The sequence below is a fragment of the Onychostruthus taczanowskii genome, unplaced genomic scaffold (assembly GCF_017590055.1).
Source record: "Onychostruthus taczanowskii isolate IOZ18803 unplaced genomic scaffold, ASM1759005v1 scaffold14, whole genome shotgun sequence".
NCBI classification, from domain to species: Eukaryota; Metazoa; Chordata; class Aves; order Passeriformes; family Passeridae; genus Onychostruthus; species Onychostruthus taczanowskii.
In genome coordinates this window covers 5396645-5679144 of record NW_024498573.1, presented here as the reverse complement: position 1 = coordinate 5679144, position 282500 = coordinate 5396645, and the positions used below count along the sequence as shown (strand labels likewise).

The 282500-nt window shown below is 48.3% G+C and overlaps 7 protein-coding genes across 12 annotated transcripts in view; 4 read left to right on the top strand and 3 right to left on the bottom strand.

The window, feature by feature from the left end:
* GRIA1 (glutamate ionotropic receptor AMPA type subunit 1) overlaps positions 1 to 6732 on the top strand; it is a 118564-nt gene extending 111832 nt beyond the window's left edge. For 3 of the 4 annotated variants that reach the window (XM_041397532.1, XM_041397531.1, XM_041397533.1), the window contains 2 exons: positions 4117 to 4251; positions 6199 to 6387. In XM_041397532.1, coding sequence (XP_041253466.1) covers positions 4117 to 4251; positions 6199 to 6387 — 324 coding nt within the window. Of the gene's footprint in view, positions 1 to 4116; positions 4252 to 6198 lie in introns of all 4 variants that reach the window. The other variant, XM_041397530.1, reaches the window with a different exon arrangement.
* Positions 6733 to 38608: 31876 nt separating this feature from the next.
* Positions 38609 to 52132, bottom strand: LOC121332451 (LON peptidase N-terminal domain and RING finger protein 1-like). The gene is made up of 12 exons (XM_041397907.1): positions 51687 to 52132; positions 47887 to 48005; positions 47340 to 47462; positions 47005 to 47130; positions 46227 to 46362; positions 45364 to 45457; positions 44143 to 44257; positions 43389 to 43510; positions 42856 to 43014; positions 42219 to 42381; positions 41987 to 42133; positions 38609 to 40859 (listed from the first exon to the last, which is right to left on the bottom strand). Exons 1-12 carry the CDS (start codon positions 52057 to 52059, stop codon positions 40662 to 40664), a joined length of 1875 nt encoding a protein of 624 aa, XP_041253841.1. The 5' UTR covers positions 52060 to 52132; the 3' UTR covers positions 38609 to 40661.
* Positions 52133 to 67611: 15479 nt separating this feature from the next.
* Positions 67612 to 78043, bottom strand: FAM114A2 (family with sequence similarity 114 member A2). Its single transcript, XM_041397571.1, has 14 exons — positions 77924 to 78043; positions 76703 to 76908; positions 76397 to 76493; positions 75871 to 75966; positions 75465 to 75577; positions 74381 to 74515; positions 74056 to 74214; positions 73571 to 73694; positions 72527 to 72606; positions 71786 to 71914; positions 71432 to 71571; positions 70633 to 70705; positions 70034 to 70087; positions 67612 to 69311 (listed from the first exon to the last, which is right to left on the bottom strand). Exons 2-14 carry the CDS (start codon positions 76904 to 76906, stop codon positions 69213 to 69215), a joined length of 1503 nt encoding a protein of 500 aa, XP_041253505.1. The 5' UTR covers positions 76907 to 76908; positions 77924 to 78043; the 3' UTR covers positions 67612 to 69212.
* MFAP3 (microfibril associated protein 3) lies at positions 78026 to 85455 on the top strand. Of its 2 annotated transcripts, none has more exons than XM_041397572.1 (3): positions 78026 to 78099; positions 82635 to 83095; positions 84455 to 85455. In XM_041397572.1, exons 2-3 carry the CDS (start codon positions 82816 to 82818, stop codon positions 85198 to 85200), a joined length of 1026 nt encoding a protein of 341 aa, XP_041253506.1. In that variant the 5' UTR covers positions 78026 to 78099; positions 82635 to 82815; the 3' UTR covers positions 85201 to 85455. The 2 variants fall into 2 exon arrangements, with proteins under 2 accessions (XP_041253506.1, XP_041253507.1); XM_041397573.1 differs by lacking the exon at positions 78026 to 78099 and adding an exon at positions 78123 to 78434.
* Positions 85456 to 133216: 47761 nt separating this feature from the next.
* GALNT10 (polypeptide N-acetylgalactosaminyltransferase 10) lies at positions 133217 to 214565 on the top strand. 2 transcript variants are annotated; one of them, XM_041397765.1, is made up of 12 exons: positions 133217 to 133511; positions 171227 to 171329; positions 172194 to 172332; positions 175386 to 175552; positions 191777 to 191962; positions 193501 to 193684; positions 194578 to 194695; positions 202756 to 202863; positions 204616 to 204837; positions 206102 to 206218; positions 207950 to 208099; positions 208814 to 214565. In XM_041397765.1, exons 1-12 carry the CDS (start codon positions 133338 to 133340, stop codon positions 208979 to 208981), a joined length of 1836 nt encoding a protein of 611 aa, XP_041253699.1. In that variant the 5' UTR covers positions 133217 to 133337; the 3' UTR covers positions 208982 to 214565. The 2 variants fall into 2 exon arrangements, with proteins under 2 accessions (XP_041253699.1, XP_041253700.1); XM_041397766.1 differs by lacking the exon at positions 133217 to 133511 and adding an exon at positions 162685 to 162730.
* A 3306-nt stretch (positions 214566 to 217871) lies between these two features.
* SAP30L (SAP30 like) lies at positions 217872 to 224280 on the top strand. The gene is made up of 4 exons (XM_041397515.1): positions 217872 to 218328; positions 220084 to 220206; positions 221853 to 221951; positions 223887 to 224280. Exons 1-4 carry the CDS (start codon positions 218143 to 218145, stop codon positions 224013 to 224015), a joined length of 537 nt encoding a protein of 178 aa, XP_041253449.1. The 5' UTR covers positions 217872 to 218142; the 3' UTR covers positions 224016 to 224280.
* Positions 224281 to 237581: 13301 nt separating this feature from the next.
* HAND1 (heart and neural crest derivatives expressed 1) lies at positions 237582 to 239155 on the bottom strand. The gene is made up of 2 exons (XM_041397747.1): positions 238649 to 239155; positions 237582 to 238118 (listed from the first exon to the last, which is right to left on the bottom strand). The coding sequence occupies exons 1-2, from the start codon at positions 239153 to 239155 to the stop codon at positions 238017 to 238019; spliced, it is 609 nt and encodes a 202-aa protein (XP_041253681.1). The 3' UTR covers positions 237582 to 238016.
* Positions 239156 to 282500: the final 43345 nt, after the last annotated feature.

Genomic DNA, 282500 nt, shown 5'->3' with positions numbered 1-282500 from the left:
AGTTGTCTTATGCTGAGCAGCCCCATCCCCAGCCATCCATGTACTCCTGCACATCCCTGGCAGCACTCTGAGACAATGGCCAGTGCTGTCCTGCATTGCTGAGTTTCAGGCCTTGCCCCACTAAAGTCTGCCCAGCTTTGGGTGTAGAAGCTCAGCTTCAGGAGCTGCCACGTGCTCTAAGGACAGTTCATCTTCTAGAGACTGCAACAACTTAAGGTGCCATCACCCAGTGCTGCCAATGGGCTCTGCTCACACTGGGTGGCAGAAGGGACCAGCCCTGCTGGGAAACTTAGCAAATTTGGCCTGATGCTTGTCAGCCAACAAGGATTAAATAGTGACAAAGGGGATGATGGACACGGTGCCATGTTTGAGAGTAACAGACGGGAAGGTGCCTGGTTGCTGCAGCAACAAGGCTGGGAAGATGGGTTTTTCTTTTGGGAAGATGGGTTTTTCTCTCTCTTTTCACCTGCCAATCTTCCCCCCACGTCAGGGCTCTGCTGCTGCGGGAGACGAGCAGTGACATTTACACTCCCACTAACAAGCTGGTTCAGTGATGGGCAGCTCTGCAGGAGAGCATCTGGAGTCACAGAGCCTGAGCAGCAAGGAGGGGAGTGTCCTCTCAAGCACACAGAATAATTTGGGACTTTTTTGTTATTGTGAGCATTACTGGGACAGGATCATGCACGGAAACAGCAGGCAGAGCCTCAGTGGTGCACTCAGGGCTTTTGACCCTTCATGTGGGTCATGTCCTGCAGCTCATGGGAGCAATGAGATGCCACTCCTGCCCAAAGAACATCTCTGCATGTCCTGCTGGGAGAGGGACAGAAGAAAAGGGAGAGAGAAGGAAGAAAAGGATATTAAAAGGATTTGCAAGAAGTCAAGCATCACCGCAGGAGCAGTTTCACTTCTCAGCCTGCTCATAGTAGCAGGCTGTGCCATCAGCCATGCTCCTGCAGTTCAGCATTCCTCAGTGCCCCAGCAATCTGCCTTTGGCTCCTTGGGAGAAACCTTACTAAGGAAACAGCAGTGAAACTCAGGATGCTTTTTCCTTACCTGTATCTTTGCCCACCACTGTGTCTCTCAGTGCTTTCCTTTGCCTTCTGGATAAGACAACATTCAGTTCACCCAGAGTGTCACAGTAATAATAAGGATAGCAGTAATAAGAGTAATAACAATAACAATAATAATGCTACTGCAAAGTAAATGTAAGAAAAACATAACAGCTCCAAAATGAATTGTAGTGGTGGTGCAGGAAACTGCTTTGGGTCATCTCCTCTCTCTTACTGGTTGTTTTGCTGCTGGCATGAGGAGGAAAATGAGAATTAAGAACAAGCAACCTTTCCTGGTTGCCAGACTGCTCTGCTGCAGCCAGCTGAGGAAGTGCCTCATTGAACCATGAACCCCAAACTGGGGGTGGAAATAAATATCATGGCAAATAAACCCTGAAATTTGTGTATGCTTGTGCCAAACAGAGCCAAGGAAGGCAGATTTCCTAAGGATCTATGGCTGCAAGTCAAAGACTATAGTATGGATCGCACTGGTCCATTTATTTGAAGGACAGCACCAATGGGTTTTCTCTTGTCTAGAGTGTCATCCTTTTGCACAAAGCTTGGACATTCCTGATACTGTGGAGATTTCCACCCTATTGTTAAATCAAGGTGAAAGTGTAGGCTGACAATTACTAGTAATACACAGATAAACAGGCTGCTCCACCTGCATTCCTGTCCCAGTTCTTCCCTCTGAGCAGAGAGCATGTGCTAATCAGCCACATTTCATTAAGAAGCCAGGCTGAAAGATTAGGATGCTGAGAAGGGCAGTCCCCTTTCAATGTCTTTACCCCTCCCTGAAGCTGGGGCAGCTCCTTCAGACTGAATTTTAAAGGACAAAGTACCTGATATGTTGTACACATTTTCCTCTACCTAATTGCTCTGCTTTTCTTCATCTCCACTAAAAATCTCCCAGCATTACCCAATAGGTGCTTAAAAGTACACCCAACAATCTGCAGAGAAGAGATGACTGAACAAATATACAGTCAAGCCTGGGGGGAAAACTGCATGAAGGCAGATTAGAAAAAGACCAGAGAAATAATCTTTCAAATATTGAAACTGCAGAAATTAAGAGGATATTTGCAGACATCTCTCATTACAGAGAGCACACAGGAAGCATCAAGATTACAACCTGACCAGTGCATGAAGGTTACACAAGGGAGAAACTCAATCTTTCCACCAGCACATGGTGACAATGATGAGTCCCTTATCAAAGTGATCAATCAGCAAAACACAGAAAATGGAGTTTTTTCCAGCAAATGAATCTCAGCAGGGATAGCCCCATAACAACTTTTGCATCTTTCAGCAGAGGGTTCAGGATGAAAAGTTGCTCCCCATGGTACCAAAGCCCACAGTGGGAGCTCCAGCTGGGAAGAAGCTTGGCAGCTTGCATGGGTAGTGGGTCAGATGAAGGTGAAATGGAAGAAAAAATATCTTTTTAGCATTCTTGACTGGAACCCACTTTTCTCCTAACTAAAAAGAAAATCATATTCTCTTCTGTTACAGGAGGTTATTTTTAATTGTGAAAATTGAGATGTTTTCATGCCTTGAGGGTTGACTTTTTTGCCATCAAACCCTAATACAGAAAGAGTCCTTTGCAAAACATACTTGCCAGAAAGGCTGTACTAGTGTCAGGCAGACTGCCCTGTACTGAAACCTTCTGTGCTCATGTTGAAGTTCCAGTTTGGACCCTTTCAACATTACTCCAATATCCTTTTCTGCTTCCTTAATCCCCTCCCTTCCCAAAAACTGTGGGTTGCTTCTTGTAAAACCTGCCAAGAAAAGCAAGTGAATCAACTGTGCTACGAGGGCAAGGAACAGGCTGTGCCACCCACCAGTCCACGTGTCCATGGAGCAGCAGAGAGGAACACCAAGAACTGTGCAGAGGCTTCCTCACCAGCTGCAGACACTTCCACAGGCACCAGTGTTCTCCTTTAACTGTGTGGCTACATCTCAAAAGAGCCACGTGCAATCTTCCTCCCACATCCACAGAGCAGGGCTGTCAGTGCTGCTCAGACTCTGGTGGCCCCAGCAGATTTGCACTGAGCTGCTGGGCTGGCCCTGGGGAATCTCTACTGTCAAATAGGTATCGAGTCAAGCAAGCATGGAGCAGGGGACTCTGTCTGGTTCACTGTAGAGAAAGCCTGCCCTAGAAATGGGAGCCTTGCACATGGAGCTGAGCCAAATTTGTGATCCTGTTGCTGCCCAGATTATCCTCACACCCTGGTCATCGTGGAAGAGAAGGTTTTGAAAGCTGCAGGGGGTGACATCAGGGTTAGATGTGGGAACTTGGTTTCCCTTGCAGTGAAATGAGCATTTCTGAGCTTTGTCTCTTCCCCAGAGAGCCATGACGATTCATTAGGCAATTGTAAAATCAGAAAGTAGCTGCTGACTAAAAGTTGCGGCTCATTAATACCCCTATTTATTGCCAACCAAATAATTAGCTTAGACATGCATCAGGAGGTCTTGATTGCATATGAAATAACTGCCTTATTACATAGAAATCAAATGAGGTTCTGAGGACAGCTCAGGTGTCACCTCAACCCCAGAATCGAAAAGGAAGAGAAAAAAAAAGGAAAAAAATCCCATCCACTTCAATGTGTTGCTCAGCAACAGAATTTGCGGGGGAAACAATCTAGGAATGAAGGAATGAGCATTTCCAAGAGAACAGGTTATTTCAGGCAAGACATCAGGGACAAGCAAATGTCACAGAGGAGGAAAACTTCAATTTTTTTTCCTCCTTTAATCAATAATTCAAACTAGACATTTTGGATAAAACAAGCATTTAAGTTAGCTGATTGAAAAACAGAGATCCCAAACCTTTACCAAGAGTCACATTGCTGAGAAAATGTTTATTTGTTTGTGTGAGGGAAACGTTAGATTTACTAGACACTGAATTAAAAATTTAAAAACGCTCTTAGAAATGTCACTTGTTCATTTAAAGAGGAAGATGATGTAATGCCAGTACTGCTATATTGTGCAGCACCCATCCCAGAGCAATCCCATATTAATTTTGTCATTCTCCTTTCCCTTGTGCCCTCCTTTCCCTCCCTTCTCCTCTTTCTTCCAGGACAAGACGAGCGCGCTGAGTCTCAGCAATGTGGCGGGGGTTTTCTATATCCTCATCGGTGGGCTCGGACTCGCCATGCTGGTTGCCTTAATCGAGTTTTGTTACAAGTCCAGAAGTGAATCAAAGCGGATGAAGGTGGCAACCCGTTCCACGGCCTTTCACACCTTCTCTCTGATCCTCCCCCGGCTCCAAAGCTGCCTTCAGAGACGGATGCAGCCCAGACCATGGGTGGAAAGCCAAGACATAGGGATAATGGAGTGACTGTGTCACTCAACTTGCTAGAAAGGCATAGGAGATTCTGAGGAAGCTGAAAGAGGGTCAAGTGGGCTGTCATGGGGAGCTGATGCAAGATCAGACATGTGGCAGAATGCTAATTCAAAATCCAGACAAAGAGCAAAACCACAGCACAAGCAGCAACAGAAACACATTGAAATTCCTTAAAATTAATGAAGGCAGAGTATGGCAATGTGTGTGCAGCATGGATGAAGTGTGCTGGGGCTGGTGTGATACAGCCGGTGCTGCAATACGGAAAAATCCCCAAACCCAGGCTCTTAACAGCAAGATAAAACTGGGAGAGTGAAGTAATGATTCACATCCTGTTGTTCCCTTTGCTGGCACCCTGCTGGCACCATTTCCAGGCTGAAAACACCAATACATGCTCAGAGCATTGTTGCCCTGAAATGGATGATGTGGGCCTCCAAATCCCAGAATTATGGATCCTCTTTGAGAGAAATTTGCCTCCAATGTCTCCCGTAATGGTTTTTTTTTAATTCCACCCTGTCATGGTCTTGCAGAAGCATATTTCCTACAGCCCAAGAGATCTCTTTCAGCCTTAAATTCTGGTGTGCCTGAATTTCTGAGTGTTGTGTCAAAAGTAGAATAGATTTGAGAGTCTTGGAGATAGACATTTAATGCAGCACCTGTGGAGCACCTGTATCTGGGCAATCCCTTATACAGATACCGTGGTGCTCAAGGAGGCAGAGGGATGTGTGACACATCCCTTGTGTTCCTCATCTTGACCTCTCCCATGAGCATGGAATTTGTTATGGAAATATGAAGCATGTAGTGAGTTTCAAACAATCCAAATAGGTTTTATTTCACTGAAACTCACCCAGGATCAAAAGGAAAATAAGCAACTGCTTGTTTGGGTTTTATGTCGCCATTTCACAGCACGCTCAATGTTTTGTCAGCAATAAAAACATTTCTAATGCACTGAAAATGTGCTACAGATCTTTTCCCATTGAGGTTCAGGAAATTCCACAGGCAATGAGAGCTACTTTGAGCACAGGGGTAAAATAATATGAACAGTGTCCATGGGACTACAAAGATTAGATTATAATTTGTGCCCACTGTAAAGGTATGGCACAAATGCGCTGCAAAAAAAAGTGCCAGAATGCAATAGCTCAGTAGCTATTCCAGATTTACCTGTTAGGGATAATTCTTCACCTGAATATCCCAGTCCAGAAAGAATGACGGTACCCTTGGAGATAGCTTGAATGCAAAGAAACCAAATTGGCTTTATCTTTTAGTTGAATTGTTCTAGGCAGGTGGTTTCCATAGATCTCTGAAAGTGAATGTTTTGGATGTATCTGGAGCAGGAAGATGAAATTTGGTTTCCTGAATTAGGCTTGCATTTCCTAGTTACCTCAGTCATCACTATAGACAAAAACACAGGCACATGCTCAATTTCTCACATGAGGAAAGTTAAACATATGTTTGCAGTGAATCAGAGTCCACCGTGCATAACAGTCCTGGAGTAGCAATAGCATCTCTATGGGGGAAGTGTGTAAAATACCTCTGCTCAGATCCAGGATGACTGTTCTTATGTTGTAGAGTTTGAAGAGGTTTTTGGCATATGGCACTGATGCTTTATACCCCAAAATACTGCTGAAACATTTAATTTTGCATGTAGAAGAGGTGTGAATGAACAGAGCAGATGCAGTGGGGACATGCAGAAAGTGAGAGTCTGAATGGAGGCAAGGAAGGGGAGAACAGTAACAGAAAGACAACACTGGTTAATATTATAATTTCTCCAACATTGCAAAGGACAGGGGGAGACCCCCCCCCGTCTTTCCTAAAAAGGGTTTTTGTTTAATCCCACAGCAATCAATCAACGAAGCCATACGGACATCAACCCTTCCCAGGCCGGCTGCAGCAGGAGGCAGTGGAGAAAATGGACGTGTGGTCAGCCACGATTTCCCCAAATCCATGCAGACGATCCCATGCATGAGCCACAGCACTGGCATGTCCCTGGGAGCTACGGGATTATAATTGGCCTTTTGACCCATTCCCTGGGTGAGAGCAGGGGCAGCCCAACTCCACCTCTCCAGAGCCAAAAAACATACCCAACACCAACAAGACAAACGATGATGACAGAAGGGACAATTGGATGGATCTTCTCAAGGAAATCAAATAAATTTCCCTTTTTATTTGCAAACAGATCCACTGGCAGGAGAACAGAAACAGGTCTGTACTGCAATAAGGAGAGTGTAATGGGATTTTACAGACTCGTGAACCATCCCTGATCAAAGAACCACTGGAACACTAATGAGGACTATGCCATTTTGTTTTAACTTGGTTGTTAATAAGTCTTAGTGTGTGCAATATATATATTTTTTCTTACTAATTCCTGTGGTGTCAGGGTAACATCAGCCCTTTCCCCCTTCCCTGCTCAGTCCTTCAATCTGGTTTCGTTTGGGATGCAAACCACAATGTCTGAGCTACTAAAGGCAAAAAAGGAAAGACCAATACGTGGCAAGTTGAATTCAGTGCAGGGCATCAGCACTGACCTCTTTTGTCCATCGTGGTTCTGCCCTCGTTGTTCTGTGGTGAACTCAGGCTGTGGAGTTAGAACAGCGAGGCAGACGGAGCTGCCCCGGATCTCCCTCAGCAGGAAGGACTTGATGCAGGAAGAAACCTGAACACAAACACGAGGCTGTTTTACAGGGGGAGAAGTCATGGGTGAGTTTGGAAACCCCAGGTAGCGTGAGGACAAAGCAGTAATTCTTCCAGAGACGATGAGCGGTGATTCAAGAGGAAAGGCACGTGCCTGGAGTGGAGAGTGGCAGACTGGAGCAGAGGGCTGGTCTAAGATCACGGTCGGCTGCTGAAGAGGGAAAGTAAATGTGGTATTTATTCCCCTCACGTGTGACTCTCCTGCCCAGGTTATTGGGGGCTAATAAGCAATTGTGAACCATTTCTTCATTGCTTAGCTTCTGTGTGTGCTCCCTTTCTGGTGGTCACATAAGGGAACCACCTTGGGCCAGGAACAGGCCATCTCCAGACACCCAGTTCTAGACAGCTGCCAATTAACCAGCGCAACGTGCTACAAGTCATGGGGCTGCAACGGGGACACCCCTGTCCTTCTGCTCTGAAATCCCTTTATGGCCATTCTTTTCTAACTCAGAGGGACATTTTGTAGGTAGCTGGCCAGAATGGATTCCTGGAAGGATCTGCTGAAGCAAACCAAGGAGGAGATCATACAAGAGCTTAATTCAAGCAACCTTGACATTCAGCAGCATCAGTGCTGGTCACATTCAGCCTCCCCACCAAGCTGGGGCCTGTCTGGGTACAAAGCCAACCGTAGCAGATTCCCACTCGTATCCTTAGAGAGGGGGAAGCATCCACAAGTCAGGAAAGCAGGCTGCTGACCCCAAACTTGGTGTTGCAGGAACCCACAGTGCCAGAGGGGCAGCTGGGGGTCCAGCCACAGGCCTGGAGGTCAAGGGGGCAAGAATGGTTTTCCAGAAACACACAAAAGGTTCATTCTGTGAATCTCTGGCATGGACAGACAAATGCTTCCCACCCTGGTGGGCCTGAGAGACCTCAGGAGTGTGACATTCTCAAGTGAAGGATACCCAGGGGAACATCTGGTGAGGGAGAAGATCTGTGGGGCAGGGGCTACAATGAGCCCACTTGGCCTGGTCCCATCTCACTTACTGCAAATAAAGTTCAAAGGTTCTCACAGAGTCAAACAAATACCTGTCCAGGGACTGAGCTGCTACTGGAGCATTCTGAGCTGCTTTTTCTCATTTTCTTTGCTCTTTTCTGTTTTTTGCAACATAGCAAGAGAGGAGCCACGAAAGAAGGGAAGGTGAAGAGAAAATGATGCAGGCATATGACTGGCACAGGTCTATGAGGAGAATCTGGAAGTAAGGCTGGAAACCTTACTGTGTGAATACCATGTGTGAATACCAATTCCCATTAGTGTATGACTGTGCAGAGTAACACATTTACCACTTCTAACACCAGCCTGGTCTGAAGCATCTGCTCCACTTATCCATTTGTCATGCAACAATTTGCAGACCAGCAAGTCAGAGTCAAGGTCCTAAGCCTGGGCACAGCGTGGCTTGTGCCAATGTTTTCCTCTGTCCAAAACTGGGAACATTGTGATCTTCATCTCTCATAGCTGAACATGAACTCAGTTAACAGCCACTCCAAGCACCACTTCAGGGTGCTTTCTGTTGTTTATCATTCTTTTGAACGTGCTTTTCTTAATTTTAATGTCAGTTCTGTGTAGCACTAGCACAAGTGGAGGCATCCTTACCAGCACAAGCTCTTTTTTCCATGTCCAGAGCTCTCAGATGAGTCTCCTGACCCGGCTCTTGTCGTGTTCTGGGCCAGTGTGGTGGGAACAGGCTACTGGTACCCACCAGTGCCCCATCCTCCTCCAGGAACAGGACCCCGTGGCAGCAGGTCACAGCAGTCTCGTGAGCAGCAGCTCTGCTAGAACTGGCCACCTGTGACGTGAAGATGTGAGATGCAGCTGTGAAAGGCTTTTGATCAGTGGAGGGGTTACAAAAAAAAAAAAAAAAAAAAAAAAAAAAAAAAAAAAAGAAAAAAAAGGTGAATAGGACAAAAGCGTGGAAAATGTAAACTTGTAATATGTATTTTTACTACACTTTTCTTAAAAATAGAGTAATGGTAAAACTCTTAAAGACATTGACATTTTTTCTCAACAGGATTCCATATTTAACAGTTTTGGCTTTCATTAAATTTTGCTCTTTGGTACCTGGATCTTTTATTTAACAGCTATATTTGTTTTAACTCTCTTTTGGTTTTTCTTTCTTTCATTTATTTTTTTTTCTTTTGGCAGTACTGCAAAGGATTTTGCTTTATCAAATGCAATAGTGTTTTTGTTTTCACATTCTCTTTTTTTGAAGCAAAATTTTTTTATTGGTAATTATTATTTACACAAAAAAAAGGAAACCATCAGCTGGAATTTTAGAACCAAGGATCCATGATCCATTTCTCATACCTGTCCATGCCGTTTTGTGCCAGTGCTGGATGTGTGGAAATGAAAATGATGTTACCCCTCAGGCAATATTACCCAACCTGAATCAAAAGAGATTTCTTTGATTTTTGCTGTGTCTGACTTGTGAACAGCAGCCGAATAAACTGCTTCAGGTTGAAATTGGGAATCTATCTAATATTTACCTAAGAGTCAGGAAACTAAATATTCATTGGATTCAAAATTAATGATTTTACTTTGTTTGGAGTCTTGTGGGGTTATTTTTTATTTTTTGAGGAGGGCTATTAGAGGATTTTAGCTTGTTTTTACAGAGAGGGAAGACATGGCCAGCTCAGAGAAAACTCAGAACCAGCACTGGTCCAAAAATCCCTACCAGGATCAGCTTTCCTAGGAGCTCCTATGCTGTTTCAGAGGCTTGGACATTTAAGATGCTTCTCACACAGTTTTCTCACAACTGACCTGCTAAGTTCCTCATCCAAAAGCCTGTTGAGGGGGGAAAAGAGGATTTAAAGGGTGTTGGACATTTATGCAAATACTGACAGCTACTGAGGTAAACTGCACTCACTAATGTCATGGTCTTGTGGAGCACTTGGTGCCACAGGTGTGCAAGGACTCCCCTTCCCACATCCTCACTCCCAGTTATCATCTGGGAAAGCTGAGACACACAAATGCCTTGGGAGCAGGCATCCCCCAGGGCCAAGGTTGGATAACCAGCATCCACAAGAGGTGTCTTACCCACTGGTAAGTTTTAAATATAGAATCAGCAAGGGACAGAATTAATACATTTTGAAAGGGCCAGTGAACCCTGAGGCTTCAAAGAGCAAGAGATTCCCAAGCACTGGGACCCGAAGGAGAGGTTTCCCAAGGGCAGGCTATCCTGGATCAGCCCACTTTGGTCTTCCACAATTCCCTAGGGATCCAGTGCTGTGCTGTGGGTTTGGATTCTGCTGGATCAGCCCACTTTGGTCTTCCACAATTCCCTAAGGATCCCTAGTGCTGTGCTGGGGGCTTGGATTCTGTCACAAAATGCCCTTCTTGCTCAGTGGTTCACTTTTGGTTCCCAGTGAGATTGCAAAAATGCACAAGAAACATTTCTTTATATTTCAGCGTGAACAGGACAAAATTTCCTCCTAGTGGCAAACTCAAATATTCCTTCTAAAGTCTCCAGCAAGAATCCTTCTTCAGCAGTTGTTGAAGCAAAAAAATCCTCACTGATCCCCGAAGTGCAGCAGAAGAGCAAGAGATGCATCACACATTCCATTCCTTTGCTGTGGGGTCAGGACCCAGAGCTGGGAAGTTCCAAAAAGATTTTGCTGGGCTCGTTTGTCCCACCTGCCACCAAGTGCAAGGAGAACTTAAATAATCTGAGTTTAGGGAAGGGACAGGGGGTGCATCAGGGTGTTCTATAAACCAGTGGGTACCACTGGCCTGTTCAGCTCCAGCAACTCAGTGCTGTGTGTCCATCAAAAGCTTTGGGAGACATGGGGAAGTCTTCACTGTGAACACAGGTTCCTGCTCAGTTTCCAACAACATGCTCAGTCACCCAGGTTTCACATGTGGCTCTGGGTCCCAGGGGAACATTTCTGTGCACATTTCTAAGCCACATGTCAGAGTTTAGGCACCACCTTGAGGACAGGACCACACGGGTTCCTACCAGCAAAGATACCAGCCTAACCACACATCCCTTCTGGGGACCTGTGTGGCCTGTTCCCTGATGGCTTGTGTGGCTGCTGGCCCCTCCTAAACACATACCCCAGTTACCTTCATGTTACCTGTGAGCATAAATCAGTTTGTCATCCCCCAGTGCTGGTTTTTTGTCTCGGTACCCCACTGCTGACTGAAGTCTCCGTGCTCTCATCTCTGATACCCAGTTCATTAATTAAATAACAGAGACATCAGGATATCACAGTGCCCTGCACAGCTGCCCAGCAGCCTGCAGGAGGGCAGGGCTTTTGAAGCAAAACCCACATGCAAGACCCAACTCCCTGTTGCTCCATCTTCATTACAAAGATAACACCCTTCCCACCTTCCTTCTTACAGAGCTGCTCTGTTTTTTTCCAGACACTTGGTCCTGATGCTGTGAGTCTACAAGAGAGATGAGTTTAGTGTGCAAGAACCTAGAACAGGTTCTCCTAGGAGCAGAGGGGTAGCTTGAGACTGATCACTCCATCAAAATCCTGACTGTTTCCACCCTGGGATTCACACTCAGCACCATTTTCCACTTCCCTTCTGTCCATCCCCATCTCTCCTCCATTTGTACATCAATATTACCCTCAACACTGCCAGGTTCTCCTCTCCAGGCACTGGAATGGGCCCTGGGTTTGCACATGGTGTTCTTGTAGAAGGAGATAAGTCTCTATCATCATATAGCTTTAAAAAGCAAATTAACTTTGGGATGGGGCAGAGGTGTGAATCCAGCTCCAGAAATGATCCTGTAACCTCTCACACTGTCCTTGGGCAGCAAGGAGCCCTTCTGTGGAGCCACAGCCTGCAAAGCTCTGGGTTACCTGGCTGTCCCCAGAGCACTTGGACTAATCTCCCTTGTTCTGGAGTGCACTTCTCCCAGGGAGGCATTTCTGTCTGGCTGCCAGGAGGAAATCTGGCTTGGGGATGGAGAGGGGCAGAGTGCTGGGAATCACCTCCACGGAATGAACTCACCTGCTGAGCCTGTGCCAAGGGAGAGCTGTCTCCAGGGCAGTGAAACTGCAGCCCTCACCCCCAGAAGGGTACTCACACCCCTTCCTCATGCCCCAACATGCTACACAGATATTGAGATGCCTTTCACAGCCCAAATTAGCTGCCAAGGTACCTTCCTATTCCTAAGGATCAGTGGTATAAAGTAACAGCCACGAAGTGTGTTCATTACTCTGCAGGGCCGGTTTAACATGCTCTCTGGATCCCTTCAGCAGTAATTCCTTCCCTGTTCGAGCTGACATCAAAATTAATGGCATGTTGTGTTCTATAAGTCCTGACTTTTCAGATGAAAGGTACACGGTGTTGTTCCCATCAGTGCTACAGTGTAATAAATCAATGCTTTCCCATTGGAAGGATTTCAGACAATTTCACAGCTGACTCTCAGGAGCTCAAAACACAACCTGTCTGCCAGGCCACTGGCCCATTGAAAAAAAAAAACTTTACATAAAAACAGGAGAATGAAGGGAAAACCCAACATTTCATTGCAGAACTTCATGAAGGACGCTGGGGCCAGGGCAACACTGCCAAGGTTTCCTCAGGCCCCTTCTCAAGAGGGGGCACAGCCAAAGGGAACACATTCCCTGCGCCAAGGGGACTATGGACATGGCCAGCAGAGGCTGGGAGGGTCTCACTGGATCACACAGGATCACAGACAGAAGCAGTTTGCCTTCTTACTGCCAGACCCTAAAACAAACTGCTCCCAGTTTCCAGAAAATCAGCAGGAAAAGGAGCGAGGCCAGGTCAGAGCACCCAGCCAGCCCCAAAAGCTGCTCACACAGTTCCTGTCCCAGCTCCTCTGAAAACTGCTGCCCACAGAGCAGTTCACTTACTTAACAACATCTTTACCAAGTAAAACTTAAACTCCTCTGCTCCCAGGAGCACGTGTGAAAGTCAGGAAGAGGCTGGACTTGAAAGGGGAGCCGTTTTATTGCCTCAGATTAGCTCAAACTGCGTGACGAGCTTTCCTCACTTCAAAACCAATGTTGGTAACCTTGAAATCTGCATTATTAATATTTCAACATGAGTCCCATCAGGAACTCTCCTGGACTCGTGACAGCTCGTCCTGTTTGATTCTAATCATATATGAATGCATGAGTTAAGAAGACATCATTAAAAGTACATTAAGTTTAATTATGCTAGCAGCCACAGACAGTGGGAGCATCGGTTTAATGCAGAATGCATAATTAGATCAGACCTAATGCATTAGATCCATATTTGTTAAAGAAAATGCTCCTCGTCCATAAGTGTCACTGCAAAGTGATCCATAGGGTTTGGAGGAGCAGCAGCATTTTCTGGGGTTATTCCCTCCCTGCCCAACATCCCTGTGCATTCAGCTCCTTGCCTGTTCACTTTAACAAAAGAACACAAAAAGCAAAGAGATCCCCAGCCCTGGCACCTGGAGGGGTGCTGCAGTGGTTTAAGGTGTTGTGGACCAGATCTATTCTGCAAGGACCTGGCCCCATCAGAGGGTCTGTAGATGCAGGAATGCACCCAGTCCCAGGTGGGTGTGTGGCCTCACAACCAGTTGGACCAGGGATGGAAAGGAATGATGCCTTTACACCAACTCCAGGAGTACTGGCTGCAGAGTGGCTCAGGACAAATGTCCAAAGAGAACAAAAAAAGGCAAAAATAAACCAAGATATGAATGCAGAAATGTTTCAGCTCCTTCTAGGATTGATCCAGCTCTCTCCACTAACACCAGGAGGGTGCTGGAATGGGCCTGCAGCTGTGACAGCAGGGAAGGTGACACATCCCTTTTCCCAGCAGCATAGCCATAAATCCACCCACTGCATCACTCTGCAAAGCCACAGCATTCACAGGAAACCACCATCACCAGTGGGAGCCGTGGGTTTTCTCCCCCATCTTCACCCCACAGCAGGGATAACTGGTACCAGCAACGCCACACACATAACTGGTACACCACCATGGCAGGGACATCAAATCTGCCTAAACCTGAGCCCACAGGTAATCAGGCTGCTGAGGTTTGGTGATCCTCAGCTGGAGGATGGTGGATCCTGCAGCCAAGTTCTTGTCCCATGGAGTGATCTCAGCAGCACCTCTGATGCCTTGAGAAGGCTGACCTAGACCAGAGGCTAGGCAGAGTTCAAGAATAAAACAGGGATTTATTAGGAGGCCTCACTGGATCCACTTTGGGCAGCACAAGAGCCCAGCCAGGGCTGCACCAAAGATCATCCAAAATGGTAACAAAATGGACAACTGGTCATGGGGTCTCACACTTTTATAAGTTCTGGTCCATTTGCATATTGGAGTTAATTGTCCAAGTACAGCTTTATTCCTTGAAGTCCCATCCTCCTTGTTTTTGTCTCTTCAGCCCACGTTGTTTATGCTCTTGGGCCTGAGATTTGGATCATTTGTCCTTGGTCCCCAGCTAGAGAAGGAATTGTTTTGTCTCCCTACTCTGTGCAGAGAGCTCACCATCCCCTGATATGAAGCTCAGACCCAAACACTAAAGCATCACAGAATCTGTAAAATACAAAAGCTCAAACCTGAGGCCTCACCTCAGCCCAGACCCCATGGCAGTGGCCACAACCTGGGCAGAGCATTTCCCAGCTCCTTGGGGCACTCCCAGAGCAGATGCACCTCACCAGCAGCCCTTGGGGTCCCAGGCTCACTGTCACCCTGCTCTGTGCAGAGGGTGAATTTACAAGGAGTCTTCCCAGGTTGTTCACACCCATCATGCAGAGTGACTCAGCTCAGCTCTGGGTGTGGGGAGGTATTATAGTTAAAGGTGACCCTGTGGCAGGAAGAAATTATGAGGAGGACTCCATGATATCAGTAGACTAATTAATTTATTATACTATATTATTCTATACTATATTACACTACATCTAAACTGAAACTGCACAAGCACTCAACAAAATCTTGTGACTGCCTGCTGACCGACACTCTGGACACGCGCTTGGCCCTGACAGGCCAAGGAAACAAAACCCCATCACTTTGGGTAAACAATCTGCATATTTATTCTAGTTTGGCACAACAAGGAGCAGTGAATGAGATAAGAATTGTTTTGATCATTTGTTTTGATCATTCTTTTCTCTGCTTCCCACGGGTTCAGAGAATGTGAATCCCACAGGGAGGTTCTGTGGAAGCTGAGGCCCCAGTCCCACTGAGGGGGGACTTCAGCTCATGTCCCCTCCAGCCTGGAGGCAGAGCAGGCTGGAAAGGGGAAGAGCTCAAGGCCAGCGTGTGCAGGAGCAGTTGTGGTTCAGGAGGGAACCCCAGAGCCCCGTGCTGGCTGGCACTCATCACAGGCAGGGGACACTCAACAGCTCAAGCAAGCCCACACCTGCCTAAGTGCTGAATATTATTGCTATTAAAACATAATGGCCTCTCGCTGCCTCTCCTCTGTGGAGCTGGATAGGGGCTGTGATTGGGAAGCCACAGCACGGAGCACAGCCCCACAGGCAGGGCAGAGGAACAGGATTAAAAGCTTCTGAAGCCACCATTCACAGCCAAGGCCAGCTCCAAGCAGACCACAATTACTGGTTGGATAACCACTGAGATTTACATGAAGAGTTCTGAATAAATCAACTGCTAACTTAGGCTTGGAGCGGGCTTTATGATTTGTTTATTTGCTTTTATTTTGGGAGAAAGACCCTTCCAGCCCACTTTCTCCATATTTCATCTTCATCCTTGCCACGTCCATCCCATCTCCAGGCTGCTCATGCAGACAAGGGTGACACAGGGAGGTTGGTCTATGCCATGGGGTCCAGCAGGAGATGGGAGGAGGGTCAGCAGCCCAGGGGTCCCCTTTTTGCCCCCATTTTGCAATGCTGTGGGTCACCAGTGCCACCCTGCCCACAGGGTCTCTCTCAAAGGGGGTTTGAGCAGCCCCTGGGCTTTCTCATTGCCACGGAGGTGGTTTCCATGGTCTCTGTTTTTTAGGGCTTTTACCTGCCAGTGCTCACCAGCATCTCTAATGTCAATCTAATAAACATGGGGAAAGACCAGCTAAAGGCTGCTGTGATTTTTTTTTTTTCCCATTTGTGTGCTGAAGCCCTGGCTCAGCTGAACGGGAAGATACAAGGTGAAGACTTGGGAAAACTTTCTTCCTCTAAGGAAGCAGTAGAATTATAGTAAGTTGTGTATACTCCTACTCCTGGTGGACTTTCTAAGTGGGGGACATTAGGGGAAATACTGGAAGCAATCTAACCTCACAAAGTCTTTTAGGAAAAGTATTGATCTCCCCAAATGGGCAGCAATTGATATGTTCAAAGTGAGCATTGTGTGCATTCCTGTTTGCACTGTGTGCATCTACGTGCCATTTAAAAGTGCAGAGGAAACCCAGCAAAAAAAAAAATGAAATGTGAGCACAAAGATCAGCTCTTTGCAGAAATAAATCTGAGGACCTTTATGTCCTTATCAATGTCCTTTGGTGTGATAACCCATATGGCAAGATGAAAGGATAACTCCTGGTGCTGTTTATTGTTCTTTCCAAAGGAAAGCAATTAAACTACTGCATTCACTGAGCAATCAAAGGGAAATCTAAGTTAACCCCTCTGCGGCCAGCTTGCCCCATCCCAGAGCTCTGGCATTCCTGATGTGACATGGGTTATAGCTGCAACCATGGCAGTCACAAGCCACACGCTTGCAGAGACTCGTAAGCAAATTTTAGGCTCTAACAACCCCCTCTGAGATCCCACCAGACATCTGGCAGAATTCAGCAAGATGTCACATATCTCCATCTCTGCTGCAACATATTTTGACAGGATCCTGACACAGCCACATGACCACAGTGTGATCAGCTTTTAGGTTTCATATGAAGAAGTGCTTTCATTCTGGTGTAAGAGTAATCTCCCCACCCCTCACAGACCATATGCCACATTTTTTAGTACATTTGCTGATTAACCAGAAAGGAGGAAGGGAGCTTGAACACTGCTCCAGTAATTCCTGGATCCTCTTTTAGAACAATTGGCACAGAGAGAGTTGCATCTCCTGTTCCTTTTTAAAAAAAAAAATGCAAACAGAAAGATTCTTATGGTGTCAGTGGTGTTCCATGAGAAGTCCAGGTGGAAGGACAGGTCACTTCGCAGTGTCCTGGCTTTCAGAGGGCTCCCCTCTTCTACAGTCAGCAGACCACCCCACACCCCTCTGTGTTTCCCGAAGTCCAGGTGGAAGGACAGGTCACTTCGCAGTGTCCTGGCTTCCAGAGGGCTCCCCTCTTCTAAAGTCAGCAGATCACCCCACACCCCTCTGTGTTTCCTGAAGGGGCCAAAAAGATCATTCAGGAAGACATTTTCAAGCTTAGGAAACGCAAAGCCCAGATGTGTGGTTTTGCAGCAAATGCTCTGTGTCTAGCCTGCTAGGTCCTGTAATTAGCTGGGACTTCAGGACAGCAGCTCTGCCTCCCTCCACAGGGCACAGGGATGGCTTCCCAAGGCAGGGCTCTCATCCCTGCTGTTCCCAGAGTTTCCTGGTGCCATAGGACCACAGGCAGGGTGTCAGGTCTGTGTCTGGAGCGTGGTGGAGAGAGGATTAACACCCCCACCATGAGCTGCAAAGCTGGGCTGGACTGGGAGGAACTGGGAGATTGCCAGGAGCTACAAAAAGGTGCTGGGAGAGTTAGGGAGGGTTTTGCTGGGAGAGCTGGGGCTGGAGGCATGGCTGGGATTTCGGAATCTGCCGCTGCCTGCATCCCATCAGTGCCTGCAGCCCCTCCTGCAGCTGTGGGGAGGATAGGAAAAAAGACACTCGCTTTTAATACCACGGGTGGGAGGGGAAACTCTCAGTGCCTTCCTCCTTCTGGCTTCTGAGCTGTTCTCCAAGCAGGCATGTAGGAAGGAAAGCTTCCTTATCCCATCTTGTGGGGCTGGTGCTTAATCCCCTCAACAGCACGGAGTTCTTCAGCTGCTGACAGAGACAGGAGGCTGCTGGGCAGCAGTAATGGGAGGGAGATTAAAAAGGGGTCAAAAGAGAGCCTGAAAACTGCTGAATTATGTGTCTGGGGCTTCAGAAGAGACTGGTGAAAAGGGAAGGGGTATGACATTAATAGGAATTAGGACGCTGCAAAGGGAGAATTTCTGTCACTGAGCAGAGGCAAAACTCCAAAATGCATGCCCTGAAATGAGCAAAACCAATTACTTTGCAGGCCAGGAAATACTTTTTGGTAACTGTAGTGCATCAGGTAGTGTTGGGTGTCAGGAAGAAAAGACAGAGCCTAATTCCAGGCCAGAAAGAAACAACCAAACTTGTGCAAGCAGGCTGCAAACTAGAGAAAAAACCCTGTGTGCTTCCCCAAAGATAGATCCTGACAGACTGCTGTGATGTGTTTTGTTGGTCTGTTTTTCTTCTGAAGCTGCTTGTGTTTCTAAGGGAGGGAGGTGTGGTAGGTTTAATGTAAATGAGCCTCACAAAAACATTTGATTTTGTGGGGGAGCTCATTAGCTAAAATGAAGACTATAAAAGAAAAGTTGTCAAAGTGAGACATCTAAAGAGAAGATAATGAGTTGTACTGCAAAGCATAACTGAGTGGAAGGAACGTATAGAGCTTCTCTGAAAGATTTATCTTGCAACCGCTGTTAAATCACATGAAGAATTGAAAGAATTTAAATTTGGGGAATAGACAGGATGAAAGGCTGTGGTTTGACATCATGATTGAGGGACTGACTGCAAGACTCCCTACTGCTGGAAAGAGCAGATGAAGATCTGGGTGTGCTTGCCAATCACAATGAGGATGTTTGCCCCTAACGGGACAATACACTGTGCAGTCATTAAAAAAGGAAAGTTTAAAAAAACCCCAAGCATATTCAAGGACGCAGCAAGAGTTCCATGTGGGAAAAACCTCTGGTGTTACCAAAAATACTATGCACAATCCTGGCCAGCCATCATGGGGAAAGCTGACCTGAAACTGGAATAACTGGGAATGCAATATTGCAGGAATTACTTTCCAGCCTCACTTATGCTCGTGCCTACCAGCAGTGCAGTGACCACTGTCACCTAAACAGCCTCTATCTATGAAATGTCTTTTCTGAACTTTCCCAAGAGTTCATAATCTTATTTAGAAAGTTACTGCACCGAGGGCAAGAGGGTTTTTCCCTCCCTGGAAAAGCTGGGCCAAAGTTGCATCTCCAAGAAGTTTTTCACCCTGCCTGCGAAATCTGCTCTGAAATTGAGGTGGGGGGGGAAGCAAGACAGAGAAGGGGCCAAGGACACTTTGAGCTGGTAGACAGGAGAAAAGAGGAGAGGGGAGGTGATGAAACAGATGCTGGTGCATAACGAGTTCCTCCAAGGAGCCGTGCTGGAGCGCGTCCCCGCACGCGGCGCCGGCAGGAGCGGGAAGCGCCGGGGCGCTCCGAGGTGTCGCTTTTCGGGTTTAATGAGCTTCAGCTGCTCCCTGCAAACGTGCCTGGCTCCCTCCAGAGCTGCCAGCTCTGGAACTGGGACATGGCTCCGGCCCCCACTGTCAGCAGCTCCCGAAGGTGAGAGAAGATTCATCTGAGCACCAGGTTTGCTGGTTCCCAGAGGCGCTGGGATTTGGGATGGGAGCAGAAATCCGAGGAAATCCTATCGGGCTGACACGTGGGGCTCCTCCCACGCTTGGCAGCGAGGGAAAGCTTAAAAGCATCATTTGTCCAGGAATAAGAAAGCAGGATCTTTGTGCCAGTTGGCTTGGAGGCAGCAAGGTGCAGCAAGGAAAATGTGATATGGGTTTGTTAGCTCTCCAGTAGGGACTGACTTGTAATTGCTGCTTTGGACCACTTCTGGGTGGATTGTGTGCTGGAGGGGGTTCTTTTCTACAGTGCCCTGGTATGTAAATTGTAAAGCAGTGGGTTTTTAGTGAGGGGTTTCTGAAGAGCTGTGGGATGTGACAGTGAGGCCAGGGATGACCCCATGGGGTGAGGGGATGTCTCCTTGCTGCTCAGATCCATGGTCCAGGGGCTGCACATTCCTGGTGCACCCCTCAGGACTGTCATGAAGCTCTGAGCAGTCCTTTGAAGGAGAGAAGATGTCCAAAAAGTGCAAAAGTCCAAAAAGAGAGAAAGTGCAAGTAACCCTGGAAGTATTTGGAGACCTGGGTGCTCCTCCATGGCTTAGATCAGTGCTTGGTCAGTTCTGAGGTTTTTCGTTTTCATCCATTTTAAGAAAGAAAACATTCCACGGTTTTTCCCTGTACTCTTGTCCCTAGGCACTCTAAGACTGGTGAGAGGTGACTGCTGAGAGGTGTCCCTCAGGTGATGTGAGGGAGCAAGCCCAGCTCCTGAGAGACCTGGTGGTAGAAAAATAGCTCCCACAATAGCTCCCTCAGCAGGACCAAAAGCATTTGGGCATCAAAAGCTATGGAAGATCTTTCTTAAGATGGAATATTTCTTTCATTGGCTGATTGCTTTGCCCTCCTTCCCCCTGCTGCTTGTCATGTGTAAGCATAGTTTAAGGAACAATGAGCTCCCACCACGTGCCCTTAACTGATGATGCTGGTAAATGCTGCAAAGGGCAGGGAATCCTTTCAGCTGGTAGATATTACACAGATTCCATTTTCACACACAGCACAAGCCCTCCCTAAGGAGAAGAGGAGTGAGAAGGAAGATCTCATCGTGCCTGACTGATGTTTAGAAAACAACTTTGCATCCCACCAGCGCCAAAGTCCCTGGACACATCCTTTTGCTCTAATTTCCAGTTACAGCCATGGAGAACTTTCCCTTGCAAGATGGAAGTGGGCTAAAAGCAGCTGAGGGAAGAACTTCAGGAGACAGGAGGCCAACGTGAGCTCCTCCTGCTCGCACAGCTCAGCCCAGCCCAGCTGCCTGCGAGGCAGGGGCCAAACGAGGGATAATTGCTCTCCCTGCAATGCACTATGTACATTTAGATTTCAATTAATTTGCTGGGTCTAAACGAACTGCCTCCTATTGCTTTCAGCAATCAAGTCTTGTTAATTGAAAATAGCGTTTATCTTATCTCTAGGAGAAGGCTGGACAAAAGTAGGGCAGCAGAATCCCGTGTGAAGGTAGCAGAAAGTGAAAGGAGGAGGAGGGAAATGAAGCGAGGGAGGAGAGCAGCCAGGGTGGCCACGGCAAAAAGTTCAGCTTTTCAGTGCTTTTTTTTTCCTTTTTTTTTCTCAAAGGCTTCCATTTTTTTAGATTGTCACAGCTTGGAAGAGGTTTTCTTTTTACCCAGATTCATGTGGTCCAAATTGCAGCTGGTTGTGGCTGTCAGTGGGGTTATGTGTGCTCCTGGGGCACTGGCTCGTGCTGCAAGGGCTCGTGATCACAGGGTTTGGGCCAGTGAACACAGGATTTGGGCTCATGAACACAGGATTTGGGCTTGTGAACACAGGGTTTGGGCCAGTGAACACAGGGTTTGGGCTTGTGAACACAGGGTTTGGGCTCATGAACACAGGGTTTGGGCTTGTGAACACAGGGTTTATCTCCCTGCTGCCTCTGACACATCAGTGCTGCCCAGGGCTGCTGGAATACAGGATAAGTCTTTCACACCTCAGTGACACTGAGCACAAGGAATTGTATTTAAAGCATTTCCTCAGGTGCTGGGTGAGCCCCAAGTAGTTGATCACTCCATCTTTGTTTCCACAGGGACAGCCACAGGAGAAACAGTGACTGAAAAGTCTCAAAAATAAAACACTACCCAAAGCCCACCCCCTGCTCCTTTTTCCCAAGGAAAGCCCTTTACAAAAGACTGCCAGCCTTGCTGTACTGTTTGAAGAATGATCCCAGTTTTGTACCTTTAAATTAAGTTGCAGAGTAAGTCCTTAAGACATGAAATCTAGCACAGGTTTGGGCTTTATTTTTTCTTTTTCCTGGTCTGATTACTTAAACCCTCTCTGAATTTCCCACCATTTGAACCTAATGTTATCTCATACACACAGTCGTCATCTCATTAAAGGGAAATCAGAGGAACTGACTTTAATAAATTTTAACACCCTGTGTGAAAAATCTGGCAATTAAAGCTTCCTGCCCCTGGACCTTTGAAAGTGACACGTGGCAAATCCCCTTCAGTCTTTAATAAGAGAGGATCATCAAAGGATGGTGGCACATGGGCGTAGGAGAGGAGGCAGGAGAAGGGAAAAAACATCAAAACTGAAAGGGACTGCAAGAAAAAAACTCACCCTCCTGCCAAAAACTGAGAGGAAACATCATTAGAGGAGCCTGATAAGCCCAGATTGTTCTGGAGCAAGGAAGGCAGGATGGAGGTGGGTCCAACCAGGCAGCACCAGGAATGCATCATTCCACAGAGACCCCCCAGGTACAGTTCTGACAGGACTTTTGTGCTTGCTGCTGATCTCACAAGGCAGAATGTTCTGGAGAGCAGCAAGCAGGGCCATGGAGCAGGCTGGCAGCTCTTCTGGAGACCTTCTGGGAAAACATCCTCGAGATAAATGTATCATCAGGGTAAATTCACCCTCCCTGCTCCCTTTTGGTAACAACCTGTCCAGGGATAATCACTTCTAATACTGTTTTTCTGGAGAAAGGGTTTGGGGGTTTTATTTATGGATGGGGATAAACAGATGGATTTTATCACTGTTGAAGCTTCACCAGTGGGAAGGAGATGTACTAACCAGGTGTTCAACTTCTCTGTAATCAGATGGAACCTCTCAAGACTTCTTGGTCCTTCCAGTTCCTTCTGAAAACTTGAATCTGTTTTCTGAGCTATCACCTGATATTTGTGCAAATGGAAATTATGGTCTTCATTCCCATTCCCTTATGACTCATCTCAGAAGCACATAAAATAGCAGAAGTGTCTTGGGAAAAAAGTACAAAGTGTATATTGTAGGGGTTTTTATGACCCAGACTCTGGCATCACTTAATCTGGGGCTAAAATTTTTTTTTTCTTTTTCTCCACTTCTTTATTATCTAGCTCTTCCAGGATAGCAAGAGATGAAAGAGATCTTATGATAGAAACCACTGATTTTGTGTCCAGGCAGGTGAAACTAAAGCAGTGAGGAGCTGATGATGGACTGGAACTCATTAGCATGAAAATCCTCAGGTGCCTTATAAAACTTCTCCTCTGAGTCTGCTGAAGTGATAACCTCACTGGAAGAGATTTTTCTGAATAGGAATGGCCAACCAGGGACTATTGGTTTGATTGGATTGCAGTGAAGCTTCACATCACACCTGAAACACAATCTGTGGAGCCAAAAAAAGTTTGTTAGGAGACCAAGACAGGAGGTGGTGGCGCAGCTTGGCCTTTGCCCAGCATGAGAGGCAGGTGAAGGTGAGCCACAAGCTGAAAATGGACAGTGTGGCAGCTAGAAGGAAGGGGGAGATTTGCTTTGGGCAGGCTGGGGAACCCAAAATCATGCAGAGCAACTGAAAAAAGGAAAGCTTAAGGTAGGTCTTGGGTAAGTAACTGGGACAGCATTGCCTCTTCGCCTCCAGAGGGAAGGAAATCTGGCAGGGCTCCATGCACAAAGTTTGGTAGCTGTGTGAACAGGGGTTACTGCCTTTGTTTGCCTCCACAAGCACAGAAATGCTGCAGGAAATTTTTATATTGAGGGCTGTTGATCCATTCTTGGAGCACTGAGACTTCACCTCCTCCTGTCGTTATAAAGTTCCTGTGACCATATCTTCCATCCCTGTCTCTCCTGTCACACATTTTCCTGTCTGGATACCTGGTTTCACTGGGATAGATGTCCTTTTTGGCAAAAGGAGGTGTCTCCTGACCACTTCCTGGTGCAATGGGCACACAGCCAGCTGGCAGCTCATCCCATCTTCCCTTGGTGTTTCCTTCCAGACCTCTAGTTCTCTCCTCGACATCCAATATCCATTCAGGTTCAGGATTCTGCTAAGATTCAAGCACTATTTGCGCCTCTTGGTCTTTAGAGAAGATATATCTCTTTTATTCAGTTGGCCCTTGCTGACACTGAGGTCAGAGCGCAGACAGTTTTGGTGACACTGCTTGGTGACACTCCACGTGCTTGCAGAAGCACAGTGTTATGCATGTGTGTGTGTGAAGGAGGTGAGAGGCCACATTTCTTTAGCAGGATCTTTGAGACCTTGTAAAAGTAGAGGAGAACATGTCTGCCCTGCACCCAGACTCACCCAAATCTTGCACAAACACCAGCTCTGCACTGGGGACAAAGCCCAGGGAGGAGCCCAGGCAGGGCAGCACAATGCACTCTCTCCTCTCGTCCAACCCCAGCTCCAAGTGCTCCACTTGTGCCCCCAAATCCCAGCACTCCCCAAAAATTGCTGTTCTGCAGCAGCTGCTCACACAAGGAGGACTAAGCCAGGACTAAGCCTGCAGGGTGGCCCAGACCCCTCCTATGCCACTTCACAGAAGGCTTTTTTTCTGGCTTTGCTGTTCCAGGGATTGTCAGACCACATTAACAGGCGTGAGGGTCTGCAGCACTGGTCACATCATGGCCTGGACCCTGAGTGCCTTTGGCTTCAGACCCAAGCACCTCCAGTCTCCTGCCCTCCAGATTTTTCTTGGCACAAGCCTTTCCTTTCAGGGGAAAAATAGTCCATGGGCTTTTTATCACACTAACAGGCCTTGCTGCAGCCCCCATGACTCTGGTTCTTCTGTGACTGCAGCATCATTTAATTTCCAAGGCAATTTAGTTTTAGGCAAAAAGCAATCTCAGCACCCCTGCCTGCTGCCACTTGCCTGCAGCATCCCGCATCAGCTGCTGGAGGGAAAACGCAGCTGGGACCCCTGGGGAAGGCACAGGGGCCAGGAACTGCAGGAAGTCGAGGTGTTTGATGTTTGCTTTATTTATTTATGCAGCAGCACCGTCTCCTCGAGCATCCCTTTCTGCCGAGGAGCGATAAGCTGCTCCCGGCTCCCGCCTGCCCACCCCTGCTGGCTCCATTCTCTGCCAGGCTCCATCTCGTTAGTAGGCACCAAAAAGCCCCTCTGAGACCCCTGCAGGGCTGCTCTCCCTGCCCTGCTGGCATGCCATGGAAACGGGCTGGGCACAGTGTGCAAGGGAGAGGGACGAGGGATGGCTCCAGGGGTGCCCTGGGTAGCCACAAGACAGAGATGCAGCTTCAGAATTAAATTCCCCACTGCCCTTCCCACAGCTGAGCTGAGTATGGTGTGGTGTACAAAGCAATTTAAATATGTTTAATTAAATCAGCTTGCTTGTATGGTGCTGGTTTGCAGCTGAAGGGCAGTGATTCACATCTGAAGCTGCACCAGGGTGACTGAGGGCTGAGTCCAACAGACCCATCCTTGGATCTCCTTCTCCTGCATCAGGGCTGGGACCAAACCCTTGATGGGCTCTGCAGTGGACTTGAGCCTCTCCTTGTGTGTGCAGCTCATCCCCAGGTGTGCCCAGCTCCTGCCCTGCCACACTCTCCTGCCCACTGCAGCTACAGCACCCTTGGTTTCCCCATGGCTCCAATCCACACTAAAGCCTCATCGCTCTGCCAGGCTCTGGGTGTCACCAGGGCTATGCAGTGCCCAGCGAGGAGCTGCTCCTGCATCCCACACCTGTGGTTACTGCACGCTGCCATGGCCCTGCTGCTCCTCTCCTTCTCCCAGCACGCTGCAGCTGAGCAGCCGGGGCAGAGGGGCACACTGCTGGGGAGGAGAATTTCTGAAAGGGGTTTGGTAGAGCTTCCCATCACAGCAGCAGGCTCAGTGTGCCCTGAGCTGAAGAGCAGGGAAGGCAGTTTATCCAGCAGTACCTAGCAGGGAGGAGGATGCCATCACCCAGGCAACAGCTTTATGTGCCTCCAAATACCAGCCAGGCAAGTCATGGCAGAGCCTTTCCATGGGCCAGGCCAGCACCGAGGGGACATTTATTGTCATGCATGGACTGGTCTCTTGTGGGGGTGCTGGATCTCCACAAACACCTTTCTGGTGACTGAATTAACAGCAGCCCTCTCGTGCAACCAGGAGCTGCTGGCTCAGACACAAACCCTGCACAGGCAGCAGCTGAGCTTCCACCCCAGCTTGACCCTGGGCAAGCAGCCCCTTTCACAGTGCCTGGGAGCAGTGTTGGACTGGGCTGGAGAGGGCACAGCTCCTCCACAGGGAGCTATAATTAATATCTGGGAGCTGCTGGCTGCTCTGGCAATGCCAAGCTATCCACGTTGTGCCTGTGCCATTCACATCCCTCCTGCTTTGTGAAGCATATTTATTATTATCTTTATTAATTACATCCTGCAGTGCAGTTAAAAAGGGAGGAGGGGAAGTAATGGCCAATACTTTCCCACCATGGAAAAGCAAAACGCTACATTTTGTACTTGTTGAAAGTAAAAAATCTTTCATTTCATGGAGTGTGAGATGCATTACTAATTGCACAATTATTTTGTTCCGTGGCACTCGCAAAACAGAACTTGGAGTGCTTTCAGCAAATTCTGGTGTTGAGGAAATAAGGACTTGGGTTTTTCAAAAATGTGCTAAATTACATGCTCTTCCTTTATGACAGTTATTTCTTGGGTTTCTAGGATATTTCTGCCCTAACCCTTCTAAAGATGTCAGAAGCAAAGCTTTGCTGCATTAGCAGTGTGCCAGAGTCAGTGTGGATGCTGAGGAGAGGAAGGGGCTGAGCAGGGACTGCCCCCTGCCCACCTCCCAGGCAGCAGCTGAGTCCCTCTGTGGCAGGGGTCAGGCTGCAGGGGTCCTTGCTTCCCCCTGAAGGATGGTCCCATGAAGGCTGGATGATGCCTTGCATGCAAAATCCATCCTGTGCCCTGCAGAGGTGCCAACAAACATCAGGAATGCAAAGAGCTGGAGCAGCTCCCGGGGGGCAGAGGGGGTGATGCAGCTGTCCAGTACAAAGCTTGAGGAAGACAATGTGTGTTTGCACTCAGTGAGAGGGACAGGGAGCTGGAATAGGGCAGATGAGTTCCTTCCACAAGGTGTGCACAGTGTGTTTCACAATGTACAAATGCTCCCAGGGAGGTGGATTGGTGAGGCAAACACCGCATGATTCCATTTTCTCAGAAGGCTGATTTATTATGTTATATATTATACTAAAATGCTACATAAAAACTATACTAAAAGAATAGAGAGGAAAAAAAGATCAGAAGGTCACAAAGAACAAGAATAGAATAGAATGTATAACAAAAATCTTGTGACTGCTCACAGCCTCAACACAAGTGGCTATGATTGGTCATCAATTGAAAACAATCCACATGAACCAATGGAAGATGCACCTGTTGCATTCCACAGCAGCAGAAAGTTATTGTTTACATTTCTTTCCTGAGGCTCTCAGCTCCTCGGGAAGGAAAAAATCCTAAGGATTTTTAATAAAATATCCTAACTACAGTGGATTGTGCAGATCTTTATATTTAGAGGCCCTAAAAGCTCTCCTGAGGTGAGAGCCCCACCTCTGCAGTGCTGGGCTGCAGTGTGTCCTTCCTTCCCTGGCTGCTCTGTGCCAGCCCAGCCTGCATGATCTCCCACCACATCCTGTCGAGACAAACTCAATTTAATAAACTGTAAAACTAATGACATTGAAAATAGTTCTTTCCTCTGTGTGTTCCTCCCTCACTATTCTCCCACCACACACATAAAAATCCAGCAGCTGGCCAGCCCCAGGTCTCCCTTCCAGCCCTGCCCTGGGCTGAGGATGTGCCTGGCAGCACGCGAGAGCAGCACGGACGAGCGAGAGCAATCTCACTCTGCTCAGCAGGTAAGCACAGATGTTTGGAAAACTAACCCTTCAAGATGAGAAGAAAAATAAGTCTATTTCAGTGAGATTGATCTGCTGGCACCAACAGAGCAATCAGCTGGACTTCTAGGAGAGCAGCAACAAACAGCAAATTAGAAGGTGCCAGCCCGCTGAGAGTTCAGGCAAATTAGAAAGCAGAATGTGCATCTCAGCAGTGGCTGGCTGGGCTGAGCCAACTCCTTGTGGCCCTGCAAGCCAGCCTCTGACTCTGCTGTGGTGGCCAGTGGCCAGTGCCAAGGTGAGGGAGCCAGTGGTGCACTCTGTGGGGACGTTGCACCAACAGCAGCCACCAGGTACCTTCAGGCCAAGCTGTTCCTCCTGCCAGCCAAAACTCTGACTTGCTGTCAATTAGCTGTACTGTTAAACAATTTGTGCTTCTCTTAGAAAACCTTGAAGTACAGCTACAACTACAAACACCAAAATGCCAGCACCTGGTGTACAGCAGGAGCACTGGGCAAGCTCTGCAGGGCGGTAGCACAAGCAGTGGATCAACTCTCCTGCTATAGCCTGCAGCCCCTAGAGCTGGATTTTCCTAAATGCCCCAAATTCCACTAAATGTGCTGTTTCTGAGTCTCTCTCCTCCTGACAGTGAGCTGCTCCTCGCTGGGCAGCTGAGGAGGAGAGAATTGTGTTCAGAGTCAATCATTCCCACGGGGGTCAGGGGGGTCAATCAGCTCAAGTTCCCTTCATGGACTGAGAGGCTCTGATGACAGATGCTTCCACCAAGGCACAATATTTCAGGAGCTGTTGTTTAGCTGCACTAAGGAGGATCTGAGAACCCCATAGAAACCCTGGCTTTATCCCTAAATGCTGACCTAATGTATACTTTAAATTCCCATCCCATGGGAATGATGGTGCTGATGTTTTCCTCCACCAAACCTGAAATGGCTCCAAATGAGATGGATAATTAAACATCTCTGCTAAAGGCCTCAGAATAAAAATTCCCAGGTTATAACAGCACAGAAGTACATCAACAAGGAGTACAGACTGACAGTCAAATTCTGCTCAGGTAAAGGCAATTACAGCTGTGGTTTTGTCTTTCTATGAAGTCACAGAATTTTTAAGAAATGTTTGTCCTTGGTTTTAAGGAGAAAATACTTCACCTGACATTTTTTAATTCAGTTTAATGAAGTTTGCTTTCATTCCTTCCCCCATTCCTGTTGAATAAAGGCAAATGCTTTCCATTTTGTTGTGCCACTTCTACCACAGAAATTAATGCTCCTTTTTGGCTGAAATGTCTGGAACGAGTTAAGCTATCCCTGAAAATTACTGCAATGCTGGGTGTGCAAGACAGGCAAAGTGAAGAGTCTGCTAACAAAGTGGAGGAGGGAGAATGCTTTCAAGTGCTTTATAATTGCTAAGACTTTTTTTAATCCTGTTTACATTTAACTTAGCACATTAAGTTCATAACCGTGGTGTGTAACCAGGTGCAATAGCAATATACAAAATCTTATTAAGAGGAGCAAATGAAGAAGATGGAAGGATCTGGGATGGGAGAGGAGGGGAATTGAGATGGAATTAGCACCTGCTGATTCTCATCCTTTCTAACAATATATTGCTAGTCAAGAAACTTGAAGGGGACCAACTTCTGTCAGTTAACGATGCACTTGAGAGAAATAATTGGAATGGAAAATGCAATGGCTCCCAGCAATCTCCAGAATCTCCTGGCTCCTCAGCTTTCCACCCAGTGAGCACTGCCTTGCTGCAGCTTGGCATCATTCAAGGTCCCTCCTGCTGCTCTCCTCCCCTTTTTTGCTAATTGCAGTGGTTTTTTCACAAACCTTAAATACAAAAGGGTCTTGAACAGTTCTAGCTTGATTGAACTATCGTGTCAGCCCTGCCAGGAATGCTCAGAATAAAAGATTTAGATTTTAACCAGGTTGCTATTAGAATGGAAACAAGGATCAACTGATTACTGGTCTCCCTTTAGGAAGTCTCTCACACTGGTGCTCAATATTATCAACCCCTTCACATTACTGAATGTAGAAATGAAAGTTAAGTGTAATCATCCTTAAAGAGAGACACAAGTCCTGGACCTAGCAAGAAGTGACTTGTTAAGAAGATAGCTCAGAAAGAAAAATAGGTGCAAAATCAGAAATTTAATCTTCACCTTGGAAATATTGCTTATTGCTGCCAGAGGAATAGAAGGACCTGTACAGAGAAAAACCATGGAGATGTGGGTATACTTCAGGGTTTCTCTTTCTGTGACTTTTCTGTGGTCATGGACCTGCTGCCATGGCCTGGGTTGCATCGTGCACCCTCCCTTAAGAGTGGGTCATGAGAACTCTCCCTGCATCCCAGCACCTTTGGAAAGGGAGGTAAGGTGCCAAATCAAGGCTGAACCTGGGCTAAAATCTCCTGTCAGGCATCCAGAGAAACCCCCAGCCTCAGGCAGCTGGAGGCAGCAGCTGTTGGGAAGTGAGTTATCCTCAGTCAGCTGAAGGATCCCAGAATCCCAGTGGCAAGCTCTGCTGAGCATCCCTGGGACAGCCTGAATGCATCATCCTGCTCCCAGCAAAACCCTGGAGCCCCCCAGACTGGGAAAAGACACTGGGAAAGCAGCTGGGCCCCATTCCCCTGCAAGCCCAGACCTGAGACAGCCCAGGCTCCCCATGGGCACCTGCAAAATGGAAATTCAGTTCAGCACAAGCCCATCAGCCCAGCCAGCCTGAGCCTGCTCAGCAGTGGGGTCTTTGCCTTAACATAAGAAAACATCTTCTGCAGGAAACAGGGGAATGAGAGCTTTTTTTCTGATATGTCATCTCCCTCTGCCACCTTTAGCTCAGTGTTAGCATGGAGCTGCCAGGGGGACTCTGACCTTTGTGGGAAATGTAAAAATCATTGAGGCTTTCATATTGTTTAATATTGCTCATTGATTAGTTTCCATCTCCCTGAAGGCAAGAGATTTGAGTTAGAGCCAGAGCTCAGCAGTACCCAGTGCTGTGGGTGGTACTGAGCTTTCAAGAGAGAGAGAAAGCTGACAAAATAAAACACACAGAATGACTTTCAAAAATAAGGACAAGAAAATTAATAACTCTCAGGGTGGATGTCTTTTTTCCTGACCTGGACTAAAATCTCACTACCATTTGCATAAAGCTTTAAACTCCCAGAGACAGTCAAACATTGACAGCTTATTTCAGCTCCAAACCATGGAACTCATTTGCTGCAGCTACAGAAACGTTATGTGGGCCTGGTTTTAATTTTTTTTGTGCCAGAAATTAGCTGTATTTGCTGTGCCCACCCCAGAGCAGGCTTGTGGGTGAACCAGCCCTGTGTCCTCGCCGATGATCTGGGATGCTGGTGACACAAATCTCTCACTTCATCCCCTCTTGGCAACAGGAATTTCAAGTCCAGCCTCAAGGAGGAGGAAGAGCTGTTCAGGTGGCACAGGCAGAGCAGCTGCCAGGGAAAAGTCCAGGAGAAGCAGGGCACAGAGCTCAGGGTGGGGCAGTTTGCACTGACTGGAGGCCAGGGCAGCCCCCACTAGGATTTCCTGCTTCTGCAGACCCAGAGCATCCAACCTCACACAAATCCATCCCCAGCCAGACAAGCTGATGATGAATGGAGCAGAGCTGCTGAGTAAGGAAGGGGCCCGTTGAAAAGCCTGTTTAATTGCCTTGAAACTTGTTTTGAGGAACCATAGGCACTAATCTCCCTTCTAATAAAACAGCCAAGAATAGCCATGTCTGGGCAGCTCTTGCTACTTGATTAATCTCATCTCAGCTCTGGCTTCTTTCTCCCAAAGCTTCTTCCACAAAGCCCTGACTCGCCTCATTCCACTGACTCATCCAGAGCACAGATCCCTCTGCTCCCAGGCTGGCTCTTCAGCCTCATTATATTTTTAAAGCCTGGGCTGGTTCTCTTCCTCCCTCTGTGTCCAGCCAAGTAAATGTTGGGATCTGCTGTGAGTCCAGGTTTCACACAGCCTGCCAGGAATCCCAGTGAGATCCTCCAGCAGGGACTGGTGTTCTGCACATCCCATGCCACGCTGGCCATGCCACAGGTTTTGGCATCAGCAGAGGAGCAGTCAGAGGGAGGAACACGCTGCTCTCTTCTGCCCAGTCATTCCCTCCCTGGTCCCAAGCTTTTGGGATCTCTGGCATTTTCAAATGTTCGTTACAGCTCTCCCCTGTTTGCTTTTAGGGGTTTGTGCTATCCTGTATCAGCTTAGCTGAGGTCACTATAATAACAGCAGTAGATAATGAAGAAATAATGAGCATTAAGAACTCCCTTCAAATTAATCACAGCTTTATTTATCCATTTCTAAGTACAACAGGGTACCTCCAGGCTCCCTTATCTTTTTGGGTGCACCTGGAACTGTGAAAGCTTTAAACTTGCAAATCCAAAGCTTTAACAGGGTTTTATAGTTTTGAAGCAAATAGTTTTGCTTCAAACACTCCAGTATGACAATAAAAAAAAACATAAAGAAGAAAAATCATGTTCTATATTTGGAATTGTTGGGTGTGCAGGAGAGGGAGGTTTGGGGGAGCTTATAGGTTTGTACAGGAACTGTAAAGCTTCTGCCTGCTTAGCAGCCTTCACTGCACGGTGTGCAGAAAGGAGAGAGCTGCTCCTGTTCCTGCCAGTGTCAGCCCCAGCAGTTCCCCTCATCCCTGCTGAATGGTTCTGCTGCAATATGGACACTGGGCATGGATGTCCCCCAGTTCTACTCAATGCCTTTAAAAATTACCTTTTGAGCATCTCTTTTCCCATCTGAGATTAAAACTTGCCCTCCTCCTACTGCAGTTATTTCTGGGAGCTTTATAAATTGTCCAGGAAGGAGTATAATTTTCCCCCATCACTCCTGAACCCTTCAAAATTCTTTAAAAAATAGATTTAATCACCTTCCTAGAAAAACTGTAGTGGTGTCAGTGTGTCTGAGTTACAATGGGATGTTGTAACCCCTCAGTCTGAGCTGGAGCCAGGAACCAAGACTGGGATTTTCACAGCATTTGGGATATGCCACACTGATTCCTCAAGGTTTAACTTTTTACCAGGGTCTTGCAGGCTCTCCAAGCTTGTAAAAAGGATTTGTGCTACACAATCCATCCTTTAGCTATTTGCAGCAAATCTGGACACTGCGCATGAGAAAAAGAAAAGACACAGCAGCAATTCACTGACCCATGAATATAATTTGAAGAGGAGATGCCTCCATTCAGTCCTGACCACTTTTTCCATTTCCACCACACTCCCCGAAGTACCGGGTGGCCGACTGAGCAGTGAGTAAATCTGTGCAGAAGACAGAACTCAGGTGAACCTGCATTTAATGTGACAAGCCCTAATATGAGTGGTTAAACCCTCTGTTTTTCAATATCTTCTGGAATTCAGGAGCAGGTAAATGTACCAGTGAAGTCAGATCCATTTCCCTTTGTTTTTTGGGGGTTTTTCTGAAGAAAAGACAAGGCAGCCAGGTGCTTTCTTCAGGCTCAAAAAGCCAGGAGCCAGGGAGAGCTTCCAATCTGGTCATATTTGTTGTCTTTCCAGCCTTGGCTTTCACAGCACTCCCCAGTTTGAACTCATTTTTCAGTGTTTGGGGCTGGCTGGCAGGTTTTCAGTTTCCATCAGTGGAGTAAAGGAGGATGATAACCCCCAAGTGCCCAGGAGTGCTCAGAAGAGCCCAGGGAAGCCTGGAGGAGGCAGTGAGGCAGTAGAGGAGACAATGAGGAGGGACAGCTGTGCCACAACCCAGCCCTACCTGCTGCTTTTCAGTAATCACCCAAATGGGCTGCTTTTTTCCCCTCTCTCTCCTTTCCTGCTATTAAGATTTATGGGCAGGAAGGTGCCCAGCTGTGTCTGAGCACAATAAACCTCTCGTTGCTGCTAAAAGCCAACGAGATGCTTTCCCCGCTTGTTAGCGGTAAGGAAGATGGAAGGAAGTGGGAGGAATCCAGAGGGTGAGGTTTTCTAATGCCTCACTCTTCACTGCCGAACCCAGAGCTATTTATGGTGCAATTATCACCGCAGACAGACTCCTTTATCATCCAGCCAATATTCTGGGTAGAAATCCTCTTGCAGCCCAGCCACTCCATCCATCATCGGGGCCCAGGCGATGGCCAGGTGAAGAGGTTTGCTTGCAGGAAACATATCTGCCAGACACTGCTGGCACTGGCACCCCTGCTCACCCTCTGTTTATGGCCAGGGAGGAGGCTATGTCCTCTCCTGCCCTCCCAGCAGAGCCCAGTGCAGTGGGAGCAGGTGAGAACAGTGTAGGGTGGTTCAGCACAGCGATGCCAATGGGAATTCCCACAGGAATCTGCTCCTGTTGGGGCATGATGGAGGGGTTTTACCAGGAACACAAACAGCAATGGGTCTTCTGGACTGAGCATGGCTCAGGGCAGCAGTGGAGGGAGAGGGATGGCAGGGAAGTGACAGGAGGCAAGTTTTGAATCCTCTGTGGTTTCTTAGATGAGTCACAAGGGAGGGGAGTGAAGCACCTTACACCCTGGCCGTGGCTCTGCAGAGCAGCTCCCTGGGTGTCTGTGTGCCCCCACAGCTCTGAAGGGAAGTGACAGGGGGCGAGTTTTGAATCCTCTGTGGTTTCTTAGATGAGTCACAAGGGAGGGGAGTGAAGCACCTTACACCCTGGCCGTGGCTCTGCAGAGCAGCTCCCACAGCTCTAGGACACCCTCCTCACCTCCTGCTGGTCCCTTTGCTGCAAGAACCATCCCTCAGAAGCCACCTTGGGTGGGAAGCACAGCTCCACCAACTGAAATTTGGATTCTCTTTTTCCTTTTTCCTCTCCCCAGAATTCCTTTTACTCTAGAGAGGAAAGTGCAGCATTGTCCTTAGTCTGAGCTGGAATCCCTCACGAAGTTTGGCTGCACTTCTCCGTGGGGCTAGAGGAGCAAGCTCACACTCAGCCTGCTCCTGTGGCTGGTTTGGGACAAGACCAGGTAAGATGGAGCCATAGATGAGACCGGTGAAGCAGGGTTTCCTCTTTAACACCCATCCTGAACAAAACTGTGGTGTAGATTCTCTGCTGGCTGAGCATCCCCTTCCCCTCCCCATTAGGAAGAAGCATTTTTTTATCCATTTCACGTCTCATATTCACAGACCTTGCCAGGACCTCGGTATATCTGGAAGCCTCTTCCCCTGTGTCAAACGTGGGTGGTACTGGGCAGCTGCTGGTGGGAACGAGCAGGAACACACGCAAGGCTGCTGAGTCACAGAGCCTGATTTTCCTGGAGAATTGGACTAAACTCCCACCCACGTCAGCGTTCCACTGCCAGGGCAGAGCTGGGATCTGCCCTGGTCTCTGCTCCACCATCTCCCCTTTATCTTTCTTTGCATAGAGCTGGTGATCCGTTTATTACAGAATGAGCCTCAATACTTGCAAAGAGTGAAATTCTTGAGGCACAGGAGCTAAAATAACCATCACTCACACTGCCTGTTTACCCTCTAATTGTCACTGACTTCTGCCTTTTCACGTTCATGGTGCTTGAAAAGGGAATAATAGATCTAGGGAATATAATTTAATACACCAAACATACCAACTTAATTGCAATCCCCATAAGCCAGACACACAAAACTCTAAACAAATTCGATTAATTTATTTCAATTTGCACAAGTCTTCCTCTCAGACTGTAATTAATGGAGGGAAACAATTAAGGTAAACACAGCCCAGCTGAGAGAGCTGTCCTTGCTAAAAGTCACATTTTATTTTAATAATGCTGTATTTAGATAAGTTCCACACTTTTAACAAGTTTCCCATTTCCTCGATATTTAATCAGTCCTGTAAATATTTTGCCTGGGCTCAAAGGGGTTTGTGAAATCGGGAATCAGCAGGGAGAGCCCAAATCACCAATGGGCACTTGGGGTGGATGTGGCTGTGGGCAGAGACTCAGGGGTTAATCCCTTCTCCAGGTGCTCCCAGGGGCTGAAAGGTGGCCCTGAATCAGGTGGTGTGAGAGGCAGCCCCTTGTTACTGTCCCAAATCCAGAGCTTTTCAGTTGCAGGTTGGGAGCATTGCTGGTGTGAGGGAGCTAAATGGGTTTGGAAAAGCCTTTGGAAAAAGGCTGTCACTGTAAATCAGTTTATGAATGGAGAAAATTACCAAGCGTCATGCTAAGGCAGCTCCACCTGATGCATCATCCCAGATCTCCTGCTCCTGCTTGGATCAGGGCTTGGCTTTGCACAGTTCCCACACGCAGCACAGCCAGGGAATGCCAGACCAGCACCTCCAAAATGCCACTGCACAGGAGACAAAGGCATTTGTCCAGCTGCCACTTGATCTCTGTCCTGGGTCACCTTCAGCACACGCCCAGGGTCACAACTCTGCTCTGTACAGGACTGGGGGGAATTTCACCCCCTCAAGCAGCCTGGCCATCAGGACAGCACCATCATGGGATCCCAAACATTGTCATGGTGTTTTTTGGGGCTGCCCTATGCAGGGCCAGGAGCTGGACTCGATGTTCCTCATGGGTCCCTTCTAAATAATGATATTCAGTGTTTCTCCAGGTGAATAGGCGGGTCCCATTCCACTCCAACTGCTTCAGCAGTGACTTTGAGTCACTTTTTTTTCATCACTTGTCATTTTCCAGCTTTGAATACATCCCGTGGGTGAGTTTCTTGAAAGAGATGGCACATCTGTCTTCATTGCTTTCCTTTGCTTTTTTTTTTTCTTCTGAAAAAGCAGGAACAATACAACCCGTCTTTCATTGCACCAACTGGTATTGCTAAAGAGTGGAAAAAATTAGGTGCTGGTTTTTTCCTTTTTCTTCCCACCTTCATTAACTGTAACATGTACTGTGTTCCTCTTCCAGCATGAACATAGCATTGCTAGAGAAGAAAATCTTAGCTCGAACAATCTTGTGTTGATTTTCCGTTCTCTCAAGTACCGGCTGGTCTAATTAGTTTGGAAATGCACCATTTGTTAAAGAAAGATGAGGCACAGTCTGACACCTGCTGTATTAATTATTTACCTCTTTATCTAATTGCTTGCCTAGGCTGTTAGGTGAAGGAAGTTGTCACCCATGTCTTGATTTGAAGGTGTTGAACAGGAAGGGAGGAAATGGTGCTCTTGGGGAGGTCACATTTTGGGGGGATGGAAGTGGGACCAGTGCTAGCACTGGTTTACACATCAATTAAACCATAGCACCCAGTGCCACGTTCAGTCTTTTTTTTTAACACATCCAGGGATGGTGACTCCACCACCTCCCCGGGCAGGCCATTCCAGTATTTATCACTCTTTCTGTAAAACACTTTTTCCTGATATCCAGCCTATATTTCCCTTGACACAGCTTCAGACTGTGTGCTCTGGTTGTGTCAGTGCTGCCTGGAGAAAGAGCCCAGCCCCAGCTGAGCACAGGCACCTTTCAGAGCTGTGCAGAGTGAGGAGGGCACCCCTGAGTCTCCTTTTCTCCAGGCTGAGCACCCCCAGCTCCCTCAGTGGTTCCTCACAGGGTTTGTGTTCCCAGCCCCTCTCCAGCCTCGTGGTCTCCTCTGGATGTGCTCCAGCATCCCAAGGTCCCTCCCAAAGTGAGGGGCCAGAGCTGGGCACAGCACTCCAGGTGTGCCCTCACCCGTGCTGAGCACAGGAGCAGAATGCCCTCTCTGCTCCTGCTCCACACCATTCCTGACACAGGCCAGGAGCCAGGGGCCTTCCTGGCCACCAGGGCACTCTGCTGGCTCATGGTCAGTGGGCTGCTGACCAGTGCCCCCAGCTCCTTTTCCACCTGGGCACTGATGATGGGGAGCAGGACACCCCCAAATGCCCCAGTGCCCTGCACCAGCCCCGAGACAGCAAACTGGCTGGAGTGGGGAGAGGAGCCTGCAGCACAGCCCTTGCATGCTTGGGGAGCTGCAGGTGGGCTCAAAGTGACCCGCACAGAGCCCAGCTCTCCTGGGCTGATGGAGGGCTCAGGGCAGCCCGGCTGGGGCCAGGGCTGGGAGTAGGGCTGATTTTGGGGCTGAGGGAGAGAAAAGCCAAGGTTCTGACAACAGCCAATGCTGCACATCCCTTCTGCTGTGCCTTCCTCCTTGCCCGCACTCAGCCTCTTCCTGACATCTAGTGGGAGCAGGGCAACACGGCAGAGGGATCCTTGTCAGCTCCAGGCTCCCGGGCACACACCAGCCACACGTCAGGCACAAGGCCTGGGCTGCCAGAGCCACCAAAAGGGCTGGCACCAGGCACAGCCCACAGCTGGGCTTCAGCAGGGCACAGCTGCTTCCCTGGAGCATTGCTGGGGAGGAATTCAAGTGTAGTTCCTCATGGAGGCAGTTATTAATGGCATAGCAGGGACTCTGCTCTGAGGTGTGGGATCTGTTTGGGGTTGTCAGCCACCTCAGCCCACTTGAGCCCTCTCCCTCTCTGCTGCAGCTGTTCCACATTCCCAAAAAATGTGCACAGCACAGCTGGGCAGTTCCCTTCTTGTCCTTGCTCTGGATGGCACCTTTGGGAAGCAGAGGGAAGAGACAAGATGGGAGCAAGAGACAGGTGAGAGCTGTCCCAGCAGGACATCACCTTCCACCCAGGACCACCCTCTCATTTCAGACCCCATGCACATCTCCCTGGACCACCTCTCATCCCCAGTGCCAGCTGCCAGAAGCCAACCCACTCCCAGCTCACAGCCCTCTGCCCATGGCTGCAAAGGCAGGACAGGGACAGATGCTAGCCACAGCATTTGGGGACATGGCCTCCAGGGTCATCCCACACTGCCCAGCATCTCTACTGGACTCATCTCCCACCCCATCCTTCCCCACAGCCTTTAGCTGCAATGACAGGCAGGAGCTCATTCCTCCTGTCTTGTTTCACACACATTCTGTGAGCAAAACCACCTTTTTTTTCCCCTTGTTGCCATCTGCCCTTGCTGGACAGTGGTCACTGGGCTGACCTTGCTGTCTGAAGGCCAGGGTGTCACCTCTCCACGTGTTCCCAAACCTCCCTGGGGATGCCCAAGCACTTTTATTAATGAGCAGCTAACCGTTAAACACCAGCAACAAAACAACAACAACATCAAAGGTCTTTATTTCAATGACCTGAAAGAAAATGTAACTCCAAGAGCAAAGACAGTAATAAAAACCACAAAGGTGCTCCAAGCAAACTGGAGCAATTTGCACGGATCCCTTCCCAAAGCAGCCAGGCAGAGGTGGCTCTGGGCCCTGGCTCCTCCCCAGTGTGACAGGGGATCTCCTGCATCCCCCCCATGCCAACCCCTTGCTGGAGGGACTCACAGGGACCTCTCAACCCCGGGGAAACAGAAGCTCAGGGGTAGGTGAGTGGCTTGGGCTGGGGATGTCACAGGGTGAGCCCACATTGACCCTGGGGAAAAGAAAGGCACTTCCTGAACTTCAGTGTCATCCTGCCACCTGCCCTGGGACTGCAAAGCATCCCTTCATCACCTACCAGCCCTTGCCAGTCTGACATCCCAGGGAAATGGCTCCTGGGGAGTCGTGGTGCTCCTGGGCCAGCACCGTGGCTCAAAGGTAGAGGAGCAGATCCAGCTCTGAGCTGTCCTCAGCTGCCCTGTGCCCACAGAGGCCCCTGGGGAGCCAGCCCTCAGCTCCTGTCACTCCAGGGAGGCACTTGGATGGAGAGGAGGGACAGGGACTTCTCACTCCTGGAGACAGAAGGACAGGGAGAGGTGGTGGCCCTGAGCAGGGGCCTCTCTGGAGCTATGCCCAGTGTCCCACCCAGGCTCAGCCCAGAAACACCTGCAGTAAGGATCTTGATCCCTGATTGTCTCTCCCACACACATCCAACAGCTCTCTGAAGGGGTGTGGTGCCTTTGAGAAATGCAGGGATAAAATTCCAGAAGCAATCTTCGGTGGATGTCACTCCTACAGTTGACCCCAAGGCCACTGAAATTATGGATGAAAGACAAAAATCCCAAATCTTCAGGATTTCCCTGGAGGCCTGGTCTGTCCAGAGAGTCTTTCCCCTGTGTCTAGAGACAAGCAGCGGCCAAGCACTCACTCCCCTGACGTGTGGCTCATGTGTCACTGATCCTACCCCCTCCCTGCCTCTCCAGAGATTTGGATCCCTTTGACTTTGCTATCCTCTTTTGGGGGATCCTGAACTATTCTGAGTCCCGAGTGCAAGGGTCCAGCCTCAGCTGAGATCCTGACTTTCTCCTGAGGAAGCAGAAAGTTCACAACAAACACAGAACAGGGGGAAATGGCATTAGTCAAGGAACAGAAAGTCTCAAAACAAAACTTCCAGACTTAACTCCCTTGTGCTATCAGCTCCTCCCAGCCCCCAGGTCCAACCCTGTAACCTGAACCCAGGCAGGGTCGGGAACAGCAGCCTTTGGGTAGGGGGAAAAGCACCAAAGCTGACAGAATCCCCCCTCCCACAGCCTGGCAGTGAGGGGAATGGCTGGCAGTGTCCCGGGGAAGGGTCTGGCCAGCAAACAGCACAGCACCGAGCAGAGCTGTGGGAAGGGGGTGTCTGGACCTGAGAACATTCAAAGAGAACCATCTCCTCACCCTGTGGCCATGGAGGTGGTTGGGAGCAAGACCATGAGTTTCAGATTGTTTAATTTAACCTTTCTTCTTGTTCAAACACAAACTAAGTCAAAGCTGTAAGCAGTGGCAGAGCTGTCAGCATCCTCCAAAGGAAGTCTTTGGAACTTCTCTGCTTACCCAGTGCCACCTCTCCCCAGCCTCTAAATTTCCTGTGTGAATCAGGATCATCTACCAAAACCCCTACGGTGTCCTTCAAAGTGGAAGAACCAAAACTGAGGCAATCCCTGCACTCAGTCCTCTCCCTAAGGAGATTCCTCCTCAGTGCAGAAGCCACTCAAGCAATTGATTTTGGCTTTGGAGACACAAGCCAGCTCTGCAGTCCAGTATCCCCTCTGGTGGCACAGCACAGCAGCAGTGGCACCAAGCAGCTCCCAGAGGTGGCACGGACGGCACAGTGTCGCTGCCTGCGATGAGCTGGGCAGAGCACCCAGCCCATCGCTGAGGTCACGTTTTTGGGGGATGGCAGTGGGGGGCTCAAACCACCAGCAAACCGTGGAGGAACACGCAGAGAAAGCCGAGGGTGAGTCTGAGGGAGGGTCAGACGCGGCCCCGGGGGCTGCGCTCAGGCAGGAGGTGGCGGGGCGGCGGCTGCTGCAGCAGCGCCGTGAGGATGCGCTGCAGCTGCGACAGGCGGGCGCGCAGCGACGTGCAGGAGAAGAGGCTCAGCTGGTAGGACGGGTCGAGGGGCAGGATGGAGATGAGCCACCAGCACCACGTCGGGCCGTCTGCTGAAGCCTGGAGAGGAGAGAGGGAGAGACCCCCAGGTCAGGAGCTGCGAGGTGGATGCAGGGGTGGCCCTCAGGCAGCGTCGCTGATGGCAAAGAGTTGCTCTTGTCAGGACAGCAACGCCAGCTTTGGCCAAGGTGCTCATCTGAACAGCCCTTCTGTTGTCCAAGCTCAAAACTGCTGGACAAACTAATTCAATTTCCAGGCAAGCATTCCCCGGGGAGCCTCCCGGCTCATCTGCATCCAGATGCAGATGTAGCTGGTAAAAAGCCTACACTAAAGAGACAATGAAATATCTTGTGCATTTCCTTGTTTAAGCCGGTGCTTTTTGCAAACACAGACCAAATCCTGCATGACCGATGTTTTTGGGACACTGGCCGTCACTTGAAGAGGTGAGGAGCAGGCCAGGCAGGCACAGCTGTTGGGCACTGCTTTTGTAAAGTGGTTTTTCTATAACCTGAGCCAAACTAAGAGGGAAAAGCTCGACTGAGCTGAAGGAGGGTGAATTGTTTTGTAATTCCTGAGCATTAATGTGACTGCTGGCCAGGACAGCCTTAGCCTGGGACAAGCCAGCAAGAGTATATTTGTAATGATCCAGAGAGGAAACGCTTTCTTAAAGGAGTGAAAATTAAACTGTGGGATTTTTTTTCTCCTACAGAATCTGAATTTGTCAGAGCAGTGTAATAAGCAAATTGGATCCTGTCCTCTTAGCTCCTTACCTCTGGCCAGCTATGGCTGTCTCAAAGGATCACAGTGAGAAAGGAGACTGCAGACTCAACAAGCTGCAGCGTTTGCTTCTTTGCCAATTTGTTTGGTTTCTTTTTCCCAAAGTGTTTTCAAACACACGCAGTTCAGTTTCTCAGTTCTTATTTAGGAAAAGACTCTGGGAAAGATTTTAAAACTCAGTGTTTCCAAGAACAGTTTAAAACCATAAAGAAACATCAAGCAGTTTTACAAAACAAGCCCTACCAACTGTCTGGATGAGAGATGCTGTAACAGGGGTGAAAAACTGGACTTTTTTTGTTCATCCTGGGGGGAAGCTGAGTAGGGAAGCAGGGTGGTTACTGCAGGAACAGCACTGCTTCAGAGGCTCTCTTGGTACTCTGTTTGGTGCATCCCTTCCCTCTGGGCATTACCTGGATGTCCTCTTCCTTCTCTGGCAGTGGTCCATGCTGCATCAGAATGTGTCTGGAGGTGAGGTCCCCGTGCTCACAGAACCGCTGGGCCAGGCGATAGGTGCTCTCGTGCAGGCACTGCAGCTCCTGCAGCTCCTCCCCGGACACCTGAACGGAGGCAAGAGGGACACAGGTGTCTGTGGGGGGGATCTGTCCCACTGCAGCCCAGGATTTTGCCCAGCCCTGCCCTCACCTTCTTGTCCTCCAGGTACTCGATGTCAGCGGTGTGGTAGCCGTCCCTGTGCCCGCGGCTCAGCACGCGGAACCGCTGCCGGCCGATGGTGTCCACCAAGGACCTGCCGTCGGCCAGCAGCTCCACCTGACGGATCTCCAGCATGCAGCCGTAGTCAGCAAAGCTGCAGGGACACAGGCACAGAAAACAGGGGCTGAGCTGGGCTAATGGGTGGCAAGAGAGCTGCTTCTCCTAAAGGTATCGTCTCCAAAGCAGGAAAAGGCCCGGGAACAAGGTGTCAGGGCAGGGGCAAATTCAGAGATTCAATCAAGTCGCCTCCCAGTGCTCACTAAGAGGAGCTGGAGGTCACAGCCAAAGAACCATGGAGCTCAGAGACATCCTGAGTCAGAAGCTGTTCCAAGAATTGTATTGAATTGTATTTGACAGCTACCACTGTCTCTGTCCAGCTCCAGTGCTGACCTCATTCCCTGATCCCATTTCACTCTGCACTGGGGGAACACACACCTCCCTGCTGATTTCATCTGCGAGATGGCACTGATAGGAAATCTTTCAGAACTACTGAGTATTTTAGACATTTGGGGCTGGAGCAGAGAGAGGCAAACCAGCTGGAGGAGGGGGAAGCTTGCCAGGAGCTCACCTTTTCCCGTTCTCGTATATGCACATGCCGAACCTCCTGGTGCCGCTCTCCTGGCACCGCCGGATCATCAGGCGGTACCGAGGCTCAAAGACGTGCAGAGGGCAGGGGATGCCAGGGAAGGACATCGTGCACACAAAGATGGGGATGTTCTTGGTCAGGCTGAGGGACAGAAGGAGAAACCACTGTGACACCTCCCCAAGCAAATCCCATCCCTGCATCAGCTGCTCTCCCAAACCAGGTGTGTCCTTAAGCACAAGAAGTGATGCTCCAGCACAGAGCAACACTACAGCTTCCACTTGGCTCACCAAGAGACCAAGGACAGATTCTGCCCACAGAACAGCTCCTTGCCAAGATTGTCCCTCACCCCCAGGTGCCTCATGGGGCATGTCTGCTATGTGGTCCTGGAGGTGGGACAGACATCACTTGAGCAGAACCAAGCCACAGCAATGGTATGGGGTGCGGACATCCCTCAGAGAGCCCCTTCCAGTCCCCATGTGCACCCACCCACGCAGACAGGAGCAGTCCCTTCTTACTTGGAGAGCTCTGCCATCTCTGCCCGGTGCAGCTCCCGGCGCTCAGCCAGCTGTGTGGGGAAGGTGGCCAGCATGATGTCCTGCAGCAGCACCGTGGGGCTGTACCTCCCAGCCTTCAGGTACTGAAAGGAATTAGACCCAAAAAAGGTTGGAGAAGAGCAGCGAGGAAGCCCTGAGGCCCTGACGGACTCTGAATCACGCTCACTTTTATTGGAACTGAAGATAATTTTAGACCAGAGAAAGTCAAGGATAAAACCTATCATGGGATGTGGAGCCGTTGAGCAGGATGGGATGTCAGCTCCACTGAGACCTCCAGACACAGCTCAGAGCCAGGGCCCGTCCAACACAGTGTCCTGTCTCTGACAGTGATGCAGCCCTTGTATGACAACCTAATTTCCCTGATGGTCTCATCCGAATCCCTTTTCATTAAAGATTAAATCAAATCTCCAGGCTAGCAGGTTCTCCATCCATTTCCATTTTTTAAAGTCATTAGCATTTTCTTCTCTCTCTCTCTCTCTCCTCTTCTGTTTACAATCTCACTAAATCACTGTGGCATCTTGTGGAAATGAATCTCTTGGTCTTAATTATCAACTGTCAGGTCATTCCCTCGTGAGTGGAGCTGACACCGCCGTGCCAGGGAGCTGCTAATGTAAGAACACTGCACCTTCCCAGCCCAGCCCTGGGCACACAGCCAGCAGCTGGAGCTGGTTCCCAGCTCTCCTTGGGCTCCATCCCATGGGACTCGTGCCCTCACCTCTCTCAAGCTGTGTTTGCAGAGGGGGCAGTTGGGCCGGTGGTCCAGGCAGCGTTCCAGGCACTCCTTGCAGAAGGTGTGACCACAGGGCGTCGTCACCGGCTCGAAGAACATCCTGCAAAGAGTGATCAGTCAATGGATTGCAGAGAGCCACAAAGAGAAAGGAGCACAGATAGGGACTTTAATTAGCCCTTTAATTAGAAAGTCTGGGCTCAGACTGCTGGGCTTGCACAATAATGTAAGATGAGAACTGTGCCAGGCCTGAGCTCTGCTCCCTGTCTCTGCAGGGTCCCCAGGGAGTCCCAGTAAACCCAGTCAGTACACACATGGCACCCCTTGGTCCTGCCAGGTCTGTGGTTCCCCAGACACCCACAGTGCTGTGTAATCCAAAGGGCAGTGACAGGAAAGTCCTTCCTTCTCCCCTGCTCCAGGAGCAGAGCCAGCAGCAAGTGCTCAGGTTGCTCACAGGTAGCTCCACAATCAGAAATTAAATTAAGGTATCAGGAAAGCCCTGACTCCTCCTAAACACTGTTTTCTTCTTTCAAATTCACATAATTCAGATCAGATGCAGGCTCAAATCTCTCTCCCCCATGCACAGACCTGGAAAAAGCTGCCATGCAGGACCTTGACCAACTTGCATGTCTGGCAGTGCAACACCCACCCAGCTCTCTGCCAGCAGCCACTTGCACAACTGCTCCATGTCCTGGGACACACCAGGAAAAACAGCCTGGTTTCAGCATGCCCTGTGGCAGTGCAACACCAATCCCTCCCCTGCCCTGACCCAGCAGACAAACACAGGCTCTGTCCCGTTCCCTTTTCCACCTGCACCAGGCAAAGAGCTCCAAAATGCTCCCCTCTAGGTCTGCAATATCCCCATCATGGAGGGAATTTCCCTGGGCAACACCTTCCTGTCCCAGCCTGCAGGTACAAAAGGCAACCACTGTTTGGACTTTGACCCCACTGAACATCCCCACCTGCACATCTCTGTCCCAAGGGATACAGCCCCAGTGATGCTGTACCCTGAGACAGGGTGATGTGAGCTCCAGCAGCCTGGCAGGGTGTCCCAGCCCTGCCTTCCCCTCTTATCTGTACCAAAACCTGCATCTCAGCAGCTCTCTGTACTGAGCTTGCCATTAAGATGTGAAGAAAGATGCACACCAGTAAAGAAAACACAGCAGGTGCCAACTCTTCATCCTAAAAGTTCTCCTGAGGAGAACTCACCGTATGCAGAGGGAGCACTCCAAGTCAGATATGCTCAGTGACTCTCCAAGGCATGGCTGGGTGCACTTTGCTGCTGCTGTTTCCTCCTTGTTATCTAGAGGTAAAAGAGAAGACAATTCCCCATTTCAATGCAGGAAATTAAAGTTTGCTTTCTGACCTCATTCTGAGGCATAACTGCCCAACAAAGTGTTTTGAAAGTGTCAAAGAAAAACAAAACCACTAGGAAATGCAACATAAACCCATCTATTAACCCATCTGTGTTCATCCACAGCTGGTGTGTCAGTGGGTCTCATGGTACTTGGTAGGGGAAGGTAGTATCTCCTCCTTTTGCAGGCAGGGAAACTGAGGCACTGGGCAGCAAAGTGGCCCAAAAAGCTCCAGGATGAAACTCTCTGGAGACCTGCCATGAGCTATCACTGCTTTATGCAAACCCAGGTATGTGGCAGCCACCTGGCTGGATACTGATGGCAAGTTAATGCTGATGGAGGTGATGCTTCCCTAGCTCATGGCATGTCCTGTCCCCCACACAGGAATTTAGTCTGAACCAAAACCCATCTAAACACAAAGAAAGCCTCTCCCTGACTCCACACAGGGAACAAGTGATGGCCGGCTTTAGCAAGAACTTGTCACCGAGCTGGAGCCAAAGGTTTGGTGTAAGTTCACCTGCTCACACAGGAAGATCAGGTGGATCCTCCCCACAGAGAAGCAGTGACTGTCCCAGCCAGAGCTGCCCCATCATGTGCCCCTGGGATATTTGTTTGTTGAGCTGGACACAGTGCAAACACCACATTTTCAGTGCCAAACTGGATTTCAAACAAGTATTTTGCATGACACAACACTGTGGTACCTCTGATGACACTCACCCAACAAGCACCGGCCACGACTCTCTGCCGACATCTCCAGTTCCTGCTGTCGTCCTGGCTGGGAATGGGTGGCTCTGTCCTGGCTGTGCTCACAGCCAGCATGCCCTTGGCCACCTGCCAGCTCTCCCTCCTGATCCTAGGCACAGCAAGATGAAATTGAGCCCAAACCCTCTTCTCCCTCTGAATGCACAGCCCCATCTGTCCCACCAAGCCCGATAGCACCGGGAGGTTTCCTGGTGTGTTGCTGTACTTAACAGCTTGCATCTGCAGGACAGCAGGAGAGTGGCCTTCAGACACTGCTGCCCATCACATGGTTAAAACATGGTTCACTCTGTCCAGACATACCAACTGCTATTTGGGTGCATCTGAGCCCATTTTCTGAACTCCCTCCTCTCTCCAAGCCTGCTAAATTTGTTTATAGAAGGCAAAGAGGAACATAAAAGCTTCCTTAACAGCTGCTAATGGTCTGAACAATTCTCAAGTGTGTCTTTTAGATGAAACAAAAATTGAAACTCACTTTTTGTTTTCTTTTTTTTTTTCCCTGTATGTAGCGAGATGAATAGAGAGAGAAAGTCTCCTCAGTTTCCTGAGTTCCCACAGCATTAGCCCTGTTGACACCTGCTCTCCCACCCTCCACCAGCTGCAGATTCTCATCCCAGCACACAACCAGGATATGGCTACATGTCCTGCACAACCTTCCCTTCCCATCACTGGGCACCTGGGATGTCCCAGATGGATATGAAGTCTCCTTGCAGACTCAGATATTGCAGGCTCATACCTGAGCTTGTGTGGAAGATGGGAGCACTGGGCTCCCTCCATCAGCCTGGGAGCCAGATGAGCTCAGGTGAGCACCACCCAGGTGTGCAGCCATGCATGGCTGAGGAGCATCACCTTCCATGATGATCTGCAAGGACAAAGCAAGGGTTGAGAGATGCTAGGAAGAAAAAGCAAGGAGGTGGGAGGGCTGCCAGGCTCCCTTTTTTTCCCCAAAGCACCCTTCTGCTCACTGCAGGAGGTGTCTGTGCTGGCTGAGCACTCTGTGGAGTCCTTCAGAGGACAAGGACATCTCCCTGTGTGATGTGAGAGCAGAGGGACATGGCAGAGCCCACACACCTTCTCCATCTCTCTCCGAGCCAGCTGGAAATGGGGACTGAGCATCAGGCAGTGTTCCCATGCCAGCAGGGCTTCAGCTCTCTGCCCCATCTCCAGGAGCACCTTCCCTTTCCTGAAGAAGGCCTGCAGAGCAGAAAATATATGTGGTGACTATGAGACACTGACCAGCTGAGCATGTGCCCCTTCAGCTCCTATGCCAGCCCCAAGGGAATGCCTGCTCCCGTCCCTTTGCCTCCTGCCTGCTCCCATCCCAAAGCACCTGGACATGTCACTTCTCCCCTGATTAGATCTGCCTAAAAACCCCCAGGACTCTCCAAAGTGCAGCAGCTGCAAAAGCCAAGCCTAGGGAGAGTTGGAGGAGTAAAGGATGGACATGGTGCCAGACCTGTCCTGTGAGAGCAACACAGCACCTGCCACCTTGATTAGCAACCCAAAGGGTCTGCAAAGTGCATTTCTGAGCAGGATGTACCCAGTGGAGAACTGAGGAGAGGGAGAAGCTGCTCCTGTGCAGTGAGATGTGGCTCCGGTCGATGTGGCCTTCACTCACCTCGTGCTGCCCCGGCTCAGCCCTGCACGCAGCATCCAGGTCCTCCAGTGCCTCTGGATACTGCCCCAGCGCCTCCAGGGCCTCTGCCCGGCACAGCCGCAGGGAGCTGCAGTCCAGGGCTGCAAAGAGAACGTGTGACATGAGCCCTGGTGGGGCAGGGGGCTGGATCAGCCCGGGGAGAGGCCACCACAGTGGGACAGTCCCTGTGCCACTGCCTCACAAAGAGCACAGCCTGCAGTGCTCTTCTTCAGGAGACACTGGCTTTGTAAGCCTCTGCAAGGAAGTTATTTCCCCTAAATACCCAGTTTTAAATTGCTTGAGGCTCTTCCCGTTGTTTTTTTCCCCCATCTTCCCTAAAACACCCTCAGCCAAGAGGCCCCACCACTGCCTCAGGGCTCAGCCATGCTGGGATCTGGGCTTTCATCCATCTTTTTGGGATACAGCAAAAAAGCCTTACCATACACGTACAGGGCTGTGGCCACAGCAGGCTCTGTGATGTGACTCACCCAGCAGTGTGACACTAGCATGTTACCAAACACAACTGCAGTGCTGCATACCTGAATTCCCAGACCCACGTGGCTGTCACTGCTCTCTTGGGGCAGATGAGCAGCCAAAGGGGTGTAAGAATCTGACTGCACCACATGACCTGGGGTTTCCAAGTATGAGAAAAGGCTGAGATTTCCCAAAAATGAGGAAGAAAACTGAGAATCCCATTCCTTCCATCCAATTCCTTCCATCAGCAAGATGTCACTGATGGGACATTAGGGTGCTGGAGGGGCACAGGTCCCACAGACATTGCTAGTCATGACACCAAGCATTACATGCTCCTGCCTTTTCCTAAAAAACTGGCAGTGAGATCCTCTTCTTTCATGCCTCAGAAAACCACATAAAGACTTTCCTTCCTATCAGCACAGCCAGTGGCAGAATTGGGTTGGGGATGCTGGGGACAGTGAGAAAGCAACACCCCAAGAGCCCACACTCATGGAGCAACCAGGTGTGGTAATGTTTGTGGGTTTTGAAATGCAGAGATGCCCAGACCCACCCCGTTATATCACAGCTCATGGAGGTGACCTACATCCAGGGCAGTGCTGGTGTTCCAGCTCAGGTAACAGCTCTGTGCATCCAGCCCTGCATCCCCCCAGCTCTGAGCATCAGCTCAAAGCTGCTGAGGGTTGGAGCTGGGGACTTGTTGAGTCCTGGTGCATCTGGGGAGGCCTCCAGTGTCATGCAGGAGAGTGGCTCCCAGCTCCCTGTGGGATGGTGGCAGGTCCAGCACAGGTAACTTGTGGTGACCCTGCAGGATGCTGGCACTGAGGCCAACCTTGTATCACAAATTAGGCACCATCTGCAGGCACTGCTGCTGCACTGGCAAATGTGGTGTAGGTAGCACCACTTTGCTGAAGGGCCAGGAGCTCTCTCAGGGGCAAGCTGGGTCCCTGGGCCTGGCTGGCAGCTGATCAGCAACCATCAGGAAACATCACTGTTGGTGATGTCTCTCCTGCACTTCCAAACCCGGCAGCATTTCCTCCTGGCCCAGTTCAAACATGGTGCTGATGCAGCTCTGCCAGCAAACTGCAGGTCAGGACTGGCAGCTCCATGACTGCTGGGTGCAGCAAGCATCTGCCCATTTCCCTGTCACCCTGCCCAGGCACCCACCACTTCTTATCACAGAGGAGCAAACTCTGCCATGGCTATTGCCTCCTTGTCCCCATGCCCAGCACGGAGCACAGAGAGACTTTGCTCCCTGCCTGTGTCACCCCAACCCTGAGATCAGCAGAGCCAGCCACAGCCACTCCTGCACCAAAAGCTGCACTGGCCATGCTGGGCTGTGCAGCAGAGCATGGTCCCTGGAAGATTGTTTTCCTTTATAATATTAGCCAAGACCTTAGGGCTCGAGTGAGGAAACATGGGAACTTGCTGCCCAGTACCCCATCCCGCAAGCACCCATCCAGAGATGAAATATCCCAGCCCCTAACAACAGGTAGGGATGAACAAACAGGTACAAAGTCTAGAGGGTTATTTTCCATGTGGGCAAACCCATTCAAACATTTGCACAGCCCAGCAATAAAGCAACTGATTTGGCAAAAAAAAAAAACAAAAAAACACCCCAGATGTGTAAAACAGGGCAATGAATTCTGCATTTCTCTGCTGCTGCAGCTATTTTTGATCTATGATATCATTACACACCAGGGCCACCAGCCAGCTGGCAGCCTCAGAGACTCGTCAGCCTCCACGCTCCAGGCATGTCAGAGGGCCTCCTGTGCTACACATTACACTGCATTTTGCTGATGTTCACTCAGAAAGAATGAAGATAAAAAGTTGACAGTTTATTTCCACCCAAGCAAAGCAAGCAGCTCTACAGGCTGGGCTGAGCAGGGCACTGCAAACTGACCTATCACACCACACTGAACCACAAATAAAACATCCCCATGGGTCAAACATTTATCAGTGGCTCTGTTTCAAAGTGAAAGGCAGCCAGTAAAAAAGTGTGCAGCTGAAAGCTGGCTGCAGGAGCTGGAAAACACATCCTGAAAGCACCACCCACGTGGCTGAGCCTGGCAGCCCCAGCAAGCAAAGGTTCACTGGAGCTCAGGCTGTGACTGTAATTTCCTTGCTGCCCTCAGCCAAACTTTCCTGTCTTTCGGGGAACAGAACGTGCAGGGAAGAGTGAGGACAGCGTTTGCAACGTTTCCTCTTTACGCTGGCAAAGGATTTTTAAAGAGCAGTGTAATTGTACACCCCAACCCGGCAAAAGCCTGGCAAATGAGTACGAGAGGAGTATGCATGTGCCTTTGCTCTGGAGGAGGGTGTGCAGGGAGACACGGATGCCTCTGGAGGTTGCATAAAAGGACCTGTTTTCTGCTGCCAACGCCAGGACCGACCGGTCCGCTCAGCCCTTCATTTCCAGGCTTACCCTGAACCTCTGGCACTTGTCTCGCAGAAGGCGATGAATAAGAGCCTCCGCTGCGGGAGGAGAGCTCAGTGCTGTCATAGAAACGCAGCGGAGAAAGGAAATTTTGCCTCCGTCGCCCCAACCCCCTGCTCTAGACGCATTGTATAACCCCTTTTATTTACTTTCCAAGAAATCCACTTACAGCCACACATTAAAGCAGATCAAACCCCCCCCCCCCCCCCCCGCCCCGGGCCCGATCCTGGCCCTGCAGGCTGATGTCTGGCCAGAGCCGGCAGCAGAAGGGGCAGCAGAAGGAGCCGGGCGCTGACCCGCACGATGGGGCTGGCACAGGAGCTGTGCCAAGGCTGTGTCCTCGCCAGGCTCCGGGGGAGAGGTCGTGTCCATCCTCGACTGGACAAGTCCCAGCCACTTTACATAATGGTCACCCCCTGGGCAGAGTTCTTTCTCTGACCCTGAAATACTGCCGGGCTGCAAAATGTGAGTGTCTGCTGCTCTTCCCTCTCCAGAAGCACGTGGCCGATGGGACACAGGGGAGCGCCCCGGGCAGGGCACGAGCAGCGCGGTTTGTCGGGCAGCCCACCGCTCCCAGCACCTCGGGACATCCAGGGACGTGGAAGAAATGCCCAGCATTCCCCCTTCCCATCCCCATCCCCACCAGCCCTGCCTTACAACACTTCCAGCTTCCCACGTCTTCCAGCTCTGGACCGTGCAGGCTCGGAGCGCACTGAGCCGCAGGGACACGGTGACCTACATTGTCACCCACAGCGGTACTCGCTGCTGCAACAGCCCAGCCCGTGCATCCCCGTCTCTCGGCCTTCTGGGCTGGCCCCTCGCACCCCGCAGCCCACCATCCGCACTCCCAGCCCCTAAGCCCGGTGGTCCTTACCCAGCTCGACCCCTCTCTGCGCCATCCTCAGCGCCTCCCGCGCGTCCCCGCGGGCGAGGCGGTCCCGGACGCGCTCCGCCAGCCCGGCCAGCCGCCTCTGCCGCGGCACGCATCGCTCCAGGATCCCGCACAGCACCACGCTGCACCTCGCCGCCCCGATGCCCAGCAGCTCCAGCCGCTCCTGGCACAGCGGGCAGCGGGACGGCGCGGCCCCGCCGAGGCACGGCTTGCAGAAGGAGTGACCGCAGGACGCGGTCACCGGCTCCCAGAGGAGCAGGCGGCAGCAGGGGCAGCGCAGCAGGTCCAGCCCGAGGGGCTGCCCGGAAGAGCTCTCCCCGGGCGGAGCGGAGCTCGGGCTGGAGGGGCCGCTCATGGCGGCGGTCGGGGGAGCTGTCCCTAAAGCCGGCGGTGCCCGCACGCCCCGGCCGCCGCCGCGCCCCCGCACGGAGCCCGCGGTACCGGGGGCGCCGCGGCGGGCGAGCGGCGCTGGAGCCCGGCCCCGCGGGGGTTGGTGTGCGGGTGGGTGCCGACCCCCCGAGCCGGGATGCAGGGGTGCTGGGGGGCTCCGATGCCGATTCCCGGCAGGCGGGGATGCTGGGGGGCCCGGAGCGGCCGGGGTGCTGGAACGAGCCGGACGCCGGCTCTGCAGCCGTGAGCCGGGCGAGGAGAGCTCTGCACCGGGTGGGCACGGGGGCGCCGGGAATGTGGGGCACCCCGGAGCAGGAGCAAGGTGCAGAGTGCTGGGGGTGTTTCGGGGTGCCCCAGAGTGGGGCCAGGGCAATTTGGAGCCAGCCACGGTGCGGGCTGCCTGGGGTATCCGGGGGGCTGTGGAGCAGGGTGAGGCACAAGTCCTGGGAACACGGGGTGCTCTGTGATGGGTGCAGGAGGGTGGGATGCTCCAGAGTTGCTGGCACAGGGTACCTGGTGTCCCTCAGCTGTCTGAGGCTGTCCAGAGTGGGTGCGGAGTGCCGGCTCTTGCCGTGCTCCGGAGCAGGGCAGGCTGGTGAGGTTGGGTTGCACCCGATGCCTCTTTGCAATACCCTCCATCAAACCCATCACATCTGGGGGCAAAGGGGCACTCTTCCAACGTATACGGGGAACTGCATCTCCCTCAGATGCTCTGCTTACCCAGAACTGAATGAATTCAGACCCTGTATGTGGACAATTCCCTCCCCACGCACAGACCCCCAGGATGGGCTCGGTGTCACAAGGGAGATGCATCCCCTCGCTCCACAGTCATGCAGCAAAAAGCCAGCAGCTCTTGCACAGCAGGTGCCGAGAAAAACAGCTCAAATCTGTCCGTTCTGGAGCTCAGTAGATCAGAATTTATGTAAGGATGATGCACATTCCCCAAGGGCTCATTTGTGTGTCCCCAGAAACAGCCAAACAGCCCAAACCTACGCACACACTGGCGGGGCTGCTCAGGGAGGGAGATCACCAGTGGGACGTCAGTGCTGGTGAAACCTGTGCCCCAACTGAGGGAGTGGCTGGCAGAGGTTTGGGCTGTGAAGCAGGTTTTGTTTCCAAATCTATTGCAATTACATTAAACGGCTCATAAGTGGTTTTAAAAGCTCAACAACTAAGCATTTTATGTGGGCTTGATAGGCTTCATTGCTTTCTCCGTTATCTTTTTAAGTGATCCCTCCAGACTGGAGAAATCTCAGGTGGCATTTTGTAACACTGCCCTGAAAAGCTGATCATGGCATTAGGGACAGTGGTCACCCTGGGAGCATTGGAGTCTGTCTGGGACTCTGCCCAGCAGGGACATTTTCCATGTCCCCATCTGCAGGGTCAGTCTTTAGCTCCCCCCCTCCTGCCTCAGAGGACTTTGCACATCCCTTCCCCCAGCAGTTCTCCCATGGGCATTCCTCAGGTGGACAAAGATCATTCACACCAGACACTCTCCTTTGATGGTTTAATTCTCACCGTGGCTCCTTTTTCCACCAAAATCTGGCTGCTGACTAAAAACCAAAGATTGCCATCAAGGAGGCTTCACCAGTTTTGCCTCTAGCTTACCCTTCAAGAAGGGCACGTTCCTGGCTCATGAGCCATGAAACGAGGCTGATTTTAGCTACCACAGCCCCCACTGCAGCCAAGTGCACAATAACCTGTTTGTGTGGCTCAGCCTGGGAGCAGCAGCCCTTTGCCAGGTGAGGAGCACAGCATCTCTCATCACCCCAGCCAGTTCCTGTGGGAGACACCGGGCAGTTCTCCTGGGACCTGCCTCATTCTTTCCCTCACCTCCTGATTCACTCCACAACCACGTGTGGGCTCTCCAGCGCCTCACAAGCAGAGCAGACGTGCTGCTGCTTTGCATAATACAGTTTAAAATCAATCAACCACGACACACGAGGCCATGGCAAACCAGGCTTCATTAGCACCAGTGTGCAGGAACATTTTGTTTTCTTCAATCTGTCCAGAGCTGAGCTGGTTCAGAACTCCGAATGCTTTCTCTTGTCACTGCCCTGTTTGTGCTGACTCAGTACATAACTGAAAAAGAAAAAAAAAAGCTTTAAATGCTTAATGCTAACCATTCTGCTGGCCAGATGAGAACTTCATGTGTTGCATAACACAGGACAGATCACACTGTGTGTAGGAACTATTTGCAAAGCAAAACGGGATTTTAATTTTTTTTTTTTTTTTTTCAGTTTAGAGGTGGGAAATATCCCAGGGTCAGTGCAGGGTGAGGAGTTCCAGGTGTTGCTGCAGCTCCTCCTCTGGCTCCCAGCCACACGTCCACTTGTGCTTCAGCTCCAGCACAGCCTCATTAATGTGGTCCAGACTGCTGACAGCCCAGCATTGGGAGCAGGGATTGCACACCAGCTGTGTTTGCTCATTTTTAGTGCATAAATATTTGTTGCAAGCATTGACACTTGTTTTTGACACATTAGGGTTTAAGGAGTGGCTCTGAGGTGACAGCATCTTCCCAGTGTTGCCTTTTTTGTTCAGAGAAGAGGCCTGCGTGCTCCTGAGGGTGTCTTTAAAGGCACCACAAGCACTTGTAAACAGGAACATCCACCCTGAATGTCATGACCCCTTTTCCACACTGCTGTCCCTGCTCTACCCACCAGCTTCCTCCAGCACCATCAGACCTGAAAGTCCTGTTGCACAGAGGTGGAACAAGCTCTCCCATTTCTAAACCCACACGAGGAGGAAAGCATCAGAATCCCAGCCAAGGAGGGGGAGTGTTGCTATCAACAGGTTCTAACACTGGCCTTACAGTGGCATGTCCAAGTGCCAGGCAGCCTGCTGGGTGATCAGGCAAAGAGCCTCAGCGCCTGTGCAGGCACACTTGTGCCCCAGCAGTGCTGCACCTGGATCCTGGCTGTCTGCAAGCCTCGAGAGCTGGCCTAAGGAATTGTTTTTATACCTCAGTACGTGCCTGTAAAATGCAGGGAGTTATTTCCATCATCCCCCCTTCCCCCCACCCCGGCCCAAAGCTGTGAACAAACACATCAGCTTCCTGGAATTTTTTCTTTCTTTCTTTACACCGTAGTATTTCTAGATCCAGGATGTTATTCAACCACCAGGTTTCCCCATTTGCTACATTCAAAGCCTTTCCTGGGAAGTGGAGCAAAAGGAAGTGGAAGCAGGTGGTATGGGAGACTCTTTGTCCTGAGCTCATCTTTTATAACCTGCATCTTTGCTCTCAGGTCTCTGTGTGCAGTTAGGGGAGCTGCTGCTAGTTTTCTCTTGGCAGAGGCAGGCAGATGGCCACAGTGCTCTGTGAGGGTTGGGATTCCAGTTCTGCTCTGTGCTGACCAGCACTGGGCAGGAAGCAATCATATAAATTACATGGTATTGTTCCCAAGTCCTGAAACTCTGCTGCTTGAGTGCTCAGAGGGCTCCTGACTCTCAGTACAGAGGATCAGATCTAAACAGGGTCAGGGAATTAAGAAAACTTTAATATTTTTTTCCTTCTGACTCATACAGGCTTTGCCTGAGGCAGCATCATTCCTAGAGAAATGAGTTGACTTTCACATGGGGTGGTGGGACAGAGAGCTGCAAAGGAGCATTATCTCATTGTTCATGTAACCAGGCTTATGCCTGAACTCCTGGAAACTGGAGAGTCACAGCGGGACAGCCCAGATCCGTGTCTGGCTCATGTTAGTCTCTCAAGCCAAACATCTTGGCAAAGAGGTTGGCAGAACATTATCAGTCAGCCTTGGAAGCAAGTCCCACATAAAATAGATGGAGATGTCTTTTTCCACAGCATGGGCAGTCATGTACAAACCAAAAACCCTGAGGAGAGAATACAAAACCAGATCAGAACTGTCCCCATTATCCTGGGGGGAAGCCCTGGGATGGGTGACAGGACCATGGGCTGTGGTGCAGGGTGCTATAAACTTGCCTTGATGCCTTGCAATTGTTTTATTGGTATTTTTACTAAAGCTGAAGATCCTCCATCTATAGGAGCTCCCAAGGAGAAGCCCAAAATCAGCAGGGCTTGTTCAGCACCACCTAAGCCATGGATAACATAACAAAGTGACTAAAGGAGGAAAAGTCATAACAAGCCAACTCCCTGAGGACACCTCTACATTGCAGCAAGGTCCACCACTTCCAAGAAGATTGGTGTCCAGAGGGAGCTGCATCCCAGTGGGCCAGGCCTGGAGGTCACATCATCCTCTTAATCTTCTGGCTGGGGAGAGCAGATTTGTAATCAGCCTTTACTGCAGGGTCAGACAGAAGCTGCCCACTTCACAAGCTGCTGTGTGTCCATGTGGATCTGTCCATGTGGTCAGGACCTGTGGCCTCTGCAGGGTCAGACAGAAGCTGCCCACTTCACAAGCTGCTGTGTGTCCATGTGCCTGACCTGTGGCCCGGGGTGACACCGTGGTGGCCCACCACTGCAGCTGGGGCCTCGCCACTGCCCTGCCCCACTCTCTCACCAGCTCTCGTGGCCTTGGCTCCTTGCCTCAGCAAGAAGCGACTACGTGCTGCCTCCCTCATTTCTTCCTTTTTCCACTTTTCCTGCGCAGCTCCCACCCAGCTGCCAGAGGTGCCAGCAGGGCTGGCGGGCACCCAGCGCTGCCTTTTCTCCTTGCCAGGGGAGGCTGCGTGGGGCAGCAGGGGGGCTCTGCAGCTGGCACAGCCTGCTCTGCAGGGATCCTCGGGGCTGTCAGGCCAGATCCAGGGGCTGACTTCCTCATCCCCTACCCTGGTTCTTATTCCTCCAGCTCCAGCATCTCCACCACCCCTGTGTGTCCCTCTTGGCGAGGACAGAAGAGCTCTTGCAAAGCCAGTGGCTCAATTCCATCCAAAAGCTGTGTCTGACCGTGTGGAGAAGGAAGCACCTTGAAGTCTTGGGGAGAAATGCAGAGGGCTCTCAGGGTCTCCCGGCAGTTTTCCTGTAAAAGCCAGACAGAACAAAGCCCTAAACACACCCTGGGCTGGATTTCAGGCAGGATGAGCAGGTCTGCCTTTCCCACAGTTATAAATAGCTGCCTGTGGGCCCCTGGCCTGTTCGCAGCAGTGGTGGCCTGGGCAGAGTTTCTGCTCAAGGAGCAGACAAATATTTCTGTCTGTGCCTTTTTGTTCCACAGGCTGGCTGGCCTCCACCTCTGCTGCACTTTGAACAGCAGGTGAATCATGTTTGGGTAAGCTCGTCACCAGCTCCTCCTTTCATAACACACAGACGTCACGGCTTCTAAAGAGGTCAAGTTGTTAGTGCTCGGAACATTTGTCACCCAGAAACCTGTCCTGGTGAATCTGCCAGGGCAAATTGAAGGTTTTCCTTCGCAAGAAGCCTGGCACCATTCCACTGTGGGTTTTAGGAAGCTATTGCAGTAAGGCTTGGGGAGTAAGGAGCCTGCTCTGCTCTTCTGAAAGAGCAAATCCTAGAGAGATTTGCAGGGGAGGGAAAGGTGCTGGGAAAGATGTGTATCCTTGGCATCATTTTTATGAAAACTAATCCCATTAATAAAGCTCTGCTATAACTCTTAGCTGCTAATTAACATAGCAAAGAGTCTTAGTTTACAGATATTCAGAGTGTAGGGATAAGTTGTAGAAGGATGCAGCACAGAGAGGAGCAAGTCTGAGTGCTGTGCCGGAAGCAGGAGCAGGGATTTCACCTTCCAAAACAGCCTTCATTTGTACGACTCCAGTTCCATCTGAGTTTTGCATTTCTTTTTATTCAGCTCAAAAATAGAAGAGTGCTTTCATAGGAAACCTCTGCCCAGCACTCTGCAGAGATTAGCAGATCATAAGCAGGGCTGCAGGAATCAGCTTTTCTGGGAAAGTGAGGATTTTTAACTGTTCCCATTTTTTAGTGTAATGAAAAAGCAGCTTGAAATTTTCCATGAAGAAGGTCACTTGGGAACAGAGGAAAGATTTCTTTTTGATCTCTACCTTAGAGAGCCTTGTTTCCCTAATAGGACACTTTATATAATAAAGCACCTAGATGCAAGATGAAAAGTCTCATCACAATATAAAGGCCCAACCTTTCTGTTCTGAAATTCTTGGCATTTATAGAAAAATGCTTTTATTTGGGGGCATCTCTGCATGAAATAGTATAGGAAACAATTCTTTCTCCACATCTAAACTCTCTTGGCATCTCTGCTACTATGAGGCCCCAGACAGCCACATGCTGTCCACGATCCTTGCAGGCACCCCCAGATGCTGTGAGCAGGGGCAGCACAACCCCTCCTGCTCCTCGAGGACCAGCCAAAGTTATTATATAAATTTGTGTAAACAAGACTTGCTTAAGTAACTCCAAGGCTGCCAGTTCCTCTTGCTGGTCTTCTTTTCCTACTCCGCCCCTCCAGAGCCTGGTGTGATGGGCATTTGGCCCAGCTCTGTGCTCCATGCTCCTCTCCCAGCCTGCTGAAGACACAGCAGCTCCAAGGAGCCCCTGGTTGAACCTCACAGATGCTTCAAGCAGGGGAGGTGGTTAAAACACGCTGGTGAAGTCAGACCTCACCCCAGCGGTGTTGGGCAGCTCCTGGCTGGCACATCTGCGGGCAAACACTCATCTCAGCACACCCAGGTCATGCTGGGGGACGTGTCCCTCAGCAGAGCTACTCAGCTGCTGTGACTGAAGGGCCTCAGCATCCCCAAAAGCCAGATGCTCCACCTGCCTTTTGTCTCCTCCACTGTGTTTTTAGAGCCATAATCCCCGTGGCTGGCACGAATGTTTGTGCTCTGTGCTCATTCATGTCTCCTGCCTTCAAGCCAGGGCTGAGATGCAATGAGGAATTAGGGACACCAGGGAACGTGAAACGGTTTTCACCTCCACAACTTTTTGGGCAAACTTGGCCAGTTCTATGAAGGTAGGACAAGGGCACAGAGGGGAGAGAGCTACGTGCAGGGCAAGGTGCTGAAGGCAGGATGGAGAAGCTCAGCTGCTGGAGGAGACAGCTGGATGTTCACACAGCCAGTCCCTCGGCGTGTTTGGCTCTTTGCCCTTGTGCCACGGGCATCTGGCTGCACAAGCTGTATGTGCAGAGAGCTTGGTGCAGTGGCCTGAAGCAGGGACTGTAAAACACAAGCAGTAGCAGGAAGACGTCACCTGGCTTGGTGCTCACCATCACCCAGCACTGCAGGGAGTGCCCAGTGCTGGTCCTGAGCAAGTGAAGATGCTGAGATTTGGGGCGTTGTGAGGACATGGCTGTGGGGTGAGCTGCAGACAGACATTTTCAGGCTCCACCCATTTTGGGAGTTGGGGCACAAGGCACAGAGGACAATTCCAGGGCTTTCAGATTAAATACCTGACAGCTGGGAAGCAGAATCCCATTTCAGTGAGATGCAGCACCTCTCAGCTCCAACTGAGCATCTATGGGCAGGCTTCACCTCAGAGTCTGGCACACCATGCTTGAAAGGTTTCCAACCTTTATCTTGGAAAGCAAAGGCAAGGCCTCTCCTTTTCCTGTCCAAACACAGAGTTTATTCCAAGATATTCCCATCCTTTAGTAGCATGGCCTGAGGGGACTGTAAAATTCTGCAACTCCATCTACTATTTGGAAATAGTTTGAGTCTTGTGCAAGAGTCCTGTGTACTTGCACAGAGAGAAGAATAAAATATGTAAAATAACCCCACAGAGGATTATTTTACATTAATGCACCCAAGGGTTCATGAAGTAATAAGGCAGTTAAAATCAATCCTTTCCTGCTGAAGCCAAACCAGCTCACTGAAACCCAGTTTAGCTTTTGGGGTTGTTTGTTTTTCCCATCTTCATGATTTCCCTTTAATCTTTGTGCTGGATAATTAAGACAGCATTCCTCAGCATCTTTCCTGCTGTTTGTTGTGCTTATACAAGAGCTGGCTGCATTTGTTCCAGGGAAAGAACATCCAAAGCCACATTCTGTGGTTTCAAGTAAAATCCTCCACGGTGTTGACTTTTAATCTCGGGTTTGCCTGAAATCTGCATTACTCAAGAAAATACTCATAAAAATAGACTCCTTAAGGGAAACAAACCAAGGCAGCAACACAGCAGGGAGAGCTTATGCTCAAGTTTGCATTGAAGTTCTTATTGGTGGTGAGACTTCTGGGCTTGTCCTAATACTGCCGGCAGCAGCAGTGGGTCGGGCTGCTGGCCCTGTGTCCCCCTCCCAGGTCCCTTTTGCTGCCGGCTGGATCCTGCCAGCATCCAGGGCCCCCAGAGCGCTCCCTGCTCCCGGTGCTCTCCCTGTACTCGGGGCGCTCCTTCACCCTGGAGCGCTCCTTGTTCCTGGGGCGCTTCCTGTCCTTGGCGCTCTCCCTGATGCTCTCTCACGGTCCCCGATGCTCTCCCTGTCCCCGGAGCACTCCATGTTCCTGGAGCGCATCCTGCTCCAGGTGCTTTCCCTGTTCCCGGTGCTCTCTCCCTTTCCCGATGCTCTCTCTGTCCCCGATGCTCTCCCTGTCCCCAACGCCCTCTCCCTGTCCCCAGTGCTCTCTCCCTGTCCCCGGTGCCCTCTCCCCGCCCCCAATGCCTTCTCCCTGTTCCCGGTGCTCTCTCCCTGTTCCCGATGCTCTCTCCCTGTTCCCGGTGCCCTCTCCCTGTCCCCAATGCCTTCTCCCTGTTCCCGATGCTCTCTCCCTGTTCCCGGTGCCCTCTCCCTGTCCCCGATGCCCTCTTCCTGCCCCCGATGCTCTCCCTGTCCCCGGCACCCTCTCCCTGCCCCCAGTGCCCTCTCCCTGTCCCCGGTGCCCTCTCCCTGTCCCTGATGCTCTCTCCCTGTCCCCGATGCTCTCCCTGCCCCCGGAGCGCTGCGGGAGCCTTACAAAACAGCCGAGCGGTTATGAAACCCGTGGCCCCGCTGCCAGACGTCTCATTCCCGGTAGATGGCGGTGCCAGCTCATTTTTCCTAATTTTTCCCACTTGTTTTTTTCCTGGCGCCGCGCCCGATGCCAGCCCTCGTCTGCGGCGGGGCTGGGGGTGGGCAGGCTCGGCCCCTGCGCTGGGGTCAGCGCTGCAAAAAGAGAGAGGTTTGTCGGCTTTTTCCCCCTATAACTGCTTTTAGTTTCTTTGAAATCGGTTTTAACAGCTCAGCACAGCTCCAGGCATCTGTCCCTGCTCACGCTGTTCCATCCCACAACAAGCAGCGTGGAGGGCACGGGGAGATGTTGGTGATGACAAATCTGGAGGGACTCTGCAGAGCCAGGCAGAGAGAGCCCACAGAGCCCCTGCATTTCTCTCCGGACTCTGTCATGGTCCTGTACCAAACCTGCTCGCCCAGGTCCCACCTATTGTTGCCTTTCCTTGAGTGTTTCCTTTTGCAGAGGGACAGATAGCACTGGGTAGCCAGTGTGACTGGGTGAATAAACAGCATTTCTCTTTGGAGATCACAACATCTTTATTTGGCTAACAGTGGCCCAGTTGCCCTCCAGCCAAGCTGCCATTTCCATCTCCACCTCCATGGCATGCCCAGGGCATACACTGCTGCTCCAGCATGGCAAGACTAATCCTTGTCTTCCTTCTCATCATCCTTGGCAATGCCTTGGTCCTGGGGCAGAAATAAAAGGGACAGCATGTGAGGGGAGTGCTGAGTGTCCCATCTCAGGAATTTGGTAGCATCCACACTGGGGTTTGTAGGTGCAAACCCCACAGGGCTGGGGTGCAAGGGGGAGCCAGGCCCCAGCACAGAGCTGGGGTGATGTTACCTCCTCCGAGTCACTGTCAGAGCTGCTGCTGCTCCTGTCCTCTTCCCCATCTCCCTGCTGGGGTGAAGAGAGAGGGAAAAGCATCACTGGGAACCCTGGGAACTCTGGCAGTTCAGAGTCAGGAGTCAGAGAAACTCCTGGTCCTGTGGGTATCTAGAGCAGGCTTGGCACCACCGGTGCTGCTGTGGGACCACGTGTGACCATGGCACCACAGAGCTCTCCAGAGCCAAGAGCAAGGATTGCAGTGTGTGCAGTGCAGGCAGCATCACTGTCCACACCAGCACCCCATTTGGAGAGAAAAAGGAGGGAGATTTAACTAGGAATGCTGGGAGCAAAGAGACAGCTGTCTCTCAGTGGAAAAGCCATGGACATGGTGATTTATAGGCTGTGGGCAGCATAGCTCCATCTGCTACAGGTGTGGGTTTGCCATGGGTCAGATGTGGCTTCCCAGGATGTAAATGGTTCTGCAGAAAACTCCGTCATTCCCCTACCTTTTCTTCTTCCTTCTTCCTCCTCTTCTGCTTCTCCTTCTCTTTTTCTCCCTCAGTCTTTTCCTTCTCCTTTTCTTCCTTCTCTTTTTTGTCCTCCTCTTTCTCCTTGTCTTCCCGTCCAAACCCTATAGCAGGGCACAGAGGAAGGTTCACTGCCAGCGTGCAGCATCCAGCACACACACACCCTGCAGGTGCCCCTGGGCCCACACCAAACACTCACATTTCAGGATTGTCGACATTTCACCAAAGCCAGAGAGCTCTGGGGCACGAGACAGTCACACCTAGGGACCAGAGAGGACCTGAAGGAGCAACAAGAGGGTGGAGGAAGGTGAGTTTTTCAGGGATGAAAACACCTCCCTGGAACATTCAGTTTTTACAGAGGCTCTGTGTAATTCCTACCCCCTAAAACAGCAGGGAAGGAGATCAGACAATCTGTGGATGAGACCAAAACCAAAAGGACCAGACCTCGTGCCCACCCAGGCAGCCCCCTCTGCCCAGGAAAGCAGCAAGTGGAGAGTGATGGAGGCAGAGAAATATCAGGGCAAATGTGTGTCTTAACCCCCCATCATGAGCAGGTGCAAATTACAGAAGTATTTCAATTTAAATTCAAAAGAAACAATAAAGAGCAGGTGTGGAGCTCCTAGAAATCCCCAGCAGAAAGGACACCTTCCCTGAGGTGATGGCAGAGAGGGAGATGGAGACAGCAGCAAGCAGAGAAGAAGCTAAGAGCAAGGGTAAGAAAACTCCCAAGCATTGATTAGGTGCCTGAAATGTGACAGAAGAAAGAAAGGCAAGAAAATAGCTTGCTTTAAAAATAGGAGACCCAAACAAAGCCTAAGAAATTGCCTGGGCAGGTCAAACCCTCCCTCTCATACACAAATAGGGCAGCAGGGATGAAGGGATCAGGTCCCTTCTGCTCACTGGGAAGAGCAGATCCACCCCTGTGACAGCAGGTAATTAGGAAATAGTTTCTCTTCCAGCCAGTGTTGGAGGGAGGCAGAATATTAATGCTTCCTTTTAATTGTTTTTAGCCACAAAATGACATCATCTGGTTGGTGTTATTGGCCATTTGAAGGAGCCAGTTGCAGCCTCTGAGCCGATAACATTGATTTGTATTTTCTAAGCAGGTTTTTAAACCCCCAGGATGCTGCAGGGGAGCAGGAAGCAGTGGGGTTTGGGGTGGCACAGGAGGAGAGGGAGTTTGGATGGGAAGGAAAGGAGTGTGGGAAGTGACTGATAGAAGATGTAATCAGTGCAAAGTTAAAATCTAATTAATAATGAACAGCAATCTAATTCATCTCCGTAATTAAGAAGTGCAACCACTAATTGAAAATAATCACATTTTAATCTAAAATCATTAAAAATAATCAAACATTAACATAAGAAAAGGCAGCCCTGGGAAGGGATGGGAGAAGGTGCAGGTGACGCTCTGGCCCCAGGTCCTGCTCACCAAAGCTGCCCCATGGCTCCCATGGTGTGCCCAGCCCCGAATCCGTGAGGATTCCTCTGCCGCGTGCCTTCACTGCCAGAGGGGAGCAGTTAGGGAAGGCACAGGGTACAGATGGGTACAGATAGGCAAGGCACAGAAGTGGACATGGAGCTTTGCACCAGGAGATGGACAACCAGACCGAAGTGCAGCAGCCAGGGCTGGGAAGGGATGGCTCTGCCCCAACACATGCCAAGAAATGCCTCTGTGGGGGTTTAAACCCCTTTAATCCCCCCCTGCACTGCTACCTCGGTCCCTGGGGACCAACCCTGCTGATTTCCAAGAGATGGGGTGGGCTCTGCAAGCTCCTGTCTGGGGGTGCCACCCAGCCCTCTGTGCAGCCCCTGCCGTGGGTGCAGCCCCTGCTGTAGGTGCTGCCTCCGTGGGTGCTGCCTCCATGCCAACCCTCAGCTTTTTCCTCTTCCATCCCACCCCGGACCAGCAGATCTGGTTTTGCCTGTTCCTCTGGAGCCTCACATTTCATGCAGGCAGGTTTGCCTGCCCCAGATGAGCTGGTTTCCTAAAGCCCAGGCAGACAAACCAGCAAAACACAGAGAGCAGCTGATGGTCCCAGGGAGCAGCTGCAATTGTCCACAGCCAAGCTGGACATGAGGTGCAGCTGGACCAGACCTCTGGCTAACAGCAAACCTGGGTATTCACACCCTTCTAGAAGAAGCCCAAGTAGCCTTATCCCCCCAGGCACAACCAGCTCACAGTGAGCCCACTCCCATCTCAGCCAGGGGACTGAAGTCCTTCCCACAAAGCTCAGCCCCCCATTGCCATCCCCAAGAGCACATGGAGCACGAGCTGCCCCAGGGGCGCTCCTGCTGCACCCTCATTCACCCCGCTGTCCTGCTCTGCTTCTCCAGCCTGTAAAATACACCGTGAGTCTGTCAGTTCCCTGGATGGCATAAGGGAGAAAGGGAAGCACCTTACCTGGAGCTGAAAAAGAAGTGATCTCCTCGATGCCTGGCTGGCAGCAGCCGGGGCTCAGGGTATTTGAGGGTTGCGGTCTCCTCCCCAGTCCCACTTTTGGAGCAGAAAAACTGGCTCTGCCATCCGTCATGGACAGCACATGACACCGGAAACGTGACCAGTCCCACTGGTACCCACACCAGGCATTGCCTCCAGCACAGGCAGGAGCACAAAGACTTTTTGCAAGCAAGTCAGGGCAGCTCTGGAGGCTGCAGATCCATGGGAACAGGCCTGGGACCAGGGAGAGCACTGGGGATGCAGTCTGGGAATGTGCTACAGTCAGGACCCTGCTGGAAGTACAGAAAGGGGCTTTGGGGGATGCCTGCTGTGGGTGGGAGGTGTCAGGCAGCTCCAGGAGGTCCAGGCAAGGCTGGACCAGACAGAGCCCAGCACTTCCATCTCCCTCCAAAGCTTGTCCTTGCTGCTGGCTTTCACTCCAACATATCATTAAGTAAATACCTGTCAGCAGAGAGCAGTTACCAGCAGGTCTAAACACTTGCATAATGTGCCTTCCCTCTAATGCAATGCCCTCATTTCTAACAGCACCAGTAAGGGATAATAACAGTAACAATAGTGTCAGAAAGGGCTTGTGTACCCAGCTAATTTGTTTTCCCCACGTAATAAAAGGAATTAGCTCTCCCATAAGATTTGTCCCATTTAATGCCTTCAACTCTACAACAAAGTTGCTCCCACAATCATTTGACTTTCATTTACAGTAATTGCAGGGTTTTGGAGCCCCCTCCAACAGAGTGAACCTAACTCTGGGTAACCCATGCAGGGAGGAAGCAGCTCTGCAGGAGTCACTTGTCCCAAAACCTGGCTATTTCTGCCCCAGACCTGCTCCACCACAGCCTGCACTGGCCCCAAACACAGAGCAAGGGTCCCATTAACAGGTTTAGGTCAGAAATGAGGGATGGGTTTTAATGTCCAGGGCGGATAAACCCTGGAGGAGCTCAGCCAAGCTGGTGTCAGAGTCCCTGTCACTGCCCAGTTTATAATCAGTGGCTCTGATCTCTTACAGAGAGGCTCCAGCTCACATACAAATCACTCAGGGAACTCCTGCTGCCAGCACTTGGTCTTGGGATAAACGCTGGCAGCAATCCCATCTGGGATGGCACAGCAGGATCCCAGCATGGCACAGCCACCAGGCTGGTGCAGCCAGGGAATTTGAGATGCTGGAGATGTGCATGTGGAGCACCCTGAATACCCTGAAAACAGATCCAGGGTGTTGGGATCTGTTTGGTGTTGGGATCAGCACAGGCATCCGACCCACACCTCTGAGCAGCTCCTGCCACCTTAGGAGGATCCTCCCCCACAAATACCAAACTCAAACTTATTTTAAACACATTGCTCACTCCCTGCCAGCCCCAGCTGGGCTCTCAGTCTCTGATGCCTCCAGCATCCTCCAGTGAGAACAGCCCAGGGGATAGCCCTGCCATTGCTCTCTGGACACGGGGACACAAAGTGACACCCACAGAACCAGGACCATCCTGACCAGCAGGCCAGGCTGCAGCCACCAGCACCTCCCTGCAGCAGGACAGCAGAGTGGCAGCCAGGGACACTTGTAGGTGCCAGCCCCCAGACTGCACAGGCTCTGGCCTCACCCTGCAGTGGGCACAAAGCTGCCCTTGAAGGAGGGAAAGCAACCTGCTAGCCAGCACCCAAAGCACCAGTGCATGGTAACCTCGAGCTGCTGTCACAGGAGACTCCCAGAAAACATGGACTAGCACAGTACAGCCACTTTTGTCCTCTGTTTCTGTGCCAAGGAGCCTTGGACTACGGAACACCCATCTCTGCTTAGGCCACAAGATCACAGACCACTCTTTATTTTGGATTCAATGAACACACCTGAGAAGGAAATGGCAGAGCCCTCCTCCTGCCACGAGCTCCCCCATTCCTGCCTCTGAGTCAGAGCCTTTAATTTGTATTGTGGGTGACCTGGGACAGGTGTCCCTTTAGTCAGGGCCACCAGTGGCAGCATAGCTGCTGCTTCTTCCAAACCAGGACAACTGCTCATCCTGCCAGAGGTTCTGCTGCTACTGACCATGTGTGTTTTAATAATGGAAATGGAGTCCCTGGGAAGGTGGTTGCCTGGGAGCACATCCCAAAGCCTATTGGGAAGCCCAAGCCTTTTTTATGTTTTAAACCTTTCCACAGCAGCTGCCAGGAAGCAATTTTTACAGCTGCAACTAACAGAATCACTCCCAAGAAAACAATTGTGGAAGGCTTTTTCCCCTCCAAGTCACTGCCAGCATCTTAGCTGACTCTTATCTATTCTCAGCCACCTCTCACCCCCCCAAACACTACCAGAAGTGTTCAAATTACTGTCAGCTATCATTAGGTTCACACAGAAGGCAAGGCCAAGCAGGAAGACCTCCAGACAGTTGGATGCTGAATTCTGATGAATTCTTTGGGTACAAAGATTTCAGCAGCCATGGAACTGTTTTTGTTGTCTATTGCAGCCCTTGCACTGGCACACAAATGAAGCTGGTGCACGTTTGATTATTGGCTGATATAACAAAATCCAGGAGGGCACATGACTGAAGGAATTACTGTCTGCATGTTAAAAAAAAATCACCTCATTTCCTTTAATTATTAAACTACTCTACACTAAAGCACTGCAGGTCAGTAGAATTTATCTGCAGAAAAGCAGCTGCTGCTTCATAAAACTCCATTACCTTTTATTTCTTCTCTTCTGACATTCCTGTACATTTTGGCTTTTGGGCAGGAGCAAAGCTGCCTTTTTGCACTGGCACAGGAACTGGGAGCTCATCTGTGGGAGCTCTCACTCCCCAGCCTGGGTTCAAAGCATTGCTTCCTGCCATGAGAAAAACCCCAGCTGTCCTGGCCCCAGAGCTGCACCCAGCTCTGCCCCAAAAAACACAATTAGGGCTGAGAAAAACCCCACAGTTCTTTTATTTAATTTGTGCCCCCTGCTATCTCAATAGCTGTTAAATGAAACAGTTGTCAAAACAAATCCTTTATTTAATAATGCTGTCAACCAAAAGAAGAAAAAAATACAGATTTTATTGTAGTGCAGATTTTTTTACCCCGGACACACTCCTTTCAAGTCCAGTTTTAAGATGCCAGAAAAAGCTTTACTTTTGAGATCTGATCAGTCTAACCATGACTAAGGCAGGTTTCTTTTCCATATATATATATATAAAATCAAAGCATTAGCCAAAAGGTATTCTAATACAAAAAAACACTTCTCTTCTGCACAACTAGAGCAGAGGAATGTTCTAAGCCTTCAGTACAGCAGAGATGTGCAAGACCTGCTAAAACCCAGAGGATTTTCAAAAGGGGATTTGAGCATCATTGTTACCAATGAGCAAGTGCAGAGGCAGGTGTGACACTCAGTCACCTCTGATTAGCTATTATGGACTTCTTGAAATTCCATTTCAGCTGTGCATTTCTGCTCTTGTGATTCCAACAGAGGCTGCTGCCTCCCCATGGGCAGGCTCAAAAGATAAAGGAACAAAGCAGGGAACTTGCACAGCACAAAGAAACAGATACCATACATGGAGCAGCTTCTGAGGCAAATTAGGACTCCTACTAACAGAACCAAATTGCTGCCTCTCTCCCTACTTTAATAGACACCTTCCAAGAAGGAGCATTGCGTTATAGTGTTTTTCCACAGAAAGAGAAGACAAGCAGTATGTGAGTCTGTGAACAGTCTGTGGCTGACGTGTCAAGCTGCACTGAAAAATGGGAATCCTCCTGCTGAATTCTCTCATTAAAGTGCCCAAACACGAGTCAATCCCTTTTAGTCAGTTCTCATTTATTGCTATAAAGCCAAGTACCTGCATTCTCAGGGGCAGATCAGCATTTTCCCAGCCCGTGCTGAAGCAAGCACAGGATGAGAGAATGAGAAACAGCCCCCTGGTGAGAGTCCCTGTCCCACATCCCTGAGTCAGTACAGACATCTTCAGGAAGCTGAGCTTCTCTTCAGCAACAGCTTGATCAGGAATTCTCTCTGCTCTATTCTGCCCAGTCTAGGAACTGCAAGGTTCATAATGACAAAAATTTGCCTCTTCTTGCACTTCCTATCTAATATTCACTTCAACAGGAATGCAGAGCTATCAGGAACCCAATTATGACTGACTTAAAAATCACACCATGATTTTAGCTAACTAACTAGCCAGCTGCTACTCCTCTCTTCAGCACTGGAGAAGCTCTCTGGACTGTGAACATAAAGAGCTTGTTAACACATACAGCAGAGAGATTTCAGTGAAAAGACACAGACAGTCCATGAAACAGAGGAGCAATCTGCACTTTAAGTCTGTCACGTTGTCCACCAGCCTGGACTATGCTAATCACATCTCTCAGTGTGCTGTAAGAGCTGTCATTGCCAGACTGCACTTAATCACCATTCTTGCAGCAGCAGTGAGCAGAGTTCATCTTTTTCCCTTTAATAAGAGCCATTACATCATTCTCCAGCATGGAAACTACGAAGTGGGAAGGTCAAAAAGTTCTTAATTAGAAGGATTTTTATTACTGTGATAGTTCCGTTCTAGCCTCAATAAGAGAGATCTGCAGTACAGGCAGCAAGAGCTGGAAGGCATCTTGGATATAGGAAGCACTGTTTGAAGCCTGTGAAAAAAAAATCAAAATACACACATGAATAGCCATGCTAACAATCAGCTTTACTCACCACATACTCATTTCAAACAGCATTGATTATTGCACAGAAAAACCAGAAGCCTAATGCTTGCTGGATTTTAAAGGCTTCATTCTAGAAATCAATTTTATGTCAAGTTTTTGAGGGGCTTTATGCCAGTAGGCAAAAAAAAGCAAATGGCTTAAAGACTGCCAGACAAGATCAGTTTCAATCCAAATGCAGAATACTGTTCTCAGTAAGAGCAGAAAAGTGTTTATTTCTAAGTGAAGCATAGCATGCTGTGGCAGGAAGGAAGAACACGTGAACATGAAACACCCCCTTCCTACCACACCTCAGAGCTCTGAAAGCTTGAGAACCAATTTAACAGTAGGGAAGTGTTAGGAGTCCTGTATGCTAATTTCTGAACTTGTCTAAGATTTGACTTTGGACATTTAAATTCTAAAAAGCCAGACTGCTGAATTTAATATGTGTCTCCTGACCCATCACAACTGTGAGCTCCTCACTCGTCACTAAGTAACTCATCTTTTGTGCAAATCTACAGACATTTATCAAAACTTTCAAGTTATCAGACAGGTAAGCACAATTTTAGACCATGGGTTAGAGAACTTGGCATGCATAAGGATCCTAAAGTAGAAGAACCAGCACATCTATTTTTAAAGTATTAGCTTAAAGTTTTAACGTTAGCATAACTGACCTCCAAAAACACTCCAGTGATTAAGGGATTAAGCACATCTGCTTTCTCTTTGACCTGCAGAGATCAGACATATATTATCCTGATTGAAAATTTGATCACATTTTTTCAAGCAAGGTAAAGCTAAACCCTCAGTAAGTTTAAAACCACAACTGCTCCCTTACCTAGAGGAAAGCTAAGCCACGAGCTTGGCAGCCCTGGAGCATGCAAATAAGAACAAAATAACCTGCATGTGCCCAGCACAGGTTGGGTATGAATACACATCACATCTTCAAATGAACTGGGGACAAGTGGAGAATACACAGATGCTGATACCGTCTTCAGGAACACCTGAGTGCTTTGGAAAATCCACAACAGGATCACAAACTTTATTTGCCTCTTTCTCCTTAGCACTGTGAGCATCAATTCCCACCCCCACTCTGTGCCAGGCTCTCAAAAGCTCAGATGCCACAGTCTGAGGAACCCTGACCTAAAAGATCAGTTCACAGCTTAAAAACTGCATATGTAAACATGCAAAAACAAAAAGAAGTTCCTGGCAAAGATCCCAAGGCTGTTATCAAATAAGCACATCTCATTCCTAAGAACTGTGGTGTAACTCTTACCCCTGCAGTCGTTAAGCATGTTGTGAACTCTTTAGAGAAAGCTGACAGTTCTTTACACAGCATGATAGTCAGTCTGTGGAAGTAGACAGGGAAAACAATGAGGGAAACACAGTCCACAAGATTAAGATTCTTTCAGCATTCCTCCAAAATATAAATGCCCTATTTCTATGCTTACCAAGTTAAATTAAACCAAGATTGATATAAATGGTGTATGAAGATTCAGAAGTTTCCCAAATAAAATAGAGAGGGAAAAAATGGGGAAATAAATAATTAAAGCAGAAGATCTTAAAGAGCACTCAGAGGACACACATCCATTCCAGAAGGAACAGTACTAACTTGCTTTTTTTTTTACAGGCAAGTGTCATTTTCTGAATTAGAAAGTACTGCACATTTCAGACACATGCCAAGTGTGTCCTGTGCAGTAATTTTGCCATCTCATGTACCAAGCATACTAAATGATTAACAAAGAGGTAATCAGGAATCACTTTGTGCACCTGTTTTGTCATGTTTTAAATCTCTGCCTACTGATTAGCATAAGCTTAATGCAAATATCCTTCTAGGCTACACAAAGCTTTCAAGAAGAGTTTCCTCTTTCTTATCAAGAAATGCCCTTAAGCTGGAAAGAGACAGCTGAGTTCTGCTGGAAGATAATGATGCCACCCATCACAAATTTGCCCAATTCCCAAATTTAAACACCTATGCAGAATTCAAGAGCCTTGCATTGTATGGATTTCCAAAGAATTATTAGACAGTTTAATCAGTAATTATACGCTATCCATTTACTGAGAGATGCACTCACTGTGACAGGGACTTGGCTCTGTCTGTGGCTGTCACTTCCTGTTTCTGACCATAGAGAAACAAAGCTGCAGTTTTGTGAAACATTTCAATGGAGCAGGCAGTCAGTTCTGCCAGGCTTCTTATGGCAAATGCATGAATATCCTGCAAGAGTGACAAAAATTCTGCATACAACACAAAAAATAGCAGCTTTTATTATTTAAAACAAGTCAATCACACAGCATACTATCACTGCCCTTTCAGATCTCAGAACCCACACAGAAATAGAAACCCATAAACCCTGTGAGTCACAACTGTAACTCAGCAGCCAGATAAACACTCTGCAGGCAGATATTCTTTCCCTTGATTACCCAGTTACCTCTACTGATTTCTTAGCATCCTGGTCACCATCTCTGGATTCTTCTTCTTGGTTTTCTTCATTTTCTTTTTCTTCTTTAGGAAAACTGCTGTTGAATCGTGCTATCCACTCATGAGCAGATGTCCTCACCTAGAGCAAGATATGTCATAATATTTAATGACTGGAATGAAGCCCCCTTGCACACCACAAGCCAATGGAATATTGGCTCTCTCCCAAGGAAAGAAGCAGCTACAACTCCTTTTGAGCTTGTGAGAAGAACCAGGACAAATCAGCCCAATGCCTTCAGGATTTTGCAGAAGTTTGGCTGCACTGATGCAGTTGAGGGCATTTGTTTCTCTAGCACCAGGGGCTGGAGTTTACCAACAAGATCAAACTATCAGAGGTGCTTTAAAAGCATGTCTGCAGAATGCTGCTGCCACTTGGTGGATCTGAAGGGTAGTGAAATGATGGCAAAAAAGATGAATCTTTCTCACACCAGCTCCTGAACATAGTAAAACGAGGTGCTTTGTACCAAGAGCAGGCCTTCAGTTCACGACTGTAGGTTTTTTCACCGTGGTGGCTGAAGGCTCACATGATTCTGCCCCATAAAGTTAAAGGCTCATCTCCTTTGCTTACCATTGCCAAAAGATGTAAACTATGGCTTGTTTTCATGCAGTTGGTATTTTCACAAGCAACGCAGGTGAAGAGAAGCCCTTCCTGTGAGGAAACTCTCCAGCTTTTAGAATATGGAAAATAACTCACCGTGATCACTTTGCCTGGCGTGGAGGAGATGTGCAATTCTGAAAACAACTCTGTTACTTCTTTTGTGAACTCTTCATCTCCTAAAGGACAGGAAAGGTTAAAGAATTCGCACAAAGGACAGATTCAGGAATAAGCAGCACTTCAATGCACAATTAGTTCTACACAAGTCTGTCAACTGTTTCCTTTATTTCTCTTTGAATCATCACCTCAGGCAAGAACGCATCAAACCCAGTCTTTTCAAATACAATTTCTAAGGTAAGTTCTGCAAAGGTGGAGACATCAGTGCCTGAAGGTTAGTTCCTGCTTTCTCAATTCTGGTTTTGTAGCTAAGGTAACTCCTTTTTCTTATTTTTTATTTTTTGTACAGGCAGCCTTTTATAACACACTAACTTGCACATCACCTTGGAGAGTCTGAAATATCACTTAGAGCCTATGGTTCTCCTATTATATATGGCACAGCAGATGTGAGATCCATTATGTGCAAATATAAAAGATACATTAAATGTTGAATGATAGCAAGTGCAGGTGTGTAAGCCCTCCCTGATGAGCGTTTAGGTAAAAGCAATGCAAGAAATTTACATTTAAATCCATGTAATTCTCAAGAATCAGGGCTCTTGTGTGTGAAGGTACCTCTGAATCTTTTGCTCTGTGTGACTAACTCTCATTCAAAAAACAAATAAAAAGGCTTTTTGCTCTCCCACATGTTGGACAACTCTGTTCACAGTTTTCCCCTCCTGGTCAAGGAAACCCACTTTCTCTCTGAATAAGCATCTTGGCTCAGGGTCAGTTGTATGATCTGCCCATGAGTCAAACAACTCTAACCCTGCTCTGGCAAGAAATCATTCCTACTACAAAATTACAGCACAGCTTCTCAGAGGTGAAGGGTGTTGCTACCTGCCATGCCCTTGGACAGAGATGGCTTTAGGATTAAACATCCAGCTAAAGAATAATTTAAATTTGGCATCATGCCCATTGCTACTGATCAGGGCTGGCTGGTTCTGCACTAGGACCAGCTTCTCTTCTCAGAACCTGGGGCTCTCTTACCCTTCTTTTCTTCCTCTTCTTCTTCAAAGAATTCAGGCAAAGAAAATGCTTCTTTGAGTTGTTCCATTTCTTCCTTCAGTGTGTCCAGCTTCTCTCCAGAGAGGGCATTCAGAACTGCTTTCACCTGGTTAGGGGCAGCACAGCCAAAGAGAGAATCAATAAATCAATCCAACAGGATGGAAAATGCAGGCCAAGGTAGCAAACCAGCAGGTGTGAGGAGAGTAACTTGTGAGAAGTTGTAGGAACAGAACTGCAATAACAGAGACTGGCTGGGGTAAAGGGAATGGCTTTAGGAGGTGAGGACAGGACAAACTGCTCCCAAGGTAAACACCAGATCCTAATGCAAGGATCAAAGTGAAGTTCTGTAATCATTTTACAGCAAGTTCTGAGCTCTTGATTTTACATGTATATACATATATTTCAAATCTTTTTTCCCCTGCTCAGCTGAACTCAAAAATAGAAAGCAAAATGCTCAAGGCCATTACCTTTGATTCACTCTCTCTGGAAAGCATCTCTAAGGCCTCCAGATGCGAAAGACCCTGAAACTCATCAAACAGTAACCCATAATGGGCTTTCTTCTCAGTAGCCATGGTAACCTCGGTAGCTGTCTGCTGCTCTTCTTTCTCCTTTGCTTCTCGTAAGACCTGAAAAAGAAAAGCAGAGGCCTCGTGACAGTGCCAGGAGATAGAGAATAAAGGAGGAGAAGGTTTTTGGCTCAATAGCAAAAAATGGTTGCTTAATGACAGGACCACAAAAGAAGGGAGAAGAGATGAGAGAAACCAATGAGGTGCTGTTAGGGAAGTGCTGTACCTGAGATAATGTAGAGGTTCTGTTTATTAGGCCCTTTGTTTTTTTGAATCCAGGGTCTCCCTCAGCTATTACATCCATTGTCTTTTTGCCGATGAATTCCAAGGCATCCAGACCTCCACTAATAACACTTTTACCCTAGGAATCAGATTTGGATAAAGACAGCACATAAAACTCAGAGAAGATTACACAATAGAAGAAATTGAATTGGGAGGGTTTTATCAGCAATCTTACTCTGGGCACTCACATAAAAGCCAAATTGGTCCTTGTCACCTTAAATTCAACCCTAATCATCACAAGGAGAGCAGCAGGACATGGAAAGAGCTACAACACATTATCACCCAACAGCTTATTACAGCACCCAGACAGCTGCAGCAATCTGATGGGAGATACATTTTTTTAGTTTGTGAACAAGCTGGTTCTCAGCACATTGCAGTATTCAGCTCTCATCCTTCCAATGAGAAAGCAGCAGACCTGTGGATTTTGACTGCTAACTTTTGTTCAAGCCTTAAAAGCAAAAAATAGAAGCCAGCTTTCCATCTGCAGCTCTTTCAGATTCCCAGGAAAATTGACAAGACAGCAGATCACAAAAGCAGTTTCTAAGGGTAATGGCTTCCTTTGAAGTGCATTTCTCCTGGTCACAGGAGCAAGCTGATTTCCAAGCGAACTGAGCTAGTTTCACATAGGTTTTTGAAGAGGAGAATGGATTTCATCTCTAGTTCTGTGGAAATCAGTGGAAATACTCCAGGAATGAGTCTGACCCTGCAGTTAGCTGACTACTCCAAAGGAAAGGCAGAGCACAGAGGTGACACGCACAGAAATGCACACTCTGCACAATCCACCATTAGGATTTTTTTGTTAGGTACCAACATTCAATACAGGACTATCAAAATTCATAACATCTTTCACATTAGGTGCCAGTTAGAAGTAAGGCCCAACATAATGCTTTTTTGAAGGCTGGAAGAGTTTATCACCATGCATCCCACAAATGTCAAAATCAAGTTTCTTCTTACAATGTTTCAGATTAAAGGCCAAAACCCCAAAGCTCCCTTAAACCCATTTTCTCCTGTATTCCCAACTCACTCACTGTGCTTTGGACAGCAGTAGAGATGGTTGATAAAACTTCAAGAGCCCCAGCAATAGGGAAGGAGCTGCTATCATCAGCTGCATCAGCGTTGCTGGCAGCAGGATTCTCACTTCCTGCATTAGAAGGCAGAAAATTAACTTCCTGACTTCCAAAAGAAAAAAGATCCTGTCAGACACAGAGTGGAGAAAATCAACAGACACCAAATATTAGCTAGGAGCAAGCCTACAATTCAGATTATTTTCCCTTCTACTTTTCAGAGCTAACAGAACGAAGCAAGAGAGTATTAGTTAAATCATTTTGTCATCAGTCTCAAGGTGCAAGGTGCAGAGTAAGGTGATGTTATTTTGGGGCTCATTATGTTGTGAAAAACATTCCAGGGTTGTTCTTATGCAGTACAAAAACTGACCTCTTGCACCATCTTTAGACTCTGATGAGATTTCACTAGGACTGGGGATCCCAAGGGTTGTTTCTGCTTTTTCTATGACATTTGAAATACCTTGACCTAGAGAAGAACAGAAACAGGATTAGAGCTGCATATTCTTTTTTATTATTCAAGATTCTTTCTGTTCAAAACAATTTAACTAGCACTAAAACGTCCTTCTACCCAGCTCACCTACTAATGTAATGAACCAAGGTTTCATCTTAGCCTTTAAATAAAGTTGTAAATACTAGCAGAATACTAGTTTATAATACCAGGTGAAAATTACACAAACGCCTTAAAAACCTGAAAGTAATTCTGCCTGTGAATTTCTCCTTAATCTCACTGTACCTTTTGGTTCAAGCTTTTCCCATTACTTGAACAATTCTCTTGACATTTTTCCAATAACGGCTGCTATAACTGAAATCCTCTTCTCTAGAAACAAGTTCTAAAGCACCAGCTTGAGACACAAAGCTTGATTAAAATATTTATCAAATACCAGAAAGAGCCTTACCTACAGTAGCTACGGTAGCAGACGCAGTTGACAGAAGAGATTTCCCCCAGCTTCCCCAGTAGCCCCACCCTGTCTGAACTGCAGGAGGATCTGAGACCTTTAATGAAGAAAAACACAAGACTGATGCAGGCATTATAGTGAGGAAAGGAACACAAGCAGTCAGTGACATGTGACTTTTGTGCAGCTTTTTCATTTCAGAAAACAGCAATGTGAATTTTCAGAAAGGAGTGGGGCTCTTGTGCTCAGAGTTCTCCTGTGCTCAAAGCCATGAAATGTGAATCTTTCCGAGCAAGCACAGGAGCTTACCTTGACGGTTTCCCCTGCAGGCTTTTCTGTGGCAGCAGGCTGGCTTGGGGGCTTGGGTTCAGGTCTTTTCCGAGTCACAGGCACAGTCTCTTGTTCTCTTCCTTCACTGCTCTCAGAGCAGCCAAGTTCCTCTGTCTTCTGTTCATTTTCAGCTTTGTAAGAGGTTTCATCTTTCAGATTTTCCCCACTGCCTTCCTCAGACATGACTACAAACATCCATAGAAAGCAAAGCACAGAAAATAATCACTCCCTCGCACTTTGACATGAGGTCAAGAGCATCATGCTGGTGTTTTAAATAATTAAACACAACAGTGTTGCCACATGTACCCACATGTGTGTACACCAAATTACGTCTGACTCAAAAATAGCATATTTGGAAGTTTAAAGTCCCACAGGGACACGTGGCTTTATCTAACTGACACACCCTCTCCACAGGAAAATAAACCAGTTTGCTAACTCTGAAAAACAAACGGAGGTACAAAAGGGCCTCAGATAATTAAATCCATTACCAAAATAAAAGTGAAAACAAATCGCTTGGCATGGCTGCTTTGAGGAGCGCAGGAGACAAATGGGGACAGCAGTCGGAGAGCTGAGCAGGCAGGGAGGCAGCGACTGGCTCACTCCTGTACCTGGGGATGAGGGCACGGCCACCCCCAGGAGCTGCGGCCAGCTCCGGCTGCCACAGCAGCGCCCAGCCCGCGGGCCGGGGCCGGGGAGCCGGCAGCGGGGCTGTCACGCTGCTCTCGGGCCCCACGTGTCCCCGCCCGGGCTCCTCTGGCAGCAGCTGCGGCTCAAGTGACTGGCGGGCCAGGCAGGGACAAGCCGAGAACGCCAGGGTCCCCGGGATCAAGCTGGGCTGACGCTGCTGTGTCCCCGGCCAGGCGCTCACTGATGCAAGCTGGGGACAGCCACCCCATCTGCCGGATCCTCCACAGCGACTACCGCGACCCCCGGGTCACCCCGGCACCCTCCCCATCCCGCAGCCCTGGAGGCCTCGCTGTGCCTCGCTTACCCGGGAGACCCCCGAAGTCCCATGACCCCCACACGGGGCTGTCCCATATGGCACCCCAAGTTCCCTAAACCTCCCCGTGGGGCTCCTGCCGCCAGGAAGCCGCCAGGTGCCCACACCGCCCCGCCATGGTCCCGCCTGCCCCACAGCGGCCCCCAACGCCCGCCTCCCCGCGGGGCTCGCTGTGCCCCGCACGCTGTGCCGTCCCTCACCGTCGGCGGTCGGCGCGGCCCCCGCGGCTCCGGGCGGACCGAGAGCAGCGAGGCCGGCGCAGAGCGGCCCCGGCGCTGCCCCGGAAGCGGCCTCAGCTCGGGGAAGCGCGTCCGGGCGGCGGGGCCGGCGGCGGATCTGCGGGACGGGCCAGGCCGGGCCGGGCAGCCTCGTCCCGGTGAGAGCGGCGGTACAGCCAGGTTCACCTGGCGAGGTCGGGGTCGGAGGGCAGCGGCGGAGGGGGAGGCCTCGGGGCCATGTCCCGCGTGGCTGTTTTGGCCTGGAAATAGGGGCAGTAGGGGCAGGTTTGCAGGGCAGCGAAAGCGGTGGAAGGCCTCGAGGGGAAGCCACAGGAGGAGTGGTTGAGGTCACTTCGTCTGGTCAGGCCGGAGCACTGGAGACTGAGAGCAGAGCTCATCGGAGTCTGCAGCAGCTCCCGAGGAGCCGGGGAGGGACCGCTCGGATCTCTGCTCTGTGTTACAGCGACAGGACCCTGGGAACGGCTGGAGCTGTGTAAGGGGAGGTTTAGGTTGGAGATCAGGGAAGGGTTCTTCCCCCAGAGGGTGCTGGGCACTGCCCAGGCTCCCCAAGGAGTGGGCAGGGCCCGAGGATCGCGGAGCTCCGGGGCCGTTCGGACAGCGCTGCCCGGCACGGAGTGGGACTGTTGGGGTGTCCTGAGCAGGGCCACAGTTGGACTGGATGAGCCGTGTGGTTTTCTTCCAGCTCAGAATATTCTGTTTGTGTTTCTGGCATGACATCATGTCCCAGTGACACCAGCCCGCGTGATGTCACCTGCCGTGGCCCGTGCCCTCGGCTGCAGTGTGGTCATGTTACGGGTCCTGTGTCCCACTGCCACCACCAGCTGGGACCAGGGCTTCTCCTCGAGTGAACTGGTAGCATACAGGGGCTGTGAGGACAGGGTAGCATTAAGCGAAACTTTGTGCCTGGTCGTTTTTAGCTGACAGGACAAAAAAACCTGTTTTGGTGCACAGCCGATGCCGTGTCGTGGCGAGTTAGCCTGTGACAGGTGTCACACACCCAAGGGAGAAGCACAGCAAAACACCATGTCCTGTCAGGCAGCCAAGGGATGTGCACAGGAAAACAACAAAATCCCATCAGGCAGCAGTGAGGCTGGTCCTGGGGTGCTGTGGATTTACCCCTTGGGCTGTGGGACTCCCCTGCAGAGCTTTGGCTGGTGGCAGCAGAAGGTGAGCCCTCCCTGCAGCCTCTCCCATGCTGGAGCACCCCGAATGGCTCTTGTCAAGACCATGCTGGCTGTGTTCATAAACTTCCCAAGAGTTCCTGTCTGCAGGGCTCTGCCAAATGTTTGACAGAGGGTCAGAGGGGGCTTGCAAATGGTATTTCTGCAAGACGTCTGCAGCCTGTGCTCTGTCAGGTGTGTCTCGGTTTATTGCCTCACGTTACTCCAGGTATGAAGTGATGTTATAAGCAGTGAATGTAAAACCATATAACTTGCAACCTCTTGGGCCCCAATTTTGCAGTGCCATATAAATGTGTGTAATTTTAAGTACTATCAGTGCTTCCACTGACCTCAGTGGGACTACTTAGAGTGCTCTAAGTTAGACACAAATCCACTTCTTCAGGGTAGGAGCCAAGGATGACTCATACAAGCACATGCATCACAGATTTTTATCTTTCCACTGCTATTTGTTGTTACAACTTATGGTTTAATAAAGGTTAAATGTGTTGAGTTCAGCGTCAGGTTCAGTTGTAAAATAGCCAGTTTCTATTCTGGCGCATTTCATCTTGATTGAGCTTAACACTTTGTTGAAGAATTGTGATGTTGGCACTGATCACACTTTATCCTTTTTGGGTTCTTTAGCAGCTGTTTTGCATAAGTGCAGTGGACGAAGAATATGGATTTTGCAAATCATTTTATTGTTCCCAGTACTCGGCAGTGAGAGATCATTGTCTGCTTAGCAATAATGGCTTTTCCAAAAGACAAACAATTTCTAATAAATCAGACCTCGAAGAATTTAATAGTAAAATTAAATGACCCATCACCAATGGTTTATGCATTATGCAGGCTCAGTGCAAGTATAGTGGAGAGCATATGCAATTACTGAAGATAATTATTCTTATGAGGGAAAATGTTGCTGAGTACTTCTTGTGTTAAATAAATGAGTGAGATTCCTAATGTCATTTAGGAACAGACGTCAGAGACGCTTGGAAACCTTAACAATTCAAATTTAATAATTTAAAATTACAATAGCACAGGCAAAGTACAAGAGGCACTGGGATTATTCTCTAATAAATCTAAAGTATCAGTTGGGATGTTACTGTTTTAGAAGACTGGAAGTTATAATGTGCCTGTGATTCAGGGGTGAAGTTGAGGGTTTGTGTTTGCTGCAGAACTGCGGTCTGTTTTAATTGCATCAGGTACTGTGAAGTCAAGTCTGGTGCATGCAAAACTGCATTTTTATCTGAAGGCAGCTGGGTCATAGGGTGATGTCTGCTGAAGGTCTGGGACCACAGCACCTCGCTTGCCACCACAAGCTGTGACAGACCTTTAAAGCAACCCAAATGTCAGTGGTCCACAAACCACTGCCAGTCCATAGCCTGTCTGTGTGGGGTCTGCAAGGTTGCCAAAGCAAGCAGGTCAGTGTCAGCAGCCTTTTGCAGGCTCTGAAATACTCTGAAAATACCAGGGGTCTAAAAATGGAAGGTTAAATCCACTCCCTCAAATAGAAGAATAGTTGCTGATCAACAGCAGTCTTAGTATTATTTTTTTTCAGACCTGTGCTGTTGCTGTGGATGGGATGCTCTTCAGAGGCAGCAGGACTCAGTAATGCTTTCCCTAAAGTGTAGCTGGTGAAAAACAGGAATGAAAGAGGCCTTGGTAGTGGTTTTAACTGTTTAGCTGTGGGAAAGTAGCTCCTCCAGCACAATGGTATAATTGAGTTCTCTGCACTAGTCTCATCTTAAATGAAAGGACAAGAGGCATGATAGAAAACAGAGTGGGGCCAATGATTAAAAAAAAAATAGAAGAAGGCAGATGAAGGGATTGCTGTTTACAGAGAAACAAGTAGGGAGCCTGTTTTCCAGTTTCTCTTGCAGGATTCAGTGGGTGAGTTGGTTAGTCAAGCCTGAAGGAGAGCTGGACACAGCTGTCTTCTTTGCCTTCTTTGTTAAACTGGTTTTGGCAATAGCCACAACAGAAATGGAAATCGGTCAGATAACACATTTCTCATCAGATGTCAAGTCTGGAGTCTGGTTTGACCTTCGACAAATTAACTTTCACTGAAAAAAATTCCCAGTCTGGATAACATCAGCAGAATTCCCCCTTTTGAATATGCTTAGTTTGTCCGTGATGAAAGACAATTGCTAGAAATCACCTGGTTTTATGCGTGTTACATTATTTTTCAGAAGTGCTTTAGATAGTGTTAACTGCTAATCTGGTAATTCTAGAAGGATGAAAAGTGTCTGCATTATTTATTAAGTCAGTGGGTCCCTTTGTGTTGTGATATTTATGAAATTCCCTTCCACTAACATCTGTTATTTGTAGAAGAAAAGATGATAAATTCGAAGTCACACAGTCAGTGATATGAAGTGAGATATTTTTTAGGATAATATTTGAGCTTGTGGCTTCTGTACTTCGTAAACGTTTTTTTAAGGCTCTGGAGCTGTCTAGATGGAATCATAACTTCAGGGAACACATATTGGATAAGAAATTTTCTTGAATCAGACTTCCAGGAAAATTGATTACAGATTGTCTCTTATCGGTGTCATCTCATTTTGTTACAAGTTGGTTTTATTCTGGCTTGTGTGCAAAAGACAGAATATTAGTTGTATCCTAATGTCTGTAAATATCTTTTGTGCACATTAATTTGAAGAGTTTCTGTCCCTAGACAAAACAATTTTTTCACATTTCTATGAAGTTTGGGTGGAGAAGACAATGAAGAATATATGACTGCTGAGATGAAGCAGCATAAACTAAAAGATTTTCAACAGGAGCTCATTGTAAAACAAACAAGAATAACAGGGAGCAGACTTAGAAAATGCAGCAGCAACAAGAGATATTGCAAAAAAGGAAATATGTGTAAACATCAGTGTCCTGCTGTTCAGAAAGGGACTTCCTCTTCTGGCTGTAGATAACAACCAGGAGACTTTTCCCAAGTAATTAAATCATATTATATAGTATTTAGACATCTAATATCAGGTGTGCCCCTAAAATCAAGTAAGTAGATGTAAATGCTAAAAGTCAGATGTGTGTGTGTGCACTTTGGTTTTTCTCTGGGTAGTAAATGAAAGACTGGCTTTAGAAAACCAGGGCTTAAAAGCACTTCGATATTGCTGGAGAGGGAGGCAGAAATTACATCCTCTTTCTTGCTTTTCTTCCTCTATTAAGAAAGCACTTTTTCTCTGGTAACAAATGCAGAACCCACTTTTAAAGATAATTGTGCATTTCAAGTAGTCTGAACAATTTGTTCTTTTTGTAAAACCTTTTTCTCCTTAATGATTATTGTTCCAGAGATTATTTATTTGGTTGGGAAGATGAACATATGGTGGACTGAGGTTGTGCTCATGCCTTCTTACCCTCATTTTATCACTGTGTTCTGAGCAAAGCTCTGGTTTGGAACCTCTCGGCTGACAGTTTATGTTATCATATTTGAAATCTGTTTATTGCAAATTAAATTTGAATACATGGAAACCTTGAAGTCATTAATAAACTTATTGCTTTTTTTTTTCCAGTTTTACTTCCAGTTTCCACTTCAAATATTGATGGTCTTGAAAGTGCATTTGGATCCCAGACATTTTCCATCACAGAACAAATCAAGAGCTCCTCTCCTATCTCAGAGCAATACAGACAGCTTAATATCATATGACCTCATTTCTCCAAATTAAATGAAAGAAGAATTTTCACTAGCTTTCCATGAAGCTCAGCTATTGCCTGTTAATTTTGACTGTTAGTGCTGCTCTTTCAGTTGGATTCACCGTGGAAAATGTAGCTTTTAACAGGACAGTTGCTTTTAGGTCTTTCAATGCATCACTTCATGCAGTGTCTCAAGCTTTAATGAGTTCTCCAGCACACCATGATATCATAGCCAAAGAGGGGAGCAGTATTTTAATTGAATGTAAACTGAACATCAGCCAGTATGAACATATCCTTTGGTATAACTCCAGAGGACACCTGCTTGAACAGAAAGATGAAGGTGAGTTTTCCTGCTGTTTTCTGTCCACCATTATTCCCCTTTTAAACAGTATTGGAAAAGCCCTGGGACTTTATTATAATTTTCTCTTCCTATCCTCACATTTTTACAATTGGGAGATAAGGAGAGAGCAAAACAAAGTCCTTTGCCCTCTGAAATGTTGCATGGGAATACACCTGAGTATTTCTGTTCCATCCTGCTTTGGTGCCTCACAGAATGATGTTGTTCAAGAGTCATCCCAGTGTTCCATACAGAAGAAATGAGTCTTCATCTTACCCAATACTAACTGATGGGTTTATTTATTATTCCTCTGGTTGAAATGATATTTTTCCAAATGCATGAATTAACACAGTTCTCCACAACTTGTGACCTTTTGAGCTGGCAGTTTGTGCTTTAACTTTGTTACAGGATATGTTTTAAAACATACTTAGTACATTTATTTTTTGGTTTATGCACCAGTGGGATTGTGGAAAGTAACACAATATGTAATGGCCAATGGTGGAATTCATGCTATTTAACCCTTTTGAACTGAAGGGGGATATATTTTCCTAGCCATTGGCTCTTATAGTTCTATCCCTGCAGTTTTTAATTTAAAAATGTTTTAGAGATACATGTGTTTTTCTCTCTTAGTATTAATGAAGGTCATCGAACTAATTGATAGGATCTTGTTGGAGGCCATATTTCTGCCTTAAGTATTCAGTAACCTTTTTGTAGTTATAATGCCATCTGGAGATTAGTTCAAAGTAGAGTAATTAGAAGAATAAGTTATGAAAACAGTTCAAAGCAGAGTAATTAGCAGAAATGAGTTATGAAAACAGTTTTCCCCCTAAGTTATAAATGCACAGCAAATGCTGTATAAAGCTTCTTGTATTGATTTCTCTTTTACTTGGGTTTTGCTTGTCAGCACTGCATGCTCAGCAGAAAACTGTCTCAAGAAAATTCTGGGTTCTTTTGCCAACAGAGCCATTTACAGACTGATCTTTTTCATGGGTCACTTGACTTTTGACTCTGAATGTATGGAAAATTAGACTTTATAGAGGACCGTCTTTTAACACAGGGTGAGAAGCCCTGGTTAAGAATTAGGATCCCTATCAGAAAGAACCAGAAGCACACTGGAAAGTGCAGATGAGAGGAGGAAGTAAAAGTAGTGTAGCAAGCATGCAGAATAATTTACCATTAAGCAGTATGAGGGGTAAGTGGGTTATGGTTTTCTGTGTCACAAGCATGAAAAGGACATTTCAGTCCTTGGTGTACTGTTACTATGCTAGAAGTGGACTGCTCACTACCAAGCTTTGACTGCTGAAGATGTTTACCCTGGGATTTTTGTTTCTTGAGCTCTGTTTATTTCTTGCCTCTATGCAGATGACCGGTGGAGGATTGCCGATAATTCCCTCAACATCACAAAGGTCAGCTTTGCTGACCGGGGCCGGTACACGTGTGCAGGCATTAATCATAACGAGACCTTGTACTACACAGTCACCCTGAGGGTTATCTTCACCTCAGGGGACATGAGCATCTACTACATGATTGTGTGCCTCGTTGCCTTTGCCATCACCCTCATCTTGAACATCACCCGCCTGTGCATGATGAGCAGCCACCTCCGCAAAACGGAGAAGGCCATCAACGAGTTCTTCCGGACGGAAGGGGCCGAGAAGCTGCAGAAGGCTTTCGAGATAGCCAAGCGTATCCCCATCATCACATCTGCCAAAACGCTCGAGCTGGCCAAAGTCACTCAGTTTAAGACCATGGAGTTTGCTCGGTACATTGAAGAGCTCGCCAGGAGCATTCCCCTCCCGCCTCTGATCCTTAACTGCAGGGCGTTCATGGAGGAGATCTTCGAGGCCGTGCGGGTGGACGACCCCGACGAGGCGGGCAAGGAGGAGAAGCAGCCCCCCGGCTGCGGGGCGCAGGCCGCGCTGTTCCCCGGCAGCGCGCGGGTGAAGCGCAGCGAGTCCCCGGCCGGCGACTCGGACGATGGCTCCCTGAGCGAGCAGGGCCAGGAGATCGCCGTGCAGGTGTCCATCCACCCCCAGGCCCAAGGGCAGAGCATCGACACCGTGTCCCACGGCAGCTGCCACTCTGTGCCTTCTGAGGAAGGCGCCTGCTGAGCCCGGTGATGCAGAGGGGTGAAGGAAGCTCGGAGGATCCAAGGGAACTGTGAGAAAAGGCTCTGCAAATAAGCTGCCTCATCCCGTGTGCAGTTTTCCAAATTGCAAGGTGCCAGAAGTAGTTAGAAGTGTGTATTTTCTGTCTGTGTTGATTTAACAATTCCAGTCTGCTGGAAAAGGCCATTTGGAATATTGTGTGGGGGCTTTTCTTTCTAAAGCAGGCTTGCTGTATTTAAAATAGTTGCAAAACCGGAATTCTTTGTCCTTGGCTCCTTGGTAGCTTTTGATACTTCAGAGCTGTGTGAGAAGTGACCAAGCTGAGCAGTACAACTTGCAATAAGAACTTTTCCTTTGTGAGCTCCTTCTTTCTTCACAAAGTTGAGCTGAAATTCCTTTGAGTCAGTGTTGTTGTCCTGATTAATTGAGTTCTGTGCTCTTTTTGAGTTGCCTCTTGGTGCGTGTAGCCCATCAGAACCACAGTGAGCTTGAACAAATCTGTTTCGTGTCACACGCTTGTGTTGCTATCAAAATGTACTGTACTTAGAAAAAAATAGTGCCAGGATCTGCTGCTGGATTAAATGAATTGTTGTCGTTTCAAAGCAGCTTAGAGAACAACCAGGAGGTCTCAAGTTTTCTGTGCATCTGCAGGAAACTTGTGGATGTTTTAAAAGTTTGTTGCTTAAACTTGGTGCTGATTGCCAAAGCGCCTTACCCTGGTCCTGCCCCACAGAATGGAGCAGTGACAGCACTTCTGGCACTGCCTGGCTTTTCATTATGCTGATTTCACTCACTATAGAAGATCCAAAGTTTTATATTGTATTTGCCGTTGTGGTGAGAAGAGGATGACAGTAGTCACATCATGGGAAAACTCAGAAATGAATTCATCATCTACAGACAGGTGTCTGAGGCACGTCTTCCTGAACAGCATTATAATAAAGCAGTGCAAAGTAGTTGCAGTGAGTTGCTCTGCTCTGGCTGGTCCTGTCAGAAGGCAGTGGCACAGAGAGTGGGGGCTGGCTGAGCTGTTTGCCAGCCACTGCTTGCAGGAGGGAGTGACTCACTGCTAGAGCCCAGCCTCGTCTGCTGAGGTGGCAGAAGGGAGAGCTGCAGCTGCTGACATATGTGCACAAGTACTTCACCAAGGATCTCCCACCTGGCTTCCTCAGCTGTAGAGATCCAGCCTCCAGGAATCAGAGTGCAGACAAGGATCTAGTTTCTTCTTCCACTCTTTGGTGCTGTTTTTTTTTTTTTCTCCGTAACATTTGTGTCACTTAAATAGCATTTTATATCCTGTTGAGATTTAGTAGATGTAAAGCTTGTAAGCACTCCACATATTAATTTCTTACAACTACTGGAAGCATATTGCCATATAATTTTAACAGCTTGGCAACAGGAGTGCCATTTAATTTCACACAACTCTTTTTTCTTTCCTTATTATTACAGAAATGTCACTTGAACAAGTGATTCTGGAGGGCTGCTCAGGATTCCTAAGAGCATTTGACATTACATTTACATGAGTAGAGGTGGAAAACAAGCAGGCACAGTGGTAATAGCAGGGTGGGGCTGTCTGTGGTAATACATGCTCAGAAAGAAGGGGCTGAATGAATTACAGTTACCATATCAGAGACAGGGAAATGACAGCATCTATAACCATTTTAAACTACCTTTTGGGGAAATTCCTGCAGTCAGCCACCAGTTAAATCACCCTAGTTGCCTTTGGCCCGTCAGGTAAGAGTGGTGTTAGTCAGGAAGGAAATTGCTAGCCTTTATTACAGTAACATTCCCACCAGCTTGGTGCCATTTCCAAGACTGTAGCAAACTGTCTGTTTCAGGGGAATAAACCTTCTGTACATACTTCAAGTAGCTGCCTCAACAGTGACTTCCTTTTTTGCTTCCATAGTTTGATGGCACTTTATGTCCAGGTGAAAATTTTGTATAGTTTTGTGTAGCCTTGTCTGGTTTCTTCTAAGTTTTCTGAGATTATCAGTGTTAAAAGATACTCTGAGGATAAATATCTATTTCTCTTAGAAGAAGGAAGCTGCTGGCTTCGCTTCTGTGCTACAATGGGATCTGCAGGTTTGTTGCACATGTGTGAGAGGAGATTTGAGAGTTTGCAACCTGGCTGAAAGAGGTGAAGGCTACAAGAGAGAATGATCTGCTTCAAACTCCTTTGTGCCACAGGTCATCAGAATGTAGCTGAACCTGCCTTATTTCCCTATAAACAGCTCTTCTTGCTTCTCTGGAACTGTTGCATGATATGCAACATATGGATGTGTTACCCCTAAATCCACACACAGTGAGAGATGCCACTACAAAATCTAAACTATTTAATTGCTTCCTAAGAAGCTTAGGAAGCAATTAAATGTCACATCAGAAGTGGCAGCTTACAGGCAGCAGAATGACACTGGAGGTGTGTAAGATGAGTGCCAGGAGAGCTGTTTTGAGACTGATTTGATCTCTTTTTTGATTTTTATACTTTATTTACAAAGCTCCAAGTTCTTACTGAGCAGTTACCTGGTGTCTTCATGCATTCTGTTGCTGGTTGAGAGGAAAGAGTGACCATGCATAAAGGTCCTCAGAAATGCAGTTGCAGTGTCAATTGCTGGATAGAAAAGCTGAGAGTTTTCCTGAATTATTACAGTATTTTGTTCCTAACATGAATTTCATTCCTGGAAAGAAGGTTATTTTGTAAGGATTTTAGTATATCAGCTGTACCTCCTGAATGGAGGGACTGATCCTACTCCCACTGAATTCAATTAGAGAGGATTTGGAGCTCTGTGCATTTTACAGGATTTTTATGCATCTGAAAGCAAGGACGAAGGTGATGTTAAATGGTAAAAGGGATTTCCAGAGAATGAAATTTGACACCAGTTTCCAAACAACTTGTGAACTATTCTTGTTACCCTGAGAGTAGATGAGTGCACTTAATGTCTTCGATGAATCTAATTGAACATTAACATTGAAAGTGTTTCTCTCTTAACTTTTTATAGGATGAGGTTTCCTATAAACAGGAGGAAACAGTGGTTTCCTTGCTTTAAACTAAAGTCTCTGACAATCAGAAGGCTATTCTCTCTTCTTTGTGACTTATTTTAAAAAATATGAAATCTACTTGTTGTCCAAGAGTACCTAAAACTAACTTTGTAGTGATTATTTGTATTACCTGGATTGTAATGTAACTGTTTAATGTAACCACGTAGGATTTCATACTTTCATAAAATGAACTGGTAGATTTGCAAAATAAATTGAAAAGAAAAACCTTGTTCTGCTGGAATTTTCTGTTTTACAAGTGAGGAGTCCCTGTCTCTCTAAGGTTACATAGCAGCTGCATTGAGCTCAGCAGAATGTTGTTAATCAGCCTGACAGAGGTTATTGGGATATTCAGTCATCTGAAGAACCATTCTTGCTATGACATCTTTGGAGATTTTTTTTTTTTTTGTCTCACAGTCTTCAACAGCATCTAATAATTGTTCCCAGCTGCATATACAAACAGGTACTGACCTGAAATTGTTTCAAGAAGGCCCTCAAACCTTTATTTATTTCACATTGTGTGTGTGACCTTCAACCATGAATCTGTTTTATTTTTTCACCTTTTTCATATGCTGGTAGTATTATATATTGTAAGCACCTTTCATTTTGTAATCACTCACCCCAAACTCCAAAAATCCACCTTGCTGAGAAGTCCTCTGTAGTGCCTTCCATGGGGGTGTGCAAGTGTGAATGAGAGCAGATTTCACCCAGACTGCTTTTAAGGAAGAGTCTCTGGTTGCCAGTCTCTGCACAAGGCAGATAATGCCATTACAGCTGAATATTTGGGGATTTTCCCATGAGAATCAGCTGCCTAAAGGAAGAATTATTGGACCCATACTCCTCAGGCTAGGTCAGTGCTCAGTCAGCATCTGCTTTCTGTCTCCTTGTTGTGAGAGATGCATTAATGATAACAGTTCAGTTTTTTAAAGCTCCTGTAACCTGATCCCTCATGATCCTATCCACAGTGAACAAATTCATCTGCATCCATTTAGAGCACTTTTCCATCTGGTAACAACAGAAAGTGAGCTGCATTAAGGATGATTGTACTTTAATTTTAGGTGCACGCCTTAAAACATACATTTTTTTCTTAATGTTACAGCACTTCTGTGAGTGAAGTCTCCAGCTGGAGACGCCACGGTGTCATTCAACTCAGGCAAGTTACAGCTTTATCGACTTCCCTTCAGCCAGGTCATTTCACACCAGCTGAGTCTCTTTCCTCTCCTCTTTTTTTAATTGGATAGCAGCTCATTCAGATGTCTTCAAATACTGCCAGCTTTTTTGCATGTGGAAGTGAGAATTACACCATCATTCAAAAAAAAATCGTTCTGCTAGATGCTGAAATATCAAAAAAGCCCTGAAAGCTGGGAAGTTGTTCTTTATCCCTGGTAGAACAGTACCTATTCTTTGGTCATGCCTGGCTGCCAATGAGTGCAATAACGCCAAGCAATTAGGCCTTTCATTTGCGTTAGGCTAATTAATTGTTTGCACAGTGCCCTGAATATGGAATCATTTTCCTTTTGGAAAGAATAAAAGGATTAGAATGGCTTTATCCCAAGTTGCTCTGAACGTCTTTTATTTATTTAATGGGAGAAAAATCCTCTGTTGCCCCAAACGCAGAGCACACACTCGAGCGTTACGGCTGCTCGGGGACGTCTCCATCCGTGGGGATGTGAACACATTCACAGATGTCCATCCATCTGCAGACATGCTCCAGATGGGATCTGGGGGTCCTGCTGCATGGCAATGAGCGTGCAGAGGCTGCAGGGTTTGGATGCTGCAGGGGGATGAGCATCCCTTGGATTTCAGCTGCCTGCAGCAGCACGGTCGCTGTGAGCTGTGGTGGCGCTGGGTGGGCAGAGCTCTGTGGCTGGGCACTCTCTCAAGAGGTTTGTACTGAGGGAGTCCAAGGCAAATGGAGCCTGGGCTAGGATTTCATGGAGAAGGATGCAATATTGCAGAGGCTACTGTCATCTCTTCTTTATGTTTGTCCTATTCAGTGCCTCTTTGTGCTACCATATTATTAAGTATATATTTCATGTTAAATGGTTCTACAAATGTGAAAAAAGCCAGTGGAAAGTGAAGGAAGATACTCGGCTGTAAGTGCAAGGCAGAGGCTGCCATCACACAGACTTCCACTGAAGGGGTTGGAGGTAACTGGCTGGAGTTCCTCCTGACCTCATATAAGGAGAGCTCCCTGCTCTCCTATAAGACCTGCTATGGGCCATCTGCAAGAGCTGAAAGTGAAAATTCTGTCCCATCCTTTCTCTTCCTCTAAAGATCAGGACACTGAGAACAGCCCTGGGTCTGAAGGGAGCATGAGAGGCCACCTAGGACGTGTTCTCAGCCACAGATGTCCATCCTGGCTTAAAAACAGCTGCTGGCAGAGACATTGCATCTCCCAGGCAATCTGTTCTCCTGCTAAACCCTCCAGACTACTGGAAAGATTTCCCTAATATCTGCCACAAAGCATCTCTTAATGCATCACCCATCTCATCCTTTCCATGGCTACTGCTGCTGCATCTGCAGCCCAAATCAGGGCCACCCCAAAAATGCAGGACAGGACCTGGAGGACAACACGAAGCATGCTTGGCTCCATGTGCCTGCCTTGCCTGAAGAGATCCTTCTGTGTTCGGCCTAAGCTGGCAGAATTTAACTGGAAGTCAAACTCCTTTTGTTTATTTAATGCCTGGATGTCTCAGTGATGCTTCTTGGGCTTTGGACCTTCTTGCTGTCTGTGCTGGGTCATGGAAATGTCCCTGGCACCAGAGCTGTTCATATCGAAGGAGTAGCTCTGTTATTCTGGGTGCAGCAGTCTCGTGATAGCTTTGTATTTGTATGTGGTAGGGGAATGGAGAGCAGCCACTGCAAAACACATGGGCCTGTCCCACCATTATCTCAAGAGATTTTCAGCATTTCACTCACTTCCTCTCCTTGGTGTCTTCACTTTAGTGCATGAAAGTATTCAGAAGTATCTTGCCTGGTCAATGGGAGAATCCCAAGTTTTCATTTTTTTTTTTTTTTTTTTTTTTTTTTTTTTTTTTCTTTTCTCTTGTGAGTTTTTGTCTAGCTTAAGTCTCCTAAATAATGACTAGGGAGGGAGACAGTGGACCAGAACAGACATGAAGGAGTTTGGACAACTGTCCTAAATTAGAGGACAGGTTTGCTTTGGAAATCCTATATGCATCACACTCTGTTACAGAAAGTTGGCCTTAACAGCAAATCTCTTGCAGCAGGGTGTCACTTCACTTCCACAGATTACTTGAAATGCTTTATTAATTCGATGACCTTGTGGGCTCTCAGAAAAAACCATTTCTCACTGTTTTGGGGAAAGAGAACTTCTCTGAGCTAAAGGGACTGTTTTGTTGCACAGATTTATTGCTTGGCTGACTTAATTCACCATTCAAACGCGATGATTTTTAGCTGCTGGGCAGTGGGCCTTGCAATGTTGAAACTAATTAACTGCTAGAACTCTTCTGAGCAAGGCTGTTTTCTTACTGGGTTTTGGGGCTTTTTTTTTAATCCACAGAAATAAAGCAAATGCAATCCTTGGAACACAGGGTTGCACAGATGTGGTATCAGCACAGACACAGCCCCATGCTGGATGACTCTGTGTCACAAAGGAAGAGAGGCTGCCAGCTGTCCCTGCTGCCAGCTGTCCCCACTGACAGCATACAAAGGTAAGAGGAAAAAAGATACAACATCTGAAGACAGAAGACAGGAGGGGTGCCATAGTCGTGACAAAGGGAGAATTCGGAGAATAGCAAGAGGTCTCCATTCTACAGCTCTGGATCCACAACCTGGATCAAAGACCTGAGCTGTGGATCTGGCTGGCCGGCCAAGGTCAATGGCTCTGCAGCTGGGAGCCCTCACACCTCTCTCCCCTTCCTTCATCTCCACCACTGGTGTTGCAGACTGTATTTCTGAAAGAACCTTGAACCTCGTAGCTCAGATAGATCTAAAGAGCTGCAGTTCCTGCCAGCAGGACTTCATCAAAGACTTGAGAGGGCAGACAAGGAAGGGAAGAATGCACCTGGCTGCAGGAAGTTACTGGTTGTTATCCCACCTGGGACTTCTGTTCATCAAAATATTTTCTGGGAAAAGTTTATAACCCCTGCAATATTTCCTAGTGATGTCTAAAGATGGCATAAAAAGGTCTTGAAGCTCAAGCAGAGACAAATTCAGTGTCTGTGTGCTCCTTCCTACTGTGTTTTTGCAAAGCACTTCTGCCCTGCTCCTTGCTCTGAGTCCACAGTGCAAGTGAAATATAAATGGCTGCTGCTCACTGAAAGCAGAAAGCAGGGAATCCCTCACTGGCTCCAGGGAGCTCCCCATCTGTCTTTGTTCCTGACAGTTTGATTACCTTTATCATCATTTTTAAATGCAGAGCTGCAAATACCATTAGTGGTCATAGAGAATGGCAACTCTCTTGACATGCCTCAACCACAGTGACCTTCCTCCATGGCAGCAGGGAGCTCAGGCCAACCCCTCTTCCTCCTATGAGGGTCAGCCCCAGCTGCCAATTCACCTCTGTCTCATTGTCTTCTTCCCTGCATTTCGATTCCAAAGGTCCCAGGATTTCCAGCCGTCTTCTGAAGACCCACAGCCTTGTTGCTCATTCCTCAAGCACAGAAGTTTAGAGCAGCACCCCTGGGTGTGTGATCAAGGAAATCTTATGTCACTTGGCTTGCTCTGAGCAAAGGGGGAAGTGCAGGGGATCAGCAGCATGTGGGAGAGGAGACCTCTGTTTCTCGTGGGCGCTGGTGGAGCTCACCTGGCCAGGAGCTCCAAAAGGACCATGAGGTTTTCTGCCTGCTGTTTCTCTAGGTGAAGCCAGAGGACAGTTAGTGGAGGCTTGTCACAGGGAGGTCTTTGAATAAGAGAAAACAGAATTTGGTGGCTGTGAGAGTCCAAAAACCTTCTGGAAGTGTTGTTCTCATGAGCTCCCATCTCCTAGCCCTCAACCAGAGCATGTTCCAGCATCCCCTGGCTTGGAAAGGTGTCCTTAGATGTGAGGTGAGGTTCCATAGTGACAGAGGGTCCCCAGGCAAGTGCAAAGGAGAGCTGCTTTATTCCAAAAAACAGGCCTTTTAAAGCAATTACCAGTTATCAGCTACATAGTTTTAAATCATAACAAACCTCATTCAACCAACCACTACACACCATGATGTGAACACACCATGGTTACATGACTTGTTTTTCCAGCTCCAATTCAGCTGAGTCACTTTCCCACAGCCCTTTTCTGCTTAGCCAAAGTAACAGGCCTGAGCCATGGTTTTACAAGGTTTGTGAGGTTTCTTTGTAAGGTTTTACCTGTGTGCAACACTCAGAGGCAGAACAGGACACAGGGTGTGAGGGGACAGTGCTGAGGGCTGAGCATGATCCCCCAACCATGGGGACAACCAATTCTCTTCAGTCCCTGCCATTTCCCAGGGCACCAGTGAAAACAGTTTCTCTGGTGCTCCTGGAAAGGAGCACACATGTTTCACGCGTTTAGTCTTTGGCAGCCATCTCTGCTGTTCTCTCCTTGTCCTGTGAGCACCTGTGCTTTTCTTCCCTTCAAACTGTCCTTGGAGTGACGCAGCAAAGTGCCAGGTGTACCTTTGCAGTTGTTCTCATCTCAGCAGCCAAGGCTTTCTTCTGTTCAGCTGAAAGGGAGCCTGGGTCAAGGTTTTTATGTGCCGGGCAGAATCCAAACACAAGAACACGCAGGTGAGCTCAGAGCCAGGATCTGGGCTGCCAGTGGCAGGAGGGGCAGCACCGTGCTGGGAACCAGGGAAATAGGGATAACAAAGGGGGTGGGATGGGATGGGATGGGATGGGATGGGATGGGATGGGATGCGGTGGGATGCAGTGGGATGCAGTGGGATGCGGTGGGGTCCCTCTCTGTGCCATTCTTGGTTGATGGGGACACACCGCAGCCGAGCAGCATCCCCAGGGCAGGGCCGGGCAGGAGCTGCTCGCCTGGAGCCCCGCGAAGCCCCGCTAGAGGCAGCTCTTGGTTTGCTGTGAGCGCGGAGCAGCAGCCGAGCGCTGTGCCCGGAGCCGGGGGCTGCTCCTGCCCGCCCTTCTCCGCCGGGGAGCTGCAGCCCCTCGGCACAGCCCAGCCGGGCCCCCACGGCACCCCCGGCAGCCGCTGTTTCCCGCACACAGTGGGTTAAAGCACCCTCAGCAGCCGCTGTTCTCCATGTACAGGTTAAAGCATCCTCGGCAGCCGCTGTTCTCCATGTACAGGTTAAAGCATCCTCAGCAGCCGCTGTTCCCCACACACAGGTTAAGGCGCCCTCGGCAGCCGCTGTTCCCCACACACAGTGTGTCAAAGCCTGGGTGGGCAAAGTAAAGCATCCTCGGCAGCCGCTGTTCTCCATGTACAGGTTAAAGCATCCTCGGCAGCCGCTGTTCCTCACACACAGCGTGTCAAAGCCTGGGTGGGCGAAGGATCCCCCGTGGGAGCCACCCTGAGCCCAAAGGAGGAGGGGTTGCAGGGACATGGGGGGCTCAGGGAGCAGCGATATCCGAAGGAGAAGGCTGGGATTTGAGGCTGTGCCCCCCTCCTGCCCGCACCGAGTGCAATCCCCACCCCTGGCATCCTGCAGCGGGAGGGTGGGAGCTAACAGCCAGCAGGGAACGGATTTGATTTGTCCTTTTTTCCTCTGTAGATCAACAGATCCGGCTCTGACTGAACTATTTAGTGATCACAGCGACTTAATTGCACGGGGAAAACATTTCCTGGCAGCGACTCGTGTGCCCGCCTTGACGTGTTTCCCTCGCAGAGCAGCCTGGCACGGCGCGCAGCCGGGCTGGCACAAGCCCTGCCATTCGGATGAGACCTGCAGCGGTGCCCCCGCCTGCTCTGTGCCCTGGGGGGCTCTGGAGAGCCCGGATCCCCTCGCCCACCCTCCGCTTGGAGCGGGCAGCACGGGCAGAGCCGGCTGCCAGCAGAGTCCTCCCCGGCCAGGGCGTCCCGGCTTCAGCCTGGGTGAATTCCAGCCTTGCTCTTTTCATTTCAGAGCTGCAGGAGAAGCGGCTTATGGTCACCTTAAAGGAATAAACGATGCATAAAAAATATTTGATCAATTAAGCCAAATGATTTGGCAAGCGACGGCTCCCGCTGTACCCATCCTCCTCACAATTGTCTCATTATCCAGCTCTAAATCAAGCTGTCACCGCTTTTTTTTGGCTTGGAGGGGAGAGGGAGGGAAGGAGGGAGCTGCTTTCCAGTGGTCACCTCCAGAAGAGCAAGCCTGAGCAGGGAGCGGGTGCCTGAGCCACCGAGAGCATCCTCCCGCTCCTTCCCGCTGCCGCTCCCGTTATTCGGATTGCGGGGCCCGCGGCCGAGCGGGGGATGCTGCGGGAATGCGGTTCCACCCCGGCTCCTCTGGGACCGGGGCTGCCTCCACGTGCCCTGACCAAAGCCACTGGCTGGCCTGGTCGCTGGCTGTCGGCGGGGAAGCGTCCCGAGAAGGGGACCCAGCTCATCAGTGGGGCAGGGAGCTCCCAGGGATGGGGTCTCCATCCTTCTCCGCTGCCAGCGTAAAGGGGACTTGGATGCTGCTTGCTCCTGTTTCTGCTGCGGGCAACAACGTCTGGAGAGCCTCCTCTTGCCTCAGCTGGGACAAAAGGCACCTGGAGCCCTCACTTATGGGCACTGTGATCACATCAGCCCCTTTTCACAAAAAACAAAAAACAAAAAACAAACAAAAAAAAAATACTTAACGGATTGCATCTAGAGGTTCTTGATACGGCCAGGTCCCAGAGGGACTCTGTGTGTGGGGGCCCCAGACAGCTAACATGGACTCTTCCACTATTTGTTAGTCAAGAAAGAAGCAAAATCTGTCTCTTTGTGAGCCTCGGTGTTTCACAGGCCCTAAAGAAATCACCTGAGGATGCCTCTCCTGCATCCTCAGGACAATGGAGCATCCCTCACCCCACACACAGGGAAGCCCCTCTCAGAAGAGTTCTCCTCCTCTGTCCTCCCTAGGTGACCCCTGGATACTGTGCCAGACCTGATTCCCCAAGTCTGCTAAAATAATTAATGTATACTAATTAATATTATTTTATTAATAAATTAATTAAAGACTCATTGATTCACTCTGCTGGGACAGTGAAACAGCTGCATACTCATCTGCTCATGCAAGCACAGGCAGGCAGACAGAGCATCCCCTTATGCTGCCTGCCCTGCACAGAGACAGCCCAAAACCAGACATTTCCACCCAAAACAAAATTTTTAACCCAAAAAAGAATAAAGAGGGAACACGTGGAGCAAACACAGACCCTTGCACACAAAACTGCTCTGGGTGGAGTTAGCTAAAATTGTGTCATTTTCTCCTGCCAACAGCAGCCAGGAAGGGCAGGGCAGGGATGCTGGTGCTGGTGGGCAAGCTGGGACCTTGCTGGGACCTTGCTGGGACCTTGCTGGGACCTTGCTGGTCCCAGGACCTGCAGTGCTGCTGCAGCCACCACCAGATGGGCTCTGAGCAGCTCTCGTGAGTGCCATGTTCAATCCACACTGTTTAGTTTTGTTGCCTTTTTAATGCTGTCAAAACATGAGATGCTCCTGCTGCTTTCACAGCCTTGCTAATTGGCTGCAAAGAGCAGATTTCTGTTCACATTACAGCTACTTTTGAACTTTGAACTTGCTTTTAAAATCCAGTTCCTGTGAGGTTTTTGTCCCAATCCCTTGCAGTGCTGTGAAGCAGCACAAGCAACAACTCACTCCCACAGTGCTTTTTGGAGGACCAAGGGCATTTCACACACCCTGCAGGGATCCCACAAGGGATTTTCTGCTCTCATGCTCTCACCTTGGGCTCCCCCCAGCCTCTGGCATCTCTGGAAACAGAGGCCTGGAGAGCACATGTCAATCCATCACCTGGAAAATGCAAGCAAGACCTTCGCTGGGGAGGAAATCTTGGGCTGAACCTCCAGCAGATGCTGGTATTTTCAAGCTTTCCCACTCCCACCTCCCTTCTCCATGCCCCAGTGACTGTTTCTTCCCCCTGATGAGCCTCTTGGATCACAGAGGTGCAGGTAGTGCCTGGTGCTGGGTGCTAAGTGAAGCACCTGCACGAGTCACAGTGACCCTGTGCCCCTGCCTGTCCCCCACCCACCCCCTGCCCAGCCACCTCTGCAGCCCAGGTGCTCTCAGCCTGTTTTCCAGCTCTGCCAAAGACAGGAACAGTTTGATCTGCACAGCAGGGCTGGAGCCTTCCTGATGCTGCAGGCCTGGCAGGCTCTGGTTTTCTTTAGATGAGGCCAAACAAGAGCTCTGGAAAAGCCCAAATGAATCCAGCAGCAGCAGGAGCAGGGCTGGAGATCTGAGATACCTCCGGTCTGAAAATGCAAGTCCCTCCAGGAAGAATGGGAAAACAACATTACAAGCCTGGCCTTCAGCAGAAGTGATGAGAGGAGGAATGGGGGAGCTGGACAGAACCCCCTGACCCCTGTCTGGTCACCCCTGAGCCTGCACTCATGGCAAGCCAGGCAATGCCCATTGTGCAGGGCAGGAGGACGAGCCCAGGGTGGTGCCTGCACCAACACACCCTCACAGCTCCAGTGATTGCCAAGACCCTGCTGCCCAGCCAAATCAGCCTGAGTTTGCAAGGAGCTGTTTGCCAGAGCAGAAAATGTTGTTCTCCAGCACATCCTTCACTCAACAGATGTGCCATGTCCTGCTAAGCTGTGAGAAGACTGACCAAGAGTCCCTGATGGGTGCAGATGGTTTCAGCTCCTCTAGCCATCAGTAAGAACCCAAAATTCTCTCACCATCATGAACCACAAAACCAACCTGCTGCTGGGCAAGGGGCCAGAGCCAGCACTGGAGGCTGCTGGGCATGGGGAAGGAGAAAGGAGAAAAATCATGGCAAAAGCACCCACGATGGGAGCAGTTGGAGCAACAATTTGGGGTTTCTACATTGCTTGGTAATTTCAGATCACAGATGGAAATCCAAGAGAAGCATCTCGTAAATCACACAGTCTGTGGTTTTTCCCTTTTCCCCTGCTGTGTTATGATGGAAAATTGCAGTTGGTGTTTCCAAAAGCCATGAAATACCGTGCAGGCCCTGGCAGGTTCACATCCAGCTGAAGCAAACTCCACTCCTGCATGCAGCTTGCCTCCAAAAGGGTCACTGAACCCAACAGCTGTGTTTTGCTGACTGGAATTTGCACCTTTCCCCAGCTCATTGGGCTGCTCTCACCTCTTTCCCATCAGCATTGATTTAGAGCTGTTGTGTGCCAGCCTTGCACCCCTTGAACACAACTGAAACCAGAGGATTTCTGATAGAGGACAAGGGAAAAGGCATGAACAGGTGGTTTTTAGAGGAAAAAGAAAGGGATTTTTTAAAATATGTTTCTGCAATACAAAGAGAGAAGATGAAGACTTTGCTAGAAATTACCATGCAGCACTGAACAAGAGAAGATATTTGGGCCCAGAAGTTTTTTTTGCTGCTGCCTCCCTCCATGGCCAGGAGAGAACACAGGGAGTGCCACAGCAGAGACACAGACAGCACGTGGTGCCATGGCTCTGCCCTCAGAGCCACGCTCTCCATCTGCTCAGTCCCAGCAGCTCAGGGGCAAATTGTCACCAGCACGGTGTAAATTGTCACCATCCTGCCCCTGATGCTTCCCTGCTGCCTCCCACCCCTCTCTGAGCCCAGGGGCTGTCCTGTTTACCCACAGGGCTCAGGATGAGCACTGTCCCATGCACTGGGAGCAGCAGCATCTTTGTGCCATAGCCCAGGACACACTGGAGTTGAGGCTGTGTCCTCTTGATTGCCCTGGAGCTATGCTAATGGCTTTCTATTTTAATTACATGGAAGTCTAAGCATGCTGCAGGGTCTGGCTAATGCTGCATGGCACAGAGGAAGGCCTCTGCATCACTGACAGCCTGATTTCTTTTTTGCATAATAAAGGTAAAGTGACACTGGGGACATGTGTCTTTTATGGTCTGAGGTCAGCTGCCTGTGTGTCCTGAGAGCCAGGAGAGGGAGGGGAGAGGGAGGGAAGGAAAGCAAAGTAAACAGATAAATCCCTGGAACATATGGCCTGTGCTCGGTATCTTTACGCATGAGGCACCCCACTTAATAAAAGTTTAGGATGGAAAAGCCAAATAAAATTGATAATCTGCCCAGGGAGGGTGATTCAGATGAAGCAAGCACATTACAAGGGGGTGACTGATTTACAATTTTCTTCTATTTGCGGTTTTATGACTATTACAGTTATTCTTGTGAATATAATTCATTACTGTGCTATTATTCCCAGAAGTGAAAATCAAAGGTTTATCAGCCGACACCAGCAAGCATGAAATACTGCCCCAACACACAGCTCTGTGCTGGAATCACAGCTCAAAAGCAGATGAGAAGGCAGAAGCCAAGCTCTCACCTCTCCCCATCCCCAGGTCCCTCCTGGGACACAGCCAGGGCCAGGCAGCCCAGAGCCAGCAGCACCTCCCAGCTGGGCAGGGACGAGGCCGTGAGCCAGCCCTGTGTGACCAACAGCTCATCCTCCAAAAGGAGATGGACACAGGAGTGGCTCAGTTATCAGGAAAAAAGTAATGCTGGTGAGTGCACTGCTGGGCAGCCCTGGGCAGGCACAGGCAGGGGGCATCCACAGGAGCTGGGCACCAAAGGAATCAGGCACAGTGCCTCTCCTGGGGCATGGCAGGCTCCCAGGGGTGGCTCTGGGCACAGAATCCCACTGTGCTGCCAGGTTCTGGCAGGGCAGGGAGATGGGCTTGAGACCAAGACAGCAGGACCTGGAGCCAGAAAGAGAGCAGGGTTTTATTTGGACTAACAGCTCTAGCTGGGAGAGGGACTGAACCACGGGTTTATCCAATATAAAAGCACTGAGGAGAGCACTGAAATGTACTTGAGGTCGCTGCTCAGTGGATAGATGATTCTGTAGCCCACATCTAACATAAAAGCCATCACTCCTGTGGTGTGGTTTCTCCAGCAGATGCCGAAGCCCAGCCCCAGCCAGCTGCTGGTACAGCTTGATGGCACAGCCCTCCCCAGCTGCATCCTGTGGGCTTTTAGGCTTTGTCACTCCTGCATGCCAGCCTCAGCTGTGAAAACCAAGAGAAGTCTCTTCCAGCCTCCTTTTTCTCCTCTTTTCTACAAGTTTTTGTCTGAAGAGCCACACTTTGCTTTCCCCATGACAGACCCTCATCTCAAAGGCTTCTGTGCAGAACTCCAGATGTGCCTGACATTCTGCTCCAGCACCAAGTGATAGCAGCTCTTGATTAAAAAAAACTCCAGAAACTGATGGCAAAGAGCCCTGCACAGCACACAGACCCTGAAATAATCCCGAGGAGAGGAGAGGAGAGGAGAGGAGAGGAGAGGAGCCCAAAATTAGTGTGTCTGAGCCAGACTAGAGGTCTCTTCAGCCCAACATCCTAGTGCTGGTTCTGGAAGAATGGTTGGAGGTAGTGGAGAGAACAGACAGTCTGGAGGGATATTTTCCTGGCACCCTCCCACCTGGGTCCCAGAGCTTTTCTTGATGCTTAATAGCTCTTGATGGATTTTTTTTTTTCCTTCCTAGAATTTGCCTAATCACTTTCTGAAGCCTTGTAAAGTTTTGGCATGTCCAGTATCATCTTGTAATTAGTCTCCAGCTGAAGGACATGTGGGTGGAGGTTTGTGTGCTTTCAAAGGCTCAGTCTTTGACACTGGGATCTGAGTCACGCCTGAGGGTAGGAAATACAAACACAGAGGCCAGGAGTTTACTCCTCATCACCACCAAGTGCCCCAGTGGGAACAGAGTTTCTGTAGCAGACTTAAGAGGAAATAAAATCAACATCAGCTGTGTTGTCAGAGTTTGTCCAGCTCTCTGCTGTCTCCCTAAAAGGTGTACCACTCCCTAGAAGTGGCACATCCCAGATGAAAACCAGCCACCAGGATGAGTTGCTGTTTAACCACTTTAGATCAGGGAAAAACCCAAAGCCCAGACTTTAACAAACATGCCCATTGCACTGGGGTGAGCTGTGCCTCTGGCTGCCTTCCAAGTGAAGCTCATGTCAAGTGCTCTGCAGGGAAGGGCAGTCTGGTGAGGGCAAGAGCTGCCACAGAGAAATGTCACCAGCCCAGCAAAGCCTGATGCCAGCCCCAACCACGGCCCCTCAGACTGGCAGTGCCAGCTCAGGCTGCTCTTCCCCATCCCGTGGCCACAGCCAAGCACCAGGCTGGGCTGTCCTTGGCTTCCCCAGCTCTGCTGGCACAGTGGCTTCCAGCCAGACATGCGCAAAATAAATCCCATTAAGCTGCAAACTGTGTGAAGTAAAGAAAATCAGCTGCAGCAATAAGTGGGAACTGTCCCTGCTGGAGGCTGGGGACAGGGTGCAGTGGGACCCCCAAAGTGCCCAGCGAGGACACAGCTCCAGAGTGAGCTAATGGCACATGTGTGGCTGAGGGACTTTAGCATTGTGGTTAATTGTGATGAGCAATAAAATTCCAGCTGGGGATGAAGGTCCCAGTGCCTGCCAATTAGTGCTGGCATCCTGAAGACAGGCTGTAATGGGATTATTGAACCAGTCCTATTATGCACTAAAGTGTTCAGGGAAGCTCTCCACAGTGCCTGGAGAGCTGCTGGGAGCAACGTGCACAGGGCTCCTGCTGGGAAGGGATGGAGCCAGGCACCCACCCAGCCTCCCCACAAAAGACAAGCACCTCTCTTACTCCCTGGCTAAAACATTCATCGTGCCAAAGGGGTTTGAGTCAGTGATTCTGGGCAGTGACCACGATTTTGCTGTTTAAAATAAAAATGGATTTGTTTTCTCTCTTGAACGACAAACACAAAGAAGCTGCATCAGACCCCAGCTGAGAGCACTTCAGAGGCGGTGCTGGTGCAAGAAGCTGTTTGCTCAGCCATCTCACTGTAATGGCAGGTATTTGTGATTTGGAGCTTTTTGCTTGGCAGCCCTGATGAGATTTCATGTTTATAACATTATGGTTCAGGGTGTGAGGATGGGCTCAGCCTGCCAAAGGAGCCACTTGCTGTCTCCAGCTCACAGAAGACATTTGGAGCTGGTGGGTTTACCACAGCAGATGATGCAGGAAGCTTCCTGCAGCCTCCTCATCTCAGCAGCTGCTGAAAATACAGGATCCTCTTGCTGTGCTTGCTGCAAATGGAGAGATCTCTGATGCAGAAGAGACCAGAAGTGCTGTTTAGATGAGAGCAACACTGGCAAGCCCAGGGCATGGAGAGGTGCAGATGTGTCTGCTGTGAGTGCTGCCTCCCCCAGTGCCTCCCAGGGGGGAGGCAAAGGCAGAGAGCACATCTGGGTGTGTGCCAACCCACACCGTGCCATCCTCCACCCTTCCTGGAGCTCTGAGAGCCCCTGGCCTGCTCTGGAGATGAAATCTCTGAATTGTCACAGAGTTCCCATGGCCCCTGTCCCCTCAGTGCCATCAGTCACTGCTTTGGGGTGACAGGCCAAAATGTGGTTCCATTTTGCATGCTTGGCCACAGAGATGAACCAGTTCTGCACTGAGAGGGATCATCTCCTGATCAGGGCTCACTCAGAAACAGCTCCTTCTCTGGAGCAAGGACCTGGCTGTCAAAGGCTCTTCACCTCCTCAGTGGAGGGATCCAGGGGTTCTCTGCTCCAGCTCCAGCCCCTCCACTTGGCCCCACCCCTCGGCAGTGCTGCTCCTGCAGGACTTGGGGACAGGAGCCCAGGCGAGCCAGGGGTGGTGCCTGTCCTGGGCAGGACCACCACCACAGCAGCAGATTCCAGAATTGAATCAGACAACATTTATTAGGCAATAAAGGGTCAGAGAAAGTGGCAAATGAGTGAGGTGGGAGAGGATGGGTCCTGGGTTGTGTCTGCAGGAAGAATTAGCAAGACATGGTTTACAAAGATGAAAAGCCTTAACATTATTAGAGCAATATTTAGTGGCTGCAGGAGAGGAGATGCTGCTGCTTTCCCCCTGCTAAACACAGAGCCAGGACTCCTTCAGCTGACCCAGGGGAGTGCAGCACCACAGCTGAGGCTGTGCATCATCCAGGGAAAAGTTAGGAAAGGTCCTGCTGCCACATCAAGGCTGCTCTGCCCATGCTGAGCTGCACCAGCCACTCTTTAAAGAGCTTCAAGGGGGTCTCAGTTTTATCTCCAGTCCAGAAGGAGCTTTGCTTTTCTGCCTGGAAGCTTAGGCTCAAGGTGCCTTGAGCTTGGGATTTATTTCACCTTTATCATCCTGGACAGACATCCCCAGGCTCCTGGGAGGGTCTGCATGAGCTGTTTGACTTCAGCCAGCTCAGCCAAGACGGTGAGAGCATGGTGTGCACATCTCTGAGCCCAGACAGCTGCAAGGAGTGCCCTGGGAGCTGCCTGTGACCCACAACTGCTCTGCTGTCCCCACGAGGCCAAGCAACAGTGACAGCCCACAGCCACACGCCAAACTGACTCTGAATCCATCATTTCCAGTGCATTAATTCCTACTCATTATTGATCACCTTGTAACACACTGGGACTGTGCTGTGCTCCAGCAGCCCTGAGTTATGGACCCATCAATGTCTGGCTGCAGCAAAAGAGCTCGAGGAGAGGAGAGGAGAGGAGAGGAGAGGAGAGGAGAGATCTCATCAGGTTGCAATTCTAACACATCTATTGACTTACCTGCTCCCAACAGAGCATAACATGCTCAACACAGCTGATCACTATAGTGGATTCATAGGTGGAGCACAGCCCTTTGCTCATGCACTCCCAAGCTACCTGGGAGCCAGAGAGGAGAAGAAGTCCAGGGCATATCAGTTGTTTATGTTTTTGAAGATTTTAGGGTTAGCAACCAGGATTTATCCTGAGTCACAGGTGCCCTGCAGGGTCCCCTTGGTACTCTCAGCAGCCTTTGCTGCCTCACTGAACATGCAGGCAGCAAGGAGACAGGGGAAGGCTCAGTGCTGGGGAAATAGTGCTTTGATTTCTTAAAAATGAGATGCTCAAGGGCTCAGGTACAAGAGCCTCACAGCAGGGGTGGCAAGCACTTCTGCAGGTACCAGGGAGCAAAGGGATGCCAAACACAGACAGGGACACCCAGTGGGATGAGGGGCTTGAGGTGAGCTGCCCAGAAAATACTGTGAGTTGCAACATTGAGTGCACAAAGCCATTGGTTAGAAAAGGGTTTCCTTCTGTCAGAGGAGCTGATGTGCCTCCAGATGACCTGCTTGAGGCATGGGAGAGAACGAGGGGCTGGCTCTGCTCCCTTTGGGACAATCACCCCTGTAATGCAGCCCCTGGCAGAGCTCACACCCAGCTCTGTGGCTGTTCCATCACCAGGAAAAACTGCTCTTGCCTCGAGCAGCTGCTCAGCTCTGGACACTGAACAAATACTCCAAGAAAGCAGAAATCTCTGTTGTGGGACACGTGCTGATCAAGGGCTGCATGCACAGCTTCCTGTAGGTAATATTAATAATTTTTGCTGTAAGTAATTTTCATGAGCTGCAGACTCAGAAATGCCAGTTTCTTGCCTTTGTCAGGAACCAGAGCAGCTCTGCACATGCATTAAAACCCAGCACACACCGTTTATCTTCAACCACCTGAACTTCTTGTTCTAGTGCAGTGTCTGCCAGCATCCATCCGCCCTGGGAGGTGTTACACAGCATTTCTCTGCTCAGAGCCCTGGTCCCTCAAGGCCTCAGTGGTTTAGATCATAATTCCTCAATAAGACACAAGCTGTTGGGGAAAAAAAAGAGTAAACACACCACAGAAATGACAGGCAGCCTGTGAGCACATATGGAGGAAAGGCAGAGCAGGTTCTGGGTCTCCCACCCCTGCTCTTGAGTGTCATGTTCAATTCCCAAACCCACTGCAGGCAAAGCCATCCAGAGCCCAGATGTTTTGCGGACGTTCAGTGGGAATTGTTCTCGTCCCCATGCTCCCATCACAACATTTTCATCTTTAGAGGCTCTTAATTAGCCACTCCATCTTTTGCCAAACCCTCCTCTGTTTCACAGCCTGCATGTTGGGATGGGGCCACCCTGGCTGCAGAACCCCAGCAGCCCTGTTCCCACAGGACCATTCCAGTTCCCCCTCTAACCTCTATGGAAATACACAGCAGCACATCCCCCAGCACCCCAATATGTTTTCCAAGTAATTTATTTGTAAGGGACTTAGCAGCAGGCTTAAAACTTTCCTTTTTGACTCCATAACTCCAAATGCTATAAACAAATGGCAAAACTTCAAACCTCTGGGCCAGGCTGCTCCCCAGGGCTGAGGTGCTGCTCCCCCAAAAGAGAATGGGGCACTTGCAGAGCTCTGGAGGGCTCAGAAGGGCTTGCACAGCCTCTCTCAGCCCATGCACGAGGGGATGGTGATGTTCCCCTCCCACCAACGTCCAGCCAAGGAGGAAAGCGCAGGGATGAAGCAGGACCTGAAGCATCACTGGGCTCCTAAGTGACTCAGAGGAGGAGCAGCCAAACAGAGCTTCCTTTATTGATTTATTTATAAAGAATGAGATATTAATGCAAGACCTGTTGTTTGAACAGGTTTCTCCTGGCTGTGCTGGGAGAGAAGCCCTGCAGTGAGGGGGGTGTGGGGAGGCGTGTGTGGAGTGCTAATCCCTGCCCGGTCCCCTGTCCCCTCCTCACTCCATCTGTTCCTTCAGATGATTCACTGTGACTTCTCAACTTCTTATTCCCCTTTCCCCACCCGGAGCAGGGAGTAGCTGGCAATTAAAATATTAGCAGGGGGGAAATGCTTCATAATGCATATGATTATTTCTTAGTCCGAGGAATTGTAATTAGCCGAACACATGGAAGACCAGGTCAGGCCAGTCAGACCCCACAGCCTGATGCTGAAACCTCCCTGGCTGCCTTCTCCTGCCCACAATGTGCCTGGATGCTCTGTTATTGCTGGGTCAGAGCTTCTGCCTCCAGATTTTCCTGCAGCTTTGTTATTATTTTTATGCCTTGAGTTTTACAATACACAGGCTTTACAGCAGGGAACTTTTTGTGATGCTTTTTTACCTTGGCTTTGTTTTTTTGCTCAGGAGCATAACAAGGTGATGGGATTTATGGGCAGCTCTGGGTTTTCTGTTATAGCATTTCTTAGCAAGATCATCACTTTTGCCACTATCCTTGCTGGCCTTTTTCTGTGGCTTTGGTCGTCCCCAAGAGTCACAGCCCACATTAATTTCCAGCTGTTGTTCAAGCAACCCCAGCAGAGATCACACAAGAGCTATTGTAACTAAATAAAAGTTTCAAGAGCAGCAGGGTTTTAAAAGCCTTCTGAGCTATTTCTGTTAACACCAGTTTGAGCAAAGCCCTGCTTACTGGGGACAATGGCAAAAAGCATCCTTGGCTGGAGGGCCAAGGACTAATGCAGAGCCCTGGATGACCAGCTGGGGACTGAGAAAGCAGCCAAGAGCTGCACAAAGCCAGAAGCTATAAATTAGAGGGGAAAAAAACCCATAAAAAGGACCAGGGTATTATTTCTTAATGATGCCAAACCCAGGATTCAGGTGGGGAAGGTGTGAGCCAGCTCCAGCGTGTGCCCAAGCTGCTCCAGGAGGAGCTGCCTGCTGGCAGAGGAAGCAAAGGCTCCACCCAGATGTGGATTTGGGTCTGTGATTTTGGGGACAGCAGCCATGAAGGCTGAGGGATCCCCAGAGGCCACCAGGGATGAACCTTCCTGCAGTTTCCTTGTGAAGGGAAGCAAAGAGCATCCTTGAACTGAGAGCATGGTGAGAATTTGGGGGTCCCTGCCAGGCAGCCAGCAGATCTGCAGACTGACTCTGATCCAGCCCCATCTCAGGAGTCCCAAAACAGCCTCATCTGCATTTTACTGGAACTGGGCTAATGAGATTCACCCACCAGCCACAGCAGGAGGAAGAAGACCCAGCAAAAATCTCTACCCCTCAGTTTTGTGGAGTTATCACTTGAGCTTTGTGGTTTTGTTTAGCTGGAGTCCCAGACTGGCACCCAAGGACAAAGGGATGCTGGCACTGCAGCCTTGCTCCTTCAGCATCCTCAGGAAGGACAGGGGCCACAGCTCCCTCTGCACACCCTCCTTTCCCACAACTTGCAGAGATGAGCACGTTTCAGTGCTTTGCTTGCACTTTGCAAATATTGCTCCACGTCTTTGACCAAATACTGGATTTTTTCCCCTCAAGGGAATATCCCAGTTGCAATGTGCTCTGTGACAGAGCTGAGGCAGGTGCAGAGTCTGGGGGTGTCCCTTACAGGGCTGCATTTCCTAGAGCTATTTTTTATTTTGGCAAGTACGAGATCATTATCTTGCAAGTCCCTCCCTGGAAAAGAGCAGGGAGGAATGCCTGGGGGTTTTACAGGAGTGGCACAGCCACAGGCAGGGCTGACCCTGCATGGGATGGGGCAGCTTTGCTCAACCTCCTCGTGGGCTTCCACCAGCTCTGCTCCCTCCAGTGCCACTTCTCTCATCAACTACCCTCTCCTTACCACGAAAAAGAAAAATTAAAATAAAATAAAATAAAATAAAATAAAACAAACATAAAGAAAGGAGGAATATTTTAGATGATCCAGTTGCAGAGGCATGGAAAGCCTTTCCCATAGCAGGAGCTCTCCTCCTCACAGCAGCCAGGGCATGGCAGGGCTGAGCCTGCCCTCTGGCAAGAGGAGGAATTGTTCAGCGGGCAGTGTAAATATCTCAGCGGGGTTATCCCCCGTGTCTAATGCCCTGTCCATTCCCTGCTAATTCCCAGGGGTCCTGTGCAGACAAAGGCTGCCAGGAGCTGCTGCAGGGGCACAGCCCTGAGCAGGCTGCACACGCGTTCCCAGAGCCCCTAAGGCAGGGCAAGGCTCAGTTTGGGGCACAGCAGGTTTGGGGCACATGCTGGGGTGTTAATCCCAGCTCCAAGAGCAGGCTAAATGGGAGGGATTAAAAACAGGGGAGGCAATATTGATCAGCACTGGCATTGGGAGAGCTGGCCCTGCCCCAGAGCTGAGGGGTGATCTCTGGAGTCCCTCCCTGAAATCTGCCTGTGGAAAATAAAAATAGTGACACCACCTGAGATTCATGGGCAGCTCATAAACCTACACCAGCAAGGTGTGACCACCACTCTGCAAAGCCTCCCTCCCCAGAACTGCAACCAGCCAGCCCAGCAAGACATTATTCCTTTATATTTGGGAGCAAGATGAGAAATCTTGTATGGTTTCCCTGCAAAGAACAATGCAAGTAGGGCTGGGTTTTTTAGGTTTTTTTTCTGGCTGACCACAATAAATGGCAGAGGAGGAGGGGGCCAGCCTTTGCAGGCACTGGGCAATGTGAGGTGGAGCAAGGGATGCTGGTGGAGCATGGCTGAGTCCAGCTCCAGGTCTGCAAGGCTCAGCTGCTGCAGGACCAAAGCCAAGCTGGGCTGGTGCAGTGCCACTCACAAATCATATCAGGAAAATGACAGCTCCAGCTTTAGCAGAGGTTTCAAGGGAAATCTCAAAGGGGTGCTTGCTATCATAGGTCCAAAAAAAAAAAAAAAAAAAAAAAAAGGGGGGGGGAAGGAAGTGGGATAGAAGCAGAGCTGTAGGTGCTCTGTAACTTCCACCTGGTATTCTTCTTTCCCAAACTGTTGGAGGACTCAGGCTGGGCTGAACATTTCTGTCCTTCATCCCACAGGAGAGTCATAGCAGCCCCAGGAGGAACAGTGCCTGTCCTCAGCAGCTTGTGGTCAAAGTAATAATTAAAAAAAAAAGAGGCAGAAAGCAATTGAAGCTCAGGTGAGTGAGGTGAATTTCATATCAGGTAGGAATTTCCCATGGTTACAGCTTGCTGGCTCTAATGCCACTCTCATAAAAATGAACATTTCTTCCTTGGGAATATTTCAAGATTGATGAAAAAATATGAGTTTCCTCTGGGAGAAAGGGTGGGAGAGCCAGAGACATTCGCCTAGTCCCATTTCTGCCTTCAGGGAGAAAACAAAATTAATGGGCACCGGTTGAGCAGTCACATGTTGAGCTGAGAAACCCCACTGAGCTCTCCTAAAGCTGTGCTGAATATCTCCTCCCATGGAAAAAAAAAAAAAAAAAAAATCTGATATTGCATTTCACCCCAATTCAGGTACAAAAATCGCTTCAAAATCACATTCTTGAGTAAGGGGTGGGGTTTCATTTCCCAGCTGGCAGCAGATGCCTTCTGCCAGCAAGACCTCTGCTCTGTGCAGCATGCCCTGCCCAGCCTGCCCCAGTGTCACCAGTTTAATTAGCTGCTGTTCCCAGTGCCTGTGGCTCAGCTTAACTCCATGTGAACAAACCCTGCTGTGCTCCACAAGCTGGACTCCTGCTTGCACCAGGGAGAAATCAGTGCTTTTGTCTCTGGTTTTTTTTTCCCTAGCCTAGCTGAAATTAAAACTCAGAAACTGGGCCCAGCTGGATTCATATGCTTGGTCACTCAATCCTGTCTTTTATCTAAGGAGGAAAATAGATAAAAAGGGACTTCAGGGAAATGAATCCTCCACTGAACCTTGATGTGCAGCTTTCCAGATTGCTGGTGTGTGCCTGGGAGTGGGATTAATACTCATCAGAGGGAATGCACCCTCAGCAGATGCAGGAGGGGACAGAGAGGGACCAGAAGGGCCACATGGGAGGCTGGCTGGCACAACAGCTTCAGGCTCAGAAAGAGCAGGTTGTAATAAGGAGATAATGGTGAAAGTGGTGGCAAGAAAGGGAGGTGCCTGTTCTTCATCCTCTGCTGGACAAGGAGGGATGGGCTGGAGCACAGCAAGGACATTGTGGGCTGGACATCAGGGAAACCCTTCCAGGACAGCAGTGACAGCTGGGGCAGGCTGGCTGGGAGAGGCAGACACTGTCACTGTGGGCAGCAGCCCCGCTGCACTCTCTGCCCCTGGGCAGAGCAGAGGGAGCTGATCCTGCCCGGACACACAGCTCTGGACAACACAAATTCCTGAGGTTTCAATGGCTCCATTTTCCACAGCCCAGAGCCAGCCCCTGCCTTTCTCTCTTGGGCAGACATTTACAGCCACTTTTGTCACTTTGCCACTTGATTTCCCAAGTAGCAGCAGCACCCACACACAGCTTGGATACCCAGTGGATTGGGCACCCAGGCACCCCTCCTGTGAAGGGAGCTGGATTTCCTGGGCTGCAAGACAAACCTGTCATCCCTGGGTGAGCCAAGGGGCTGCCAGTGTGCATGGCAGGGGGACAAGGACAACTACCTGCAAATATTTCATGGGCTCAGACAGCTGAGGGGATGGGAAAAGTACCTCAGAAAGGTTTGCTGCAGTGGGATTTCTCTTGCTTGGCTCCATGAACTGGATCAGGAATCTCATAAAACAAAAGTGATCCCTTTCCCTTTGGATACATGACCAGAGACTTCTCCAAAAAGGTAGAAGATAGGGGATATTCTTTTTCCAAAGAAGAAGTGCAGCACAAATGGGCTAGACTGCCTCTGCCAGACTGACGTGCATCTCCCTGCCTGCCCCAGCCACGTCCTGCTCCTTCCCCAGGGCTCAGCCACAGCCAAAGCTGCCCCAAGCAGAGCAAACCCCCCTCCCCACGGCAATGAGCAGCAGTGACCTCAGGGACAGGGTTTCATCTCACTCTCAGGGTAGAGGAGGGAGTGGGAGGGATGTGCAGGAGGGGGTAACCCTGCTGCTATGGAGTTTACCAGCTTTTTATGGTGTCTGATTTTTGTCATCTGCAAAGCTATCTGCTGAAAACGTCAAATTAGTGCTGTTAGTCCACTGCACAGCTCTTATCTGCGTCTCTCAGGATGGAAGACACTTCAAGATGATTATTGTTCCCCACTGCTCCTGAAATGAAATTGGCCCTCCCAGAGTGCTAAAAGGGAACCGAGAAATTGTTTGCCTGAATTTGCATGAAAAGCCCTGGAGACATAATGAAAGTGGGTGACAAGCCCAGTGTCACCTTCTGCCAGCTAAATGACAGAGGGAAAACTTCCTTTGTGTTTCTGCTTCACTTCAGGGCCCTGATTCCCTCTCCTGTGCTGTCCCCGAGCCCCTGAGCCCCGTGCATTCTCCTGCCCCATGACTGACATGGGGCTGCCAGCTCTGCAGCCTGGAGGATATTCTGCCACCTGAGGAAGGATGCTCTGTCCTGCACAGAGATCTGGACCCTATTCCCAGCACAGCAGCAGTGTCTGTGTGCCCAGAGCACAGCTCTCCCCAGGCACAAAGCAGGTCCCCCCTGTTCTGGAGCATCCCATCCTGCCGGAGCTGTTCCCCACTTGAGGAAGTCCTTGCACACTGCAAAGAGGTGCAGTGACACAGCTTCAAGTCCCAGCCATTGCAGCTTGATATTTTCCTTTTAATCCACCTATTTGGCAGTGAGTAAGCAAAGTGACATGGTCCCTCAGGACAGACTGAGTGCTTCCAGAGCTCCTCCTGATTGCCACGGGACCATCAACCCAAACCTGGATGGGGCAGGAGGGTAATGATGGGGCTTTGCTGGTAAAAAACCCACAGCATCAAGGAAGGCAGTGCTGGGGAGGGGCTCCTGGCTGGGCTCAGGGCAGCATTTCAGCTGCCAGCTCCTGCAGTGCCCAGATGGAGCTCCAGATCCAAGGTTGGCCCAAGCAAGCTCATACTTTTGTGTGTGTGCTTGCCCAGGCTGGGCAGACAGCTGGCTCAGGGAGAGCTGCAGCCAGCTTCCAGCAGGGAATTTGCTCACAAGTCACAGTTTGTGAAATTGCTAATTCCCACCAGCCTTGTGGTGTCTGCTGCCTTCTCCCTCCAGGGCTGGTTGTTCCTTGCCTTGTGGCTTTCCTTGGTACCAGGAGCACCTTTTGAGATTTCATACTCCAGGAGGAGGCCTGGAAATAATGATGCAAACAGGCATGAAAGTTCAGAAACCCAAAGGAGAGTACTGAGATCACAGAAAATGTGAATAAATGTAGAAATTCATGGTGTGTTCAGTTTGGGTTTGCTTTGTCAGGGCAGGGCTGAGCCATCTCCACCCTGAGGACTGGGGAAGCTTTCTGAGATTCCAGCTTTACTGGCTCCTCTGCTCCCAAAACTTCATCCCACATGGTTTCTCCCTCTTGTGCCTCCAGCCAAAGGGCTGCTTGGGCACCAGCACAAGGATCTGCATGGGTGGAAATGCCTGGAGGTCCAGGGAAGAACTGAGCTGCAGAGACCTTAATCCACTTTGTTTCTCTTTTAATCCACACACAAGGAAATATCCTGGAGGCAGGACCAGCTTAGCTGGGACCTCCTCCTGAGTTTTCTTCCCCTCCCATCAGCAGGGGAAGGCAGACACAAGCCCCTGCTCAGCAGATGGGTGGAAACAACTGTTTCAGAGATGGAGAGTCCAGCAGTGACCCCCAAAACTGGTGCCAGGGCAATGCTGGGACAGTCCCAGAGGATCTGGTACAGGGCTGCCACCACGGGGACCGAGTGGGACAAAGCCACATCCATCACTGTCACACAGCTGACACCAGCAGCACCATCCCCTTTCCCAGGGGACATCTCCCAGGTGGAACTGCAGCAGACACCAAGTCCCACGGGGTGTTTCCTCCAGGGCTCTGTCTGCCCTGAGCCCTGCAGCAGCTTCTGCCTGTTTGTACATCCCTCCCTGCCCCGGGCATGGGCTGTGGGGCTCCTGGCACGGGGGGAACACAGCCAGAGCCACAGAGTGTCCCTTCCTGCTGCCTGGAGAAGCTGTGCTGGCACATTTTCCCTCTCCCCATCCTCCCACCTCCAGCAGTGGGAGTTTTCTCGCTGCCTCACCTCCCACAGCCGAGAGAAGGTGGATGTTGTGTAACAGGACTCCTCGGGAGGGGAAACTGAGTCACAGCGGGGTGGGCTGGGGGAGGAGGGAGGGCGGTGAGTGAGCCCAGCTCACCTGGGGTGCGTGGCCAGAGCAGCCCTCTTGGAATGGGGGCTCAGGCACAGCAGGAGCATCCCTGCAGCAGAACTCGTTGCCATGGAGGGGAATAAACGTGCCCGGGGCGAGGCAGGAGGATCTGTAAACAGCCAGCACAGCCCTGGGAAGGCTCCTGTGCTCTGGCTGGCTGCGAGGGGAAAAAAATCACACGGAAAAATACACAGCTGGGAATTAGGAGGGATCTTTCAGAGTCAACAAGGATGGTTACAGGGTCAGAGAAGGAAGCTTGTGGGTCAGTGGTGAAATGAAAGCAGCGATTGCAATGGGAAAATGTACATATGTATATATGGCCATATGTATATCTTCCTTGTTATGCAAGATACGAGATGTTAAGAATTCAAAAAACAATGAAAATACCAAGGAAAAAGCATACCCAGAAGGGCTAAGGGCAATAAGAATAGAGTTTTTTAAATGGTATTTGTATTGTTGCAGACAAATGCTTAATAGAGATGGCAAAATTGCTAATGATACATAACAGGCAGAAACAGCCAGCAAATATTTCTGTTTGGTACTTGGAAATGAGCAGGCAGCTATATTTGTCTCACATCAAGCTGCTGAAGCACTTTCTAGTTCATTAATTATGTGGCCTTATTAAATATCATCTGCCAGGAATAAACACTGCAGAAGTGGCAGGCCAGGGTGCCTCAGCTCCATGCCCTGCCTGAGCCAGATCCTGGAGCGAAGCCCAGAGCCAGGGATGCTGCAGGAGGAAAGGTGAGTTGGCTCCTGGAGAGAAAACAGGGGATGACCCAGATCGGTGCTGCCTGCTCAGCCTGGCTTCAATCCTGTGCAAGTAAAAGACAAGCTGATGTAAGATTCAATTAATAAAGAATTAAAGGATAGAAATCTAATTAATGCCAGCCCACATGGTTTATGGAAAACAATGTCTTGTCAAACAAAGCTGGCTCGATCCGTGGTGGGGTGATGCTGGGTGAACAGAGGAGACTGCAGCGCTGCACCAACACACAATTCCTGGGGTCTGGCTCTCAGCTGGAGGGTGCCTGGTCCCCCAAAGCTGAGGCTGGCAGACTGTCAGCAAAGGGTGTGCAGTTGGGGTGAAATGTGGGGCTCGCAGCACTGCAGGGACTTTCCCCTGCACAGGCTCACCCCAGCTGCCCTGGCAGACTGGAGCTGTGGGACAGGCACAGGGACCATGCCGCCACCCCTCAGCTCCTCATGGCTGCAGTTTCCCGTGTTATCTGAGGCAGAAGAAGGCCTTTGGTGGCTGCCCCTTCTGCAGGAGGGGTGATGCTGGGTGAACAGAGGAGACTGCAGCGCTGCACCAACACACAATTCCTGGGGTCTGGCTCTCAGCTGGAGGGTGCCTGGTCCCCCAAAGCTGAGGCTGGCAGACTGTCAGCAAAGGGTGTGCAGTTGGGGTGAAATGTGGGGCTCGCAGCACTGCAGGGACTTTCCCCTGCACAGGCTCACCCCAGCTGCCCTGGCAGACTGGGGCTGTGGGACAGGCACAGGGACCCTGCTGCCACCCCTCAGCTCCTGGAGTTTCCCGTGTTATCTGAGGCAGAAGAAGGCCTTTGGTGGCTGCCCCTTCTGCAGGAGGGACTCTGCCTGTCCCCCTTGACAATGTGTGAGGAGAAAGGATCTCACTCCGCTCCTGCTCTTTGCACAGTCAGCCCACCAGCTGGTTTCCCCCTTTTTCTTTTTCTTTTTCTTTTTCTTTTTCTTTTTCTTTTTCTTTTTCTTTTTCTTTTTCTTTTTCTTTTTCTTTTTCTTTTTCTTTTTCTCTTTTTTCATGATTCCTTGTTGCTTTTGTGCTGATTTCTTTCTTCCCCTTTGTTTCAATCAGGTATAAGATTTTGGAGGCAAAATAGACCCACGAACAAGGCACAAGGAAAGGGACAGGCATCTGTGCCTGTCCAATAGTGCCCTGCACATCTGCCACCCCCAGCACAGTGCCAAGGCAGGCAGGGCTCTGACGGGCACTGGGCAGCATCCCCCACATGCCAGGACAGAGGTTTTTCATTCATATTTCTCCCATGCTGCACATAAGGAATTATCCTTAGAAGAAACGCAAAGATGTCCTGCAAAGGCACGTCCCCAGGTAGCTGCCACATCACCTCGAGGTGCAGCACCAGAGGGGACTGCGAGAGCTGCTGGAAGGGAGGGCTTGAAAATCTCTTTACCACTGGGAAGGAGATGGAGAGAACAGCTTCTGCTCCAGGCAGGTGAGCAGAGGGAAGAGGATATCGTGGATATCCCAGCCACGAGGCTGGCTGGCCATGCTCTGCAGCGAGGCCACGTCCCCGTGCAGTTGTCCCCTCCCCGTGCAGCTGTCCCCTCCCAGGGCTGTCCCCTCCCAGGGCTGTCCCCTCCCGGGGCTGTCCCCTCCCTGTGCAGCTGTCCCCTCCCTGGGCTGTCCCCTCCCCGGGTTGTCCCCTCCCCGGGCTGTCCCCTCCCTGGGCTGTCCCCTCCCCGGGCTGTCCCCTCCCTGTGCAGCTGTCCCCTCCCCGGGCTGTCCCCTCCCCGGGCTGTCCCCTCTCCGGGCTGTCCCCCCCCTGTGCAGCTGTCCCCTCCCAGGGCTGTCCCCTCCCCGGGCTGTCCCCTCCCCGGGCTGTCCCCTTCCCCCTGCAGCTGTCCCCTCCCCGGGCTGTCCCCCGGCCGGGAGCTCGGCGTTTCCTCCGCTCCGGTTTTTATCCGCGCTCCGAGCTCGGCTCATTGCGATTCCGTGTCCTCGCGGCGTCTCCTGACACTGGATCATTTACAATGCCCAGGAGGCAAATACAATGACTCATTATTATTAGTTAATGAAGCATCCAAGCACTAAACCCACAGTCTGCCGAACGGATAAAGAGCTGCGGCTGGATCCCATTTAGCGCTCATCTCGGCGAGCCCCCGGCCCCTTCCCAGCCTGGATGTGGGCGGCAGGCAGGGGCAGGGAGCAGGGAGCATCCATCCCCCTGCCAGAGGGGCCGATCCCGCTCTGAGAGCACCATTAAGGCGCTGGTATCCCCCTCCCGCAGGGGAAAACCCCCGACACGGAGCTGGCTTCAAAGCCACCAGCCTCAGGGGACCAGGGACGCCAGGGGACAGGGGATCGTGTCTGCATTTCCAGCCTGCACCGCGGGGTCAGGGTGAGGTGAGGGCAGGGGGAGGCATGAAGGACATGGCACGTCCTTGGCTGGCAGCATGGATAATGCAGAATTTCTCAGGCTGCATCTCCCTTCCCAGAAGAATAAATATTTGATAACAAATTGCTTTGAAGATAATCCACTTAATCCTTTGCCATGTCTCCAGGTTTCAATATAATTAAAGTGTGATTAATGTTCTAAAGAAAAGCTAAAACCCCATGCCTCTTCTTGCCCCCTCTCCCCAGGCTGCAGGGGATGGGCTCAGCCCATGACAGGGATGATGGGGTCCTACCAAAATCACTGCTGGTGGCCAAGTAAAGTCCAAAACTGGACCTACACACATCCTGCATGGCTCAAAGCACCAGGCTTGGAGCAAGGACAGGTGGACCTACACACATCCTGCATGGCTCAGGCTTGCCTGTCCTGGCTCCAGGCTTGGAGCAAGGACAGCCAAGCCAGATGTGCTTCTGGCTCTGGGAAGGGCTGACATGGGCATGCACTTCCCAGGAGCAGCTCACACAGATGTATCCCTGGACTGGGAAGGGGCTTTCGACCCCATATCAGTTTCCTTCCAATTCTCCACCAACCTCTCACTTTCACTAGCCCTTGTCTCCCAATCAGGGCTGCTGATGTCCCTCTCTGGTATCCCAATTTCAGGCTGTGGTCTGCAGAGCTGGTAGGACACTCTTCTGCATCTCCCAAGGGCTGATGCAGCTCCAAGCCAGGACTTTCAGATCCTCAGCCCCTTAATCCCACCTCCATCAAGGCAAAAATATATTATAGAGGTATCTTGGCAGGGATACACACGTGACAGAGCAGAGCTGTGTGGGCTGGGGAGCAGCACAGAGGGGAGATGTGTGGGCTGTGCCCTGCTGATGGAGTGGGATCACCTTTCCACTCCTCAAGCACTGAAACCAGGGTTGAGTCAGTTGATTAAAAATAGAGAGTGAGGGGAGGTGTGAAAGTCATGGGGAAAAAAAAAAAAAAAAAAAAAAAAAAAAAAAAAGAAAACAGGAGAAAAATAAAGAAAAGCCAACCAACCTAAGACAATCTGCATTCGCCTTCCCGAAGGTCCTGGAGCTGGGAGGTGGGGGCCTGGCACTTGGGTATTTCAGAGCTGAGATACCTCCAGAGAGCCATGGTGACCCCTCCATCGGGCTCCCAGATGTGGCAGCACTGTCCCCATGGGGATGGTGGCAGCTCTGACTGGTCACACCTCACAGCACACAGCGAGGGATCCGAGGGATGGCTGGGGATGCTGGCAGCAGGTGACACCACTGGAGCTGGAGGACAGGACCCTCCCTCTGCTCTTCACTTCCCAGCACTGCTATCAGGGACTCAGATATGCAGAAACACCACAAGGTGCATCCTACATTCCCAGCAGTGTCCCTTGTCCTGGAGCTGCTTGCAGAAAACCCAGGCTGGATTTTCTGGATTTTGCTGATCAGTGTTGAATGAAGCTCCCTACAGACCATCTCCACAATGTGTCTGGGGCAGCACAGGCAGAGCTTGTCCCAGCCACGTGTGTGTCCCCTACCATCAGGGAGGAGCAGGAGATGAAAGAGGCTGCTGACATTCATATATTCCACTTCCCTTGTGGCAAAGCAGCTCTCCCAGCCAGCCCTGGGAGGATGGATGTTGCTGCATGCAGCTCTGCTCTTGGTCCTGCATGACTGGTGCCACCACCTTGTCATCCCCAGGGGACTCCCCAGTTCTGAGCCAGCTCCTTTCAAGGCTGGGTGCCCTGAGGAGCTCCCAGCTCCAGCACAGGCTGAGGGCAGGCAGATGAGCAGCCACAGTGGTAGGGCTGAACTGGGCTTCTTGCAGGAGATGATCCTGCCTGGGGACACTGCAGCATATCACAGGCATGGAGCCTTGGTGCCAGGCAAGCTGAGCTGTCCATGCCAGCCCTGGGAATGTCACACTTTGCCTGCACCTAACGAGGATATGGGTCCTGGCTAAAATTAACACTGTGCTTTCACTGCTCCAGTCCTGGCAGGGCTTTCCTCATTGTGTGCCCTAGGATAGTTGTGTCTTCAGGTCAATCCTGTTAAGAGAAGCTTTGGAGCTCAGGACCATTCATCATGAAGTTAAAAACCCCTTAGCTCAGGGAGCGTGGGAGAGCAGCACGGAGCTGCGCTTATCAGACAGTTCAGCCCAATCAATGTGGGCTCTAAGGACCCTGATAAAGCTGCAGTATTCAGAATATGAGGTCTAGCTATTGAATGTCAATAGCTGGCCAGTGCTTTTAAGCATCAAACACAGCAGGCATCTCACTGCAAGTCAGGATGCTGCCCTGGAGCTGCTGGTGCAGCCGGCACGCGGGCAGGGACATGAAAATCTGCTGAAGAGAAGGAGCCAGCGGTCGAAGCCTGCCAAACTGTCAATGGAAAAAGAGTTACACTGCTGAAGGATCAGTTATTCAACAGAGATGGCAGTTTCATTGCTGGGATGAATCACAGAGCTGTGGCAGCCGTGGTGGGGGAACTCTGCCGGCAGAGGCTGTGGAGCCATCAGGGTCCGTGCTGCTGAAGCTCTCAGTGTGATGCTGGGCATCAAGAGCAGGGTGGGTTTCCAACAAAATGCCAGCAGTTTTTGTATCACAAGCTGCAGGGTTGACATTAAATGATAATGATAATGATAATGATAAGGAATAAAATTCAGCACATTTCAATTTTTCTCTCGCAGGTGCTCAGCAGAGTGCAGACTGCAAGGCAAGAGAGCTCTGCTCCCTGTACTTTGCTTTTGCTGTACCCTGGGGTAACCCTGAGGAAGGGAAGAAACAATTGCTTTCACAAGCCTTCCTCCCTGCCACTTTCCTCCTTCTATTTTCCCCATTGAATTCAGACTCCCAAATAAAACTAGGCAGAGAAACTCTCCTGGAGGTGTCTAACCGAGCTCTCTGCAGAAGAAGAGGTATTTTAGGAGCATCCTGCTGTCCTTCCTCTCTCCCCTTACAGGACCTGGACAGCCATAGAGCTGAATACCAGTGGTAAAGGGGTTGAAATCAGCCTAACCAGCATCTCCAAAAAGCACTTGGCAGTGCAGGAGCCCCAAAGTCCCTTCCCTAGCTGTCCCTTCCCGCTGTCCCCTGAGCCCTGGGATATCCCTGAGGGCTGTGCCCACACTGAGGCACGTAAGTGTTCACCTGGGGCAATGCCAGCAGGCAAGTTTTGTATTTATTTCCCTTGAAAATATGTCCTTAACAGGCAGTTAACATTATGCTTAAGTGACAACGAATTACACATTTCATTTAAGAGCAGGCACAAGGAACAGTGTAATTCCCTATAGACTAATGGTGCATTTCTCCTCACAGACAGTCAATTAAATATTTAATCAGCACAATAGCCAGTTAAGTATTGTATATGGCCATAAATACAACCCAATACATTTCCATGCCACATTAAGCTGAAGCTTGTAGACACTTGTCTCTCCAGCATCAGGCACGACAGCTCGGTCAATGCATCCTTCGAAAGCAGATTCTATTTATTTTCTGTCATATTAAGCAGGCATCATTTCTGTCCTGTCCCAGCCAAGTGTATTAACTCCTCAGCAGCACCATATGAATAATCTGCATCAAATTGTGGACTAGGGGAAGATTCCTGCCTTCCTGCTCAGCAGCTGTTTGTGAGGTGACTGCAAATTTATTTGAATAATTTCTCTTCGGGTCACATCCTGGAGCTGCAGCAGTGGCTGGAGGGCCTCTGCTCCCTGTGCTCCTCAGATGCTTTAGAAGAGATGAGAGATTCAGCAATTAAAAACACAAGCTATAAAAAGAAAGGGAAAGGAAAGAATTCTGCTTCTCATTTAATAGAGAGGGCTGAGGTTGGAAAAGCATTAAAATTTAGGTTTGCAGACAGGGCACTGCCACAAGAAGGGAGGGAGGGAGGGAGGGATGGGGCTGATGGAATCCTCCAGCAGAGCACTGGGTGTGGGTTTTTGGTGGCACAGCACAGGCTGTGGGCACAGTGTTCCCCATGGGCAAGTGGAGCTGGCCCCAGAGGAGAGCAGGGCTGGATCTGGGCATGCAGGGCCATTCCAGGGCAGTGTCCAGAGAGAGAAACACTCATTCCTCTTTCCCACCATCTGGGAGATGTGTTCATTCTAGCAGTGTCTTCTTTCAGGCTTGATTTCTGCTCTGCTTGCTTTCAGTCCCCACTTCCCAAGCTCTCATCGGCTCAATTATAACCATAAGAATAAATCTATTTATGGTGCCTTGTTACAAAATGAATCAATAAACCTGAAGCAAGCACAAGGCCAAAACCTCAACATCCTGAATGGTTTTGTGCCAGCTGCAGCAGGGGCTGCCTCCCACACCCCCCCAAGTCTCTCAGGTGAGTGCTGTTTGCAAGCTCAGGGGTCATTCCTGGGACAGAAAGTTGAGCATATGGATTATTGACAGATGATTTTCTTTTCTGGCTTCTGAGCAACTTCAGATACAACTCAAAATCCTCTTTTTAGTTTTGGCAGCCACGGTGATCAGTGCTGGTAAAGCAACAAGAGGAATATGAACCCCCTCTTGTGCTTGGAAAAGGGGTCTTTGCTTGATTTCAAGATTTCAAGCACATATCAAGGGCACGACACCTGAACACGGCAGAGCTCCCAAAAATTTGGGACCATGTAACTGGAGGGCTGTACCACAGTAAATCCTTCAAAATGCCACTGTAAAAGGCTTTTCAAGGGTTGTGAGCCACCCTTTGGAGAGCTGGAAACTGTGTGTAAGGAAAGGTCAAATTATGGGAGGGACACCAGATTTTGGTTCATTTTGCCTGTTTTCGAATAATTTCTGGAGAAATCTGTCACATTACATAAAGCTTTGGGAAAGTAAAGACTGTGTAACTCACTGGAGGCCACTGCACAGACAAGGCACCCCAGGCTGAGGGGGTCACACTTGCCCAGTGAGCTGTGGTGGCCAGCCAGGACTGTGACAAGTGACTTCATGACCTCCCAGAGCTTCATTCTGACCCACAATTCCATCCCCAGCCCGGCTACCAGCATGCATTTGCTGACTGCATCCTCTTGGCTGAAGCACAGGAAGGTTTTAAGCCACATGAGTGCCCTCAGTTCTGCGCCCCTTGCCTCAATTACAGCCTGAATTTCATCAGAAGTCAGTTTGATCCTGGGCATGGGGAGAAATGGAGCTGGGAACCTGCCCACAGGTGCCCCCAGCCACCCCCACGGGCTTCCTCCTAATAAATCCCCTTCCATTAGGAAACAACAGGCAAGCACCAAGGGTGGTTTACACTCTTCTGTCTCTGTTGCTCTTTGTTCAACCTCTGCAACAGCTGCCAGGAGCCATAAATCACCAAGCACAGTCCTGGAGCTGGGGATCACTGTCTTGTAAAACAAACATCCTCCAGATTTTGTAGCACCTGACGCTGGTTACAAACTGTTGGTTGTCAAATTCTTCATCTTCCATTTATTTCCCAGCCCCTCATCTCTGCTGCTCCTTGTCTGCTATATATCTTCTGTTTATTGTTATTTCTTTCCCCCCTTTGTTTTAATAACTCTTTTACTGTGGATTCTTGTAAAAACAGCTGCTCCAGCCAGTAAAAAAAAAAAAGAAAAAAAAAAAAGAATATCTGGAAACAGATGCCCTGGCATTGCTTCAGCTGTAATCTCTTAGATTTATAATTCCTCTTCAGTTCAATATTGATTCAGAATAAAGCAACTCAAAACACACTGGCAGCTCACATCTTTTTGTAGTCTTCTCCAGTCTTTCTTCTTCTCTGCCACAACATTTCTTTTCTTTTCATCCACATAACTAAAATATGTAGAGGAACAATCCAGTCCAAGCTGATGAGATATACCCAGGTGCCTGTAGAGCAGAGGGTTTATGTCTGTAGAATGATGTCAGCTCATTTTTTATTGTTTTCATTTATTTCCCTTTGTCCAGCATCATCTGCCTCCTCCCAGCACCCTCTTTAAGTCAGTGCCCTGCGTTTCAGGGACTCTGGGAGCTCACAGGGAGGCAGTGGCAGCCCTGAGCCAGAGCACAGCACCTGCCAAGGCCACAGCTGGGGCCATTCCCCTCGGGCTGTGGGTGCAGGAGCCCAGGGAATGGGCACTGAGGCTCCTGTCTGCCTCTCAACAGCTCCACGGGGATTACCGAGTCCCCTGGCACCACACTGGGGAGGAAACACTAGAATTTCCCTTCCATAAAGTGCCCTGAGAGCCCCCACAGGACAGGAGAGAGCTGTGAGCACACATCTCATATCTGTGGAGAAAAAGCCCATTTAGGATGCATGTGTTGGAGATAAGGCTGCAGATGTCCCTGAAGCCTGGCTGAAAGTGGCTTGAGGGCCACAGCACCCACCCACCAGCACACAGGTTCCTTTTGACTGACCCCACACCAGTGAGACTCCACCAAAGTGCTGAGTGGAAGGATTGTCTGAAGCCTAAAAGAGGAATCTGCTCTTTTGAACATTTTCCCCACAGCACCCACCCACCAGCACACAGGTTCCTTTTGACTGACCCCACACTCTACCAAAGTGCTGAGTGGAAGGCTTGTCTGAAGCCTAAAAGAGGAACCTGGTATTTTGAACATTTTCTCACACTTTAGACAATGCCACCTGCCTCTTACAGCTCAGTTTCTCTCAGGACTATTTGCTTTGAATTGTTTGGACTATTTATAACTGGCCAAGTCCAGGGTTCCTTCCTCATTCCTGAGAAAGCTCTGCCAGTCCCACAGGCTGTGTCTTCCCAGTGGAGCTCTCATTTGGACCCTGTAAATGTATTAATTTCTTCTTTAGGAGAGGTGGCCTGAGCTCTCATCAGATTGTAAAACCTCAGATGGTCTCCAGTCTCACATCTCACCCAGATATGGTACCACCCACATCCTCCAAGCCCAGCAGATCCCCTTGGGTTTCCCCTCAGATTCTCCCCTGTGTTCTCTTCTCCTCTGGCTTTTTTTTTTCCCTTTTCCCTCTGAGGAAATGGGCCCAGTTCAAGGGCAGCACACAAAGCTCAGCAGCCACGTGTGCCTGTGCTTACCTCAAGCCAGGCTCTAAGAGGCAGAAATTTGGGCAGTATCAGCCCTATGATAAGGTGGAATATGCCACTTCTAGCAAAGCCAAACTGCTGCAGGGAATTTGATTTGGGGGAACAAGAAGTTCACTGATTCCCCTGGCTGTGTCACACATCAGCCCAGAGCCGAGAAAACCTCCAGCAACCATTTGCATCCCCGTGCCAGGAATGGCAGAAATGCTTCTAGAAATGTTCCCAGAGGCTCTACATCAGCAGAAGAGCTGCTCTCCTCACTGTCTGTCTACAGACTGGAGCGTCCTGTTCTCCCCAGCACGGAGCCCCGTGTCAGGGTGGGTGATTTCTCCAGGAGGGATGGGAAGGCACTTGTATTAGCAAGCTCAAAATCCATCTGCACCATATTGGCCCAACCTAAATCATGTGTAGCCAGGGAAAATGCCAGACAGGAGCAGCTTTCTGTGCTGAGAGTCCCTGTGGCCCCCAGCGGGATGTCAGGCACAGCCTGCTGTAACCAGAAAATGTCCCCTGCACTCTGCCCCGTCTGCATCCCAGCAGAGCACACAGACAGTGCTGGAAAGTCACCAGGGAATGGCAACAGGGAAGTAACTGCGTGCTTCCAGAACAACAGCTTGGAATAATTGTGGGTGGTTGTGGGTCTGGGGGTGCACCAGAGTGTCAGAACATCCTGAGCAGGCTAGCAGGGTGGCAGACAGCAGGAATGCCTCCCTGCCTCTGTGTGCAGCTCTCAACAGCAGTGAGGGGGGTTGCAGCTTTAGTGTGTCACATTTTCTGTGCTGTCCCCTCCTCCCCATGGGAACAGCACCAGGACTGAGCCCTTATCTGAGCTCTCAGGTCTGTCAGCTGGAGAGCTGGGGCCTGTGACCTCTCTGAGGTTTGTCACAGCATCCTTGAGTCTGCTGGTGCAAAACAACAGGGATTTAACAAATTGGCAACCTCTGGGGGGAAAAAGCCCTGTTCTGTTGAAGCATTTCCCACCAGCTCTGTGGTCACTGTATTTTTCTTTCAGGAACTGATGTGTTGGCAGAGATGCATCACCCACACAGTCCCCAGGGTGGTCTCTCCCTGCCTTGCACCTCCTGCCTCTCCAGCTCATTTCCAGCACATTCCCCACTGCTGTCCATCACCACTGGTAGTTCCTCTGCCACTCAGCATTCCCAGGAATGTGCAGGTGCACAGCCTTTCCCACTGGTGCCCAGGCAGGTCCCTTGGGCAGCAGGATGGGGTGGGGAGAGCTTGCTTGCCCTGTGCCAGGAGCTGGCAGAGCCAGGGCTGGCCAGTCAATCTGGGATTATCCTAATTTGATTATTTGTTGGCTGCCTTCAGGGTGCTAGAGGACAATGCACACAGCCAGGACACGCCTGTGGGCTGGTGATGGAGATTCATTAGGCTTATTGCATACCCCATTACACAGTTATGGGACTCTCTGTGGCTCTGAAGCTGCTCTCCAGAAGATTTGCAGTCACATTTCTCTTCCCTGGTCCGTCTGTATTTATTTCAGGGGAGAAAGGGGGAGCTAGGCATGGTGGTGGCTGGAGAAACAGTCCGTGTGGAACTATTCCCATAGGAGAGTCCACACTTTTGCAATCTCTGTTCAAGGAACAGGGAAATGTGATTTCCAGATGAGAGCATCTCTTCTCCAGTGCTGGACACATTTACTGTGTTTTCCTTCCCTTCTCCCTTCTCAGACAGCCCAGCAGCAGAGCAAGATGTTGCTCTCTCAACTCTGCTTCACCCGGTTCCTCCCTTGCTTGCTTTCCTGGGCAAATCTATGCGTCAGCTTCAGGCTGAAATCCAAGAGTCCCACAGCTGACTTTCTTGCTCAGTTTCCAACAAATTCAGAAAGCAAACACCAGGACTGTACAGGAGTGTTCTGGGACACAGAAGAACATGAACCCCTTCCTTTTGTCTCTGCCCTGGTAATAGGGGGATCCCCAATACCACCCCTCTGACCTTCTGACCCCACAGCTCTGGCCAAGGGACTTTTCTTCCTGCTATTTCCCCTCTGTGATATGGTCAGGGTTCAGCCTGAGGTCTTCCTTGGGTGGATGAGTTTTCCTGTCTCCTCTGAAACTTTTTGATGTGTTTCCCAGGAGGGAAAGTCTGGGGGGAATCCTGTGGGAAGTGCTTTGTCTTACAGTGCTGTGCACTGCAAGCTGTTGGTTATTAGCACACTCAAAGCAGCTGTCAGTTACCTTTCATCCTGCTGTATCCCCTGGGAATAAGGCAGAAACCTCTGCACAGGGCTCTGCTCTGTAGGCTCAAGTCTTTAACACAGGGCTGCTGAATTAACAATCCTCAGCAGCAGCGACAGCAATGGGATGTGACAGCCCCAGCCTGGGATGTCCCTGGTGCCTTGTGTGGGCCCTGCAGACTCACCTGCTAAGCAACACGGATGTGGGACGTGCAGGATTTTGCTTCCCAGGCTCCCTCCAAAGGCAGCAGCATCCCTCCTCTGTTCCTACCCCCAGCCCAGCCCAGCACTGCTCCTCCCGTGGGGTCCTCCCTGCAGAAGGAGCCCCGGGAGCACTAAGAGCCTGCCCCAGTGAGAGCTCCTGGTGGCCCCAGGTTAATCACTGCCTCTCACGCACACAGACACTTGAGGCTGCTGTTTGCTGCCCCAGGAGACTCATTACTGGCTGCCTCACAGGGCAGGAGGAGAGGAAGGAGGAGGATGGGAGGGATACACTGCAGACTGCAGGGGGAGGAGAAGAAAGGACATTTGGGATTTTCAGGATGAAGGCAGCACTGAACTTCACCTCTCCAAGCGCAAACATCTGGTCCAAGTAAGTCACTGTAGCATCTTCCCAGCCAAAGAAAGGGAAAATTCTTCCAAAGAAGAGTGCCTGACAGAAATGCCTGTTGGGACAGGGCCTTCCAGGGAGAAAACTGCCTCTTCATTGACCTCCAGATAATGTCTGTGTACTTCTGTATATCAGAGTTAAAATGTAACAGAATTTCGGTTGAATTACAAGATGGGAGCTGTACAATTCCTTCCACAATGTCTTTGTGTGTCTCAGAGGCCAGAAGCTTTATCAGGCGCTGAAGAAATAGAAAGAACAAGAGCAACCCTGGGGATGTGACTAAGAAAACATGAGGTATCCAAACCTCTGATGTTAAGATACGAATTCATCTCTAAAAGATAAAAAACTGGCAAAATACACTGAGCAGCTGAGCAGCTCCATCCCTGGCTGATGTCTGCCTGCAGCCACAGGGCAGCCTGGAGGAGTGAGGCTCCCTGCAGATGCAGAGGGCAGTGACTTTGAGACACAGCTGAAGGTCTGAGCTGACCCAGTAGGGCCCGAGCAGCGAGCTCCTGGTGCCACAGAGCTGCTGGCTCTCCCTGTTCATCGCACAAACTTTCCTAAACGCCATAATTTTTTTAAAAATTCATTTGCCTAAATACAATCAAATTATAAATCCTCTCTGCCGAATCACCCATAAAAAAAAAAAACCCACTTTCCACTAAAACACTAAACAACAACAAACCTTTATCCAAATTAAACAAAAAAATCATTCATACAATAACCCTTAACCCAATCAAAACAAACCCAAATATAAAAAACATACTCTACTCTACAACCAAAAACCATAATTAATCCTAAAATCTTTAACAAAAAAATACCTAAAAAACCTCAAAACCAACCACTAAAATTTTAAAATAAAAACTACAAAAAATCTAAAACCAACTATACTCCAAAAAAAAAAATTTAACAACCTATAAAAAAAAGGGATCAGCACCACGACTCCAGGGAGCACCTGCCCTGCCAGTCTCATCCTCTCATCCCATCCCACGCCACCTCTGCCTTCCTTCTCTGCTTCTCAAACACAGATTTTTCTGCCTTTCTTTGCAGAGGCAGAATATGAAGGACAGAGGTCCTCGTTTCCTTCTAGCTCTTGAGCACAAGAGCCCTTGGAGAGGATCTATTTTAGGAGAGGAGAGCCTTCCCATTGCTGGCGAAGCGGCCCAGCAAGGGCAGGCTCAGTGCCGTGCCCTCCACCGGGCACTTGAGACACCTGCTAACAGCCACTCCAGCTGCCAAATGCTCCTCCAGCAGTGGCAGAAATCAGTGCCTCCAGGACAAGCCCTGGCAGGATGCAGGGGAAGAGGGGGGAAGGCGAAGTCCCCACTGCACACCTTCTGCACTGGCTCATGGCACGGGTGGCAGCAATGCCACCTTTTCCCTGGCATGGGCAAAAGCACCTGCTGGGGGGCTCAGGACCCCTCCAAGGCTGAACATGTCGTGCTTTCAATCCAGAGGGAGCTCCCATGGGAAGAGCTGCTCAGGCTCCCCTTGCTGAGGGCAATCCTTTTTTTTCCTCAGTATGAAAAATCCTGAAGCTGATTTTATGTCAGATGCAGAAGGCAGGGCAAGATCCCACAGAAGCCACTTGGCACATTTTGTTCTGTGCTTAGAATCGGAGACTCATTTAGGTTGGAGGAGACCTTTAAGATAATTGAGTCCAACTGTTAACCCAGCACTGCCAAGTCCACCACTAAAGCAGCCCCAGGCTTGTGCTCCAGGGTCACATCTCATCTTGGAAAGCCCCAGTGTGCCCACTCCAGCCTTGCCTGGCAGGTAATTCCCTGCTTTTTTGATTCTCCACTTGGGAATGTTCTTCTTGACATCTGTTCTGAATTTGATTCTCCTCTATTTAGGTTTTATAGCCCTTTTTCCTCTCCCTTTGGTAATTCAGATGATATTATCCGTATCACTTAAGTTTTTAATCACTTCACCTAAATTTTCTTATAATCAGCTTTATTTTTCCCTTTCCATATTTTTTTTTAGTGGTGGGTTAAGCACCTTTATCCTGACTTCCCCTTTCTACATGGTTATTTTTTAGTGGTGTAAACAGAGTGTATCACATTTAGCAAATAATCTGTTAAAAGAGAGCTTGAGCATATCAGCATTCTGACCCACTGCAGATCCACCCTAAAGAAGACTTTGGACCCCAGTGATGTTCCTCTCACCCCAGAATGCATCCAGCAAGCTGGAAGAAGAGCAGACCTATCCTCCAGGTTCAGCTCAGTGATGTAGAAATGAATCCTGCTCGCAGGAAAGCTGCAAACCTCCATTGAAACCAGCTCTTTGTTGCTCTCACATATGCATTGGAGAGTGTCTTTAAATTCCTCCTTGTCAAAACCATGCAAGCCCTTGGCGTGCCCATTTTAAGAGCTGGTACCTGTTCCAAGCACTAATGGCTGCTTCAGGGAACAGAAAATCAAGGCTGAAGGCTACAACGTTCAAAGCTGCCTTAATTATTAGAGCGTGAGCTTCCAAATCCCTTGAGAAGCACAGGGAGTGTTGGCCTCAAAATTCACAGAGTGCTCAGAGAAGCCAGGGATCCCGGGAGTTTTGGGGACATCTTGACTGCAGTCTGTCTGCCTGGCTCCACCGGCCTTGGAATGAGTCCGATTCATTGCAGCAGCTCTGAATTCAGAGCAGAGGGAGCAGACAAGGCTCATTGCCTATTCCAGCCAGAGAGACTGCAACAACATTTGTGGTTTGCGTTTTTTCTTTAAAATAAGGTTACTTGAGTAGACAGCCAGGAATAGACACTCTGTCTCCTCGTTCCTATACTGAGCCCCACTGATAATTATGCACAAACTGTCAGGGCTGCTTTGGAAAAGCAGATCTAGGACTGAAGCAGCCTGACATGCAAAGCTTTGCCTGGAGAAGTGGTGTCCTCAGTGACCACCAAAGTCCAGCAGGGAGAGCTGGGACCATTCAGACCCTGCAGAGTGCAGCAAGAACTTTTTCTCTTGGCCACTAATATTCCTGAAGGTTGGGCAGCCTGGCCAAGAGAGGCGTGGAATCATGTTACTCCTGAGGAAAAATATATTCCTGTGCAAAGGAAATCTCTGGATATGTAGGTGCATCTGTTTGCAATGTGGAATGCGTGAGGCTCCCTCCTTGCTTCACACTCTGCTCTGGTATTTATCCTCCCAGCAAGCCATCACTGCCTCATCTTCCAGGACTGTGCTTCAACTTACACATCAGCAATCTCCCCTGCCACAGGCAATCAGTGAAATTACCTGATTTAAGGCCAGAGGAGTCAAAAATGTTACACTTTGAAAAATTCTTTCCACAACTCCATTGCTTTTACACATCTCCAGGTTGCAGATGGACCCAGTCACTTCTTCCATTTTGTACCAGGCTGGAGGAGTGACCACTGGTGATGGCACCACTTTCTAAGCAGGACCCTGAGCATCCTCCACCAGCATCCAGCTTCAGCCACCCTCTCCTGCCCTGCACTCCTGGGCTCTGTTTGTCCAAAGCAAATTCAGGCAGATTTCCCTGTTGACCGTGGAGATTTTGCTTGCTCAGGTGGATCACCATTTTTATTTTATTTATTTTTCTGCTAAAAGTCTGTTCTATGTGGATAAAAACCCAGGTCAGTCACACCACAGGTAACTCCCAACCAGGGCACAAGGATTCATGGATGTTGGTGCTGCCTCTTCATTTCTTGGGAGGGATGGGTAGAGCAGGTTGGATGCTCTCCCGCAGTGACAAGGTTTGCAATTTCTTTTTAAAAGCCTGTAATCATCTCACTTCTGTGAGCTATTCAGGCATTTACATTGTTTTTCAGCATCTTGAGTGCTGGCTGGAAGCAGCTCCAGGGTTTGGGGGAGTGCAGCAGGATTGCTGTGGGGGGCTGTGCTGACAGGCACCCCCATACTGAGCAGAGGAGGGCTGTGCTCCTGCCCACAGGTGAGCAGGTTCCTCAGCATTGTCTTTTATCAGGAAAGAAAAAAGGGGGGAAAAAACCCCAACAAATCAATTCTGTTCACATGAAATATGAGCTGAAGTTCAACTAATAAACACTGCAGGATAAAGAAATGCCACGAAAACAAAAGTCCTGTTGTGACACAGCCATGGCTGAGGTTCATTCATTTTTTAGAGATTGTTTTTCCTTTTCTCCTCCTGGCTAAAAATGAGATTTTCAGAAAAGAGAAAGCATCACCAGCATACAAACACATATCAAAAAAAGGAGCTGACTTTCCCTATGGGTGCAGCCATCTGACACAGGACACAGTGTGGACACAGAGACCTGGGTGGGAGCTCCCTGCCTCCATCCCCACATTGGCAGCATCTGGGAGCCCAAGGGGAAAACCTAACAGGCTCTTGCGTGGTATATTCCCCATTTCCCCCTTGCCATGCCTCTGGCAGTGTTTTCTCCCCCTAACCCATGCTGTGAGGCTGGCACAGCAGTGGGAGCTTGGAAAGCCAGCTCTTGTTTCACTTATGACCACTTAGCAGGAGAGGGGGGATCCCATAACCATTCACCTCACTTACAGGGATCCCTGCCTTCCTTTAGCCACCCCTGCAGAAGCTCCAAGGTGGAATGCAGCCCTTCACAAGACTCAGCCCCTGCCCTGAGGAGCTGCAGCCAGAGACCAGAAGGCAGGAGAACGCTGATTCCCTCAGTCTGTGCCATCCCGTCTCCATGCTGTCATGCCATCTGTGGGCTTTATCCCAGGAACTCCTGTCACATCCATTAGCATTTTTCAGTGCTCTCCTGCCCTTTCCCAGCATCTGCTGACCAAGTCCCTCTGGTCAACCCTGCTCCTCATCCTTCATCAAGGCTTTTAATTTTGATGATGCTGTTACCCACTTTTGCTGCACTCTGCCCTGCAGCAGCTCAGCACACGAGCTGCAAACCAGGCAACCCAGCTCGCTAGCAAAGAGAGCTTCCAGACAGGGATTGAGCTGCTATTAATTTATCCTGTATTTGTTTTGAAAAGATGCCTGGGGAAGGTACACCATTTCCCTTTCCAGTTAGAGGCTTAACAGCCACAGGCTTTCTCCTTTCTCAGAAATGTAAATCCATGTTTATTTTGCATGTACTCCATCAATCCCCAAGGCATTGCATCCAACAGGCCAAAATCAGAGCTCTGACTCCACCAAAACACTTCAGGAGAAAGAGGAGAGGAGACATGCTCTACCGTTACTAGAAGAAACATCTATTTATTTGGGACCAAGGCAGCTGCATGGAGTATAAATTATTTTAATTGGTAAGCCCAACAGGACTCACTCCCTCTTAAAGCAGAGAGGGAAGACCTGGAACATCCAGAGTGATCACTGAGGAGCAGCCAGACTTCAATTCCTACGAGGCTCTTCAGAGGGTTTGATCATTCAGGATGCTCTCACATATACAAAATACTAATCTACCTAAAATACCTGCAGCACCAGCCATAATCTGTTCCCAGTTAGAACTTGTGCAACTCTGCTGAAGCCAATTTATGAAGCAAACATTTAATTTAGCGAGCAGGCTCACAATCCTAAATTTAAACATATGTCAAGCCAGCTAGTGGCTTTGTTTTAATTAACTCTCAAACTTTGTGGCTGTCATTTCTTTATATAAATGAGGATGTTCTGCCAAGGGCAGCCTGTGAGCCTGTGTGCATCCCTACGAAACCTCCTGCTATTTCACAGCCACTTTTCAGGGAGCTCTTGGCGAGGTAAGGGGATGTGGATGTTATTATAAGGGTCCATATGGCAGTACACTGGCACTGCAGCATTAAATCAGAGGTATTGTAGCTCTCCAGCCTGGATTCTCACAGTACCAGGTAATGTATACGTAGCTTTATTGTTGTACAATTTTAGTGGCTATGCATTATTCAGGAGCAGCCCGAGTCTCTGCACTGCCGGAGGTGATTCAGCGATGATAAAGGGAATACGCTTTGCTCTAAAGGCAGGAGGGAAGGGATTTCACGGGTCGCTATCTTCTCCACCCACGGAGAAACAATGGAAGCGCTAACACTTCTGGTAAAGAAATCAGCTGGCGACAAATTCTCATCGATAATTAAAATGAAAGTGCAAGCTGCCTTAACATGTAGTTAGACTTAGGAACTCTAACCTGCTCTCTAAATTAAATGCTTTCCTTGATAATTTACCTCTCGCAGCAGGCACTGAAATCTGCTAGAAGATGCCATCTAGTGGGTTATGGAAGTTTATTTAAGTTTAAATCCACTTGCTGATGTAGGGCGAGGGTGGCAAGAGCTGCAGATGCTGGGGTGCATAATAGTTTCCGTAGATTTTTTTTTTTTTTTGTTGTAGCTCCAGGAAATCCGGCATTTCCCTGCGGGGGTTTACATTGGAAGAGAACTAATATTTATTTTACCAGCGCCCAGCAGGGCACCGGATTGTCAGAGCCCTGCTGTTGACACAGCCGAGGCTCAGGGCTGTTGTGCTGGCAGAGCATCCTCCCGAGCGCCGGGGCTGCGCGCTCCTCACGGAGGAAACGGATCCGCTCCCCATCCTTGCCAAAGCTGTGCCGCCATTCCTTTTCTTCCCTAAAAGCACCCTTCAAACACTGTCCTGTGCCTCTGAATTATGTAGTTTTCATTATAGTTTAAGCCGCTTAATTGCTATCCGGCTAAATAGCGTTGGTTTTTAACGCGAACCAGGGATGGGGATGGATTTGGAGCGGTGCTTCCCGGTGATGGCATCTCCATCCCTGGACTGGCTCGTTGTCCCCCGGTTACTGTGAGCCCCTGGGGCGAACTCCAGCCCTTTGGGGGCCACCTGGACCCGTTGGGGAGCATTTGCAGCCCTTACCCTTCGGACTGCTCCGCTTCTCGCAGTCCCCGCTCCCATTTCAGAGGTCCCTCCCTCATTAAGGAATCTCCATCCCTGGAGTGGCTTGTTGTCTCCCGGTTATTCCGAGCCCCTGGGGCGAACTCCAGCCCTTTGGAGGCCACCTGGATCTTTTAGGGAGCATTTGCAGCCCTTACCCTTCGGACTGCTCCGCTTCCCCCAGTCCCCGCTCCCACCTCAGGGGTCCCTCCCTCATTAAGGCGTTTTAAGCCAATTAACCACCGTGACTCTCCCCCACCGTCGGCCGGTTCGAATCCCGCTCCGCCCAGACACCCCGCCGTGCCGCGGCATCCTCGGAGCGTCGTTCTTAGAGAGTCATTAGCGGGGAGCCATTAGCGGGGAGTCATTAGCGGAGGGTCATTAGCGCAGGGTAATGAGCGGGGAGCGGGGCGTGGCCTCTCCGGGCGGTGGGCGGGGTCTCCGCGGGCCCGCCCCCCGCGCGAGCGGAGCGGAAGTGCCGGAGTTGCCGCCCGGCGCCGCCGCCGAGCGCGGGCGAAAGTTGCGCTCCGGGAGCGCGGCGGGGGCGGCCGGACCGCGCTCCCTGCTCACCCCCCGGCTCCTCAGCCGCATCCCGCCGCTCGGCCCGCTCCCGGCAGCCGCTCCGATGCGGCGGAAGCAGAAGCGGCTGCTGCAGGCAGTGGGGCTGGCGCTGGCCGCCCTCGTCTTCTTGCCCAACGTGGGGCTCTGGTCCCTGTACCGCGAGCGGCAGCTGGAGGGCGGCGGCGCGGCCGGCGGGGACGGGGCGGCCGCCGCGGGGGCAGCGGCCGGCGAGGCGCCGGTGAGTGGCGGGGCTGGGGAGCTGAGCGGCCCCGGGTGTGCCAGGAGGGCGGTGGGAGCCGCTGGGCGAGGGTCGGGGGGCTCCCGAGGGAGCCGCTGGGCGAGGGTCGGGGGGCTCCCGTGGGAGCCGCTGGGCGAGGATCTGGGGCTCCTGTGGGAGCCGCTGGGCGAGGGTCAGGGGGGGTCCTGTGGGAGCCGCTGGGTGAGGATCAGGGGGGTTCCTGTGGGAGCCGCTGGGCGAGGATCAGGGGGGGTCCTGTGGGAGCCGCTGGGCGAGGATCTGGGGCTCCTGAGGGAGCCGCTGGGTGAGGATCAGGGGGGGTTCCGTGGGAGCCGTTGGGTGAGGGTCGGGGGGACTCTCTCGGGAGCCGCTGGGCGAGGGTCGGGGGCTCCCGAGGGAGCCGCTGTCGCACGGGGTGTGTGCGGGGCTGGGCGCGACCCCTCCCATCACAGAGGGCAGCGAGAAGCCGCAGCCGCCCCCATAAGAGGAGGGGGCAAGGGAGGAAGGCCGGGGTGGGCTGCTGTGGTCCCCGGGAAGGAGCTGGGAAGGAGCTGGTTTATGTATCCTGTGCCTGTGTTGGAGGGGGAGCGCGAGTACTTTCTTGGCAATTCACGGGTGCGGGGACGGGAGGGTCTCCTTGCCTTTTTTTGGCTGAGCGCGGTAAGAGAATAAAGCAAGGTCTTTGCTTCTTGCGCCAAGGAGTGAGGCAGGGGAGCTCGTCCCACCCGTGCACAGAAAAGAACGGCAATTCCGTTTCTCAAGGGTGCGCCTCCGTGCCATTTCTCTTCACCTGCCTTGGAAGGTGTGGGAAGCAAACATCACCTGTTACTCCGCGTCCCCGCAGAGCTCAGGGCGAGGGCTCGCCGAGAGTACCAGGTGGAGCTTGCGGATTATGTCAGTGCAGTGATGCTCCTTTGGGAAGAGAGAAGCGGATAACTCTTCCTGAGAGGCAGAGGATGCCCGCCGGATATGTGGCCTGAGGATGTTGCAACACATGGCTGCGTTCCTTTCTTGTCCCGCTGGTGTAGTAGTAAATTTAACAGCCAACCTGTCTGTGCAGCGTGTGAGTCAGGAAGGCTGGATCACCCAAATTAGACGTTTGGAAGCACAGTTTAGCTGCACTTACTTTTGGCTGTGTAATAGCTTTGTCCCCTTCTGGGTTTAGCTTTGTGCCATTAAGAATGATTGGGACTTGAAAGCTTGAAATGTCATTGTGTAACTATCAGTTCAGCTGCCACTCTAAAAGGCTCTGCTTGTTCAAAACCACTTAAAACTCTTAGTCGTCTAAATCTTTCCCTCCTTGGAGACTTCCTGCTGTAACTGCACCGTAAAGGTGGAGAAACCTGCTATGACAATTTCTGCTCTGAGGGAGAGAAGGCTCTCAGAGAGCTGTATTCAAACTGGGACTGAGCTCTTCTTTCCCCCAAGAAATGCTTTTTCAAATTCAAGCTTTTTAGTGTAAGTCTGGATAAAACCATGCTCGTGTCCCATGCTGTTGGGGAACGGGATCAGCTGTTGCCTGTCGTAAAACATAAATTTGCAGCAGATCTTCAAATCTGCGCAGAAGTCCTTTTGACTTGATCACACAGTGATCATTACATGCCTGGAGTTCCTGATGTTACTGCCTTATGCTTGTATTTCTGTGGGATGCAGAGAATGTATTTTGCATGACTGGTAAAAACCAAGCCCTGCTCCACAGCTTCGTGTGTTAGGGCGACATGAAGACCTTTGTAAAATCATGTGTCCTCCAGAGGTAACGAGGAGAAAGTTGGTAATTATTCCTAGGAGGCTTCAAAGTGGCAAGTTGGCTTTTATGCTTTTGTTCTTCCAAAATTGTCCTTGTACTGTAGGTTTTGGGTGGGTGTAAGCCAGGCAGCATCTCTGCTGATTTCTGTGTCCTTGCAGTGTTCTCGGCGTTCAGCTCTCCTGAGCTGCCCATGTTGTACACAATGCCTGCTCCATTTTTCTTTATGTCTCTGTAAAGTATGGCAGCTGTCAGTGATTTGAGATCTGCTTTTGTTTTGATGGTGTGTGGAGCTGGGCAGGAAACGCCTGTGCAGCTCGCAGGAAAATTCGCAGTAAAACCTCTCTGCACTCTTGTAAATCAGAGTTGCTGGGTTTTAGGCTGAAGGCTTCATCTTCCACTCTAATTAACGTGGAGTTATGGGCTGCAGGGGGTCTGTGAGTGAAGATATATTTGTGTTATGGGCTTATTTTTTGAATGATTTGGCTCTGCAATGATAGCTCCAGTTACATTGAGCAAGGGAAAACATAGCCTTAAGGACAACAGGCTGTCTTGGTAAAAATAATTTCAGATGAAGCAGAATAAAAACAACTCAAATGTGATTTTGTTTTTCTGTTTAGTTGTGTGGGTTTGTTTTAGTGTTGTCATAGAGGTATCTGCTAGCTGACTGCAGAGAGTTTTTTGGGCATCCTCACAATCAATGGTTTCAGCCTCCCTTCCTTGGTCCCGACAAGCATTCATGGGTTTTGTACTTAATAATCAACTTCCAGCTTGTAAATGAATATGCTGTTTGTCTGCTTGTTCTTGAAGCCTTTCAAAAGAGCTGACTTCTTAATACAAAAACTCCAGATGATAGGAAGGAATATAATGAAAAAATATATTCAGAGCAGTCAGAAAAGATTTTCTTCTGTTTCTGGCTTTAATTTGCCTTTTTGTGCAGGCTAATCTTTGAATTGAGGACATTTCCTATGTACTTCAGAATTGAGCTTTTCAATGAAATCTCTGTCCAGGCTCATTCTTTCTCTTTAAATGGTGTCTGCTGTTTCAGTCAGTAGTTTTATCCCTCAGAGTAAAAGCAGAAGAGGAGAAAAGGTTTTAAGAAACAGCTGGATTAAAGCTATAAAACAATTCCTAGAACCTTGTCGTATTGCTAAAATTTTGAAGTTAGAAACCACCCAGGAGTTTTTGTTGTCTGTCTGTGCTGCATGTTACCTTCAGTAACATGGCAATATGCATCACTATAGGTGATTTGGCTTTATTTAATCTTTCTAGTGCCCGAAACAAATGTATCAGAAAATTAAGCAATCAGAAACGATGTAAATATATTCTAGGGAAGATTATTCTAAATGGTTTCTGCGGAAGTGCCTAGGCAGCTAATTGCTTCTGTATTTACATGTTCAGGGGAAACATTATGGTGGCTGAAAATAGTGTCTTGCTTTAATAAGGAGGGTGAGGTATCTGCTCTTTCCTCTGCCTTTGGGTTTGTTCTTTTGCAGCTCTGTGGGTGTTTCTCCCTCCACAGAGGGGAGATGGAGAGAAGTCATCAAGGTCTTGGCCTCAAGGTCGTGCTGCAGATCTCCTTAGAAAAGCAGAAGCTCTGAGTTAGTCCTCGCTTAACTGCTGTGTGCTCAGAAGTGGCCTCTGTCACTGTGCAGTGCTCAGCAGAGGAGATGATCTGGGAAGTCCTTTTTTCCTGGGCTGTGTAACAGGTCTGGCTTTAAATGGGGCTGGTGGCATCGTGGTACTGAAGTGTTTCTGCTGACAGCTTAGAAGCTGCTTTGACTTCGTGACTGTGCTGTTTGCTCATCACTACGTGTGTCTCAGTGTGCTCACGGAATGCAGATTGACTTTTCTGTAGATTCATCTTTTTCTTTTTTTAACAACTATTCAATAAGTAAAAACATACGATCTGTGGGTGTGGGGGTAGGAAGAAGCAGAAGGAATGCAGCTATTCCTTTTGTTTCTTGGATCTCTGCTGTCTGCCTCAGAGGCTGCTGAGCATCCTCAGCCCAAATGTTTAATTGATGTGGATGTAGCTTTGCAGTGTGTAAACCCTGGATGAGTTAGGCTGTGGGATGGTGGCTTATGTTTGGGCTAATGCAAGTGTTTATGTGGCTTTCAGTGCTCTGCAGAGCTGCTGCTTGCTCTTCTGTGGTCAGGCTGGAGATCTGCACTGTGTGGAACCTGCTGTTCTGAGAATGTGGATTTGGAGCTCAGAGAGATACTAAGCTGGAAGGTTTTTCTTCGAATTGCTGGCTGAAAGCACTGTAGCAAATTAGCTGCCTTTCGTGGCAGTGCGTTTTTATCTGATATGATGAATGCTTTATGGAGTCGCCCTGTAGCTTGTTGTAGCAGTAATTTGTGCTCTATAAATTAACTTGGGAGCATGATGGAAGTGTATAAATCACATCGGTGATTGTGTGGTGCCCTCTGCTGCCGGCCGGCTGGAGTGATGTGGGGTACACCCTCCCGCTGCTTCCTTGGCAGTGAGAAACCAACTGCAAACTTGGGATTGAAAAATGCCTTGAGAGGGTGCTGCTCTTGGAAAGTTTGGGGTGATAAACTCTGGTTTTAGTGCTATTGAGCCTAAAGTTTCCAGCCAGCATGCTGAAAATGCAGCCCTGGTGGTGACTGGGTGGGGAGTGGTGCTGCTCGTGTCCTCCTCAGCTGAGGAAGAGGATGGGATTTGCTGTTCTGACCTGGGAGCAGCTGTGGGCTTGTCAAGGTTTGTCAGCATTGTAGCGTGGTTGGCAAAAACTAATAAAGAAGAGGGAGCCTGTTAAACAACTGGCTGGGGAGGGAGGAGAAGGGTTTGGGAAAAATGAGAGGAACACTTGTTCTGCTCTCTGCCAGCTAGAAGGGAATTGGACAACCAGCTTGCTGTACTTCACAGGTTCCTCCGGCAGACTGGTGTGTCCTAGACCTTGCTGCTGCTCCTGTCTGGGGCACTGCTGTGTTGGCAGCTATGTTTGCCAGGCACTCATCAGCTGATGTAAAGGGAAACTTTGAAAAGCTTGTTTTTGTAAGTAGAGTGGCATCTAAGGACTGGAGTGCAAGTGCTACAGCTGAACAAATGTGTTTTAACTTGAGTGAGTGATGGAATTTGGGCCCTACTCTGAAGTTTATTACTTCAGTGAGTGCACTTGTGAAATGAGCAGGGTTTTCTGAGCTAGGTAGGTGTGGCCTGCACTTGGGATTGGCAAAGGGAGCTGAAGTGAAGTGTCTAAACCATCTCACAGCTGTAAAGTTCAAAGTAAAATCTGAAAATATGCTTATAAAGGAACTGGACCTTTCAGTGGCCTTCACTCCAGGTCTTATTGTGGATCTTTGTTGTAATAGCAACACAGAGCTGAATGAACAGATGGGGTGTATTGCAGGTCTCCTATGCTGTGTGAAAATAAAAGGTTTATTATACTTTGTTCTTCATCATCGAGCAGGTCCTTCTGTTATTGGAAGAGTGGTTCTGTTTCACTGTTCAAACATGCTCCATATGCACTTAATTGCTGCAATGGTGACCTTTCTTCATGGTAGGAAGAGTTCTACTGCAAAACTTTTTGACTCCTGGCATCTGGACTGTGCTTTAGGTCACTGGTGAAAACCATAATCATGTGGTGATCTCCAGAGCTGTGTGCTTTTGCTGAAAGAATATGAATCCAGTTGCAAGAGACAGCTGATTTAAGAGCAACCACAGATAACTACCAGTTATTTGAATTCAGAGGACTGAAAAACTACCAGGAAGTTATTTATTACCAGTGAGGAGGGTTGGTGAAATTAGGCAGAAAAATGTTATCAACCAGACTTTGTTAAATAGTGCCACCTTCCACTCCCTCTTTGAATACAGGTAAAAGATAAAGAGCTGCAGTTTCCCTTCCTGTCACTGTGTATTTGCTTCCTTGTGGAGCCAGCTGTAGCCTTGCTTACACTGTGTAGGAACAGACCCTCTCTAACTTTCAGGAAGTTGTATCCAGGCGTTAAAACAAATCTGCATGCTGCTGCTGTTTGTTTGCAGCCTTTTCCAGTGGCAGGTGAAGGCAGGCAGCCTTCAGCTTCCTTCTGGGAACTACAGAGCTGGTGGGGTGCACTCGGAGTTGGCAGGAAGGATTCTGCTGTGTGCTGGAAATATCAGTAGAAGAAAAATTATGCTGCAGGAATTTGTTTTGATTGCCCATGAAAGCAGCCATTTCAACCTGCGAGCTTGTTACTGGGTAGGTTTTAGTGGAGCTGTCAGTGGTGGGTTTTTAGGGAGTGCACCTCAGCCGGAGTGCAGTGTGCCGAGTTCCCCGGTGCTTCAGCAGGGTGTAAGTGCTCTAAATGGTGTAAATGCTCGTGGAAACAAAGCTGCTGTGATATTTGCCATCAGAGGACACTCTCTTTCTCTAGTGTCCATCCTGCTTCATGCTTCCATCCTTGTTAAACTCTGTGGAGTAACCGGAGTTAACCGTTCAGCTTCTGTTCAGTTCAGTATAATTCTGTGTACACTCAGGGAGAGAGGTGGCTGCAGTGACTTTGTGAATATGAAATTTTTTACTAGTTACAAGTCCCCTCAGGTCAAGTGACCTGAGTGTGTGTTTAGATTTTTTTTTCCCCTGGATCACTGTGTGTAGAAAACTGGAAAGGCTGAATGGATTAAAAACTGTCTGCTGTGGTGGCAAGCAGACATTAATAATTATTTTAACAGTCATTCATTTAAATGTTATTGAAATGTTGCTTCAATCAGACTGAGCTAGATTGGGAATAGTTACTTTCTGTTAATTTAATTTGCTCTCTGTTCCTATTCTGAAATCAAATCAGGAATAGCCTTTCTGCCTGACATTTGCACTTTGTCTTAACCTGATCTCGTGTCCCTGGACAGAAGGATTTTGGTCAGTCCTAGTGCAGTCTGACCACTTGCATATTCCTTCTAGATGCAGCTTGGCCTGGGATTCCTCTGCTTCTAGAGAGTTGTATAAATGACATTCTATCTTGCCTTCAGGCCCCAGATTGTTTGCAGAACCAAAGCTGTCGGTGAGGATTTTTAGCAGTTCAGGGATAGTGTGAATGTGTTTATCATGTTTCACAGACTCCTGAACAAATTCTGGTGCCTGAGTCACTTTCAAGAGTGTAACAGTGTGACGCTTAATTTCCAAACCAGGGATAATAGCCCCCACTTTCTAATTTTAAAAATTCATGTTCTGCTTTCAGACTGCCTTTTGTCTTGGTGATGGTGAAAAAGCTTCCTTATTCTCTGTTATCTCTTGAAGAGTGTGCTTGTGGTTTTCCCTTCAGGTCATGACTTCTTACAGCTCAGGGAGCCAGTAAGTGCTGCTGGTCCTGCTTTATTCCACATGAAGCCTGGCCTCTCAGTGGCAATGGTATCTTTTTTATCAGTGTAACCAACACCAGTGGTGGTATTTCCTGCATTTGTGTTATCCTGCATGGGTGATGGATAGACAACAAGGAATGGAGTGTTTATCTACACAGCTTTGTTAAGAATATAAGTAGTAGTGGATATCAAATTATGGCTAACTTGTCAGACTCTGCCTCTTTTGTTAGATTTACAGGGTCTGGCAAACGATTGGAGAAAGCTACAGATCAGTAAATCAATACGAGCACAAAGAGTTGCCAGGCAGTCCTCCTTTTCAAATGCCTGGGTAGAAGAGTAACTTCTACTGTGTCTGAGATCTGCTGGCAGCTCTGCACCCCCTAAAATACAAGAAATGAGTTGTTTGACATGTCTCTTTATTGTTCCTTGTATAAACTTGATAAAGCTTTAACTTGCAGCTTCAAAGAAGGAAGGTCTACCATTTTTCGGTCCTTAAGTTTGCTTTTCTTTCTAAATAATTACCTCTCTTCCCTTTTGCAGTTCCTCCATTTTCTCTAATCTTAGCTCTAGGTTATAAGAGAGCTCCCTAGAGCATATATCTATAATTAAGGCTTTTAAACCACAATTACAGTGGAGCATCAGTGGTGCTCTGGTGCGACCAATATCCAAGGGAGAAACTTGCTTCAGCAGAAAAGTTGTTGATTGTATTACAAACAAAATCTCTCCTGTCCCACTCAGAGTTTCCTCTGATACTGCTTCATGCCTTCCCACTTTGCTAAGTTATCTTCCTAAAGCTGATGGCCATTAATGGCATGTCTTGTGTAGCTCCCAAGAATAAAAAGGTTTTATTTAGTCCCCCTGTCATTTTCTGGAAACACAGGCTGCCAGCTCTGCTGCAAATCCTGTCCCTCACGAGTACATTCAGGGAACTCGAGGGTTTAAAATGGAAACCCTGTTTTAAGCAAACTCATGTAACTCATGTGGATATATTGATTCTTTCTTTGGCCAGAAATAGAAAGCAAAGGAAGGGAAGGAGGATGGAGTCTACGAAGGCTTGACTGTGTTGTGCTGCCCAGCTTGGTGGAGAAGCTCACTCTTAATGTCACCAAATAAGATGACTGTGTCTTCCAGTCTCAACTTCTTATTAATTTCTCAGCTTTAATACTCTTTTCCTTTGTAATTAGCACAAGCAGCAGAAAGCAACTTCTAAGAACTGTCTTTGAAAACAGTGAATGCTGACATCCTTCCCTTTTAGGCTGCAAATTGCTTCTGCCCAGAGGTAACTCATTTCTGATCAAAGCATCTCCCCTCACCACTAATGTGTATTTCTCATGTGTGTGCCATGTGTAGCTGATCTAACAGTGACCTGACACCTTTCCCTCATGTAGCTTTCAAAAAGAGAACTTGTCCTGTTCTTTGTGGTTGCAGATCACAAGGCAACTGCTGAAGTGAATCTTCCAAAAGGCTCATTGGAATATTTTTTTTTAAATACACGGAAAATGCAGCTCTTTACTAAAATAATGACCAGCAAAGAGGTTAATTTCAAACAAAAAGGACTCGTGTTTTAAACTTGGATGCATGTAAACGAAACCTGTCTTCCTGCTGCAGTACTATTTGGTCATAAAAATAAAAGATTCACAGAATAATAGTAAATCAGTCTGTCTCCTGAAAGAATTTTAATTTTCTGGATGCATGGAATTTCTTGTTTGAATACTCTCCCTTTCAAAAAATCTGGTTAGATTGGCATTTTGTCTTTGTTAGTCGAGGTCTTGTGATGTTTTGGGTCTTCACCAGATCTTATCTGTAAACAGGGTCAGCTGTCCCTCCTCCACACAGAGCTGTCTTGCTTCAGCCCTCCTGAACAACTGGGGCTTTTTTACAAGCTTAAGTTGCTATGAAAAGTTCTGCTCTGCTTGATCCCTAAAGCCTGAAATCCTTTGCTTGCAGCTATGTGTGCAAGCTAAGGTGACTTTTCAAAGGAAAGTCATTTCATTCTCTGTCTGCTTATGATTATTCAGAAGACCTAATATTTAAAATCCCCTAATAGCCAGTCTTGTTTTTTTCTCAGTGGAAGATCACTTAGGCTTGTTTTTCTGCAAGTTGCCTTTATTTGTGTTCAGATTCATTTGTGAGGTTGCATTTACCTAGTTGATCACACTAGCAAAGAGACAATTTTTCTCCATGATGGCAAAGAACTAGATTTTTTTTTCTTTCTTGAGCTTCCCTAATGTTTCCCAGCCTTCAGACTGAGTCCAAAGAAGAAATGTTCACAGGGATTAGTAAGCATGAGGTGTTTCTTAATAAATAAAACAGGTGAAACAGAGTTTGAGTGTTCTTAACACTTAGACCAAAGTTTTCAAAGATGTCTTAGAATATGATGTTCCTTTGAAAAATAAGAGTTGTAGTGACTTTGATCTAGGGTATGGTATAAAAATAACCACAACCAGGACTGGCATCCCATAAGATTTCTTTTTGTTTGTTTTCTGAGTTTTTTTATAATGTTTTTAAAAGAGTAAGCAGCTCCTTCACTTCTGCTCAGACTGACTTTAATCTTCACTCTGCTTCCTTGGAAGTGGCTCTCTTTAGAGACTGTAATTTCAGCTCAAATAAATACAAGCAAAATATATTCCATCACTGAAGAAAATCAGAACCCCAAAAACTAGATAAATACAGACATAGTGATGTTATAAAAGGCTTTCATTGGGCAAGGAAGTAATTTTCTGTAACATTACAGAAGGTCACTTAAATTTAGCCTGTCAGTCCATGTTAGCCACTGTGTAACAGGCTTATTCAGGATCTCAAAAAGAAGTGAACCCTGTGATTATCTTCTGTTTTCTCATTTATCTCCCTGGTGGCCTGTTGCCAGTGTTTTATGTGTGATAGCCAAGTAAGAAGGAATAACTCCTTTTTTCCACTCCTGTGCATGTTGGTTTTGCTGATCCACCAAATACACTCTGGGCTGTCACTTCCCTTTGATTCTCAGGCTGTGGCTTACTGTGTCAGAAATATTTCAAACTCCTATGGATATCTTGCTGCTGCATGCTGCCTATTTTTTTTTTTTTAATGTGTGTGGCTGTTTTGGAAACTGATTCAAGGTACTAATTTAGCCTAGGAAAAAAAAAAAATCTCCCTTCAGAAGACCAGCGTCTGCTCACAGGTCTTATTTGTAGCAGTGAAGAAGTTATATTGGTACCGTTAAAGTGTTTGGAGTGAGATTTCTCAAGACTATTTTGCTTGCTAGGTACTGAGGGCATGGAAGTAAACTGCAAAAATATCTGCCAAGTATTGGAAGACTTGGGGTTTTTATACAGAAACTGACAGAATTTGTATCTGATTATGTGTATGGAGACCAGAGAACTATCCAGGTTATCATTCTTGCTGTTGCAGCTGATTTTTGGAAACGTGATTCTTGACCCATTGTGCCCCAGATGGTTTCTGATCTTCAGATGTGAACTGTGTGCTGTGCTAATGGAAGATGGGAAAAGTCTTATCTGCAACATGTGAAGGTCCTACTTGTCCTTGATTCACTGCTGCAGAGAATCTGTGTGAAATCTGTTAAATTAAAAACATAACAAATTTTCATTCATTGTACTGTCATATTTTCTGCAAATAGGAACTTGGGCCTGCTGATTACAGAAAAAGAGTCCTTGGCAAAGCAATTGCAGACTAACAAGAAAGTGTCTTGAACCTCAGTCTGTGCCAACATCCTTTTCTGTGCATCTTGGCCAAAGCTGTTATCAGCATAAATTTACACTGGTCATCCTGGGTGAAAGGCCTAAGCTGAGGAAACAACTGATGGTTTGTGGCTTTTCAGGTGCTGATATTTTTATAATAAGTGGCTGCTCCTGGTAGAAATGCATCTGAGAAGGTATGAATTGTCATGAATATGTGAGCAGAGAGCACTGGCATTGCTGATAAATTAACTGGGAATTGTCAGTTGTGTAGCGGAACTCAAATATTGGCTTAACCTGGAAATGTGAAATTAAATAGAAAAGAACAGATTTTCTCTCTGGATACTTGAAAACAATAACAAGTCATGTGAAAACTTGTTTTAGAAATTATTTCTAGAGGGTATGAGTTTTCAAGCCTAATGCAGTGAAGTCTATTTTTATAGTCCTTGAAAACAAAACCTGACAGACCATATTTGCCAGCACTTATATTGCTCTGGTGACAGTGCTTCTTTTTAGAGCATGCCAGAGGAAATACTCTGTGCTGGAGCATATGTCAGTGATTAGTGGGACCAGTGCTGCAGGATGAAGTGGAAGAAATATGGTTGTGTGAAGAAAAAGCTGAATGGACAGAACGTGAGAAATGTAGCGGTTTATGGGTCGGGTTTAGGGTAGGAATGGAAAATAGTTATTTTTAGGGATGTCTGTATGTAGCTGACATTCTGTCTTCCAAATCACTGAGGTTTAACTGAGAGGATGACTGCTGTCTTTCTCTCTGTGTTCCTCTTAATTTCTTTTTTGTGTAGGAAACTGTTTTCCCTTTGAATCGATCACTGTTTGCATTATGCAGGTGTTAGATAATGCAGGTATTTGTATGCTCAGGGTGAACTGAAAACCTCAGGAAGTGAGAGACTTTGGCACCCACCCCTTTCTGTGAATTTGTGGTTTTAAGGGTTGAGGCAGAGAATGATCCTCAGAAACCAGCTGAGTCTCTAGACCTAACATCCTGGCCCCAGAATTCCTGCCAGTCAAGCCCACGAGGTGTGGGCTCATGTTTGGATTTGTCAGCTCCTTCTCCCCCTGAGCCATCCTTGGCACTGACCACCTTGTGGAGGATGCTGGGGTCAGAGCTCAGCTCTCAGCCCCAAGTTCTGCACCAGCCATGTGGGACTCTGGGTGCTTGTGTTCCAGCTCCTGGGCTGCAGGGAAGAGGAGGAGGATGGAGCCCTGCTGCCCTTCTCCAGGATCACTGACAGCTTTCACTCAACAGCTGCAGTGCAGTAGCTACAGCCTCCCTGCTTTGACCATCCAAAATAACAAATATCTGTGTTCTGTGCAGGCACCAAAGCATGCAAACGAGTACAAGTGATTTGTGTGCAATCTGGAGGCACCACTGTACATAAATGTACACCTGGAGAAACCAGGTGAAAAGTCTGTCATAACCAGATGTTTTAATGGGATGTGAAAGTGCCCACAGACCTCACTCAAGGACACAGACCCCACTGTGGGAAACACAAAGCTGGAAGTTGAGCTGCAAGATGCACAGCCTTGTGATTTTCAAGTTTCTTGTATATTTAGCCCTTGACATCATAGGTTAGTCATCAGTCAAGTGCTGTAAAAATGTTCTGCTGCCTCACCCTGTTTTTCATATCTTGTCACTTACATTGGAGTGCTCCAAAATTTTTGCTGTTCAACATAAATGGGAACAAAATGAAAATGCTCTGTTCCCTTTATCACAGTTGATGCCTGTACTTGAACTTTGACAGTATTTGTTTATGAAAACTGCTTGTTTTCCCCTCTGAAATGTTTTTGTCAGAGCAGCTCAATACAACTTGTATTAGGGGAAGTCAGAAGAGGTTAGAGAATCGCTGAAAACTGGGAAAAGAATAGATTAGATTGCTACATAGAATTACCTAACTGGTATCAAAATTAGACTGCTGCTGTAAAGTAGACGTTTGGCTATTAATATTTAAAGAAATAATGCAAGAAGCCAAGCAATATTCAATTAAATGCAAGTTATTAAATAACTGTCTTCAGCTCACTACACTTGTGATTTACCTGATTTAGACTTTTTTTGGCAAAGCTTTCCCTCATATTTAAGTGTTTTTAAAGCTATTTTAGCTCTCTTTTTTTGTTAAAAAACCTGTAAAGTTCTTGCTTTTGAATAACTCTTGAGATAACTGGAAAAACAGAATTAAATTATTTGGGCCCTTCAGGGAAAAGTGAAGGCTTCATGAGATTTGATTTGTATTTCTGTAGCACACAGGAGGCCTAGTCAGAAGTCTGCAAGGAGAAAATAAAGCACCCAAAGGCAGACTGTTTGCCATAAAATAACTCAAACTGAAAGTATATATTTATTTTCCTTTCCTAAATTTTCTCTGTAGAAAATATCTTAAAAATTGGAGTGTATGCTGGTACTTGTACCAAAAAAAAAAGAAAAAAAGGAGCTTCTCAGCAGTGCAATAATTAGATTTTGTACTGTGTCACCAGTACTGCATGGATTTCTGAAAGGGACATCTGGATTTTCACTGGTGGCTGAATCCAGTGTGTAAAGAGCTTGGTGTTTTCAGTCTGATATATGGTGTGTCTAAGTTCTGTAATTGTTCATACTTGAATCTGCTGGCTCAGGCATGAGATTCATGGATTCAGTTTCCTCTTCCTTGGTTTGTCAGAGCTGTGAAAGAAACTGACTTTGAAACCTTGGTTAATCTTTTTGCTTCCTTACAATTGTTAAAGGTCTAAACATTTAAGAGGAGCACCAGATTACCTCATTTGGGAGTCACAGCTTCTCAATGACACGGTGTCTTCAGCAAAATGTTTTTCTTGTGGAAGTTGGATCCATTTGGAATGGATTCACATTGTGTCTGCAGATACAGTCTGGGTTTTTTTCTCTTCTGCTGGAGGGTGGTGAAAGCTGTGGCTCTTGGTGAAGTGTTGTGGTGTTATTGTGGACTTGTTCATCATCTGCAGTGATCTCTGCTCAGGAGGTGGAAGAGAATACCAAAGGAAATTTCCTTCCATCCTGCTTAGGAACTTTGTCAGCTTAACGTGAATGAGTTTGGGCTTGTGCTCAGTGCTGCTGGATTATGCAGTTAGGATTCTCTTCTGCCTTCCTAAACAGGAGCAGCATGCAACACATCACCATTCAGTGTGTGTGCAGCCTGCTTTGGCTCTGTGCAGTCAGCAAGAAGGGTCAGGATTTAAATAATGAGATCAGATCATGCACCTGGATCTTGTTTGAAATCACAGGGTGAAAAGCTTCTAAAGCCTCTAAAACCTCTCAGCAGCTTCTCAGGAGAGGAGACTGGTTGGCAGACAAGACCCTGAAAACTGATGGGTTATAGTGTGCTCTTAAAATTAATGAAATGTAATCCAAGGTTTTAATTGCATGTCTGGTTTTATGCATTTAGTGTTGACTTTAGCAATTCTGCTTTGTACCTAATGAGGCTGAACTCTTTGTGTAACAGTGAACCTCCTCCAAAAGATCTTAAGATTAAGAAATACTTGAAAAAGCAGGGAGGGAGAGACAGCAGTTGCAAAGATATCACCTATTTTCTTGAAGCTCCTTGAGTTTTAGGTGTCCTTTGTGGTTCAAAGTAACCTTGGCTTCAGTTTGTTATGAAAATTCCCTCCTTGCTGGCCTGCAGAGTGGCTTGGGTGATCCATGGCAAGGGTGTCAGAGATTTCTGTCATCTGCAGCCAGAGCAGTGGAAGCATCAAACAGGCTCTTCAGCAAACATACTGCAGAACAGCTTTCCAGAGGGATTTAGAAACGTCCATTTCTTCATCTGCTCCTCAGGCAGCATCCTAATCCCAAACCCAGCAGACAGAGTGGGCTGTGATGGGCAAACACTTGGCACTAACTCCAGGAAAGCTGATGGGCTGTGTGCTAGAAGCTGGCATCCCCGTGGATCTGACACAGTGCTTGACATAATTCCTGATCTGTGTTAATGGAAATGCCTGAGTGGCCTTAGTTTTTTCACTGTGGAGTCAGCAGTGGGGATGTTTCAAGTCTGTGGGGTTGAATATTTCCTCCCAAGGCTCCCACCCAGCTCCAGGGTGGGAACTGTGTTCTGGCTCAGCAGTGTGCAGGTGATGGTAGCTGCACTAAAGCAGCACTCTGAGGTGATGGTTGTGTGTCCCCTCTCTTGCTTTCATGTGTCAGAATAGCTCTGCAGGTCTGCAGCTTGAAAGGAAATGTCTGTCGTGTAAACATTTTTGTGTATGTATAACAAACTGTAAACACTGAGGTGTTTTGATCTCTTACAGCATAAGGCACCATCCAGAAACAGTGGCATGGGTTGGACGGGCAGCTTTCAGAAAGAGAAAGGTGTCTCTGCTGTAGCTTGCTGCTCCATCTAATTCTATCAGCATTTCTATTGCTAGAAGGGGACTGGCTGTACTTTGGAGAGGTTATAGTTGAAAGAAGTTACAAAACAGCATCCAGCAGGGTATATATAATCTCCTCTAAATAAGTACTTGATAAGGCATTTCAAGACATAAGCCTTCTTTAAAGAATAAATGAAAGTTCATTGGTGTCCAGACAAAGACCCTTTGGCCATCTGGGCTTGACTTACTGTTGTCTGCTCTTGCTCATGGGTGAGGAAGTGCTGTCTGAGCTGTGGATATAAGGTGCTATGCAACACTTAAGCTCCCTTGACCTAATTCACTTGCTTTTTTGCTGGAGCGTGGATTAGCAGTGGCTTGCTGGTGCAAAAGTAAGCAGCAGTTAATTCTTGTAAGTCAAGTCCTGTATGGCTGTGATTTGGGTAATGCCATCTTTGTGGAAAAAGCGGGGCAAATTCCTCAAATGAAGTGATAAAAGAGTGGCAGGGGTGGTCCTGGAGGCAAATACCAACTCAGCAGATAAGCTGTGTGTTCAGGTTTGGATGATGCTGCCTTCTTCTGAGTGCTGCTTTCCCTTTCTAAGTCATGACTGATCTCAGCTCAGGCAGAACAGGCGTCCTTGGAGGCCTTAACACATTCCACAGGATTCCAGATTGTTCTGAAAATGCTTTCTAAATGCTCTGTTAATTAAAGATTTCTCTAAGTCAGAATTAAGTTATTAAAATGTTCCAGGCATTTTGTAGAAGTCTTTTGAAAGCTGGCTGTACATTCCTTTCCAAGTTGATCTACTGCCTGTTATGAGTTACAAAGTAATATTGTGCTGCTTGTGGGTTACAGATAAGTTCAAATAAACAAATGGTTAGGGCTTTTTGCAGTAGTTTGCCTTTTTGTGAACTGACGCTGCTATTGAGTCACTCTTTAGGATTTTGCAATTGTGTAATTGTGGTTCTTCAGCAGTAATGGAAGCAAATATTTCATGTGCCTAGGAGGGCACTTCTAAAATCCCTGGGTATGTCAGAGCAGGTAGTGCTGCATAAGACAGTGGACTAACAGCCATCTAAAATGTTTTTTCTTTGTTTTGCAGAACCTGTGTCTGCTTCTAAAAGACTGGGTGATCACAGATGATAGATTTTGTATGTTACAGAAAAATTGCACTGTGTGGCAAGTTAGCTCACTCAGCTGTGGTGCTGCAAGCCTTCATTGTGCTGCTGAGGTGGTCTGAAGGTGACAGGTGCCAAAGGCAGAGAAGCTGTCCTGGGTCTGTCCCTGCCCAGCTCTGTGAGAAGAGATGGTTCTCTGCCACCAAAATAGCAGTTAGAGCCTCAAAGCCAAACCCTGTCCTGACTCTGGATATATGTACTGACATGGATTGAGTGCTGTTGTTCTGGGTTTCAATCAGGCTTTTAGTGTTTTAAAGGCACACTGCAACTAGAAATATTCTGTGTATCAAACTGAAAAGGTTGTGTATTAGAGGGAAATGGATTTCTGTAGCAGAAAAGTGAAGTTCTTAGCTTAAAATACATGTTTGTAAGAGAGCTCTGATTCTGCTTCCTTTGCAAATCCAAGTTCTGCATAGATTATTTTGCAGGTATTTTGGAAGAGCTTTAGTGGAGTTGTCACCTTTTCCTGGCTAGTGTAGTTAACTTCTGCAGGAAGATGATAATCAGTGTCCCCTTGACTCAGCCAGTGTTAGGAAACCTTGACTGCTGGTTCCAAGATAAAGTCAGTGCACAGGTGCCTTCCTGAGCTTGCAGTTGGCTTTGGCATTTGCTGTTCAGCTCTGTGAAGTTGCAAAAGGTTAAAAAAATTGAATGGGAACCTTGTCAGTTTATGTTGCTTTTGCCGGGACCCATGAGCAGCTGTGAAAGAGCTGATAAAGTTGATGTTCCAATTCTGACTGGAATTTGGAAGAGAGTTTCAGGTTGGAACTTGGCCTGAAATCAAATGTGTGGTTATAGAGAGCACTGTTATCATGTACATCATCCCAAAATCTTTTACAGTAAGTGAAGTGTTAATTGTTTTCTGTTTGCTCTGCAGTCTTCTGGTGTACCAAGAGCTGTGTAATTATCTTTCCTTATAAAAGTTCAGCAGTGGGAATGGATGACTGTGTCCATGTTTGCTGTGCAATTACTGTGAAGTAATGGGAAAGCCTGCTGAGGGGTCAGTCAGCAAATCATTACTGGGAAACTGCATCTATGGAGCACGTGGGAGCAGAAGACAAATCTTTAAATGTCTTTTGTGTTCTGAAAGAAGGATGGGAGGCAGCTCTTACAAACTTTGCACTGAGATCAGAGTCTAGGCAGTGAGTGCATTAATCCATGGCGCTGAGAAAATGTTTCTTTTCCTAAGATAACAAAGTTTGACAGGGCTGTTTATCTCCCTTAAGTTTCACAGGAGGTATGAACTCCAAATACATTGTGCTCAGCCTCTTCTATCATTGTGCTAGATAATTCCTTTGTAAAACATCTTGCCCAGAGAGGTCAGGTTTTTAGCACAAGCCTTGCTCCTCTGTTCCTGCTCTGGTTTTCTGAGCCTTTTGCAGATGTGCCTGGTTTGTGAGAGGTGCTTTCTTCAGGGCAGCAGAGGTAAAATGAAGTTTAGAGCTGCTTGCATTTAAAAGACAAGGCAGCATCATGGCTATGTGAACAGTTGCTGCTCTCTGACCCACAAAACAACAATTATTGGGAAGATGGAGTTTTTGGGGAAGGTTCACATAATTTTTCGACCATTTCACTGCAGTCTGGAGCACAAGTTGTGTGTTTAGAGGATTTTCCATTTGCAGTACATCACTCTCCCAGTGCCCTTGGTCTGCATCTGGCTGGTGGAGTGTCCTTAGTGATGTTGCTCAGAGGACACAAAGTTGTGCTGAACGTTTGCTATGTAAATTGAACATTTTTGCCTATCTGTAGCACAAGTTGTTTAAGCTGGCTTTAGCCTTTACATTCAGGACTGCCTGTTTGGGGCCATGGGAGCAGCAGCTCAAGAACCTTGGCAGCAGGAAAATCCTGTCACCTTGTTTGAATGGCTTTCATTCAGAGGGAATGGAAGACCTGGGTCAACACTGAGTTCCTGACTGATTTAAAATCCCTGCTCTCATGTACTTCTTTTGAAGCAGTAAGCCACTATTTATTTGAGATGAAGTTTAAATTTAAAACCCACAATGTAAATTACTTGGGAAGGGATGTCATTTTGTGCACCATAATGGTGATAAGCTGAATAAAACAATTGCAGGAAACTTATTTCTGGGGGAGAAGCCAAGGGAGATATTTTAGCCATGGCACTTTTATGATAACTTCTGGAGCTTGCTCCTCTTACCAGAAAGATTATGGATGTTTGACTGGTACAATCAAAACCAGCTGGATTTGGGGAATTTTAAAGGGTTGTTTATTAAAGCATTTTTATAAAAACCCAAGAAGTCCAATTAGTAGAATTCAATTCATAGGAGTTTAAAAATTAATGGTAACTTACCTTATGAAATATGGATCACTTGAGACCAAACTAAGAGCAGACATATGGTTTTGATTTTTTTTTTCCTTTAAACATGGGCACGGTGCTAAGGCCAGACAACTTTATTTTCCTGATGCATTATAACCAGCTGCAGATGTTTTAGATGTTATCGCTTCTAAATGGGCTCTGACAAATGTCTCCTGGAAGCCAGCAGCTCTAAATATTACATACACTGTATGCTGAGGAAATGTTGAAAATAAAGTTTTAGGAATTAAATGTTCAGTGTCTGAATCAAGAAAATTTACTTTCTGCCTTTCTCAGGAGGATTTGCTAGCTGAAAACATTCTTTTGTGAGACAGGCACAGATGTTAGTCAAGACACACATGGAGATTGGAACAAATATTGCCACAGATGGTTTTGCATGGTGTTATTTACTGGCCCTCTACTGCTAATACTGGAAGGTGGACACTTGGAAAGGTACATTGACATATAACTAAATGCTGACCTGGAATTTGTAACAGGTGTACAGCTATTCAGCATTAAGGCAAAAAGAAAAATTGAAGTATTTATTAAAGCATATGGAAACGTTGTGTTTTGTGCATCAGTGAGCAGGGAATGGCCCTCTGCTGCAAAAACTTGTGATATTTCACTTACTCTGTTCAAGATTAAATAGTTTTAAGTAAAGGTTTTTTTGCGCTTCTTGTCTTTTCTGCATAGCTTTGAATCCTTTGAATCACCCAGAAGGACATTTTCACATATATATGGGATACAAAATGTCGCTTCTGTATCAGATGTGTGGCTTTGTGGGGGAAGAGGGACCATATGAATATTGACATGGGAATTGCATCTGATGTCCTTGACTTGCAAAATTCAGACAGCTTGATTCATCGCTGCATAAACCATTCACATTCATTTTTCCATACCCTGAGAGAGAGTGGGAAAATATCTGTGCTTTGCTGTAACACCTCATTACCATGTGATTCCATATGCAGCTCTCAGAGTTCTCGGGTCAACAGGGGAGGAAGGAGGTGTCCTGAGGGGACAGGCTGAGTGACTGAAGGCTGCAGGCTGAAAACTGGGCAGTAGAAATACCTCTTCTGGCAGGGATGTGCCAGGCACTGCATCTGATAGGGCTTGTTCATATGTTAGCAGTTCACCAAGTAATGGTGGCCCTTGAAATTTTGTTGGGAGTCTTGCAAAAAATCTTTATGGAGTTTTAAAGGAAAATGGGGATTGCTGAAGTGTTATCAATAACTTTTTTTGTGTTTGTGAGAGTTGTTTTGGTGAAAAGGTATTTCAGAACATGTTATGTCCTTATTATGTGTATAAAAGGTTAATGATGCATTTAGTTTGTACCACACAGGGTGACCAGAGGGAATCTCCTTGCCTGTCTGTGTTACCCCTAAAGAGCCTTGCTCCAGCTTTGGTCTGGTTTAAATATAAGCCAGCTTGTGCTCACTGGAATCCCTGGAGTCTGCCTGGCACTGGGGAGCAATTCCAAGAGCAGATTAGGGCTGGAAGCATCAATGGGTAAGTGCTGGAGCAGGGACCTGCATGCTTTGCTGGGAGGGACATGGCACAGTGCCCCGGGTGGGAGCAGAGCCCAGCAAATGCAGGTCTAATGATTTGGATTTTGCTTTTTCACATTAGTGTTTAAAACTGCTTAGATATAATCCCCCCAGCAAATCTCTCCATGCTCTGGGATGGTGAACACTGGCTGCTGCACGCTGGTTTTTAAGTATGAACTGGTTACACTGAATTCTTGTGCAGCTGAACAAAGGCTCTCTCTGGTGCCTGGCAAAGAAGAGAAGTTTTCATGTCTGATTCTGTTTGTACAGGAGCATAAAATGGGTCTTTGTATCAACATGCTATAACAAATGAAACATTCAGGCAGAGGTTTGGTTTGATGCTTGCCAGTTGTGTGGTGCCTCTGGAAAATCACAGAATGTATGTATAAAATCCTTGGCAAGGAGGAGAACTTACACTGAGTTCAGAGTCCAGAGCTACTAGTTGCATGTGTTGAGTTGGACATTTTTCCTTGGCTTACAAACCATTATTAAGAAAGTTTATGCATTGAAGTTTGATGTTCATAATATGAACATTTTCTTGGTGGTTGCTCACCTGAGCTACAAAGAAGTTTCTTCTGCCAGTCACCCAGGATACTTCCACCATGTCTTGAGCTTGCTCTGGTGTCATGCCACAAGTCCATCAGAAAAAAAATCTCAAAGATAGTATGTGCCCCTCAGCTGCAGCTGTCTCAACATAATTATGCTCAGAGGTCCTTTTTCTCCACTGCGTATGGAGCCTGAATCTCTCACATTCCAGATTAAAAGACAACCCACAGTTCATTTTCTGAAACATCAGTCAAAAGCACACAGAATTTTTGTGTAGCTCTTAGAAGATTGATCTGAATACTCTGAAATCCATAGAAGCTATGAACTTTGGCTTGCATCTCCTTAAGGAAAAGAAAATGATCCTCCCTTTGATGGAATCTAGCAGAAAGTTGGCTTCCATTTAACTTGAAGGAATTTGGGGTGGTTTCTCATCTCTGTGGTCTAAGTGGAATATCTTGGCTTGTTCATAACAACTGCTGCTTTTTAAAAATGCGTTTGAAGGCATTTTGGAGGTTAAAGTATTTGATTTTCCCATGTTACTCATCATGTACTGTAGTTTCTTCTGACTTTCCCCCTCTTGGAGGAAATGTTCAGCTTTCTGCAGTGAGAGCTGCTGCAGAAGGAGTTCCAGACAGTCAGGAGGGTTCTTACAGAGGATAGAGGATTAAGTGATGAAAGCTTTTATAACTACATGAGCATTGGGCTGGTTTTGGTGTTTTGGGTTTGTTTTTTGGTTTTTTGGGTTTTTTTGTTTGTTTGGGTTTTTTTTTATGCAAAGGTCTTTCTGAAGCTTGCAAAGAAGATTAAATAGAACAGTGTTACTGTGGAGTTGTTGTTTAATCGGGCTTTTCTTTGACTGTCACTGAGATTAAAAATGTTAACACAGGCTTGATACAGTTCTAGAAACTAAAGCAAGTGCCTTTTTAAAGTTCCCTATAGGGAAGGTGTCTCAAGTTGCAGCAACTAATCAGATTCAACTGTTTGGAGATGTTAAAATAGGTGTACGAAGCAGACAAACATGTGGAATTTCTCACCTACTAATAATTATTTATTGATTCCTTTAAGGCTGGCACTGAAGTTTCCCTTCTCTTTTGACAGAAGCAACTTTCTGCTTGAAAAGGTTTTTAACCTCTTTGGTTTGATAAGCCTAAAAGTTAGGGGGAGGTGGAGACCGATATGTGTTCCTGTATGAGGAAGTCTGAAAGAGTTTTACTTTTTTGGAGTGGGTAGAGATGGCAGGAAGAATAGTAAATTAATTGCCTGAAGGTGCTCAGCTGCCTGAAAAATAAGTGTCCAATATCCAGGGCCTGTTAAGGAGGGCTTGTCTCAGTAGTTGAGGCAATTCGATAATCTTGACCCCATCTTCCAGTTTACTTTCCCCTCCACTGTGCTGGTACGGCCCTGGATGGGGACTTACTGCAACCAAATCGATGAGAAAAGCTGGATTTGAGACAAGAAAAAAGCCTTTAAACTGAGCTCTGCTTCCGAAGATGACGAGTGTAGAACAGCAGTGTAATTCAGCAAACTGGTTTTGCTCAGCTGTGTAGAGTAAAAAGACTGTTGGTCTCACCCCTTCAAGGCATTTACAAGGATTTACTTCAGACCATGGACAAAAGTGTCAGGATTTATCAATCTAAGATTAGCTTTACTTGAAAGTACAGAGCAGGCTTGAAATTTGTTTTGTTATGCAAATTGGACACTAATTCCCCTGAATTGCATGAATCTTTCTTTTTACTTTTTGGCAAGATTGACGTCTCTTCATTACAGTAATGTTATGGTCCTCCCTCCTGTTAATGTAATTTGTGAAAATCCAGTCCTATTTAGGCTCTTCTGAGCAGCTGTCCTAAATGGGATTACTGAAACATAGACATTTATCTGAGCTTTTTGCTTTTATAATTCATAATAGTCAACTGCTCTGGCTTAGGCTTTTTGGGATGGTGAACTTGGCTTGCCTCTTTGCACAGTGGTAAATTTATGGAAATACATAAATATTTCCTAATCTGGGAGCATCATGTAGACACTTAAATCTCAATGTCTCTTTGCTTACTTCAAGTTTCAGAAGCTGTTCTTAGAAATAAAAAAGACTAGTTCACTTTATGTGTGGCCTCTGGAGTGTTTTGTAACATGAGGCATGGGAAAGTAGGTCTGGTTGAAGTCATCTGTGAAGAAATACTGAGAGAGAAGTGGCACTTCTCTCTGAGGTAGATACTGAGGAGGGGTGAAAGTGTTTCCTTGCTCTGTCTGCTGGTGAAGTGAATTTAGATGCATGTGAAGACCACTCCTGTTGGCATCTTGCTGTGAAATGCCAAGGCTGACTTTTAGTATTTGTTAGATATGAATTATGAAGTGATCTGGGTCCATATTCAGTGTGCATCTCTTAATAGCATAAAATTATTCAAAGTTGACTTGTTTCCATGCATTAAATGTCTGGCATATTTATGATTCTCTTGCCTTTCTATGAAAGGTGGCAACTTCCACATCTAACATTTCGCTTGTGTTTTGGGAAGGCAGTTGCTTTTCTTTTAATTTTTTTTTTCTTTTTTATATTACCTTAAAATATGTAGCTTGTCTCCCAGTGATCTTGCATGTTCTGACACCCAAAACTGGCACTGTTATGTAATGGATTTGGGATTCAGACTAATGTTCTTGGGCAAAACACACTTGCCATTTAGCATCAGGTTTCATGATCTCATGGGGAGAGACTGCTCACAGGATTAGGTGTGGCTGCCTGTGGTTTGGGCTAAATAATCTGCCTGCTGACTACTGCTAGTTGTGGTAACCAGTGTGGTGCTTTTTTCCCCTGAAGCTTGACAAGCACCTGTACTGTTGCAGTCCCACCTTTACTTAAAAAGCCATCTTTCTTACCACAGCCTGTCTCATCCATGAATCCTTACCCTGAGAGCAGCACTGCAGAGGGGATGTTTTCCACAAGAGGTTAGTTGATTAAATGCTATGACAAATTATTACAGCTACTTGAAAGCTTCTGTCTTCAATTTTACAGTGTCAAGTTACTCTGTCTTACTTAAGTGCCAACACTCTCCAGCTGCCTTTTGTCAAGGTCATTGTACATGACTCACCTGTAAACGTGTTCTCTTCTCTGGGAGGGGAGAGCAGATGTTTCTGCCTCCAAGAGATGCTCCAGGCACTTGCTGCAGGAGATGGTCAGCAGGCTGTCAGAAGCAATCTTTATGGGCAGGCTGGTCTTTCACAAGGAGATGTGTTTACAGAGCATGAAATGAACATTTTTGCACAGAAGCAAATAATTGCTTACAACGGAGACTTTAGTAGCAGATTTGAAGCTTGAATGATCATTAGTAAGGTCAGCTGGAGCACACATGGTGTCCATCTCCTGAGCAAAGTCATTCAGGACTTTTTAGCTGTTCTTTTGTGCTGAAAGGTTTTAAGACATTGTAATATTCACGCCATGAGCTTGTCACTTTTGATAAAAACTTGTGATAGGCTGTGTTGCTACATGTGTATATGTAGTATAGTTTCTTCAAAATCATTCTTGAATGGAAAACTATTTTTTGAATTGCAGGAAGAGAGGAAGGAAGCCCATGCCCATTTTCTCAGTCTTAAATTAATATTTAATAGTATTCCAGCACTGGCAGGGTTTTTAAGATTCTCTGCATGAAATGTGTGTGAAACAGGCTGTTGTCACAAGCAAAAGGGATCTCTGTGAAAGCTTTCTGTGGTCAGGAGATGGGTCTGAAGGGCAGCAGCTCTCAGGCAGTGTTGGCTGCCCCAAAATGCTCTGGTTAATGCTCTCACTCCTCAGGTCAGAGCTCTTTCTTGGGCAGTAATGAAAAATGGTTTCCGAAGAATGGCTATTGCCAAAATTAACCAGATTGATTCTTCACTGATGACACAGATCAAGACTTGAACTTCAGTCTTCTATGGTAATAAGACCAGTTCATCATCAGTAATTGCATCTCTTTGTTCCCAGCAGCTTCTTCAGCCTCCTTACTCTCCTCCAAGGTCACTTCCTCACTCAACAGATGTGCAAGTCTGGCAGAGCATTTAAAAACCACAGAGCTTGAAGGAGATGAAGTTTTTGTTAAAGCAGTTCAGTTTGATTGCAATTCACCACGTCACAGAATTGAGGAAGTCTGACTGATGCTAACTGTGAGTGCAGACAAACGTCAGAGCAGAGGGAGCCTCTCCTCTCTGCACACCACAGTTGGAAATGCTTAAGGCTTGGAGTGCTCCATTTTCAAGACATCTGTGCTGCTTCAGGGAGGGAAAAAATTGCCAGTGTCACAAAGGCTGTTCTGAAAACATCTTTAAAATGCTGTGTGTTACACCCATGATCTTCCCATTGCTTTTCTGTAGGACATCTTTCTCCAGAGGGCAGTGGCCCTTCTTCCTTCATTCACATTGTGCAGAACAGCATTAAACATAACCCCTTTCAGCAGAGTTACCCTTGTCTGTGCTGAAAGCCAATGAATGTGGTGGCTCTTGAAAGGAACATCTGAGCATTGCCTGAGTACTCCCAGAACAACTGTCCTTGAGTCCAGAGAACACACAAAATCTAGGATACAAGTTGTGTCTCACTCCCTGTCCCCATTAAAACGAGGCTTTAAAATAGTTTATGCTGCTCTGTACAAGGCTGAACAGACATTCACCTTCAGAATTCCTCCAAAGAGCTGAAGTGGAGCTCCCTGTGTGAGCTGAGCAGCCAGCATTGTTTTGCCAGTGCTGTTTTTGCCATGAGGTGTTACACCATAAATTTTCAGAGGACTCCAGAGAGATGAACACACAATGAATTAGTCAGGCCCTCTGTAACACGACCTGCTAATAGCCTGCCCTCTCTGAAACAGTCCCAGCAGTGGGAACTTAATTCTTTTTTCCTGTTTAATGAGACTTGGTAGAACAAACACCTAAGCAAATCTGAGGGGTTTGTAGCTGTCATTCTCTGCTGCATCTCATGTACAACCATGCATTTTATTTCTTTATTGATTTTTTACCCCTTTTTGTCAATGCTTAAGCAGTATTCTTTCAATATGGAGCAAGACTCATAAAAATACCAGCTATAACACATTCTAGTCAAATTGGGTGCTTCTTTATTCTGGTATGAGAAGCTGCAAAAACTGTATTTCAGAGAATGTCCTGCTGTATAGCAATTTTTCTCAGTCCCATGGAGCTTCATTATAGCGAGGTCAGACTATGCCGTAGAGAAGAAAATTTATATTTTATCATAGGGCTAACTTCTATGCTCTTGTAATGACCCTGAAGGACAGTAAATGCTCTAAATAATTCAGCTTCTCTGGAATTCAGTTCTACTGTGCTATAGGAGCTAGAATAGATCTAGGAAAATAGAAAATATTGTGGTATATTTTAATGTGGTGCCTAAAGGATGTTTATGAGGATGTTTGCTGCTATAACTCTATCCAGGAAGTGGACATGTAAAATTTCAGGAATTCAGTGTTCTGAAAAGGGAAAGAGCTCCCTTAAGATCCTTGTGGTGAAATGAAACTCCTCGAAGTTGAATTGTCTCTTGGCCCAGGATGGAATATATTAATTTCTCATGTAGTTGAAAAGCCTCTTCCATAATTCCATGTGTGGTACTTCTAGTTTCATGTCTTGGCCTTTTCTTTGCAGCTGTGTGGAAAAGTGTGAGGGCTATTTGTAGTGCGTGCCTTTCCTTTTCTGCCCAGTCATCTCTGCCCTCATCAGCATCCATTATGTTGCATTTTTCTGCGTGTGATGTTTTTGTAAATATCTCAGGATGAAATTAGCTTTTTTCAAACAGCAGGAGAGAGTTCCATACAGTCATGATGATAGAACAGCTGCTGAACAGCTGCATAAAAAAAAAATCATTGAAGTCTCACATTTGTGCAGCTAATGTCTTCTTTACCCTTTGAATTGTATCCTAAATTTTTGATGCTTTTTTCTGTGGCCAGGACTGCTTTTGAATTTTAATCCTGTTCTCCAGTTAGCAACATCAGCAGATTTAACAAGCCTGTTTTCCATTCCAGTATTGAAATCGATAGATAATTTTACAGGGTCTAGAAAGATCCTGGCAAAGATTGTTTAGACACATGACCTGAATGTTTGCATCAGAATGTGTAAGTTTTGATTAGATTTGAGTGAATTCCAATTTGGATATTAGCAATAACAAGACACAGCATGCTCAGTTTTACATCACACCTCTCTTTTCTCTCCTGTCTGCCTGGTCTGCTTGTTTCTTCCCTTTTAATCCTGACACTGCTGTAGTTAGCAGCAGTTTGTCACTTTTAAGATGACATCCAAAAGTGATTTGTCACCTTTTAGACATACACAATGTTTTGGTGTCTGCATCCCCAGCCCTACTCTTCCTCAATTCCTAAGAAATGTTCAGCATCTTTCAGTTATTGGAAATACTATCTGCCTTCCACAGGCAGCCTGACACTGTCAACCAGCTTCTTCCCAGACCAAAATAATTTGTTTTTTCCAGCCACTTCTTTCCCCTATTACACCCAAACCAGGCTCAGTGGTCACTACTGGAGGGCATCTCTAGAAGGGACTTGATCCTTTCCTGGCCTTGGCTGAGCCTCACCTCGCCCCTGGGTGCAGGTGTGGACAGTTCAGTCTTGGGCTGGCATAAAGATGTGTGATATTCCCAATTCCCTGCAGTGTTTGAAAGGGATGGAGTGAAGCCTCGTGAGCAGCTTGCTTGGGAGAGGAGTATGAAACTTGGGAAGTGTGAGGAGATGATGCACACACGGTGCCCAGGAACAGGAGTGCTGCAGGGAGCTCTGCCAGCTTTCCCTGGGGAGAGGGTGCCAGACGCTCTCCCTCGCTGGGTACGTGTGCTTGGCACCTCAGCTTTTGACTGCTGAGAGGCCGCTGGAGATTACTCTAAATGCAAGTTATTTTTGAGGTGCTCAGCACTTGTCCATGTGATATCCTACCCTGAGTGGTTCCTGGTGGGTTTTTTAGGCCATAATTGTGTGATATGTGTGTTCTCTGTGTCATTTTTGCCACCCATCAGTGGTGACTTTGTCTCCTAGAAGAGGTTGATGATTGAATTTGGGATTTTTGTGCAATAACTCTGATTTTTGAGAATTTGGGAATTTGTGCTTTTGCTGGGTGAGCAACAGTTAAATAACTCCTTGGGAAGAAGAGCCCTGTTAAATGTTTCTTTTCAGTGCTGATGTTTTCAGTTTAACATTTAACATAACACTGTCAGGAAGCATCAAGTTTGCCAGGAAGGTGGTAAGGGATTCACTTTAAAATCTTTAAATAGCTAAAAGGGAAATAGGAGTATTCTGTTGATGAAAGCCAGAAAATTGTGGTATTGCTGCTAAGAAAAAGCTGTGCTGAGAGTGATGCTGTTGGTGGGAATCAGGCAGCAAACCTGTTTTGGAGCACCACCTGTAGTAATAGTAAAAGTTTATTTAAAAAAATGATTTTTTTTTCCCTAAACTAAAGCTGTCAGAGTGGTTGTTGATTTCACAATGTCTGCAAGGCAAGTGAGCAGTGTCAGCTCTGAAGGTACTGTCTGAAGAGTGGAAAATCAAACAGAAAAATGCTTGTGGTTCCTTTTGCTTTATTGGCATTAGCAGGAACTATTTGGTTCAAGGTGTGTGTGTTATGTAGGCAGGCTAATTGTTCCTGGTAGCAGGAGATAAATGGGGGAAGAGTGCACTCTGAAAATATCTGTAGACCTCTTGATGCCTTTTGGCTGAGTATTTATTGTGCCACCTGCCTTTCCAGGGACAGTTTAGGGTTAAGCTGCAGTCGTGCTCTGCTGAGCAAGGTGAGCTGGCAGAGCAGGTCTGGGGATCATTCCTGTGTTGGTGGATGCTGTTCATAGATGTTCTGCCATCCTCTGGTTTTGGGTCTCTCTTCCACAGATGACAGTCAGATTGTGCCTCCTCTCTAATATCTGGCTAGAGATACTTCATTAATTTTATGTGTAACTCCTAATGATGGGTCAAGGCTCAAGGGAAAAAACCTAAAATACAGATTTTTTTTTTTTTTTTCCTAGTAGCTTTCAAAATTCAAAGAAACAGTTTCTAAGCATGATATGCAGCTTGCTGTGGGAAGCACTGTGCTGACATAAAACACATTCTCAGTACCTGGCACACAACAAAGTGGCAGCTACAGTTCTCATTCCAGTTTTTGAGTCATATCTGTCACGTAGGTTTTGTATGGCTTGAATATATTTTTCCATAGCGCTGAACACTGGGGTTTTTTTACCTTTTTGAAGATTTCAGAAGAGCAGTATTAACCTTTCTGAAGCCAGTGTACTGATCTTGCTGACAAATCTTTGCCCCTCACCCGGCATCAAACCTTCCATAATGTGCCCTTGAATTTTGTTCGAGTAAGTTTGGCAGCAGCCCAGTTTCCATGAGGAAAGGTAAATATCTGATCTACACTGTCAGCTGTTGCAGACTGCAGCAGCTCTGTCAGGCTTATGGATGCCTTATGGTGCTCTGCCTGCTTTTTTGGGCAAAATCCTGAGCATTTCTGTTTACTATTATGAACTATAACTGTTGGCAAGCTTTCAAACTGCCTCGCTCATCTTACCTCAGAAAACATGTTCTAGTGCAGTCTCGCCTGTGCCTTTATCACAAAGTGCAGAGTGTCCTGGTAGTATACTTTGCACACTGGTAAGTCACCAAAATGAAAGTGTTTTTCTCTTGAAATGTCTGTCTCTGTGGAAAGTATTTAGAATTCTTCTTTTGCATGTCTAGCAGCTAGATTTTGTCCTGTCCTTGCTTCAAAGACTATTGGAGCATTAGCAACCTTATCTTTTTTTTTTATATATAATTTGATTTCTCTTTTCATACCAGTTGTGCCAGTTTATACCAGGACTTATACCAGGGTTTCCCAAGGACACAATCAGGTGAATTCCACTGAATGAAAGGCACAATTTATCATGTTTTATCATTCAAAGAGTTAAAAATGCTGTATATTTATTCCTGTAAACTGAAAAAGGAAAATTTGCAGTCACACATTTGTCAGGTCCACCTATGTGCAGCACCACCTGAATTGTCATCTTGTATTGGTTGAGTGCTGGGAATTTCACCTCTGTGTAGTATTTCTATCTTGAGGATATTCTGGATGCTCATTTTGATGTATTTTTAATGAGATTTCTGCTAATATTATACAGGGTGTGCTTCTATGCTTGTGTATCAAATGTTTGGAAGTTGTGTTCATCTGAGCAGTCCTTGATTGGCTTAACATTCCTCTAATCTGATCTGGAGTTCATAGCTCGAGTACAGGGAATTCACAAAAATGATGGAATTAATAGGTTTTGTGTCCTGCATTTTTACTAAATCTTAATACAGATTATTTGCCTATTTTTGCATGTGCAGCATAATCTGTAAGTCTTCCTGGAAAGTCAGATTTCAGAAACAATGCTCCAGAGTTTGCCCTTGTAGGAAGCCACTACACCTTGTGGGCTGTTCAGCTGAGTTAAATGGACTGTGGGTACCTGCAGACACGTGCCACGTTCTGCTTCAGATGGTCACTTCTCAAACTGGTCTCCACACCAGCTTGCTCCCTCCTTCTGTGAATGTAAGGCTGTATTTAAGACAGCTTCAGCTAGCACTAGATTCTGTGGAAAGCAAAGTGCATCTCTCTGGATTTTATGCCCGTAGCTTCTGCCAGGAGCTGCAGTCCAAAACCAGCTCTTGGACGTGTGATAAAACACTAAATGTGCCCTGGTTCCTTGGGAGAGCTCATCTAGTTTTATGTTTCCAGCAGAAAAGGAAGGTGGGAGGGGTGGGAAGTCTGATCTTATTTAGAATGGCAGTTGAGATATTACTTTTGTCTGCATCTTCATTTTGTGTGTTTGTTGTCCAAGCCCCTCCTGCTGTTGTACCTCAGGCAAGGTGAGGAGGGGATTGTCTCCATCAACCAGAGGCTAGCCACGGCATGAGATACTCTTTGGGAATTTTATAGGTGTTGCTGTATTTTAGAGCAAGGTCAAAGAAATGCTCCTATTGCTTGAGGGGAAAACAAGGTGGTTTAGCCCAGCTAAATGCCTGCAGGAGCTTATTCCACAGTGTTCAGCAGATTCCTGAGACAGGCTCAGAGTGGGAGGTGGAGCAGTTCTGTAGATGGAAAGGGCTGTAAACGTTCTAGTGAGCAGAAAAGATGAGAAAGCTGTTGTGGGCACATGAATTCTAAAACTAGGCCAGCTGGGGTTTTAACAGCTGAAAGGAAAGTCTGAGACTGAAACTGCTGTGCTGTCACAAGATGTGCTTAAATTCAGGGAAGGAAATGCTGCTTGGTGCTCTGTGCTGACCTTAGAAGGTGCTGTGCCTCTGCAGTCCTGAATTAGTCAAACAGAGAGTTCAGAACAGCAGACATCACAAAACTGCTGCTTGGTGCTCTGTGCTGACCTTAGAAGGTGCTGTGCCTCTGCAGTCCTGAATTAGTCAGGATATAATATTATATCTAAAGGTAAGCAAAGAACAAAGTGTGAGGTGTTTGGAGAGACAGATGACTAAGCTGGATGTTGTATCACTGTCCTCAGCTGATGTCTGCAGACTTTAATCCACTGATGATCCAGGACTTTTTGCAAGATGAATTTGTTTTTTATGCTAAGGGATTTTCAGCAGTTGATGAGTTGATGTTGAATAAAACTTGTTAACCGAAGGAATTTAAAGGGAGGGGGGGGTTTAATTTCAAACAAGTACTGTTCTAGCACTTGATCCAAAAAACTTACTGCATTAAAAAGCAGAGTCAGCTGAAAGCAGCAGGCTGTCCCATCCACGGAGGAGCTGGTGTTCTGCAAGAAACATATTCTTCAATAACTCTACAGCTCTCAAATGTCCCTGCACAGAAGGCTCTGCTTTGTGCCCTTCTGCACTGATCCCTTCAGCTGGTTCTGGTCCAGCTGTGGTTTCGTTCTCTGACACGGGGTAAGGACTGATCCAGGAGTGCCCACAGTTATCTCAGGCTCCACTGCTGAAGGAATCAGGATATTTCCATGCTCCAGAGCCTGGCCTCCTCAAAAACAAAGCAGAAATCTGAAGCTCAGTATTACTGGTGTTACAAGTGGGAAAGAAAACGATGGCCAAGGTATAGTATTCTGCAGGAAAAATTCAGGTCTGGTTCAAACCTGTTGCTTGGATGTGAGTCCCAACAAGCTATGAAGATGAACTTGGCTTTTTTGTCTTTGAAAGCACTTAAAAATTCTGCATGATGGGATACCATTTAGTCCTGCGTTGCCTTATAATAGTTCCTGAAATGTTGAAGGTATGAATTATGTTAATGTACCTTTTAAATTTTTTATGGACTGAAATAGCTTCAAAAATTAACCTTTTCAAAACACTTGGGTAGATTGCACAACAGGCTTTTAGCAGCCTTTTTTCCAGTAGTGTGCTGACTCCTGTTCCAGTAAACGAGGAGCTGTGATTGACTGAGGTTATGATCAGCTTCCTGACCCAGGAGCAGCCTCCAGCTGATGTTGGTGATATTTTTATTTTTCATTAGCTCATCTGAAAGTCTCAGCTGTTTTCCTGCCAGTAAAAAGGATGGAGTCTGTTTGTGCTGCGTGAGTGCTGTACCAGTTTGTTGTTCAACACTTGCTGATGGAGCTCTGACAAACCAAAAAAAGAATTTAATTTCTTCATGGTGCAATAACACTTGCTATCTATTTATTTATGAAAGGGTTACTTACTTTTGGCATGGATGGCCCCACGATCATTAAAACCTGAGCTTGCTGCAGTGAGAGGGAGGATTCCTCCTGTTTTCTGCTAGATCTGGCTTCCCTCTCATTTTGCTTCCTGAAACACCTCAGGTACTGCAGGTTTTGGAAGAATGGAAAGAATCTGTCTGTAGATGTTTTCTCTTTCTGCTCTGCCATGTCACAGAATGTGACAGCTGGGTTGTTCCCAGGTGTGTGCTCTTGAGTGTTCCACTGAGTTCACCTCAGGTTGTGAGTTCCTTTAATAAATAGAGGAATGGTTCTTATTTGCTGCTTTCCCTTTCCCTCTTATTTTTCTTGAATTATTTTGGCATCTGCAACATCTTCTTGGAGGATGTAAGTGCAAGACAGACTTGCTGAGGTGCTGGGATAAATGAAGAGGTCTGGGGTGAAGCAGATGCCCTGTTTGACACTGTCTCCAAAAATCATGGGTCTGATTATAGCTCCTTGGTTTGAAAGAAAATAATAAATCAGCAGAACAAATGTTTGAAGAGGGTTTGCGATCTTTACAGTATTATGGTGAACAGAAATGCTTCAGCAAATCTCTTTTCCTCATGTGTAGAAAACTCTTGGCTTATGTTTCGATCCGCACTTCTTTTCTTTTTTTATTTTGGCTGCAGCCAGGCGCACTAAATAGTGATTAAACAAAAAATTAAAATTCTGTTTTTGTGCATTTGGCGTTTGAACGCTGATCAATTGCTTTGGCTGCGTGTTAAGTAACAGTGTGGTAGACAACAGAAGGGGCTTATTTACAGCAATCTGTCTAAATCCATTTTCAATGTATTGCTTAATATGCCTTTCTACTTTAGTTCATTTTCAGTTTTTAAAAAATGAAAGCTGGAAACAGGCAGGAGAACAGTTTAAGATATTGCTGGAGAAGTAATCACTCCTTAGTGGTAAACAATTTTCAGTTCTTAAGGGAAGGAAAATGTGCTTGAGCTGAAATAGAACTTATGGGTTTGTTGGAGGAGCTACTGGATGGAATTCAATGGTTGGTGCACTTACATAGCCTGACTGGATGATCATAATGAAACCTTCACACTTTAAAATCTGCTGTTTATGTCATGTTTACAATTGACCATTTAAAAAAAAAGTAATATTTTTGCAAAATGGGAAGCTAACACAGAGCAGAAGTGAAAATTGCTGACCTCTTTTATAGGGATAGAAATCCGTGTCCATAATGTGAATTTACCCTAACCATACAGAATTGACAGCTCCAATGTTCAAACAATGGTCACTGCATTCCACAGGTAAAATGCACATAAGGGGGGGATGTGGTGGAGGGTTTTGACAAAAATGTTCTACCTCCTGCTATGCAGTTAGAGTTAATGAGAAATTAGGATGAGAGTGTAAATTGAGATGAAATACAGCATTACATATATGACATAACTCCCCATAAATGAGATGCTTGTTTAAGAGTTAAAGGAAAAATCAGTCCTAGGAAAGTTGCTGTGTTTTGCAGATTGCTCTGATATCACAGTCTAGAGCATTTGTTGAAGGAGTATCATCAAGTTATGTAATTTGCATAATTGAGTCAAATCCCATGCAGCATCCCTGAAGGAACCACTAAAAAAAGCAACATTCTGGTCCCTGTATGCTGTGTCTGGATTTCTAGAGCCTCAGACATCTTTTACAAAGAGGGGGGGTGGGGGGAAGCAAGAAAGAAGGAAAAGAGCTTCCAAAATCACATCAGTGTCAGCAACCTGCCCATTTTCCCAGTGAGAGGGACTTTGAGGACATTTGGGCACATCCTCCCTCATGGTGGCATCGTGCCTGTAACTTTACACACAGCTCTGCTGATAGTGATGGCATGAGAACTGCAGTCAAGGAAGGGGAAGGCAAATGTTTTATAGTTCACACAGACTTTTTTTGGTGGTCTGCTGAAATTAAGTTGGTGTTGAAAGTGGGGTTTTTAACCAGAAATACGATGCTGATCTGGCTGCTGCAGCTACACCTTCCCTCCAGGGCTGTGTGCATGGTGAGGGCTGGCAAGGTCACCGAGGCAAAGACACTGATATTCCTTTTCTAGCACTGCAAGTCACTTCAAAATTAGTGTTTAGACACTGTTGACAGAACTTGTCAGTGACTCACAGCAGACTTTTCAGTTATGGTGTTTTAACAGTGACCTGCAGAACCAGTGTAAGCATTGTATGTTTGCTTGCAAGGGATACAGTAAGAAATATTCTAACCTCTTAACATTTACCCAAGCTGAATTAAATGTAATGGAGGACTCCAGTGTTGGATGAACTAAGGTAACTTCTCTGCCAAAGACCAAAAAAAGCTGCAGAATGCAGCATGTCTGCCATGACCTGGAACTGTGTCTGCCCTTCAGGATTCTAAAAGCCACTTGGAGGTTTATGTTGATCCAGCAGAGGTTCATGTTGTGTTTGTCCTGTGTGAATAAGACAGGTTGGTGTTAGCTGTACAGGGCAGAAGCACCATGAGCAATGCAGGCAGAGGGGCTGATAATGACTCACCCTGCACAGTCCTCATTTCATTTTGTCAGTGCCAACATGAAGAAGTGTTGATCCTTGTAAGTCTCCAGAGTGAGAGCTGTGCAGAGCCTGTTCCCAGCACTTCAGGATCAATAACTCTCACTCTGTGCACCTCTGAAGTCCCACACTGCAGTTCAGAGAGGTCTGAATAACTGATGTGTGTGCTTCATAGTTTTCCCTCATGCTTAAAGTGTACAAATTACTGACATGTGTGGCCCTGACAGGGTTAGCTTAACCCAGCACACAGATGCTTTTGTGTGTAAATTTTTCTCTGACTGAGAGAAATAGATCTATGTGCTTGACTTTCTACCATCCCATCTGCCTGGTTGCTGCAGTGGGTAATGCAGTGGCAGTCTCTGAATTTTTTTTTTTTTCTGGTTTTGTTTTCCTTTATTTTAACAGCCCTGGAGGATGGTGTGCTGCTGCCTGCTTTCCCTCTATCTCAGGGTTTAAATTGCTTGCATTAGGTTGTTGCTTGCTCTGAGGATGTTTACATGCACATTGCTGACCCTTCTGAAGAATGGCTTGAAGCTGTGCAGAAAATTTACTTCCCTGTGCACGTTATCCTACACTGAGCACACAAACACAAGGATCAGTCCAGCCCAGAGCCTGGGGCTGCACGCGCTGAGCAGGGATGGCTGCAAGTGCTTTTTAATGGCTTTTAGGCTGCTGCTGTGGTGGGACAGCTCTGTAATGGTGAGAGATGCTCCTCCAGAACCAGCCCAGTGCTGTGGCCTCCCTCAGAGGGTTCTGGAGATGTTGGTGTGAATGCTTTGTAGTGTATTTCCAACTTCTCTCCCGGGGCTGTTGTGGAGGACAGCTCCAGATCCAGTGTGTTTCAGAAGGAGTGTGTCGTGGTTGTGTCCCAGCTGGCAGCTCACCCCCGCCGTGGGGTGGGGATGAGAACTGGCAGAGCTAGAAGTGAGAAAACTCATGGGTTGTGATAAAGAGTTGAAAAAGTAAAGCAAAAACCCCACAAAGCAAAACAAACCAGGGAATCCATTCCCCACTTACCCCGGGCTGGCAGGTGTTCAGCCTTCCCCAGGAAAGCAGGGAAGATAAATGTCATCACTCCAAAAAACCCTGCTTCCCCCCTCCTTCCCCCAGCTTTATGTACTGAGGGTGACACCACATGGTCTGGGATGTCCCTGGGGTCAGCTCTCCTGGCTGTGTCCCCTCCCAACCTCCCATGCCTCCTTCCTCTCAGAGTGCAAAGCAAAAAAACCTTGACTCTGGGTAAGCCCTGCCCAGCAGCAACAAAAACATCCCTGTTTTATCAACACTTCCCAGCACAAAGCCAAGTCACAGCCCCACACCAGCTCCTGTGCAGAAAATTAACTCTACCCAGCCAAAAGCAGCACACAGAGCATCCCCATGGGTACTGCAGCAATGGACTGGTGTTTTCCATGGATGTGTTCAGAGGGAAGGGAGGTGCCTCTGCAATTCTAGTTTTAAGTTGCCTAAGTCCCAGAAAGAGATGAGATTTAAGCACTCTTAGCAACGCTCTGTTACACAGATTGGACGTCTGTTTGCTGGTGGGTCTGAGTTTTCCTCTTTTTCTCCAGGTTGCCTCAGTTCCCTGCTCACTTTGTATGGGTGTGACTTGGGGTGCTGGGCTCCCACAAGTGCAGTGGGTGTTGTGATGTTCAGAGTTGCACTGTGTATTCTTCCTTCTGGATCCAGTCCCTGGACACTCTGGCCATGCTCTCCACTGCAGTGGTGGGTGGGGTTTTCACAGCAACTGCTTTTAAGGGGTTTTCACATGTTTAATCCCAGCAAATGGCAGGAGTGACAGTGGCATTGTCAGTGATTCTCCTGGTGTGTGCATTCAGTCCAGAACACTATAAACAAGAGACAAAAGAGACCTAAAATACAGAGATTTCAGACCTGCCAGTTGTTCCTGTGCCCGCTACACTTGTGCAGAAGGCTAGTGCTCAGAAAGTTGGCAAAATTCTCCTGGCAAGAAGATGCTCTGGCCTGTGAGAGCTTTCCAGGACTTTTCCTGGCAGAGGAGGAGACTGGTCAGTGAGCTGGCCTGACAAAGAATTGTTCTTGCAAAACAGAGGCAAAAATGTTACAGGATGGCAGTGTGCTCTAGCGTGGGTTATTTAGTAGGAATGATTAGGAGGGGTGGCATTATCACCAGTCAGGAATTCACAGAAGGACAGTGGTGTTTAATGGGACAGCTGGAAAACCACAAGGCAGGTTAAGCAAATCAATTTGATACTTATGTTTGGCGAGTTGAGGTGAGCCCTTGCATGACAGGAGTGTGTGGTTTTTCACCAGCTCAGCTGCTCTGGGGCTGCACTTGCCTTCCCCTGCATGATGTGAATCAATAAGGCTTTTGCAGTGCCTCTCATGACTTCTCTTCCCTTCAGCAAATGTGAGAATCCATCCTGTGCAGTCAGAGGTGAGCTGGAGACGTTGGATTACTGGGGATCTTCGTTTGCTGACTTGTTTTCAAAGCACCCGTGGCTTGAATTTCAGGAACAACATAATGAAATAGAATCTCTAATTGGGTTCAGCAGCAAGAGTCTTAATAAATGACCTTTTAAATCTTATTTTGATTTTATTCAGGTGTGGTAGCATCTCATTAATAATGATCCTGCAGTAGGTCTCCTAGTACATCCTATTTAATTAACAAAAAGGCTGTAAGATGTATTGGATGTTCTCAAAATGAAAATGGGAGTTTTTAATAGATTCTCTGATTAAGAAATAATGTTCTGCATATGTGATGGTGCCTGGAAAAATATCACTTAACAGACACAGATAAAGTTCTGAGACAAGCAAAACTCACTTCCTCCCTCACCCCTTTCAGGCTAAAAGCTACTTGCTTGTGATGATCTTACCTTAAGGGAGATGTTTAATTTCCTCTTACAGGAAGGGGAGGCTGCTGAGGAAAGGTTTCATTTGTTGTGTATTTATTATATATCCAATTTTTTGTTTAAAAGGCACCATACGTGAGGCAAAAGAAAGACCTTTACTTTGCTGATGGACAGAGGAAAAAGGACTGGCATAACAAAGAAGCTATAAGGAGGGACTCTGAGCGTGTGGGTATGTAAGATTGCTATTAAAATGCTTTAATACAGATTGTAGCTTTGATTTTTTTTTTGGTAGGCTGAGTGTAGAACAACATGTTCAACTTTAGGGTCAAGGTGATGTTGGTGACATGATGCAGCATTAAAGCCAATTAATCTGTTAATCTTTTAACTGTGTTAATCCCAGTTAAATTCCTTTTTCCTCAAATCCACAATAACTATTTTGAGGTGCAAATGTAACACTTAAATCTTGGTGGTTTTATGACAGGTGAAAAATTTATTTTTAAAAAATTTACCCCCCTCCCTCAAAAAAGTGTGTGTGTACCTCTCCCAAAAATGGGAAATTGAGAAAGGAAGAATAAGAAAAACGTTCTGGACTGCAACATTCATGCAAGTCCATTCCATAATTCTGGGGTTTGTCTTGCATTGCAAATAAGGCCCATTTTGCATGCCACAGCTTTACAGTGATGTGCTTGCAAGGGCTCTGCCCCTCACTGCAGGAGCACAAATCCATCTGTGCTGAGAATTCCAACAGTGCTGAGATAGTCAAACCACATGGATTCTTCCCACTGTGAAACAAAAGGCATTCTGTAGGTCTTCCACAGCATTTCCAAAACCCCTTCATCTGTTTCTGGTGTAAGGAGGAAGACTTTTACCTTGGATTTGAACAGCTGAGTGGTTTGTAGCAAAACTGCTTATCAGATAAAAGTGTTAAATTGACGTGGTTGACCTGGTGCTAAATGACACAGAGCACAAAACTCATAAAGTAATGTTCAAAGGACTATAAGATGCTCTTTTTTTCTGCTATATGGATTAGTTTCTGGCCTGTTAAGCGCTAATTAGCAGCAATGATCTGTATTTACTTTCTGTCTATCCACAGGAAATGGAGAACAGGGAAAACCTTACCCAATGACTGATGCAGAACGAGTGGACCAGGCATACAGGGAAAATGGCTTTAATATCTTTGTGAGTGATAAAATTTCTCTGAATCGTTCCCTTCCAGACATCAGGCATCCAAAGTGAGTATACAGTTTGCATTTCTAGGAGTGAAGCTTTGCAAGCCCTAAATTACCACCTCTGCAGGAATGTGTTCTTTTTTATTATGGACTCTTGTACCTTTGTTCATAAAATCCAGTCTTTGTACAGCTGGCTCCTGGTATTTCCTTAATAAAGGACAGTGTACAGTAATTTTAGTGGGAAATAGAAGAGATCAAATTCTGGGGGAAAAATAGTTTTTTGATTTCAAAAGACTTAAAATTACCACAAACTGGCAACCCTGCTCAGAAGAAATCTTTAATGTAACCCAGAGATTCCACTTATGTTGGCCACTAGCTGGAAATGACCATGTAATACTCAGGAGCAGAAAAAGATGTGAGTAGCTTCACTCAGCTATGTATGAAGAGTTTTACCAGGTTTATGGATTATTTTTGTGGACATCTTCCTCATAAAAGCAGCCTCATCAGGATTTACAAGTAGAAATGAGTTCCAATTGAATACTGACTGTAGGGATCATCTGGTTTTGGACATTATGCTGTAGGATGATGTTGAAGTGGATTTTGGTCAAGCCAGAAGTTTTTCTCTTGAAAAAGTGCATCAGCTAGGACTTAGCCCTTGTTTATACAAAGCTGAGAGGTTTTTAAATACTGTTTGTGAGGTTCTTAATCTGAAAGCATTGTTAGATATATGAATCTAACATTCTTTTTTGTAAAGCTGTATTTATCACATTTTAGTAAATCTGAATTCAACATCTACTTTATTCACAAGATACAAGTTCCAGAAGTCAGGTTTTATAATTTGTTGACTGCACAATTGATACATTACCTCTTCAACTGTCACACCAAACTAATCAAATACACTGGCTTGACATCCCTCTCAATATAAACACATAAAAAAGTAGTGAGTGTAGCTCCATAAATATTTTAGGCTTGCAGCTGAAATGTTTAAACATAGTGATAAATTAGGTAACTGAAGATGTTTGTGGAGCAGCCCATGCTCAAGTTTTAGGAAATACAGTTTGAGTTTGCTAATCTAAATTCTACCTGGCCTCCATTTACAGGGTCTGCCTTGGGCTCTGGGAACTTAAACATCACATAATATCAGTATTTTGTTATCTGTGGGTTTAATGTGTTACCTCACATGCTCCAGTGTTTCCTGAAATTGCTAACTCAGTGTTGCTAATTCTGCTATTTAAACTTTTGTGAAATATGAAACTTCTAACTCCAGTTCCAGATAAAATTAATAAGTGAAGTGTAATAAGTGAAGGGACACCAATGACTTTAAGCTGTGATTAATGGTGCTGCTACAGTGGTTTGCTTGTTGCTTGACAAATCCTTTCCCCCAGCAGAGCAAACTGTGGCTGTGGGGGCCTTGAGGAGTGGATAAACAGCATGGGCCCAGTGGGTGCTGGGATTAGCTGGGCAGGGAGCAGGTTACCCATAGTGGGATGTGCAGGGAAGGAATTCACCACTGGAAGGATCTTCTGTGCATTCTCTGTGCCCATTAAAAAAGATGTACATGAAATTGTATGGTTTGTGTTACTGGAGAGGTTGAGGAGGGCAGTTTATAACAAAGTTAGGCTGAGACCAAGCCATAAAGTTACAAGTCCATAAAGAACATTCCAGAAGGAATGGAGCTTTGTTTTAGAGCTTGTTATATGCAGTGAGGAGTGTGAGGAGAAGGTGTGCTGGGGAAAAATGCATCATCTGCCTTGCCCTAAGCTTTGGGACCACAGTTGGGCTTCTCCCCAACAGCTGATATGTGAGATGGTTTGTGTGGACTTTAATACAACAAACAGTGTGTCACTTCTGCTTTCTGTTAATTGTGGGACTCAGGGAGCTAGGGGCACAGCATGTATTGGATCTGCCTGGTGCACACATACAATTGTTTGTTTCAACAGTCATGTCTTCCCCTGATAACAGTTTCTTTAAGCTCCTCTAGGGTTTTTAATATTAAATACTAATTTTGCAGGTCTTGTAAAGCAATTGTAGATACAGTAGCTGGAGGGAAGCAATTTCTCTCCATGCTTAATGGTTAAACTTAATAGCTAAAGTTTTCCACTTGTTAAAGTGAGTCAGAAAATGAGGATTCCAGTTTAAGAAGAGTTAGAAACAATTCAAGGGCTCTTGGTTCATATTGGAACAGAACTGTAGCTAGTAGCTGTTGGAAGAAGGTTAGGGTGGCAGTGCCAAGGGCTGGATGAAAGCAGTCCCTGCAGCTTCACTTTGCATCTTGCATCTGTGCATTGCAGCCACAGCCTGCAGGCTCTTGGCAGCACCCCAGGACAATTCATTACACCCAGAATAAGTTACTGTCCTCTCACACAGGCACCCGAGTAACTTCCTGTAGGCACAGATGTATCGAGCTGGTATAACATAGGTACATCCTTCTCTGTGCCCTGGGAAAGGTACCAGGAAAAAGCTGCCACTGCCAGAGCTGCTTTCATTCCTGTCTGCCCTTCCGGGGGCCAGGGCAGGGAATTACTCCTGTGTGCATGGGATTGTGCACAGAGTGACAGCCTCCCAGGGAACTGGCAGGGCACAGCCTGCACAGCAGCCTGGGGGCTGTGCAAGGGACAGCGTGGGACCTCCCTGCCCTGCTCCTGGGCACAGGGCAGCTTGTCCTGCTGGCACTGTCATGGTACCCTCCACACACCTCCAACCAGCACACACTGGTTTGTTCTGGACACAGGGGGCTCCAGGGATGGAATAGATTTTTGACCCCTACTAAATGTGAGTTTAACTACATTGGGTCACTGTGTGGGCTTAGAACCTGTTTAACCAGGTGTAAAGTCCAATAATGGCCACACCTGCAGGAAAGTAAACACTGCACTTCATACTGCAGAATTTTATTTATGAAACTACCTTGAAACCAACCTTACAAAGGCAAGAGTTTGCCTGTTTCAAAATCAAGAAAATTAATGTCCTCTGCATCATTTTGAGGAGTAAATAAGTTTGCTAAATTTACTAAGTTGCTTGCTAGTAATTAATACAGAAGTGCTGGTGTGTTTTGGGTGTTTATTGGTGTGGCTGGTGTGTTCTGGCAGCACCTTTTGACTTGCTCTGTCTGTGTCCAGCTGCAAGAACAAGCTGTACCTGGAGAAGCTGCCGAACACCAGCGTGATAATCCCGTTCCACAACGAGGGCTGGTCCTCCCTGCTGCGGACGGTGCACAGCGTCCTGAACCGCTCCCCGCCCGAGCTGGTGGCAGAGATCGTGCTGGTGGATGACTTCAGTGACAGAGGTAGCATGGTTTCTGTGTGACATCCCCACCAGCCTTCCCTGCCTGAGGGATCACTGCACTTGCAGATTTGTGTATGATGACCTGAGGTTTTTTATTTGCCAGCAGCAGAGCTCAAGGCAGTCTTGCTCTGGTGCATTTGAAAGCAGAAAATTCATGTTCCATATTCAGGGGTGTGCTGGTTTAGCTGCTGCTGGCATGGACTGTCCTGTGTTCTGGGCAATATGAAAAGCCAAGGAAGCTGGTTTTAATATTCAGCTAAGGGCCTGTGTAGCCCTTAATGTAAAATGTTAAATGTTGACTCTTGAAATAACAAAAAAAAAAGCCAAGAAATGGGAATAGCTCACTCCTTACATTCTACTTTTTTTTTCTTTTTTTCTTTCTTGATGCAGGACATGTAAAAGGATTCTTGATAAAAGGTTTCCATCTGGGACTGCCTATGATTTGGCTTGCATTTCTCATGAATTTTGTGCTCCTGAAAAGTAAATGTGCTGCATCCAAACCTTTTCTCTCCCTTGCTGGGAACTTCCCTCTATATTCTGTACTGCACTGCCTGAGGTAGTCACTTTGGGTTGGGTTGAAGTGCTGTCTGCAGAGGTGTGGAGTCACTGGCACCACACATCACCATGAATGGAACAGCCACTTGCCGTTGCAGCAGCAATGTGTGCATGTAGTTGCTGAGATCTTTTTCTCTGAGCCATTTAAATGGTGCCTGATGCAAATTAAGCTGCACTTTGCCATGTGTTTTGCACCCTTGCTGTGGTGGAAAAGGCAAGTGAAGGAGGAATCAATACCTCTGTCATGTAGGCATTGCATAGGTGGACAAATCCCATGGGAAGTCCTCTGACTGGTGTTGAAGAGGGCACAGTGACTTTGAGGGGTTATGGTCACATCTAGAAACTCTGTTTTCTCCTTTAAAGTTACTATTTAGCTTTATGAGCTGTAGAGTTCAAGCCACTGATATTACTCAAGTGAGGCAAAAGAGCTTTCTGTACAGATCCTAAAGGATACATCTCCAGAAACCTGACATCCAGGAAGCTCCTAAATGAGCTTGCAAACAAGCTTGTGAATATTTAGTGTTCTGACCTGTATTGGCTTCCAAACAGGCACTACCCAACAGCTGTAGTACTTGGTCTGAAGTTCTTCTCTCATTAGTTTGCAAGCAAGGCATGCTGCATTGACCAAATCAATGTTACATGAAATAAGCATTTCTTTAGAGAATTTTCAGGCTGAGGAGAGGAGAAGGAAGACCCACCTTCCTGACAAGGTCTTTTTACTGCTACTCAGTCTAGAAGTAAATTAGACAAGCTTATGCTGTAGCCACAAGTGAATTGTACAAATGGATTTGTTTTCAGAGAAGTGGAAGTAATGAAATCTAGTTTCCTGTGGGTCTGTTTTCCTTGTTCTTTAGATGTACCCTGCCCAGGTGAAAGAGAACCCTCCTGGCTCCACCCCTGCTCCTCCGTCTGTACCTGTGCTGTTTGTCCAGCTCACTCTTCTCTGTTCCACCTGCCTCTGATAAGACAAAAACTCTTCTTCCTTGGTCATCCATCTTTCATACAAAGGTTGCAAGAAGTACCTGGGATTCATTTGTGTGCAGCATCTATTTATAAATGGATATAGAAGATTCCAGGTGCTGGACAGTAAGCTAAATTGTCAAGGGAAGAGAATAACACTCATGCAAAGAGTGTGTTAATAAAAACTGGTGTGGGGATTCTCTTTGGGGTGGATTTTTCTTTTTTTTTTTTTTTCTTTTTTTTTTACAACCGGTATTTTCCTGCTAGCACAGTTGATTTCTGCATACTGGGACAATTGCTGGCTAGGAAGAAACATCTTTTCTTCAGTGCTGTCACTTCTGTGTCTGCACTTTTCTTCCTTACCCACACTGGGGTTGGCTTGCACATCCTTCAATGGGCTTAAATAGATCCTTAGTTTTAGGGGGCTCTTAAATCCTAATCACGTGATCTTGACTTGAAAGGCTGATGTTACAAATTTCTGGTTGTAATTTATCCATTGTTTAAAAAAAGGGGGGGAAAAAACCAAAAAAACCCTACATGACAAATGCTTCAACCCAGTAACTGAAAAGTGATAGTTTAATGCATCAGACTGAAATACATGAAGGAGCAGAAGTTCCAGGAAAGCTTCTACTTGTAAGTTGCATGTTTGAAAAGAACACATCCTTGGATTTGGACTGTTTGACAACTGCTCTGGTTATCTGTTTCTTATGATTAAATTGGGCAGATAATAAGAACTCCACATCCAAGCTGATGATCATCACAGCTATGCCACAGAACTGGAGAGCAGTAAAAAGAATGAGAAGAAATTTCTTGATTTTTCTTTGCGAATCATAAGTGATTGGTCCTCTGCATTGTCTGCAAAGTATTCTGTATTGTCCTCAAGAATTCTGTGCTTCTGTTTGAAGTCCCTAAATTTGTAGCAGCATCTTTCAAAGTTACAGAATCTCTGTTGGGATGTAGTGACAGTAGAGGCCACGGCTGAGGTCAGAGGGGCATAGTAGGAACAGTAAATGTCATCTCCTTCCCTGAAGAGATCAGTAAATAGTCACCATAAACTCCAGTGAAAAGCCAAGGATGGAAAGGATAATCACTCAATAAAAATCTATTATTAATTTTTTTTATGGAGATGTTACTCTGACAGGATAAAACATCGGATATCTCTGCCGTAGCTCATGTTGGCCTTTCACTCGAGGGTTGTCTAAACAGACCTCCAGAACTTTAATAACTCTTTAAAGAATATTCTTCAATAGCTTGACCCTCCCTGGCAAGGAGACTCTCTCCCTCTCTCTCTCTCTCTCTCTCCCCTGCCAGCATTTCTTGTGTGCTGACCTGTGCTGGGGTTAAATGTGCTGGGGCTTGCCAGCTGCCCTTGAAGTGCTGGAATATTTCTCTCTTGTTCTGCTGTTTCACTGCTTTCTGGGAATGGTGATATTGGTGCTGATCTATCAGTCTCTTTCATCCCTGTGTCTCGTACATGGAGAATCTTTGCTGCACATGAAGAAAAGAGGACTTTGGTAATAATAGAAATAGTAAGTGTGGAAACCTGGCTACTGCAAACAGTGTTTTTCCTGACAGATGTTATTTTCATCTGTTTTTCATCTGGTTTTAAGCTTGAGTGTAAGGAATTTTTGGTGTGTCTACGAAGAGGGCTGAGAAGTTGGCTAACAGTGACAGAAGAGTGAAGACAGATTACTGGGTTAGTTGGTGGCTGCTGTGGTCTGCAGCAAACCTGAGGGGCAGCTGTGGCTGTGCATTATTGGAGCTCCTGGACAGATGAATCATCATCTGGAAGTGTCAGCAGCCATTTATTTCTTAATTTGTGTGAAAGAGACAACTCTGTGACCTTTAGCAATAAACATTTTTCATCCAAAAAATGCTGTCCTGATGACAGCAAATCTTAACAGGGAGCAGCAAAAGCTTTACGAGTCATGTTTTTTAAATGTTTCCTTTGCTTTGTACTTGGAAAGTCAAAATGTGCTGGAAGAACTTGCTGTCTGGAATGGTTTGGGGTTTTTTGTATGCCTGCAGTATAATGCAAATGGTCCAAATCTAAAAAAAGGCTAGAGCCTCACCTCACCCAAATTTTGTGCAGGATTCCACATCAGCCAGAGTGCTGTGGGAAAGGCACTGTCAGGGGGTCAGTGGGTGTAGTGGCTCCATCCCCTTTGTCTTGAGCTGCAGTTATTGTCACCTCCAGCAGCTCCTTCCTGACACTTAAATCTTCCTCTGTGGGGATTCCCTTGGGAGGTTGGGTTGATTTAAAAGGAGCTGCTTTCCATCATGTGTCATTTGTCACAGCAGAGTGAATATTGCAGGGTTGGTTTTTACTTTCTCTACTCTCTGCTGTCTGTGTAGCATTGCATTGAGACTGCTATAATGCTTTTTTTCCCCACAAACTTGATTCAGAGTGATGTAAGAACTTTTCCCCAGTTCAGAACACTTGTAGGGATTTTCTGTGCAGAAGAAAATAGGTTATATTGAAGAGGAAGACACTAAATCAGCAAACTATTGTTGGAGGGTAAGAATTAACCTGCCTGGCATTGGCTGCTTCTTCCTGCATGGTACAGAGAACTGCCAGAGAGCCACAGACTGACCTCTAGGGTTTGATGAACCTCAGCTATTGCAGGGTGGTCCAAAATAATGCCTCCCCTTCAGAATAAGCAGAATTCTGAATGCAGCACATGTGAATTACCACTCTAGAATTCCTGATCATAAAAACCCCTAGCTGTGGCAGTCCTGTGTGGATTTGTGGCTTCACTTTTAATTTCTGTAGCTGTTCTTTAGGTCTGATAGTGTAATTTAAACCTTTTCATATGCTGGCTTGCAGGATACTAATTGCATCCCTCCAAGCCTGTTGTTACCAGAATAGCCCTAAGTAAACTAAAATGTTTTTTTCCATGTATATCAGTTTTCTCCTGGGGACTGTCATGTGAAATTTGTTTGCTTTTTGAATATCTAATTACCATGCTGCTGAGTGGGAATTTGGTTCTATTCTGTCATAGAAATGAGAGGAGGAGAACTGAAGTGGAATTGCAGGTCAGTTTGTAACACTGCAGGTTTTTCTATCAGCTCTGATGGCATTTTGTTATTGATAGCTGGCCACAAGTCACAGGCAGGCAGTTCATGGTTCTTCAGGGTCTGCTTCAGTCCCTGGGCCTGCAGCAGAATTGCTGTGGTGAGAAATGGAGCTGTTCAGCTCTAGTGTCTGTCTTGTACTAAATGAATTGTTGGTCTCCACCTAATTCTTGTAGCTTGTGGACACCTCTGCTGTAAAAGCTGTCTCTGTAAAAGCTGTCTCTGCATGAACAGATGTAAAGCTGTGCTCTGTCTCAGTAATAAATGATCAGCCCTGAGCTGGAGGAGCAGGGGATGGCACATCCCTTTGCAGGGTGCTTGTCAGAACCTTCCTTGCTTTTCACCTGGTACATATTTGGTACCCCAGCCCAGCAGTGGAACATAAACACTCCTAGTGAAAGGCAGAAGGCAAACTCCTTTGTTTTGGAGGAGAGGTCTCTTACAGGTGCAGGTGGGACTGGAACAGATGCAGAATCACAAATAGTTGAGTTTGGAAAGGAAAGGCTACAGCAGGTTTCTCCAGATCTTATTATTCACTCAGATTTTGAAAATCTCCAAGGATGGAGACTCCCTAATGTCTCTGGGGAGCCTGTTCTGCTGTTCAGTCAGTCTGTCAGTGACCTAGTTTAAAAAATGCCTTGTGCTTAACCAGCATTTCCTGTGCTTCAGTTTGTGCCCAAGGACTCCCAGGTCTTTTTCTGCAGAGCTCCTATAACTTATCTAGGAAACACCTGTAAAAGAATACCTCTAAAACAAACTAATTGTTTGCATTTGTGTGCTTCTGTACCAAACTGATATCATGGATTTTTCAGCCTTTCCCTTAACGTCAGACGTGGTAGGATTGTTACCTTTTCACCCTTTTCAGCAATGGAAATCTAAAACTTATTCAAGACATTTGAAGCTTACTGTGTGCAGGAGGCTGTGACTTAATTACTGGATGTCATTAAAAGAAACATCTTGTGGTGTACTTGGGGCTGGCTGTATGCACAGAGGAAAGGGTACACACCACACAGGGTTTATCTTGTTTTATGGCTGAGCTTGACAGAAATCAGCGATTGTGGCTAAGTGCTTGAATTTCACATAAAACTCACGTTTCAGCATTCAATTACTTGCATATTGAATGACAGCCTGTTCTTACTTGTTTTTAAGATTACTTTGGTATAAATGACAGTGTTTTAGAACAAATGTTGTCCCTTGTTGAAGAGGAGAACTGCAGCATCAGTCATCTCCAAAGCATGAGTTACATGCAAAGCACTCTGTTGGTACAATAATAAAGCTGGCTGTGGCAGCACTGAAAATACTGCAGTCTCCAAACACCAGGATTGTTCTGGAAGTGTTAACCCAGCTGGGCCCTCTGCCCATGGTGCTGCATGTCTGTATAGTGGCAAGATGTGAAATCTGAGCATCCTTCTCAGAGCAGCCAGGCAAAATCTGCACTTGGCACTGGGAGGCAACAAAGCTTTCAGCCCAAGTATTGGAATGTATTTGACCCAAGATGACAATGACACTTGCAAAGTGCAGCCTCTGACCTTTACATTAAACACAGTCAGGTTTAGGGAGTGGCTGTCCAGGAGGCTCTGTAAATACATCCTTGGCTGCAGTGGATTTCAAGGAGACATTTTTGTTCTGAGGAGTGTGTATGGGAATTCATTTTCCCTTGGGTCATTATGGAGATTTTGGATTTCAGTGACATTTTTGTTCTGAGGAGTGTGTATGGGAAATAATTTTCCCTTGGGTGGTCATTATGGAGATTTTGGATTTCAGCTTCATCTTCCAAGACTACTCTGTTACCTTGAACCTCATCTTAATTTGTGAAAACTTTTTTTAGGAGTCTATTATACTTATATGTTCCACCATTTTAATTTTTTTTTTAAATTCCTTCCCTATCAGAAGAGAGACACAACCAAATCCTTCTTTTTCCCTTGACAGATAAATCCCTGTGACATTTTAAACTTCTCTTTATATTGCAGTACAGGTAATTCTGGAGGTATGGGATAATCTGAGTGGAAAACCAGATGTGAGTGAGGTAACTTGGCTGAACCATGAGCAGCATAATTTGGTCTGGAGGGCAGAAGTCACTGAGTAGTGCAGTGAGGGAGAAGGCCAGGGGTGATTAATGTGTCATTTGGTGCAGCAGCAGGTATATAGCAAATACAGCTCTGTTCCATTAACCACATCTGCCAGGCCTTAATTGAAAGAAATCGTGTTCTTAGTATCTGAAATAGAAAAAGGTTTAATACTTGAGTCCTTTTTGATCTTTAAATGGAACAGTAACAGATTTATGCAGCTAAAGAGATTATCTTTTCATCTTCGGGCACATGCACTGTAAAAGTAATTTTTTTTCCTCTTAAATGCACTGAAGTGCATCTGGTTAGTACATCTCAGAATATGGAGTGACTGTGCTTAGGACAAAGTGATGACAGCCTTTCTTGCTGAATTATCAATATTTTCATCTTAAAGCTTCTTACCAGAAAGTATGGAGAAAAGAAGAAAAAACCAAGCTCTTTTGGGCCAACTGTGTTTTTTTTCCACAAGCTTTTTTAAAGTGTTGCTTTCAAGGTCTCTCATAAAAGTTGTGTCCATAAAAGTATTGCCCCAAACAACTGATAGAAAGATTATTTTTGTAAATTAAGTCACAGAATAAAGAGGATTTTTTCCTTGTTAGAATTCATTGCAGACCATTTCAGGTCTGTTTAGACTCATGAAAAATGCCTTTGAAGCAACAGACAGTGAGACAGATCTCCCTTTGGGTGAGTGGGAGAAGGTTGGTTCTTCTTGGGTGGAGAGATGTGAAATTTCTGCCCCAAACTGCAGCGTGACTCCCAGGGAGCACAGCAGAGCAGGGACGTGAGTGTAGGAGTGAATTTGTGAACTCACCAGCACTCTTTTCCATACCGAGCACCAAAGGGAGCAATAAAATAAAAGCTGGTGCATACGTCCCATTTTTGTTCATGAGAAGAGAGGAATTTGTTATTCTCCATTTCTGGCACTGTCTTGTCGGTGTGGGATGCTTTAGATAACAGTGACAAAGTCTGCTTTGGATCAGAGTGAGATGTGGATGAAATTCAATTTTATGTTTCCACTTTTTTGAGTATTCATTTTTAATGTGTTTTTAATGTCTGTACTCATGTATTCCCTTCATAAAGGGATGTCTAAAACCTGCACTGTTCATTAGGCAGTGGCTGGGGAGCATTAAAAGTTTGTTCTCTGGTGTTTTAAGAAGTGTGAGGGCCTATTGTAGTTGTTTACTACAGCTTTGTTTGTGACAGCCTAAATTAACTAAGCAGTTTACTTTTCATCATCTTGTGTTTATTTCTCTAAGATCAGTTGCTGTGGCTGGAAGATTTTTCTAGAAAGAAATGAGGTGGCTTTAAAAGGTCGAGTGTACTGTGACCTCTTTCTCAGCTAATTATTGTGTAGTGAAGGATGTCTGGCAGTCTAAAGTTTAAAAAAATAAATAATTGAGGAGCAGAGTTTCCATTACAGCTCATTAAGTAAATCTCAGTGCATTGCTTGCTACTAAGAAACCCTACACATGTAGCTTCTGTTAGAGGAGCTTTGCAGGAAAACAGCTTTAATTTCATTCTCCTCACCTTGAAGTACATGTCCTCATCTGCTAGGAGTCAAAAATCTAGATATCTGCCAGCTGCAGTGCAAATCAGCATTTTAATGCTTTACAGCTGCTTCTCTATAGAAGTTAATTAGAAATGTGATTCAAACACCCTCTGCCCATATAGGATATCTATTACTGGTAATCATAGTTTCTGCTATTTAAACCTGCATTTGGAGTGGTATTAACAAAGCAGCTGTTCCATACAGGGCCTTTGATAAAGGTCGAAACTTCTTCGAGAAAATTGGAAGATAAATGCTGCTTCAACTGAAAAATAAAAGTGGATAAACCAAACCACATTCCTTTTCTAGTTTCAACTGCAGTCATATTTTCTTAGTAAAGAACTGCCACACAATTCTCTCAGTGTAGCATCAATTCCTGAGGAGCACTGTTGCCTGTTACCCACAACAGGGATGCACTGATGGAGCACAGTAGTTTAACTCTGCTGAGCAGGGGGAAGCCAAAGCTCCAGATTTAAAAGCAGGGACCTTCAGCTATCAGTCCTGCCCTGTCCTCTGTCATCCAGATAAAATTAATCTGTTACTTGAGAATGGTATTGCCCACGAGATGGCTTAGTTTTGGTATCAGTACACCTGTGAACAGGCCTGGACTTGTGCTTCAGGATTTAATAGATTTATTGACCTTTCTAGCAGATGTCACTGACTTGCTGTGATAGCTGCATTTCTTGTGAGTAAAGTAAACCAGAGTGTTGGGAACTGATGGTGAAGAGGTCTAGAAGAAGAGTGTGTGTAAATTACAAAGTGTGAGTTTGTAAATTATACTTCTGGCATGGTAGAGTTTGTTACTGCAAGTCAATCGTGTGTGTTCTCCCTGCAGCTGTATTGCTGTTTTTTTCATTTGCCAAATACATTGTTTTCTTTTCTCTGTCACACGGTCTACAGGACAGACCTTCCTCTGCTTTGTCATTCACGGTTATTAATGTTCAAGCATCACTGCAGGACTGAAGGATATTCAGTCACTTTTCCAGTATTCCAATTTGGCTGCAGCCCCAGAGCAAAAACTTTGTAGTTCTCTGCCATTAATTTTAGGCTTCATAGTTGTTCTTCCTCACTTAGACACTTGAGATCAGAGCCTGTGGGACCTGAAGGGGTGCATTCCTACCAAATCAAAGCCACTTTCAAGTGAGTTACATCTCGGGCCTAATGGACTGTTCTCTAACAAGACAAAAGTCTGGAGCAGATTTCTCTGTCAATCCTTGTGCTCTTTCTGGAATATTTCCTTTTCTGATGATTTGTACAGAACAAATACTTTCAGTCCAAGAAGTTCTTTGCCTCTATCAGCAATATTTGTGTACAAAGCCAACTCTCTGAGGACTGGTTTGTTTTGGCATCTTCTTTTCTTTTCTTTTTTTTCCCCAGCAAAACTCAGTGACTTTTAAGGCTTTAATCTTGCAACTTTGATATGTTCCAAAATGTTTCAGTAAGAACTGTCTTAACACTTCATCTGCCTGCATCTCTCCAAATGATGGCAAGTTTTGCCTTGCTGTTGGTCACAGGCTTTAGGTTTCTGTCATGATACACCATGCAGAATGTCCCTGGCAGCAGTGGCTGTGTCCTGACACACTCCCTGGGCACAGAGGAGGCTTTGGAACAAACTTCTGGGATGGTTTTGCACCCCTGCTTGTCTCTCCAGTGCCCAGAAAGCAGCTGATGGTGTAAGTTCGAGGCAATTAAAGATTTTGAGAGTGAAGGCATTCCTTTGGTTAAACAACTGGGTAGCCAAAGCCACTGATGTGGCCTTAAGATGAGCACAGAGATTGCTCGGGTTGAAGGCAGTAATTTGGGACAGTAATGCCCTTCCTTGCCAGTCACCATGGCTACATCAAACTTGAGCTGAATATTAAGTGTACTGCAAGGAATTCACCCCTGTTTTGTAGCTACAAAGGCTGTGTAGGCCAAAACCTGCATCTCTCCAGTGTGTGTGTGCCAGCACAGCAGCTCTGAGGTTAAAAGCAATTAACAGGAAATCAGAGAGTCACAAAATACCCTCTTTAGATGAGATGTAGTCAACAGAAGAGGAAAAAATCTAAGTGGGTGCTTTAATCTTGATACATATTTAATGAAATGGGAAGGGAGAAGAGTAAACTAATGAGAATGACTTGACTGTTTCCCCTGGGGGAGATGGGTTCTGGCAGAGGGGGAAAAACTGATCTTGTGGGTTGGCCAGGAGGTCAGCATGCAGGAATTAAGAGGTGATGCATGCACCACAGGCTGGCTGCACTGCTCCCAAGGAACAGCAGGTTTAAACCTTTACAGCATGAAGGAAAGATAACTAAATGGATTTTTCTGGATTCCCTCAGAAAGCAGCAGTTGGAACAGACTCCTTTACAAATTAAACTTTCCTGGGAGATTGAGAGATTGTGCTGTCTCTAAGATGATTACTCCCTGTGTATTTCCCTGCTTGGAAACGCAGCCTACTAGACTTTCCTTGGGGTCTGGGTGTATTTATATACTGATGCCAGTAAGTGTAAATTTTCCCATTTTAAAATTACACCTTTGTCTCTGCATTCAGTGCTAGTATCTCCTGAAGGATACCTGAGCAGGGTTGGGATGTCTGCTGTAGGGTGGAGGAAGAACTGAGAAAGTTCCCTTTGCAAACTGAAGGGTGAATTGATGGCACAGGCAGGACAGCAGGAGTTCATGCACCTGACTTTATCACAGTCCAGGCTCACACCTGGTGGGCTTTTCCCCACTGACTCTCAATCTGGCTTATTTTTTGGGCACCATTCTTCCACTTCTGTGCACTTTATTGTGCCTGAAATGGAAGCTTGGTTTGAAACCATTTAGAGAGAGAACAAAACCTGTAAGGTTTTCAGCAAACCTTTTTAATCTTGGTTGAAATCCAAACCATGCTGTATTATCATGTAGGGTGCTACACATTCAACTATTGTCCCATGCACAGAAACCCTTTTCCTCCTTCAGTTTTTGTTTTTAAAGTTGTGCTGAGATCCAACACTGATGCAGAATGGGCAGTGGAAACTGGGCCCCCTCCCCTTTTGGAGTCCACCCCAGAACTGTAATCAGTGAAGCAACAAATATTAATTCTCTCCCTTCTCAAGCCTTTTCCTCTTAGTAAGAAGATTCAGCTTGGAAAGCTGTGATCAGCCTAATCAGTTTTCTATTACTGAGACTGGTGCTCATAGTACAATTTGTTAAATCAATTTATTATCCTCCCAACCAACTTCAGTGATCAGAGCGTGAAAACATTGAAAGAAAATTAAAACTAGTGGAAGTGCTGCCTGTTTGGATAACAGCACATTTTGCTGTTTCAAAGGATTACTCATCTGCACCAAAACAGGGAGAGAAGTTAATTTCAATGATTTAGAATCTTCTATTTCAGGGAGGCCTGGCTTGCACATTATGATGGATTCAGGAAGAAGTATAATTCGTTCTTAAATTGTTAAACAGCACGTTGGGGCCAAGTAGCCAAGTAAAAATGAATGGATTCATTTGTAATCTTCAACAAGCGTGTCTGTGTGTGGGAGGGTGGGGATGACAGGCTGGAGTAATCTGTAAACAAATGCCAGATGCATGCTGGCACTTCAGGCTTTGGTGTTGGAAAGCAGCCAAATTAACCTGCAGAGAAGGGAAATGGTCCTTTTCTGCCTGAAAGGGAATTCTGCAGATCCTCCAGTCCTGTCCTCCTGTGCCCTTCAGTGGGAGGGGCAGGTTCCCTGGATTTTCAGAGTGCAGTGGCTCTCCCATCTTCACACCTTCAAGCTTCTGAGTGTAAACTGAAGCAAAGCACCTCAGCAGGTGCCAGGATCCTGTAGGGCAGGGGCACCTTTGGTGTTACCAATGGCATCTGAGTAACGTGGGAAAGTGTCTGGGAATGTTTCCTTTTCCTGCAGTGCTGTTCCTTCTGGGCTGAGTTGATGATACACGTCTGGAAAAGGCACTGGAGCTGCAGATGTGCTGCACAGTGTAAAATTCAGAAACCAAAGCTGATGGTATCATATGAACCATGAAATGTTGCACTGGTAGGACAGAAGAAGTGTTTCACTCATAGTTCTTTCACAGGACATAAATCACTTTAATAGTTTCAAGTCATGGCTGGTATTTTTTTTCTAGAACAAATATTGGTACTCCCTTCCCTGCCAAATACTGCAGAGCTGTTACAAGGACTATAAACTATTTAAAAAAAATTAAAAAAACCAAAACAGAAAACCTCCTTGGACTCTTCTGTCTTTCTCCAGCTTCTGCATATGCTTTTTTTGAATTTCTTAGGTGCCTCTTCAGGTGGCAGAGTACAGTGTTGGAATGAAAATGCAACTGGATATGAGGAATTCCAATCTTGGAAAGTTCTTGCCATGCTACAAGTGGTCACCAGGCTAGAGGGATCTGAGGGCAGCTCTGCTTGGTTGAGGCCAGTAGGAAGAAGTACAGTAAGACCACCACAGAAATTTGACCTAGGGGAAAAAATGCCTTATTTTGGAAAGTTTTGGGCTGCCTCTAAAGCTTCTCTGCTGTCTTCACACAGCTTTATTTACAGCTCAAAGTAAAGAAAGCAGTTCTTGACTGGTACTCTTAATGTATACACTGTACATCAGCTTTATTGCAAAGTGTGTTAGCAAACCACCAGAATAGTTTTTAATCTGCAGATAATCTCGCTCTCATTTATATTTTTGGGCTGTGTTACTTTGCCCAGCATAGGCAAAGCCATTGGAATCTGTCCAGTTCACCTAACAACTTTCATTAAAGAAAATTGCCCTTGTAATAAAAATTACTCAGTGTGACAAGATTCCATAATATATTTTTTTTAAAGCTTCATTAAATTTTGTAGCAGTTAACAGCACTTGTTTGGATTTTTAATTTTTCTTTTAAAAGCAAAATTTGGCTTAATTGGGACAATATTTGAAATGGAATTAAATAACTATTTTCTGTCTGGGTGCATAGAAGCCAGGCTGTGTGGCAGGAATAGGACAAGGATAAGGAAATTTAAAAATCTCTTTGAAAAACACATTTTACTGAGTTTTGTGTATTGTGAAGTTGCTCGGATGTGTGTGACTCTTCACTTAGGCAAAGCAGATGCAATAAACTCTGCCCACTTGCAGCTCATGATAGAGAAGTCTTAATCTTAAAAAATGCAGTGACCAAACACAGATTTTTCTGCAGTACTTGGGAGGAGCAGCTTAGCTGAGCATCATCCTGCAGGACAGCCCTCAGCAGGTGTGTCCCTGCAGCAGTGTGAGCACAGGTGCTGCTGGAGCACCTGCAGCTTTTCCTTGTCCTCCAAACCATCAGGGACACGATTCCTGATGTGTGAGGCACTTCAGCAGTGCAGCAAACAGCAGGCGCCTCACTGCAAGCATGGAATGCTTTGGTATTTTCTTACTGTGGAAGTGTAGTAAAGTGCTGAAGAACCAAACCCAGCTTTTGGGAATGCAGTGAGAAGTCAGTGGATTAAACTTTTTGCTGTCTCTTTGCAGAGTACTTGCCTGAGACAACTCCATGGCTCCAATGCCTTCCTTTCCCCATTACACTCCAAAAATGGGGAAATCTCCATTTTTAGCTGCTTGTTCTTCAGTAGATACAAATCACCCTGTCTTCAGTCAGTGTAGCAGAGCAGCCATCATCATCCTCACAACTGATGTGGCCAAGTCCAGTGGCTGTGTTCACCTTCTGGGGAGTGTCACACCAGATCCCAGGACATTGTCGTGTTTGGTAGCAGGCTGAGTGTGCTGGGCTTGTGCCCCTGGAGGAGTCACTTCAGCTGCTCCAGGTGTCACCTCAGATGAAACTGCACCACAAACCAGAACAGGTCAGAAAGGCAGGTGATGATAAAATGGAAATGGTGAACACACATGTGGTAGAGAAACCTCTGGGATCTTTCATAGTCTCATTTTCTCATTTTAATCAAAATAAAGAGCTGAAGAAAGGCTCTTTATGTTGTCCATTGGTTTGGAGCTGTGGATTTTTTAAGACTTCCCAGTGCTTTATAGATTTGGCTTGAATAATGTAGGTATTATGTAGTCTGATCTGCCAAGTGTCTTCTGCTATTATCGATCTCTGGCTGTTGTTAGGGAAATCAGACTGAGAGTGTCTGTGTGATGGTTCCCTCCTTTATTATAACGAGCACCAGCAGCCACTCTCGTGTTTATCTTGTCTTGGGTACATTAAGTAAAGTCTGCATCCTGGTTTGGGCTTAGCTGATTTATGCTTGAAGTGAGGGTTGTTTGTTCTCTGTGATGAAACAATCTTTTGTGACAAGCTAACAATGGCAAGGGATGAGCTCTGATGTTAAACAGTGGTAGCTTTTCTTTTCTTTTTTTTTTCTTTTCTCCTCTCGTTTTAAGTCTGCCCACTGCCTCAGGAGGAAGGCAGCTGCACTAATAATATGTCTAGTCTCTGTGGAAGGCCCTTATTTGAAAAATCTGTAATTGAGTGGACAAAATTTCTGGTTGCTTGAGAGGATCTATTCAGAAGAGACCTGAAAAGGATGAGGGAAAAGCACACTAGACATCAAGAAGTCCTAAGGGCTCTGTTGAGAGGGAAACCTATGTAGATATTGTGAGACAATTACACTTGTCAGGCAAAACACTAAAGTGGACCTGTGAAATAAAATCCTGGGGAATGTTAAACAAAGCTTTGAAAGGGGCAGAGAGCTTGCTGGGAATACCTCAAAAGCATGGAGGTGTATTTGGGTGATGTTTGAAGGAAGGCACAATGGCTGCTTTAAAGAGCAGGCACAGAATGTGTCTTACCACAGGGCTCCTGACTGTTCTCACAGCTGCCAGGTCAGCACAAGGGGGAGAGCTCATAACTAGGTTAAATTTATTTGCTCCTTTGCTCTTTTCAGTGAGCTGTTCCAATGCCCAGCCTCCCTGGTGCCCTGATCAGGGACACTTTCCTGCTGTTGGCCTTTCCAGCCCCTGCCTTTCATGGCTGCTTTGGAAGCTGAGGAAGATGTGCTGTACAGAGTGGAGAGGATGTGTTTCTACACAGAGCAAATACCCTCACAGGGTTATTTGTATTTCAGCAATTGCCTCTAGTCAAGTTTTGTTGTGTGAGATTTTAAGAGTTACTTGCTTAGATGTAAGATATGAAGTTTTGTCTGGTGAGGCTTCTTTCCTGCATGGGTTGCTGACTGCAGTGGTGGTGTGGGGCATTAATGAACAATCTCTGGCACCCTCTGAATGGGCTTTGCTGTCAAAACTTCAGATGCCTGAAAGATCAACCCATTAGTGATGAGGCCAGCGTCAGCTCAGCCTATTTTTAGGTTTTTCTTTGCTGCTTCACTCTTTGATGTAAAGACAGCTGTGTTCCCCTCTCTCGTTATGCAGACCAAACTTTTTATCTCTGCTTTGGTACAAGCTGTCCATTGTTTTGATCACTCAGTGATCTTTCTCTGCAGCTCTCCTGTTTGAATTCTTGTTAATCGTGGTGACTGCCTCTGTGTTAATTCAGATGTGGCTCCAGTCCATGTTCAGTTGTGTAAATATTTCCATATTTAAATGCAAATCTCCTCTGATAAGCATTTAAGGAGGCCATCCCCACACACACTGTGGCTGTGCCTGCCTTGCAGCTTGGAGGGCTGTCTGACTATGCTTTTTCCTGGTTTTTATTTATGCATGAGTACATTGTTATGTTGTGTGTTTTGAAGAAACCACACAGAACTTAAATGCCCTGAGTGTGGTTTACTCCTGAAATCAAATTCCTCTGTGTCCTTTCTAAATTACAGTGGTTTTCCACAAGTGTCCAAGAATCCTGGCTCATGGTCTGCCAGCTGTTTCTTTATTCCTTTTCCTCTGCTACTTTCTTTCTCATCCCATACTTTTTTTTTCTTTTTTTTTTCCCTCCTCTGTTTAATGGCTTCTAAAGTTTTGGAACATCTTCAAAAGTCTTGCTTAGGCAGTTAAAAAGCAAATTTTATTATCTTTTTCCTGTTGCTGCATTTGTTACCTGTTGAGGCCGTACTTCCAAAAGCATCTCCCTCTGGTAAAGACAGAACAGCATTTTCAAGAAATGGCTTGTCCCAGTGTCCCAATGTCTCCTTTCCACCCAGAGCACCTGAAGAAACGCCTGGAGGATTACATGGCCCAGTTCGCCAGCGTGCGGATCCTGCGGACCAAGAGGCGGGAGGGGCTGATCAGGACCCGCATGCTGGGGGCCTCGGTGGCCATCGGGGACGTCATCACCTTCCTGGACTCCCACTGCGAGGCCAACGTCAACTGGCTGCCACCTCTGCTGGGTGAGTGGGGGCATGCTGAAATATTCCCAGCTGCTGCTTTCCCCCCGTGCTGTAAGTGGATAGAAGAGAGGTGGAATATCATCAAAAAGACAGCAAACCAACCGCAAGACTCAAGTGAATTGTTGGCAATTTGTAGTGTGTAGTATGAGGGGTTTTTTCTGTTCTGGAGTTCTGCACTGTGCAGTAACCTTGTCATATGCTTTTGTTAATTAAAGAGCAGAAATCATATTCTTCTGTTTCCTCATTAAATGAAATCTGAAATAATTTACAGCTTGAGTAAACTATTAAACTAACTAATTATAGCAAGAGTAAACTATCACATGGTCATTCAATAGCTTGCAGAGAGGAATGGCTTTATGATACAGAAAAGATCTTTACATATGATTTTTGAGTAGCTTTTAAGGGTTTTATCTCCTATATATCTATATTTAACTTCATAGTCTGCGAGGCTGTGAAAAATACTTCTTGTGAATGAGAGCTGCTGGTGTGTATTTGTAGAACATGGGCACCCCTTTCCAAGGCAGCGCTCCATCTTTGAGGAGGTGTCAGTTCCTTTCAAGGATGACTGATTGAAGGGACAGTGTCTGTTTCTGGTACCTGCCTGCCTCCAGCCAGTACCAAACTCCTTCACAGCCCTGCTGCCCATGACCTGTCAGAGCTCTGAGGTGTGACTTTCTCAAATAGGCTGTGGCAACAATAGTCAAGCAGAGGTTTAAGAGAGAGTTGGATTTTCCTGCAGGATTGATGGATGGTTGTGCTGTTGCTTTCACTACAGTTTATATTTGGCAATAGTTTGAAACATTTGCAGCTTTATGAACCCCAGGGAGGGAGGACAGAATTAGCTCCAAGGCTGTTTAAATGAGAACACAAAGAGGATGCTTTGATTTTTAAAGCACAGAAAGGATTTCTGTGAGATGTGTTTTGGAAGCTGAAATATCATTTTATCACCTCTGCTCTGAGAGCTAACTTCCAACAAGAGACCCTCTCAGTAACAAAGTATTTAAGAAATTCCAGATGTTTATGCAGGAATTTATCCTATGTTGCATTGTTTGATTGGAAGAAAAGGTTGAAGGGGAGGAGGTAACACTTGCATTTCTTGAGCCTGCTGAGAGTACTTATGCTATTAGTCTGAAATGCTTCCTGCCAGATTCTGGCCTGGCAATTAGGGCTGGGTGGTGCTGTGGGTTATTCCCTGGATCTGCACAGAAGGGGTTCACGTCCTGGTCACTTGTGGAAATGAGAATTGCTCACTGAGTACAAGAAGTCTGGTTTTAGCCTGGCAGTCAGTTCTCTGTGATAGTGTGACTGTGTTTTCCTATTCTGCTTCTGGGTGATGGGTGCCTGGTGTTTTTTTCTTAGTGATTGTAGAAGTAGCAGATAAATTGATATAAATTGGAGCATCTGCCCACAAGAGAAGGAACAGGAAGAAAGGTGTGTCATTCTTGGACAACTTCATATTTTGATGCTCTTTTTTTGTAATTTCATGGTGAAAGGAACCAGCTGGTACAGGTTTTCTAACATGTTTCTCCAATCTTCAGATCGCATTGCCCGAAACCGCAAGACTATCGTTTGTCCAATGATTGATGTTATTGATCACGACCACTTTGGATATGAGACCCAGGCTGGAGACGCAATGCGAGGGGCATTTGACTGGGAGATGTATTACAAGAGGATCCCTATTCCTCCTGAGTTACAGAAACCTGATCCCAGTGATCCCTTTGAGTAAGTTACTGAAACTGCTAAGAGCCAGCTAATGAAATAACACCCTGCTGCAGGGTTGGTTTACACCTCAGCATAGCAAAAGCCAGAAGCTGGTGTTAAGCTACTTGCTTTTTTGGCAGCTGTTTGCTTTGCTGGTTTAAAAGAAATGCATTGTATAGTAGCTGTGAACACTCTCCTTTTCATTGCTGTTTTTTGCCACTTTAATTCCTGCAGAAGTTAACATTTCATTGAAAAACTCTAATGTGTAACAATTAATGCGGTCATTTATTACTGAGATCTTTCAAACATAACTTAGTATCCCTAATGCTCTGCCAAAAACAACAAATCAATGGTGGGTTATGTGTCATTCCCAGGTGGGGGAAGAAGAAAACTTAGCAGAATAATTACAGCAATTTTGATTATTACAGTGCACTGCAGAAGCAAATCTGTGATCAAGTTGTGCTCTGTTGTTGCTGTGCTTGCCAACATTGAGACAGTTCTGCTGTCCTTTATACTCTGCAGTGTTTAAAAAAAAACAAACCAACAAAACACTTTTTGAGGTCAAACTCAAGGACTCAATCGTACAACAGAAGCAGAGCACCATGTGTGGAGCATACAGGTTCCTTGGGCCGAGGTGGTGTCCTGTCACTTAAAGGTCAACTCCCTGCCTGCTTGGAGGAGAGGCATTGGCAGGTTCTGAAGGGAGCCTGGTCTGGTCCTCCTCGTTTGCAAGTGGGAAATCAGTAGATAACCCCAAAACAACTGTTTGATGCACTGACAGGGCTGTAAAGGCACTAGGAACACTGAGTAGTGCAAAGAATGTTTTTCAAATCTTGCTTTGTTTTTTAAATGTTTAGCTAGAGATCTGTGTCTTTGTAATGTGTTTGTAATATGGAGTCTGGTTTTTCCTTAAGGTCTCCTGTAATGGCTGGAGGACTGTTTGCAGTCGATAGAAAGTGGTTCTGGGAGCTGGGAGGGTATGATGCAGGTCTGGAGATATGGGGAGGAGAGCAGTATGAAATATCCTTTAAGGTGAGCCATGTTCTCTGGAAATTACTTTTGTTTTGAAAAGTAAGAATTTGTTCTGAGGCGCAGAATGTGAATGATCTGTCTTGTCCTTACTTTTGCTTGTGACTAAAGGTGAAAGAGCTGGGAGTAGTAAGATAGTGCACAGAAGAATCAGCACTGATGTGAGCAGTGACTTGTGAGGGTGAGTTTTGGAGCAGGATTAGCTGGGGTGTCCCTGTTCTGTGGTCACAGCTCGGATGCATGCACTCTTCCCAGCAAGGGTAAGTCAGCTGGTGTGGAGCTCTCCGCCTCTGGGGCTGCTTGGTGCTCACCCTGGCAAGATGGTGAAATACTCTTCTCCTTAAGGGAAGGATTCCAGTTCCAGGAGGACCTCAGTGCTCAGCTTGAGTTCTCAGAGCAGTTTTGTCTGTAGTCAATCCAGCTGACCCCTGGCTGTAAGGAACTCAAGCTGTTACTTACCTAGGAAGAAATCTTCAACAACTGGACTCATTACTGTTGCTGGCAATGACTTTGGGTCATTATCTGCCTGGCCTGGGGACAGCAGTGCCACTAACTGATTGAGCTGGTCAGTGGAGGGCTTTAAGAGTTAGCCAGCTGATGAAAAATGCATACAAAGAGTAACAAGTCACTGTAACCCACCAAGACGGCTGGTACCTGTGCTAGGTTGGAATATGGCGCTCTGAAATCCAGTTTGGGAAACCCACCAGAATGTCCCAAACCCCTGAAGGCAAGTACCCAGTCCATAGCCTGGGCCAAATTGAGTAAAGATATCTACATTAAACTCTGTTTGAGGTTTCTTTCAGAAGTAGAATATTTGATTTTACAGGGGTCTGCATGCCACTGATCTAAGCTAGCTGACCTTAGCACAAGGCTAGAGGATAGCAGGGATGTAGTGCATAGTTTGGCTTCAGCAGCTAAAATTCTGCCTGTCTCCCCTGACAAGTCATGGCTGGTGTCTTACAAAACAGGTTCCAGAATCAACATGCCTCTGTGCAGTTCAGAGCATATCAACCCTCAGCAAGCCACACTGCCATACACACACCCCATGTGCTACTGGGCAGAACACAGTGGGAGAAAAGACACTGATTTTGAGACAGCCTTTTCTTCCATCATTTCCTCACCAGAACCCATAAGTCACCTTGGATGTCCCTTGTACTCTGAAACAGTGGCAGGAAGGGAGGGCTTAGGGCACCCTCTCTGGGGGTGTCACTGTGGTTAGAGCCATTTCACCTTTGTGTTGCGTGTAATGGAATTGTGTAAGGCACTCATTCTCTGCAGGAGGGCAGCATTCAGGCTCTTCCTCTCTGAAAATGCTGGTTTCCAAGAGTGATGACAGTGGCTGGGCAAGCCCTTTGTCTCCAGTGCCACAGCAGACAGTCACACCGCTTGATCTGCAGGAAATAAGACTGCTTCATTCATCTGTTTGCTTATCCCCTCTGAAACATGCTGTGTTTTATTTCAGTCCAGAGATGGTCATTTATGGAGGGATACATTTGCTTTAATTAATCTCTGCAAAGACCCCCTTTTTTCTTTCATTGTGCAACAGAAAAATGAAGTTTTCGCTGAAAGAGGCTCAGTGTATTTTCAGAAATTAAGATAAATTGATACATTCATCTGTGGCTGATAGATTTAATAATTCTGCTGAAATTGCAAGAATAGAAGGTTTGTTCATAGAATTTATGAAGCTATGACTTTTCCTGGTGAACTTAGAGCTACGTCTTTACCTTCAGAAGCAGACTGAGATTTTGTAGTTAAAGGTGCACTGTCAAATAATTTAAAGCTCTGGCTTTAGTCATGGGGTACCCGCTTTCACATTATTTATTACCTCATGGGAATTCAGAATCTAAGCATGCCAGATTTACAGCCCAGCTTTAACAAAGAATCTGTTCCTGTCCCTGGGTGTTGTGGGTGCAGGTACTCTTCTGAACTGCTGGCCTGTGATCCCTTGCATTGGATCTGGCCTTCTCGAGCCTCACCAGGAGTACAAGACTTCTGGGGGAGATTTTTTTGTGTTTTGGATTTTTTGTTCCTTAAGCATTTTCTTTTTTTGGCCATTCATGGGCTCTGCTTTGCTGGTTTTGCCTTTATTTTAAAATACAGGGCTCTGTTGCCAAGAGACTGGAAATAAACAAGTTTATTTAGGAGTCTCTTGCCTTTCTTTTTGGAAATCATACGTATTTCTGTTATCAGCTGGCTCTGCTTCCTTCTAAAGAGAAATTTTCGAGCAAGCCAACAGAGAAAGCATCAGTGTTTAACACCTCAGAAAACATTTAGCTAGAGGGTAGATCAAACTCTAGGAGCCTTGCCCTTTGTATGAAACATGTATCAAACACCATTACAAAACATTGCATGTAGGAGGGACAAAAAATCGAGGTGAACTTTCTAACCTTAACTGCTGGTTTGTTGTTTTCTGGGTCTTAGCAATCCCTTAAAACAGAAATTTCGAGTTCAGAAAGGAAGGAGTTGATCTATCCATTCCATGTTCAAGCAGAAAACAGACCCTGCTTCCTTCTCTTGCCCTGTGTGCGTCCCGAGCAGCTCAGTGAGCCAGCACTGCTGCAGGTCAGGGTGCTCCTGGTCAGGTCACCCCAAACTCAACAGGCAGATCACAGTCTCCACTGGTAGTACAGGTGAATTCCCAGGTGCTGACCTTGAAGTGTGTTCTTGTGTTTTGGAGAAAGGGTAAACAAGCATTCACAGCTGTCTCTGTGGGGCGTTTCTCACCTTTCCTTTCTGCTGCCTCCTGGTTCCTCTGTTCAGCAGGCTTCATTCAGCTGTCGGCTTCTTTGATTTTTGGAGCCACTTCCTCACCTCTCCTCTTTTGCAGTTTTTCTTGGTCTTTTTTTATCTTCCTGATTGTGGAAACAAAACTCAGTTCTTTACCCTAAGTTATAATGGACCCTTCCTCTTGTAAACAATTTAACAGCTGCCTCTGTAAGCGTTTCATTTTTTTTTACATAAGTGCTTTTAATTTGGAACAGTATGTGTGAAGCATTTAAACTGTTCCCTTCTGCAAGTGCTACATTGTATAGCACTTAGCTGTGCTCAGTTTTATTTGAGATGGTGTTGCCTCTTTTCCAGTGTTTTTGTGGCTTCTGTTCTGTTTGGCTTACATAAATCTTCACTAAACTGCTTCACGCCTCTCTTCCATAAATACATAGTCTGTGATTTTTTTGGTTATGGGGAAACAGAAGAGTAAAAAGGGATATGTCTGACTTGTATAGGCATAAATATAAATGTACTTTGTATCTCAGATCTGAGTGGTGTGGTTCTCAGTCCTTTAATTGCACACTGCACTTGAAGAGCACAGAATGAGAATCCGGAATGTCCCTCTCCAGGTGATAAATCATTTCAGTTTTAGAAATGTTTGCCTTGTAATTTGGAGATTGTAAAGCCTTCATAAAATGCAAAGGACTGGTGCAAACAAGCCAAATTGATAGTTTCCCTGAAAAGAACAATTAAAAGGGAGACAAAAGAGCTGGTTAGTACTTCTGGTCTTCAATTCTTGCTTCAACAATAGGAAAAGAGCCATTGCACTTATTCTGGTCATTGTAGGTCATTGCATTTTTCCAGATTCTTTTCCCAAACCATCAACGTGGATTGCTTCTGATTTCCACAGCATAAAACATGTTACATGTTTTCCAACAAATCCAAGTGCTGCACAGCTTCTGTTCACATGTCTAATGCCTGCCTCTCCTTTGCCCCATGCCAGCAGCAGGTTTCTGATTCCCGTTTTGCCACTGGGCTCTGGCAGGTGTGTAGTTTGGGTGCAGCTGCCAAGGGATCCCTTCTGACAGCATTTCTACTTGTGTTGCTGAAGTTAGTGCTGATTGTGAGCCTGCACTGCTTATTCCAGGCACATCCTCACTCCACTTTCCAGCAGCTCACGTTTGCCCACACTGGAACAGGCTGGGCATTCTGCTGCTTTTTTTGTGGTTTTTATTTTTTTTAGCCAGCACATGCTGCTTAATTCTAAGGCTCTCAGCTGCAGTATAGGGTGACTTCTTTCTCCCTTCCTATCTGGTGATGCACAGTTCAGTTTCAGACCATTGCCTTGAATTTTTTGCCTCTGTGCAGCCTTTTCTTGGTTCAGGTTCCTGAGCAGCCTCCCACCACTAAGCAGCAGCAGGGAAGTGCTCCCCTCCACTCCCAGAGATGTGATCATTAAAAAGTGCTGTCATTACCCTGAAATGCTGCAGATGGTGAGGATGGGCTCTACTGGTGTGTGGTGTGTGAGAAGGTGCTGTGCAAACAGACAGATCCCAGTGCCTCACAGGCTGCCTTAATCTCTCAGAGAACACCAATTCCCAGCAGCAGAAGCAGCTGATGCTTCCAGTATAGAGGATTACAGTTTTCCTGAGTTATTGCCCTTACTTTCATTCTCTCACCTACTTTGTTATAAAGAGAACCCCCTTGACTTACCCTCTGTGTCCTTTTCTTCCCACCTTTCAGTGTGTGCTCACACAACCAGCCAGCTGCTCTCTGTTGGTCCATCCCATGGTCTTCATTTCTGTTGTTTCTTGCAGAAGCAGCTTTATTTTCAAGGCTTAACTATCCTTTGTGTTTTTTCCCTTTTGGGAAGCATTGGCTCATCGTGGTGCAGTCTTTGGAAACCATAAACCTTGTATACCCAGATAATTTGTGTTCACACACCAACTGCAGCATTGTATTGTGTGTTTGAGAGGAGAGGTTCAGCTGTCTTACCTGACATTGTTTTCTGAAATTGCAGAAAGGGAATTGGATCAGCATAACATTCCCATGTAGAGAATAGGTGGCATATTATCTGCTGCTTTCACAGCATACTGACTGAATCAAAGGCTCTGGAGTCACTTTATGAATATGGAGTTACAGCTCTCCAGGCTGCTGGGAAGATGGAAGCAATATCACCAGTGCTAGTTTATTTCCCTTGTGTAGTTTTTATTATTAGGGTGAGATTGTGGCCTTAGCTAAATCTGCTCAGTGTGCCCGTTGACCTCAGTGTAGCCAGGTTTTCTTTTAATTCAAGCAGATCTGTCAGCTGCTGGATTCCAAGCCCAAAATGAAGATTGGCAAAATTGTGCCTGAGGAGGAAGAGAAATTTCCTGTTCTCTCTTGATGAGATCTGATTAGATTATTGTAAGAAGCACTGTCTGCCTGACCAGCTTTAATTCTTGCTCTTACGGCATAGATGGCTGTTTGAAATCAGGTGCAAGGTCAGGCTGTGACGTTTTCAGTCATGTCAGCTGAGGAGTGAGGCAAGATGTGTAAAACACCTAGAAGAAACAGGTCTAGAGAAGGCAGTAAGTGGCAGCCAGTGTTGTGGGGAAGGCATGAGGTGCTGCCCCACAGCCCAGCACCATTTCAGCTGTCTGACAGCACAGTATTTTTAGCAGTGTACGTTCTGGTGTGTCGTGCCTGGGAACTGTGCTCTTGTTTAAAAACAACCAAATATCAGTAACTGAGTGGAAGCATTCCCTCAGCTAGCACACAGCTATTTTGGGTTAGCTTCTCTTGCATTTACTCTTTGACAGACCCCTGGATGCGATTCTCTGACCTTTAGCTCTGGCTTTCTAATGCTTTTGTTAGCTGTGTTTTACCAATTCATATCACGCTCTTTCCCTCTCCCCTTTCTTCCAGTTGTATAGATAAGGACTGGTAATTGTCTTTATGGAGGTTGTAATGAGTTCTGTCACCACACAAAGCAGCTCACTAATAAAATAAATCAAAGCAGCAACGAATGAATGGAAAGCACGCCTTTAAAATTAGATTTGTACTGCGGGTGCCATACTGTCACTTGCAGTGTGAGGCAACGTTAAAAAGGCACAGAGGTGGCAAAGTACCTTGAAAGGGTCACTGAGCTCTGCTGGTAGGGATTAGGAAGCCTTCCATTGCCTCCATTGCAGCGTTGTTTGCAATATTTAAAAGCATGAGTAAGAAAAGATGATATTTTAAGCAACTCAGTTAAGCAGCTTTTCTGATCACATTGCATGTGTTCAGGTGATGTTGTAATCTATGCCTGGAGTCTCGTACCAGCTTGGAGCTCCCAGCCCATCCAGTTCTGTCCAGCTTCCCACTCCTGCTGCCTCTCCAGCTCTGCAGCACAAGGACAGCTCTCTCCTCTCCAGCTGTACCACTGCAGGGCTCTGCTGCTCAGCTTACACAGGGACATCATGTTCCAGAGAAGTGGATTCATGGTGGCCTGGCTGAAAGCCTTTCCTTAGAGACAGGGCAGGTGAGGCATCCTGTGGGCAGGCAACAAAGAGAGCAGTCTGGTGTTTGCAGCCAGGCTTGTGTTGCACCAAAATGCAGCTGCTGTGACCCCCTCAGGCTTCTTGCTGCAGGGTGCAGTGCAGGGTGCTGAGGAGTGTGTGTGTCTGTGCAACTGAGCTCTGGCTTCTGCTGCTGCTCCTGGAGGTTTTTATGGTTCCCAGGTATGCTGCAGCTCTTACAGCCTTGCACAAACCATTTCTGTCCTAGAAACACAAACCATGTCCAAATTCTTGTTTTCTCAGCCTGTTAATTTCCCAGCAGTGAAATCATGCTCTGGCCCTTTGCAGCCAAAAGCACAGTCACTGCAGAATAAAAAGCATTTCTAATTCCATAAGAAACTTCACAGAATCTGAGTGCTAGTTTCTTTTTCATCTCTTCTGCATCAGCCTCTCAGGACACAGCAGGGACAAAAGGAATGAAATTCTGTAGGAGTGTTTGTCAACTTTCTTCTTGTCTCTCTCACCATAACGACTTGTAATTAAGTACCTTGAACTTTAGAAGTTGCCCGTGAAAAATATTTCTCTAACTGAGAGCAACCAACCTCCATTAGGTTATACGCAGTCAGCAAATGACTGTAATTATTAGGGCCAGCAGACAGAGCTGAAACTCCAGAGGACTTTAGTGTCAGAGCTAATAATTATGCAGCAGCCTTGGCCAAATATTTTTCTTCCGAGCTAAGTATTTAATATTGTCACTGTAGAATATTAATGGAATTGCCTGCTCTGTGTGAAGCTGTTGACTAAGCTCATTGTACAGTGAACTGTGGTGGCTCAAATTAGCCCCAGTGAACAGGGAAACGAAGAGCACTGCACCAGCCTGCCCAAAATCCATGGCCTTTGGGGCTCTCCCATGGGATCTGGGGTTAAATGGAAGGGCAAAGGCAGTGCCTCACTTCAGGAATTCAGGAAGTCATTTCTTTGGCATTCTAAAGGGTACTTTTTCTTTAAGTTTTGATTGGATATTTCTGAGAAACACAGAAATATTTCTTAAACCTAATGAGGTAGATTGGCTGGTTTAGAAAACATCTCCTTTTGTTTCACTTGGATAAAATTACTATGTCCATACTATAAAGAAAGAATAAAAGAAAGTTGGTGTAGAGTGCTGGCACAAAGTGAAATCTTCCCAGATGGGGAAGGAAGCTTTTGTGCTCACTCTAGACATTAACCAAGCATCAAGGTAGTCATCTCCAACTTAGCAGTGAGTTCTAGTGACTTCCTGAGGGCTTTTTTAAAGCTATTTATGTGTTCACCAGGCAGAGATTTCCACTTAATTGTAAGGCTGCAAAAGCAATGAATGAATGTCAGCAATGAAACCATAAAAAAGCAGTGATAACCACGGGGAAAAGTAGCAGTTTCTTCTGATTTCTGGCACTTGAACAGGCTCATGAATTCCCTGGAGCCTTTTGCATAACACATGACCACCTGTACTAGGGAGATGGCCTCCCTTTTACAGCCTCATTACACAACCTACACCCAGGGTTTTTTATGGCAGCCCAGTTTAACTATTGTGGTTACTATTGCTGTAATAACATATATCAGTTTATAGTGAGGTATGTGCTGTTTTCTCATTGCTTGGATATTTTTTCCCTTTCTTTTCTGTATAGAAGGCTTGAGAGCACTTTTGCTAAATCAAAGCTTGCTGAATGGCTCTAAGCAGGTTGTTATAGGATTTGGGACTAAGGCAGGGAGGGGATTTGGGAAGAGTGTACTTTAATGTAAAAATCTGGATTAAGTTTTTTTATTACTTGGAAGTCTTTTCTTTTTCATTTTCCTCCATAAAGCCAAGACTGAACATGTTTCTCCGCTGTTCCACAGGTCTGGATGTGTGGAGGTCGCATGGAGGACATCCCTTGCTCTAGAGTTGGCCATATCTACAGGAAATATGTTCCATACAAGGTTCCCACAGGAGTCAGCCTGGCAAGAGTAAGTGGCAGTGGCATTGCCCACAGCAGGAGTCTGACTGCAGCGTGACTGTGCTGCTGTCTACTCTCACCCCACAATGGGAGGCAAATGTAGGGGTTTTTGTCTGTAATTTGCACTTGTACAGTGCAAGCTGAGCAGTTTTGCAGTGGTGGGTGTGTAGCATAAAGGGAGCTGCAGATGTGTATGTGAACAGCTGCCATGCTCCAGACATCAGCCGCTGCTGGGTGCTGGGCAGGGACTTTGTGATCAGGCACTGGCTATAAAAACAAGATATGGCTTTATTTGTATAATAACTTCAGTCATTTTATAGCTGTGCTCTCTAAGAGCAGCAGGCTTCAGCGTGGTGATTAGATTTGGTGATTGAAAGACCTCTCAACTTCAAGCATCACAGACCACTGAATGGGCAAGCTGTAATTTTCCACAGTGGAATGTTCCGTGCCATCTTATTTCTTAATCTAGTGTAGCCCAGAGAAAAAAGAGCTTTGGTCTATCCTGCACTGGGTATCTCTAGCTAATTTTCAAATTGAGGAGGGATTGCATTGCCCTCTGGTGGGAGAAAAGCATCCTAGGAGCAGGAAGGCTGCAAAACTAAAAACCTCAGAGCGGTGCCCTGCTGTTCTGAAATCTTAAGGCTTTCACAGTGTTACAATGCTTTAATGGCATCACCCCAGTTATGATTTGGATTTATTCCTCAGCCCAGAACAACAGGTCAAGAACAACAGAGCTCTCTCCTGTCTGTGCCATCTCTTCAGGAGGGAGCTGTACTTTTGATTCATAGTATTTTGATTTCAAGTATTTGGCTCTTGTGTACTCCCCTAGTGCTGGAAGGAGACAGCAGAGAGGTAGGAAAGGCTGTTTCTTGGCATCTTAACAGACACCTTGAGGTAAACACCTGCTGCTGTTGTGCACAGGTTGCATTTGGGGCAGGATCAGCATACTGCTCACTCTTAGCTTCCTAACTTTTTTGGTAGTAAATGATCACTGCTGGACAGAGCAGCTTCAGGTGGGGAGTCACAACTGCACAAGGGGCACCAGGAATGTGCCTGATGTTGCCAGAGAACAGCCCACGCTCCAGCACTCTCAAGGGCGCTGTGACAAGCAGGTTGTCTTGAGTGGGTGGTGTTTGTTGCTGTCCTGGAAGTGCACAGGGGATTAAGTTTTACAGTAGTACATGAAATGTGCTGCTGCCACAAGGTAAAACCCTTTGCTTCTGTTCTGAAGTGTCATCGCCTGAAAGCTCCATATTCCTGAGGTATCTCAGAGTTTTACCCAAGAAAATGGAAAACTAGTGCTAAGAAAGAGTATTGTGAACTAGAGCTTTTCAGAAGGGAGTACTTCAAATCCCATTCCTAGATGGATATAAAAGATGCAATAAGAAGGATTTAAGAAAGCAGCTTTTTGTCAGAGACCTTTGAATGTCCTGTGGTATTTACCAGCATCATGCTCTGACTAGTTTCCTTACAGAAAAAACGGGAAAAAAAACCCTTTTGATTAATGTTGTTTTTCTTAGCCACAAGGAACTAGATATAATGGCCAAGTGCCAGGATTCTGTTTTGACCTCAACTGAAAATATCTTTCTAAAAGTCCCTTGGAACTACTGAGTAATAAAAATAATCTTTGTCCTGAAGCTGGAGAGAAAGAGAGGATGTGAATGAAAATCCTTTCTGAGCAAAAACATGCGAGCTGCTCTGAATGCTAATGGTGGTTTGTGCAGCACTCTCAGGTGGTTTTCCCTCTTGCTCTTCCCCACAGAACCTGAAGAGGGTGGCTGAGGTGTGGATGGATGAATATGCAGAGTACATTTACCAGCGCAGACCCGAGTACCGGCACCTCTCCGCGGGCGACGTCGCCGCTCAGAAGGAGCTTCGCAACAACCTCAACTGCAAAAGCTTCAAGTGGTTCATGAACGAGGTCGCCTGGGACTTGCCAAAGTTCTACCCACCAGTGGAGCCTCCAGCAGCTGCCTGGGGAGAGGCAAGTTTGTGCTCTGACATCTGCAGTGGGCAGACAGGCTGCAGTTTGTTTTTGAGGCTGCCCGTGTGCCTCGGTTGCTGTGAGTAAGGTGCGAGCGAGTGTTTAAAGATCTGCTTGATGTTTCAAAACCCAAAACTCCTCTGCCACTGCACTGGCCTGATCAAAGCAGGCAGTTGGGCAGGCAGCTGCTTCTGTTGGTGCACAGCTCCAACGAGAATAGAGACTTGGCTTGTTCTGCATGTTTGTATTTAGTAGAAAGCAGAATATGCCAGAGGGAGGATTAGGGAGAGGCAGCAGCTGAGCAATAGTGAAATCTTGTATTTCCAAAGGGCTTCACAACTGTGTTGAGCTACACTTGTCCTTAGCTTTCTCATGTGAAAGGCAGGAAAACCAACTGTATTTTTGAAAGTCATCTGTGTTCTGGGAGTAGAATCACCCAAGGAGTGAGGCTGTGAATTGTTACACACAACTCTTGTGGCTCAGTGTTTTGGGTCGCTCGAAGAATCACTGGCAAAGGTGTTGGCAAAAGCAGATGTAATATAAAAGTGAAAGCATGACACAATTTATTGGTAAGGTTCACTCTACTACTTTCTAGAGGGTTAAAGCACACAAAGAAGCAAACTGAAGTCTAAAATCAATTAATCTAAAATTGAAATCAACCAAAAATTACCTGTGTGAAGACTGGGGATGGGAAAGGGTAAGGATAAAAAAGAATAAGGGAGATCCTCCCGTGGAGTCACAAGGTTCAAGGTGGACCTTCTTACTAAACTTAGCTCTGAACTCAACCAACAGTTTAAGCCTAATGGTTTAACAGCACTTAAACTTAACAGCACTCAATCTATAACTTAAGTTAAATAATTCAACAAAAGATTAATGTAGAATTTACTATAGCACAAGAGTAACTCACAAATATAAAGTACTTAAGAATGCAGAAGAGCAGCATTCATTGTATATTTGCTATAGCATATTCACACTGGCACAGAATGAAGGGAGGAGGTACAAGGTACAGACCTGTGAAAATGGCACCACCAGACAACCCAGCCCACAGTGGGCTCTGCAATCCTGTCCCTGCCAGGTTTTGCTCTGTGCTGGGGGTACAACTGGGTTCTGTGCTTGCTTCCAGCTGTTACTGGCCAGCTCAGACTCACAGTTGAGAGAGGAGTCTTAAAAACTGCCTTCATACAAATACTGCTGCAGTTTGAGACTGTTTGAGCTTTCTTTCCTGGTAGCAGTAGGAGACTCAGTGATTTATTCACTATTTCAGATACGCAGTGTGGGAACTGGACTGTGTGTGGACACCAAGCATGGAGCCCTGGGATCCCCACTGAGGCTGGAAAACTGCGTGAAGGACAGAGGAGAGGCAGCATGGAACAACGTGCAGGTAACAACCTGAGAAATCAGCCCTAAATGTGGGCAGGGACAGCTTCCAAGGACCAGTGCTGAAGGAAGGCCATTCAGAGCTGTCAGGTGCACCCCAAGGCTCACATGCTGGTTGTACTTGGGGACAGGATGTGGCTTGTGCTTGTGGCACAGGGGGGTCTGGAGCCTGGCAGACTGTGCTGAGCTTTTACCTCTGCTTTGAAGTTCTCAGAGTGAACAAAAGAAATGACAAGAAAACAGTGTGCCAAAACAATAAACCAGTAACAAGGCAGCTGTAATATGTAACAAAGTGAATATTAACTTCAAAGGTTGTGCTGAAAGAAGTGATAGAGGAGCATCATGCATATTAATGAACCTGCAGGAGCATTCAATAACTGTTCACTATCATCCTCCTGACAGGAGGCAAATGCATTATAAACACCCAACCATTGCTGGAGAGATGAAGCCAGCCAGGTTATAGATTCACCCTCTCAACATATGAGGTGCCAGAAACGACAGCTTTATTGTAACAGAAGGGAGGAAAATATTAGTTTGTCTAAACTGTAGCGGCTGAGCTGAGAAGGAATCAAGAAAACAATGCCTCTATTACAGAGCCATGCATAACTCTTCAGGGAATGGCTTCAGTAGTAGGAGACAGAGGGTTGTTGCATATCAATTTGATGCGTGAAAAATAGAAACAAAACCAATTTACTCAGGCACAGTCCAAAACTAAGCCTCTGTTGTGTTAGGAGGATCTTGAAAATTAGTTTTGGCTTATGTTTAGGAAGAGAATGCAGCTTGAACTTCTGAGTAGTGTTGAGCCTAAATTATTGTGGTAATTTCTGTCTCAAGAGGGATTTAAAAGACAGCTAAGAACAAAGTAGTTTCTTTGTGCAAAAGTTTTTGGCCACACTGCTTCAAATAGCAGCACCCTGATCATTACTTGCCTTTCGGAGTGCCCCATGAGAGATCTCTGAGGAGAACTATTCCTCCAGCTGACTCCAAAGGAGCCTCCAGAACAGCTTTTTCCTTAGGGACTGGAAGGGAGGCGTGCTGGCTGGCAGCCCTGCAGAAGCACATGGGCTAGTGCTGCCCTTTCATCAGGGCACTGCATTGCCAGGCATAGGTTGTGCTCAGTTAGTGGAGTTAAAACTCTTCCTCTGCTCTGTAGAGTCCCTCCTTCATTTCACCTGAAAGTGCTGAGGGTTCATTGCAGGGTCAGTAGAAGGGAGCATCAGGAAGCAACGCCCAAGTGTTTGCCCTTCCTGCACTCCTGTGGGTGGGGTGGGAAGCTGTGGCTCCTGCTCTCTTGTCCCAGGAGTGTGGGACAATTTCTCAAGGTGACTGCAGGCTGCCTGTGCAGACTCTGGTGTTCACTGCCAGCGTTAACTCCGAGCTGCTGGAGCTCTCTGGCTTTTTTGCTGGCTGGGAAGGGCCGTAATTGGTCAGCTGCTCACTTAATCCTTGATGTATGTCTGCATTGCAGAGACATGCAGGGCTGCTCTAGTACCCAGGCTGACCAGCATGGCTGGCTGCAGCAGCACAGTCTCGTTTCACATTCTGTGTGATGGCTGGTACAGAGTCCCCTGGTCAGCAATCCCTGTCCTCAGAGGCAGGAGGAGTTTTTCCTCTAGAAGATATCAGAAACTGTCCTTCCCTTGAAGCCATCCTGTGGGCACAGGGAACAGCATTGTGCCAGTGACAGTATTACACCCAGTACCAGCCATTGTGAGGGTCCTTTTTGTCCTGACAGGTATTCACCTTCAGCTGGAGAGAGGACATCCGTCCAGGAGATCCTCAGCACACCAAGAAGTTTTGTTTTGATGCCATTTCCCACAGCAGCCCTGTGACCCTCTATGACTGTCATGGAATGAAGGGGAACCAGCTCTGGAGATACCGAAAAGTGAGTCTGTGTGTGTGGGCGTATTCCCATCTAAGGTGTCAAATTGCCTGAGGCGCTTACGTTTCCTCAAAATGTCACCACAATGTTTTATTCCTTCTCTTCATGTAGCTGTAATAAGAGAATCTGCAGACAACCTGTTGTCATTGTACCATTGATTAAAAAGAGGTGACTCCCCTGTTTCACTGGTTAGAAAGGTGAGGACCCCAGGGCTCCTGAGCAGAGGACACTGTCAGTGCAGTGTCCCCACAGCTGACAGTGAGGTGGTGCAGTGCCCTTGTGTTTGCACAGAGGAGTTTTGAGAGTTGGTTTGCTCTGAGCACTGCAGTGCTCAGAGCCAAAAGGAGATAAGGATTTATTCATCCTCCTACTAAGCAATGCTATTGTAGGCCACAGGTAAGTAAATTGTTGTCTAAGTGCCCTGTCCTAGTCCTTGCAATCTGCTGGCATGGTGCCCGAGAGGGATGCAGCAGGATTCCAGCCAGAGCCCCTGGGAAGCTTCAGAGAGTCCCAGTGCAGGTGAGGGACTGGGCTGCATTCTGTTGGAAGGGGTGGGGATGAACCCAGACACTTGTCAACCAGTTAAGTGTGGAACAACTTCAGATACACCCAACTGATGTAATAGCTCGCCTTGGTTTTTAAGACTTCTTTGTGTTGATTTTAAAACAACTTTCCTTCTTCACTTGAGCAAGCTCACATCAAATTTCTCTCCTCCAGGACAAGACCCTCTACCACCCAGTCAGCAGCAGCTGTATGGACTGCAGTGAGAGTGATCGAAAGATCTTTATGAATAGCTGCAATCCTTCATCTCCAACACAGCAGTGGATATTTGAACACACAAACTCAACCATCTTGGAAAAATTTAACAGAAACCTTGATCTTTAAAAGACTGAGAGAAAAAATATATATATTTTACAATTATAGTTTTTACTGGGGAGGGTTACAAAAAAAATTTTTAATACTTTTTTTTAAACACTTAATGAAGGTAAAAGGGAGAATCTCAGGAGAAGGTTAACTAGCAGGCCAGTCTTTATTGTGAAGATGCTGCATCCTTCTCTTCTGGGGATGGTGGAATTTTAAAGGCTTTGCCAGAGCCACTTCTGTGCTGAGACTGAACAGAAACTCTGTTTTTAGAGGAGTCTGAATGTGTTTCAAATGGCGCTTTTTATTTTTCACCTTTATTGTTTTGTTGTATTTCCCACTGGGGTCTGGTGTTAAATGATTTTCTTATCCAGGACCCTGCAGGACTTTTTGTAGCTGCTATACCACCCACTGAAGCATTCCCACATAGGTGCTTTATCTTCCAAACCCCATATAAGTAAAATATTGAAGACAAGATTTAAGCCTCCAATCAAAAAAAAAAAAAAAAAAAAAAGCCAATTATTGTAAAATGAAATGTGTATTTTTTTGCCCAGAACCAAATGTATTTCAAACAGGTTGAGTATTATTACTTTCCAAATCATAGCTCTGATGAAGGAATGAGCTCTAGTGGAAGTGCAGCCAAGTGTTGGGAATATAGCTGTTGTTATTAGCCATGAGGAATCTGGGTTTCTGGTCCATTCACTTTGCAGTCAGTTTGTCACTCACTGTTGAATCTTCAAGGTGAAAGATTAGCAGAGGGTTTTAAATAATCACAGGTCTTATAGGTAAAGACTTTATGCTAAGAGCCTTTGGATATCAGGTTCCAAATTTGTCTCTTATAACCTTTTTAGCACAGACATCTCTAGGATTTCTGAGTTAAATCCACTGTGTGAAGACAATTTCCATTCTTCCTTCAGAGGTTTGAAGGCTAAGTTAATTTACAGTTGGTGTGAGCAGATTAATTCAGGATAATAAAGTCAGGGCTGAGATTAGCCATGGTCTTTATCCATTTGTTCATCAGTCTGTAGTTTCTTGAGTCCTGTGGTCAGTGGTGTTCTAGCCTTGTGCAAATGTGCTGTTAATCTCTCCTCGTTTCCCAGCACCCACAGCACTGTACAGTTTACTGTGACTGGAAATCTGTTTGCTTTACCAGAGATGTGGGACTGATGGACCCATTTTCCTGGTACCCTCTCCTTTGTGCAGTGAGTGAGCAGTGCAAGGTGTGTTACCCCTTCTGGTTTGGTGGTGGGATCTGCCAGGCAGTGAACCAGGATTGTCTCATGCCAGGAGCTGGAATGTACTGACACTGAAGAATCAATGGAGAATCATTGGTTCAAGTCTATCTGAATCAAGTATTTTTTAAAAATCTGATTTTAAATGAAGTTTTTGCAAAAACACGTTTACTAGTTACCCTGACTTAGTCTTGTACTGAAGGGAGTGGTGGCATTTTCTGGTAAAAGCTGGGAATGATGATGCAGTGAACAGATGCTGTGTAAATCAATAAACAGGATTCCTTTGCCAGGAATTGCCCAGCTCCTTGGTTTGTCTAGCTGCCCATGCAGGGGTGTTGCAAGAGTAGGTAGCAGACACCCAGCTCTGGGGTGATGGGGATGGGACCCCTGTGAGAAGCTTGATCAGCATGGTTAGTACATTGCCCCTCCTCAGAGGCACGGGGAAGCTCTGCTCTGGGATGTCTTTTGTGTGAAGGAAAGGAGATGCTTCCCTGGTGTCCCAAAGCAGGCAGGGTAGCTCCCTCTGCAGAGCTCCAGAAGCAAGAAGACCTTTTGTTGCCAATTGTAGGTTTGTGTTCCATGTTTCAGATGTGCTGGAGGCCATGTAGAGCTGTGCCTGGCAGCTGGGAGCAAACAAGGACACAGCTGTCTGTCCCCAAACTCTCCAGTCTGGTGTATTGAGTAGGAGGCTCAGAATCATTCCCACCTCTCTCATCCACCCAGCTGAGGCCATGTCTGACCTTTCCTGCCACCTTAGCTGGTCCATGCAGTCGTGAACAGGAAACATGGGCACTGCATTGCAGCTGGGACCAGGCTTTCCAAATTTTGGTGTCTAAGATTTTAGAGTGAGGAAAGAAAAAACAGCCCTAGATTTCCCTTATGGCAGTTCTGCAGCAGTACTGGATGGAAGTGAGACCGCCTTCAAGCAGAGTTGACATCTTATGTTCTCAGTTACTACAGTATGTCTGTCATTACATCCCTGTGCATTTCTGTGGGAGCCTGAGTCACCTTCCAGCGCTTTGTGTCTGACTGCTGCTTTCCTAAGTTATTAATGCTCTCATTAGCAGAGTAGTGCTGACTGTGGAGCCACTAGATGGCCTGACTAGATGTCTTTATGAATGTTTTAATGCCTGTGGAACAAGAAGCTGTTTGTCCATGAGCGGTGCTAGTTTTTTGTAACTGGGACACGATCAGCGTATTCTATAAATGGACTGTAGGTTGTTCTGCTTGCAGGTTGCAGCTTTGTGTGTCTTAGTTTTCTAATGAGAGGATTAGCTTCTGTTTCTAAACTGCATGGCTTGCTTTGTACTTGGGCTCACCTTGTGAAGGGAGCCCTCACTTGGCTCATTGGATTCTTGCTTCAGAGAGAGCTGCAGTAATGAACAGGTCTTTTACCACTTGGTAATCTTAATTTGGAAGAAAGGTCAGCTCTTAGCAGCTTGGACCAACAGATTAGGCAATAGTTGAGGCAATTCCTGTTTGACAACCACCACCAGTACACAGAAACCAGAGATTTAGTGTCAGTGCTTGTACCAGGTCCATCTCAGTGTGGTTGATCTCTTTTCTGAAGGTTTGGGATCTGAGTGTGGCAAGAGCCTCACAAATTCTGTATGCTTCTGACTAGCTCACTGGGCTTTGAGCTATTAATTATTTGCATCAGTTACACTTTTCAGTACCCTAGAGGCTTTGTTGACTAATGCAAAGACTTAATATCAGCCAACCATCCACTGATTGGGAAATATAAGCTGTATTTTATCATCTGCATCTTTAACTGAGCCTTTGCAGGGCAATCTCGTTAATTATTCCAATTACTTTCGGTTATTTGTAAGCAAAATCACTAAAGCATGAGTATATAATCAAATCTTCACATCTGCATGCAAGTCAAGACTGGAGATTAAATACTGGTGATTATCTAATGCCAAATACATGTTTTCATATTTTCCCCCCATAGGTATTGAAATACCCCTCTCTTCACGGCTGCATAAGTTTTGCTGCTTTTAAGTATCAGAATCCCAGATAACAGGGTGTCTGTTATGTTGCATAAAAATACTTTGATTTGCTCTTGCAGCTGTTGTTGATCTATACTGGTGCTAATCTCTAAGGCCTACAGGCAGTAAATAGGTTTGGGGCTCTCATGTGTGCAAGGTGTCTTTTCTCATACCTAGGAAATTAATTATCTTTTTCAAACCACAATAGAAGAACGTGTGAGCCTTCCTGAAAGGGGAATACAGCATCATTAAAATAAAGATGTGCCTTTTTAAATGTAAATGTACAGCAAATGCTTAAACTTGAACCATTTCCTAGTGCCTTGCTGGACCAGAGAGGAGAGGGGAAGGGGTTGGGGGATAAGGATGAAAGAGAAAGCTTGACTCCTGCAGGGTTTGTGTGTGGGATTTTTTTTTCATGTCTGATTTTCAGTGCAAAATTTGTGTGAACGACAGTAATTCAGAAGCTCCTGGGTTCCCTCTGTTAAATCGATGTGGTTAATGACTCTGGGGAGCTTTGTCACTCCTAATAGGAAGACTTGGAAAGGTTGGCAGCTTCCTCTGGGTGTGCTGTAGCAGCTGAAGCTGTACTGGAAGATGTCTTGGTTAGCTGCTGGATGTTTCACCTCATGGGGAAGGCTCATGATTTCACTGGCATGCAGGATCCTGCATTTTATTTTCTAAGTATGCAAATCACAAATAGTCCCAAAAGCATATAAAATCTGTAGCAGAAGTGTCTTTCAGAAGAAATTGATGCTTTCCATCACTGGGAAACTTTTTCAAGAGTGTATTAAAATCTCTAATACAGAAGTAGCAAGAAAGCAATTTTTCAGCCTGACTTTCCTCGTGGTTGGTTTTACAGCAGTCTGTGCACAGGGCTTTGCTTTCCTTTACTACTGGAGTGTTCCAGTCAGCAAACTTTCCTTCTCCCTGCTGCACTGAGATCAGTGACCTGAGAGTGCAGCAGGCACCAGCAGCATTGCAGGAGCACAGTGCTCTGGGGCTGCTGCAGGGCTGTGACAGCAGCTCTGCTGGCTCACATCACCCAGGGGAGACATCTCCTCATAGCCAGATTGGGCAATCATGGAACTGCCAGGTGAAAAGGGGGAAGATTTTACTCTAAATTGTCTTTCAGGATACAAACAGGGACTTAGAATTGATTGGAGAGAACAGCCAGGCCCTGGCAGTCAGCCTGTCACACTTGCCTGGTAAAGCCATGTGTGAAACAGCCCAAGTGATGCAGGTGTACCTTGCATCCCACAGCCACTTCCAGCTGCTGGGCTTCATGGATTCTGGGTGGTTTCACAGGTTACACAGCAAAGGGAAGCTGGCCTGTGAGTCAGGAGCACTGGGTGCTGCTCCCAGCTGCCATGGCCTGTTACTTGATCTTAAGCAAGGAAAGTCTGTGTGCTGCAATTTCCCAGCTTGTGTAGGATTTGTCTTTAAGTGCTTTATTTTCTGACCTAATGAGTGTTGAGTCCAGATTTTAAAACAAGCTGGAAATCCTCACCTGGTTCAAGTGGAGAGAGATGCAGTGGGTGGAGAATGGGAAATGAGATCTGAAATTGCCATCAGCATTCAACACAGACTCATCAATTCATTTCATATTCCTCATTAACCAGTCAAATTGATTTATTCACACTATAAATTTGAAGTGTAACCAAAATAAGCTCACCTCCTGCTCTGATTTCTACTTTGTAGTGCAATGTTTTAGCTTGGAGAATCTGTATGGAACTAGGCAATGACAGATCATGGAAACCCTAATAAAAAGCCTGTGTCTGTTTTTGACTGTGCCTCTGCTAGCTGAGTACATTCCTTAATTGACTGTATTTGAGCTTTCTTGATGCTTCTGTATGACCCAAAAGGCTTCAATTATTCCAGCAGTTGTGAGTGATTTGGGAGTTTTATATAAAGCCATTGGATCAATGTGGTTTTAAATATACTAGTTCAACTCATGGAGAAAAGTCTTAATCCCTGGTAGTGAGCAAAGAAATGTGAACTTCAGCCACAAAACAAGATAAAAACTGATCGAGCTAACAGCCTGAAACCTTAGCCCTTACGATAACAGCAACAAATAGCTTTAGCCTCTAGGGTGGAGAAGGGAATTGGTTTCAAAATGCATTCTCTAGGATCTCGGTGATTAGGTCTAAGTTTGTCTGTACCTTGTACTGCATGCATTTTCTCTGTAAAACTGGATGGTGCCTCTTGAATCAGTGTGTATTTATTTTGTGCGTATTAGGACCAACAGCCTAATATCTGGGGGTGGTAAAGGACTTGTAGCACTTTAATGTAGTAGCTTTCATAAATTGGGAATCATTGATAGAATGCCTAGTGTTTTTAAAGTTGAATGGACTTCCTTTTATAATATATTTAAAATAAATTTTTAATGTGTTTTCTGAAAATGGTGTACGCAGCCATGACTGTCCCCGCCTGTTTTGCTCCAATGATTGATTTCTCTTCTACTTGTGAGAATAAACCCAGCTGCCCTGGTGTGGTGTTTCCCCAGCACAGGTTTCCTGTCACTCCATGCCCAGTGGTGCAGTCCTGAAGGAACCATGGCTGTAGTGCACAACTTGTGCCCACCCCTGGGGTGGACTGGGGAGCACAGAGGAACGGAGAAAACCCAGCTGTGACTCTTCTTTCTCTGCCTGTTGGCCTGGGGAGTGACTGCTGGGAGATCCATCCCCATCCCTTGGTTTGCAGGGGAGAGCTTTAACAGCTCATGGCCTTGTTTGTGTTCTGATCTCCACGTGGGGAGAGCAGGCTCAGCCCAAGACAAGAGAGCTATCAGCATTGCTCATGTTCCCACTAGGACCCCCAGTGCTTCCCGCTGTCCCCACTTCATTTCTGCAGTGGCCTTCTCAATACTCCTTTTTACTCAGCTCCTTTGGGTGAAAAACATTTGAGGGGGGAAAATGGATGGGAGACAAACAATGAAACGTGTGAAAATCTGTGTGTGGGAAAAGGAGCCTTTCTGGGGGGACCAGCAAGGCATGATCCCCAGGGAAGACTGTGCTGTGATTCTTGGCCACGGGAACATTGCCCAGGGTAAGTACGTGCCAAAAGCTGTGACAGTTTAAGCTTTTTAGCAGGTTCAATATGTGCAACCCTAGAAGAGTGCTGAGGAGAGTGGGAGTCTGGGGGAAGGTGCCAGAGCAGTGTTTTCATTGGCCTCCCCAAGTTACTGCGGAAGGAAACGGTCTGATTTCTGATGATGAAAAGTTTTAAAAAACCCTTCTTCCAGGACATCTCAAACAGCACAGACTGTTGGGAGAGAAGTATTTCTGTCCTGAGCCCCCTGAATGGCTCCAGTTCCAGATGACAGGTACACCTCTGACTTCTCTTTAGAGGGTAGTGCTGCTCCAGGTGAGATTTACAGGCCTGCACAGGCTCCCCTAATTTGATTAGAGGCTGACTGGGATGGCCAGGCTATAACTGCTTTAGAGGTACTAAAGCTGCCTGGGTACTGATGGGTTTATGAAACATTGTTTCTCACTTCATTGCAGCTCCCACAAAGAATTATTGGATCAGGTTAGCGATAGATACCTAATAAAGAATGTCTCGATGAGGCAGTTTATTTTGCAGAAAGCTTGTTCCAGACTAGCAGACTGTGAAATCTGGAGGTTCCCATGAGGATAAATATGCTGAAATAAACTGCAATTATAAAAACACCTCCATGCATTTTTTTTTTTTTTAATTTTGTAAGACTGAAAAAAAGGTGTGATCGTGTTAGCCTGAGCAGGAGGTAATTAGCATCGAATTAGCAAACAGACAGTGACAAAAGCTGGGTTTTTCCTTCTAGTGAGCATTGCAAAATTACTTAAAACTTTTTTTTCTGCAGGGATGAGAGGTTGCAGCCCAAGATTAAATACAATCTGATGGTCAATACCAGCCTGCTCTGACACTGAGGGTGCCTGCTTCTTCCCAAAATATAGTCAGGGAACATCTGCACAATCTCCTCCTCAAGGGGACAAGAAGAAGTTCTGCTTGTTCCCCTTTATCTCCTTGCTTGCTGTTATTATCATCTGTCCCTGCAGTCTGTGGGGTTTGGCTTCCTGAGTGTCAAGATAATCCTTCTGCAAGATTTCCTCAGCCAGTCATTTGATTTTTATTGGTAATGTTAAGATAAAGCCAGAAAGCTTGTTATCAGCAGCTCTGAGATCTCTGTCAGCCTCTTGGTGTTTTCCCTTTCCCCAAAACAAGGGAATATCTGTATGGCTTTGCCAGGAGGATATTACTTCAGGCAGGCAGATTCCAATCAGTTCGGTCTGGGGCTTTTATAAGCCGTAGTGTTTCACTGTTTTAGATCTCTGTGCTAACTGCTTGTTTGCTCTGTGGGTAAAATAATTTGTTTCCACCAGCTTCCCGTGAGAACGGCCGGCTCGGAGGGAGCGTGTCCCCAGGAGGATGCACTGTGGTTCTGTGCTGGTCACATGCACAAACAGAAATTACTAATTGCCCGAGGGCACCCGCAGTAAAAGCCAAGACAAGAGGCGGAACTGTTGATGAGCATGAAGTCCCTGCCCTCCAGATCTATTCGGAGGCTTGTTTGGTATTCTAAGGAGTGCTTGGAAAATAGAGATTTTGGCTTTGCTCAGTTGTCTTGTGCAGAGCATGCAGAACTGGTTGCTGCGTGGAGCAGCCTGAGCTGATGACCAAGGGCTTTAAGGAGCCTCTCTTGCGAAGGTATTTTGTGTGATTCAGCACCGCTCGCCCAGTGCTCGCATTGTTCCATGTGCAGGATCTCGGGCTTTGAAGTCATTTTAGTCTACAGAACCTTTCTTCTGTCTGAGCAGAAAGTCCTTTCTTCAGGAAGATGAAATCCTTTTCCTTTTAGAGCTGCTCAGGAACCTCTAACAGCATTTGCTGTCTGGTGTTACAGAAGTCACAGCATTTCCAGAAGTTGCATCTCTTCACAAATCAGCAGGAATTTCATACTTTGCCTCCCCCTTTTTTCTCCCCTTTTTTGTTTTTGGGGAGATCTGGTGGTTGGGGTGGGGCTTTTGTTGTTTTTTGGGGGTTCTTTTTGGTTTTTTTTTTTTTTCCCCCGAAGATGAAAAATGCAAAGTTTAAAAGTCATCTTGCTTTGAGAAACACTTCTCCAGGTCCCATCTTTTCATTATCCCGGCCTTGTGACCAGAGGAAAAAGAAAAAAAAAAATATATTGTATTTCTTATAACATAAGTTACATTTCAGCCAGGAACTCCAGCCTAGGCGATGACCCAAGAACAGGCATTTGCGGCTGTGCCGACCCGAGTTTTGTCCGAGGGCCGGGTGGGAGCCGCAGCTCCAGGCCCGTTACCGGTTCAGCTCTGCCACAGGAGCGGTGCCGGTGCAGCTGCAGGAACCCGCGGTCCCGCGGCTGCATGCGGGTGTCCCGTGCGCGTCTCGGCAGCAGGGGAAGCCCAAAGGCCGGCGGGGCTGGAACACCTCCCGCCTCCTCCGAGCGGTACCAGCCCGGCACCTGCGGAGCAGCGCGGGGAGCGGCCGGGTCCCCTCAGCTCCGGGCGGCGGGGGGGCCGAGCCGCCGCTCCCTCCGCGCGCCCCTCACGGCGACCTTCCGGCTGCGGGGGCCGGGCGGCGGCGGCGGACGGACAGCTACTCCTGCCAATCGGCGCTCGGAGCGGCGCGGGGCGCCCCGCCCCTCCAGCCGAGCGGACCAATCAGAGCCGCGCCTGCGGGCCGGGGGCGGGACTTCCGCGGCCGGGGAGGCGGTTTTGTGTGTGCGAGCGCTGCGCGGTCCCGGCTCCCCGCGGGCGGCGGCGCTTGGGGGGCCCGGCCCGGCCCGACCCCGCGGGCAGCGCTGAGCGGCGGCGGCGGAGGGGGGTTCCCCTCCCCTGCCGTTGTGGGGGGCCCCCGCGGAGGCGGCGGGGTCCCCCCGAGGGCGCGGTAGTGACGGCGGCTCGTCCCCCGGTTGGTCCCCCGGTTGTCGGCTCCCCGCGCGGGGTGAGGGGCGGGCAGGTGGGCGATGAATGGGTTCAGCACCGAGGAGGACAGCCGGGATGGGCCGCCCGCCGCCCCCTTTTACGGCCAGAGCTGCTGCCTCATCGACGACGGGGACCGCTGCGTGCGCCCCGCCGGCAACGCGTCCTTCAGCAAGAGGATCCAGAAGAGCATCTCGCAGAAGAAGCTGAAGCTGGACATCGACAAAAGTGTGAGTGCGGCCTCGGCCGGGGCTGCCGGGCGCTGCCGAGCGCCCCGGAGGGGCGGCCGGGCCGGCCCCAGCCGCCACCGCACTGCGGTGCCTCCGGGGAGATGCGGATCCGCCCGGCGAGTTGAGCTCCCGGGCGGCCGGGGGGGTTCGCCTTGGCCCTGCGGGGCTGCGTGCGGCACTGCCGGTGCCTCGCACCGCGACTGCCCGTCCTCAGCGCTGCCGCGCTCGGGAAAGGGAAGGACGTGCCTGGGTGGACCCGGCTGTTCCCCGGGTGCGGAGCCGGCTTTTCCCCGTGGCACTGCTGAAGCATAACGTAGCGAAAGCACTAAACGCCGTGCTCGGGGGGCGGGTGGTGTGCGGGGAGGCTGTCAGCGCTTCGGAGGCAGGAGTGCTGTTCCCATTGCGGTCTCGGGTTGGAAAGGCTGCTGCTGTCAGGTGAAAACAGCGCTGTGGTTGCTGCTTCAGTCAGGCGGCACTGACGTTACTTCTTTAATGGGTAAGAATCGGTGTTGTGGTGAAGCGGGTTAAAGAGCGAGCTGGCGGTGAGATGTGCTGCCTCTTCAGCAGGGTTCGTTCGCACACGGAACAGCCCGGTTTGCTGCCTAATGACACTGACAGCTGTCAGCTCGAGATACAAAGGGGTTATTTGCCCGGCGGAGAAATAGGCAGAGCAGAGCAGATCACAGAAGGAATTTCTCAGAAGTGAATTCGTTAACGGAATTCAGCTCTGCACGCTTTTTTTTTTCGCCTGATCTGTAAAGATCAAAACCACTGAAAACAAAGCAGAAGCAAAAAAAAAGAAAAAAAAAAAAGGTGAAGTTTTGAGTCAGTCTGTTTGGCAGCTCCCCCAGTTGGTTGGGTCCCTTCTGCACAGCCGAAATGCATCGTGTCACGGGAAAAGTGACTCAGTTTGAAACATATTCTTAAAAAATAGAGCATTTCTCCCAGTTGTAGTTCTCAGCAGATTTGTCTAGTGGCGTAGTAATTTCTTGCATTTTAGAAATGAGTCTTTGTTGACAGATGCCAGGCTTTAGAAACAAAAAGGGGAAATGAGACTAATGCAGTCAGAACAAAGGGAAAGTGTCAGCACGCTGCATAGAGTGATTTTGGATGTAGAGTGCCTGTGTTATCTGAAGATATTTTGCCTTATAGATACCAAATAATTTTGATCTTTTGAAGTCCTTTGTTTTGCTAACTCTAGTGAGATAATATTTGTTAAAAGGGAGGTTCCATTGCTGAACAAGCAATAGGAAGGAGGCTATTCTGCATTTGATCTGTTTGTTTTAATTGAGGTGATCAGCCCAAGTTTTATTTGTCAGGGTTATGAAACACTTGCCTTAATAATTCTGTGTACTATTCAAGCCAGAAAGTTCACAAGAATGGAATAGAATAACACATTTTTTTGTAGTTACCTGCTAGTAAGTCCTGAAATAAATGCACTTCCTCCAGACAAGCACCCATTTTTTTTCCTGACGTATGATTGCAGCCATAAAAAAGAAATTTATTATCTGCAGAGGTTCAATTCAGCAGGAGCTTGAGTTCTTTGTTTTCTTTGCCTTTAGTCTTTGTAAGGTGAGTTATCTCTGAATAAAGAGTGTGATATCAGGGCTGGGATTTGAGATTAGAAATTCCTTGATGTCAGTCGGTCATGCCAGTCTTGAGGGATGCACCTGACACTGCTGTCAAAGGGTCTGCTGTTGGATGCTGTTCCACAGTATCTTTTTTGATTGCTTTTTCACCACTTCTGGTTCTCAGGTGAGACATCTGTACATTTGTGATTTTCACAAGAACTTCATTCAAAGTGTTCGGAACAAAAGGAAGAGGAAGACGAGCGATGATGGAGGCGACTCTCCTGAGCACGACACCGATGTTCCGGAGGTTCGTGGGCTGCTTTACCCACTCTTAGCATGTTGAAGTTCCACTTGGATGTTCTCATATATCAGAAAATATTTCTATTTTAAATTGCAAGGCTATTGAAGCTGCTGTGGAGTTACTTTTACTTTCCAGGAGGAGTTTTTTTAATGTGTGGTGTCCTAATTTTCTTCATTCCCCTATGAGTTCTTTGCCCGTGTAAAGTTTTCTGTAAAAAGAGGTGTGATAAGGTAATCCCACAGCTTCATGTATGTACAGTTAAAATTGTATTTGCTACTATTTACTATTTTTTAAGGCTAAAAATAAGTTCTTTTTGGTGGTGTCTGATGCCGCAGCATAATTCCTTATTACTTAGTACCATCATTTTGCAAATACACTGCAGAATTCAATAGGTCACTGTCTTTGATTGGGGATTTGATACCCATGGATATTGAGCTGCTCCAGATATTTGCATATATGGTATTTTTTAGCACTATTTAAAACTACCTTTAAATAGTTTGTGACACATTTTTATTTTCAGGAGATAGGCCTGGGGGAAGTTTTCTGTGATAGAGAACTCTAGAATAATCCCTTCTCTGTGCCACTGCGTGCTGCACTTGCTTCAGTGATGTTTCTGGTACTGTCAACATGGCAAAAGTTGTGCAGAGGTGATGTTCAGAGAAGCAGAGCATGGCCACAGTCAGCAGAGCCCTCTGCTGGAAATGCCAACCCTATTGGCAAAAAGCTGTTTATTTCTGAAAGAAAAAAAAAAAAAACAAAAACCACCAAGAGTCATTTTGCCAGCAAAGCTGTGTCTTGGTGCAAAGCTGGTGCACACACCTCCTGTGTGGAGGTGTTGAAAGAGTAGCAAGTTTTTGGTATGGAGTTTTTTTTAAGATAACCTGACCTTTTTTTATCACTGTTCATGTTTCCATTCTACAAGCTTCTCCATGAAAACTTTCCTGTTTGAGCTTTGCAGTAGTTGCCAGGGTGATTGCTGAAGACCCAGTTGGCATCTAAAAATGCTGGTGCAGTAGAGCACACAGAGTATTTGGTGACTGAAACCTGATGGATGCACGTCACCCAGCTGAACTGGGAACTCTGCACCGTGTCAGTTTTAATGTCATTTCCCTCTCAGTTTTCAGCAGAGATTCCTTTTGTCTTTGAAACTTGGCATTTCCCACATGATCTTCATTTTCCCTGCTGTAACCTCGCCACCACCCCCTTTGCTTCTAAACTCTGCACTTCCTATTTAAGTATTTGAATTTCATTTCATCTCTGTACTCTGTTTTATGTCACAAGCCGTTTGTTCAGTGCCTGCTAAATTGTTATTTCATGTGTGAGCTTTTTAAACCTTGTGGGAACAAAAGGTTCCCCTTTGCTTGGAGGTTGCAGAGGTGTAATTGAGAGCAGAAATTGGCCAGCAATTCTGTTGACAGCATGTGAACCAGAACAAAAATTTCTATTTCCCTGAGGCTATTTTGGTCCTTTAGCATTAACAAATACAAAATATACTTAGGTTTGTCAGTAAGACAAGCCAGTGTGGTTCTGAAAGCAAGCAAGGAGAATTCCTATTGAGGAAGAAGTAGTTATTTTTAGATATTTTTAGATAAAATATCTACTCATAGAAGCTAAAGGTAGTGCTCATGCTGTCTTCTCTTCGTCACTTCCAGGTTGACTTGTTCCAGCTCCAAGTGAACACCCTGCGACGTTACAAGAGACATTATAAGTTGCAGACTAGGCCTGGACTCAACAAGGCTCAGCTTGCAGAAGTAAGTGAGGACAGCAGTGGTGTTATCTCTGTTACAAGAAAACTTTTTATCTCCTCTGTTCAAGGGCACATTTTGTGGGCACTCACACTTGTGGGATTCACTGGTATGGACCAAGTGCCCACTGGAAGGTTTCAGGGAGTGATGCCAGCAGAAAGCTGCCTACTTGCTTTCACCTGGTTCAGGCTTAGATGCCACACACACTGGCTGTTGAAAGCCTGTTTTAGTAATTTGCTTGTCTCTGCTTCCTTTCCCTTTTCATAGTCGCAGTTGGTGCCCTTTAGGCACCAGAAACAGGACCCAGTTTTTGGGTGTTGTCTGGGGATGGCTGCTCAGCTGAAAGTCAGACTTAACCCACTAATCATCTCCCTACGTGCTCCTGTTAGTTTTTCTTTCCTCACAGGCACTTGAACGTGTTGGAATTGCTTATTACTAAAGGCAGCATCACTGTCCATGGATTCAGATGCTTCATTTCCCTCCCTTGTCCTGATGATTCTGTGTGATAAAAGGCTTTTTTCTTAAGGGCCTCTGCTGCTTTCTCACCATATGGGCTATTTGTTCAGAAAGAACTCTCTGTATCTCTCTGGTATTTGGGCAAGTTGTGCTTGCTGTGCTTCTGCTCTTTCTCTTTCCTTGATCTGAAGCCATGCTGTGGAAAACATCTTCTCTAAATTTGTAAAAACTGTAGTAGTTACTGATTAGTTCTGAGGTTGTTTTTGTAAGTTGTGGCTTTCACAACTGTCTGCCTAAAACTGTCTTGTTTGCTTTTGCTTTTGCTTTAAAGAACAAAAACCTGACAGACCAAAAAGTCAGCAAGACACTGTCTTCCTCTCTTTCAAAGTTATCCATGGAGTGAATATTTAGAATATAGCGAATGTGCAGTGTAGGGCATGTAGGACGAAGTAGGGTGGGGTTGTTCCTTATTAGCAGTCCCGATTAGTCATATTTTAACCAAGCAATTCATGTCTGTCAGTTGCCTCCTGCCATGAAGGACTGCCTGCTTAAGGAATTTACCATGAATGTACCCAAGAGGAAAGAAAAGATCAATTACTGTGCAGGCGGAAAGTAAAGGGAGCCTAACTTAAAGCTGTCACATAGTTCCCAGATTTCCTGTGAAGCCTGAGCAGCTTTGACTCTCTGCTGGATCCTCATCCAGCTCCCATGCTTCAATCACTGCTGCCTGAGGCTGTTTCACTTCTCATGCTATCCCACTGTAAGGGAAACTCAAGGTTCCATAAATCTCCTTGGAGTGACTTATTGCTCAGCCTGCATCAGAATCCTGTTCTAGAGCTGTGTTGGGTACCAAAAAAAAGAGTTTCTTCTGTGTGAGGAGCAGATCTTGTCCAGCTCCAGCATGTTTTCTACATTGATTTCCTGAGGAAAAAGCAGTTAATGTTTCAGGGCTTATGCTACTGTCAGAGAGGTGTAGCCCTAACCAAACCCTAACCCTCCCTTTGCAAATTCCCTGATGCTCCTTTCATGAAGTGAAAGCTTAAGAGTGCAGAGGAAATCTTTTTGGGTAAAACTTTGCTACACCTGGTTCACACAGCAAAGTGCTGCAGTGTTTCTGACACTCTTCTTCAAAATACGGAGGTGCAGGGAAAATTCGCTCGCCAAATAATCTCAGCACAAAATGTCACTGAGGAGACGCTGTGCTGCTTTGGCAGGAGGACATTCTGGCTTCCAAATTCCTCTTGTAGGTTGGCTGCAAATCCTGCTGACATAGCAAGGCTATGCTGTGTTCATACACACATTCCAGCTGTAAAGAGAGAGGGAGGTAAATGAGGACTGACAGTTGGAATTGGTGCATGTTTCACTCAAAGGATAATGCGCTCAGTGGCCATAAAATCGTTTCTGGAAAGGGAAGAGAAACCTTGCTCTGATGATTTCTAGTTTTTAATTCCAGCATTTCTGTCTCTTCACCTGTTGTTCTTCTAGACTGTCAGTCGTCATTTCAGGAATATTCCAGTGAATGAGAAGGAGACACTTGCATATTTCATCTACATGGTGAAGAACAACAAGAGCAGGCTGGACCAGAAATCAGAAGGCAGCAAGCAACTCGATTGAAGATTAACAAGACTTGGAATAAGAGAGACCTTGAAGGAACGTGTGGTATTGTGCATTTTAGGTTTATAAAAACTGTCAAAGTATATTGTAAATTTTTTTTAAATGCAGTGTCTGGATGACAGAAAAAAATATAGACATTCTTATGAGGAGTATTTGAAAACATGTGCCCAGCATGTTTCCGAAGACTTCTTCCCCTCATTTCAAAGTCATATTGGAATAAAGAAATGAGGATAATGGGGAAACCAAATAAATCTGTAGAACTGTGGAGTTTGTCAACTTGGTGTTTTAAACCATTTCTGGAAATCTACATCTCAGTGCAATTCAAATGCCAGATGGAATTTTTTTCACTGAATTCAGGCTGCATCACAAACCACCATGCAGTTTGTCTTGGTACAGGACTGGAAGAGCAGCAGAGATAAAATTCATGATCAAGGTGCATGGGTCAGAAGTTTGTCTGAAGCTTGCTGCTCACCTACACATGCTCTGTCTTGCCTTGAGTCAGTGCTTCAAGTCCCAAACTTCTACAAATGCTCCAGCTCACCAGATCTACTCCAGTGAACGCTACTTGACCAGTCTGAAATTGATGGGGTTTTTTTTGCCATTTTTTTTCCTTCCGACCCCATCCAACACAGATGCCAACCAGCTCTCTGCAGTCTCTTTTCTAATTTCTTTTAAGAACTCACTAATTAAATTTTCTGTAAGCATTTAAAAATTTCTGCATTTCTCTGAATGTGGTATTAAGGAAACACAACCTATTTGCTGTGTCTGATCATGTTGGTAGAAGTACTTATTTAATTGATTTATGCATACTTCAGTGATGGTAGGTGAAACAATGGCTTGAGACATCACTCTCTTAATTTCTGTGTCAGGTCAGTATCGGTCACAAGTGATGTGCATTTTATACTGAAGCTTTAGCAGGTGTCACAAAACTGCTGTGTGCATTCAGGGGCTCTGTTTAGTATAAATCAGATTTATGGGTGAGGAACCATAACCAGGGCAGTGATCTGACTGGAGCATTTCATGATACATTTCATTTCCCTTTGCAATGGGCAAGAAGCATCAAAGCATTTGCCTTTCATGAACATTAGGTGTGCTTTCATGAGAGCTGTGTGAGTGAGGGTGGCACACTGGTGCTCCCTGGCAGGGCACTGGAGGAGGAGATCACCCTGATTTTATTTAAAGCCGAGGTGTCCTTACAGATAGTACAGTGATTATTTTGGCAAAAGGAGATTTTAAAAGTGTTGGTTGTGACTGACTGTTCTCCAGTGACCTCAAATTCTCTTCAGGGGATCTCATGATTTAAAGCACCGCTCTGTTTCTTTGCTGTCCTGACCAGTGTCTCCATTCTGGCACGAGATGCCAAGACTCCACATAGAGAGGATATTCTTAACAAGCCTTAAGCAACAGAATGAACAGTAGAAAACTTCAGCTAGCATTTTGTAAATGGCAGGTTTTATTATTTCAAAACTGGATGAAGCTTTGTTTAAGAGCTAAACACACTGGTCATGGTCCCAGCTTAGTACTGCATTGTGTTTTGTAAGGCATGAAGGGTTCACTTAGTGAAGCTCTTGTTAAAGCTCTCCCAGGGTCTCTTTAAAATTGAAATCACAGTTTAAAGCAAGTTGTTCACATCACTCTGAATTGTTTGCTAATACTCCAAAAACATGTTCAACAAACTTCAACATGTCTTAAGTCCTGTGTCACAGGCAGAAATACTCTGTTATGGTACGTGTCCCATTTGTGACATCTGGGGAGTGTGATTATTTCAGTATTTCCTTGTTCAATTCTGTATGGATTTTTAGAACATCATGCAAGAGAGAGGTTCAGGGAATGAGGAGAGAATGTCTTGTGTCAGTATTTCATGAATGTTTAAAAATTTCCTATTTGTGCTGGTCCTTTCCTTATTGAAAGGGTGGAGTAGTTCCCACATCAGTCAGCATGATCTGGCTTCTCTCATTCAGGACAGATGGTTAGAAGGGTGCATTCTCTGACTGCATGTTAACCTTCAGAGTGCTCATGTTATCAGAGGATGTTACCAAGGGAAAATGAGTTTCTGAGTTGAGAGGGTCATGCCTCATAGTGATTCTTCCCCTCCACTGGGCACTGGTGAGGCCACACCTCGAGTGCTGTGTTCAGTTCTGGTCCCCTCAATTCAGGAAGGACATTGAGTTGCTGGATCAGGTCCAGAGAAGGGAAACAAAGCTGGTGAAGGATCTGGAGCACAGGTCCTGTGAGGAATAGCTGAGAGAGCTGGGGTTGCTCAGCCTGCAGAAGAGGAGGTTCAGGGGGCACCTTCTCAGGTCCAGAGAAGGGAAACAAAGCTGGTGAAGGATCTGGAGCACAGGTCCTGTGAGGAATAGCTGAGGGAGCTGGGGTTGCTCAGCCTGGAGAAGAGGAGGTTGAGGGGGCACCTTCTCATTCTCTGCAATTCCCTGGCAGGAGGGTGGAGCCAGGTGGGGGTTGGCCTCTTCTCCCAGGCAACCAGGGACAGGACAAGGGGGAATTGCCTCAAGCTGCACCAGGAAAGCTGAGGTTGGACGTTTGGAGGAATTTCTTCACAGAAGGGGTGATTAAATATGGGAATGGGCTGCCCAGGGAGGTGGTGGAGTCACTGTCCCTGGAGGTGTTTAAGGAAAGACTGGCACTTGGTGCCATGGTCTAATGGACACGGTGGTGTTTGGTCATGGGTTGGACTCGATGATCTCAGAGGTCTTTTCCAACCTAATTGATTCTGTGATTCTGTGATTCTAGACCAAAACTGTAAAAATGTAGTTTGTTTGGGATTTACTTTTCTTTTGTGGTTGTATTTTATTTTTGTTTTATTTTTAAGAGTAAATAAATCTGTTGGGGTGTTTTAGTAGCCAGCAGCAAAATGATTCTTTTCAAGGAAATACGGTGGCAGGTTCCATCTGTTCAGGTGTATTCACTGGAATGCTTTTGCGCCGAGATGGTATCCAGGAAACTTTTCTTTTCTTTTTTTCCTGAAATAGTCAATTGATGTTAAACGTGATCCTTGTTGGTTTCACTTCTAAAGCAATTATAATTTTTTGAAAAAAAAAAAAATTCTTAGTGAAGTGTGATGATGAAGAGATGTTTACCAGCCATTAGCAGTTGTTTATAAGGTGGAAAGCTTGGAGGCAAGACACCAAAGAAACAGAAGAATCTTTGGCTGTCAGACCCCATGGCCTTATAAACCCCTTGCAAATGCCTTATTACCTTGTTCTCAACTTAGCTAGAGCAAAACACCTTGAGCAACAGAAAGCTGATGGTCTTGTTGGAAGGGTCAGCCACTTGCTGGCTCCCGTGCTATGAACTGAAACCACATGTCAATTCAGTAGCAATATCCATGTTCAGGGTGCCTGTGATTCTTGAAAAGCATTTAGTGTCTAATAACCAGAAAACGCAACAATGCAATTGTCGTTGTGTACGATTCCGTGCTGTGTGTTCGATTCCTTATGCTGCATGCCAAGTAAAAAAAAGGAAAAAAAGACTTTCCAACTTTTTATTTTAAATGTCAAATTAAATGTGTTTGAACCTCACACTTGTGAAGCCATGAGGTGGGACATTTTCTCAGCACTTTTAGATGGGACTTGTTGGAAAGGTGTAAGACCCAAATCGCTTTGGCTGGTATGATATTTTTTTTTTGCATTTTGCTTTTCACAGATGGGCCTTAAATTCTGTCTAGCTTTGAACCATGGAGCACAAGCCTTGGGGGCATGGAGGATGACCAGATGTCATCTCCTATTTATAATAGTGGAAGCTTATTTCTTACAAGCCTGCATAGGTGACATTCACCCTGGGGCAGAAAAATTGTCTCTGAAGGTCTCCAGCCATTATATAGCCTAATGCAATTCCATAGCCTAGCTCAATTCTCATTGCAGAGTTCCATTAACTTAATTAGAGTTCTGAATAGATCCAAAGCCATTAGTATGCAATCCAAATAATGCAGAAACATCTCTTCTGGGGTTAATTTCATCCTGTATGCTGACCCTCTGCTCACTTCAAGGGAAGAAGAAGAAATCATTGCTGGTAGTTATTGGCTTGGGCTCAACTCAGGGGAGTTGGAAGCATGCAAAGACTCGAGTCAGTAGCAGCCTGATGGCTGAAAAGTGCAAACACATCCAAGGAGGCTCTGTTAGAATGCAGTTTTCAAAATTCCATAATCTGAATGATTATTATATATCAACCTGAAGTAAACTATTGCAGTAAAAATTAATGTTTCTTTTGCCAGGCACTTTAGATGCTCAGCCTGAGAAAAGCAGAGCTTTGTACCACTTCTCTCCAGTATTCTGGTGTCCCAGTTTTCCTTAGAAATGTGGCTGTAAACCACTAGATACCCCAGGGTGCAAGAATTGACCAGAACATGTCAAGCCTAGCATTTCAGTGAGTCTAAAGTGCAAGCTGGGTTCAGAGAGGCTTTGAACACAAGAGCTGAAATAATCTGCAGTAAATGGGAGTTTTCATGTGGGTCATGATGGCACAGGGAGGATGAAGCAGGACATGGCCCACAGGGAGACTGAACAAAACACATTTCCACAGCAGCAGCAGCGTGGAGGGAGATTTGTTCTGTGTCAGCTCTTGTGATGGATGTTTTATGAGAGGGGGAGGAGGGTGAGCTGTGCACTTTACATCTTTTGGTTGAGCCAAATGTAAATACCAATGGGAGATCTTCAGCAGGAACTGCAGTTGGAGGGGAGAGGAGGGGTCTGCTGAGGGACTCTGTTTAAGTTCACAGATTGCTGGACTGCCTGGAGCACTAGAGTCACTTTGTCTCTACAGTTTAGAAACGTGGGTAATACAAGGTGGCCTCCCTTCCAAAAGGAGTCCTTGTGCTGCCCAGAGTAAGGACAGAAGAGTCCCAAAAGGTGAAGGAATGTTATTGATGCCTCACTCCTCGTGTCACTGATGCCCTTTAACCATCTCTAGCTTATCAAGTTAGGGAGTTCTCATTTTCCACTTTCAAAGTGTAAATGAACTGTTAGGATGTAAGATACTCCTTGCACTTTTCACAGCTATCCTTGGTCTCCTGTTTTTGACTTGCTTGTGAACACAGCTGTTTGGGATGAACTAAATGCTTGAACAAAGTGTGGGGAGGGGGAGGCTCCTGCTTTAAACCTGAACTTCCCTTGCAAGCAGCTCTGCAGGCCATCCTGTGCATCAGCAGGCTCCAGGAGCCTCTGGCTCACCTGAGCCTTACCAGGGCTGGGTTTCCTCCTGTCCTACCCACACCTCTGCTCCACAGCTGCTGCAGGGGAGGTGGGTAGCAGGTAACTTGCAGAATGGTTTGGAGTCTTTTGGCAGGCTTACTGGGAGAGAAAACTGTGTTCCCTCTTCTGTTTCTGGCCTCCATGTGTTGTGCTGATCTTATGCCAAATGTTTTGGACACCTTGTATTTTTAACTGTGTAATATAGCTGTGTATTGTTAAAGCAACTTAGTAACTTATAGCAAAAACTGTAGAACTCATTTCTCTGAGGTGTAGGAAATGTCCTGCTTCCACTGTGTATGAGACTTTAACTCTGTACTGTCTGACAAAGATAAAATTCTGAATTTCACTTTAATAAATGATCTATCTAGCAACCAGGCCCACATTCCCTTGTTTGCCTTTCTGCCCTCAGCACTGACGGTTCCAGAGCCAAGGGAGTCCTGCTTTGTGTGGATGTTTTGTGCCAGGCTTCTCAGATTCACTGCCTTTTCCCACCCACCTCCCCAGGGCTGACAACACTGCAGACATGGAGCAGAGAGTGGCACTGCTCAGTGGGAATGCCAAACTGCAGTAGAAATCTCAGCTGATGGGATATTTTCTGACAAATCCAGGTGGGTTGCACAGGTGCAATTCATGGAAGGCAACATGAATTGAATGCAACAAAAATACAACTTGCAAGAAAGATGGAGGCTGTTGAAGAGCCACGTGGCTTTGTATTTTGGGGGAGTTTCTGTGATGGGAATTCCTCCCCTCCTGTATCATGAAGAGTCTGTCAAGTGCAGCTTCTCATTTGATCCATGTTTCCTATTGAATCTTTATGTCTAGTCCAGCCCTGTGCTTCTGCTCCTTTCTCCGGCACATCCTTGGCTTCGTTTCATGCATGATTTATAGCTCCTGTTGTCCAGAGTCAAGCCTGCATGCCCAGCTGACAAGGTGGGCACTGCTCCAGAGCAGTAATGACATGGACCATCCCAGCATTCAACATCCTTTGCCATGAAATTCTTTGTTTCATTTATTTTTCTGATACTCCTCCTGACCATCAGCCTTACAAGCAAAGGTGCCTCACTTTTTTGCTGCACTGAGGAAACAAGTGAAAAAAACTGGGATTTGAGTATTTGTTTGTCTGAACTCTGTCATGGTGTTTTTAAAGGTTCTGCTGGCACTGTTTAACTTGTGCTTTTAGCCTTGATTTTTAGCCAGGAAAGAGGTTGTAGTGTAGCTTTTCACACACTTGGGTTCTCACAGAGAAGGATGATCAGAGTCGAAAGCTTTACACCCAAAACAGATCCTGGTGTCCCCAGTGCCTGCCTTTGTGGATGTGTCTGGAGGCCTTCATGAACCAGGATCATTTTGGAACATGCTGCTGTGCCACAGGAGGTTGTCCCTGCCTCGGGGAGCTCTCAGTTGAGGAAGGCGAGACCAGAGGTGACACAGGTGGGCACCAGGGGTGGAGCACGTCACACAGCCTGTGTGCTGTCAAGGGTTTTTGGGAGGTGTCAGGAGAGAGTCTTCAGGGGAGGATAAGGGCAGCATACCCCAGTGGAAGGAGAAAAGTGTGTCATTTGCATTCCCAAATTGGTGAGTGGGGGCCCTTCTGCCAGCACAGTGACAAGGAGAGGCAGCAGGGCTAAAGGAGGACAGCTGTAAGCAGCAACCTGTTGTGCAGGTGCTGACTTTAGTACAAGAGGGTATAATGGAAACTTGTGACAGAAATAAAACTGCCAGTTAATCTGTTATTTATATAGAGTAATGAACAATGCTACTTAATCTCATGTTTCCTCCCTGCCAAGAAACCCACAGAAGATTTCAAGCTCGAAACCAAGGCGGAATCTGCTCAGTCTTTTTAACATATTCACAGTGACAAACAAAGGAACCGGCAGATTGATCTGATGGCCGAGAAGGGCACGTCCCTCTCTGCACTCCCGCTGCCGTGCGAGGGCAGTGTTAGCTCGGGAAGCCGGAGGGGGAATCGCTGCCCCTCCGAGCCCAGGGCAGCTGCGGGGGCACCGCGGCCGTGTCCCCATCCCGAAGATGCTTCCTTGGCAGGAGCTGGCTGTGCCTGTCAGAGACCGGAAACGGGATTATGCTGCGCTGGCATGTGGAGATCATAAAAACGGTTTGTTTGGGTTTGGAGGGGCTTTTTTTCCTGCTTGGACATTGAAATTGAACACGTCCGATCCTCTGCGTGAGCCGTCCCGCGGCCTGCTTGCAGCCTTGATGGAAACCAGGCATTGCTTCCCTGCTCCCCAGCAGAAAGGGCAGCACAGAGGACCAGGGAAAAATGTGAATGTGGATTTAATGGTTTTGTGTCTTAAGAGATGTGGCTGTGCAGGAAGAGTGTGGGGGGAGAAACTCAGTGCTTTCTTTTTTTTTTTTTTCTGCTTTTTAAAAAAATTTCTCCTCTGTCCAATAAGGAATAACTACACAGCTCCAGCAGCACTCAGTCTCACTTTGCCAGGAGCTGGAGTCCATTTTACATCTCTTATCCTTGCAGGCAGTGCTGGCTTCTTCCCTAACTACCTGAAAACCCTCCAGTGTGCTTTTACTTAATTGCCTTTTGCACTTTCTCCAAGATCTGTTCCCTTTACATTTTGCAGCAATCATCCCAGCACCTTCAGCAGGAACACCTCGGTACTGTCAGGTAGCTGAGGTGGCTCTGCTGCTTCTCCTACCACAGACAGCACAGTGATAACAGAGACATAAACCCTGTGTCTCTTCCTGGCCTTGACCCTGTGTGGGCAAAGCCTGTTGTATCCAGCTCCTTTGCACCTTGCTTTGGTGTCTGGGTTCTCAGCAGCTCCTGCACCCAGCCCAGCAGTCATGGCCTGGGAGGAAGCCCAGGTGAGCAGAGGAGGGAGTTTCAGGGTTCCTAACTCGAACTCAGAACTCCTTCCCAAGTCTCAGTTTGGGAAGGAGCTCCTGGTCATGCAGTTAAACCAGCCTGCTCTGGCCCCTGCTTTCCCCTCAGCTGCTCCTGAAGGTCAGTCACAGGCCATGACAGTTTTGTCAAGGTAGCTGCAGTTTGAGAGGAAAAAAAAAACGTTTTTCCTCTCAATCACTCAGCCTTCAGCTGCCGGTGATGCCATAAATTCCCTTCTCTGGTTACTGTAAAGTCTTTCAGGGCGGTCAGGACCTGAATTCCTCACACAAAGGAGGAATCAGGGGGAAAGGAAACAGCAAGAAGGGCCTTCCCTGCCTTGGGGATCTGTCACAAGGGCTCAGCGAGGCTCCAAGCTTGTGCTATAGCTCTGCAATCCCTCTGCTCCAAGGTAAGTGCCTCTCACTCCCCTCTCACCAGTGCACATCCTCCTCCCAGCCTGTCTCCCCACTTGTGTTCCAGCAGCTCCATCTGACTCCTTGGCCCCTCTGATCAGCTCCAGGGCTCCTGGAGGTGTAGCACTCCCAGGTTTGTTATTGCACTTCAGCTTTGGAGTAACCAGGAGAGACAGAGCTCATCCAGCATCACAGGGCTGTGGCAGAGTGCTGCTGAGCAGTGCCTGGGTGGTTCCACCCCCTGCCCTGAGCTGTACAGCACTGGTCCTCTGCCAGCCCTCCCATCCTGGGCCTTAAATCCAGCTGCTGCATGAGACACAGGTGGGCTGCTGTGCCACACCACCCATCCTCACCTGAGGCTGTGCTGAGGTGTCGTGGGAGATCACTGGGAAACTGGCAGCAAAGTGTCAGCACTGCCAGAGAAGGTGTTTGCTGTGGGGATTGCTCCACTGAGCAGGACAAGAACAGGTAACTGCAGAAAGCTGTAGGTCTCCCAGTCCTCTGAACTGGAGAAAGAGCCTTCATGGAGTGAAGGAGCAATGCAGGTTGGTTTTGGAGAGGGAGAGATGTGGGATGGATGATGAATTTGTCCATTGTTTAAAGATGATCTTGGGAAGGTTGGCCCAAGGTGCAGAGCTCTTGGTCTTTTCCCAGCAAAGGCATCTGCATGGAATAATTTAACCTGGGCAGAGCTCAGTGCAAGCAGAGCCACACAGGAACTGCCACTGGGGTGAAAACCCAGAGAGTTTGGATTTGGTTTAGAAAATAAAAGCAAGAAAGTAAAAAAAAAAAAAATTAAATAAATATTAAAAAAAAAAGTCATTGTTCATCTACCTTTGGCTGCAGAGTCTTCCCGTGCTTGAACATCATTCCTACACAAAAAAAAGTCATTGTTCATCTACCTTTGGCTGCAGTCTTCCCGTGCTTGGACATCGTTCCTACAGGTAAGGATTAGAAATGCATCGTCCCTTTAGATGGGTCTGGGCATCATGTGACTCCAGGAGCAGGGGGATTTGAGGAAGAGCTGTTGAATGTCATGAACTTTGCAGCAGGGCAGGGCCTCGGTTGGCAGAAAACCTTCCCACCTGAGCAGGGCTCCCAGGAGACAGCCTGACTTAGGAGCCAGCAACTGGTCTGAGAGACTCCAAGTGTTGGGAGAGGATCAAAAAGCTCCCCTGGCAGTAAATCTTTCACCTGCCATGTGACTCACTGGGGCTTGTGGCCATTCCTCCGAGGTCGGCCCCGGGTCAGGATTTCTCCTGTCTCTTTAGCCCCCAAACCTGGAGATTTTTGTCTTATCTTTGACGCCATCTTGACACCGAAAACAAATTATGGCCCAATTACCCTTACTCAGAGGGGCTGGGGCTACCTTAAATGGCCACAACTACCCGGCGCTTCCTTAAGAGCGGTAATTAGGGAGGCGTGGGGAGGGGAGGGGGCAAGGTCTGGGGGTGCCCCTGGCATGAGGCTGCCCTTGCTCCCCTGTTTGCCAAGGCAGGAGGGGCATCCCATCCAGCCTCATCCCATCCAGCCCATCCCATCCCATCCTATCCAGTCCTGTCCCTGCTGCACTCCGGGCTCCGCAGAGGCCAAGCAGAGGTGGGGCTCCCTGGTGTCCGGGCTGGGGGCTGCCCTGCCCCCTGCCTCCCCCAGCCCCGTGTCACCGGCTGGGCCAGCCCAGAGGGGCCCCGTGACGGGAGGCAGCAGCCCTGGCCCTGGCCGTGACCTTCGGGACGACCTCGAGTGAGTCCCTGCCAGGGCTGGGGACCGGCTGTGCCTCTCATTCCAAGCTGGGACATTTCTGTGCTCACCCCGAGAAACACGGGACAGCAGCATCACGGCTGAACTGCCAGAACAACCGACCTGAAACTTCTAAAAATTATATTTCTTCCCATCTTTCAGTCTCATTACCCTGTCCTCTCCTCTGCTCTGTCCCTGGGCATTTTTTACCCAGGGTTGTGCTGTCTGCCCGAACCCAGCAGCTGGTTTGGGAGCTGGCAAATCCAGCCTACAGCCTGGACAGTGCTCACGGGTGATCTGGTGGCTGGGTCTGGGTGTTTCTTCCCCATCTTTTTTTTTTTTTTTTTTTTGTCAGATTGGTATTTTATTTGGCTCCATCCTGTCTACCGAGCTGTCCAGTGTAACCCTTCCCTTGCTGCTTCTGAGATAAGAATAGGCTCCCCTGAGATCAGATAAACAGGCCCATAAATACCTACAACAACAAGAAGCGGGGTCTGGGCTTGGCAGGAAAGGAAGGGGGCGGGGGGGGAAAGTCAGAAAAGGAGCCATTCCTTTGCATGCCAAACCAGGGGTGCAGAGCGAGGGGTGGGAAGCGCCCGACACCCCGACAGCATCGTCCCCTTGGCCAGACAGGGAGCCAGGTGCCAAGCAGGGCTGGCAGCTGAGTCCCCTGCAGTGTCCCTCGTGGCTGGATTCCAGCGGCAGGAGCCTGGCACGTAAGGTGCTGCCCCGGGGCCAAGCGATGCCTGCGTGCGTGTTCCCCTGCCCGGGCAGCGCCGGCCCCGCCTGCGCGCCCCGAGCCGGCTGCTCCCAGCGGCACCAAGTTCACGGCAGGGTCGGGCCGCAGGTATGTGCAGGGCCATCTCCCCTGAGCGATGAGCTAGGCATTTCTGTAGCCAAAACCTCAAAGCTGGTGGCCAAACCGCTCTTCCAGGGAGTTCTGGTGCCGGCGGCACCGGAGCTGTGCCTCTGCCTGCCGGGCGCTGCCGGGACGCCGCTCCCAGCCGGGGCTCGCAGCCCGAGGAAGGAAAGGAGGCTGTCCCTGTGCAGGGCTCCCTGCAGCTCCTCTCCCTTTGGGGGTGAAGGGGTGACCCCGTCCTAGGTTGGGACAGGCGCTGAGCTGGAATCTCGACTCCCCGTGCCGGCCCCGGAGTGGCGGAGCCGCCTGAGCGCGGAGCTGGGGACGGAGCTCGCTGCCGGCAAACGCAGCCCTTCCAGAGCGCTTTGGGCAGCGAGGATGCCCGAGGCTACAGGAAATGTTTAGTGGGTTTTTTCCCCCTCTCTCCCCCCAAACGCTGAGCCACTGCCTCACAGGAAAACCCCTTTGCTGGGCAGGGAAATCCTCTGCAGCCGTGGAAACGGAGAGCGATTTCCTTGCCAAATCCCGAGGACCAGGGGAGGCTGGCACTGGGGACCCCTTCCCCAGCAGTTCGCAGCCAGCAGGTACCACCACCAGAAACCTGTGGTAAGAAAAGAAAAAATCCTGCGGATGCAGGCAGGACATCGCCCTGGCTGTGCAGGGTGCTCCTTCCCAGAGGCAAAATTGGAAACACACAAGGTAAAAACCAGCGGAGGTTTCGGGAGGGTGAAAGCGCAGGCTGGGAGTGATGTGCCGGCACCAGGGACAGGATTCCCGGGCAGTCACCTTTGCCTCACAGCAGAGCAAGTCCCGAGTCCCCATTTAACCCTTTCCCTCCTCGCTGCCGAAGGGCAGCCCCGATTGGTGCTGTATGGACACACGGATACCGGCTGGCACATATGAACAGGACTGCGGACACATTTATGGGGCGCTGGATTGTAGTGTTAGTGACAGCTTGGGAGCTTACCCATAAGAACCCAGCCTTTAGGAGACTGTGAAACTTAGACATAAAATAGGATCTTTGAGGCTGACTTTCTGTACGTTTTCTTTTTTTTTTTTTTTTTTTTTTTTTTCCCTTGAATGCATTCGGGTTTAGGAGTGCCCTACTCTACTTCACTCATGGAAGTGTTATCATGCTAAACCTCTTATAGCTCAAACAAAAAGTACCACTGCGGGCGGGCATTGCTCTTCTCTGGCAGTCAATTTTCATCTCAGCCTCGCTCAAAGGGATCAGAAAATAGATCAGGGGCAGGGAAGGCAGCCGTGCAGCGGCTCCGGAGCGAGGGAAGGCTGATTTACACAGCCAGATTCTTCTTCCTCTAGAGTTAATTACACTGGCTGTACCCCACAATGTTTGTGTGTCCCTCCATCTGTATTTGGACACAAAGTGGCTATAAAACCCAAGCCGCTCACCGATGGGTGAGGTGGGGTATTCTTAGTGTGTGCAGATTAATCGATGTGTCAGTGTTTTACAAAAGTTGCATCATTATTTCCATACCTTTAGTCGCAATCAAAAGCTTGGTTTCAAACAGAAAATGTAAACGTCCCTGCTGTGAGCCCTCGGATTAGCCCTAGAATAAATAATGTGCACATTTTCCCGTGCTGTTTTTCTTTGCCCCAAGCAGCCTCCCGAGTGTCAGGGTTTATCCCGGTGTCTCTGGGAACGGCGGCGTGGCCAGGCTGGGAAGGCAGGATCAGGCTCTGAGCCCGCGCACGCAGGTCTTGGACTTTTTGGTAAGAGCACCGTGCACAGTGGCGAGGATTTGGCTTTAATTATTAAGGATTTACGCCTGAGTGGTGACAGAATTTGTGCTGCGTGAGCGTTGCTGTGTCTGAGGCTGGTGGCATCCATCGCGTTCGGGTGGCGAGGAGGGGACGCTGCTCCTTCGAAGTGTGGCCGGGGCAGCGCCTAACAGGGCATCCCTGCCAGAAAGTGCCGCCGGTGCCAGGGCCGGGCGGGCGGCCCCGGCAGGACAGGGGAGCCGAGCCCTGGCTCTCTGCGCGGCACCAACGAAACCTGGGGCTCCACAGCTCTGTGGTGCCATCCAGACGCTGGAAAGGCCTGATCCTGCCATCCTTCCCCAAGCCAAATACGAATCCATTCCCTCTAGCTGGGCTCCTGGGGAGGGAAGGGAAGGGGCGGTAGGGCAGGGCAGAGTCCGTGCCCTGGAGGAGGTCGCGGGTACACGTTTGCAGAGCTCCACCCGCTCCTGCCGTGGGCAAGGACGGCATACACAAGTCTCAAAGGATCCCGAGCTCCCCAAGGAGGAATTTCCTGACAAGAATCGGCCCCACCGCAGAATAGTGACTTCAGGGGTGTCTTTAATCCCGCAGCATCCCTGTGGGCAGCGCAGGGGACAGAGCAGCGCGATTGCCGGAGCAGGGGAAAGCAGAGGGCTCGGACCCGAGGCCGTTGGCATAAAGTTTAAATTTTATTTTATTAATTTTTTTTTTTTTTTAGCTATTCAGTTTTAAATACGTGGTGCGGCGCGCTCGGTCCCTCGGGAAGTGGTCATGCAGATCTGAGGTAGAAAACCCGGCACAGGAGTGTTCCCAAATGCACCTCTAGGTAGTTTCACCGCAGCCACACGTCGGTCAGGCAGCGGACGGGGATCGGGGGCTCGTATTTACAACAGCGAACGAATCGAACCGCTCCAGTCCGGCCCGGCAGGGCAGGAGCCGCGGGTCGCTGCTGGCAGCGGGAGGGAGCAACGATTACTGCAAATGCGGGAAGGGGACAGGGGGAAAGGGCCCAGCTGGTCCCGCTGCCGACGAGGCGGGCAGGACCGAGCCCGCAAAGCGCTCTCGCCTCTCTCCCGCGGAGCATCCGTCCGGGCCGGCTCCCCGTATCCTGCGCCTGGATGGGCTCCGGGGCCGGGCTGGGCTCTCTCCGACATTGCACATGGAGGGGCGGGCGGGTAGTTCTCAGGGGTTCAGTTCCAGAGCCCAGACCTGCTGGGGCCAACCCGTCCGGCCCTTCAGCTTCTTCTCGCCGTGACCCAGAGGCTGCGAATAGACCTCGGGCTGCTGCGGGAGAGGAGATGGGGAGTGGAGGGAGAAAGGAGCGGTCAGGAACGGAGCGGGGTCCCGGACCGCCCGCCCGCCCCTTGCAGGGCTGCAGCCGGGCCCCGCAGCTCCGAGCTTTGCCAGCCCGAGGACAAAGAGGGACTTTAGAGGTCCCCACCCCGCCACCCGCCCGCTGCAGCACGGGGAGAAGCGGCGGCCCTGGCTCCGAATCGCTCGTCCAGGGAGAGGGGAAGGACAGACCGGGGAGGCTCCGCCGCCGCCAGTCCCGGACCCGCGGGCTGACCCCTCGCGCAAAGTGCTGGGAAACCCACCCGGCCCGTCGGAAGGGCTATTTTTCGACGACTTTTCCCTTCACAGATTTGTCATTACTATTATTATTGTTGTTGTTGTTGTTGTTGTTGTTACGCTGGGAAAAAAGGCTTCAGCGAGGCCGGGAGATTTTAGAGGATTTTTCCCCCCAGCCCCGGGGGTTTTCCCGCCCGCTCCTGGCCCACGGGGAGCAGGGACGCGGGTCCCGATCCGCCTCTTACCGTCTCCCTTTTCCTCTTGTTCTCCCTGCCGTCCGCCTTCTTGAGTTCGGCTTTGAAGCCCTCGGTGTCCCCGGGCTGGCTGTCCTTGGCCAGCACCTCCATCAGGTAGGCGATGTAGCTGGTGGCCAGGCGCAGCGTCTTGATCTTGGAGAGCTTGGTGTCGGCGGGCACGTTGGGGATGCACTCGCGGAGCTCGGCGAAGGCGCTGTTGATGCTCTCCGTCCTCCGCCGCTCCTTCTTGGGTCCCCCGACACCTTTTCGCCGTCCCAGGCGGCCGCTGAGAGCCTCCAGCCGCCCCGGGCCGGCCGGGCCGTACTCGGCGGGGCCGTAGTTCGGGCTCTGCCCGGCGAGCTCGGGGGTGGCCTCGGCCGGGTTGAGCACCCAGCCGGGGAAGTAGGCGCGCTCCTGGTGGCACCGCGCCGCCGGCCCGAAGAGAAAAGGGTCGTGCAGCATGTGGTGGTGATGGTGGTGGTGGTGGTGATGCTGGTAGCCCCCCACCAGGTTCATGATCCGCTCCGCTGGCCCCGGGGGCCGCTCAGCAGCGCTCCATGGCCGGGCGGGAGGCGCTCCCCGCCGGGCGGGCGCGGCGGGCTGCGGGGAGCGCGGCTCCGGTGGCGGAGGAGGCTGCGGGGTTTGGGGTGGGGCGGGCGGTCTTTGGGGTTTTGGGTTTGTTGTTTGGGGTTTTTTTTAACCCCTTCTGGAGCCTCCCGACCCTGCCTTTATATAGGGCCGCGGCCCCCCCGCCGCGGAGCCAATGGGCAGGGGAGGATGCGCGGAGGCCCCGGGGGGAGCGAAGCGGCGGAGGGGGCGTGCGCCGCGCTCCGGGCTCGGGGCTTTGGGCTCACACCTCCGCCGCTTGCCCTGGCTCCCGCCCGCTCCTCGCCTTCAGGGAGCAGGGGGTGAGGAAGAACCGAGGGGCACCCCACCCCCGTCCCGGAGCGCTCCGATTCCCGCTGCCGGGGCGGGGGTGTCCGAGCCCCCCGAGAGCCGGCCGGGGGAGGAGAGCCGGGGGAGCCGCTGGTGGATGTCCGGACCTCCGACGGCCGGGCCGAGAGAGAGGAGAGCAGCGGGGCCGGGAGGGCAGAGCGGGGTGCTCGGGGCCGCTCTCGGAGCCGGGGGATGGGGAGGAAAGCGGGGAGAAGGTATCGGAGTGAGGCGCGATGGGCACCCCTGCGGCTGGGGCGGCAGGGAGGGGGTGTGGGCTCCCTGCCTGCACATGGGGCTCCTGGCCCACGCCTGCGTTGCACAGCTGCACAGGGATGTGCACTGCACACGTGTACAGCACGCAGCCACGCTGTGCAATGCACGCTGCACAAATCCACGCTGCGCTTGTGCTGGTTACACCATGCACTGCTGCTCACACCACTGTGGGCACGCGTTGCCCACATGAACCACAAAGATGCTGCATGCACCACACAGCTCTGTGCTGGGCACACACTCCACAAACATGTCACACTCGTGCACCCATATATGTTACACACACCAGCAGCACGGATGTGCCACTTGCACAGTGTCATTATAAGTACATGACACACACATGTGGCACATGCACAAGTACATGACACACACATGTGGCACATGCACAGTGTCATTATAAGTACATGACACACACACGTGGCACATGCACAGTGTCATTATAAGTACGTGATACAAACGTGTGGCACACACACACCTATCACACACACGGCTCATAAACACGTGTGTGTGCTGCTCACCCGTGCACAGACACTGCATAGATACATAAATATATAAAAATTATACTGGCAATGCACATATATGTATTTACAATGGGGAGGGGGGGGACCTGCCCTGCGTTTCCCTGTCCCAGCCTGGCCACGAAAGGGCTGGGGGGACACGCTGGGGTTGGGGTCTTGTACTTCACCACAGCCCCAAACGCAAGCCCAGGGAGGGGCCCTGAAGTGGACAGCACATCCTGCTCGCCTCTGCACCCATGGGTGACAGATCCCAGGACGATGTCCCAGAGCCGGGCTGGGCGGCACTGGGGCTGACCCCTGCCCTTGCTGCAGGGACTCCAGAGAGGACAGGCTGGGCACGGCAGGGGGATCACAGCACGGCGGGGCAGGAAGGGGCTTTGGGCCCAAGGTATGTTAGCGATTAACGGCGCTTTCCAGCGATTCATCTTGCAGCGGAGGGTGGAAACGTTGGAGGGTTGTTTGCAGGCGCTTGTATTAATCATCCGGGCTAACACACCATTAACGTCCTCCTGCATTTTAAAGATGACAAATTTTATTTGACTTCTCTCAATCACGGTTCCCGGGCGGATTCGGGAGCCACTTAAATGCCTCGGATTTTCCATCGTTAGTTGTTACAAGGCGAGTTGCAGAGGCAGGAGGCTGGGGGGGCCGGGCAGGGTGCACGCCGGTCTCCGGTTCTGGGGGGAGCGGCCGTGCCGGATCTGCCCAGCTTTGTTCCCCCCCTGCTTTGTTCTCAGCTGCTGCAAAGACCCCGCTTCCCCACCCCCTTTAAACAAGCGCCCTGCAAACATTTGCTAGTGATTACTCTCCTGTTAGAGCCAGGCTTGGGTAGGGTAGGGCGTCGTGTCCCCGATTTCCTTCAAACCAGCCGTGGGTGGGTGGGATCCCCGAGCCCGGCTCAGAGATGATGGGAGCCAGCTCTTCTCTCCACCTGGGAGAAGTTCAGGGGTCCCACTTCATGCCTCACCCCTCCGTGCTGGCAGAGCATCACCTGTGGAGCCCTGCTCCTCTTACAAACCACCCAGGCTCCTCACTGAGCTTCTCCCCAGCCCTGCCAGGTGAGAGTCTGTGGCACTCAGCCTCAGCTCTAGAAATACCTCCCAAAAATACCCTTTTCATCCCCACAGCCCTGCATTGCACAGGCGACTTACAGCCACATCCAGCTGGGAGCTGTCACCTTGAGCCCTGCGCCAGAGTCACCTCCAGCCTCCAGCTGCCAAGCCAGGTAAGTCCAGCCCAAGCCTGGGCATTATCTTGCTTAATCCACCCCTTGATGGAGGTCCCTGGACCCTGCAGAGTTTGGAAGTGCTCAGCTGAGCAAATAGTGGGACCAAAAGGGCTGATTTTTCCTTTGGAAAATCATTCTAATCTTTCGTGTTTTAATAAAATAATAAAACCAGAGCCCTTTTCATGCCGACACCTTCTAAATCAAACCAGACTGCCTTTGTCATGGCGTCCAGATTTAGCACTTCTCAAACTTTTGGTGAGTTTCTTTAATTTCACATCTCCCCACTCGCACAGGGGAGAAAACGCCGAGCAGTTTGGATTAGGAGATTTATGGCTGGCATGGCAGGAGGAACCACGTTTCTCTCCACCTGTTTTCCTTCAAATCAGAGAAAGATTTCCTGCCCTCATGGCCAGGTGATGGTGAGGGGGCCAATGCTGCATGCTGGGAGTGAGGTTATCCCAGGTCTCTGTGAACCCCAGCACCCCACACCCAGCAGGGGCCACCAAGCCCTGCATCCATCCCCATTTCTGGGCCAGGAGCTGAGGTTTTGGCCCTGGCCCCTCAGCCACCTCCTTATCAGCGCCCAGCCAGCGGCAGCCCCTCTGTCCTGTGACTTTGACGCCAGCTCTGCTCCCCCCCTCCGGCTCCCTTATCTAAATAGGAGCGTAAATCAGGGCCTTGGCAGATGCCCTGGCAGGACAGGGACTCCATAAAAAGGGGCTCTGCTCCAGCTCTGTTTACATTGCAGCCCCGTAAAATATTCCCCTTGTCTTCCTTGTTAGCGTCTCCCTGCAGCATCCCAGCACCCTGCTGCACCCACATCCCCCCACCCCAAGCTCCTCTGAAGCCCCAGGGTGCAGCCAGGAGGGTCCCAGCCCTGTCAGCCCCCAGCCCCACACCGTGTCCCCTGTCAGGTTATGTCCAGGGTACCTCCTCACCCCTCCACTGATCCCCTCCTCAGCCACTGCAGGCGCAGAGCAGGGCTGAGCCAGCTCCCCTGGGCAGCTGGGTTGTGTCTAAAGGTGCCCCTGGGTATTTATAGCACTTGCCTGGAATAATGCAATAATAATCACTCAGCACCTTCCTAACAGTTCTGCTCTCAGAGGCCTCGGGGGACGGTGGCAAAAACCCTTGGGAAACTGAGGCAGAGTCTGCTTCAAGGAGAGCTGCAGAGAGCTTCTCTGTCTGGGGGATTATTTTCCTCCTGGCAATGTGAGGAGCGAGAGAACCTGCAGAAGTGAATGGAATCAAGTAAGTTTGATCAGCAATGAACTCAGCTCTGTGGTCACAGCCAAGGCTGGGCTGCAAAAGCCCACCCAGGGCATCTCTCGTCCCCAGCAGGGTTTGCCACAGGTGTCCTGCTGTGCCAGGATGGGTTTCACAGGGGTGAGGGGTGCTGGGGTGCACAGAGTTCACGCTTGCTGGTGCCCATGCTCTCCTGTGCCCACACACTGCCTGAGTCCCCCAGGCTGCATTGCTGGGCTGCTTAATTCTGCACCAGCACCACAGGAGCAGCTCCCAGTGAGGCAGAGTCTGTCAGAGCCCCGTGGAAGGGGCAGGAGGGATTGGGGGTGAACACAGGGCTGTGCCTGGATGTTCCTGTTCCCAGCAGCAACCCACAGCATCTTCTCTGTCCACACCCCTCCTGTGCCGCCCCTGTGGCGACACACAGGATGGCTGCAACCATTGCCCCTCAAGAAATACCATCTATTTATGGCCAAACAGCCACTGTCTTGCTTTATCCATTCCTTTGGATAAATCAAAAGGAAAACAAAGCTTTACGGAAAAAAGTATTAAATTTTCCGTGTGCTCCTGAAGGGATGGGCCAGGCACTCGCTGTTTATTTTTTGGGCTCTCTCTTTGCTAATACTGTAAGTGACATTGTGTTTACAAAAGTTTTTATGTCATCAGAGCAAAGTCACAGCTCAGCTTCCTCTCCTGTGTATTTTATGTAGATGGATGTGTCTGTGAGGAACATTCAAACTAAACAGAGAGCTGGTTTATAGGAAAATGTATTTATTTGAAAAATCGTAACTCACAATTTCGGCAAAACCGGGCTCCACATTTATTGCTGCTAATGGGGTGTGGCGGCCATAAATTAACCTGGAAAATTGCTGCAGCCATTTTAACAATGGCTCATTGTGCTGATGGAGCAGCAGCTCCTCAAAGACGGCTCATGTCAATTGGCAATTAGGTTTGGATGCAAACAACAGGTAAAGGGAAGGTAACAGCAGCCTCGCCGCTGGAACCAGCCCCAAAATCATTGCTCTAGGCTGGTATGGGTGCCCTGAGCCTCACTTAAAACAGAGCTGTTCCCTCATCTGATTGCCATGGAAGTCAGTGGAAGGAGGCTCCACCTGCCATAAGGGGAATTTCTATTTATATTAAATTACCTGTCATAGACACATAATTGGAGATGACAGAAAAACCCAGTCCATGAGCTCTGTCTGGCAGCCCAGGCGCATGAGCCACGTGCATGGAGAGCGGGTCCAGTTGTTCCCTGGTAGATCTCTCTTCTTGAAAGAAGTTTTGCACGGAATCAGGAGTGATGCTCCTACCCTAAAACCTCTTTTTTCCCACTCAGATTCCTTGCTTAGACAAACACTGATCCCCAAAACCTGGAGGCTGGCTGCTGACCCAGGGGTACAAGCTGCCACTGTCATTCTCCCATCCTTGATCACCTGGCCCAGGGCAGGGTTTGGCTGCTGGCTCCTGGTGGCAACTCTCCACTCGTGGGGAGCAGTGGAGAAGAGCTCCCAGATGATTCAGGTCCCTGACAAAAAACAGTGCCTTTCCCTCCTCGAACCACTTTCCACTCCTGAAGCAAATTTACAAGGGCTCTAAAATGTCCTGCTCCAGGGCATCAGCCAACTGCTAATGGCTGGGGATTGGGAAAGACATTTCCTCTGCTCAGAAGGATTGCATAAGCGCTTATTAAGGCAGCTCCTGGCGTCTTCATCCAAAGCATCTGGTTTGGGGCATAGCTGGAGACAAATTTCTGGGTTTGGATGGGCAGAGCTGGACTTGCTGCTTCCAACCCTTCCCTTAGTGCAGCTTTGGGTCATCTCCTATGTGCTGGTGCAGAAAGGGAGGTGGGTCATGACAGGAGATGTGTCCTTCTCCATCTCCCCCTGCTCTCCATTAATCCTGGTGGTGCTACTGTGGGGACTTCTCTTCCCACTCCTTCCAACTCCAGGAGCTCAGCGACCTTCCAAGCCCAGGTACCACGACACCACGTATGCATGAGGGATTTCCCTGGTCCCTGTTACACCAGCATTCCACATTCCTTGAAAGAGGGGCTTCCCTCCTGTCCCATTGCTATGTCCCTGGCACATGGACTGGCCTGGCTCAGTGGGTGAGCTCCTGCTCTGCACCCTGTCTGTGTGGCATTGCAGGTAAATGGCTTTGTGGTGAGAAAAGGCTGCTGACAGTGGTCCTGACCACCAAAAGAGGTTGGGATGCTTTTAACAGGGCTCTGCTGTGTCACAGGCTCAGTGTGATATGCTGGCAGTGCAGAGCAGCCAGAGCCAGGGAACAGCATCCTGTCCATGTCTCCCTGTGGTGGGACCATGTCCTGGTATCCCTGCTTCCCTCTTTCCTCTCTGTGTGGATCCACATGGGGTTTTTAATTAATTTTGTCTCTAAGATTTTCAGGGCAGCTCCAGTTCTCATCACACAATGTCTCATGCCAGCTCTGGCTATGCCTTCCCAGCTGCGCCAGGGTAGGAGGATGAGGACTATTAGTGGTGCTTTATTATCCTGGTTATATTCAGGGTTCTCAAAATTCCAGTTTTTCTCTCTGCTCAGGTGCAGGAGTTACTGCTCACTTCCATGGGAGCAGAGGGACTGATTTTCCCTTGGTTCCCCCCACTGCATCCTCAGATGTCTGTGCAGCTGCCGGGCCAGCCATTACAGCAAGACTCTCAAGATGGGTTTTCCAAGGATGGATTGAGATGGTTTTAAGAATTAACAAGCATCTGTTAATACTTTTTTTTTTTGCAACAGAAAATGATTTGGGAGTTGGGGGTCTTAAATAATTTTAGTGCTTTTTCCCACCCTTTTTCCCCCTGTTTTATAAATGGGAGGTGGCAGAAGCCTCCCCAGAGCTCATTATTCCCCATCCCAAATTGGGATCCAGCACCCAGCATGGCTGTGCTGCTGCCTTCATAGGCATGGGGGGAAGTGGGGGGATTTTGGGGCAAAAAGGCACAGAGACACTGAGTGTCCTTTTGTCAGTATGGTCCATGGTGTCACCATGGATATTGTACCTCCTTGCATCCAGGCAGTCACACGATGGGGACATGCTGTAAAAAGTGAATCCAGACCTCTAAAGAATAAGGCTTTTATTGTATATCAATATACACAGTAAATATGTGACTCCTCCTAACACGCTCTGGAGAAAAAAAAATCTGTCTGAAATGGAGCTTATTGGAAGGAAATAAATTGCTCCCATAAAAATGCTGATCCCTCCCTACTTCTCAAAACTGAAACAAAATCATTTGCTGTGAGCTGAAGACCTTTCTTCTCTTGGCTCCTGGTTTTCCAAGAAGAGCAGGGAACATGAAGGAAAAACAAGCCTTCCCCATTAAAACCCGCTTAAGTGAAACTCCAGTTTTCTCTTAAACTTTGCTTGGAAACATTTGGAGCAGCTTCGTGCAAACCAGTTCTGCTCTTTGAAAGGCCATTAAAATAAAAAACACCCAACCCAAAATAGCCATCTCTGCAAGAAGCATCTTGTTTGGACAAAAGTGGTTTGTTTTACACCCTGAATCCAAACACTCCTGGGGAAATGTTGTGAAATCCGCCGCGCTGGCGGTGCGGCGGCTCCAGGGATGTTTTGTGGGACATGGACAAAGCTGGTGGGTGCTGGCACGGTGATGGCCACCACCAGCACTTCACTGCTGATTGTCCCAGCTGCTGGAGTATCCCTGGCTTCAGCACAGTGCATTTTCCATCAGGGTGAAGGCTTGCAGGGCTGACTTCTGGCAGGGAGGGATTTTGTACCAGCATTCAGGCCCACTCTGATCTCGCCCCAGAGCTCCTGTGGCCTCTCTGCAGAGCCCATCATATGCAGGAGCTGAGAACACTCACCTGGGGTCAAACAAAAACCATTTTCCAACAAGGTGTTTAAGCCCTTCTTAGTTTTTGGAGAGCTTTTTTAACATTATCGATGTTATACCTAGAGCACAAAAAACCCCACAGTAATTCCTAAGCCAGCAATATACACACCAGCAATCCTGATACAATATTTAACCTATATATAAGAATAAAATTGCATATATAAATCCATATTTTAATATATAAAAATAAAATAAATGTAAGTACAAATATCATGATTGCAGTTGTAAATATAAAGAAGTATATATAGCATGTGTGTGTGTATATGTGTATATACATGGTGCTGTTTTTTCTGCTAGTGGCATCAGTCTGTGATTTAGGAAATCACAAATATTTCTATGCCAGGGCCTTTGGCAGTGAAGTTTTGCCATGCAGCTGCCCCTCCTGTGCAGCAAGCCCAGCCTGGTGAACCCTGCCAGGAGCTCAACACCCATGGAGTTAGGGAGAAGTTGTTCATCACAGATTTGCCTGAACCTGCCAGTTTGTTGGGGAGCTGGGATCCTCTGGATGGGCACTCCACATCACTGTGGCTCTCCAGGAGGAAGCTGGCCCAGCCTCATCTGCTCGGTGTGATGCTGAACCCTGGGTGGAGACCCCCCCGGGTGGGGACCCCCCCAGTGCCGTGTCCTCCCACCCCAAGAGCTGCTGCCCCCGCCTTTCTTCTGGAGGGGATGGGGGGAGAAAGGGCTACACCACTGTGAAACTGCAGTTTTAGAGGGTGGTGATTATTTTCTTGGGCCAAAAGGACAAGAAACATCATGTCTAAAGATGACAGGCTCGATTTGCTGTGTCATTAACCAGAGCCGAAACTCTAGATGGGCTGGGTCTCCTGTGAGCTGCACGCTGCTTCCCGTGCTGCTGCTGAGCTCTGATTCTGCCAGATAAAGGCCTTTGTGGGTGCATTTCTTTTGCTCAGACCTTGTTTTAATTCCATGGATGCTATTATGCTGTCTATGAGATGAGGAAGTTGTTTCTCCCCTGCCCCCTCATGTATTGAATGTGCCCCCTAAAATGCACTGGCTCCCCAGCACACATGCACTCCCTCAGGTGCTTGCAGGGGCTTCAAATAAGCACAAAGCATAGCCCTCCTTCTCCAGGAAAAAAAAACAACCCTTGTTCCCAACCTTCCACAGCCTTGAGATCTCATGGTTGGATCCCCAAGGTCCAGCCCAGGAGTGGTGTGGTGACAATGGTGTGAGGTGCAAACAGGCAGCAGAATCGGGAAAAACGACAAAAACGCCAACAAAAACCCCATAACCACCCATCTCTTGGTCCTGGCTGTGGTGACAAACCCCAATCCAGGTTAAAAACAGCTGCTGAGACCCAAATGTGGTGGGTGAGGAGAGCTGGGCTCAGCATTCAGCCGCGCCAGGGGCTCAGCTGGGCTTATGGACACCAGCACCTAAACACAAAGCACTTTTTAAAGGATGCTCTGGGCTCTGAGCAGCCCCTGCCTTTGCAAGCAGAAAGCTGGAGGCGACGAGGCTCACATGGAGAGGGTGGAAAGGGAGCAGTGGAGCCGTGTCCCGCCTGCCTGTGCCGCATGAGCCGGCTCAGAGCGCAGTAGGAAAAAACACCGCAATAGGCAAAGCATCTCCCATTTGCCCCTAAGCTCTGGCTCTTCCTGTGCTGATAACAAGCCCAGTAAATCTCCTTACAGCAATGAGACATTTTTTTCCCCTCTCCTTCCCTCCTCACAGCCTTGTAAGACCGTGCTGGCTGTGGGAGCTGGGGTGGGACCGCCCTCCTCACCCCTCTGTGGGGAAATATCCCAAAGCATGCAGCCCCCCGAGCACCCCAGCAGGTTCCAGAGGTTTCAAGCCCTGCCCTGGGGTGTGGGAAGGAGCTGGGTGCAGGCAGGAGCTGTCTCCTCTCTAATTGCCCCCGGAGCCCTATGGGTGAGCCGCTTGCTGCTATCTCAGGCCATCGCAGCTGGTGTTGGGCTGAGTCAGGAGAGATGGAGACTGATACTGGCCCTCTGTCCGACTGACAGGGGTGCAGGGCAAGAGTGCAGGAAGAAAACCTGGCATGTACATGTCCAAAATCTCCCTGGCCTTAGTGCTCTGGCTGAAATAGGGAGCTTAGGCAGTGAGCAGGTTCCCATCAGCAGCTGGGTGCTCAGCCCTGGGCTGGATGAGCCCCAGAGATCTGTTAGATGTAGCTCCTGACCTGGGAGAGTTTGAGCCTGCCCAAAACCTGGCAGAAAGACCATTGCTGTTCTGAAAAAGCAGCTCTGGATATGCTGGGCAGCAGGATGGGGTTTACTCAATTTAGGAGTTGTGGTGGGACACAGGGCCATCATTTCCCATGCAGGAGATGGCCACAGAGCTTCCTCCCAACTGCTCTTTTTGTGGCTGAGGGCTGGGACCCCCTTCTGGTCCCACCGTGCTGCTGTTCCCTCCTCATGGCCAGGACCCTGCCACTGAGCTGCCCCCAGTAAATGCCACCATGCCATGGCTCAGCTGCTGCCCTGCTGGGATTTTCCTCCCTCGTGCATCAGCAAACACTGCTCATTCCCCTCTTCCTCTCATGAATTCCTCATAAATTTCCCGCTGCCGGCTCCACCAGCGCCGTGTTCCCATTAAACCTTGCAGGCTGATTGCATCTGTCAGTGTCACTGTCTGGGGCTGGAATGTGTCACCCTGCTCCAGAGGAGCCATGTATTCAGCCGTGGCAGAGCATTTCAGGACAAAGCACTGGGTTAGATCACAGTGGGACAGTTTTGCTGCAGTGGCAAGCGCAGATCCATCTCACGGAGCGGGAGGAAAGCACTGCCTCTGGATTCTTTCCTATTTATTTTTCCTAAACAGAGGGCTGAGAAGTGCGAGAGTCACCTACCCACAGGATCCTGAACTTTGCTGGAGCATCCTAAAGAAAGGGAGTTTGCTTTAAAAAGCCTCCAAACCCCATGAATTTGGAGCAGAGATTTTTTTTCCGCTGTCCCTGCCATGTCTCACCACTTTTGTCCGGATTCTTGGGGTGCCCGGCTGGTGGCAGGGGTGGCCCCAGAGCTGCATGTACTTTGGGGTCCCTGCTGTGGTAGCAAGGGCTGGGGCTTGTGGGGTCTGGGATGTCCACAGTAGTGGAGGAAGCAGGTACAACCATGGCCCAGCACCTCACCATGTCCCTGCAGGCAGTGGGACGGGGAGACTCCGGTGGTGACAGTGCAGTGACCATGGGGAGCAGCCAGCTATGACAACCCCATACCCACACCAGGTCCCTAATGGTGAGAAGGGGGGGGGGGTCTCTTGAGATATTATATGTGATAACCAGACATTCAGAGTTAAAACATAAAATGAAATTATGCTTCTGCTCTCATTATTGATGTAAGTGTGCAGCTGCATGCAGGAACCCCACATGCTGGGAAATACTTCATCCTGACCATCAGGAACTTCATCCTCTGTCCCTGCCTGGGGAAATCTCATCCCTGTAATGGCAGAGGTGTGTGTTTGGGTGGGGCATGGAGTGAGATGAGGAGATGAAGGGACAGCTGTAACCTCGAGGACAGGCACCCTTGTTCAGCGCTGCACAGCAGGAGCGAGTAATTCCTGGCACAGGGATGGACTCAGCTTTGGGATACATATCCTTGGATGGTACTGTGCCACTGGTAGCAAGTTTCCCTGTACTTTTCCTCAGCTACCTGTGCTGGTGTCCTCCAAGGGGGGCTCAGATGTGCTGGGAAGCTCCTCTCCCCAGGGTGCTGCCCGGTGACCTGCGTATGGTAAGGGTGGAAGAGACAGTCAGTCTGTGTTGCTTTGTTTATAAGAACATATTTGCAGTGATTGATGCCTGAGCTGGGGAAGTATGCTTGCAAGTGAGACTTTAAAACATGAATCAAACAATGTTTGGAATATGTATGCTGCTCTGTCAAACATTTCTCGGCGTTTGGAGTCTGCAGAGCCTGCGCGTCCAGAGGTACCAGTGCCTGCGCAGAGGTGTCTGCAGGGAAAGCATCCACCACGCTGTGAGGGTGAGTGTGGGCATCCTTCAGCCTCACCATCACCTCTCCACCCCAGGAGGCTGCTGGGAACAGTTCAGGATTTGCACCGTGGCCAGGGGTGCACGTGGTGGCGTCCCGTTAAGCGCCGTCCATCACGGGACATTCCTTCACGCGACGCTCCTTTCTGCCAAATTGTCCCTGGGGCCTGCTGAGGAATGAGAGCGGCCCTGGAGGACAGAGTCGGCTTTCAGGCTTCCTTCCCCTCCAGATAACCCCACTGCCCATGGAGAGAAGAAAGGTCTGGAAGGGGAGGGCCATATCCAGATGTTCACTAAGTACATTAAGACCCTCAGCCAGAGGAGCACATGCTTCAGGTTAAGCCCCTGAGCAGTCCCAGCTGCAGCAGAATTAATAAAGTCTTCACTTAATCACTTACTGAATGCTCTCCCTGATAAAGACTGGGGTGCTTTATAGTGGACAGGGAATCTTCTCAGGGTTTCTCTTTGCATGTCCTGCTTGGGCAGTCCTATATGGGCATCCCTCCACACTGGCATCCCTGCTGCCATGCCAACTCCTTTGCCCATGGAGCAGCATGGGTTTCCCAGTTAAGAGAGCTGCCTGCACTACAATACAAGGATTGTGGATCTCATCCCATATTTTCTGGAGCTCTGCTTTCTCTTCTATTCACTGGGATGTTCTACTTCCCATTGCCCATGGAGTGGATCTAGACACAGCTCATCCCCACAGAACCAGCTGTGGAAATCACTGCCAGGTGTTGGAACAGCTCTGTCCCAGCTGCTCCACCCCACTTCCTCCAGGTCCCAGGGGATACCTTGCTCTCCTAACCCCAAAATGGCCCTGGGCCACCATTTCACTCCACACAGAGGATCCAGCTGAGGGGAGTGATGTCCTCAGACTCGGGAACTTGCAGACATGACCTGATGGCACCAGGTGCTGCGTCATGCTCAGAGAAGCATCTTCACCCCAATAAGCTCTCCTGGCGGGCAGGATATCTGGGGTAATGCCAAGCCCACCTTTCCTGGGAAAGGGATTGGTTGGGAACAGCCTGAGAGGGGCGGGTGCCAGCTGTCTGCCATTCACTGCCCATAAATGATGTACCCAACCCCACACTGGGTGAGGAACAGAGAGGGAACCAGAATCTGGGCATCCCTCCAAGATGGACAAACCTTCCTCCTCTAGGCTCTCTGCCCACTGCTGCCCAGGGGGACAGCAGCTCTGCCTATCTTACTCCTCCTCCCAGCCATTATTTATTTATTTGTTTTCCCCAGGAATCCCAAGAAAACCATTAGAAAGTCTCCTGCTCCTCCACGCAGGCACACCACCCTCTAAGCGCATGCATGGAAAACACATCCCATGAGCAGATCCCCTTCTCACGGGTCCGCTGTCGTTGCCTTTTAGCACGAGGGAGATTTATTCACTTCACGGGTATTTTTAAAAGGCTTTTTTTTTTAATAGCTGGGCTTCTCCTACTTAGGGGAGATTAGGAGATCGTATTTCATGACTTCTTGTGGATCCCCTTTCGCAGGCTCTAATGAACTATGGATGAGTGACCATGGTAATCCAGTCTGTGCAGGACCTCATTAAAGTCACCAAGGCTGTTACAATAACTGGCTACATCTGATCACATTACTCCTTTAAATCGCTGATTCCACTGGTACATGAGAGCCTGCTCTTAGCCCAGCACAGGCAGCAGGAGCTTTGCTCCGGGCTCTCACCTCCTGTGCTGCCAACAAGGCACAGTTTGATTAACTCACGGTGCAGAAAGGCCACAGGATTTCCCTTCACTGTTTTGCTCAGCCAACCCCACTCAGAGCAGGCAGTGTCCCATCCTGCTGGAAGCAGGTGGATGGTGCAAAGAAAGGATCCCAACATTTCCCAGCTATAAACTGAACTTTGGGAGAGGGCTGGCAAGTGGTTCTCTGGGGCCACATCCAGCCTGTGCCTGTGTGATGGCACCAGGAGAAGCAGCACTTTCAGCTCCATTCCTTGTGAAAAGCAGCCTGGAGCAGTCCTGGCTGTCCTGACTGCTCGCTGCCTGCAGCCAGCCCTGCTCCTGTGCTTGCCCCCTCAAGCCCACAGCATCCCCACAGTGGCAGGGCTCACAGCCCCAGAGCTGTGGGATGGATCCCACCCCAGAGTCCCAGTAAGATGGAGCCCAGCACTCCAGTAAAACAGGCTGCAGCCCCTCTGGCAGTGAGGTTTGCTCTCCTGCCCCACACTGGGGTGGTGGTCCTGACCCCTGCCCATATCCCTTCCCTACTGAAAGCAGACACAGGCAGCCCAGCAAATATCCAGAGGGGCAGAGTGGGGGGAGAAAGGGGGAAAAAAAAAAAAAAAAAAGCCAGATCCATCTGCAAAAACCCAGCAGAAACATTTCTTTGTCTTGGAAAGTGTCAGCAAAAGAAATTCCCTTTGAGGGTAGGTTTGTGTTTGCAAGACTTCAAACCCCTCATCTGGACAATAACAGCTTCTGTCTCAGGGAATTCCAGCCACGAGGTACCGGCCAAGCCCGAGGAATTAGAGGTTCGGCCAGTAATTAGGGCTCTGGCTGATAAGGGTGCAGAGCTCAGCCACCTCGGGCTCTGCTCATGCCAGAGCAGTGAGTGTGCATCCCAGCCCGGCTGTGCGGGGCACCGGGGGATGTAAATACACAGCCAGGGCCAGGGCTCAGCAGCAGGGGATGTGCTCAGCAGCCGTGGCCAACACGTCCCCACTGGCAGCACAACACCAAACCTGATTTAATACAGGGGGGAAAAAAAGTGATTTTTTTTTCTAGTCTCAGCCACCCGTGCTGCGCCAAACCCCTGCAGCTCCCGCTCGGCTGTGGGTTTGCCATGGGGTACCAACCCCTGCCAGCTCCTCCCTGATGCACAAACGTTCAGGACCAAAAATCTGGGGTTCACAGCTGCTGAAAACCAAGGATCTGCCTTTGCTGCCCTCTCAGCCCGCTGGCAGGGGCTGGTGCCAGAGCTGAGCAGCCCAGGCTGCAGAAGAGGAGGCTGATGCACAGGACTGCAGGCAGAGGAAGGCTGCCCGGGACTTCTGATCATCTCATTAACAACGAGAACGGCAGAAAATAATTGCTCGTGGTTCAATGCAGTCCATCTGTGTGGGATTTTCTCAATAATAAGTGCATACGGCCTGGTTTTAATGTTTTTCAACGTTTTTTAAACTGAAACATTTCCTAGAGCCGAAACCTGGGCAAAAATCAGTTCCAGCCCTGGGGGCAGTGAGGGGATTTAGAGGCACAAGTCTCGGGTTGACTTTTTAACAGGGTTCGTACAAACTATCCTGCCCATAATGCTCGTGTAATTGATGCTTTTGAATACTCCAAGGAGGCCAAGGTCCTTGGAGGCTTTGAAAGTATGTTTTACAGTACTTTCTGATGTGATATATAAAAAAATCCCTGATCATGAGTCAGGCAAGCAAAGCTCTTGAGACTGACTTAAAATTATTTACATGCACACACACCCCTTTTTAAGTGATCACACTTAAATATTTTCAATTTTTTTTTCTAAGAAAAGCTGATTTTTCATGCAGAAAACAGAACTTCAGGACTCCAGCAGTTTAGGTGTAAAAGCTGCCCCTCAGCCAGCTGCAGGGATGAAGGGAGGGCAGGACATACAGGCTGGACAAGATTGGGCTGTGCCTTCCTGCAGATTTGTCTTTTTTCCCTGCAAGATGCAGTCTGAGGTTTAACTCAGCAAGTGACTGCGAGGAATTTTGCTCACTGGGAGGGACGAAGCAATGGGCTTGGTCCTTTCCAGTTTTTCCCAGTCCATTAAAGCCGAGCAGGTAACTGCAGCATTTTGCCTGGGATGAGGGAACTTAACTGGCATCTTGCAAACACACACATGCTTGTTAAAGTCGTGGCTGTAAAAGTGGCTCTCTGACCCTGCCAAAATCCTGTCCTAATAATTTCCCCATGTGGTGAAACACCGGGCATTTATTGTGGCTTTGCTCTGCCACCTTCTCCCCAAAGAGAGAGCACAGGGGGCTACAGACCCTGCCCACCCCACAGCTCAGCCCAGCAGCAGCAGCCCCAGCCCCTCCTGGAGACTGGGAGGGAGTGAGGAATAACCCTCCTAGCCCCTTATCAGGCTTGTGTGCTTAATCCCTCTTTTAAGTGGCATGGAGTTAACTGGCTCCCTTTCCTGGGGCATTGCTCAGGGGAGAAGAAATTCTCCCCACGAGGGTTCTGGAGGCCCCCTGGGCCCCTCTGTGCTGGATCCCACTGCAAGGGTGCCAAAGCCCCGGGAGCAGCCAGCCCTGGCTGTCTCTTTCTCTTTGGGGCTGCCTCCATGAGCCAAGCACTCCTTGTCCCCCCTGTCCCCCCTGTCACCACTGTCCTTCCCACCCCAGGGCTCCCATGGGCATAGCAGTGCCCACCCCAAGGTGGGCATACCCACAGTATGGGTTCAGTGCCACAGACAGGGGCTGTTTTGGGGAGGATTTTGTCCTGGGCAACCGTTTGGAAGCTTGAACAGCACAGGAGTGAGAATCTGGCCCGAAGCATTTCAAATATGCCTCGCTGTGGGCTGGAGCACCGAGCCTGCCTTAAGTGGGCAAGGGATTTAGTAATCACAGCCTCCCATCGTCCTGCCAAGGGCACAGGAGCACAGCTCTGGCTGCCACAAAATACTCTCCAGAGGCTGAATATTGCACAGTTTTCCACCTACCCCCGAAGCCCACAGTGGGAAGCTGGGGCTGAGCTCAAGCTGTGCACCGTCCCCAGCTGGGGCTCACATGATGGGGGGCTCATAGGGTCTCCAGGGGTTGTTGGTTACTTGGATGATAACATCACTAATTGTTGTGGTTAGGGATAAATCAGGAAAGAAAAAAATTGGATTTTTGGGTATCTCTGCATCAGCCTCAGGGAGTCCTTCCAGCACAGTGGGGATGCAGACAGAGTTGCACTGAGCTCAGCATTTTGGGAGCTGCCATCAAAACTGAGACCATCCCTCTCCCACACACTTACTGACTGGTTTGGGTTTCACAGCTCTCCCCAAAAATATCTAGTGGGGAAATAAGGAGATTTTGGTGCAGGAAAACTACCAAGAAGCCTCATTTAATGGTTTCAATGTGCTTATGTGATCCAAATTATACTGGTTTGGTTTGGTTTGGTTTCAGAGGAGACACTTCCCAGATTTAACAATTTTCTGCTGAGTCCCTCCAAATCACGGAATGTGAACTTTGGGCACAGAGGAAACATCTCCTAGACACGGGAAACCAAGTCATGTTTTTAAATGTCACTTGGACTTTCTCAGCCCATATTCCAGGCATCCAGCTTTGCCTAAGCTGATTAGAGTTTGATTAGAATTTACAAATCATTCTGCTTACTGCCACATTTGCACTTTTTATAGTGAATATATACTTCTCCAACAATTTTTTTTTTTTTTTTTTTTTTTTCTGATGGGCAAGGGCAGTTTGGGCTATGAAGAGGAAAGGGTGGCAATGGGTTTTTTCCTTTCATGGCTCTGCCTGAGCAGTGGAGCACCCAGCTATGAAGAGGAAAGGGTGGCAATGGGTTTTTTCCTTTCATGGCTCTGCCAAGAAGAGGAGACTCCCTCAGCAGTGGAGCACCCGCAGTGGGGACACGCACTGGGAGCAGGGTGATCCATCCTGGAGAGAGGGTGACAGCCTGGAAATGGGTGACATATGCTGGGAAAGGTGTGATGCATGCCAGGAAGTTATGACACACTGCAAATGGGGTGACACACACCAGGATGGGGATGTTATTCTCTGGGGAGTGACACAAGCCAGAGTGGTGGTGACACAGATGCAGTGGAGGGTGTGACAGATGGCAAGAACAGGTGACACTTGCTGGGTAGGAGGTGATGGACAGCAAGAAAGGAGTGACAGACATTGAGAAGGGAGTGACACATGCCAGAAAAGACGTGATGCCCATCAGCAGAGCAGGGCAGGGCCGTGGACCCCAAGCCAGCAGCTGCAGGGGGCACAGGGCAGCCAGGATGGCATTGGTGTGCAGCAGCATGGCCAGATCCTGCGGTGACAGGCCACCTCAGCCGTCACACACATGTGGAGCAGCCCAACAAGGAGCTGCTCCCCTCTGCCCAGCTTCAATACCCACCAGTGGTGCTCGAGCTGTGGCTAATGTCCTTTCACCGTGTATTATACAAATAATATAAATAACTCCTCCTCGGACTTCAAACATGCCACTTCAGATGTATGGTGGGAGATTACAGAGTTTGTTAAAGCTCAGGTCTTCAATCATCCGGGCAGTTTCGGAGCTGCTCACTAAAATACAGATCAATGCTTCAATTTTATGGGAGGCCTGTCCCATGTGACCAGACTCAAATCCCCTATTTTATGGCTTGCTTATACATTCCTGGTGAAAAACGGTTTACATTTCGGGCCCCGGGAGCTCTCCTAAATCAGCTGCCAGGTTTTTGCAGCTGGTAGTAAAGGGGAGCGCTGTCATCGGCTGCCCGGAGGTGAACAAACGAGCCGCCAGCCACGGGACTGACGGCTCGGCCCGACCCTGCGCCAGCTCCCCGGCTGCTGCTGCCACAGGGACACCAAGCAGGCAAGGACACTCCGCCTGTGACACCCTGGGCATCCCTGCAGAGGTGCCATCCCCATGGCAGCATCTGTCCCTGGGAGAGCCTGAAGATTCAGGGCTTTGGAGAAACTCGGATGAAAGGGTTAAGCTGGACTGGACGGCTGGAGAGGAGAGGGATGTTAATCCTTCAGCTCTGGGTCTGCTGATTATTTGCTGATTCAGCTGCTGAGCAGAGCCCAGCTCCAAAGCAGGGCCTTGGCCCTTGCCTGCTGTCAGTTTTGGGGTGCTGGGGCTCAGCGTTGCCTGTTTTGTCCCAAGAGCTGAGCTCCAGCTGTCCTTGTGTCTTGAGAGCAGCAGTGTGTCAGAAGCAGGTTTTGCAGGGGAACTTAGGCACAGCTTTTCCCTGGGCAGACCCAAAGGAGTGGTGATTTTATCCTCTTTCATCTTCCAGCAGTGCTCCATTCTTTCCCTTCACTAGTGAGCATGAGAAAGGGTGCCAAGGGCTTGGTCCTCTTGGAGGATCCTGAGCCCCACCACGGTGACACAAGGACCTGCAGAAATGTGCTAGAGGGGCAGAATCTGGTAGCACACCCACTTTTTCTGACCTCATTGCTCCCCTCCTTTAATGATCTCAACAAGCTCCCAGCACTTCCTGCCATCCAAGATCCCTGAGGCTGCCACTGATGAGGTCCCATCCAAAGCCCATAAACCCATTGCCAGCTGTTCCCCCACCCAGGCAGGTTCAGCACTGAGCTCAGGCCGTGGCACTCGGCTCCTGACAGGGAGCAGAGGTGCCATCGGTAGCAGGTGGTGGCTGCAGATCCCACACATTCAAACACCTCCTTGCCTGGCTCCTTCTGTCACAGCACCGTGACAGAAAGCAGCTGCTTTTGACAGAAAAGAGAATTTTGGGCTGCAGAGCAGTGGAGGTGAAAGGAGCCTGGAGGATGAAGGCAGGTGCCCGGGTGTGGTGATGGGGTGATGCAGCCAAGCAAACCTGAAGCAGTGGTGGGATGTGGGGTGAGAGGATGGCTGAGCCCACAGGCTCCATTTTTCCTTTTTTTTCCCAGTTTTCCCTCAGTTTTTCCCTCATCTATCCCACTCCCTGGCTTCCCTGCACAAGGTTTGTCTCCTCATGAGGTTACCACAGATTTTCCACGCAGTAAATCTGTGATATGATGGTGGGATGAGATGCATCCAAAATTTACCTGGGCTGAGCTCCTCCAGCACCTACACAAGCAAACTTTCACAGTACCTTGGTGGCATCCTGAGGAAACCCAGCACCTTTACCCCAGTGGCTCCTGACCCCATGGTGCCAAGGCGCTGCTTCCCTGCTCTGAGCATGGCTGGGCATTCCCTGTCCCCCTCTCTGGTGATGGCCAGTAACATGCCAGGTGATTTTATCCCACCCTTATTAAACAAAGCTGAATTTCCATCTTCAGGAAAGCAGACAGCATCCTCCTGCTTCCAGCTATTTAGGGGATAGCTGAAGGGAGGTTTTTTCCCTGTTGCTTCATAAAGAACAGAAAAAGAAAAAGTAAAAAAAACGGCCACATTCATCTTGCTTTGAAAATGCTGTAAATAAATCAGTTCATTCCCAGAATAAGCTCTGCCTTCTTTTTGTGGTTGACTCCTGCCAGTGCTAATTGGAGCCAATAGGCACATCATGAGGAGAGCAACCCCCTTTACAGGTAACACTTTAGCCTGGCGAGCATGTTTACAGTCTTATTTCAAAGCCTTAAGGAGGAAGGATCTGTCATAAACCCTGGCAGCTTTCGCTGAGCAAACAGTGCTGCTAGAATAGTTAAACCCCCGGCTTTTGGGTGGAAAAAATATAGAAAACACGTGTGTTTCCATGAGAGCTCTGCTGCTGTGCAGAGCTGCCTTTGTGGCACTGCAGGGCAGCTGCAGGGCCCAGGTGATGAAGAGCCATCTCTGGCAGGGCTTGAGGACACTGCCAGGGCTGGGTGACCTTGAGGACACCCTGGGACCCTCACCCTGCCCACGGAGGGGCATCCATATAATCCCACTGCAAGGCTCAGGGAGATATATTCCTTTTACTGTGCATGTCCTAAAATGAGCTCTTCAGCTTTTGGGGTGCCTGAAGACAATGACCTAGAAGAAAACCACCATTCCCAGTCAATGAAGGAGTTAGGTGCTGGTTTGTTTTTTTAAAGAAAAAAATATCTTGGGGAAACTACAGAAGTTAGGCAAGACATTTTCAGGATTACTTTTATCTGAAGAAAATAAGGAGAAATTTCCTGTAGTAAAGACATCAATGAAGTTTATAGGAAAAGCTCTGTGTAGGTGTTGATGAATGTGTGAAGGAGCCGTGCTCTGGGACTGGGATGGGGGGACCCTGGCCCCCACCTGCAGCTGATGCTCCTGATGCTGCACATCTTGCTGCAGTGCCATCTGCTCAGGCATGCTCCCCTCTAACACTTGGGCATAAACTCAGTGTAAATAATTAGCAATAAATCAGTTCTTCCTCGCACAGACCTCCCTGATGGTGCCCTCTGTCACCGCCCCTGCACACAGTAGCTGACGGTGCCATTTCCCACCCTCTGCAGGGTTAGGACCTCTCTGTCCCAGCAGGGCAAGGAGCAGGAGGCTGGCAGGGCTCAAGCTTTCCCCCAAAGATGAATGGCTGCCAGTTTTCTTAATCCAGCCACTTTGGAAAAATTGTTTGTTCTCATCCTGTTTGAAACAGCTTCAAAGTGGCTCCAGTCTAGACTGTGCCAAGATAAATTACAAACCTAAAGCACTGATATAAACCATAGGGGAAGCAGTCATTTGCTCTAATGTAATTAAAACAAGATACCATAATGTATGTAAGTATGTATATGTGCAGGCAGGCTCTCCTGGCACAGAAGGAGCAGAACACTGCCAGGCTATCCCTACCAGACACTGGACCATCCCTGCTGGGCTGGGGGGGTTTTGTGCCTTTAAGGGGTGGTTGAGCAGGAGACCACGCCTCCAACACCTGACAGCCAATCAGGCTGTGATAGGCACCTGTGACATCACTACAGCTGCTATAAAAGGTAAGGCACTGAGCTTTGCTGGGTGATGGTTGGACATTGTGGTTGGTCATGGGCATGATCCTGGTTAAGAGTCATATTCCATGATCCCAGCTCATGGTTGTTGGTCGTGTCGATTACCCTGGTTCATGGTGGTTGGTCATGCCCATGATCCTGGTTCGTGGTGGTTATATCCATGTTATATCCAGTTATATCCAGTTCATTGGTTATATCCATGATCCCAGTTCATGGTGGTTGGTCGTATCCATGATCCTGGTCCATGGTGGTTGGCTGTATCCATGATCCTGGTTCATGGTGGTTGGTCGTATCCCTGATCCTGGTCCATGGTGGTTAGTCACATCCATGATCCCAGTTCATGGTGGTTGGCTGTATCCATGATCCTGGTCCATGGTGGTTGGTCGTATCCATGATCCTGGTCCATGGTGGTTGGTCGTATCCATGATCCTGGTCCATGGTGGTTGGTCATATCCATGATCCTGGTTCATGGTGGTTGGCTGTATCCATGATCCTGGTTCATGGTGGTTGGTTGTACCCATGATCCTGGTCCATGGTGGTTGGTCACATCCATGATCCCGGTCCATGGTGGTTGGTTGTATCCATGATCCCGGTCCATGGTGGTTGTTCCCATCCATGATCCTGCTGTGCAGTGCCGTGATCCTGGTCATGCCCATGATCTTGATGCATCATGGTTGATACCTATACGTGGTGTGTGATGTCATTGCTGGAAGCAAAGTGGAGGGCTCTGGAGAGGTGGCAGTGTGACAAGGGAGGCCCAGGCCATGGTCATGGGAGGAAGGGAATGGCAGAAGGGCTGCCCTGGTGGAGGAGATGAGGCAGGGAACGGGAGTCTTCCAGCATCAGGATGCCTTTTGTCAAAGTGTATCTGATGGGAACTGTCCTCCAAACCCCGTGGAGGCAGCTGAGGAAAACGAAAAAATTTACTCCACAAAATACAGAGAGAAATAAATACTTCTTCCTTCATCTGGAATAGGTCTGATTTGAGATGAGCTAGATCAAATGATAAGCAATTGTTCCACTTCAGTTAAATGCAACTCAACTGAAGTAGATGAGGATTCCCTTGCTCCTTAAGTCTCCTCTCATTTACTGAAAATGAGGAAGGAGGAGGAAAAGAAAATACAAAGAACAAGCTCTGAAATTTGGGGGGAAGGAAAGTAAATAAAATTGTGATAGAAATTTCTAATTTTGAATAATTTTGTTGACAAATAAAGAGTCCTTGATCAATAGTGATTATATAAATTTAAGAGACTTTTTCAAAAACTTAAAGATCATTAATTTTTCATCACTACTTGGGACACAGACAAAGATCAATGAAAGTTAATCCTATGAAAAGAGGCAATTACCAGCTAGCTAAACTGCGTGTCATTTTGTTTTAACAGTGTGATGACACTTGTAAATTGAGATAGCTGTATGTACAGTTGGAGTTTAATAAGTGTATGAACATATGTGTGTGCAGACATATTTGTGAGTGGACATCATCATGCTGTCCATCATCCCTCCAATCCACATTCCTGTCCTCCCCAAAGCCACAGCCTGGCTTTAACACCCCTTGTCGGGGTCTCTTTCCTCGGAACTTGCAGCACTGCGTCATCCAGACACCATCTCAGGGCTGAGATGCTTTCAGTCCTGCACTAAGCACAACACGATTCTTCTTCCAGCCAGGAGGAACAAGTGAAGCAGCCTCTTCCCCGGCGCTGCCGGGGTGCCGTGCCGCGGGAGCGGCGGGGACGGCCCCGCGCCGTGCCCCGGCGCGATCCCTATGGATGAGCCTGGAGTTTCGGCTCGTGCCACAAGAGGTCTCACGGATTTCATCGGGACCGTGGGAGGAATAAAAAAAACCCCGGTTAATGCAAGCGGGATGTAATAATGTAACGCGCGTGGGGCTGCTCGGGCACAGGTGGAGTGCGGTTGTGTCTGGGCCCTCACTTTCCCCGGGAACAGCCCTAAACCTCCCTCCTGACATCCCAAAAGCCGGTCCCCAAAGCTACTTTATGCCTGTGACACTGTTGCCTGCGAACAGCAATTGTCCCTCATCATCTCTGGCAAATCCCTTGGAGTACATTTCTATGGGAATGTTTGGGAGCCTGGAAGCACAGAGAGGACATGGAGCAGCGCCCTGTCTGGGGCCGAGCTGCTGCTGCTTTTCCCTTTTTGTGCCCATGGCAGCGCAGGGTACCCTGCTTCCCTCCTTGCCCGCATCCCATTTACATGTCATTTACATTCCATTTACATGCCATTTACATTTTCACACCGGCTCGGGGCTCAGCGCGGTCCCTCCGCACGTCCTGCCCGTGTCCCGGCGCCCACGCAGGATCTGTGACCGCAGAAATTTCGGCTCGGCGCTTTGAAGTGCCGAGGAGGGGAGTTGTTGTTTTTGTTTGTGAGCTCTTATCGCCGCGATGCTCCCGCCTGTCTCTGGCGATGGCTCCGGCCTGCCGTCCGTGCAGCCCCGCTGCCAGGGACCGCCGGGCTGCCAGCGCCGCCTGATAAGGATGATGGATGGGGATGAGGATGGCTCCACCATGGCCGGCTGCTTACTGGGAGCCAGAGCCGGCCCAGCGCTCTCTGAGCCTGCAGGAATGTGAATTCGGGAGATGGAGAGCCAGCAGGGGATGCTGAGCCCTCCACGGCCCTGACAGTGGGTGCTGGTACCCCATGAGTGCACCCCCACAGCAGCCAGCATCCTGTCCACGTCCCCCTGCCCACAGAGCAGGGTGGGCAGGGCATATCCAGATCCACAGCCTGCTCCAGAGGCAGTGGGGAGATGTTCCCACCCTGCTCCATCACCTCCAGGGTGGCCCTGCAGCCCACCCTGGTCCCCTCCATGGGATGAGGGCAGTGGGTGGCTTTGACAGGTGAAGGGGGGACTGTCACCATGCTGCCAGGGTGACACCACATCTGTTAGCAGCAGCCTGATGCCATGGGGAGGCCTGCAGGCAGATGGTCCTCACTTGTTGTGCCAGGGAGATGCTTCTGTTTGTATTTGGCTTCCTGGGTTGGGAGCAGGTCTGGGTGGGCTCTGATCCCTTTGGGAGGGTGGGCTCCAGCATTGAGGGTCTCTACCCTGGGTTTAGGGCATCCCAGGATTGAAATGATGGTACAGCCCCACACCTTCACATCTGGGTCTTCCCAGCCTCCAGGGAGGCTTCTGCAGTGGTTTTCAGAGCTGAGCTGCTGCAGACACACTGGAGCTACTCTCTCCATGGGCCAGTTCTTGTTCCCCACTCAGAGCAAGCCAAGGGAAACATTTTTGTGCAGCTCATGTTGTAGGTTTTTTGCAATGCTCTTCTTGCCTCTCTCCCTTACCAAATTTTCTTGGCCTACCTTTGACCCAAACCTCCCTCCCTTTTGTATTTCTTTTCTGTTCCCTTTCTCCCAACCTGTGCCATGGAGGATTCAATGCCTCTGCTCCCAGGTGTGAGCTGCAGAAAGCAGCCAGCCCAAATCCTCTTCCCCTGGAAAAGCCTGGATTTGGTTCCCTCCAACAGGCAGGATTACAAAGAGCCCAGAGCACAGAGATTGCCTCTAGTCCATTCCCCACAACATCACTGACTGAGCCCTGCCAAATGCAAACCTGGGATAAAACACACTCCTTCCAGCCCCTCAGTCAGACAATGGAAAAATTGGATGCCTTTCCACGCCAGCCTCATTACCAGGGTTTCTTAAATAGAGGTTGTGCTTGTAATTAAATAGCCATATCTTGGCTCCCCAAGACAGGAGGAAAAGGCAATTTGAAAATGTATTAAAACAGAAAGTTTGGCAATTCTCCTGGATTCAGAACAATTCATGGATTTAAATTGTTCCATTTCAAAAATGTGTGCTTGCTTTCAATGGAATTAAATAAAGATGTGCAAGATGGGGGGAAAGCAGTACTTTCCTGGATGCTTTTCCCTCTCCGGCTATGAAGGGAAGGGGTAACTCTGGGCTCTGAGAACTTCCTTGGTAGCCATGTGGGCTGCTCTGTGTGGCTGATGCATTGGCTGACTCAGCTGAGGAGTACAGGAAAGCAAAAAGTCCTAATAATGCCAAATTTTCCAAAGTTGTTCAGCTGGTTCCTAGTTTTACTCTTACCACTGGCACTCCCTAACATGCTCCTGCCACTGGTGGGACCAGCTCCCCAGGCAGGAGCTGTGGCTGTCTGGGGATGGACAGGCTCCTCTTCTCCAGTTGCTTTTTTTGGGGGAGGTGCCACTTTAAAAATAATGGTCCCAAGGTTGCTAGCAAAGGACTCCTGAGGCAGTTTTCACTCTTTGTTTTGGCACAAAATGTTAGTAATAGCATCATTATACAAGTTTCCACATCTACAGGGGGAAACTCATGAGATATTTGAGAACACATCAAAATCTAACACCTCTTTTACTCCAAGAAAATATAAAAAACATCCTTAATTTCTCTTTAGACAGCAGCTCTTGTGCTGGGAAGGTTTAGCTCAGTGATAGCAGCCAAAGCTCCTCACTTGACCAGGGGTAGCTACTGGGGAGGAATGGGAAGCTCCAGAAGAAAGTAACCCCTTTGCAGAGCAATTGCACACCTTTGCCTGCTCGTGCATTTAAGAGTCCCTTATTTTGAGCCCCAAACAGAAAAATCCTGTCCCTGCTCCCTCTGGCATCACGTATGTGTGTGTGTCAGCTGGGAGCTGAACGGGAGGTGAACTGTGAGATGGCTTATCCGGGTAGCAGGGAAGATGCAGGAATAGCTTGAATCCAGCCCAAATCCTGGGCTCTGTGGGTTTGACATAAGCATTTAAGCCTTTGGTTGGGATCTGGTGATAGAAGAGGGCTGGAAAGCACATTTCTTTTGTGGTTAAAGGTCCTTTTGCCAGTCCATAAATCCAGAGGGAGGTCTGTTTATTCTGTTTACTGCAGTTACCTAACCTGTGAGCCTGTGTGTAAATCATGGCAAGCTGTGATTTAGGGGGGAGCTGCTCTCCCTGTGGCGTGTGCACCATGTCCCTGCCCAGACCCCCACGCAGGCAGAGGGATCTTCCAGAAGCTGGGAGATAAGAGCAATAAAAGCCACAGCTCTCTCCAGCACCACTGCATTTGCTGTGGCACAGTCAGACGTTGCTGCAAACTGCTGGCAAGAGGGACCCGAGCCCACATGATGCTTTTTCCTTTCCTTATTTTTAGGAAGCAGCAGGCATTTCCCAGATGCAATGTCCCATTTCCACCCCATCACCCCCGGGCTGTCTGAGAGCTGCTATCTGATGGGGCTTGGCCAGGTGAGGGGGTGGCCAGGCTGATAACCCCTCCTGACTGCCCAGCACGGCAGCTGCTGTCCCAGCCTTCCTCACCTGAGAGGTGCTGACTCCTGGGAGCCAAAATCAGCTGCCTGATAAGGGAACAACTCCCAGATAATGGTGCCAGCTACTCCAGATGAGCCCCCTTGCCCCTGGGGGAAATTGTCTGTCTGTAGAGAAAGAGGAAGAAGAGATTTTGGGCAACTGAAAAGGAAAAAAAAATTTAAATCACCTTTGAAGCTCCAGGCTTGGCACGTCTGTCTGTAGAGAAAGAGGAAGAAGAGATTTTGGGCAACTGAAAAGGAAAAAAAATTAAAAAATCACCTTTAAAGCTCCAGGCTTGGCATGCTGGGCTTGGACACAGGTTTGGCAACAGAACAGGGAAGATGCAAAGCTGGATTGCCACAAGGGAGGAAAGTGACCCCAGTCCAGGGGCTCCCCACTTTCCACAGCCTGGGCTCCATCCTCCAGAGTATCTTCAGCCTTCTCTCCACCTCCTCCCACCCGCCTCCATTAAGCAGCCCCAGGATTCCCTTGGCCTTCTCCTCTAGGACGCCGCTGCCAGTTTTGATGCAAACCATTGCTGTCTCCCAGCTGCCCCCGTTTCCAGGCTGGAGCAGCACAGGGGGATCAGCCCAGGTCCTTGCTGTTTAGTCTACCCATCAGATTGGTGACGAGCAGTCTAGCAGCTGGCAGAAAGCACTTTTCTAATTGCTCAGATGCTGGCTCTGAGCTGTTTGTCCAGTGGATCTTTCTTTAAATCCTACAGCAGGGGGAAGGGGAGGATGATTGGCAGGGGAGTGGGTGAAAAATGTTATGTTCCCAGCATTAAAGTCTGGGCAGCTGGAAAGCTGCTGACCTCAATTGAGAGGGATTTGGGGTGTTGTTCAGTGGGAGCAGTAAAGTCAAGAAGCACAGCATCCTCCAGGCTGGGATGGCTCGCTGCAGCTTTGGGTTGGAGAATCCTTGACTGAAAAGCTGGACAGGCAGCACATGGTTCTGGGAGTGCAGATGTTCATGCAGATGTGAGTGTGCATTTGGTGGTAGGGTCTGAGGGCCCCTAAGCCTGGAGCATATGGGCAGCTTGGTCCCTCTAATTCCAGATGTGATGCAGGGGGACATCCTAGCTCAACTTCAACCTCAGTCCCCCAGTTTGAAGGGCTGAGGAGCCTCATTTGGCTTCAACTCGTGTGTGTACTTTTGTACATAGGCAAAGCAAGTGACCTAGGTGGGTCCTCAGGGCCTTGGGGTCCCTGCTTTGAACACAGATCAAAGTGAACCCCCAAGAGCTCCTGGGTGCCAGCTCAGGGAGGGATGCAGATGCTCAGAGGAGTCAGTGCAGCAGCAAGAATGACAAAGTGGATAGTCCAACCTGACCAAAGAGATGGGATTTGTTTTCTCCAGAAAGCTGGAAATGGAGAGGGACATGATAAAATCTTCCAGGACCTCTGAGGCAACAGTGATCAGTTGATCTCAGGGTCTGCTGAAGTTGGGACAAAATGGAATCAACTTAATTTGCAATGAGAAAGCTCAGAGGTCAGATATTAGGAAAATGATTCAGTCATCGTAGGACGGTCAAGCCTGGGCCAGGTTGTGTCATGGGTGTTTTAAAAGCAAGCTGGACAAGGCTGTGGCAGGGCAGTCAGGTGCAGGTGTGGGGCTTAGAAGGGCTTTAATTCCCTGAGCTTGGTGCTGACAGAGGACACACTGTGGCATCGTGCACCAAGGACATCCTTGTCCTGCATGCCTGGCTGTCCCCACTCCAGCAGCTGTGTCTCCTAAGTGGCTGGACAGGTTTGACCAAAACCATTCATTCCTTTGTCACAGCACAGCCTGGACCACTCAGTGTCCCCTCAGCAGCTCCTGCTCTGCAGTGGGACAGAGACCAGTGAGATCTCCCCAAGCCCTCCCTCCCCCTGCGGCTCTGCTCTGGAGGTGGCATTTCTAAGCCCAGGAGAGCAAAGCTCGGCGGCATTTAGACACTTAAAGCTATTTTACAGGAATTTTCAAGCTATTTGCTAAGCCTTGTTCTGGGCTGGTGCCTTTTAGCATTTTAAAGAGAAAAATTACGTGGAAGCTGAGGCTTATTAAAATCCAAAACTCGACCACTCCTGCAAAAACAACCCTGCTTGTTCTAGGCTGGCTTTTATGGCTGCCTGTGCGTGATGAAAACTGGCTGGGGCTAGCGGCACAGTGGTGTGGCTATTCCCTATCCCAAACCGCATGTTCGCGGGTGTGTTCCTGATTTGTTGAAGCGCTCCGACTTTGGAAATGTTTCCTTCAAACAGAGAGGGTGGGGAGCGGTTCTTGTTTGGGGTTTTGTGGCTCTTTTCATGTTACTTTAGATCTCTGCTTAAATAAGCAGAATTAATCAAGATTAATCAAAAGAAAAGCACTTTCCTCCCCTTTCGCAGGCTGTAGGGAGCACACGCACTCCAGTTACCGTCTGCAGCAGGAAAGCTTCCAAACACTGCATCTCCCCAGCTCCCGCTCCTGCCCGCATCCTTTCGGCCGGTGCCTGCAGTCTGCTGGTGACTAAGGAGGTTTATCTGCAGGGCTTTGCAATCAAAGGGCTGCGATAGGCAGGGAAGGATTAACCCCAGAAGGGGAGGAAAATCCCTCGCCGCCTCCTGCTCCGTACATCAAACGCAGCGGCCGCGCTTGCTCATGTGAGCGCAGCCCAGCTGTTAATCACGGGAGCCCTTGGAGACCCCTGGAGTCGGACGAGACCTGAGATTTGCAGCTCAGGATTGGCACGGGACACTCCATGCACCCCTCAGCCCGTCCCAGCCTCGGGGCTCCCACTCGTGCCCATCACCCTCCCCCGTGCTGCTCCCCCGAGTTCCCCCACACCCGGAGCCCGTGGGGCTGGTGTCCGCTTGACAGCACTGGATGTGCGAAAAAAGACGGGATGATTCATTCCATGGTCATGGCACAGCTCGGGAATCGGGTATCAGCTGTGCCAATCTGGCTGCCAAGCCTCCCACCCTGCCCAGGAGGGACAGGACGCACTCCCTGCTGTGCAGGGATGCAAGGCGGCAGGCTTCCCCGGGACCGGGGCATGTCCCTGGCATTACAGGGTTTCCCCGGGACCGGGGCATGTCCCTGGCATTACAGGGCTTCCCCCCACACGGTTCCCATCCCATGGGCTAATGCTCATTGCTGATGATCCTTTGGAAGCTTTTTGCACTTACCACCAGAGGCAGCAGCTGGCTCAAACTCCACAATCCAACGTGATCATAAACTTCCTACCTGTGCCGTCCCAGTTCCTTTCTGCACGTCCTGCCCCCAGCCCAGCCCTTTCCCTCCAGTGCCAAGTGCTGGATCACACCCGCTGCAGGCTGACAGCAGTGAGATGTTCCACCTGGGCAGTGCCAACATCCACACACTTTCCCCCGGATGACTGATCCCCACCAGGGCTTCAGAGAAGAGAGATGGTCGCCCTGGGAGCTGGATGAATGTTTCAACTAGAGCACACAGCTAATGCTGTGATGCCTTGCTGAACATATCCAAGAGCAGCTGTAACATCCTTCTGGCTGTGAGTGGTCCCTGAGCAAGCAGAGAAGTTTGATATTAGGAGGAAGGATCAGGAGACTTTTCAAGGGAAAAAATCCTCTTTTTGCAGCTCTAACAGTTTCCTAGGAAGAGGAAATGACCCGTGGGAGGCAGGCAGGTATGGATGCTCCAGGTTGAACAGTTGTGATCCATGTTCCTGTCCTAAACCTTCAGTTTGGCAGGAAGCCCCCCATGAAGCCTCACAGCAGGCAGGAAGGGAGCACCTAGCCCAGCATGGAGGATGTGTGCTGCCACTCTGGCACTGCCACCTGGGCGTGTTTTCAGGCAGCTGCTCAGTGCTGGCCGTACCCCTGGAGACCTGGTGAATGCCCTGCCTCACTTGGAACACGATCCTGCCAGCTCACCCTTGCTGGTCATGGAAGGGACTGGTGCTGGAGCCAGAGCGCTGTGCTGGACAGGATGGGGACAGCTCCCATGGCACAGGGAGCACAATGCAGGCGACTGCATCCCGCGGTGCATCCCCGCTCGGGGAGTGCTGGGGAGGCAGGATCGGCGGGGAGGGCCCTGCAGAGCAGCACAGGGCAGTGCCAGACCCGCTGGTGACCGGAGCTGATGGCCCAGAGGGTTATCCCAGCCTGCCTGCAGCTCCCTGCGCATCCGCAGCGGGAAAAACTCAAAGGAGCAATGCAGGATGCCTGTGTTCACCGTGCGGTAGGGATTTCCCTCCCACGGGTGGCCGTCACCTGGCCGGCAGCATCCCCAGGGCGGGACCCAGGAGGGCGGGATGGGCCAAGCCCCGAGTGCAGGAGCCACAGTCCACATGTGCCACCGCCTGGACACTCGGCGTAACCGACTGGAAAGCTCCGATCCCGCCGCAGGAACCGCATGGGAGGTGTTTGGTGCTCCTGGGACTCTCCTCCCGGCTCAGCGGGACCCAAAGGGGCTCAGAGACCGGGCTCGGGACGAAGGGTATCGTGGGGTAACACAGCCCTGAGAGCATCCTCCCAGCTGGGCTCTCGCTATTTGGAGGATTGCTTCTCCCATCCCATCCCATCCCATCCCATCCCATCCCACCCCATCCCATCCCATCCCATCCCATCCCATCCCATCCCATCCCATCCCATCCCATCCCATCCCACCCCTGGGGAGTGCGAGGCACCGCAGGGAGCAGCAGGCTTTAGGAACTGTTAATTTAAACTATCTCCACGCTTGCAAAGAGCGCGGAACCTCTGGGCTTTTTCACCTCCGGTTTCTGCCCGTCCAGCCCTCCAGGGTGCAGCTGGGGTTGGAAGCAGCTGTGTTGTGTATGGAGCTGAAATTTGGGGAAATGAGCGGAAGGAATTGGCTTTTACTGGTCCTGAGAGCAGAGGACACAGAAACAACAAATCCCCTCTTTTGGGAACCTTGGGAAATGGGATTTCACACACATTAATTTGATGTCTCTGCGCACACGGGCTCCTGCAGAAGCGCCGCTGCCCGCCTGGCACCGGCGCCGAGGGATGCCGGCTCTGCGAGCTCAGATCTTATCTCGGGATGCCCCAGCCGGAGCCAGGGCGTATCAACAGGACACCTCGGAAAACAACACCCCAACGTGCTCCTGGGATGTATTTCTGGGATGAAGCCAGGCAGAAGGAGGTTTCTGCTTTCCTGCCCCGGGCAGCTGCTTTTCAAGCAAATCCTTTGTTCCCGCAGGACAAATGTTTCCCTTCGGGAGGACGGAGAGCGCTGTTTGCCGCGGGTTTGGGAGGAAGGGACGAGCGGAGCGGCAGGTGGCAGCAGAGCCGAGCGGGGATGCGCTCCCGGGGCTCCCTCCCCTCATCCCCGGACACCCCCGCTCCCAGGTTCGTCCTGGAACGAGGCAGAAGAAGCATTTCATTCCAAATTCCTTCCTTTCTGATATTTCTCGCGGGGTGAGGAACTTCTCGCCGGACCGTGCGGTGCCCTGGCTCCTTTCCCAGTAGGAAAGGGGAAGCACGCAGGGAAATCCAAGCAGGATCTGCGCTGCTCCCCGTCCTCAACCACCCCAAAGCTTCCACCACGACCTTTGCAGGGCCCTGCTGGGCACAGCGACAATTCAAACATTCCTCTGCCTGCACCATCCCGGGGTCTCATCCCTCCCGGAAAGGATAAGCAATTCCCACTGCATGGATTTTCTAATGCCTCCCAAGAGAAAGCCCAGGGACCAGGGACAGGGGGAACCTCCTCTCACCTCCAAATACTCTCTAGGAAAACAACAGGGGAAAAAAGCACAGCACGAGGCTGTGGGAGCCATAAACAGGTTTTCAGTGGGTTTTCCATGGCACCTACCATCTGCTGGGAGCTCAGCCAGAACCCACGGCAGAGCATGGCTGGCCAAGGCACCAACCAAAGCCCTCCCCTGGCACCTGGCTCCAGGGCAATGCTGGGAGGGGGCCAAGGACATCCCCCTTCATTCCTGGGGTGCTCTGGGGTGCCTGTTTACAGGCTCAGCTGGTTTTGTTGAGTCACAGGGCAGGGCTGGCAAGTGCCCAGAGCTGCACCATCAGCTGATGGAGGCTTGGGGCTGTGCCATCCTCAAAGAAATAGTGGGGAAAAAAACTGTAATCCCTGTCAGGGAGCTGGGAGCATCCTTCCCAGACTGCCATGCTCCTCTAACACCCTGCTTGGTCAAAAAAAAGAAAAAGGAAATAAATTAAAAACGTGGAGAGAAAAAAAAATAGTCTGCTTTGAGAGCACAGAGCCCTGACTGGTGCAGCAGCTCCTGCCAGGAGGGTGGGCACAGGAATGGGGTCAAGCTGCCCTGAGAGACATGGTGTGAGCTGCAAAGCTGGAACCAGGTCCTGATTTGGAGCCATACGATTTTAGGAAGCCCAAGTCTGACCACAGGGGAACATGAAAGCTGCTGCAAGCAAGAAGCAAGAGAGTCTCTGAGCCTGTAAGAGCTTCTGAGCAGGACAGGAGGTGTTTGGGACCAGCTGGGGATGCTGGTGGTGGAGAATCTGCAACCTTTGGTGCAGAGCCAACCCCAAATATCTCCCTGAATCTCCTGTCCCTGGAAGCAGGGATGGGGGAATTGCACTGCAGAGGCCCAGGCTGAGGGACAGGGCACGAGAGTGGCACTGCCAGTTCCCAGAGGACTGACCATGCAGGGAAGCCCAGCACAGCTGCACAGCTCCTTGGGCTGCACTAGCACCTGCCATGGTGGGAAATGCCCCCTGCCAGGGCTGCCCCTCTCTCCCCTGCCAGCTCTGTCCCCTGGGGCACCCAGTTATCTCCAGCACTGTCATCCTGTGTCACCCCACCCAGCCTGGCTCTCCAGAGATGCAGTTAAGGGCTGGGGCTGCCCTCTCCTGATTACACACAGGGCTGCTGAAGCTTTTATCATGGGCAAAGCCCTGCTGGCTCACTCCATCCCTGTGGCCTCTCCGAGGGCCCAGTGCTCGGAGCCTGGCTGTGCTATCTCCCCTCTTCATGTGAACTGCACGCCTTGCAGCCTGCCTATCTGCAAAGCCCTGCTGAGCAGGACAGGGTCCTGGCCTCTGCCCAAGGGAAAGTGCCATTTGCTGCTGCCTGGGGAACTGGTTCTTCCAGGGAAGGACGGATCCTGATTGCTCTGGTGCTGGCATTGCAAACCCCCGAACACCAGCAGCTGCTCCTGGGACAGGTGCAGCCCAGGAGCTGCCTCCAGACCCTGTCCTGTCCCATGGAAGTGGGATGGATGGACAGGATTGCCCTCCAGCAGCCAGCAGACCTTCAGGATGGGACAGAAATGGTCATACAGTGCGTTAGAAAAAGTTTAAATGTAAAAGTGTGAGCATTAGAAAAAGTTTAAATGTAAAAGTGTGAGCATTAGAAAAAGTTTAAATGTAAGCAGCCAACCTCACTGCAATTTCCAGGTTTTCTTGGTTTTTGGGCTGTGGCACAACTAAGCAGGACACTAGAGGGGTTGCAGGGAGAACAGCTTCAGTAGGCAAAACATCCCAAACTTGGGGAAGCCCCATGGAATCATCTTCCACTCCCCTGTGCAAAGATAGTGCCATCCCAAGTAGTCCCCAAAGAGCAAATGCACTGCATCTGTCACTGGACCCCTGCTTGGAAAGGGGACAAGATGGAAGTGTTTGGCCCCCAGAGAGTGTGGGGAGGGGGAGAGGGGCTGGAGAGCCCTGGGAGGACAGGGCAGTGCTTGAGGACCGAGCAGACGGCGTGCCCAGCAGCAGCTCCGTGCCCCGGCCCTGGCTGGGATTATCAGTGGCTGTAACACAGCTTGGCCATGTGCAGAAAGGCAGGAGGTGCCTTAATGAGGCTGACTAAAGTTAATTATTAAATTAACAGTTAAGACAGTACAGCTGCAGAGACGGCCAGGGCTGGCACAGGAACTGCAGCGCCACGCGGAGCAGGATGGCTCGTGCCTGCCGGAGGGGAGGTTGGGAAAAACCACCCCAGGACCTGCTGGGAGGAGGAATGGGGCTGGATTTGGCAGGTGCAGGGAGGGAGAGATATGTGTGTGCAGGGACACTGCCCTGGGTTTTCCCCTCTCTGGTGTCCCTGTCCTGCCAGGCAGCAGAAAAAGTCCAAAGCAGCCACCAAGGTGGCTTTTGTGTCGTGTTGTCCTGGGGAGGTCTCCTGGCCCACCAGCATGAACCATCCCTGGCTGCTCCCCAGGCTCCAGCTGCTGTCCTGCTCCAGGCTCTGGGCCACCACCACATGCTCCTCCCTGCTCAGATAAACTGCAGGGATGTTTTGGTTTGGCACGAGCCTTGGTTTTGCATCCTTAGGAGAGGAATTACAAAATAATAAGATAAAGCTGTAAACTGGAAGCAAGCTCAAAAAAAAAAATCCCGTTTCAAGAGTAAAGATGTCTCTTCTGCTGGGCAGACTTAGGGGGTGATCTTGCATTAGGACATAAATTGCTGTCAAGAGTTTCTGGAGAGCAGCAAAGACCACCTTGGGGTGGTCTTGTGCTGATCTTGTGCTGGCTCTGCTCAAACAAAGGCAAGACTTCACTGTGGGGACAGGAGCTTAAGTAACTTGCTGGAGCAGAGAGGGGCAATATGTGCTTTTCTCCTTGTTCTTTTTCTGAGGATGGAGACCACATGAAAGATGTCTCTCTGAAGAGGATAAACTCCTCTCTGGCTCCTGTTGTTTCTACTCTGAAGTCTGGGCCTTGCTTGCTGTCAGATGAAAACATGTTTAGGAACAAACAGTGTTAGCTGAAAAGCATGAAAATTGAACAGACTGAAACACAGGCGAGTAATCCTGGCTCTGACTGCACACGGCTTCACTTTGCATTTATTTTGCTCATAATTGAACTTCAAAGTCTAACAACAAGCCTGGCAGGAGGACAGATTCCCTTACAGGTCAGCACTGTTCCTCTCACCAGACAAGGGAAAGCTCTTTTATCACTGCCAAATTGGGCAGCCAAAATACAACAAAATCCACCTGCAGATTCTGCACTTCTGGCCTGAGATTCTTTCAATCAACCTGGCTGGAGCTGGTCAGTCATTGTCACTCCTCCATAATTCTCACTCACCTAACATCCTCAGGATGTCTTCAATCACTGGATATGATTAATATTGCTTGGTATAATTGTAAAAATGAATGCATGGATGCAGAATATGGCCACTGCATCCCCAGATTTGCAATTGCACTTCTCATCCCATGTTGATTACCCCTGACAGCGTTGGAGACAGAGGATGTTTCAGGTCCCTGAGGTGGGTGTCTTTTCCCCTTGTTGCTTGCCCAGCTGTCAAGAACTTCAGGAGCTCATTGGGAAGTACAGGGGCAGAAGAGGCATAAAGTCATAAAGTACAGTATCTTGAAGCCTGGGCTTCTCTGTGGTCTATGGACTCAGGATCCTCATGGAAGCTTTACAGGAGCATCCCATAGTCTTGCTTGCCCCTGGAGCTGGGAAAGCAGGCAAGCTGTATCCTGGGGTTACTTAGAGACCCTCTGGTGAATGCCATTTCAGCTGCTGACTTCGATGACTCTTTCCTACACAAACAGCTCTGGGCTGACTTTTTAAAACCACGGTGGAACAATTCCTTTCCTTTGCTCCCATCTCCAGAACGAGGTGAGGTTCTCCAGCCCTCCTGAGGGCCACTGCAGAGCCAGGGAGTTCCCTGCAACCTTGCAGGCACTGCAGCATTATCTGCCATCCGCAGCCTGGCTCTCTGCAGGGAGGGGAGCTGGGGGACAGTCCCCTTGCCTGAGGCCAATCTCACCCTGCCACCCCTGCCTTCCTCCCCTGCTGAGAGGACTGACACAGACACCCCATGTCCAGCCCTCCACGACCCTTTCCCATCCCCAGTGACCTCCCTGGGGACAAAGCACGAACATGAGCCCTTTTAGCTGCTGTGTTTGTGTACACAAGCCCACTGCTGACACAGATCTCTTAATCCCCCTGCCTGTGTCCCCCAGGCTGTGCTGGTACAGCGGTGGCCACGGCTGGGTGCTGGCACTGCACTTTGCTGAAGCCCTTTTACCTCTGACTCGCTGATCAGCTGCTGACAGGCTGTTATCAGGAGGCTGTGGTGGGTGCATGGCAATGCCAGCATGCTGCCTATGGGGACTGTCCCCACAGCTTGACTTGGTGGCACCAGGCAGACTGCCAGGGGGTGAGGAGGACTGGTGTATGTTGCTCTAGGCTTTGGCATTGCTTTGCTTCCAAGTTATCACCTCTCTCACTTCATGGGCTTCAGTTCGGAGGTGGAGGTGGCTCAGCTCACAACTCAGCAGGCTGATGTTTCCTTTGCACCAGCAAAATATTTGGGAAAGCAAACACAAAGCTGGCGAGGCTGAGTGGGAGCCACAGCCAGAGGGCCTGGCTCGAGGCAGAGCACAAGGGAGGGGGAGAGGTGCTGCCCATGTCCCCTCCATGCACCCTGGGTGCTGGCTGCATGGGACAGCTGTGCTGGCTGCTGGGGGAGCATCTGTGCAGCATGGAGCCTTCCCAGGTCATAGCATGGGGAGAAAAGGCAGGAAAACCTGTTCAGCACTGAAACTTCCCTGCAATGGAAGCAGGGATGGGAGCAGAAACATATGCAGTGGAGGAAGAATCAGGAGCACAACAGGCCCACGCAGCACATGCCAAGGTTAAAGGAGGATCATTCAGTCATGCCTAGGGGTCAGGCAGAGTGAGGCATGGAGCTGCCCCTGCTCCAGCCCCTTTGCTTAAGTCACAGTGCAGCTCTTGGACACAGAGATGTGCTGTACCCTCCTGGGTCCTTTGTCACTCCTGGTGTGATGGCTGGTGCTCAGGGCAGGCAGCCAGGACTGGCTGGACAGGGAGTGGCTGTGTGCTGATCCTCTGCTGTGGGTCACAGGAGGAGACCTGGACTCTGTGTGGGACAGCTGGCCAGGCAGCTCAGCCCCACCATTCCAGACTGGCTCTGGAAGGGGTTCCTGCCTGGTTCCACCTCCTCTGGTACCCCCATGAGGCCTTCTAGAGACCAGGCTGCTGGCTGCTTGTGTCTGGCATCAGGGTCAACGTGGCTGTAAAAGTGGGAAGGAAAGCATTGGGGTAGGATGCCCAGTGCCCTCAAAAGTTGGGGGGCAGAAATCTTGCACACAAAAGAGCAAAATAATTTTAACTTCTCACTATTTCTCAGTTCCCTGGCTGTCCAAGGAGAAGAACAGCACCTGTAGAATCTGTACCTCCTGGTGCAACACACAGATCCCAGCGTGCTCCCTGCCAGGGAAACACCTGGCAGCAATGTCCTTGTGCTGTGGGTCAGGCTAGGATTTGCATGGCAAACCCCAGGGCTTTGCTTTGCCTGCAGAGGGGTAAAACAATATTTAAATAACTGCCAGCCACTGGAAGGAGTAGAAGTCCCAGGGGAAAAGAGAGAATTTGTGGCAGTGCATGGCTGACAGCTTCATCGTGAATGTACAGCCTGCAAAGGGAGCCAGCCAAGCTGCTGGGAGCTGCCTCTGATTTAGTATTTCATAACTTTGGTGGTTGACTCCAAGCGTTTTGGCTGTTAATTATCCTTAGGTGCTTAGAGGAAAATATCCCAGCAATTCCACCCATCAATCTTATTGATTCTCACCTTGAATCTTTGGGAGCTTTTAGGGCACCTGCACAAGCTGCCAGTGCTTGAATTAATTGAGCTCTGTGGAGCAGCCTCTGGCTGGTGCGCCCCTGCACATCAGGCACAAGGCAGAAAGATGTATGATCCTGGCCAGTGCTGGTGCAAGGAGCTGATGGCAGGGAAACACAAATTCCTGGGAATCACAGCACTTTGCCAGCATGCTTTGTTTCCCCATAGGAATGGCACATCCTTGGGTGGGCTGAGTCAGGGACCTCTGGCACTGCTGTGGGTGGCTGGGACTTGGGAAGGATGCTGGACATCTCATCTGAAGCATGTGGAGCTTAAGGAATCTTGAATAAGGATAGCAGAGCTCTTATATGTCATTTCTCTTTGTAGAAGTGTCTGAAATATTTCTGCTGAAATTCCTGTTGGCAGAGGGGTGGCGTGGAGGCTAAATATCCTTCAGAGAAAATATCAGGTTCAGTGGTCAACTTATGTCATGTCTTCACAAGCTCGTGGAAATGGAAGTGGTTTAGGGGACATAAGAAACCTTGGGTTAATATATCTCCAGCAAAATATACAAGGTGAGAAATTGTGTTCTAGAGGAGGTATTGCTTTCCAAAGCCCATGTCATCAATAACTAGGAAATAGGGGAATTTTTCTCAAGCAGTCAAGATTATTTACTGGCTTTGGGGGAGTTCTACAAGAACTGTGACTTTTGGAGGGAAAAGTTGTGATGATAAAAGCAGTTATGTATCATTAGATATCCCTCCCTCCAACCCAACTTATTAAAAGCACGCAAAAGCTGCATAACAGGCTTCAGATTTTAATTACAGGATATTTGCTCACATTTCAATCTAACTTCCTAGCACCAGGAAAATCCGTGGGGTGCACTCTCAGACACGAACACATCTGCAGCACCACTTCCCATGGGTGAGAGCAGCAAGGGGCTGGCAGCTTTGGGAACTGGTTCCTACCCCATGCCTGGCACAAGTGCCCTGAGAGCTCAGTGCCTTTGGCTGGGCTGCAGCACCAAACCACTGAGCCCCAGCCCCTGGGTTGTGGAGTCCTGCTAAGTGAAAGCACTTTTTAATGGGGATGTAATGGAACTCTTAGTGTCTGCTGTTTTATTACTCAGGTTGGAAATTACTTATTGGTGGGAATGTGCTCACTCCTCACGCTGATCTTTCATACGCTTTGCTGGAAGGGTCCAAGTGAATTAATCTCAGAGCCAGGGAGTGTCTTCCATCTCTCTGGATCACATGGCTGCAGATAGGAAAAGCCTATGGGACTATCTGGGAGCACTCAGTGTGTTCTCACCCCTGTGGCCTGGCAGAAGAAGTGGAGAAGCTGAGATAGCTGCTCTGGCTGTGCATTGTGCTTTAGTGCATGGTCCCTCTCTCCAGAGCAGGGCTGGGAGCTCTGGGGTTAAAAACACGGGGCAAGACGAGGCTAAAATCTGCATTAAATAAGGGGATCTTGAGTTCTCTCTGGCAGAAACCTGCAGGAATGGGCACTTTCTTCTGGTTCAGAGCTAAAGCAGGTTGAAATGTGGATATTTTGAGTAGCAGAATAAAAGGTTTCGGTGTTTAATTTTAAAAGTACCTGAGTTCTTTGTGATGGTCACTATGTGCCACTAAGAAGTGTCTGCTGGTTGGAGGCACTTGCCATGGCAGGGCCACAGGGATTTGCTGGCAGCCTGCCCTCAGCCCCGCTCACCAGTGGCACAGCAAATTGGGACTGGAATTTGGGCTTCCACTGTTTTGTGGGAAAGAATCTCACCCAGACTGAAAAGGTTGGGTCAGATTATCCTGATTAAGAACTTCAGGGCAAGCTGAAGTGGGAAACTGTCAGGTTTTCTGAAATTAAAAATTCCCATTTCAATCTGAGGGTTGTAACTGTTGGCCCAGAGTCCTGAGAATGGTTTTGCACCAGCATACCACCCCCTTCTCAGAGTGAAGATCTTTCTCTTCTAGGAATGAGCTCTGGGTGTCCTTTGAAAAGCTTTTCCCTGAGGGCACCAGCAGCTGGATGGTCAGGCTTCATTTGCAAGTGCATTGGGAGCAGGACACCCCTCGGGGGCAGTGGGGTTTGCTGGAGGGCAACATTGCAGGGCTGCTGCAGGAAAGTCAGCCCAACCTTGTGTGCGTTGTCCCTGACAATGTTTCTGCCCTGGCAGGGTTCACGGAGCAATAACAACCACATAAATAAGTCAAAGCATATGACTCAGGATAGGAAGCTTGAACTTTCCTGGAAAAATCCTCTTTTGCACAGCGTTAAAGATGCCTGAGCCTTAATATTCTGCCATCCACGTGTAAAGTTTGGGCATCTCACCAGGGAACAGCGTGACCAGCACTGGCAGCAAGCAAACTGGTCTGGAAGTGCTGGGGAAAGGAAATTCCCTTGGGAAGCACACTTCAAATCTGAGCTGACTGCGAGGTCTGCACAGCCCCTGGATGCAGGGAAAGGAGGTGTGACCAGGAGTGCTGCAGATGCTGATCAGCATTCAGGACTGGACTAGAGCAAAGGTGAAACTGCAGGAAACACTTTTAACAGTGACCTCGTGGCCACAGGGCTGGACAAAATTAGGCAAGTGGAACCTGAGAAAGGGGCTGAGCTACCAGCCAAACAGGATGGTGAAGTTAAGGAGCATATCAGTCACATTGGCTGCTTTGTGCTCCTCGCCATGCACAGGCCTTGCTCCAGGCCACTGAACTAAAGCTGTTCCCAAAGGGAAGGCTGGGCCCCTGGTGAGCTTGCCAGACCAGCAGAAATGAAGCTGGGGATATTCCAGCCAAGCAAGACCCAGAGATGCTCAGAGACATTAATGGCCACCATCAAAGCATCTTTAAACCTCCAGGCCAGCACCAAAGCAGCCGGCTGTCTGTGATAAATATGCAAGCCACGCTTCAGTCAGGGAGAAATAAATAAGCTGTTGTACAGGGAGCAAGGGAGGTGGGGAGCTCCTGCCCAAATCACTGCTCAGCAGAGGAGTTTCCCTGGAGACTGCTTCCTCAGAGCCTGCGCAGGGCCAGCACAGGGAGCTGCTTGATGTGGTCTGGGCAGGCACAGGGACACAGCTGGGGTGAAGGATGGGGCAGAGAAGCAGGATTGGGGATGCTGGTCAGGTGCTTTTGTTGAATTTGGGGAAAGCAGAGATGGATTACTTGCCAGTGAATTGTGCTGCAGAAACGTGGAGACTCCTTGGCTGCTTCTCAGCAAGACCCTGGAGGGAGCAGCAGAAAATCCAAGTGCTGTGGATGCTGGGCAGAGCAGGGCAAGACGGGTCCAGCAGAGGTGAGGACACCAAGGGAGGAGTGGAGCACATGGAGCTTGCTAGAAATGGCCAGCCTAGAGGTGGTGCCCACCCAGCTTCCCTTCCCATGAAGGATGGGTGTTTGAGAGCTGACCTGCCAAGGTGATGTTCCCTACAGCTGATGCAAGAAGCTTGCATGGACACTTCCCTCTCTCCCCCCTTGCTCGTGCATTTATTTTCTAACTCTGAAAACCTGCTGGGGTTTGGCCTGGCTGGGCACTGCATGAGGGTGAGACTCACCCAGCTCCCTCCTGCCTGGCAGCTCTGGAGCCACTTTGGCTCTTGGCCACCGTGGGCTCGTTCCCGCTCACGTGGCAGCAGAGCAGCGTCCCAAAGGGACTGAGCTGGAACTCTGGCTGGGGGACAGGTGAGGGACACCACTGGCCTGCAGGTCCCCTGGCTGCAGCCACCTTCCTCACCCAGCTGTGCTCCCCATGCCAGGAGCTGCTCCTAGAGAGGGTGTAGGTGGGAGACTGGCTGGGAGCTGTGCAGCTCCCAAGTCACACTCATGAGGAGCAAAGGGACCCCCCAGCATGTCAGCGACTGGGCACAGGAGCACAGGATGTGGCTTGGGTTACAGCAGCTCGGGTATTGAGCCAGCCAGGCCAGCAGACCTCTCTTCTGGAGTTATATTTAAACTTCCTTATGGAATTTTACTGGCCAAATTCTTGAATGATTTGGGATAACTGTTGCTGGTCCCTGAGGCTGTGGCACAGCAGGGTATTCTCTGAGCCGAGAGGCTGGGTACCAGGGCACACAGAGAGCTGAGATGGTCTCAGTGGAGCATCCCTGACAGTCTGGCACTCCCTCTATGGATCCATCAGAGCCCTGATGCTGTTGCTTTCCAAATGTTGTGCTGAGCTCATGTTTGTTTCTCACTTTCTTCTTTCCTTCCAACAGTGAAATCAGCTTTTCATCCTTCTCCATGCATCAGCAGCTGGCAGCAACATCTTCAGTGCCTTGTCATGCTGACGGGTGTCCTGCAGGGATTGCATAGATGTGTCCCTGGGGCTGCAGGACATGCCGGGACTTCTAGATGAACCTTTCCTGGCAGAAGCAGAGTGGTGTGCTCGCTGTGATGAGGGAAGAGGCTGGGAGAGGCTTGCATTGAATAAAAAAGGCATCAAGTAAGGGCTGCTGTGAATTAGGCAGGTTGTGCTAAATGGTATCAGCAATGCAAGTTGCTTTTTAAATGTGGATAATTCATGTGCACATACACACAGTCTGCAGTTGCCGTCTTGCTGGCTGCAAGAAGTGAGGACAAATACCAGGAATATTAATGATGGTGATGAGCAAGCGACATTCTATCAGCTAGAGATCAATTAAATATTTTTGCCTACACAAACAAAGGTTTTGCTGGGCGCAGGAGATGAGAGGCGGTCTCTCCATCACCAATGTGTATAAATATCTAAAGGGGGGAGCCAAGCACTCGGAGCAGGGCTCTTCTCAGTGGTGTTGAGCAATAGGACACGGGGAATGGGCAAAAATTAATGCACAGCTCCCTCACCAATGTGTATAAATATCTAAAGGGGGGAGCCAAGCACATGGAGCAGGGCTCTTCTCTCTTGAGGTGTTGAGCAATAGGACACGGAGAATGGGCAAAAATTAATGCACAGGAAGTTCCACCTGAATATAAGGAAGAACTTCTTTACTGAGCAGTGACCCACACTGGAACAGAGAGTAGAGAGGTTGGGGGTCTCCCTCACTGGAGACATCCAAGAACGGTCTGGAGGCAGTCCTGTGCCATGTGCTCTGGGACGATCCTGTTTACACAGGGAGGTGGGACCAGCTGGCCCAGCCTGACCGTTTCTGTGGCTCCGTGATTCCCCGGGACACGCACCGAGTCCCTTCCCGCACTTTCCAGCCACGTTATCCGCAGGCGTGGGTGACCGAGCACATCCCTATCATCCCTCGGCTCCTGCCTGACGCCGGCCGGGGAGACTCTGTGGAAGCCGGCTCGGGGACTGCGCGGCTCCAGCGGAGCGTTCGTTCCCGGACTCGCCGAGCCGGGAGCAGCACTCCCGGCCCGAGCCCGGCCTCTCCCAGCCGCGCAGCGAGGCCAGGCTGTCGGGAAGGGTCCGGATCCCTTTAAACCCCCCCCCGTTCCCGCCCCCCAGCTCGGCCGGGCGTTGCATCAGGCCCGTGCGCGCCGCCGGCCGCCCCGCGGGGGC

Excerpts from the sequence above, each read along its gene's own strand:
- SAP30L (XM_041397515.1), top strand. The coding sequence starts at position 218,143 with ATGAATGGGTTCAGCACCGAGGAGGACAGCCGGGATGGGCCGCCCGCC. Across the intron at positions 220,207-221,852 it reads ACGACACCGATGTTCCGGAG|GTTGACTTGTTCCAGCTCCA; the intron begins GTTCGTGGGCTG and ends CGTCACTTCCAG. Across the intron at positions 221,952-223,886 it reads ACAAGGCTCAGCTTGCAGAA|ACTGTCAGTCGTCATTTCAG; the intron begins GTAAGTGAGGAC and ends TTGTTCTTCTAG.
- LOC121332451 (XM_041397907.1), bottom strand. The coding sequence starts at position 52,059 with ATGAGCGGCCCCTCCAGCCCGAGCTCCGCTCCGCCCGGGGAGAGCTCT. Across the intron at positions 47,463-47,886 it reads CTGAGCCGGGGCAGCACGAG|GCCTTCTTCAGGAAAGGGAA; the intron begins GTGAGTGAAGGC and ends TCTGCTCTGCAG. Across the intron at positions 40,860-41,986 it reads AGAAGGAAGAGGACATCCAG|GCTTCAGCAGACGGCCCGAC; the intron begins GTAATGCCCAGA and ends TCTCCTCTCCAG.
- GALNT10 (XM_041397765.1), top strand. The coding sequence starts at position 133,338 with ATGCGGCGGAAGCAGAAGCGGCTGCTGCAGGCAGTGGGGCTGGCGCTG. Across the intron at positions 193,685-194,577 it reads GATCCCAGTGATCCCTTTGA|GTCTCCTGTAATGGCTGGAG; the intron begins GTAAGTTACTGA and ends TTTTTCCTTAAG. Across the intron at positions 204,838-206,101 it reads CAGCAGCTGCCTGGGGAGAG|ATACGCAGTGTGGGAACTGG; the intron begins GCAAGTTTGTGC and ends TCACTATTTCAG.
- FAM114A2 (XM_041397571.1), bottom strand. The coding sequence starts at position 76,906 with ATGTCTGAGGAAGGCAGTGGGGAAAATCTGAAAGATGAAACCTCTTAC. Across the intron at positions 74,215-74,380 it reads GAACCTCTACATTATCTCAG|GTCTTACGAGAAGCAAAGGA; the intron begins GTACAGCACTTC and ends TTTCTTTTTCAG. Across the intron at positions 73,695-74,055 it reads CCAGAGAGAGTGAATCAAAG|GTGAAAGCAGTTCTGAATGC; the intron begins GTAATGGCCTTG and ends GCCCCTAACCAG.
- MFAP3 (XM_041397572.1), top strand. The coding sequence starts at position 82,816 with ATGAAGCTCAGCTATTGCCTGTTAATTTTGACTGTTAGTGCTGCTCTT. Across the intron at positions 83,096-84,454 it reads GCTTGAACAGAAAGATGAAG|ATGACCGGTGGAGGATTGCC; the intron begins GTGAGTTTTCCT and ends GCCTCTATGCAG.
- HAND1 (XM_041397747.1), bottom strand. The coding sequence starts at position 239,155 with ATGAACCTGGTGGGGGGCTACCAGCATCACCACCACCACCACCATCAC. Across the intron at positions 238,119-238,648 it reads ACAAGAGGAAAAGGGAGACG|CAGCCCGAGGTCTATTCGCA; the intron begins GTAAGAGGCGGA and ends CCTCTCCCGCAG.